This window comes from Sceloporus occidentalis, unplaced genomic scaffold (genome assembly GCF_023333645.1).
Source record: "Sceloporus occidentalis isolate IW3139 unplaced genomic scaffold, rSceOcc1.0.p SCAF_26, whole genome shotgun sequence".
Lineage (NCBI taxonomy): Eukaryota > Metazoa > Chordata > Lepidosauria > Squamata > Phrynosomatidae > Sceloporus > Sceloporus occidentalis.
The window spans coordinates 6,794,068-7,025,969 of record NW_028317006.1 but is presented as its reverse complement, the minus strand read 5'-3'; the positions used below and the strand labels follow the sequence as shown (position 1 = coordinate 7,025,969).

The 231,902-nt window shown below is 40.6% G+C and overlaps 6 protein-coding genes and 1 pseudogene across 8 annotated transcripts; 5 read left to right on the top strand and 2 right to left on the bottom strand.

Annotated features, from left to right (window-relative positions):
- Positions 1-31,427: 31,427 nt before the first annotated feature.
- On the top strand, positions 31,428-56,690 carry LOC149300069 (C-myc promoter-binding protein-like; annotated as a pseudogene).
- Positions 56,691-62,196: 5,506 nt separating this feature from the next.
- Positions 62,197-88,093, bottom strand: LOC149300068 (sodium/potassium/calcium exchanger 1-like). Its single transcript, XM_089485537.1, has 10 exons — positions 88,010-88,093; positions 86,676-87,587; positions 84,039-84,101; positions 82,730-82,838; positions 71,576-71,662; positions 70,518-70,633; positions 63,284-63,478; positions 62,889-62,978; positions 62,634-62,800; positions 62,197-62,446 (listed from the first exon to the last, which is right to left on the bottom strand). The coding sequence occupies exons 1-10, from the start codon at positions 88,091-88,093 to the stop codon at positions 62,197-62,199; spliced, it is 2,073 nt and encodes a 690-aa protein (XP_089341663.1).
- Positions 88,094-93,255: 5,162 nt separating this feature from the next.
- Positions 93,256-98,925, top strand: LOC149300067 (integrator complex subunit 14). Of its 3 annotated transcripts, none has more exons than XM_089485687.1 (11): positions 93,256-93,480; positions 93,934-94,041; positions 94,986-95,141; positions 95,528-95,646; positions 95,813-95,955; positions 96,168-96,260; positions 96,362-96,506; positions 96,669-96,802; positions 97,045-97,163; positions 98,338-98,403; positions 98,674-98,925. In XM_089485687.1, exons 1-11 carry the CDS (start codon positions 93,259-93,261, stop codon positions 98,923-98,925), a joined length of 1,557 nt encoding a protein of 518 aa, XP_089341813.1. In that variant the 5' UTR covers positions 93,256-93,258. The 3 variants fall into 3 exon arrangements, with proteins under 3 accessions (XP_089341813.1, XP_089341812.1, XP_089341810.1); XM_089485686.1 differs by having other exon boundaries at positions 93,259-93,337; positions 93,938-94,041; XM_089485684.1 differs by lacking the exon at positions 93,934-94,041 and having other exon boundaries at positions 93,259-93,480.
- A 5,656-nt stretch (positions 98,926-104,581) lies between these two features.
- Positions 104,582-113,431, bottom strand: LOC149300066 (very-long-chain (3R)-3-hydroxyacyl-CoA dehydratase-like). Its single transcript, XM_089485752.1, has 12 exons — positions 113,418-113,431; positions 113,255-113,327; positions 111,469-111,511; positions 110,165-110,238; positions 109,913-110,077; positions 107,732-107,783; positions 107,236-107,346; positions 106,744-106,871; positions 106,116-106,228; positions 105,195-105,301; positions 104,974-105,102; positions 104,582-104,658 (listed from the first exon to the last, which is right to left on the bottom strand). The coding sequence occupies exons 1-12, from the start codon at positions 113,429-113,431 to the stop codon at positions 104,582-104,584; spliced, it is 1,086 nt and encodes a 361-aa protein (XP_089341878.1).
- Positions 113,432-113,799: 368 nt separating this feature from the next.
- LOC149300065 (dipeptidyl peptidase 8-like) lies at positions 113,800-133,262 on the top strand. Its single transcript, XM_089485592.1, has 20 exons — positions 113,800-113,855; positions 114,310-114,579; positions 116,249-116,361; positions 116,997-117,170; positions 118,282-118,450; positions 119,317-119,427; positions 119,963-120,091; positions 120,385-120,446; positions 123,213-123,313; positions 123,774-123,951; positions 124,464-124,623; positions 127,955-128,034; positions 128,610-128,762; positions 129,300-129,435; positions 129,593-129,738; positions 131,266-131,412; positions 131,645-131,797; positions 132,273-132,415; positions 132,929-133,040; positions 133,140-133,262. The coding sequence occupies exons 1-20, from the start codon at positions 113,849-113,851 to the stop codon at positions 133,260-133,262; spliced, it is 2,667 nt and encodes an 888-aa protein (XP_089341718.1). The 5' UTR covers positions 113,800-113,848.
- Positions 133,263-147,141: 13,879 nt separating this feature from the next.
- LOC149300064 (immunoglobulin superfamily DCC subclass member 4-like) lies at positions 147,142-165,065 on the top strand. The gene is made up of 21 exons (XM_089485536.1): positions 147,142-147,163; positions 148,825-149,118; positions 151,818-151,928; positions 152,393-152,534; positions 153,615-153,774; positions 154,199-154,310; positions 157,135-157,290; positions 157,787-158,197; positions 158,389-158,553; positions 158,794-158,931; positions 159,609-159,779; positions 160,152-160,379; positions 161,179-161,286; positions 161,476-161,659; positions 161,750-161,877; positions 163,019-163,189; positions 163,345-163,491; positions 163,658-163,763; positions 163,986-164,223; positions 164,307-164,471; positions 164,595-165,065. The coding sequence occupies exons 1-21, from the start codon at positions 147,142-147,144 to the stop codon at positions 165,063-165,065; spliced, it is 3,828 nt and encodes a 1,275-aa protein (XP_089341662.1).
- An 8,969-nt stretch (positions 165,066-174,034) lies between these two features.
- On the top strand, positions 174,035-231,334 carry LOC149300063 (immunoglobulin superfamily DCC subclass member 3-like). The gene is made up of 14 exons (XM_089485535.1): positions 174,035-174,476; positions 198,306-198,596; positions 210,952-211,096; positions 211,520-211,650; positions 214,211-214,348; positions 215,260-215,418; positions 220,351-220,516; positions 222,116-222,363; positions 225,355-225,519; positions 226,037-226,225; positions 227,225-227,329; positions 229,718-229,856; positions 230,275-230,479; positions 231,185-231,334. Exons 1-14 carry the CDS (start codon positions 174,035-174,037, stop codon positions 231,332-231,334), a joined length of 2,673 nt encoding a protein of 890 aa, XP_089341661.1.
- The last annotated feature ends 568 nt before the right edge of the window (positions 231,335-231,902 follow it).

Genomic DNA, 231,902 nt, shown 5'->3' with positions numbered 1-231,902 from the left:
CCCACCCACTTTACTCAAAAAGTCACCTCGCAGAGCTCCGCTACAGCTTGTTGCAAGGTGGCCATACGGGAACTGCAATAGAGGTTTGTGCTGCAAAAAGTAAATGACCTGGAGACCATTGGAAGTTCTCAGGTATGCATACAAGTAAAACATTAAAATTAAAACTAGACTTTATTTTAAGAATCTGGTCAGCTTAAATGGAGAGTGCATACAGGATCTTGCAATACTGCTAAGATATTTGCATATGGAGTTACACTATTTTTTGTCAAAAATGTCTTTTTCCCCTATGTGGATGTGCGCCCCATTTGGAAGAGTTGTATAGGTTCACAAGTCATACATAGTTGATTTCAGACAGTTATGCAGTTAGTGTTAAATTAAAGGATAAATTATAACAACCACAAGCTGGAGCCAAGTAATTTATCTGGGCACTGTACCATCCGTAGCGGGGCAAGCATTGCTACATACGGTATTACATCTGCATATGAAAGATAAGAATTTACATTTAGATATGTATAGCTGAGCATACACATGCACATAGGACCTGTATTAATGTTCAGCTGTCTATATACTGTAGCTAAATTACAAGGGAATGCTGTCCTCCTTTTCCAATGTGCACAAGCTTTCTAAAATGCATTTTGATTAGCATTCCCTCGGCACATCCCAGGATAGGCCACATGGAGCTCTCCTTTTTTTAGAGAGACCCGAGGAAGCAGGGCTTCATCCACAGACTCCGGGTGAAATGTGGAAACTTCCAAGATATTGCCGTTAGTCAAATTTTATACATTTAATCAAGTTACTATGAAAATGAATATATTAGCGGCGGGCTTAGAGTATGGTTGGGTTATCTTTGGCTCACCAAGTGTTACTGCACTGAAAATCGCGCTTACAGTCAGCGGTTGAAATGTATTAATTTCAGTTGTATTTTTGTGTGAGTGTGATGTCACATCATACTGGCAGTGCTCATAGCACCCAGGTGGACAATGATTGCAAGAGTTGTCTGTTATTTCATTTCCTTCCTGACCGGTGTGTATTATAACTCAATGAGGATGAGGTGTTGCCCAAGCCTTCATTTTTCACAGTGGAGAGGCAACACTCTGCATAAGTGCTTGATTTACATCTCAAACATCGACAGACAGAAAGACTGCTTGGTCCAACCATATTCTGGAAGAAGAAATTAATTTAGTGGGTTTTGTGGGCCGAGCATGAACTGACACTAGGAACTTTTCAATTTATGTTGTTTGTGTTAATTGATTTGCAGACCGGAGGGTGGAAGGTGCTTAATGAGGGGAGCGGGGAATTAATGATGGGAACTGGGGACGGGATCAGACCAAAAGGAGGGAGTTTATTTTGTTTGCAGACCGGAGGGTGGGAGGGGGTTATCAATAATGAAAATTGTTGACAACTATTTTCAATATCGATTATTACCGATTTAGTCAATTAGTTGTTTCAGCCCTGGCAAAAATCCTTGCACCGGCCCTGGTCTAGACAGTGAATTATTATGTTTTGTTCTAGTGTTTAAATTTAGAACAGATGACGGTTTTGACTATGTTTTTACTGAGCATATACCGTATTAACATTTTTTAGTTATCAGAGAAAAACCTCATTGTACCAAAAAAAAATTGTGGTCGGCTACACTAAATGACTTATTTTTTGTGATAAATAAAGAAACAACACCGTACAACAAGGAGTTTGTTAATTATAATGGCACTATACCAGGCTAATTTTAGCTTTGGTGGACTTTTGTAGTTCTGCTGTTGTTATTGTTTAAGTGACAATTTTATGAATCCAAAAGAGAACATTTCCCCCCATATATGATCTGTATGCTGTAATAAAAGTAGCAAAAATCGTTTGCTTTAATTTTATGTGGCATACCTTCTCAAGCGTTCCACTTTCCACAGGACAATTTCCACTCTGACACTTACATGGGCAGTGGTGACCCTTATTCCTCAATGCAGGAGCAAAGAGAAAACAGTGCTTTATTGATGCCCAGTTCCAGCTGATTGATGGGGATGTGGGCTGACATAATTAGTGTATTTATGTAGCCAACTGAAAACTAATGGCCATTCATTGGTATCTCTCAAACTATCTTTACAAGGATGCACAGCAAGGAGTAACTTTGCAACTTTGTCTACAAAATGTAGTCTTTGTTTACCATAAGTGCTTCAAAATTACCTAAAAAAATACCCATTGCTTTGGATTTTTAATGTACGGTTAATGTTAATAGGTTATATAACTTAAACATAATTTCAATTCTGTTTTAATTCTTGAATTGTTGTTTACATTCTAATATACTACATACCTATAGAAGCAAAACAATATCAAAGTAATACATGTCAAGTGAACAAAGGACTAGATATAATTCTAAATATTTTACTGTGGCCTACAGGACCAAAATAATATATTACGCACAATCACAGCTACCTGCGGGGTGATAGGGGCAATAAGTATGGAGCACAAGCTATGCAAGACCAGATTGAAAATACTTACGCGTAAGTAAGGTCACAGCAAGCAGAACGCACTATGAATGACATGTGCACATTAATAGTTCTTGGTGCACACATGTAGTATCCTTGAAACAGATCTTTCTAGTAGACAAGTTCCTGGAATATTGGCCAGATCAGGGCATCTTAATGTTTTATGTTAATAGCTAATTTTATGCAAACATTGGTATGAGTAGAAGACTACAGCTCCATGCTTAAAACTTCTGCCAAGGTTCCATAGGTCTCTTTACAAAACACTTGCTATGGCAACATCACAGCCTTTTCAATCATTTAACCAACCGCAGAAAAAGAGGCAGCCTCGACCTATAGAATTGTGTACGGAAAATATAGTAGGGACGCCTTGCACATGACGCCTTGCACATGATCAGACTACAACATGTAGATTACAAAGAGATAGCAGGACACTTTTTAAATGTATGCATTCACTTAAACTAAAAACATTGGAAAACACACGGCATTACCTGGTTACTAGTTTGACACACACGAGTATTTGTTGCTAAGCAACAGCCTCTGTCTGAAAAAGCACTATATTATGTTGTGTTTATTTGTAAGTTTCCATAAATAGTGAGCTGAACACTGACAGAGATAGATTGTGACACGTAGGAAACTAAACAGGAAGTGACTTTTTTCCGCTATGTGTTACTGTGTGTTTGTGGCTTTGTGAGTCCTTTTCACCATGACAGCAGATGCATGTGGAGCTCTTGATCTGATCCAAGACTTTAATTTCTGCTACCAGCTCACTTTGTTGTAATAATCTGTGTATTTTTTTCTTAGAAACCTGTACGAAAGTAACATTTAAACTGTTTTCCACACCAACATTGGCATCCTATATGCAAAAGGACCCACTACTGCCATGAGAAAAGTATTGAAATGCTTAAGTTGCATGGAATGGGCTCTCTGATGGTCATTATAGATCAGCTTACTAAAACTTGCATATCAGCACTCAAGGGTCCACCTAGCCATGAGACCAAGAGTGACGACAATTGTCTCCCTTGTGGACAGGACCATCCTGACCAAGATTATGAAAATGTGTATGTAGGCATACGATAAAAAAGTGAGAATGCGAAGCATGTAATTTGATTTTTTTTTTTTTTTTTATATACCGTATTTTATTGAATGGGTGTAAATGACACAGAGTGGGGGAAGCAGTCTTTTGTGTCCTGAGTCAACCACTCATAATATTAGAAGAGACCTGGCAGTATTGGATTGCATTACGTTATATATCTTTGGTATGAAGGATTGCAATGCAGCCATAGTGGATATATGATAAATGTAAGGATGTTTGACATGGGACAGATTTTCTGTAAGAGTAATAGAGGCTAATTCAGTGGGGGAATTTAAACCTGCATAAGAATATCCTGGACATAAAATAAGCTTAAGGACCAAATAAGGTTTGAGGTATCTTTTGGCAGATAAAAATGAGCAGACTAGATGGGCTGAACTCTTTTACCTGTCCTTTAATTATGTGTTTCTATATATGATCTATATTACTGAAGCATGACAGAGCCTATACACATTCCTCTAAAAGTCCATGTTTAGGACTACCTCTTATGCCTGTCTTTTCTCAGAGGGTTCATAGTGAATCTTCTTCTACAGCCTTCTACCACTAAACATCCAGTGATGTACCTGGGCCTAGGCTGGAACAGCAGTTTTAGACACGAGCGCCATCATATCCCGGTGGCTTGTAGTGAAGATGGCGGCTGTGGAGTGAGTGGCTTGGGTCGCTGTCTTGGGTCAGGCCTAGGTCAGTGTCAAAGGTAAATACATCTCTGTTACCATCATCATATTTATTTTAGTGGGAAAATGTGTGCTTCTAAATTATACTGTGTAAATAAATTACTTTTAAATGCCTTACTAACGATATTAAAAAAATGTAAAAATGTTTTTAGTTAAAACAATACACTCCTTTGTGGGGAATAATATACAGTGATTGATGAAAATTCATGTTGATCCACCAAAGATAACCCACAAACATAAAATGAAACATCAAACAGAGACTTGGTACATAAATATTCATTTCTGACATGTATTTTACAGTTACAGTCACAGACATGAATTTTTTATTTTCAGTGCAAAATATAATAAACATCTGTGTGCAGAAGACAGCATTTCAACCAGGCCTGGATATGTCATTATACTGCTGCTATATCTCTGTCTGTCTTCTAATGGAATTCTTTTCTTGAACAGATTGTTCTTCTCTCTCTCTCTCTCTCTCTCTCTCTCACTATATATATATATAGACCAATGGGCCTCTTTTATCCATATGCACTTAAAAATGCAACACATTTTTCAATACCTTATATGGTTAAATGGGAATTCCGGTCGACAACTACAACTAATTTTCATAAACTGTTTTTTTTATCACGTGATATGTACACTATGTTCCTCTGGATCCCCAAAAAGTTGGATGATCTCCCTGCATTGTGTAATTTGTACTTTCACAAGCATTGTGTTCCCTTGGCAATGTAATGTTCTTAATTAATGAGCAAATCCGTTAGATACACTTTGGGAGAGTTTACTTCAATCTTGATATATCCCTTTCCTATAATTGTGTACCAAGGTTGCAAGTTATTATGCAAAGACAAAGAATTGATTGGTGGAAGGATGTAAATTATGCTCAGAATCATAGTGTGGAAGTCTGTTGATTTTTCAGTTGGAGATGAAGTTAAAGAGATACGTCTAGGCCTGTATTTCCATGTGAAAAAGTCATATGCACAAATACTACATGGCCTCTGTGCCGGGTAATCAGTGAACAGCTGTAGGAACATTGATTGTGGAGAAGAGACTGTAATCCCACCACCCCACACCAACCAAGAGCTCTACCTCCTGGCCTTCTGACATCTGCATATGAAAGATAAGAATTTACATTTAGATATGTATAGCTGAGCATACACATGCACATAGGACCTGTATTAATGTTCAGCTGTCTATATACTGTAGCTAAATTACAAGGGAATGCTGTCCTCCTTTTCCAATGTGCACAAGCTTTCTAAAATGCATTTTGATTAGCATTCCCTCGGCACATCCCAGGATAGGCCACATGGAGCTCTCCTTTTTTTAGAGAGACCCGAGGAAGCAGGGCTTCATCCACAGACTCCGGGTGAAATGTGGAAACTTCCAAGATATTACATGGCCTCTGTGCCGGGTAATCAGTGAACAGCTGTAGGAACATTGATTGTGGAGAAGAGACTGTAATCCCACCACCCCACACCAACCAAGAGCTCTACCTCCTGGCCTTCTTTGTAACAGTTTCATTTATTTGAAATAAACCAATTTGTATACACTTATCACACCACAATATGACTCATTTTTAGTAGTACTATTTCAATGATAAATTCACATGTATTAGTATATTGTGACACTAATATCATAGCTTCTCATTCTGTTTATCGCGCAAACATCGACTACTACTTTACCAAACCATTCCCGTTATTGGAATAGATTTACAGTCAAACATAATGTAAGTTCACAGAAAAGGCAGCATTAGTGCAATTGAAGTACGTTTACTGAAAGATTACTCATTAGAATTCATTTCAAGCAACTGCTGGTGAGTTTACGGGAGGACAAGATTACTCCGAATGTATTTCATGCATGGGACGGTCGGTTTACTGGGAGACAGCATCCCTCCTTTAGAATGTACTTCATGCCACAGACAATGGGGCTGCTTAAGCCTCACTCATCCTAAAAAAGGAATCCTTCTGTCTCTTGTCATACGGTTGAATTTATTTTCTTATGGTTGCCAAGGATATCTCTACTGGTAGCTGGATACTCAAAATCCAGTCACATAGCTGTGTATTATTAAGGGCTAACGCGTAAAAAAATCCTCCTCATCACAACATGGCCAGGTTGCTATGTGCAAGTCAACCACAGCTGTTTTTTTAATATAGCTGGCAGTATATTTTAGCCATTTCCCCGCGGTGGCTCTGTTCCCTAGAGAAATATGGAGAAAAGGAGCGCGATGTGTTGCTAAGTGACAATGGCAGCTAAGGCTCGGTAGTTGAAGAGAGAGTTTGAAGCAGGAACTTCCCAGAGAAAAAACCTGTTATGCTACACAGGCATTATAGAACCGTGGCAGTGAGCTGAGAAGTGTGAGAAACATGCGTGGGCAAAAAGGCAGAAATGCTTTATTCAAGGATGTCAACCAAAAAGTTCTTAGCCTGCAAAGTGACAGAATGTTATACAAACTATAACAAAATTCATTGGAATTTTATGTAGGAACTAGTCCAGCAGAATGGAACACTGGCAGGCAGATCTATAAACTACCGGTATATATTTCAGTGCAACCTTTGAAAAGTGGTGCCATCCGTAATAAGACCACTTTACAAACCTTCCACTAGAGCTATTACACAAACGAATCACGTTTTTCCTTGAGAAAGATGAGTTAAAAAAGGTGAGTACTAATCACCTGGCAGGCATTCAGAAGAATGTAACCTATTTCAATTAAAAAAGGCCTGAAAGCTAAAATCAAAATGTAGTTGCAAAAAAGACATATGTACGTTTTTCTGGAAAAGTAATAATACGTACATCAATGGAGGAACCATTGTTATGACCAGTTCGGCATAGATCAAGAGAACATATCACAATGATGATGGGTTAACATGCTAAGCTTAAGGGGTGCTTAGCATTGATACTACGAAAGGCACACAGGCTTTGGGGAATGTATTTATTATTATTTTATTAAAGCATTAAATAGCAGCAATGCTGGTTTTATTTTATATCTACAACTATCTATAGTTTGTATTTTTATTTTTTAATTGGCATAATGGTATTTGAGATTTGGGATTTACATTCTGAAGCCAAAGGCCTTTTGGGCAGCCGCCCTCCTAGGCTCTCGAACCGGTTCTATCCCACGGGTTTCTTTAGTTGTAATCCCTCGGCTAAGACTAAAGGGGTGGCTATTCTCCTCTCCAGACACCTGCCGTTCCGGGTCTTGGCTTCCTGCCCTGATCCTGACGGGCGATATCTTCTGCTAAAGGGATCGATTGCGAACCAGATGTACACCTTTGCTAACCTTTATCTACCTAATACTAACCAACATCTCCTTCTTAGGACTGTCTTCCACAAATTGCGAGACTTTCAGGAGGGCATATTGGTGCTGGGGGGGGACTTCAATGTCTCTCTCCACCCCCACATGGACACCTCCACGGGTAGGTCGCGCACGCCGCAACGGGTGCTGCGCGGGATTACCTCTCTGCTTTCGACGCACCGCCTTGTAGACTGCTGGAGGGCCTTGTATCCTACTACTAAAGACTATACCTTTTTCTCGACGTCCCATGGTTCCTATTCCCGTCTTGATTATTTCTTTCTCCCCTATCACCATGCTATCCTCTTGCGCCGCGCTCACATTGGGATTACCACTTGGTCTGACCACGCCCCTGTGGGTATTTCTCTCGCCTCATCTCTCCCCCGCCCCTCCCGGCGCTCTTGGCGTCTTAATGACTCTTTGCTGACTGATGCGGTAATAGAAGCTGACACCACGAGGGCCCTCACCCATTATTTCCAGGAAAATCTCCCAGACGAGGTCCCCCATCTCACGATCTGGGAAGCCCATAAGAGTGTGATTCGGGGTCACTATATACGCATATGTTCCCACCGTAAGAGGGTTGAGAGGGAGCGGATCTCCTCCCTATGTGACGGTATTGCTGTGCTAGAAAGGGCTCACAAGGCTTCCTTGTCGGGGGACGACCTGCAGCGACTGGTGTCGTTGCGGGGGGATTTAGCGACCATCCTCAATAATCGAACCCAACGAGCATTCCTGCGCTACAGGGCCCTGGCGAGGGCGCTTCGTGGCTCCCGCAAGCTGACCCATATCCCAAAGGTTCACTCCGCCAGTGGTCGGGTCTGCCTCCTCCACTCAGACATTGCTGCTAGCTTTGTGTCCTATTTCTCGAACCTTTATAACATTACCCCTTCCGGTAGTGCGTCTGCCCCTGCTGCGAGGGAGGCCAGGCTGCTGGAATATTTAAAGCGGACGTTGCGGGTTAGTCTCCCTGCCGGGGACGCGGCGACGTTGGAGGTTCCTATCTCCCTTCAAGAGTTTGTCTTGGCTATTAAGTCGTCCCGTTCTGGGAAATGCCCAGGCCCGGATGGGTTCCCACTAAAATACTACTCACACCACGCTGACCTACTTGGTCCCCACTTTGTGGAGGCGTTTAACTCTGTTTTAGGCGGTGGGCGCATTCATGCGCATACTCTCTCGGCGTCCATCACATTAATCCCCAAGGATGGTAAAGATCCTGAACAATGCGGCAGCTATAGACCCATTTCCCTCCTCAACACTGATCTTAAATTGTTTGCAAAAATTCTCGCCAATCGTATACAACCTTTCATGTCCCGCTTGGTTCATCCCGATCAGACGGGATTTGTCCCGGGTCGGGAGGCGCGCGACAGTACGATTCGTGCTCTTAACCTGATGCACTTTGCAAAGCACTCTGGCATTTCCTCCATTTTTCTTTCCACGGATGCTGAGAAAGCTTTCGATAGGGTAGACTGGTCCTTTATGATTGCCACTCATAGACACATGGGCTTCGGTCCTCACCTGCTCACTTGGATCAGGTCGCTTTATCAGGCCCCCTCTGCATGCCTCCGTATCAATGGTGCCCTGTCGGACTCTTTCACTATTGCTAATGGCACCCGGCAGGGATGTCCTCTGTCGCCCCTGCTGTTTGTGCTCTCCCTAGAACCCCTGCTTCAGGCTGTCAGGCTCAATTCCGATATCCATGGATTAACCATTGGACAAACTCACCACAAGGTTCTCGGATACGCTGATGACCTCCTATTTGTTGTCTCTCGCCCGCGGCTGTCGTTGCCGATTATCTTGAAGGAAATATCTGATTTTGGGGAGCTTTCCAACTTCAAGGTCAATATGTCCAAGTCCGAGATTCTCGATGTTAATCTCCCTCCGTCTGACCGTCGGGAGCTGGCGCCCTCCTTTCCTTTTGCTTGGTGCGACTCTAAGCTGCGATACCTCGGGGTTTGGCTGACGAGGGATCTCTCTCAGCTCTTTAGCCATAATTTTTTGCCCTTATTAGCGACTATCCGCTCTGATCTCGGTAAATGGTCGAGACTTACGGTCTCGTGGTCGGGTAGGATAAATACCATTAAAATGAACATTATGCCGCGCCTCCTGTACCTATTTCAAACCCTCCCGCTTCTGATACCGCCTTCTTTCTTCGCCTCCGTTCGCTCTGCTTTTCTCCGTTTTGTCTGGGGAACTCGTGCTCCGCGCATCAAATTTAGCACGCTGATTCGCCCCAAGTCGAGGGGTGGCCTGGCTTTGCTTTGCCCACGTACTTATTATAGGGCGTGTCATTTGCTCCGTGTTGTGGAGTGGTCCCAGACCTCCCGCATTAAGCAGTGGGTCGATCTGGAAGACGCTCTTCTTGGTGTCCCTGTCCGCTTCCTCCCCTGGTTGTCGATGCCCTCCGCGAGACGCTTGGCTGCTCCTCACCCTTTTGTCCGGGCCACCCTGCGCGTCTGGCACTCTCTAACTCGTAGCGTGCGGCTAACCACTTTTCCCTCCCCGCTTACCCCCCTTAGGGACAACCCTGACTTCCCTCCAGGCGTGGGGGTCGATTTGTTCCCCGCTGTCGCCTCTGGCACTGATTCTAGACTTCGCTCCTTTGTCACTTCTGCAGGGCTTAGACCACTGGAACATCTGATCGCACCGGCTTCGCCTACCTTCCTCGATCGGTTTCGCTATGCGCAGTTAACCAACTTTTATCGTTCCCTGGCGCAGGGACACAACACATTTCGCACCCTCACCACTTTTGAGACTCTCTGTGTGTCGTCTGATCGGCTGACTCACGGGGTGTCCCACCTTTATAGTCTGCTGCTGGCTGCCCTAACCCCTGTGCCCCCGGTGTTTATGGGGAGGTGGGAGGCTTCGCTGCAGGTCGTTCTCTCGGAGGAGCAATGGGAAAAGGTTTGCATTCTGACCCATCGTTGTTCTCTGAGCAACGGGGATCAAGAAATGGCTTACAAGCTCTTGGCTCAGTGGTACAGACCCCCTGCGGCACTAGTTCGTTATAGACCTGACTTGCCTAATGAATGCTGGAGGTGTAAAGATTCTCCTGGCTCCCTTCTACACTTGTGGTGGCTGTGCCCCCGCATAGTCCCTTACTGGTCCGCAATCCATAAGTGCATGCAATCTCTCTCTGACGTCCCTATCCCTTTTACTCCTGACTTTTTCCTCCTCCATCATGGTTCGTTCTCTATCTCCTGGTTCAAGAGGTCGGTCCTCCGCCGTTTGCTGACGGCGGCCAAGGCTCTGATACCCCTTCATTGGGGTGATCCCTCCCCCCCTACGTTCCGGGAGTGGTTCCTTCGTGTCGAGCGCATCCGCATGTTTGAGGTATTAGCTCTGTCAGCGGATGATGCAGCGGCCAGGTACCTAAAGACATGGTTCCATTGGCTTGCATACGCGTCTGGTCCACAGGTTCGCCCCCTTTTGTCCGATGCGGCCGCTTAGTTCCTTCTCGGATACTAAGTTAAGTGCTTTCCCCCCTCCCTTTTGTGATCCCCCCCTCTATTTTTTTTTTATTTTTTTATTTTTTTCCCTCTCTCTGTTTCCTTCCCTCTGTTTTCCCCTTCTCTCTGCTGGTGCTTGGTGTCCACTGCTCGGGCTGGCCCTTGTTGCTTACTTAATCCTTACCATGTCCAAGTAGACAGGGATTGTTTATTTTCGCGTGTCACGTCGTCATATTGCTCTAGGTACTAGCTGTGTCACCTCTTGAACCTTCCGGGTTCCATGTTCACGCGGCTCTGGGGATATGTATCGATGCTGTACTACCCGTTTTATCGCATCCTGTGGCATGTACCTATTCCCCCTCCCCCCTTTTTCTTTTTTCTGTACCCTTCTTCCCTTGTTCAGATTTACTTGAAAATGTTGAAAACCTTCAATAAATATTGATTTACCACCTGAAGCCAAAGGCCTCAAGAATTCATTGTTAAGTAGATTCTGTAGCTGTAAATCCCACACAGAGTCGCAGATGGCTCTGTTAAGCCTGTAACAGGTTATAGTGGATTGTAAAAGTTATTAGACTAGATCTTTCCACTAATGCAGATTATAGCTGAATTATGGTCCACAATTTCTTACACTGTCATCTTATTTAAGCAACCATCTTTTATACAAAATGGGTCTTCTACACATGCTAACAGCTTCTGTGTTTGTTGCTGTTTGGATATACTAAAAGATTGCATAATAAGAGGATCCTACATGCCAGTGTAATGGGTTAAACCAGTGGTGGTGTTCAGGCATATCTAATACCAAGTTCATTTTAGAAACAAGCTGTGCCAAAAAATGTACAGGTCTCTGCTCCCTTCCACTAGACAAACAGAGATATGGGCACCTTCTGCTGGGAAAGGAGAGCAACCACAAGGAGAGACTCAAGATATGTCATGAAATGTGAATGACTGTGCTTAAAACTTAAATGCAGAGTTATTGAGCAGTAGAAAATGAAAACACTAGGTGAAGTTCTTCATCATAAAACTAGTACCCTTACAATTTTAGTATGAGCTGGAGTTTAGGCTGATTCACAAGGTCCGACATGCAAAGTTAGAACTAGATGGACAGAACCTGGAGGGAAAAACAAGCCTAATGTGAGGACAAGCATGGGATCAGCATCTAAGACAAGGTCAAGGACTGATTAAGGTCCACGTCTCTATATTTGGAAATATGGGCAGACTAGATGGGCCGAATGGTTCTTATCTGCGTTAAAAAAAAGGTTTCTCGCTAGAAAAGGTCCACGACCAGTCAAACGGGCTGACTAGGATAATATAAATATGAATTAAAAAGTTCCTATAAAGTTTGGGGTTGTCTATTTCTTTAAGTCTTTATAATTAAGTTCTTGTTAAAGTGTGAATATAGTTTAAAATTGACTCTAATTATACTAAGGCCATTTGGTTATAATTAGACTAGATCAATGGCCATCAGTTGTGCTTAATTGACTTTTTCCAACATTACCTTGCTTTATTACAACAATAAACCACATTTTAATTATGTAAAAACACACATTGTGAGTACACATCACACACGTTGCTCAGTTTTATCATTTTCCCCTGTAGGGACCAGTATAATTTATTTTTTGCCTGTGTTTAACCTTTTGTGTTGCCGTCATTTGCAGAGCACAGCACTCCTCGTGCTGCCATACAATATAAACGTCTTCCCAGTAACTTTCATTGTGTAATAACAGCACACATGTGAGACAACTCAGCTGTTTGAACCTCTGCTCAAGAACTTTAGCAGCTGTTCACTTTTGTTTTTCCAAAGAGGACATTCCTGAGTTTTGGACAGGAATCAGCTCACAGTGGACCTAGACCACTTGCCTGGAACATAAGCAGAGAGTGACATGTCTATGTGTAGTTATTTTTCCTCCGACCCCCCTTCTGTAATCTCAGCATGTTTCAAAGAACCAGTGCGTGTTGTACAAACCACAGGGTTTCCCCATCACATAGCTGGTCTATGACGCTAACATCTCCCTTCTCTAGAGAACAGTGACACAGACGTTTCATTCAGAGTTTGGTCGCCAAGGGAGACTGATCGCTGCTGGACACAGAGTGATACCATCCAACTCTAAGGAGGGCTTCCGAAAAACATCTCTTCCAATGGAGGGGTAAATATCAAACTTTATGGTCACATGGGGCATACAGTCAACGTTCACTAGGACAATTTTTTAAGTGTCTTCAGTTTAACATAGTAACACTTTGAAGACTAAAATTATATTTTTTTGTAATTTAATAAGGATACCTGTCCTACTAACAGTTTCATTGTGCATACATAGAAGCAGTAAACAGAGGGATACTGGTAAATATCTAAATAATATGTAAATAGACTTGTTAATACCTCCTTCTAACTTGGTGTCACCTTTTCGTTACCACTTTTCCATAGGGACGTCTCATGGAAAAACAAGTATTTTAATTTGAGCATGAAATACGGTGTTGTAAACAGCTATGAAGTTTAGCATTCATTGAGTTTATTCCATTTTGTTCCAATAAGCCTCTTTATCTTCATACCTGAAGGCTGCCATTATTGTCAGTCGTGGAATTTCGGAAGCTCACACACACACACACACACACACACACATGCTCACACCGACACATATAAATGTCTAATATGCAACTTTCTTGGGAAAAAAATTACATAAAACATAGAACTGTTTTAGAAATGTTTTTGAGAACTATTGTTAATGTGAAAAAAATGGTGGCAGCCTGAGAATGCAGAGGAGTAGGAGCTATAGTAAAATGTCACGGGGTTTCCCCTTTATTAGGACGTACTACACATAGATGCTGCACATTGTATGCAAGTACAAAAAACATAACCGCTGTGTAGATGTTCTGAAAATGATGTTGTTAATATAGTGTGTATATTATATGTGAGAGGCTATTACATCCAGAATTTGACGGTACAAGAATTTCAGATCCTCAAAATGTTAACCTCTCACAAGCAGAGGAATGACATGATGAAAAGGGGAAGGAAGGAATTGGGTTAAAAACAACTTCACAGCAAAAATATTAGTTATAAATAGTAAGTACAGCAGTTTTAATAATTACCCGAAATGTTTTTTGATGTAAGAGTAATTTTAAGTTTATACCAACCATTTCTTAAAAAGAACAGACCAAAATAATAAGCAACCTAAGATTTCTGTACAACATTAACTGCAAAAGAACCCAAAAACTGAGTATGTCTACGTGATATGTTCAAAGAGGAACAACAACTTTAGTACAATTTATGTAGTTCCTATTGGTTAAATAAATTAATACAATATCCCTCTAGATTATAAACTCCCTCTAGGTCGTACACATACGAGCGGGGCTCTCTACGTCTTGTATCGGTTTGTCTTAGTCTGTCAGTTCTAGTTTTGTCATACCCTTTCAATGTAAGCAGGTTATGAGGTGCTGTGTAAATTGTTGGCGCCATATAGGTAAAATATAATAATAACTCCTACCTCGCTTTTATGTTTTCTCCATAACCTAATGCACATGTGAGTAGATTTCACACACTGGGAATCACATGTTCTGCACACATGGAAAGGATCCCTCTCAACATTTAAAAGGGCCAGCGGTTAGGAACAGGCAAGGGTGTAGGAGCTTACCAAGACTTTTTCCTGTGTTTAAATTATTCATAGCAAATTTATGCAATGGAGATATTTTGAATTAGTATAACCGTATGTTTTACATTAATTAAATTAATAGATTTCTGCTGTTTTTATAGTTAATATTATGATGCTTATCGCTGTAGAACACTGTGATACACCCATACCCACTGCTCTGCCTCTCATAAGTGTTTCTAAAGGCAAGGAAGCATGTGGCTGCAAGTGTAAGCCACAATGCTGTGTGTAAAGGCAAGTGTGAATGTGCATGTGTATGTATGAATTTATGGGTGTGTATGGGCAGTTTTTAAAGGCAGTGTATATGTGTGTATGTTGACAGTCTATTACTATTACTGTTTTGGGCATAAAGAGAATAGACTGATTCGCTCTAACACATGTTTAACCCAGGGGTGCTATTTAGTGTTGTTTTAAATGAAAAAAAAAAGTTAAACTGTGTATATGTCCGTGTACAATGTTTGTGTGTAAGGGTGAGTGTATGGTGTTAGAGCATATATTAGAATACATTGCTACAATGAATGTGTACAAGGCTATATTATGTGTAGTGTCACTGTGTCCGTGTAAGTTATTAGAATAAATGAGTGTGGGGGCTGAATACAGCATTAAACTGTGTGTCAGTGTACAGATTTTTGATAGTTTGTTTCTGGGGGTAACAGTGTACAGTGCTAGACTGGGTGGAGTGTCCATGTACAGCATTAGAGTGTGTGTGTTAGTGTAACTTGATTGAGAATCAGTGTATAGTCATAGAATGTGCGTTAAGGTGTTAGACTGTGTGTTTGCTTATAGATTTAAGAATGCAGTTGTATAACATAGGGGCAAAACAGTTATTTTCTGTGGCTCAGCTGCCCCTGCATAAGAAATAATTGTTCTGCACCCTACTCTGCATGGTATCTCTCTACTTATTGCCATCTATGTGGAAGAACAGGGAGGGTGAGGCGCAAGAGACTGTTCATGTCTGGGTTACAGCTTGGTCTAGGCAGTGGCACCTACGTGAGGGCAGGCCGCCCCAGGTGCTTTCTGCCACAACACTCAAGCAACAACGCTGCCCTGGGTGCCACTGCCAGGCCACTTAGGTACATCACTGCTGGGGGGCAGGGGTGCTGTATCTTTTGAGGTTACGGCACTGTGCAGTGGAGTACAATTCCCATTATCCTGAGATGATATTTCATAAACATTTGGCCTGGTTGAGCATGATTAGAGTTTATCACTGAGTGCCATATGTTACACGCATTCATCCTCACAAACAGCCGCTAACGGCACGCGTACAACGCTTAGACAACCCTCAGTGCGAGTGACGTCAGGGGGGTGGAACGCGGGAAGGCCACGTGTCCCTGGTCCATAGTCACGTGACTCAGCGAGGCTCTCCTCTGTATCCCCCCCCCTCCCTTCCCCTTGGTACAAACACAAGATGGCGCGAGGAGGAGGTGGGCACCGCTGACTGGCACCGGAACTACCGGGAGACCCCGTGGGGGTAGAGGTAAGGGGCATGCGGTAGGGGAGAGGGGAAGGTGCCGAAGATGAGCCTGTATAAAGGGGAGGAGTAGGGAGATACCCAGCACGGGAAGCAGGGGAAGGATGTGCGAGAAGATAACGGGATGCGGATGGCTCAGGCAATGGGTAAGGGGGAGGGGCTGTCACATCGGCGTCCTGTGACAGGCTGCATGACTGCTCAGACCTGTCAGATTGACGCCGAGAGAGCGTTTAGCAGCTAAGGGTGAGTGGATGTAGCCGCCGGGTGAGGACCAAGTGCATTGAGTTTGAGTTGTCACTCGGTACTTGGCGGAGTCGCAGAAATGATGTCAGTTGGGACCTGTCGTGGTGCGAGCATGGGGTGAAAGAAGGTGACAACAAGTGGTAGCTGGCAATATGGATGGTGGTGTGCTGTAAAGCAGATGTTTCCCTGCATGCAGCCGGTCCGGTGCTGGAGTCCGCTAGAAGTCGCTATGATCCCCGGTGTGAGGGAAGATGAAGCGGATGCTTCTCTGAGGGAAAATGCTGTGGTGGTCATGCTGGGGCTGTCACTCTGCCCACACTGTACTCAGCGCTGTGCAGTAGCAGTTAGCGCTGTAGTTTCTGAGGTAGTGAAATAGTTTGCGTTCTCGGCACCTTTTGCACTTAAGATTGAGGTTTGAACCTGTAAGGCAGGAATTGGCTAGATGGACTGAATCTCCTTACCCCGTTTACCGGGTATACAGGGCTGGGAGTGGGATGGCACCGTAGAAATAATACTAATATTATATATTCTATAAGATCTCTGTCATGGCTTCTGACTGATTATTGATGAAGGCATGTAAAGGTTGCAGGCGCTCTGTTGTAAGAACACAAACAGGGCCCTAAGAGTATGTGATATTACATCATTCATTCATGGAGGGACAATGTTTGAAGAACATTGAAACACATGGTGCTTTATTCACTTCAGTAGGTAAGTTTGCAGCAGAGTTGCAGTTTCAACTCCGTGACATTACGCATTATGAATGACCAGCCCCAGAGAGTTTCTACGGCAAAGCAGATCTTAGTTGGCCTTGTATAATGCATTGTTTAATCAGTGGCAGTTCCAGAAATAGACCTCACTAATTATACATTATGCATGGCCATCTGATCCTCTCTTGAAGAGAAAAGAATACGTCTGGATTGGTCCTTCTTAATGTATTATGGCATAAATCAGCTAAAACTGCAACTCTTTTGCAGGCGAGACGCATATATAAACTCTGACCGTACTATGCCACGGGGATCGACACATTTGCTTGGGATCTAGGAGCCGGCCATAATATGTAGGTGGCCTAATTAACACACATAGTGACATAGCTACACACACAGTATGATACATACACACATACTCAGTAACATATTAACTTATGCACATGCAGTAACAAAATTACACACATACTATCACACACTCCGTAAAATATTAACCTACACACACTTACACATACAGTAAGATACGAACACATTCAGTGACATATTAACATATACACATACTAACAGACTCAGTAACATCCTTACACACATACTAACACATAGTAACACACATTAACATACTTAACACATACTAACATACAGCCACACACATACTAACATACAGCCACACACATACTAACATACATACTTACACACACACTTTTTTGTACCTGTGCTTTTGTTTGCTTGGGAAGTCTTCAGCTCTTCACCAGCTCTCCTGCTGTCCAGCTCTCCATTGCAGTCACCAGCTCTCCATTGCAGTCACCAGCTCTCCATTGCAGTCACCAGCTCTCCTTTGCAGTCACCAGCTCTCCTTTGCCATCACCAGCTATCCTGCTCCCTGGTGGCAATTTTAAAGCCCAGTGCTCCCCAAATCCCTAGGCGCCAGGAGGTGATTTTTGGTTGCCATGGTATCCTGGCGCCTAGGGGTTGTTGAACTCTGGATCATCGAGGGCCGATCAAAGCGAGAATAGTAATAATGCATAGTGATGTAATTTCTTGAAAGTCACCCCAAGGGACACTTGAGGGAGTTGGCCCTCCTTAAGGCATAATCAAGTCACCATATCCTAGTTTAGTGAATAGGGAATATATTGAAATTATGTTTAAACACTCCTATTTATTTTCTTAATTTTCATGCAAAACACCTATGTGTTAGTACCAGTATGATATTCATTTTAAAAAAGTGATATTAGTACGAAAAAGTGGATTTTTCCTTTACTTTCTACGGGAATTCTACTGTCCAGTTGAGTTACCCTTGCGTGAGAGACAGAGAGAGTACCTCCAGTATTTAGAATTTCATGCTGGAAGGCAGAACATAAAAGCGAAATTAGATAATCGTCCATTTCCTCCACTTCTAGTACTATTTCTCAGTAAATGGTATCGTGTACATGTACGTATCTACAAGATCCCTGCTGTGTAAAACGAGCCACGGTACTCGGGAAGAGCGAAGAAAGAGGTCACCTCTGCGACGACAACCTAAGACGCCGAGTACAGGTGCGCTTCCAAAAATAACACTATGTACATCATGTTTGGCTAATGGAAAAAGTACATGTTTATAAATACATCCCCCCTTTGGTCTGCGCTAGCTGAGCATACACTATTATTCTAAGAGACATACGGAGAATCTACCTGCAGGAACAGGAGCTACTCTCTCTGAGCAGGTCTGCAGTTAGAGATTCTGCTGTATCATCTTGATGTAAATATATGCTAACCGCAATATTTTTCTTCCATTGAATAATTGGGTCCCGTTGAAGTAAGAATCGGTAGCCTGGCCAATGGTTATCTGACTTGTTCCCGAGCGCATCAAACTAATCGTCTCAAATGCTGGCATTTTAAAAGATGACCCTGACCTTATGTATGGCGGAGATATTCTGTTTCAAGCAAGTATACAGTTCCGTGCGTATGCCGGCCGTATTCTTGTAACGGCCTTCTCGGGGTGGCTGTGGTTGCAATTCTAATGTTCTAGAGCGACCACGATAGCGTTTTAATCTTTGTACAATATAAAACACGGCTGGCCTCTATAATTAATCCTGTTCAATACGTGATTTGTATGAGAGAATAAATGTTTTACCAAAGGTAAGTTATAATTAAAAAGCCTAATAATGTAACACGGCGTAAGTCTAATCCTTTACATATAACCGTGGCATTCCCGCGCTGGTTGGACTTTTTAATAAGCGACTGCATTCTTTTCTAAAGCCATCTAATTCTCTGCCTGTTGGTCATAACGGTACAATCCCCGGCACATTCTATTCAGTATAGACTATGTACCGTGCCCCATATGATAGCGATACATAACCTCATCGGTTTCACCATCACGTTCTATAGATAGGGTCTTACTGTATACGGTTCCAAGCATTGTTTGTCCGATCGCATGCGTCTCTGTGCTACGGGAATGGAGAACATGGAAAAGTTTAATATTGAAAGAAAGTGTGACTTTTAAAGGAAAATGGCGCTTCTCCCGGATAGGATGAATGTGGCGTGTAATTGGCCATCAAGGTTATTCTGGATAGGAATGATGGATTCTGATGTATGATGGAAATGTATGGAAAGGAAGCGCGAGCGACGTGCCAGCTTTGTATCAATAGGTTGTCTTGTTGTAGAGATACTACATCTTTGATAGCTCATTGACCCACTTTGATAGTTTTGTATTCAGTAATTGAAGTGGGAACTCTGCTCCTGCTTGGCTGCTGTTACCAAACATAATTACGTCTCCTTTGGGAAAGACGCGTTGTATTCTAGCGCTATTTTTGCTGGCCGTGGTTTAGAAACACCAGGCTGAGCTCTTTCCGGGTGAAAGCCGTGCGAATTGGGGATGCCTTGGTTTTTGCTTATTGGTGCGTGATGCAGAGAAAAGCCCGATGTGGCTTCTTCACAATAAAGCGCCAATTTACCGCGTGTTTAATGAGGGCACTTGTCGAGGTTCCCGTCGCGGAGTGTATGCCGCTTATAATCCTGTCACAATGCCTATGGCCTCTGAATCTCTTCAAAGTCATGTGTTTCAATCAGGCCAGGCGTATTTATCTGCTGCAAGCGATTGCTATACATTCCCACATGCGGCATTAACCCTTTCCTTACCGAGTCACATCGCCTGGCTGTTCTAGAGCTTACAGTAAATTCTTCTTTCTATTTCTAGTCATCTAGCTTTGCATTTCCTTTTTTGTATCCAACTCTGCTTCTTTTTTTCCTTTGTCCGTATAAATGTTCCTATAGCGACTCTACATCTTATTCTAGTTTTATCCTTTTTCCCCCTCATCTTCCCAAATGTGATTGTTTTGTTATGAACACCATTGCATTTTTTTTTCTTTTCCTGCGTCTTGTGAAATTCTAGCTAAATTATTCATACGGTTTGTTAATGTGTCCTCCTTTCAGAATGTAATGCATTTATGTATACTGGCAAGCAATGCTCGTGCAAAGCATGTGTAGTCTGTGGGCTTTTTAACCCCTTGCAGTCCAAGGAGAGAACGCTTTGCATGAAAGTCATGGAGATTTCGTGGCTACCAGTGCTGTTTGGTTTGATTCAATGACCCGTTAAAACCTTCATTGGTTCTAATAGGGATGAATAGTGCGTGGAAAGCAATTCCTGTGCAAAGGAAAAAGTGTGTTGAATCTGAAGCCAGTGGAAAACTCTTTCAGTGCCAGGTGAAATTTAATATATGCCAGCATTGCAATGCTATACAGAACGGTGTAGTTTTTGTAATACGTATGAAAAGAATACGTATCTAAATTATTAATTCCCTGGATTTAATTGATTTTAAAAAGTAAAAGCATTTTTTGTCATCTTTCTACCTTTTATACCGAGTTCCTTTTTTGATTTGTGTGCCAGCATTGATACAAAAGAATGCTTTCATCTAACCACATCGTACGCTTTTCATTGTACGCTTTGCTACAAATGTACATGGCTAGCTTACAAGGGGCTTTTGGGCGATGGAGATGGAAAGACAGACTGCACTCACCCTATGAGGTGGGAAGTTGTCAACACGGTAAACCAGTAATTATCCAATTATATTCCTCTAAAACATTCATACATACATCTGAGAATGTGTTGGATTTTAAATATGTGCTTTAAAAATCTCCCTTGCCGGGACTCCCCCCGTGGGAATTCCCGGCAAGGGACATTGTTAAAGCACATCGAGCAGACGTGCCGGCAGCGGTGGTTGTTTACGCGCGCATCGCCGCTGCCGGTGAACGTCTGTACGATGCGCTTAGACAACCTCCCACGTCGGCACTCCCCCCCCCCCCCGTGGAAAGTGCTGGCAGGGGAGGCTGTCTGAGCGTATCGGAGAGTAGGATACGGGTCCCCTGCATCGCCGCGGGGGATCTGTATCCTAACCCCGCTGCCTGCCCGGCGCCCGGAACTGCATGTCCCGGGCGTCGGGCGCTAGACCCCGAATATAGGCCGCACCCCCACTTTAAAGACTTAAAGTGGGGGGAAAAAGTGCGGCCTATATTCGAGCCAATACGGTATATAAAACAAATCTATAGGTCTGTTTCCCTTTTTTCTTTGGCGTCATTCAGTAGCTGTCCATTTTGTTTGCACATAAATATATTTCGCAAATCCTAGTGACGTTTGTATGGGTGTTTGTAGAGGTCATATTCCTCTGACTTACTGAACTTCACCCCTTCCGCCCAGCGTACTGTGTACAAGTCACAGCTGGCTTCTCCATAGCTGGTTTGTAGTCATCATACTGTGCGTACTGTTCCTCCGGAGGTAGGATCAATTATTTTTATGTAGTTTATATAAATAATTCTACTTTATTCTTCATAATAGAACTGCATATCTACATAATCTGTCAGCAAGTATTGTGTGAAGCCCACAGACTCGTTTTATGATTCCTTTGGATTGTGTTTTGAACTCTCCATATCCCAAATGCCATGCGGCTGGACAATCCCAGGAGTCAGATGGCCGAGGCTCCTAGAGCCTTTTACATGGTTGTATCACATTGATCTTTATTCACGGCTTTTTATATATACATATTTCCAGCCCTCGTATAATAAGCATCTGTTGGAATGATAGCTTCTCTTCTTGTGTTGGATCAGAGCCGTTTAGAATGTCTTCTCTTAAAAATAAGGTTATTTTTAGTGAGTGGACTTGTGACTTATAGTTCGTGGAAATAATGAGTTCAAAGAAGTGTATATATATATTTAAATCTACTGTAAACATTTAACAGTTTGTTCCAAATCACTTATGTGGTTTCTTCTATCCCTATCTATGACACAACAGCTATAACTAGTCTGAACTTTTATAGTCTCCTATGTCCACATTAAATGAGCTTCTGTGAATTTAAGGTGCACGCATCACTATTTGTGTATGTATGCATGTACATGTATGTGTGTGTGTGTATATATATATATATATATATATATATATATATATATATATATATATATATATACACTAAGCATCATGCATGTTGCAAAACTTTATTGTTTAAATCTTCTTGGTATTTTTTTGTGTGCTCCTCAAGGGTAACTCAAATAATGACTGGTCATTCTACATATATATACAATTAATGTATTGTACTTCGCATAGGGGATAACCTAACATTAAGGCGTTATATTGGAAAGATGTCCATCAAGTTCATTCTTTAAACAATTTCTGTTGGATGAGGTAACATGTCTACTTAATGGATGTCATAAACCGCTACTCCCATGGGGATATCTTCTTACATGCTTCAGCACCACCTGTTAAAATAAATGGAAGGGCGGTATAGAATGGAGTCATTTATTTTGACATCTCAAATGCATTGGGTAGAATTGTTCTAATTTGTGCATTCGGCTTTTTTTTATTTTTGGTCTGAGATAGACATTCTCTCCTGGTTAAGGCATCAGCTTACCATTTGGTCGTAACTCCATGTATGAATTATATAGTTCTCCTGAAAGCCTACATTATAGTGTTGCTTGGTGTCCCTCGGGACTCCAGTCGTTTGTGCCAGAAAGGATGTGTACAAGCTTTGGTCCAGAATCTCTTGCCTTGAATTGTAATCCAAAACCTGTCCCCTGGGCTCTCAACAGCTTTGTAAACTTTGTAAATCTTTTCTCATAATATAAGTGACGCATTTACTGCCAAATCTGTTCTCCAATTCCAGGAAACTAGAGCAGCGCACACATTCTGTAAATGCATTCTGCTAACTGGGCACTAATAATTCTGCTTGGTTGCTCAACTAGAGAGCCTACAGACCACGAACAAGCGGCGTCTCACAAAGGGACATCATATCTGATTACTTCAAAATTTAGGGAAAAAATCCCACCCCCTGCTCAGCAGCAATGTAGAAAGGTTATTATAAAATATAACGTATTAAAGTCCATGTCAGACTGTGCAATATCATTGGGGCCTTTTGTCTAGGCTGCACATTCAATATGGAAGCAAACACACATTAATGCGCTCCCTTTTGACACATTGGTAAAAAACAGGGGAATATATACGTATAAAATGCAGGTTTGGGACAGACTGCTGATCAGTGGCTATTTTTTTCTTCCTTACCCCTATTGACAGTATAAAATGTTAGTTTAATTGTAGCATTGGCTTTTTTTGTGTACAATTTCTAATAGACATTTACAGTTTGGCTCCGAAATATACCTGCTGGCTCCTAAATTCCACGCAGCTGTTCTAGACTCTCTAAAAGAAATGTCCCTGAAAGCCCCACTTAACGAGATTGCATATTAAAGAGCCCAGTGAGCTCTAATATGCAAATAAGCAAATGCTCTGAAAAATACCCTGTGTCTTATAACCCGACCTCAAACAGAGGTTGGATAATAACACTATATATAGCGCCGCAGGGGACCCGGATCCTCCTCTCTGACATATCAGGGGCACAGTGGCATATAGGGGTATAAGGCATATTTGGGGGGTAGAGTGGCATATTTGGGGGCATCGTGGCGTAGCTGGGATTATAAGGCATATCAGTGGGGCAGAGGGGCATATCTAGGTATAAGGCATATCTGAGGGGCAGAGTGGCATATCTGGGGGTTATAAGACATATCAGGGGGCACAGTGGCGTATAAGGCATATTTGGGGGCAGAGGAGCATATCTGGGGTATAAGGCATATCTGGGGGTTATAAGACATATCAGGGGCAGAGTGGCATATAGGGGTTATAAGGCATATCGGGGGCACAGTGGCATATAGGGGGGGCAGAGGGGCATATCTGGTGGCATAAGGCATACCTGGGGGGCAGTGTGGCATATCAGGGGGTATAAGGAATATCAGAGGGCACTGGTATATCAAGGGATATAAGGCATATCTGGGGAGGGTGGAGTGGCATATCTGGAGGTATAAGGAATATCTGGGAGGCAGTGTGGCAAGCCTGGGCTCAGATGTGCATAACTGGGGGGGCAGGTTGGGAAATAAAAAGAAGTGCATTTTTCTCAGTTTTTTTTAATTACATTTATTTTTTTATCCGATTAATCCAAAAAATAATCGGCCAACTAATTGATTATGAAAATAATCGTTAGTTACAGCCCTACTAGAGTGACAGCCATGTTAACAAATGCCATCTTTTTGGTTTCCAAGACTTGTTTGTGCAGTAATGCCTATTTGGCAACAGTACATATATAAACACGGCGCATTTTAACGAAGACATAACATTGTTGAGTTAAACTGCCTCGAGAAGTATGGCTGACAGACAACACTAAGCTAGAAATAAACCCAGTGCAGATATGGCTAATCTATCCTACTACAAACCTACTTAAAACCGCTGACTTTCCACATTTATGTGCGAGCTCATAGCACCCTGAGTAATATGAAGATGATCACGCTGGGTAGGATATAGGCCATAGATAACACATTGATTTTACATGTAAGAGATTTATATTCTAGATTCCATACGATAATGTGACCTCGTGCACACAGTATATCCAAGACGCACACAAACACACGCAGATACTGTTTGAGAGGCAACCATGAAAAGATGTCATTTTATTAATCCGTTATTTAAAGGGGAAGTCTCATTGGGGGGGGGGGGCATTTCAACAGGTGTTATGTACGGTGCTGGCACTGACAAAAAAAACCCGGTCTGATTTCAGTCCTTTATCTGCAGACCTGAATATCTTCCAGCTCAAACACTGTACTGATTCGAAATGTTAGAAACCCCCCCAATAGTTCAGGCTTTCCGCATAAGAGCGCCCAGCCAAGTACAAACAGCATGGATGTTATTTTGCTGTTTGTGTGCGGGCTAGGAGTGCCGAAGCAAGTGCGCTCCATGATGGCTGAAATGTGTACCTGTCAGGTGTCAGTCAAAGATGGTCAGGTGCAGAGATTTGCACCGATGTGCAGGATATTGGGTGCACACAAGTTAAAAACTTTTAATCTCTGCCTATTTTGTCTTTTCAAATTCAATTGAAAGCGCAATTTCACTCCCTGTAGTTGACAGATAAATACTATGCTCAGTACTGCTACTGCTCATAATCTGAAATAACCAGAGTCTCTGGATGTGCCTTAAAGAACATCACAGCGTTGTGATGTCACAGCAGTATGGCAAGTACAAGTAGCATATTGCTATGTTGAAACCATTTTTTTTCCAAATCTGGCCATACTGCCCCATATGCTATTTGGGGCATATTTGAAGCTGGCTAATTCAATTTATCCCATCAAACCATATATTTTTTTAAAAACTAGATACCCCAAGGTATCAGATGCTGGTATTTGAACCTTTTCCTTTCGTGCGATTCTACCACCAACCTTTTCCTTTCGTGCGATACTACCACCAGCCTTTTTTTCTTCACGCAAGTTGTACTTTAGGTATGGATGTACAGCTCCTGGTATACGTCACTCAAACAACCCATTATGCGTTCAGCAACATCTCCTGAGTACAGTTATACTGCCCATGGGTTTGTCAGGTTTTTTGGAGGTAAAAGGCCACATTTGGGAAGAGCAGATTTTTTAACTTGGAACTTTGACATCAGGTCCTTCTACCCCCATGTCTCATTTGGGAGCCGGTCAGTTCAATTTATCCAATTAAATCATATATTATTGAAAACTAGACACTCCAAGGTATTTCAAATGGTGATATTTTATCTCTTTACATGCACTAATTCTACCACCAGCCTTTGTGTCAAAGTTTGTGGTAGTAATTTTTCGTGTGCTCGCTATCGAGGCATTTCAGCGACACCCTTTCAGCTTAGGAGGTGATCATTGATTTTGAAAAATAAAAACAAAATGCAGTTTTAGGTGTGGTTTACCATGACCTTTATTGTTTGACTGTTTTGGGGTTAAACACTATTAATGTGCATACACAAATTGCCCAAGCGATGCTTCTCTTCCCCTCCACTGTGCGAGGACGCTTGCTTTGTCCCGTAGTGGAATTAAAGTGTCATTACAGCAGAATACAGAATCCCACATGAGCCGAGCACACAAGCCAAGTATCGACCTGCGACTACCCGTTATAAGTCGGATAAGAACGTTTCAGAATCTTACTGTGGCAAAGAATATCTGTGTGCGAATAAAATAATTAAGCACAATCCACAAGCTGATGGCAAGAACTACAGTGGTTTCATAGGGCAACTATGGAGGTGGTTAATAAATACACACAATACTAACATGTCATAATGTTTCAAAGCAGACTCCACAAACACACTAGAGTCAGGGCTGCAACAACGAATCGATAAATCGAGAGTGACATATAGGGGGTGGAAGGCATATCGGGGGCACAGTGGCATATAGGGGTATAAGGCATATTTGGGGGGAGCAGAGTGGCATATCTGGGGTATAAGGCATATCTGGGGGTAGAGTGGCATATCTGGGGGTTATAAGGCATATCAGGGGGCACAGTTGCATATAAGGGGTATGGGGGGGCAGATGGGCATGTCTGGGGTATAGGGCATATCTTGGGGGGCAGAGTGGCATATAGGGGGTTATAAGGCATATTAGGGCACAGTGGCATATAGGGGGTATAAAGCATATTTGGGGGCATAGTGGCATATCTGGGGTATAAGGCATAGCAGAGGGCATTATGGCATATAGGGGGTATAAGACATATCTGGGGTATAGGGCATACGGGGGTATAAGGCATATCAGAGGGCACAGTGGCATATCAGGGGGTATAAGGCATATAGGGGATATAAGGTGTATCTGGGGAGGGTGGAGTGGCATATCTGGAGGTATAATGCATACAGGGGGTATAAGGCATATCTGGGAGGCAATGTGGCAAGCCTGGGCTCAGATGTGCATAACTGGGGGGGGGGCAGGTTGGGAAATAAAAACAAGAAATGCATTTTTCTCAGTTTTTTATTCTGCTTTGTTTTTAACATCCAGTTATTTTGAATAAACAAAAAATGTACATTTATTTTTTATCCAATAATCGAAAAAATAATCGACCAACTAATCGATTATGAAAATAATCGTTAGTTGCGGCCCTACGTATTTTTAATAACTTTTTATCCCTTTGTATCGGTTTGTCTTAGTCTGTCATTTCTCGTCTTGTCATACCCCTTGAATAAATAAAAGATAATAAAAAAAATAATAATAATCACTTTGGGTTTTTTTTTGTTTCCTTTCTTTTTTTAATTCATTTTTTCTCACAACCCGAAAAGTTTGTTATTCTTTTAAAAGGTCAATGATATAATGCCTGTAGCTGCTTTAAAATCTCAGGTATAATTAGAATGGTTAACTGACAGGGGTCATGTTATTTTGTTCTTGTGGTTAGCACCCCTTGTCTGTATGGGCATAATAATTTACTATATTATTCGTAGAGTAATACTAGACTGAACTGAACGTTTTCCTGGTTCAGAAGATCCGATCCTCAACGAGGATAACGCATTCAGTGTAGGTTCTGGAAACTAGGTAAGCTGAATTTACCATATGTTAGTTCAGCCTATAACAAGGTTTACAAACAAAATTAATGACTGGGTTAGGGCATTATTTGGTGACATATAATTGCTAGCTTAGGGGTTTGTAGGAAATCTAAACAGTTATACTATAGAAAGGGCGAACCCCCATGAGCTTACCCTACAAGATGGTCTGAGCTGGCCCAGCGTGATACAAAGTCGGTGAGAAATCTTCTCACATGCATTACATTTACTTGTCCCTGCTTACAGAAAAGGTTGCTTGTGTAGGTCTTTTGTAATTCATAAGGGAGTTGCAATGTTGGGTTTTCTTTAAAACTCCCTGTTAAGAAAATACACCATTGTGGCTAAAGAAAGCCTTCCACATGTGCTTTATGTCACAAATCCAGTGATGACTTGCAGAGGTTCACGGTTGGAATGCACTTGAGTTGGGATATGCGTTCCAGACGGAGCAGACCTTTAAAGTTTATTACAGCTTTATATGAAATGTCCACATTTAAACTTGGTAGCACTTAATTAAATCCTCGCACAGTTCTTTAAGCAAGTTAATCCTGAATCCTCTTACATTCTTTAATGGATCATATATTACATCAGCCAGTCAAGAGGGACTTGCCCTTTTTTATTTTTTTTGAAAGACTGTTCATTCTTTGGACCAAATCCATCTGACTTTCAAGAGTCAGAACCTTCCCCATATTTACTCAACCTTTTCACTATGTTTTACGCTGTTCATATTAAGGAATGATCTATTACTTAGAAACAAGTAACACCATAAATAAAATGACATGAAGTTTGCCAACCTTTTGTTATATGAGATGTATAATATGTTCCTTTTGTTAACTAAGGACCTTTAAGTATAATTTCCTAAAATTACGAATGTGGAAATTAACTTAATATATTATTGTCCATTTGGCCCAGGATCTAGGGTTGTTACTGTAAGAAAAGCTCAGATGTTAATTGGCCCTTGACCTTCTTATTTCCAGGATATTCATATGCATATCCTATTAACTTCCCTCACTATAATGGTGTTTTTGGGGCTTGGGAGCAAAGTGATTAGGAGTGTAATGATAATATAATAAATGCAAAAATGGCTTATATAATAAATAGGAATGATAACCAATTTATAAATTCAACTAATTCTTCAATTAACATAGAAATGGTGTGTCCAGGCACATCATTTTGGCTGGGAGTGATCTGTGGCTGTGCATTAGGTTGGCTGAGGATGTTGAGGGTTAGCGGTGGTGATAGTGGTGCCTCAGAGTAGCAGAAGAGTGATGGTGTGTAAAATAGTTTGATGGAGTGTGCTTCGGACATAGAATGAGCAGTGGGCAAGTGAGCTTTTTGCCCTGGCTAATAAGTCTCAGTGATTTTTCTCCAGGCCTGGGCATGATCACCTCGCTCGTTCTGCTAGTAATATGTCTAGCTATACAACTCAAGTCTACCGCATTGCCTGCCTACCATACCTGAGGACTTTCTAAATGAACTGACCCTGAGACTCTTTACATATTAAACCTTTAATAGCCCGTCATGCAGATTCTGTTTAGTGGCTCATCAAATGTGTTAACCAAATGACTCTGTTTAAAGAATAACATGCATTCAAACTGGGGTATTAACCGTGACATACTGGCATATCGTCGGCTCCAGACTGTGTGACCCTGAGATTTTGCCCCTTCACCCTGAGATTAGATCAAAAACCCTGAGATTTAGGGTCTAACCCTGGTTCCCAGGTATGGTCCCTTTAAGTCCTTAGATAGAATTGCTCCTAAATACTGTACCTCTGTTGTTGCAGGCAGCACAGTACATGTAAAACTATAGTAATGTAATTTTATACAGGTGGACCAGAATAAGGTATTAGTAAAGACTCAGCATGCCTTCTGTAACTTCCTTCTTAATTATTATTATCTATGATGAAATATATATAAATTATATACTGCCAACAATGTCATTAAATTACATGAATACCTTGACTGGTGACCTGCAGGTTATTAGCTAAAGCTCTATACTGCTCTACGTATTGCCCACAGAGATGTGTTTGATTTTTTCATGGGATTTACTCCACAAAACAGATCATGTATTAAAACATATATATATTTATCATGTAGCTTCCAAAGGATGGACACTTTATTGCATTCCTGCAAAGCTTTAACTGCAATTGCACTGGTAAATAAACTGGTAAATGAACTTCCATAGGAAGGGCAGCTACTTTAATACCCGTGAAATGATGTGCATTTAACGTCTTACTAAGGGCATTCAGCCCCAGGATATGTTTCTTGTGACTCCTGACATGACATCTAATTAGAGCCAACTGAAATAGCTATGATGATCATCTTGCCTTTTAAATTACAGGCCTTAACGTTGGTCAACAACAAGTTTCCATAATGTGCATCTGGTTTTTGAACTCTATTCATGTAAAGACCGCAGGCACGAAGGCAGCCTGAAACATGTAATAAAGAAAAAGGAACGCAGTCATAGGTGTGCGTTACACAGCAGTCCCTAGCAGGCTTATATAACCTTCTGAAGAAGCCTCGGCGCTTTGACTTTGTGTGATGTCTGTTTTACTGATGCTACTTTGAAGATAAGTCGGTATGAAGTGAAGGTTATTTAATATTTATGTTGCTAGTGACAGATGTTTTCTTTCCCCAAAGTATAAATAGCACTTTTTTTCCCCCACTAGAAACCCAAAAAACAGTATCGGTATTCTTACAGGATCTAAGTGGTGTCTGGTTTTCCCACAAATAACACACCTTGGAATTCATGCACACAATGTCTGCAGCGTGTGTGTGTGCGGGAATTACGGGGAACATTTTGGGTAACAACAAACCTCTTGAAATGTTAAATCCATGCACTATGCAGGCAGTGGCATTTGACAAGCCCTGTCTTGATGATCCACCATCTTCAATCGCTCTGCCGAGATCACGTAGGGGCGTATGTGCGGCCGAGCATGACGTGTTCGTTTGGCTGAGATTGGGACGTGTGTTTGAGTGTTCGTTATTTGGGTAGGTAGGTGAATCGTTTTGAGTAGAAATATTTCAACACGAGGAGCCGAGTTGTTCCCTAAAATGCAGAGAGAAATCTCTATGGTTACAGTGAAGGCTCCTAATTATATCAACTGCGCCATACAGAGCCGAATGCAGGAGACGCTCGCTGCGGTTAAACCCTCATTAAGCTTACTTAAGCCTGCGAGTTGAAATGTTCAAACTTGTCTACAAGCTCATTGTTTTGTGGACGTGTGTATGAGCAGAGGGTCATGCCAAACTAACTGTTTCTTCCATCTAAAAAAACAAAAATGGTGATTTCCAGGGTTTGGGTTGCTTTTCCTTACCAAACATTGGCCAAAAATCAGCATATATTACCCCACAAATAACGGTATTCATGAGTATGTCAGTATGACTTTACTAAATGCTAAAAAATCTGGCACAATCACCATTAAAATATATAATATACGGTATATACATATATAAATATTTTTTTAACTGAAAAAGAAATGTCAACTTTGATACTTTAAGCATCTAGGTGTTGATTTTTTTTAGCTAATCTGACGGTCTTTGACATTTTGTGTCTCCAGTTGCCCTGCCTCAAAACAGAAGATGATGGAAGACAAGGGACCTCGTGTGGCTGACTATTTCGTAGTTGCGGGACTGACTGATTCATCGAAACCACTTGAGGAGGAAATCCATTTTAACGATGCCTGCCACAAAACAGCTAAACCAAAGGAGCCCATCACAGATGTGACCGTTGTAATAAAATCCTTAGGGGAAGAGGTTCCCCAAGGTTATGTATGTATAGACACTACCCCGACTGGACTGTCTGCCGACCTTAATAATGGAAGCCTTCGAGGACCGCAGATATACTTGTGTTACAGGAGAGGAAGAGATAAACCTCCCCTCACAGATTTAGGGTGAGTCTCCCTTATGTAAAGTATCCAAAGGTGCTCCACTCAAACCGGTGCCTTTGCTGCATTGTTTTATTTTACTAATAACTGGTGAAATTAAACCTTGTAGCTATATAGTTTTGAGCTGAGCCGCTTCTACATTACATTTAATTACTTTTATATTGCATGCTAAGAATAAATGCAATGGCTCTTCTAAGGAACTTTGCTTTCTTTTGTTTTCTATTTTATTTCCGTTTTCCCCTCTTTAATTTCTGAAGAACACTGAAGTGTTGTGGTTCAAAATTTCTGTACTTCAATTGCCTTGTCCACAACCAGTCACAAATGAACCAGTGATGAGGTTTAATGTGTATATCCATGTGTTGCCACTCATAAAAAACTATAGTGTTTTATTCCTATTAGTTGAGGATCTTATTAGTTGAATGTGGAAGGGAAAAAATGTATTCTATATTGTTATGGTGAGCTACAGCGCCTTCTTTAATGGAAGAGATCTAAGATGTCTGACTCCTTAAAACAAAATAATAAACCCAAAACATATTTTCCCCCTTAGGGTTTTGTATGAGTGGAAAGAACGGTTAAAACAAGGTTGCCAGATCATCCAAGCAACTCCGTGTGGACGGCCTGCCAACATAAGTGGAAGCACATCATCTCAAAAAGCATATATCACTTACCGGAGAGCTTCAGAGAACATGACACAGAACTCGTTGGCTGTCACTGATATCTGCATAATTATACCGAGCAAAGGAGAGACACCGCCACATACTTTCTGCAAGGTGGAGAAGAATCTCAACAGCAGCATGGTAAGGACAAGGACCTAACGGGACATCTATGGCTCTGCAAACCAAACTGAAGATGTTCTATGGAGGACCCAATAGAAAATGTAGTGCCTTATTTAGGGGTTTTGTTTGTTTATTACTAAAACAGGTTTAATATTATAGTTGATGAGAAGTGAAAAGCTGATGGCATTTAATAGAATCTTAAGAGTTTAAAAGCCGATAGAAACCATTGGACTTTCTAATCCGACCATTTTTTCTTACGTAAAGACCCAAATCTTAATCAGGCATTTGTCTTGTCTTAGCTTTAGGAGAACCATATGCCACCTTTAATTTCCCTCATGGTATTAACCTCTACCACCTACACTAAGAGGCTGTTCCACTTATCTACCACCCTCTCAGTAATGTAAAACTTCTTCTAGTTTTAGATTGTGACCTCTTGTTTCAACATCTCTGTTATTGAGGAGAATATAATTATTATAAAATATTTAAATTCTTTTTTTCCCCCCAATGATTCTGCTACACAGTGTGCTCTTTAATTTGATAATTAAGCCTTTGATACATGTAAATAGTTTTTTTCAGTGTACTTTCCTGGATGCCATATTTTGTCAGATGTAGACGTGGCACATTCCTGCGAGAATTGTTGCCTAATTCTTCTGTTGGGGATTTTTCACTTCTTTCAAACTCCTTCCATTTTACTGTCTGCTTTCCAGAGTTCATTCCATAAACATTTTTTGAATTACATTCTGGAGCGTTGTAAGGAGCAGCTGAGCACATTGGGCTCTACTATTTCTCCTGTTCATTGTCAGTAGATCCACAGTAGCTACTTGGGATAAAGCTTCATTGCTGTTAGTTTTCAATATTAGAGACGTTGGAGGAAATGTAACCTGTAATTACATCTACATGCAAAAGCTGCTATAAAAAAGCTATTTAAAAAAAAAAAAAGCTTTTGTGTGTATGTTGTTTTTTGGCGAAAGCTTTAATGCATACATTTGACAACAGACCTAGAAACCTTTTTAACCCCTTAATGACAAAGCCCGTACATGCATTGTTTTTAATGGGTTTAAGGACAACCCATTGTCCTTAAGGGGTTAAATTATTGTATTCTGAAAATGTAAAGCTGTACCTTGGTTGTATCCAGGAGGCTTAATGGAAGGGTAAAACCTTGAACCATAAAACAAAGAATTACCAAATGGAAAATGATATCTTTGTTAAACCCAAAAACTAGTTCCCAGTATAAATGAAAATACTAAACTGGTATCACCCAGTCTAGATCACAACTGTGATTTTACTCGCCCATCAAGAGAATGTTTTATGCACAAACCATCAATCTATGTAAGCACACCTACGACTGATGTAGAGACCAGATCCTGGAAGCAATGTGAATGTCTTATCTTTTCAATTATTTTCTTTTATTTATATCGCACAATCATATTCCAAGCAGCTGTGCAATTTTACAGTCTAGCATTCTAGCTCGCTGTCTAGTACAATTTAAACACCCCCCCCCCCATTACGGTATATTATTATTATTTATTGTTTTATATAGCACCATCCCCAGTGCTGTACAATGTATTGTATTTTCTGTATACAATAGAAACAGTATCATTTCTTTTCTCGTCAGTGGGGCTCAGCTGTGTACCTCTGTTACAAGAAATCTGTTGCAAAAACCAATGCAGTCTCCTACAAAGCAGGTAAGTGGGGTATCTGTTCATATTTCGGTGCATAAAGTCCTCATACATTTGGAATGTGACTTGCATAGGTTAGCAGCTTGTGACCATGCTCTAAAAACGTTACCTAGAAAAATACCCATTTATGGAATGAAAGGGGTTAACCACATCTGTAGAACATCTGTTCTAAAATATGCCAGTTATTGTGGCTTCTGCCTGTGGATTATTGGGTTGATGAAGCATTTGGATGCAGTAAGTATAAATATACTTAGATGTCACAACCTTTCCTATCATGAGATAATTCACTGTTATAGGAAATGGACCTAATCAGCTAAATGGGGCGTTGAAAACTGAACTTTTTGCATTGCGTTTGAGAGCCTTTTAAGACATTTCCAAATCCTTTTATGTTCAGATACATAAATGTTTTCTATCCCTGCTGGGTCATTGGACTATTTTAGGATAGGATACTTTTTGCTTTCAAACCTCTGGATCTTTGTGCTACGACTAATCAATTTAATCATTGATCCATTAATCCCAGCGTTTATATAGATGTAAAGATAACAACAACAACAATGTTTTGTATTTGATAACTCGACAGTTTGTTAGCCTAATAGGAAAAATATAAATAAAAGGTATGACTACATACATATATCTGTCCTCCACTAAGTAGCAAAGTTAACAAAGCAACGATACCCAACGTCTCAAGCTGCGAGAGTCTCTCTTTGGAGTAGAGTTTATGATGGATACTTCTGCAAAAAAAGTTTGTTGGTAATCCCATTTTTTAACTTACAAGGTAATAATGTGCTGAAAATAAAAGCAAACAGGTTGTGTACCCTGGTTTAAACCCAGTGTTTATTCTGTTTTGTTGTAGGCTTAATATGCAGGTATCCTCAAGAGGATTACGAATCATTCCCCTTGCCAGAGTCAGTACCCCTCTTCTGTCTGCCCATGGGGGCAACCATTGAATGCTGGCCACGTAAAAGTAACTACCCACTCCCAGTCTTTTCTACCTTTGTTTTAACTGGAGCATCAGCTGAAAAGGTACCATTTACCGTACGGGTGCATTGATTTTAGAGAGAAGTTTACTTTTTGAACGTTATATCAAAGGGGATGGAATTAGTTCGCAGTTGCACCTTTCATAATGAGTTAGACTTACTTTTTATTAGTTATGCCATAGTTTCTGAAAAATCAGTAACTTCAATATATTAATGGCCGGTGCAATTAAAATATAAAAATTACATCATGTATCATCTAGGCAATACTTGTTATACTTTTGGGTTACATTGCACATTAAAGCCGAGAGAACCATTAAGCTATTGGGATCAGCCTGGAGCAGGCATATAATTACTTCTCTGTGAATAAAAATGATACTTTTTTTTAAGTTGGCATTTATGTTGTGAATGCAGGGATACAACAGATGCTCCCTCTCCCATACTTAAATAAAAAGTTAACGAAGCCTCATATATTTCTTGAAATATTATTCTTTGGAAAAAACTGAGCTCCCATGACCTGCAACCAGACTCGCGAGGATCATCCGAGCAATAACACTAGGGTACAAGTAGAGATACTGTATATGTATTTTGTGCATGAAAACCTCCATGTTATCTGTGTTATTGCAATATGCCTATGTTGGCTTCATGAGCACGCCAGGTGCATGTACAAGCGCATATGTGACTTTTTAACTTACATGTTATCTTAGTTAACCTTGTTCTCCTCAGGTGTATGGAGCTGCTATTCAGTTCTACGAGCCGTATGCCCACGATCAGCTGACTGACAAACAAAAACTTCATTTGGGATTGAAAGCCAATTCAGATGGAAAGATGGATCCCTCAAAATCCATCCACGCAAACAAGTGCATCTGTCTCCTTTCTCACTGGCCTTTCTTTGACGCATTCAAGAAATTTCTTACTTTCCTTTACCGTTATTCTATATCTGGACCACATGTTCTGCCAATAGAGAAGTAAGATATCCATTAGGCAAAGATTAAATAATTCATATGATATTGTTCTGTCTGCTCAGGTGACTACCCAGTGTTATTCTAGACGTATTCACGGTGTCTTGCACTTGTTACCCTAATATTCGGTACAATCGCTTGGGGGGGGGGTCGGAGTGAAATCTCCCTGGCAAGTATTTATAGCCATAGAACCCAGCGGTTAATACAGATTGTTTCTGCACAGTATGTCTAGCATTTAATTCTTAATCATTTTCAGCATATTTTTAAATATCATCTTACTTGGCCAAGAGTGAAAGGCACCTTAAAGCATCTTAAAAATAATAAAATTACATTAGCTGATTTTTGGTATGTACTAAAACTAGTTATGGCAATGAGCTCCAAGAAGTGCAAAATGCATGTGATAGCAGCTGATTCAGTAAAGGATCCCTCTACGCGTTTGGTTAACTCATTAGCCGAGTCTTATTTGTGAATAATTGTAAAGAGCCCCTTTATCTCTAATGAGTACATTAGCTGTAATTCCTAATTAGATTCCTAATTGTTTATAAGTAAAATTATTACTGTGTTCAATTTTCTTCTGTGGGGCCGTGTAACTTCATGTTAGTGTGTTAAAAAATGTTGCAATATTAAAGAATGTATGAAAAAAAAATAAAAAAAAATAATAATAATAATAAAAAAAAAATATATATATATATATATATATATACGTATATATATATGAACAGACCTCATCTGACACAAGGTCATAATGATCTTCAGTGACAGGGTGTTGGATAAATGGAATCGCCAAGTTCCTCTATATTATATCAGGGAGACTAAATGGCTGCTTCACCCTGGGCAGTCCTGTTTTTAATTCAGGCCCAGTGTATACATTTTCTATAAGTGACTGGGTTTAAAGTGGACATCTGCCACCCGTTATTTATACGCCATCAGAATCTTAACATACTCATTATTACTTTGCATTTTGCTCTGCGATTCAGAAAAAAATATTTAGAAAAAGGATATTAACTGGATATTTTGCCGCTAGGCCAGTGTCTCCCTAACTCTCCAAGCAGCAATAATACGGTATTATCTACACAACGTTAATGGCGGAACCGCTTAGATTTATATCGGATTTACCATTTCTCTTTATAAATGTGATTTTATTAATATAAAAAGGATGTATTGAGCTATGCTGAGACTATTCTAATGCAGTAATAAAAATTCTGGATGGTTATGTAAATGACTTTTATATTTTATGTGATTTTATCTCTTTTGTTTCAGACATATCTCCCACTTCATGCACAAAGTTCCATTCCCTTCCCCCCAGAGGCCACGCATTCTAGTTCAGGTAAATAAGCTGTGTTCTTTTGGCATTATGTTCTTTAGTATTTACATGTTGCTTTCTAAGTAAACCCCTGCCAAATCTCTGTGTTTGGGCGGGAGACATGTAAACTTTGTTGGCAGGCAATTTCCTACCGACAAAATGCATATCAAAGTTCTGTATAAAATACAAATAGCTTTAGAAGAAGCTGCAGCGTACAGCCCTCTCTGCTATGGGGTTTGGCAGCAGTTTCTGGCATGTGTGCACGCGGGGCTTATTAGATGCTCTTTAACTCTTGCGCTGGAATTCAGCGTCTTTAAGCACAGCGCCTGTGCGGACTACTACGCAGGAGATACTTTCAGCCAAATGAGTCTCCTGGAAGCCAAGGAACTGGGGGTCTGCAGAAGTATAGTGGTCATTCTGACATATCTGTCTGTGTTTACAAGGTCAGGGAGGGGGTTAATTTAAAGGAGAAAGTCAGTTGGTATACGCATTAAAGTACACATGGTCGCTGGTGTCCCTTTTTAAACGATTTGTGGCTTTGCATTGGAGAAGACTTCTTATAGCTATGCCGATCATAGCATCCCTTTCAGATGGGGAAGCCACGTACAAAATAACTCCCTCTTCGCTAAAACAATATCCCTGGCGTCTACAAGTTAGATGAAATATTAACTGCTACCAAATTCGATTTTAAAAGCATTGTGGGCCCTTTATTTTTATCACAATACACAGTAATGCCGTGATATATCGCAGCTAATTGTGGATTGCTGAAAAAGTGTGTTTCTTCTATATAAATATATATATATATATTTTGTACATTCTGTCATTTACGTTAAATACTTCACATAGAAACCTATTATTCTTCCTAAACAAATAATAATAAATGCAAGCAAGTGGTTTAACACAAACTGCATTGTAATGTGAACATTGTGTTTATTGTGTAGCTCCACTGAATAAACACAATTTGCTGCCTTTTTCGATAGCTGTCGCCTCACGATACCCTCATCCTGAGCCAGCCCGTGTCCTCGCCACTGCCTCTGAGGCAAGTACCTGTTATTATGCTGCTGTCAATTTGTACCCCTCATTTCTCGTTGTCGGGGGGTCTTGTCGTAGGTACGTACAGGTGCTCTAGCTTTGTTTTAGCTGCCATGGATCACCGTCACAGAACACTGCATCACGGAGGGTAATCAAACGTGATGGGTGCCGTCACGTGGCACGGATATTTTGGAAGCCTGTGGGCACAGTTGGAGTGTTGTTACTTTGGCAACCTCTTCCCCCGCAGAGCTGTTGGCTCTTTTCCTTCCCGTGTATCACAAGACACTTTTTACATTTCTTTAGTGGCACCAGGGGAAATTGCGCACAAGCCTTTTCTGCTGATGAATAATAACTGCAACATTAACATTTAATTACTCCGAAAACGAATTCCTGATTTGAATAATGATCTTTTTTTTTTTCTGGCAGCCTGGCTGGGTCCCACGACCTTCAGCGACAAACTAGAGAGTGCCGCGTATTTCCCAATTTAAGTAATCACTAAACTGCCATAACCTCTGCGTTTGCCTTTGATCCCTTTAAATTTCTGAATTCCGCTAAAGAGTTTTATCTGGTAGTAGTTGTAGCGTTTATTCTCATCAATATACTCATACCTATAAAGTTCAGGGACTGGGATGGTATCGCTAAACGCGATCCTGCTCATCATGTTTCAGTGTCTTACATAAAATTTATACAAGTAGTTTAATTTATAATAATCCCAAGTTATTTTATTTTTGTTTTGTATATGTAAAAAACCTTATGTTAGCTTGCGGTGATACAGTCAAAAATATTGCTAAAGAATTCTTAAGCCATTCTTCGTTTTATTGTTGCATTGGTTTCTTCTCCTGGCTTTAAATAAAATGTGAGTTCCAATGTTATTACTGTTTGAGTTTTTAAATGTTTTTGTTTTATTGCAAACAGCGGAGGTAAATTCTCGACACTGCTGCAGAATTTGGGCCCTGAGAACGCCGTCACCCTGCTGGTGTTTGCAGTCACCGAGCACAAGATTCTCATCCACTCCTTGCGCCCGTCCGTTCTCACAAGTGTAACGGAAGCTTTGGTCTCGGTAAGTGCGTAAATGCATATAATATGCTGATTTTGAATATTTGGCTGTGAACATTTAACAGATCAAACACCTAGTCCCTGCCACCTCCCTCCAGCAAGACTGGAGCATCCCCTGTGTTTCAAATATTCAATACGAGATGCTGTTGGTCAAGAGGGTAACGCTGGAGACCAATACCATAGCATTTAACCCCTAACGGGCAATGGGTTGTCCTTAAACCCAATAAAAACAATGCATTGTGAGCCCGTACGTGTATGAGCTTTGTCATGAATGGGTTAAAGTTTTCATTTTCTATCTCTATTTGTGTTTTAAATACATTTATATTAGAAATATCCAAAACAGAGGCTGCAGATGAGATTTCTGCCCGTATATTTTATGGTTGCCGAGCTCAGAACAAAGCACAACCATATTGTCATCTACTTTTTTTTTTTATTTGCTTTGTAAATTGTTTTGTTGATAGCTCTGTAGCTGCAGTTGAGAGAACAGGTGTTATAACTCAGCACTTTATTTTGTCTTGTGCTAACCTCTGAATCCAAAACCTGTTTGCTTATAAAGTAAAACCTTGTTGGTCTTTAGAAGCGATAAATAAAATTTTCCATATTGTGTGGATTTGTCCTTAATCAGAACTATGGTTTCTATCTTTTACACGTCATCTAAAAACATAAACACCTGATCGAGATAATAAAATTCTGCCAAAAACACGGCAGGCATATATATATAGACTGACCGAAAACTGTCAGAAAGGGAACATAAAATCATTGAAGCATAGCCCCAAACCTTGAGCTCAAATCTACATTTCTTTTTGTTATAGTAACCAATTTGTATGTCTTTGCTTTGTGAGTAATTGTTCAAATCTGTAATTCATCTACAAATTGCTATAGAATTCTTTATTTTAATTAATTGGAAAAAAGCTTGTTTTTTTATTTAGTAATAAAGCCTTGCTTTTATTTTCCCTTCCCTCTTTCTAAAGATGATCTTCCCTTTCCATTGGCCGTGCCCGTACATTCCCCTTTGCCCTCTGGCCCTGGCAGACGTGCTGAGTGCCCCATGCCCCTTCATTGTTGGGATTGACTCACGGTACTTTGATCTGTACGATCCCCCTCCGGATGTAAGCTGTGTTGACCTAGATACTAACACCATTTCTCAGTAAGTATTCCTTGATTAGAATTTGCTCCAGAAACAACAACAACAAAAAAGGATTTTATTTTGAATAATTTAACCCAAGGCTGGGAAGTTGCAGGAACGAGGCAGCCGTAGATGCTAGAGATGTGCTGCTGGAAGCTGGGAACTTCCGAAGGTTAATAGACATCTGTGCGGCTACGCCAATTTGGGGCTCTTAAATGATATGTGTGGCACAGGAAAACACGTCCCATTCCTGGTGGGATGGGGGGGGTTAATATATTTAAAAACCCCTCGTGGGGTGTAGAGGAAACCTCTGACCCCAGCCACATCCTCTAGACATTGGGTTGGTGGTGAGAACTAACGCTTTGGAGAGGCATGCCTTCGCCCTTCCCTCCATCCCCTGTCCTGTCAGATGGATGGGGTTATGTGAAGAAAAGCAGGTCATGCCAACATAGTCCACAATGTTTTTAATGTAATGCACTACTTGTGTCCTGTTTACCCATTGCACACTGATGATTATTAATACTTATCCCCTCTACCGCCCCTCCTGTAAGGTCCATAAGTAGGTCCGGTAGTGGAGTGAAGTCCATCCAAGCATCCTGTGGGTGTCAGGAGGGTGGGCAGTGAAACCTTTTAGGGGTCATCCTTGTCAAAAAATACTCTTTTGAGTGCGTACCTTGAGTCCATAATCTATTAAAAAAACCAAAAAATCTCACAAATCGTAATTAGTTACTGCAGATAAATACTACGGCTTAGTACTGCTACAATCATATTGGTTTTTGTTGGATGCAGATTGCTTTGTTCATGATGGCTGATGCTTTTGCTGAGTTCTCGTTCCCTTGTATTCTAGTACTGAGTGCCGGAGGAACGTAACATGGAAAATCCTGCCAAAAAAGGCCTGCAAAAACCTGCTGAACACACTGAGTAACTTGTATCAACGCCTCGCCGAGTGTAAGTGCACAAAACTTGTATCTCGGTGATCTACGTAGGTAACAAAAGCGGCTTAGGTTTCTGCGTCTTTTGATGAAGCCGTTTTAATGAGCTGGAACTTCCCCCTGCAGCGCAACAAAGACCAAGAGACGAAGCTCTGATGGAGCTGGCTATGAATGACTATGACTTTAATTACGGGAAGAAGCTCCATCAGCTGGATATGGAGATACAGGAAGCCTTTCTGTGTTTTATGGCCTCCATATTAAAAGGATACAGAACATATCTACGACCAATCACTCAGGCTCCTTCAGAGACAGCCACAGATGCCAGCTCGCTCTTTGAGTTGCAAGGTATCATTTCATCCACTGCTCTTTGTACATGAAGATATATATATATAGACACACATATATACACGCATATACCCAAGTAGCTGAATTGAGTATACCTCCATACTTTTCCATTTTGGGAAAACAAGTATAGTTTAATAGTTGAGCCTTGCAGTCCCCGTTTTTGCCAATTGCAGTTGTACAGATTACATAAAAATGATTTATAGCGTTGCTGCCCCAACCTTTTTTTCCACTATGCTGATATTTGCAAATACCAATACTTCAACAGGGAATAAATAAATGTGATGTTCAGCAGCGTGTTTGGCAGCATTTGGTATGGTAGGTGAAACAGCGCCATAATTGCCATAATTCTGTCTGGCAGTAGATTACGTTGGTAGTGTATGTTTCAGATTGGCGTATGTACTGTATAGGTAACATTCCCTAATAAACTCCATGCTGTGCTTGTAATTTTAAAGCAGCAGAGGTTAACTTTGTCCACCATAAAAAATGTGCGCCCGCTGATGGATTGAGTGATGGTGAGAGTTCATAGATGCATTGTAATGTGAAATTAAATTATTATTATTATTAACACTTGTAATAATGTATTTCTAAAGGATTCTTAAAAAGCCGTGACCGTTCAAATCACAAGTTCTACAATATGATGACCAAGACTCAAATGTTCATCCGGTTCATCGAGGAGTGTTCATTTGTCAGCGATAAGGATGCCAGTCTGGCCTTTTTTGATGACTGTGTTGAGAAAGTAAGTGTTGTTGGTTTCCATAGAATGAGTTGCTTTCTCTGGAGACCCTTATGGAGACCCTTATATGTCTGGACATATGCTGTACACTGAGCCTCTAGCATGTGGCACTGGATGTGTACTGGCTCTAGAAGCGGTGTGCCGGCTCTAGAAGCTGCTCATGCATTTACCTTTCTGCAAGCGATGTCAGAAAATAATTGCCATCTTTCTTACCTTTATGTCAAACAGATGCATGGTGTGTTAAGTCTGCTCCTTAGATATGTATGCTTACTGAACTCCACTGTGCAAAAGCTTCACCTCCCATCTGTTTACGTTGTACGTGCTCCAGTAGTTGTACGTATCTTGCCTGTGTGTGACGGTCCGTTACGTTGTGTTGTCTTTGTGCCGTACAAGACCAGCATTGTTTATGTGCTGTAACAGTGGGCCACCTTCTGACACTTGTCGCTCTGCTCTCATTAACAAGCTGTTCTCAGAACGGAATTGTACAGACAAAAGTATCAAGGTAAGTGTTTTGAGATCCAGTTTTTGACGACTAATAACACAGCCGGGAATGTATTCCAATATACTGTAAGCATCGTGGCCTCTTTGTGTATCTGTGATCCATGCAGGGTGCTTCTCGTATCTGCATGTGAGTGCTAGAACATGACAATTGAGCATAGAAGTGCCGTTGTGTAGAGCTCCGGGTGAGATGCTCTCTCTTCCCGGACACCCGCGCTTTAATCCGTAGCATTGGCTTCTATGCAAAGTGGGTCACCTTCTGTCTGTTTAGCAGGAATTAATGCATCTTACATTATATGAAGCTTTGAAGAAATGGAAAGCGAAAGGCGATATTTTTTTGCTTGCAATGCAAATCATTTACAGTTCTGCCATATTCGGCAACCATATTTGGTAAATAAACCCTATATACGTTTTTTGGGGCTTCAGTGACATTTATAAAGAGTATAGGATAACAGCAGAGTCTTCTGATGAATGGGATAACAAGTTTTGTCAGAAATTGCTCTTTTTTAGCAATGTAGTAATGCCTGTCACAGCTTTGGATTGTGTTTTTTCGGGTTTATTCATTAAAACGAGAGATTGCAGTTCGTTTCTGATGAGTTAAACGTTTCTCTATGCATTATGATGGGCGATGCTCATTTCTTGTAAGAAGGGCTGAGTTGCTTCTTTCATAATGCATCATTTTTATCATGGAGGTGGCTGTTGCGATATGGAATATGTATTGCCAGCGTGGCCCTCCTTACATTAACAAGTGCTCACTAGGTTTAACCCTTTATAATGGATAGCCAATCTGGTGAGTTGAGACGTATTATTATACCTCCACTTTACTCAGCGATCCATTGCCTGTGTGTCGTTTGCCTTGCTCTGTTATCTAGGAGCCTCTACAAAAGGGTTAATTTCCTAATAATGATTTTGAATACATTTCTTTAATGATTTTGGGTTACTTATGCATGTGCCAGATACTTTCATATAAGTTTAAATCATGATACCAGTCAACTATATATAGTATTGTATTTCACTACAAAACCACAAAAGTGACTGAAATCTGCTATTATGAGTCCCAGAGAGAGGGTAGTTGGGCTGTAACCGGTCGTCTTGTTATATCTGCGTAATATGCAGCCTTGGATTTTTTTTGTTCAACCCATTGAAGGCTTTAATCTAATCTTTACTTTTTACTTTTTGTCATCAGGTAGACTTGGATAGGCCAGGAGAGATGCGTCTTATTGAACTGGATGAGTCCCACAGAAGTGAACACACCGTTTTTATCACACCGCCCGAGATCCCTCATTTACCAAACGGAGAGGAACACCCCCTGAAGTACAGGTACGGTTTTCCATCACCCGATTCTTACCGTTAGTAGATTAGGCTGAGATATGTGCATTGCATTGAAGGTTTGATGGTTCGCCGTGGGGGGTTTTGCGTTCTTCTGATAGGTGAATAGGTGCTTGAAATTTGTGCAGGGTTAATAAAGAGATGAGAAGAAGGGATTACCCACCCGTAGGTGAACTATAACTCTGGAGGCCATAGATGCCCGGCGTACATCTAATACCTCGGTTTTGGTAGCTTTACGTTGTTTTTGGATACGTGATGTAGCCAGATGCATTATTATAATTGGCAGGTAGCAGCACCTTCCTACTGGCTAAGAAAAAAATATCAGCCAGGGAAATCTATAGATCACCTCAGTTTTTTCCCCCGGGGATGTTGTTAATCATTAATCTGATTCTAGGTTCTTTAGTTTTAGATGGAATATGAAAAACTGCTGGCATAACTCTCACCTTTTCTAATGCAGTAATTGCTATCTGAGATGTTTAGAAGCCGGATGCTATTGCTGTCGGGTGCTTGTAATTTGTGTGCAGGGACTGTAACTAATCACTTTTAGTGTTTATACCCCAACTATTCACTTTTGCCCAGCATAGCTTTTTACTGTTAGCATTTAATATTTAAATATTCATGTTTCTGCCCTTTTCTTATATTCTGATATTTGTTCTTTTTTTTCATTGTCGGATGCTATTTCATTGCATATTGGTGCCTGTTTGTAGCTGATACATTAACAAGGAGAAATAGACTTATTATACAATGTTTATTTCTTTCATTCTTCCAGAAAACCTCGCCAGACTGCTTTCCTAACTAGAAACTAGTTTCTAAAGCAGTCGACTTTCATCAAATTGTAAATGACAATGGTAATATGACTGGATGTGTAACTGTTTATGCTTTCACCTTGTATCTTCTTTCCTTGGTATTAAATTCAACGGATTTAACTTTAGGTACTTTACTTAAAAGTCAAAAACATTGATATTTACTACCCCCGTGCCCCCCCCAACCAAAAAAAACTTAGATGACATCATCTTAGCTGTATCCATTTTAATTGAGACAGTGATTTCTTTTTAAAATTAAGTTAAAAAAAGCATTCCTGCAGTATGTGTCGCTAGGGGCATATTTAAATAAAAAAACTGCCTTTGCTTATGTATCTGTTCCTTTTATTCAGCTACAACGGGTTCCCTGTCCTTATCTTGGATCTGTTTGACACTCTGGATGGACTCTTGAAAACACAGAAACTATGCTCTAAGAACATTGCTCCCTCCAGCCCATCACCAATGTTCAGAAGGACCAAACAGGTGCTTTATATAGTAATGAGTAATCAGTCACTAAATGTACATATTATTAGGAAAATGCATGTATTCTAGGCGGGTATCCACAACAAAGGTGACAGAGGTCCACGAAACCAAACCATAGAAAGACCACTGCCTTCTGGGTGGTCTTCCATTGTTTATTTTGGTAGCCTGCTGAAATAAATGACTGTTATAATTCTCTGTTTGTAGGAAATCCGCTCTGCCCATAAAATAGCCAGGCAGTACTCGTCCATTCCACAGATGTGGTCCAGATGTCTGTTAAGGCATTGCTATGGCCTCTGGTTTATCTGCCTCCCTGCGTACGTGAAAGTGTGCCATTCGAAAGTGCGAGCTCTGCGGGCCGCATACGATGTGCTGCGCAAGATGCACGTCAAGAAAATCGACTCTCCCGACGAGGTTAGTCAGAAAACCCCAGTGCTTCACAAAGGTTGTTTTGCGTTATAGCTCCATGAATTCAGGTCTAAAGGTATGATTTTCCATTCTAGGTTTGCTATCGGGTCCTGATGCAGCTATGTGGCCAGTATGGGCAGCCTGTTCTTGCAGTGAAAGTGCTGTTTGAAATGAAGAAGGCTGGTGTACAGCCCAATGCTATCACTTATGGGTATTATAACAAGGTGAGCCATGGACATTATTCCAAAATATAGTTGTTATTGCCGTAAAACATTTGCCAACAAATCAGAACTAAATCATTTTTCCAATAATCCTGCGTAGGAGTATTTAACAGATTAAAAATAGCTTGTTGATCAAAGCCATCCTCACCCTTTGTTTCTGTAACTCAACATTGTCAAGTAATGCAGTACTTGTTTTGTCCTGTTTACCTATTGCACAGCCCTTTTTCATTATGATGACGCTATAAGTCAATAAATAATATAAATTCATACTTATTAGAAGCACACCCTGTGCGTATGATGTGGGAGCAGCGATTTCGGAACTTTTGGGGAGTGTTTTTTTAAATTATTTGATCCACTTTAATGTTTTTCTCGATTCGGTGTAAGGTGATTGTGTTATGGAAAAGAACAATAGTTGGAAAGATGCAGATTTTCAGAGTTTTCATGTATTTATCTTGTAAACAATTATGTGTATTAACTATCTCTAGCTCTATGAATACAATACACTAATAGTAAATGTAATACATGTTTGAGGCAGATGTGTTATTACATCGCGTTGTCTATTTCTTCCTGTACAGGCTGTCCTGGAAAGCGTGTGGCCCTCGGGGAATCGAGGGGGCTACTTCTTGTGGATAAAGGTCAGGAATGTCCTGCTAGGAGTTGCCCAGTTCAAAAGAGCTTTGAAGAAGCAACAAGCCTCTGTTCCACTAGCTACTCCCTCGGGTAATGCCAAACACATGATCCAGGGCTGCCCTCTGTGTTCGCTCTACCTGCATGTGGCCAGGATATGTAGCTTTCTCCAGAATATTTTGAGTAGACCATGTTTTTGTAATTACGACGTTGTGTGCCATTTACAGTGAATGAACAAAATTGTCCAACTTTTTAGGAAATCCGTGACATAGATTTTCTACAACAAGGTTTTCTAACCATTACTTTATTGAGAGCTACTTATGATTTTATGTATATATATGTTTTTTAAAATCCCATTATAGGGATAAGGGGCATATTCATGCTTATCATCCATTTATTAGTTTAATATTTTCTTTGCGAGGACTATTTGTAAAGATAGATGCAGGCCATAAGTGTGAAATCCCCTTTAGCACAGGTGGGTGAAGTATTTCATGCAGTCAGAGGCACCTATGTTCTACAACCACTGTATACAATGTACCAAAGTTACTTAGAGTGGGATTTATCGGAATATCAGAAAAACAAGGTTTACATTTAACAAATAAGCATGTCTAGGATATTAATCCATATGTCACAGACACAATGTCCCTGAGTTGGGTAACTATAGAAGAAAATAAACATTGAACATTTAATAATGAACATATTGGTGCATGTTTTTGTCACAGATGGCAGCGACTTGGATGCGGTCAGTCATGGCAGTATGGATAGCTCCATTGATATGAACCCCACAGAGCAGGCACCCTTCAACACAGATGTAACCAGCACCGACTTCCCCGATGACAGATCCAGTACAGGTCTGTATATGGATGGGAACTAGGGGAGAATGTAACGTACGCTCTTTCTCACAGATGTCTCACTGACCAGTTACCCTTGTTTTTCCTTAGGTGGACAGTCTGATCTTGGCTACAGCTCCTTGTCTAAAGAAGAGGTGAGGAGAGGAACCGAAAGTGACATACAGGAGGAAAAGGAAGACTCTAGGGGGAGCGACTCCAGCTCATGTATGTGCATGGTTAAATAGAATTAGTTGTTTATATAATATATATATTTTGTGTTTGCATATTCGCGCTTGATAACCATGTTTTGTTTTTTTTTGCTCAGTATCTGGATCAGAGAGTTCTAAGGGCAGCAGGGACTGTCTCCCCCAGCTTGCCAGTCACAACCAAAAGACTGACGAGTCCTCATCTAGTATAGTGCGGAAAGAAGGCAGAGCCAGTAGCTTATCTAACACAGTCACTGATGGTGAGCAGATATGCTTTACATGAAAAACACAAAGCTAATTTCACATACTATAATTTAACCGTTTAAAGTGAGTCCACAAATGCTCCCCAGAACACAGATTACTATTAAGTGTATCACTTATTTTGTATTGGCTATGCTTCAAAAAAGAAAACCAAAGCTACTTTATAATGCTAATCGTTGGATTTTAATTTTTGCCCAAAATGTAGTACAATTGTGCATAGTTTTATAAAATAGCACTTCATATAATTATTTTTTACTTATGAAATCTGTGGAATCTGTCCCCAAAATTACTTAGGTGCACCTTGTGTATATCTTTATATTAAATTATATGTTATCATTTAGTATTATTTGCATGGAATTTGAAGGCTGTTATTTTTGTGACTATTAAAGTTCTAGGACACTGTGCTCAATTGACATGGTTTCCTTTTTAGAAAGTTCCGCTGGTCTCCTGTTTGCGTCAGCCTTTGGCGACGCCAATGAAAATGAGCTGTTCCAAAGCTGGAGTTTACGAAAGAGACACAAGAGCGCCATGGAACCAGGTTTAAAAGATCCGTTGGGGTGGGAGAACAGGAACAGACACTACAGCGGGGGAACGCTTTCAGGATTAATGATCAATGGCTCTGTTCAGGAATCAAACACTAAAGACATGGTGGAGAAACTTGGGGCTGATGCAAAAATCATCAGTGGGGTTTTCCAAAAAGGCATAGCACGACCCAAGACCCTAGATATCCAAAAGATCACCAGTGGGATGCCTGGTTCTGGAGAGGAGAAGGATTGGAGTGATGATGACTCTCCTTCAGGGGGTCTGGGTTTTCCAGATAAAGCAGACTCCCCTGTGATTTTTGACCTTGAAGATCTAGACAATGATGTCGATGAAATAAAAACGGCTAAAAATAACAGCCTAAAGAAAAAAGTAAGGGAAAGGACAATCAGTACATGCTCTTCTTCCTCTATGTTTTCGGCTAAGTATGTAGAAAAAACAGATGTGAAGGCTGGCTTAGACCCTTTGTCACTCCTGGCAGCAGAGAACGAACAAGTAGAAAAAGAAGACGAAGAGGAGGACGAGGAGGAGGAAGATAGAAGCTTACTAACACCATCCGCTAGACGAGACCTTGCTGAAGAAATAGAGATGTACATGAACAACATGAGCAGCCCTTTGAGCAGCCGAGCTCCAAGCATGGAACTACAAAGGACCACTTCTGACCAATACAAAAGTTCAAAAGCTATACCCCTCTGCAGGCGACCCAGCCTTCCACTAAGCTCCCCACAAGCCCCTAGGCTAACAAAATCAAAGACTTACCACGTGAAACGTGAAGAGAGACAACGAGGCAGACTGTGGTCCTCCCCTGCCTTCCCTGCAAGCAGTCCACAAAAGGAGCAGCTCACCGAGTCTGCACTCGCCCTGATGTCCCCAACGGCTTTTAACTTGGATACTCTCCTCACCCCTAAATTGGATGTGCTGAAGAGCAGCATGTTCTCTGCTGGCAAAGGTGTGGCTGAAAAGGCCAGTAAATGGTATTCCAAGATTGCAAACTATGCTGGGCCCGTAAAGGTAAGCATTTCACAGATCCACGAAGGGGTTAATCCTACTAAGGGATCAACTGAAGCAAACGTTGTTTGTGTTATTGGTGGCCTAGCCTTCTAGCAGGTAGAACTGAGGCTCTATTGGCAAGCATCTGTGTTAGATATATATATATGCTAAAGGGGTAGAGTGAAACGACTATAGATTTTCACAAATAAACCCTTCAGTGCTATAGAATGACTTGTAAGCAAAAATGTATACATTATAAGTGATATTGAAGCACCCTTATCCTACAAGAAGGATCTTGGTTATTCATGCTTAGTGTATAGTTAAATCTGTTTGCCTTCTTGACCCTCTCCATTTAAACTATGCATTATGCAGGGTAAATGTCAACCCTTATTGTAACAGAAATGATCCATGCTTGGACCTGCATTATGAACGGCATCATCTGTCCCAGAAGTGCAGGTTTGTTCGTGGTATTCTGTGTTTGCTTCAGTCCCTTGATCTGCAGTAAGACCGGAAACTCCCAAAATAAATGATGTACTTTCATATTTAATTGAGGGCACTATAAGTTCAAGTTAATGAATTCCATAATAATGAACTAATGCTATAAAAATCCAGCGTAAAGTACTTCTGTCATAGGAGCAGAATCCTGACCAGGCAAGCCTGTCCTCTGGTGGCGCAGTGGATGTTGATTGCGGTTCTTTAAATGAGGAAGACTTTGAAGGCATTGCCTCTCCACGTGAGTGTGATCTCACCAACCCTGGTTCAAACACAATGGGGATGAGCAGAAGTAGCCTTGAGAGTAACACTCAAGAGGGCACCTCCAGGATTCTCTGCCACACTGGTAAGGCTGGCACCCTGGGTACTGTAAATGTGGTAACATGCCCTGGTTCGTGATGGTCATAATTCACATTTCAGAATATATTCCATAGCTTCTCCTCAAAGAGTTTCTCTGAACTACAAGCCTGAGCTTCTTTCATCTAGCAGTTCCAGTGGTACCAATGTCTTCCAGAACTATGCTATGGAGGTATGTTAGTTGTACATCTCTGTCCTTGTACAGCATTTTCAGTACCATATTCTATAATAAGAAGAGCATCCTGATTTCTAGGTACTAATCTCCAGCTGTTCGCGGTGTTTGTCATGTGACTGCCTTGTACACGACGAAGAGATTATGGCAGGCTGGACAGCAGATGACTCCAACCTCAACACTATCTGTCCTTTCTGTGGAAGTCCCTTTTTACCATTTCTGAACATTGAAATCCGAGACATGCGTCGTCCTGGAAGGCAAGTGCCTACAACAGAAAGTACACAGTAGGCACTGCTAAAGAGTCCTAAGACATAGAAAATCCATACATGCACACAATAATTTGCCTATCTCCTCTACGACAGGTACTTCCTAAAAGCCAGTCCATCTGCAGAGAGCATGCATCACCCGTCAGTATCCTCTTATAAAAGACCCGAGTCTGCCATTCTGACTCCAACTTTTTCTCAAGTTGCATCCAAAACAGAGGATATTAGCATCTGCAGGTTAGTGTTGAGAATAGTGAAAATTATTGTATCTATATGTACTTCAAAAGGAGCATCAATGATTACACAAAGACTTCAAAGATCAAAAACAGTCCCAACTATTAGAATTTACATTGTAACATGCAAGTTCATAAACTAACCCTATTATCTTTTGACCCTGTTTAAATAAAAAAATGTTGCTATTCTCACAGATAAATAAAGAAAAATAAAAGGTTGAATTAAAGTTTATACTTGCTAACCTTGTCTTTGGTTACATAAATTCTCTGGTTTAATATGCTATTTTTTTGTAGTAAGACCAAGCGAGATGGTTCCCGTGCCCACATCATAGACATCCCACTGGGCAAGAGGACAACAGATCCCGCAGAATCATCATGTCCAAGTCTCCCTATCACCAGGAGCATCAGTACGTTAAGCCCAATGGACGAGAAGCTGTCTCACAAGCAAAGCCATGTTGTCTCAACTGGAAGCCTCCCAACTAACTTTCAAGCAGCCTCGGTAAGTACTTCAAGAGATACTATTGCTAACAGTCAGAGAGCCTGGCCGCACTTAACCTTTAACTGGTGGTGTAGTGAGGAACCAGGGAGATTTGTAACTCCAGTGGGTCAGACCCGTGTTCTATTACCTTCTGACATTATGCACCTGACCTATAAAATCCCCACTACTGCTACTAACATACATCATGAAATCATGAGAGGGATAAGTGAACCACAAAGTTTATTTACTAAATGGAGAGTTGGCAGTGGAGTTGAGGTTTAGCTCCCTCACTTCATTATTCATTGTGAGGGGCCAACAGTGGCAGATTTCTACAGTAAGAAGGGCTGTGCTGACACTACGTAATGCATCATTCAATGCAGGAGAAGACTTCTCACTGATTTAATTATACATTATACAGAGCCAGTCAAGCTCTTCCTGCAGCAGAAGCTCACTAGGGATTACTTTTCTGTTTGTCTTCTATTTTGGGGAAATCAGGACTCTTTGGCTATGGAGTGGAGGCTGTCACAACCTGAGCCTATCACAGTCCCTTACCTCAGCCCGCTTGTGGTCTGGAAGGAACTGGAGAGTTTGTTAGAGAACGAAGGTGATCCATCCATCACAGTCCCTGGCTTTGTAGACCATCATCCCATAGTGTTCTGGAATCTGGTGTGGTACTTCAGAAGACTGGATCTTCCAAGCAACCTCCCAGGATTAATCTTGTCTTCAGAACATTGCAACAAAAATTCAAAGGTATTTTTTTTATTCATACAAAATTCTAAACTTCCACCCAAGTACTTCTAATATGAACAATTTCAAACACAGTTAACCAAAAATTCAGTTACTTGCAACACTCTCCTTTACTCTGAGGTCCAATCTTGTACATACTTCTTACGTACATTTAGTATTACACTCTGCTTGCATTAATGATGAAGGTATTCCCACCAAACTACTGAATCGTGGTCTGAAACCAATGTGCCAGTATATGTCTGCTGTTTCTCGTTTTAGATCCCTCGGAGCTGTATGTCTGAAGACAGTAAACATGTCCTGATCCAAGTCTTGTGGGACAATCTGAAACTGCACCAGGACCCACGCCAGCCTCTGTACATCTTGTGGAATACCAGAAGTAAGCTTTTTTTTTAATATTGTAAAACAGTGATGGCTACTCAACCTTTTACTAGGTATTGATTAAAAATCTTTTCCCTTTCAGACCGAAACTGCACTGTTGTATTTGAGAGTGAGTTCCATGTGCTAGCTGGGTTGTTATTGTGTTTTTCTTGGGTTTTGCATGGCTTATTATATTGTAGTGAGTGTTCTGTCTGTGGATTCTTACAGAGCATTTCAGTGCTATTGCAGGTCCCACGTACAGTGCTTTTAAAAAAAAATATAATAATTAATACCGTATTGGCTCGGATATAGGCCGACCCCGTATATAGGCCGCACCCTAAAAGTTTGGTGCTTTTTTAAAGAAAAAGTTTTTTTCTTTAAAAAAGCACCAAAAAAACATGCTACCACTCTGTCCCCCCCCCCCGAGATATGCTGCCACTCTCCCCCCCGAGATATGCTACCACTGTCCTCCTCCCCCTCCCAAGATATGCTGCCACTGTCCTCCTCTGCCCCCCCCCCCCCCGACTTACCGGAGCAGACTCCTGGGTGTCTTGCGGGGCCGGCGGGGGACATCTACGCAACACGCGTATACAACTTCCGGTGCCGGGAGTCTGCTCCGGTAAGTCGGGGGGGGGGGGGGGCAGAGGTAAAACTCATCGTGCGGATGGTCCGCACGATGCTCTTAGACAACCTCCCGTGCCGGCACCCCCCCCGTGGGAAGTGCTGGCAGGGGAGGCTGTCTGAGCGTATCGGGGAGTAGGATGCAGGTGCCCTGCACCGCTGCGGGGGATCTGTATCCTAACCCCGCTGCCTGCCCGGCGCCCGGGACTGCATGTCCCGGGCGCTAGACCCCGAATATAGGCCGCACCCCCACTTTAAAGACTTAAAGTGGGGGGAAAAAGTGCGGCCTATATTCGAGCCAATACGGTAATATTTTCGCATTAAAAATTACAATCCAAGTACTCGACAACCATGGGTTTATTATGGGCAATCACAGAAACACTATGTGTATAGCAGAGATCTATGCATCGAAGCCTTCATTTCTCCATACATATAACCGAAGACAATGTGCTAACAAAAGAAGTGTTTCCAAATCTCAAACTGTTGATAGAAAAAAATATAGATTTTTCCTCATTGCTGCAAGTAAACTACGAAGAAGCAAATTAATTTTGAATTTTTGATAATGTTTATCGTAACTGCAGGTCACTGTCAGATACTCCCCAAGTAATAAATCATAACCCTGCAACACCATGCCTAAGACACGTGTTCTTAATAGACTTATGCAGATCAATTATTGAGAGAAAACAAACTTTCTGGTGTGGACATTGAATTTATTTTCAGTGCCACTGATTTTGTATTCTGTGTAATATCATTGAACTAATGTAAAAAACTGGTTTTGTTGTGAGGATGACTAAATAGCTCACTCATTTGACCAGATCTGCCCCTGCATGTGTTGGGTTGGCAGCCATGTGAGGTCAATCGAGGTGCCCACAGAGTTAGGTAGGCAGTAAATATTGATTTAGGCAAGGGCATCAAATCAAAGAATTAAACAAAAAGAAAAAAGCGCAGGAACTGAGTAATCTGATTTAGTCCTGTCCTGCCTACATATATTTAAAGATAAGTCACTGAAAAGGTGCCGTGCAGCACAAGGTAGTGTTATTGGTAGCGTTTAAATTACTATAGAACTGTTTTAATTTCTAGTTAAAAACTAGTCCAAATCTTCACTTTTTGATTTATTTTTTTGCCAAACCTCCAGCCCTGGAGGAAAAATGAAGGGGGGGGGCGGCCCTGGAGCCGAGTATATCACATGCATCTCCTTCAGGGCATTTAGCTGGGTTGGGGTGGAAAAAGGAGCAAATTCATACATTTTCAAAATGGACGACACAAACATTGAAAGGGACCATACATAACCGTACTCATTAAAGTGCATATGATGACTGGCGTGTCCCTTCAAAGCTAAAAAGAGTAGGTGTCCCTTTGATGTTCGGTATTACTGTTGCTTCTTGTCACTTCTGCAATAGTATTTTTGTCGTGAATATAAATCCATGAAATGCTCTGCATGTTGTAAATCCATGTTGTGCTCCCCACCTGGTGTTATTTTCCTGATACTCTTCTGCATCTCTGTTAGAGTTGCTTTATTCTCACCGTTTCTCTAAACTGCTTTTGGTCATTTAATTTATATCTCAGTGGCTACCAAAATACTACAGCTTTTGATTTTTTTCCCTTGGAATGTTCTCACATTTCACATCCACAAGTACCCCAATTTATAGATCTTTTTGTTATCTGTTACTGAGCAAGCCCAACACCCGGCTCAAAGATCTTTATCATCTTGCTTAGTGTTTTTGTCTTTGTGAACATCCATATGGTTCTGGTCAAGTCCATGTGCAAGTTTTGATGAACTCGCTTGGCTTTTGCCAGGTGACCTCTGTCAGGCAGAGCAAATAGCATCATTCTTAAAACATTTATTACCCGATACCTCTGGCGTTGGAAGCAGCCACTGAAGTGTGCTTTGACTTTGTCAGATAAGACTATTCAACAATTCATAACTTGAGCCTTTGTTGTGTACGTGCTAGGACTTAACACTCTAGTAATAAATAGCTGTGGTCATATCAGTGTGACTTATATTCTTTGTATTCTGCTTGTAGCCACGGAGCATCCTCTCGCTATTACACAGCAAAATAAAGAGGAAGAGTCGTATACCCAGGAATTCCTCCAAGGCTTAGTTAAGAGCATTAAGAACAACAATGTCTATGGCCCCATGAGCCAATTGCTGGAGTCCACACAACATTTCCCAAACCACACACGGCAGAGGTAAGTCTAGGCTCAGTATGAAAATTAAATGAATGACTCCAGTGCACTAAAGTATGCTTCTACCCTTGAGCTTTTCCAGCGCAGCCTTATTTAGCAGATAAGAGGAGAGAAAGCTTATGATTTTTTGATCATAGTTAACATTTTTTCACCTGTTTATAGAATTCTATAAAAAATCCAACCAACTCCGTATCCGATGACAATATTTATTCCGTCAGGCACCATTAGCTCTTTAGCTCTTTAGAACTAAAGAAGCCCCTGAAGGTATTTGCCAATCTTTTCAGAGTTACCCCAAGAAGTAACTATAGGTTGGGAAACGGCGCTCTGATCTCTCATACATTCTAGAGCAAAAGCTACAGAAGAAATAGAAGAGGTTTGTGACAGGCATTTATTTCTCATCCTTTTTTGCCCTTTTTACAGGAGTTTGTACAGAGAGATTCTATTCCTTTCTCTTGTTGCTTTGGGAAGAGAGAACATTGATATTGGTGAGTTTCTCTATAATGTTTTTGAACAATATCTCTGTAAAATGCCTTACTTGATGCATTGTACGTTTCAACCTATATTCCCCTAGCTATTTTCCCCCATTAATCAAGGCTTTGTAATAATGACATCGCGGTCTCTACACAATGTCTCAGAATCTTGGGAAAGTACCTCTCTGAGTTGGGCATTCCTGATTAACTACAAGCATTCTATACCTGTGTTTCTGTTTGATTATTCCTTTACCCCGTGAAAATCATCACAACCATGAATGTGGATGGTAATATGACATAGCTGCACTAAAAAAACCTTTACCTTCTTTCTCGCAGATGTGTTTGACCGGGAGTATAAAAGTGCTTACGATCGCCTCACCCCCGACCAGGTGAAGTGTACTCAGATCTGTGACCGGCCCCCAAGCACTGGCGTCATCGAATGCAGAAAAATGTTTGGCCAGCCTTTTCTCTAAACCATAATGCGCGGCAGCTGTCTGCTACCGTTTCAGTTTTAAAATGAAAATGGAGAGAACGGGTTTTGAGGCAAAGCTGTCTTAATACAGAATGCGGAACAAGCAATAGGAAAGATTTCGTTCCTGTAATTTCTGGAAACTGGAGAAACGGGATATGCTTGGAAGAAAAAAACAATAAGTGAATGAAGAAAGAGATCTTTACATTTTCTTTCGTCCTGGACTTTCTAGCTTTGGACTATAATGTAAAGGTGGAGGAGCGTTCTTCGTCATTCCAAGTGTTGTAGTTTACACAGAATATTTATATTTAATGTTATAAAATATTGGTGTATAAAGAAGTTTAAATAAGCCTAGTAAGTCATTAAGGTTTAATTTTATTTTTATTTACAAAAGATCTAGCGAGCAAAGAACAGTTCTATGGGCAATATTGGATCTGTGCCTCATGGGTGGGCACTGCTGTTTTTATTACTGTAATCATCTCTTAATTTATTACGTGTCCTGATCGTCCTCTCCTTTTAGGAGAGGATCGGGTGTTTTCAGAGCTACAGACAAGCTGTTTTTGCTGTCATTCTTCATTCTAAGTAGTTCAGGATCAGCAAATATTGTGTTAACAGCATACCCTATATATGACTGTGGGTTCACATGACTAAGGATAATGCTATAAACCACCCTGAACTCCCGCTAGGTGAGAATTCTTGCTACACGGGTTAGACCTGCAGGATTTATGCCCCTCCGGTACTCCTACGTTACAATCCCAGCCGCTCTCCATCCGCCAGTCTGTTTTCCTAGTCCAGCCTTTCTTCTCTAAAGAACCAGTTCATTTGTGCAATTTATCGCTTTATGGTACATAAACCTGTGACAATTAGTATTGCACTTAATATCTGCAAAGAAATGACGGTACATTCCTAATCAGCCTTAACTGCTATGAGCAGGGCTGTCCATGGGGAAAACTAGAAGGACAACAATAAATGCTATTAATATTGTCCTGATATATAGTGATATTTCACTGTAATGAGTAAGCCTTTATAGCCGAGGTGTAAGTTAGGCAGCACCTTAACCTCTTTACTACCTGATCTGCTGTAGTACCTTCAGTATATCAGTCCAAACACCTCTACATACATCCAGCACCTATGAAGTTAGCTCGTACCATATTTATACAGAGCACAGGGAGTCACTCCCATTCCTTAATCATATAGAAGTACTAGTATCTATTACACAGCCTATTCATTTCTGCTGCAGGCAGATGAGTCTGGCAGAACGAGTTTAGATGATAACTCCATATATAGATCACATCTCTCCATACTGTTTTACAGCTTGTTCTTGTCTAAAATGTAGGTGGCCGATATCCACAACTCACATTTAGAAAGCCATTAATGTTGCACTTTACATTCTTACGAGTGAAGCTGCGGAGTACTGTTGTAAAGTCCAGGATCTGTGTGTATCGTTGTTATGGAGTAAGTCTGTCTGTACGGTATGTCCTCTGTGCTGGGCCATGGAAAGACATGCAGGCATTAGTAGAACACATCTTCTCGCACTCACTCAATACACTGCAAGGTAAACAAACGTTTCCCGCTTTACTGAAATGATTCCAAAGAAAGGCTTGTAGCCCACCTGAAAAACATTCCTATTTCTGCACTACCATAGTACCGTCCCGTACTGTATATTGTGTAGATTTGTACCATTTCTAAAATAAAGTACTGACAAGAGATGGATTTATGATAGAGTTTAACTTTTATTTGTTTTCCCTTTGGACACAAGTAAACTGCTATTTTTTTCTCCATATTCATATTGTGATTATTAAGAAAACCGAATTTTCACTTTGTCTCCTGATAGGCCTGCATTATCTTATGGGTATCCAAGGTTGTACACTTTGTAAGCTAGACCGCCATGATTGGATTCTGCATATGCTCTGCCGTGCCAGAGAACAGAACTTGGTAAACATGCAGCTTACAGACAACACCCCAGATCTTTTATTGGTTGGATGGATGTGACCTTCTTTGTTTTCTATTACTTTTTTTTTAATAACATTTATTACATGGACAACATCTGTTTTGTCTTGTTTTATTTACATTTTGCTGAGTTAGACTTCCTGGCTGTAAGCCATAATGTGGTATTTGATAATAGTCCCTTGTTGTTCAGCAATATAAAATCTTGGGATGTTGTAGAAAACTGAGTATGTTCAGTAACTGCTAGCAGTAACCTTCCCATGACTGTTCAACACTCTCCAGTATTCAGTGCTTTACTTTCATTTCAGGTAAGACTGATCTCAGGAGCTGAATTCCATGCAGTCTTCACAGATTGCTGCTACCAAAAAGTTTTCATTAAATTGAAAGCGGGGTCAGCTAACGTTTTCCCCTTTCCTCATTATCATTACTGTTGAAGTCCCCCAGCTAACCCATCATCGGTAAACTTTCCCTTGTTACACCCACTAGCTATTTGGCAGTTATAGCCCGTTCTCTCCTTGGGAGGACTGAAACAACATCTAAATACCCCTAAATCTTCAATTACTCCTAAATATTGTTTCTGTCCTGAGCCATAAGCTCTTTTTCCCTCCAGGACATCCTTGGGAGGGCTCACTGCTTGTTCCAGGCCAGCCGCACTTGGCCTCCAGATGTCTTTGTTAGTTCGGTTATTCCTGTATAGGCCTCATGGTGTTCAGCATCAACAGCAAGGTCACTCACGTCTTCCCTTTGTCTCTAGGACACCCGGCAGCTCTAATGTTTCCACCCCTCCGCCCCTTATATCCAGAAATATATCAAGAAACTAAGGGGAGACTGGGCTCTAGTGATTATAATCACTCTGGATTGGCCTAGAAGACATTGGTACTCTGATTTGGAGAGAGTATCAGTTGCCGAGCTGTTCAGACCAAACCTTCCCCATCAGGGTCAGTCTTGCATCCCAATCTGAGTTACTTGAATGGATGTTGAATAGAGATTGCTGGCGTGTGCTTTGTCTCCTGAGGTGGTGAATTCATTTCTTCAAAGTCCACCCGCTAGTCACATTGATAAAGTAACCCAAGATCTGGAAGATCTTTTCTATTTGGTAAAGGAAACTTGCCTTCTACACTGTCTGGCTGATCATCCATGGGGTCTTCCAGCCTGTTCCTCTGACTTTTAGGTTTCAGAAGAGACTTCAAGGTTCCCAGAACTAGCATTAGCCGCTTGATTGTGCTGCTATAAAAGAAAGTTATGCGTCAGTAGGTCTCTAACCTCCCCTTTGTCTTAAGGCTCACTCTACCTGCTCCATATCTATCTCTTGGTCAGCAGACCTTCTACTTGATATGACCTGTAAAGCTGCCATCTGCAAGTGTTGTCAACACTGCAAGTGCTCTGAAGATTCTGTTTGTGCATAGACTTCTTCAGAGTGTTTCATATGTCCCAAATTATTTTGTATATCTCTCCAAATGGGCTCCTGGAAATAGAAAGAGAAGTGGAGAATTCCTTAAATCGGATACTACAAAGGAGGCAGATCATAGCAGGTGGCAGCACACATCTTTTAACCGGAAGCACTGGCTGTAAAGTGTGCAGGGTCGATTTTTACTCCTAGTCTTTCCCTGGCTATACATACACATATGTAGTGGAAAGCAGCAAAGCTGTCATCTAGGATTTGATGATCCCAGCTTGAACACAGGCATCTCAATCAAAAAAGACTGAACTTTTTTGAGCAATCGAGAATATTGCTTGTCTATTGCCCCAGGTAAACACTCCTAAAATATAGTTTCTTGACTACAGTCTACTAATAGTTTCTCCTAACATGACCGCGCTGTCCCTAAGTTTTATTTTCATTTTAGTTAACATACCAGTGCTAGCGACTTTGGGCCTATGCAAGGCTAATCTGAAATATCTGCATAGTGCTGTAACTCCCTCAGCCAGGGCTCTCCTATAATCAATGAAGAATGTAAAACGCTGACACAGCAATAAAAGTGTATCCGACAGGAACAGTAAGCTGTCAAGTCAGTAGTTTGATCTCCACCCATTTTAATGCTCCTTGGGTGACATTTAAAGAAGATTCTTTTCTAAATCAGGTAGGCAGCATTGCTAACAGGGTCACCTAAAGTATTAATTATAGCATCCCCTCATCGTGATCTTTGAATGTAGAGGAAGCAATTTCTCTTTGCACACTGTACTTCCTTAAGTATCTAACCTTGTAAAATGTGTTGTGCAAAGAAATACAGCTTCCTATTGAAAACATCAAGTTCCCTAAAAATACTCAAGCATTTATTTATGTATTTGTAACTGTACAAAATGACCTTAGTAATAGCATACGCCTATATTTTATCATCTGGGTTCCCTGAGTTATTTTCCGAGGAAGTGTTACTTTAGAAACCGCTGCCTTTGAACATAGAAGGGTGTATATTTAAGAAAAAGGCAAATAAACTCAATCAACTCTAAAGAGCATGTAAGAGAGGCAATGGCAGATTATATTTACAGATGTACAGAGCCAAACTTCTAGGCAGATGTGAAAAAATGCTGTAATTTAAGAATGCTTTAAAAAATAGACATGTTAATAGTTTATTTTTTATCATTTAACAAAATACAAAGTGAGTGAACAGAAGAAAAATCTAACTAATCCATATTTCTTGTGACCACCCTTTGCCTTCAGAACGGCATCAATTCTTCTAGGTGCACTTGCACAGTTTTTATGGAACCCGGCAGGTTGGTTGTTCCAAACATCTTGTTGAACTAACCACAGTTCTTATGTGGATTTAGGCAGCCTTAGTTGCTTCTCTTCCTTCATGTAATCCCATCATGACTCGATGATGTTGAGATCAGGGCTCTGTGGGGGCCATACCATAACTTTCAGGAATCCTTGTTCTTCACACTGAAGAGAGTTCTTAATGAGTATGGTTGTATGTTTGGGGTCATTGTCATGCTGCAGAATACATTTGGGGACATTAGATGTCTTCTGTATGGTATTGCATGATGGGTAATTATCTGCTTGTACTTCTTGGCGTTGAGTAGACCATTACTTCCGACCAAATCCCCAAATCCATTTGCAGAAATGAAGCCCCAAACATGCTTCACTATTGCCTACAAACACTCTGTGTTGCCTATACCATCACTTTCAGGACTCTTCTTTACGCATTTTTTGCAGCTGCCTAAACTTTGCAAAATGGTATTTATTTAATCATTATATATTAAATATTTACTGCAGTTCCCTTAGAGGTGCACATATGGCTTGGCAGACATCTCTAATGATAACATAATGAAATTATTCTAAGAACAGCATGAATATGTACACAGGAATCATGTCTGCAGACATATAACAGTAAAGGAGCTTATTGCTCACAGTTGTTTGATGTGCAACGGTAGAATCTTCCTCCTGGCTTTGTACAATTACATTTACTATTTGTGGTAGAAATATATGTGTATATGTATAGATATAATAAAATATATTCATCATTATGTTTCCTGTATGACTGCACCATGTGGACAATTCATGGACCCTGTAACGGAAGGGGAGACTGTATCTTTGTGATACTATAGGGCATTTGGGACACTGTACAGTGTTATATAGAGATGGGGCACACAATAATCCTGTCCTCCAGCATTACGCTGACGATCACAAACACAAAATATAATATGAACATGGTGAATCCCAGGAACTTGTTCATCCTCCATTTGCAAAAAGCGATAGAAAATATGACGAAGAGGAGCATGAGGAAGAGGAGAACAATGGCGCAGAATAATCCATTGCTGCTGACTGCCACAGGGCTGAAACCGTTAAACATTGAGAACAGGAACCAAGGAACCGGCAAGCTGGTGAGAAACAAGAGAATGAATGTGTTAGCGTCACTTGCTTGGGGAAATCAGATGCTGTGGAACCTAAATTGCACATTGTAGTTAATGTGGATCCAAAGAGGTTAGATTGCCATTTATGCAGATCATGTTTTCATCCATGGCTAATATAAAGCACACAAACAAGTGGAACACCTTGAGTACTCACCCTACTGTAATATCAAAAATGTTGCTGCCGACAGAGCTGGAAACAGCCATGTCCCCCAAGCCCTTTCTTGCCACAATGACACTGGTAATGAGGTCAGGAATGGAGGTGCCAGCAGCCAAGATGGTCAGTCCCATTATCTCCTCAGAAATCCCAATTGTTTCCCCCACCTGAATGGAACATGATACACAGTTGTGTTAAAGTAAACTGTATGAACTAATCAGATCGCTAGCACCGTCCACCTCTCTGAACACTTACCTGATGGGCCCACCATACCATCAGGTATGAGAATATAGCAATCCATAATATGGACCCCAGAAAAGTGAACACAAACAACCTCCGGGATTTCTGAAAAATAAATGGCATAGATGGCTTCTGTTTCCTTAAATCAGAATATATTTAAGTAACAGACACAAACACTTGCAGAAGTCTGATTGCCGATTCTCTTTGTACTTTTTCCCTTCTCCAAAGGTAAGCAAAATATTTTCACAGCCCTTTTGTCTGGACCGGATTAACAGCCAATATATTTCACAGGATTACATTTGTATATTAAAAGCGCCTAGTACAACTGGGCAGACATCACAACTGCATCCCCTCAACCCTGACATGACCAGCTGGGCCTGCGGAGCACGGGACATAACCTAGTTTCTTACTGGGCTTCTGACATCAGGAACTGTGAGCCACAGAGGGAATACAATTGGCAGTAGAAGCAGGTATGTGATCTGTTTCCTCTTGGTGTCCGGCCACTCAAGGGACAGAGGCTCATCAATCTCCTCTTCTTCCTCATCTTCATCAGTATCATCATTGTCCTCGCTGTCATCATCATCGCTGTCATCATCGTCACTGTCCTCACCACTGCTGCCAGAGCTGCCACCTCCATCACCTTCCTCTCCTGTGTTTTTCTGTGAAATCAGAGCAAAGTGCAGAATTTGTGCATGAATACGCTATAATTCACAACATCTAACAGGAGAGTTGAAACATTTCATAAAACCTAGCTATGTGTTATGAAGGACCAGCCCCATCTAATTTCACTTGCAATAAGGCCCATGAATCAAAAACAAGTAACATCAAACTTTTTTTTGACTCCTAAGAACTTATATTTAACTACGGTTCGCTAAATTGTCTCCTTAAGAGTTTAGAAGAAAAGGGCCGCTTTATGTGCCTGCTGGCGCTCACTTCCACCTGCTGAAGCTGGTCTCTGACGGACTGGTTAGACAGTAAGGAGCCGAGTGTGCTTTTTGGACACAGTCAGCTCCTATAACAGTCAGAAACAACCCTCTGCACAGAAGAACAGGGATAAGAAACTTTTTTTTTTTACAATTGTATATTAGGCAAGTACTACATTCTTACATTGTACAGTTTGTACCCTTTTATTATTTATCTTTCAATTTTGTATTATTATGCATTTTTCAATTATGTTTTAATTTAATTTTACTTATTTTTGCTATTTTATTTTTCTCTAGATGACCCTGTTTTCACTTGATTCCCAACTGCAGCTGATCATAGGATAGCCCTACATTTTTTATGACACTACAGATGCCATCATCTGCAAGGAGGAAGGGGTCATTAGAGGTCCCAATAGAGATAGAACGTCTGGGAACACTTTTGCATTGTTCAATGTTTCTGGTGGAAACAACAAAAACTTGGACATTCACTGTCATGCAAGTGTAACTGGTGCTTGCGTTGAGTGCCATTACACTAAATCTACCAGCACAGAGCCAGCCATTCTGGCTCCTGTTGAGGAGGGAAAACTCCAGGCTGTCTTATGGCCTGATCTCCTGTGATCTTCATGGTCACCAAGCACACAATCTTAGGATGTTTTTTTCCTACAGTTGTTAGCTGGTTAAAATAATGTTATATTCATCCTATAATTAACACCACAAAGAAAACGAGTTGACACTGCAATGATTCCAGTTGACACACATAGTTTTCACATATGATTGACCAGCACAGGTAAATTGCTCTCCCTGTAGCATGTGGGATGTATAAACCCATGGAAGGCAATTACTCACTTATACATCCTACATATAAAGACATATACAGAGATGTGCAAAGACACAAAGATCTGATCTTCCATGTCTCGAACATGCTTGTATAAAAAAACACACACATCTCATCATGACTGGGTCTGTACCCTACAACCTCTTTGTTCAGTTGAGAGCAAATTAGCCACCTATGATACATCTTTAAACCTGAGGCCTCCCCAGATATTCAGTTTTGGGTGCTTGAAAACCTTTTCTTATTAAAGAGCACCATCCACTGAACTTATTGTGTAACTGCATTTCAGCTATTCATACATTTTCCAAGGTAACATAGTAACATAGTTCATAAGGTTGAAAAAAGACCAAAGTCCATCAAGTTCAACCTATATACATATTGTGTCCCTACTGTGTTGATCCAGAGGAAGGCAAAAAACCCTTATGAAGCAGATGCCAATTGCCCCATACCAGGGGGAAAATTCCTTCCCGACTCCAAATATGGCAATCGGAATAAATCCCTGGATCAACGTTCTGTCCCTATTAATCTAATATCCATAACTTGTAATATTATTGCTTTCAAGAAACACGTCCAGGCTCCTTTTGAACTCTTTTATTGAGTTTACCATTACCACTTCCTCTGGCAGAGAGTTCCATAATCTCACCACTCTTACTGTAAAGAACCCCCGTCTGTGCTGGTGTAGAAACCTTCTTTCCTCCAGCCGTAGAGGATGTCCCCTTGTTATAGATACAGTCCTGGGTATAAATAGGTCCTGGGAGTGATCTCTGTACTGCCCCCTTATATATTTATACATAGTTATTAAGTCCCCCCTAAACTGTCTTTTTTCCAAACTAAATAACCCTAATTCTGATAATCTTTCTGGGTACTGTAGTCCTCCCATTCCCCTTATTACTCTGGTTGCCTGTCTTTGAACCCTCTCCAGCTCCACTATATCTTTCTTGTACACTGGTGCCCAGCCCTGTACACAGTATTCCATGTGTGGTCTGACTAGTGACTTGTACAGGGGTAGAATTATTTCCTTGTCGTGGGCATCGTCTATGCACCCCATGATTTTATTTGCCTTAGCAGCAGCTGCCTGACACTGGTCGCTACAGGTAAATTTACTGTTGACTAAAAGTCCTTTTCCATGTCAGTCGTCCCCAGTGTTTTCCCATTTAATACATATTCCCAGCCTGGATTTTTCTTCCCCATGTGCATAACCTTACATCTGCCACATCCCAGCCCAAGCCCCCAACCTATGCAGATCCATTTGTAATCGTGCACTGTCCTCTATTGTGTTAACCACGTTACAGAGCTTAGTATCGTCTGCAAAGATTGATACTTTACTATACAATCCCTCTACAAGGTCATTAATAAATATATTAAAAAGAATAGGACCCAAAACTGACCCCTGTGGTACCCCACTAGCAACAGTCACCCACTCAGAGTATGTACCATTAATAACCACCCTCTGTTTCCTATCACTGAGCCAGTTACTTACCCACATACACACATTCTCCCCCAGCCCAAGCATTCTCATTTTATGTACGAGCCTTTTATGTGGCACCGTATCAAATGCTTTGGAAAAATCAAGATATACGACATCCAGCGATTCACCCCGATCCAGTCTTGAGCTCACCTCCTCATAAAAGCTGATCAGGTTAGTATGACAGGACCGATCCCTTGTAAACCCATGCTGATATGGAGTCATACACTTATTTTCATTGAGATACTCCAAAATAGCATCTCTTAGGAAACCCTCAAACAGTTTACCCACAACAGAAGTTAAACTAACAGGCCTATAATTCCCCGGGTCACTTTTTGTCCCCTTTTTGAATATTGGCACAACATTTGCTATGCGCCAGTCCTGGGGAACAGTCCTTGAATATTAGAAATAGGGGTCTGTCTATTACATTACTTAACTCCCTTAGAACGCGGGGGTGAATGCCATCTGGACCTGGTGATTTGTCTATTTTGATTTTTTTTAGGCGGCACTGCACTTCTTCCTGGGTTAGACAGGCGACATGTACTGGGGCATTCATCTCATCCTGCTGTATATTACCTGGCATTTCATTTTCCTCTGTGAATACAGCAGAGAAGAATATATTTAATAGATTAACTGTTTCCTGATCCCCGTCTATAACTTCTCCCTCATTACTTTTTAAGGGGCCAACGCTTTCATTTTTAACCTTTTTACTAATTATATAGTTAAAGAACATTTTGGGGTTTGTTTTACTCTCTTTGGCAATGAGTCTTTCTGTCTCCACTTTTGCTGCTTTTATCTGATTTTTACATATTTAATTTTTTCCCGATAGCTTTTTAGTGCTTCCTCACTGCCTTCCTGTTTTAGTAGCTTAAATGCCTTTTTTTGCCATTTATTGCCCCCTTTACATTTTTATTTATCCACATTGGTTTTCTCTTGTTCCTGACTCTTTTATTCCCATACGGTATGTACCTTTCACAGTGAGAATTTAAGATATTCTTAAAAATCTCCCATTGAGTGTCTGTACTCTTGTTTTTGAGGACATTTTCCCAATTTACAGTGTTAAGGGCTTCTCTTAGTTGATCAAACTTTGCCTTCCTAAAGTTCATAGTTCTTGTGGCTCCTCTAAGAGGAGTCTCCCAGTAATCTGTCAACCCGATCCGCGATGTGCCGAACTCGAGCGCCAGGCAGACAACACACTTTTCGGCGATCCCGGTCTTTGTGACAGATCGCCCTGTCTGTCCCCCTAATAATTGAGTCCCCCAAGGTAATGAATGCCTTTCATAATGGACTGCGTCCATGCCTCTAAATCTGCTTTCCAGTTAAAGAACAACATGACATAACCTGATCAAGAGCACAACAAATCTCATAAACCACTATTATTAAATGTATTTCTCACTTATGACAGGTTGTTGCTAAACATAATTAGATTACATTCTAAAAAGACAACATAAATACCCCCTGCAACAACAAAATGCCTTGGAAGATTTTTGTAATTGTTGAATCAACAGTGCAGAGGATGGGTTCTAAAGCTTATTTTGCCTCCTCAAACCCCATCAATATCCTCACTGCTCAAAGCAATACCCTCAGTCCTGTATAGAATTACTACACACGGCACAACCTTATGAATTAGCACTTAATAATTATACATTACCTAATTAAAAGCCAGAGTGACCATAACATCCCATCAGGGGACTTGACATTAGAAATGTGTTCTCTTCCTATACGCTAATAAAACAGCCTGGCACTGATACTAGGCGTGTATTGGAGGGATATGGATAGGACATTAGCAAAATCCAAGGGTTAATGCTTGTAAATTATAAAATAGGTAGGACATAGTGGGACATATTACTAGTTGAATGAATCAGCATTGTTTGTTTCCTGTACTTCCTGTAATTGCATTCGAAGTGAGTACCTGTCAACTTAATTTCAGATATAGGAATGAGTTTGAATGGACCTTCCACTCCTCTACCTTACTCAGCAACTGTAAGCAGAGGGGGGCCAAGCAGCAGACATACAACGTAATAATGGAAGGTAGAGGATATGATCTCATATATTAGCACTTCATACGGGGAAGTGTGCAGTATGTGAGGGAGAACTTTCTTTATTTTGGTTATGATTCATATTATTTATTACACACCTTCAGGGGCGTACCTAGAGTGTTTGGCACCCAGGCCGGTCTTGTATGTGGCACCCCCACATACTTTAAACTAAAAAGCCACCCACAAAAAATTAATATTGGCAAGAATATTTATTTCACAAATATGTAAACTGTATGTCAAATGGAAAAAAAATAAAAATCTGAAAAAATAAATTAAGTTATAAATTAATTAAGTTTTTATTAATTATATTTACTGAACAGATATGGTACAGCATAACTCCCATCACTATATACTGAGCCACACATTGATTGTGGTGCAGCATAACTCCCATTACTATTCACTGAGCCAGACATTAAGGGTAGTACAGCATTACCCCCATCACTATATATTTAGCCAGACATTGACCTGGTAGGCCTATGTCCCTAAAAGAGCCTGCCTGTGCCACCTCTGCTCCCAAACTGCCTGCCTGTGCCACCTCTACCCCCCTAAACAACCTGCCTGTCCGATTTCTGTCTCTTAACACTAACTCAATCATTCATTCACCCATTCAGCCTCCCTTACCTCTCCTGCAGTTTTCACTGATCCAGGGGCCAGTCAAGCAACACTGTGGCCGCGCAGATGTCTATGCAGCCCAACAGCCACCTAACGCAGTTCCACAGCTTACTGCTGTGGCGCCTGTACACTGTGTGAGGAAACTCTCTTTTCGCGCCCAGGGAAGCAGGAACCAGAAGCAGGAGTTTCGTAGTGTGCAAGCTCCACAGCAGTAAACTGTGGGCCCATGTTAAGCGGCCGTCGGGCCACCGGGCAACCTTCTGATGAGTGGCACCCTGGGGTGGACCGCCCCCCACTTAGGTACGCCACTGCGCACCTTTAATAATAGTGATATTGAATATGAAAAAATAACATATTAACACATAGAAATATTATGTCTTCACAAAACCAGCATTTCAAATTGCTGTTCCATATAGATGGTTTTTTTTCCAACTTTCCCAGATTGGCAGGCATCTTTATCCTGTCATTCTCCACTGCTCAGCCTGACAATTTCTGACATCCCAGAAAGGGCGGTAGGTTTAAGCTAGACTTGGGCACCAGGGGGCTCTTCGTGTTCGTGCTTGTCTTCGGGGAAAAAAAATCTTCGTATTCCGCGAATATTCGCCTGTTCCTGTCTTCTCTTCGGGCGAATATTCGTGGACATTGTTCGTGTTCGTTTTTTCTTCGTTTTTTTCGGTTAAGGGGTTAATACGGGGTTAACGCGTACCGCAGCAGCTCTGGCGCCAGGAGTTTAAATGTCCGTATGAGCAACTCTATTGGTCGTCAGCAGGGGGCTCGTCTGCCAATGGTTAATGGCAGACGAGCCCCCTGCTGGCGACCAATAGGGTCGCTCGTACAGACTGTTAAACTCCTGGTGCCGTAACTTGTCCGGCAGATACCATTGGTCTCCCTGTTCTACCATTTATTAACTGATAGAACAGGGAGACCAGTGGGATCTGCAGGGTAAGTTGCAGCGTTGGGGTTTTAAAATACTTTTAGGCTCCTGGTGCCGTAACTTGTCCAGCATCGAAGGGGAAATCCGCAGGTTCGCTGTCAGGGGTTACAAAGGCCGTGCGAGTGAGCCTATTGGTCACCTGCAAGGTTCTTCCTCTGGCAACGACCAATTGGTTGATGCCAGAGGAGGTCCCTGTAGGCAACCAATAGGCTCATTCGCACTGCCCTGTAACCCGTGACGGCGAACCTGCGGATTTCCACTTCCGTGAACTGCCGCGATGCCAAGGTAAGTTAGAAGGGGAAGGGACCGGGGAGAGTGGTAGACGAAGACGATCACAAAGATCTTCGTGGTGTGTGTCTTCATCTTCGCCTACGTTTTACCGCCGCTGTCTTTTCTTCGGCGTGTCTTCGGAACAAACACGAAAACGCACTCTTCGTGTTCGTTTTCATGTTCGCCCGAAGACGAATGCACAAGTCTAGTTTAAGCTCCTGTAGTTTACAGTAGAGTGTACTGTGGGCTTTCACGATAGAGCTTAGTGGAACACAACTATTATTTTGTTAGTACAAATAATACAATCCCTATTTATTATTTGTACTAACAGGTGCAGTTTGGACAAAGATTAGAGAGTGCCTTTGTCAATGCCCCCCACCTGCCTCCATGCTACTTCTTACTTAAGTCTGTGAACATCAGGGGCTGCGGGCACACGTTAACCCCTTCTGCCGATGCCCCCACCTGACTCCATGTCTATTTCTTAATTTACAAATTGTTTTCACACCTGCCTAAAACCTTTATACAGTACTGTATATGTATATGTAGAAGATAACTTTTAAAAGAGACACTACCTGAGCATCTTCGTCTCCTCGTTCTTCCTCTGCTTCCTTGGAAGGTTCAGAGCCGGTAGCCGGTGTCACCTGTACATTCACCGTGTTGGTAACCTCACCATCATTCTTCTCGTCTGCAAGGAGATGTAGAAGACAGCTCAGGTGCAGGGCTCAGTTTTTGATAATATGAACATTCTCTATTATATATTAAAGGTTTTCCGTCACTCTGTAATGTCTCGTTTCCCCGTTGTACTCAATAGCATTGAAGAAAATTAGTGCAGATGGCCAAAGCATTAATAAAACCCCTGCAGAGCATTAGTGTCCATCCCTGCAGGACTAGTCCACAGCCCTTGCGCTCAGCCACATGCTTTGCCTTCAACAATGCAGGCTGAACCTTCCTGTGATAATTCTCTTTAATGCACTGTATTTTAATGATCAAAAAAGTGCAAATTGAATACATGAGGTATATGCCAGGATGTTTGCCACCAGGGTGCAGCTAAGCAGGGAAAATAAGGAATTTGAGGAAAGGCTGAGACAAGGCTGGGAGTTCAGGGCAGAGATGCATTCTGTGTGCTGTGTTGGTATTCATGTTCACCTATAGTAGGAAAATGAGGAAGACTGGGGATTGATGAAAATAAAATAATAATAGCAGGGCGTGTATTTGCATGATCTGAACTGGGTGAATTAGTGGGCCGATTTAGATATTTCAGTGTGGTATAGTGCAATTTTGCCATTCTTGGGCTCACTTTTCCTTGCTAAATGAAAATATTCAGCAAACCATACAGTACTTATTAAAGTCCAATATACTATACAGAAAGAAGACACTTCATGTTTTATGAAGAAGATTAAACAAATTCTGGTAGCCCTAAAATAGGATCAAAGACGTGTACGAGTCTCAACAAACGAGTTTTAATATAATTAAAGGTGTAGCTAAATTCTGTATAGTGTCCTATTGTCACGCCTCTAAAGTCACCCTAATTTGCACTGAACTAGCACCGCAACACCCTGATCAGTCTTGTTACGTTGAGAGCCAGAGAGACCAGTGGAGCGGGTATTAACGAGTCTCCTTTTCTCACCTTTGGTTTTCACTCCTTTTTTGACATCTGTTTCTACCTTAGACTTGGCCAGGTTGTTCATGATTTCAGCCTTGTCTTTAAATTTAGCTGCAAATAAGAAAAGGAACTTACTGCACACTTGTACGGTACACACAGGTGCTTACACATATACTACGCACACATACTGTATACTCATTTACACAGAAAACTGCTGTATGTTACCCATTTACGCCACACGCATACTGTACATACTGCTCTGAGACTCAGTTAATGGTAGTTCTTGAGACGAGGAGCTGGCTGCAGTGGAAGAATGAGCCAGATTTTAGGAAAAGGTATATGATCATAGCAGTCCATAACTGTACAATACAGCACCTAGCACTTAGGGAATAGCGTTCTAACTATTAGAGTGTACATATGAGCAGCAATTTGAGATTAGACTACAAGATCCACCAAAACCAGCAAATCAAGGCTAGTGAAAGATCACAAAAGCTCTTAAGAAGTAAGAAGTGTTACAAATGCAAGGGGCCCAATACTAATTTTGGACTTCTGAGGGGTCATAACCATTCAACACTAAACTGTCTAGTCCATCTCCCTAAATCAAGGTAGAACATACTACTAGAAGGATTAAGGGATTGATACATAGTTGTGAAAACACAATGATTTTATGGCAGAAGGAACTGGTGATTATTTAGTACCAGAGTTGGCAACCTGGTGTTTGTCATATTGGGAACTGGAAAAGCACTGTGATGTTCGGGGGCTACATTTTTGTTTTTGACTCATAGTCCTACCTAGGAACTCTCTGGGCTTCACCTAAAGTCTTGAGGTAGAACCCTGTTTTTCCTGGACTCTAGGCCAGTGTTTTCTTTATCTGGGTACGAGAGCAGCTTAGGTGATGCCCGCTTCCTGCCCCATGTTCTGCCCATCCATAAAACTTTTAAACCATTTAAATCTTACAATCCCTAGAGTTCTCACATTCACCACTGATCTAGGTCACACATTTCAGACTTTTACAGTCTTCATTGTAAATAATATCCAGCTTTGTTTACGCTGGAAGCACAGCCCATCTATTTACAGGTATCTTCTTATCTGCTCTGTTAGTGGGATGAAGATTTCACCTGTTTCAGTATATAAGCGTTCTGAATATACATATGGAAAACCTAGATTTTTTTGTGACTAGTAACATGTTTCCATGATTATTGAACGTTAGTGATATCATTGTACCATCGTATGTTCGTCATGCTGTCTTACATCAAAATGAACATCCCCAAACCTAACCACATAATTATAATTATTTTAATAATAGCTTGGGATAGTCCAGTCAGGGCTGCTATTTGGGCCATGCTCTCTCACATCTCACTTGTGTATGTTAGTATGTTACTCTGTGTGTAATTACATATGGTTGTGTGCTTAAGTATGTTAGTTTGTATTTTATATTTGTAAATATGTAACACATATAAAATACACATATAATATGTGTAAATATGTTACTGTGTGTGTACAGGAGGAGGTTGGGGTCCCAACCATATGTCTTGCACAGGGCCCAGGCGTTTTTTGTTGCTCCACTGAGTAGAGACTAGAGGCAGCGTGTTTGTATATGCGTACTTATATGTACTGTACTGTTGTGTTACAGTCAGTGTGTGTATTTTATATAACACTGTATATACAGTATACTGTATATGATATATATCACTATATTCTGTGTGTGCGTGTATATATTTATATATATATAGTGTAAGAGTCAGCGGGTGGGTCTTTCTGTATGTTGTTGGATAGTGTGTGCATGTATATAAAGGTGTGGTGTTAGCGTGTGTGCGGATGGTGTTGCATATGTTACTGTATGGCATTAACATGAGTGTGTATATCCACATGTAGAGTTTGTGAGTATTGTTGTATGTGGTAAGCATGCCTGTGCATGAGTGTATGGTGTTAGAGTGTGTAGGTGCATGATGTTAGCAAGAGTGCATGTGTGTTATTATTTGTTGTTAACATGTGCATCTGGGTGAGCCTAAGGCTAGTGGGGCCATGGAGGGGGAGAGGAGGAGCAGGAGAAAGAAAGTGTACAGTATGAGAGTGAGTGGGTATTAAACTGTGTTATCCTTTTGCTCATAAGGTGTGCTTACGAAAGGAACTTATGGCGGATTGATAGTTGGAGCAATAGGTGGGACATGGAGCAGGCTGATGGGAAGGACATGGGGGCTCAGGCGTTAAGGATTTACTGGGACCCAAGATTTCTGATGGTGGCCCTGAGGCCAGTAGTGTATATGTAAAAAAAATGTTTTTGACTTGAAAAAAGAAAGTTGATATTCTTGAAAGCTCATCCATTGAATGTTAGTTCAGTAAAAATGTATCTTATTATATTGCAATACTCATATTTTGACATTATTTTATTAAAATATGGTTTGCCATAGGTATGCAAATTTAGAAAAGGAACGATATGTCTGTGAAAAAGGCACCAGAGATCTGCAGAGACAAACTGCAACACTCGCTACTGTTGCAGAGCATTTCTCAACGAGGAAGGAGATCTATCAGGGGACCAACAGTTGGGAGTAAACAGGGTAGCCACAATCCAAAACAGATTTGCCCCTCTCTATCATGGATAGAATCCACAATACAGGAAAGGCAAGGCAGGTTGTTATGGTATGGTGACTAAATGTATAGACAGAATAACTCTTCACTTTCTTGGCATGTTGCAGATTCTGTTATTGGGAGAGGCTATTTGTACCAAGTCAGAAGAAGTCGGAAAGTGCTTAATATAATTTTAGGAATTTAGGATTCTGATATACTACCGGTGTCATCCACTACAGCAGAAAGGCAGCAAGAGATCAAGGACATAAATGCATGACTGAAGTGTAACAAGGGTTTGGATTTATAGAGCATAGGGTTGGTTTTTCAAAGGGGTACAAACTTTATAGTTATGATGGATTGTACCTCAATTTAACCATGATTGGTTAATCAACCCTTGTGCCTAACGCATTAACGTTTCTACTTCTGCTGGAAGAATGTTCCACTTATCTCCACTCTCTAAAAAGGCAATGTGTGTATGTGATGGAACCTTATATTGTCTCTTAAGATATTACTGGTAAGACTAACATCTTGAATTTTACTACAGTTTTGATCACAAGTTCATAAAAACGCATCATGGAACCGGAAGGGATTCAGAGATGGGTAACAAGTCTATTTAAAGGAAAGATCTCAGCTACAAAGACTCAGATTAGGCTTGTTTACTTTGAAGAAAAGACACCTATGTGGGGATATGATGACCGTGTACAAGAATATTCACATGTTAGAGGAAAAGAGATTTCTGTGGGCTGGTTAGGTATACAAAGGTGTTTAGCTATGCAAAGCAGGCTAAGGCTAGGCTGAGGTGGATGATTATTTTCTCCCAAGAGAGCTAAACGAGAAGCTGCTGGATGGCACTACATGGTGTTTGTTTTGTTTCTTTCCTGTGCCTGCTACTTTTGGATTTTAATAAAAAGACCCCAACCTTTTAAGCAAAGAATGCGGCTCAGAGTCCTTCCTAACCCTAGAAGACTGTGCAGTTGAAGTTTTATTCACACCTCATTATCCATAACTTAGTTAAAAACAAACAAAACAACTGCTTTTGGGTTTAGTGCATGGAGGGAATCTTTATTTACTCTTACTTAATCAATCTTGGTGCTGTTTGAATCTATATCAGAGTCACATAAAAGTTACATGAAACCATTTGTTTATGTACAGACTTTAACTATTATTCAAATAATGTGGTATTCTAAGCAATTCGACTGGGCTGATTTAGAGCTCCAGAAGCAAAGCAGATGGATTTATTCACACTACCGTTCAAGAGTTTATATATATATATATATATATATATATATATATATATATATATATATATATATACTAAGAAAAGATATAGAATGTAATGCACTTACTTGACTGGAAACAGTTGTAATATGCTTGGGTGCTAACAATCCAAAATAATATATATATTATATATATATATATATACAGTATATATACAGCAGAGACTAATTTGGCTCTCTAAATCTTAATTAGGTAGTAGAAGCATTATTAAACACTCATCTACAGACACCAGACAAGCCAGAAGGCTTGTTTAACCCTCAGAAATCTCATGGTAACACGTAACAGCTGTCCATGAGCGTGATCTGGCTACTGCACCTACTGCACCTTTTCACAGCTTTCTTTGCTCACATTTACCAAGGGTGCCAATATTAATTGAGGTCACTATACATTTCCTCCTTCATGTGCCTCACCAGTCAGGTGCATCCTTTCTGCCCCTACCCACACACTCTTTATCCGTATATCAATCCTCAATTACTTTTCAACTGAACACACCCAGCATTAGACCTATTATGTCATGTAATCATTAGAGAGAGGATTGCAAATAATGAATCCTTCAATATGTACAGGTAGCAGCATACTGAATCTCTTGAGATCTCAGAATTTACTTGCATAGTCTTCTCATTCGAAAATCTGACATGGAGGCAAGTGGGTGTATTTTAATATCACTCAACTCTGTAGAACTATAAATTGAGAATTAATATAAGAAGAAATTGCTCAGATCCACATCTGAAAATATAACCATTAAATGTACATTAGGCCTAAGTAGTGTATGTTGGCCAATGCATCATCATTAATTGCAAACTGAACCAAAATTACCGTATTGGCCCGAATATAGGCCGCACTCCCCCCCCCCACTTTAAGTCTTTAAAGTAGGGGTGCGGCCTATATTCGGGGTCTAGCGCCCGACGCCCGGGACATGCAGCAGGTTTAGGATACAGATCCCCCGCGGCGGTGCAGAGGACCTGTATCCTACTCTCCTATACGCTCAGACAGCCTCCCCTGCCAGCACTTTCAATGGGGGGAGTGCCGGCACGGGAGATTGTTAAAGCACATCGTGCAGATGTGCCGGCAGTGGAGGTTGTTTACCCGCATCGCCGCAGCCGGTGAACGTCCGCACGATGCATTTTACCTCTGCCCCCAAGACTTACCAGAGCAGACTCCCGGGTGTCTTGCGGGGCCAGCGGGGGACATCTACGCAATACGCGTATACAACCGGGAGTTGTATACGCGTATTGCGTAGATGTCCCCCTCCGGCCCCGCAAGACACCCGGAAGTCTGCTCTGGTAAGTCGGGGGGGCAGAGTGGCAGCATATCTCGAGGGGGGGAGGACAGAGTGGCAGCATATCTCTGGGGGGGGCAGAGTGGCAGCATATCGGGGGGGGCAGAGTGGCAGCATATCTATTAAAAAAAATTTTTTTTTTTAAAAGCACCAAACTTTTAGGGTGCGGCCTATATTAGGGTACGGCCTATATCCGAGCCAATACGGTACTTGCAAAAGATCACAAGTGCACACATAAAAGAAAATAATATGAACTAAATCAATGGTATTGTGGTAATTATATCGGAGTTACATTTTTAAGAGTTTCATTTTGCTTTGAACTCATGGGCAACCCCATCATGCATCTACGCATCGTGAAATGAATGGACAGGCTGATAGTTCAGGTACGTGGATGTTGGTAATAGAAAGAGACAGAAGCTTGAGGCCACATAGATCTGCGGATCACTCAATATCAGGATTAAGCAGATAAGGCTCAGAGCTCTTGGCTGCTGTCCAGGGTTGACAAGATTCTCATTAATCTGAGCACTAATACACCTGACAGGAGGGATATTTGGAAAAGGTCTGGTTAGGATAAGAAGGTCGAAAATGCAAAGCATTTTCATGTGACTATAGATATCAACTCATTCACTAAATGCAACACTCCAGAGGCTTAACTCTCGGGGTATCATAATATATATATATATATATATATATATATATATATACACTAGCTAAGAGTTCCTGTAATAAGCATTACATATAAAATAATGGTACAAAACCATCACTATGAATCAGTAGTAAAATTTACCTTTGTAGTATTTTTTTCTATAATAAACTGTAGTAATTGGTAATAACTGTTTAATTTCTTAGTGGGTTATCACTTTTTATATTGAGTACTACAGCACCAAGGGTTAGTTATAATTTCATACGTAGGATTTAGAATATAGAAATGACACATTAATGGTCTAAAAGACTATGAATTGTAATCCCTGTGCTGGAACAAACAGAATAGTAAAGGTAAAAGTATGCCTATAACAGATCACTAACCCAATTGTTGAAGGCAAGAGATTCTGTACATAACTTCCCCTTTGTTAAAGTATTCCGGACCCCAATTGAAATAAATTTTTTTCTTCCCTGATCTTTCACACCATACTGTAAATCATTACTCTAAAATACTCTACTATATAAATGACTATATAAATGACAGTAGCACCTGATCTCTATTCTTTAGCCAATTTTGTCAATGGGCACCACAACTAGTTTCCTGAATGAAACTGTAGATGGACAATAGCTGTGGTTGCTAATATATTTGGACCTTATTATTATGAATATTGTATTGGTGTTGAGGACACCCATCTTGGTTTCACTGGGACAGCCCAGGAATGAAGAGGTTCATAGAGAGTCCTAGTGTGTGTTTGTGTATGCTTATGAGAGTGTGCTTTATTTTGACATGGTATTGATCTGTAACTGAATGATTAGTTAACAGTATGGAAGAGGCACTAAAATCTACAATATTTTATATGTTCACCAAAGTAAAGCATCAAATGCAGATAAAGCTCTGATGTAAATCTGAAGTGAATATTGGCATATGACGTAAAACATAAGGTTAGTGAAACGTGAAGTGAACCAGAAAGAGATTGTTTCAAAGTGGTCAAAGCAACAAAGTCTATTGGCGATGGGAGTTTGAAACACTCCCAAGATTGTATAGAAGGGTGATTTGACCATTGTCTATGAAAAGAATAAGTAGTATGAGAAGAGAAAGAAAGGAAATATTGTAGTAGTACAGTTGAGAAAAATTAATTTTACATTGGGGACAACAGGATTGGACTGGTGGCTGCATATACACTCCTTCACACTATACTCTTACACTCGTGCAGCACGCAGCCACACATTGAAGCCCAGGATCTGCCACACATGCGGCAGCAAAGGTAAGTGACCCACGTCATATGGCAGCATCCCACGAGCACTTGCCTGGTTTACCAGATGGTTAGTCCAGGTCTGTGAGACAACATCCACAAGTCTCTACTATCTATGTTTCAGCAGCTCCTTTGTAGATCACACTTGTGCTAGTTACACAGGTACAAACAAGTCTGATTATAAATATGTTCCAGTACAGAAAAACGGGTTCCGTTTTCTTAGGAGCTACGTTTGCTTACACATTCCTAGTATCTAGTCTCCATGTCTCCCAGGTTCTCACTGCCCCTCCATAACCTAGCACACTAAACATAATTTACATTTATCTACTTAGCTTCAATCTCTTTTAAACTATACTCGAAAGCCAAGGAGATAATCCCTTTACAGCATGTAGGCCACTGAATGACAGAGATGTAGCCAGAGACAAAGATTTTCACGTTGAAATGTAAACTTTAATTTGCGAAATACTCTGAAAAACGTCACGGTGTTAAGATGGGATAATGTCAGCATCAATTATATCAAAATGTCAGTATACTGTTGGATCAGAAGCTTGTGTCAGTTCTGAAATATTAAAAAAGTAACAATATTATATGGAGAACTTCAATTATGATTCTGTCAGATATACACTGATAATATATATATATATATACAGTATACATATATATACACAGTATATATATATATATATATATATATATATACAGTATATATATATATATATATATATATATATATATATATATATATATATATATATATATTTCAAACAAATGTCTGTGATAGGTACAATTTTGTCTTAAAATGCCACTCATTTGCTTTTGGGTTTTAGCATTTTTGTATTAAGCTGCCTGGCACACATTTTACAAACACTTGGCTTTTAAAAATGCATTGTGTTTAAATTGCTTAAGCAACACTGTTATATATATGTAATGCAAACATTTTAGGGAGTTGTGAACAGAAGAGAAATCTAAATCAAATTTACTGTGACCACCCTTTACCTTCAAAACAGCTTCAATGCTTCTGTGTACACTTGCACACAGTTTTTTTTACAGAACCCGGCAGGTAGGTTGTTTCAAACATCTTGTAGAACTAACCATAGTTATTCTGTGGATTTAGGCAGCCCTAGTTGCTTCTCCCTTCATGTAATTCCAGACAGATTCGATGATGTTGAGATCTGGGCTCCGTGGGGGCCATACCATCACTTCCAGGGCACCTTGTTCTTCTTTACAATGAAGATAGTTCTTAGTGACTTTGGTTGTATGTTTGTGGTCATTGTCATGCTGCAGAATACATTTTGGGCCAATCAGATGCCTCCCTGATGGTATTGGATGATGCATATGTATCTGCCTGTACTTCTCAGTAATGAGGAGACCATTATGACCAAATCCCCAACTCCCTTTGTAGAATTGCAGCCTCAGACTTGCAAGGAACCTCCATCATACTTCACTGTTGCCTGCAACCACTCATTCTTCTATCACTCTCCAGCCCTTTGGCAAATAAACGCCTTCTGCTACAAATATTTCAAATTTTGACTCATTAGTCCGGAGCACCTGCTGTAATTTTTCTGCACCCCAGTTCCTGTGTTTTCATGAATAGTTGGCTTTATTTCAATGTCAGAGGTAAGACTTTTTGGCCACTAGTCTTTCATGAAGACCACTTCTGACCAGACTTCTCTGGAGAGTAGATGGGTGTACCAGGGTCACACTGTTTTCTGCCAATGCAGAGCTGATGGCACTGATGGACATCTCCCAACTGTATCTATGGTCCTCAACATTGCCTGTTTCTTTGTGCTTCTTCAAAAGATCTTGGACTGAACATCTAGAAACCCCTATCTACCTTGGAATTTCTGCCTGGAAGAAACATTGCTGATGAGTCTTGCCATGGTGTATGACAGCAATCTTACCTTGTTTGTGAGTTTGGCAAAGAGTGCCCATAGTCAGTATTGATTTGATTAAGATTGTTATTCTGTTAACTCATTTTGTTAAAAGATAAATATTAACATGCCTATTTTTGAAAGCATTCTTACAATACAAAAATGTTTCATTCCTGCTAAAACGTTTCCATAATTCTCTCTCTCTCCCTCTTTCTACAGCAGGGAAAGATAGGTCAGCCACGTGGACATTAATTCACTCTTAAATCGAAAAGGTCCTTTCCACTATTATTCAGAATATACACGAGGCCCAAAGTATCCCAGGCCTCTTTCCATACATTGTACAGACGTATGTACGGACGTTTTGGAAAGCCACCCAAAGGCTGCATTTTACATATCGTTTGGCAACACTTCCAGCTATAATGTGAATGCAGTTGACAAATTCATGCACTCATAAAAGGGAGGATGTGGTTAGTTTTCTACACCCTTTGTTTATATATGACATACTGACATTTTTACTTATCTGAAATGCTGACTGATTACATAGGCTGCTTACATAGGTCAAATTATTTAGCAATAGTTGAGGTGACTCTTTGCTGGATTGATTTGGCTTAAACCAAATCTGACAATTTGTTGGGATTAATTTGACAACAAAGGCACTGCTATCAACAAGTTACGCTTTATTTTGCTCGTATCTGGAGTGTCTTTCTATATGACTCTATAAAACATTATTGACGTCCACTTTCCCTACCAATGTGACTTGCCAATGAAGCTGTCATGTCAGAATTACTCTTGACTTGCCTTCTTTAGGTACTTTCACCTGATATGCCCTATTAATATGTTTCTGTCCTTAATAACAAGTCTGCAGCTACGTAGTTCATAAGGGAAATTACTGACCTACACATGTGCATGTCAACAAACTATTTGAACAAGTGCAAACAATCTAACAATTCCACCTGAATTGATTGATTGATTGATTGACAGACAAAGATCACCCTTTACTGATCACTCCGTTTCTTAAAACATCAGTATTAGCTACAGGGATAGGCAGCCAAAAGTACCCAACTTTGTGTCAACTACTCCCATAATGCTCAGTGAGAGTGTTGACAAGAAGGAATTTTTCCCCCTGATGGCAGAATTTGAAGTAGCTTAATTAGGGTTTTCTTCTGCCTTCTTTTGGATCAAGAATAGGAAGGTTAGGTAGAAGGGTTGAACTTGATGGACTTAGGTCTTTTTTCAACCTTATGAACTATGTAACTATATGTAACCGAGTAACATCCCATGAATCTATAGCTCACAGCAGCTTGAGTGCCACTGGCAGCTTAATATGCCAATTCCTAGAGCTATGGTTTGGTGGTTGAGGTTAGTGTGAGTGCATGTATGCAGATGTTCTGCAGAGGACTTGAACAAGAGCACAACAGGAGGGAAGCAGCATATGCAGTCTTTAGGGGTACTACCTAATTTATAAGATAAACAGCACTCACGTTAAGCAATTAAGAACAAAATACTCCCCATATGTTGTGTTAATATTTTATCAAACCATTCAAAACAATGTAAGATTTTTTTTATCTACATTTTTGGCATGCTAGTAATATGTTTTAAGAAGTGAGATGATGTCACATGTGTGAGACACAGAGAATATGGGAATACAAGTTCAGCAACACTTAAGCCATAACAGAATTACCATTTTTTAAACAAGTCTGTCATGTATGTCACTACTGATGTGATGATAAATATTGATGTTTTTTTCGGTGGGGGTGGTGCAAAAGCACACATTTTTTATTGGATTCACAACGTTTTATGGCAGGATTGACTGTCTTTTTGTTCATAGATTTACTTTTATTTAAATGACTGTCGGACTAAAGAAACATTGTTTTAATACTATTAATACAGTATCACAATCATACTTTTTTTCTTTGTGTTTGTTTCTGCATTATTTTTTATGGATCACGCGTTATGGATATATTGAAAAATGTTAACACAACATAAAGACAGTTTTGAAGCTCCAATGGGGTCAGTAGTGCCTTAATATAGATAGATTTTGTATAAAATGTATGATGTCTGCTTTGTAAATGAGCAAACGATCTTCTCTTATACGCTGAACGTAAATTTAAGCAACGCTGTCTATTTAAACCACATCACAGTCTACAATGTAAACTGTCATAATTATTCTACATGGCTGAGAAACAGATTGCATGACCAATAGATGACTGATCTTTCATGGCTCTAAAGGTCCAAAAAGTCAGTCAGTCAGTCAATTCACAATACGGGATGAAAGGACTCTTCTTACCTTCCCCGAGAGGGTCCAACGTGTGGATCATAAGCTGAAAGATGGTGCTGCGGATTGTGCTGTTGTGCAGAGAGGCCGAACTTCCCCCTCTGGTAAGGAATGGCTTCAGCTGCACAGAGGTGGAACAGGCATTACTTTATATGATCAAAAGACTTAATCTCAATAAAACTCAAGTTATTATTTAATTAATTTGCTAAGTGCCAGGGGTGTATGGACACCAATACCCAAAGGAAAACAATAGATAATGAAAAAGACATGATAAATAACAATGGACACATTGAATTTGATAGTGGATAAGAAATTTTGGCTCATCTAATTTTGCCATTGTTTTCTTGTTGTAAACCCAGAAGCCTGAGACCAGACCTAAAAAACACTTCTTGGAATCTGTAAGTGTCTGAAAAATAGGGATTCAGAAAGTATTAAAATAGTATAGTATTAAAGTAGGCTTGGCTAATTTCGCTCCATTCGTTATGGCCTATTCTGGCAGGCCTACACTGACTTGTCCACCTGTAGAGTCTAACCTACTTATCCCTTATGGACAATCTGGCCTGGATATAATTAGACCACTGAATTAGATTTATGAATTTATGAATAATGTGCTTTTTATTCACCATTAACCAAGGTAGCACTTGGTTAATCTTGTTCTTTGTAATGGATAAACAACCAATACCAAGGCCACAGCCTTCACACGAAAAATCAAGCCTCACACCAAATACATCTTTGGTACTCAACATTTGAAGTGAATATAAAGGCTCTAACATATTTAATAAACTAAATTCCACGTTTGTGTTACATAAGGTATGACCCAACAATATATCCAACATTGAATTGTAAACGCTCTTTGGGACATACTTGGAAAAAAGGGAAATCTCAATATATCTTTCCTTGTTACAAATGTTAAAAAGGGCACTAAAGTCATAGTCATAGTTATTACTACATCACAAACTGATGCAGATTGCCTCATTTCTAATCTATAATCAAATAGTCTTTCCTGTTAAAATGGATCTGTATAAAAAAAATACAAATCCATCACGGATAAAATGTTGACAAGAAGCAATGTTCTTGGGCTCTGTTTGGGCTTTCAGTTAATAATTCATACTCTGACCTTAAAGATAAGCCATACAATGACAGAACACTAAAATACAGGAGCGTATAAGGTTTAAACAACTTTTCAGTACTGAGATACAGCATTCAGACGTTTGATTAATGAAACTGTAAAGTAAAGCACTGGACCAGAATTCAGAAGGTTTATATGAATGATCATTCCGTACATTAGACCAAGAGGTGTTAAGCTCTTTCAATCACCTACCTTTAATCTGTTGTTGTCTTCTGTTGGCTTTGGTTCATCCCCTGCAACTGACCCATTGCCTTTCTGTACATAGACATGAAGAGCAGCCAGGTAACACCATCAGTAACGACTACACACAGCTTAAATATATATATATATATATACAACCTAACCAAGATTCTTTATCCCCAGAAAACTATTTATTTATATTTATTGCAATTTGTGGCATTACACTCATATTAATCTATGTAGAAAATGTATTTCTACAGTGAAATCATTGCCAGTGTATTGGCATATACACTAAAGGTGACATTACTGGCTGCCAATAAAGCACCGTCATTGACTGTTACACTTTGGTGTTTTCCATTTCCGCTATTTATACATATTTTTAAACTTTTTTCAGTAGGCAAGATTTTCATTGGTTGACCAGTTGACCTGCAATCCTAAAGTACATGATTGGCAGACCTCATATATGCATGTTTAAGCTTGAGTAGGTTAAGTTACTCAGGACATGATAACATCACACTCATTGGGAACAAACAGAGAAGCTCATGCTGTGCCTCCTATGTAGAGCTGCTAGGCTAATGCCAGCAAGCTATCTTGTCTAGTAGTTTTAACACACTCCTAATGCATGAACTTGTGACAGCAGGATGCTGACACCAGGAAAGTAATGAAGCAAAATTGCATTAATTTAACCAACGTTAGATTAAGTTCAGCTACATCTCATATTAACTTACATCACAATATGAAATATAGTTGTTGGAGTCACATGTACACCACAAGTACATCCAAAACAGTTTTTCAGTGTCAGGATGTCCTACTTGGATAATTTCCCAGGAGGACAACTGTGATCTGTTATTTTTAGCTAAACAAACAGTGGATTGAATATACTCTTCTACCAGGACCATGGAAAAGTAGACAGGAAGCACAACTCTAAGACGTGTGCATGGCATTAAATATCCAAGACTCCAGAAGAGAGAGAAGACAGGGATAGTATCAGACCAGCTAACCTCACACACATTAAACAAGTGGCATCCAGAATTCAGTACCATGGGCCCAGTGGAGAAGGGGCTCCAGCAGGGTGCAAACACACAGGGACTTACATTCAATGTGCTATAAGCACGAAGACCTGTGTGCCCCCCCAGAAAAGATTGTAGGCATTAATTAGGAAATATAGTGAAAAACGGGTTGGTAAAAGGGGGTATGGCTCCATAAAGTCTCACTCACTTTGTCCCCAATGTAGCATATATATATATATATACCTAGAAGGTCATGAGGACTTCCCAAGGGTGGTGTAGAGCTAAACTGAATGGGTACAGGGTAAATTGATGAAATTACACTAGAAAGGGGGCAGAACTGAAGAGAGATACAATGAAGATAGTGAAAAGCCAATCCTGAAGACAAGCAAGCTTAATTAGCTAAGCTGATGTAAAAAATAAAGTTGAACTGAAAGAGCAAAAGGGGCTTGAAATAAATCGAGAATAACATAGGAGCTAAAATGAAGGGGCTATGTGTTTGTTGGTATTCTGATGAAAACCATAAACGGTGAGTTTACATTCAAGTCATTTTTACCTAAACAATCCCTCTTCCACAGTCTTATTTCCCCCTCAACCGCCTAATAGATTGTTAGCTCAGAAGAGCAGGGCCCCCCATTTTTTTCTTTCTTCTTCTTCTTAAAACCTTTTAGTTATATAGCACCAACAATTATCTTAATGTGTGATATATTTATGCAAATTTAACATTTTCACTCTCCCATAGTATAACAGCAATACAGAATCTGGTGGCTCCCTATAAATACAAATAATGGAATGTAATGATGTGAATTGCATTGGTAGGTTAGATAAAATGAAGTCTGCTAAATTCAGGGAACCAATGAAGATTTGCCCACAATTACACAAATTGTGAATCGTACACATATACCTAATGGAAAGGATATTTATCAAACAGCTAAACAGTCAATAGTCGAATACTAGAGCCAGAAGAAAATATAACTCTTTAGTAAGTATAGTACTTTTTTTCATTCTTTTTTAAAATTTGAATTCAATTTACTTGTTGAATACCTTAGGCAGTTGTTTCATGGAAAAAAGAAGACAAATTCTTTGTTACAGAGAAGCCCAACTAGAGGCCAACGAACCAGACATGTATACTACTTTTTTGGCCCTCTCAGCGCCCACTAAGAACTAGATTATACACCACCAATTTTCTAACAAGGTGTCAGGAGTCAACACATACATTCTCACGGACGTTAGGAATATCTATATTCCTTTCTAGATATAGAAATATGTCACACCAATGTTGCAAGCATTAGTTGTTTCATAAAAGACTGTGTAAACCAGCATGGCTCCGAATCCCATTTTTATAGAATGCATATTGTTTAGATGTGAACCTAAACAATGAGAGATTATTTTCAGATAGACTTGCGCATCTTTCATATTTGTGTATTTTGGAGAAATACACATAGTAACAACTTAGAAGCCCCTTCACCGCATCATGTTATAATTTTGATTACTTATATACTATAAGTTAAAAAAATACACAGTTCTACACCTATGTATTAAAAACATTAGTTCAAGCAAAGCTTTTTATACTCGCTGCATGTAATCAGAGCTCATAAGAAAAACGGGAAACACCTTATCAAAATAAATGATAAATACAAACCTTAGATGAGTCTTCCAAGGCCATGACTTTGACAAGTCTCTTCCTTTTGGAAACCTGGTCCTTAACCCAGCCCTCCACCTGAACATTTACTTTCATAAAGAAAACATAGAGCCCATAGGCTGTAAGGAGCAGCATGCTTTCCCACCAAAGGATGACATTATCCAAGAAGAATATGATAAGCATGATCAAATCAAGAATGTAGAAGGAGACATCCCTAAACAGAGGCCACCAGGTCAGGTTAAGAATCTCCCTGGAGAACAGGGCACAGGTTCCAATAACAAATAAAATGTTAAATACAGCAGAGCCCACAATAGTGCCAATACCAATATTGCTGTGAGAAATGAATACCCCAATGAGAGAAGTGAAAAGTTCAGGTGCTGAACCACCGGCTGCCATAAAGGTGGCACCAGCAACATCTTCAGAGATCTGAAATTTTTCTGTGATAACACCCAAAGCTGGGACGAAAAATTCATCACAGACAATGGCCAAGGCCACAAATACATACATCATGCCAAAGATATGAAGTGAAACCCATCCTTTCCGACGCTGTTCTACGCTGAACAGGTCCGCTGGATACTCTCCTTTGGCATGAGGCAATGGGGGTTTGGTGGTAGTGGGGGTAGACAGAATAGTGGTTGTTCTTGGTTTGATGGTAGGGGTTATTGGGTCTGGGTCCACAAAAATACAATGCCTAGTTTTGGTCCTTTCTGTGACATTTTCAGTATGGGTTGCTGATGTGGTGGTGGTGGTAGAAGTGGAGGTGGTGGCGGTCGTAGTGCTAGTAGTGGTAATTGTAGATATAGTCTGATTTACTAGTTCTCTTACAGAAACCTTGATGAACTTTTCTGTGTCTTCGTCTATTGGAAAACTGGGATCTTCTGCAGCAGTTGTTACCCAAGGCTCTGAATCAACCTTTTGGTCAACGGACAATTGATATAAAGAACATAGAAACATCACACATATTATGAACAAAATCCTGTTCCACTGAAGTCGTTTCCTCCTGTGTAAATTCATGTTAACAGCCCAGATAAAACACCAGCCTTAGCCAAAATAAATGTTCTCCAGTTGTTCTATAATAATGACTTGTTCCTCAAAAAGAAGTGTTCATTTTCTCCTATGCTTGACCTCCATCTTCTTTGTTTTAAAATTTGCAAGAATTGTTCTCAGAAGGGTAATGCTTGAAAACCTACAAAATACATACACACATTTTAATACAACGGTATGATAGGTTTTAGGGTTTTCAGTACAGTGAAATAATCATGTCCTCTAAGTGCTTAGCTAAAGGTTTTTTTTGGATGAGGTACGATTGGAGCTAGGATTTGAATACCACATACCTGATCAAATGTTATAATGACCAGAAATCCCTCTACCACTGGTAGTGCAGGCATTATTTTCTCTACAATCTTGCCATTTTCCATTTACAGTGTGTGAGGACACTGACGCAATTCATACCCTTAAACACTCAACCAGTTCTAAAATGGAGACACATGGCTATCTGGCACTAGGCTTCCAGGTATGAAGCTCCATAATCCTCTTCTAACACCACTCGTGAAAAAACTGCCTGGAATATCCAACACTGCATCATACTTAGTTATCCCTTGTATAGCAAGTATAAATAATTATTATGAAAGCAACCCTGCATTGATGTATAAAGAGGCAGATGTAGGCCCTCTGATCAACATGCTACTAATGTAAAAGCTCCGCAAAATAGTTACCATGGAGACATAATAAAAAGTACTCTGATTATATTCCATATGTAAACATACATTTTGGTCAACTGAATTCACACAGTTTAGCACAATGAAGGTCTAGTGCCCTGAACGTATAGCCATTGGCAAACAGTGACCCTAACTACTAATAAATGTTCACTAAATACAGCATGATTCATTACTGACGCCTATTATTTTACGTTCCTCCTACAGGTGCAATATTTGTCTCTTCTACTAAGAAATGGGTGCATAGCGAAAATCTGCAGAGGTTTTACCGTCCATTTGTTATGTCGTATGAACGATATCATTTATCTCCTAATATAAACATCATTTCACATGAAAATTCATTTATTCATAGAAAGGACTGTGACACATTTTTGGGCCCGATAGATGAGAGCAGGCTGTATATCTCCATTAGATATTTTTAATAGGACATTTTCCGAACTAGGGTGAAGTATCTATTAACCACCTAACAACATCTTATGGTGCTTTTATTTAATTACTTTATCTAGTGATTTCAAGTAGTAAAATCGTCAGTATATCTATCTATGGGTGAAACTGAACTGTGGCAATACCAAGACAAATGAATAAGAAATGGTACATTAATACAAAGTAAACCTTTATCTACCGTGAATAGGATATAAAGGGATCAACTCCAGGAGACCAAAACAATTTGCCCTATCACTGTCAGAAATCTAGTACGGCACAATAAATATCCTTCTTTTTAGACCTAAAATATGAACGTACACAAGATACGTAAAATTAAACAGAAATCTATATTTTCCTAAAAGCACTGAAAACTAACATTAGTCTATGACACAATTTAGCAGGCCAGTAAAAAATGATCTCTACATTACTGGGTCTTCTCTTTTCCTGAGTTCATTGCTCCACCAAATATTTGTAGGTTCATTTTGGTGTTACTCTCAAATTCTGTTTTAATGAGTCTGTTTCAAAGTTCAATAAACAAAGATAATGTAATTATAAAGTGCAGTCTCCTGATATGTAGTTTAACAAAAAAGGAATTACAATAACATTATTACAAAACAAAGAAAACAGAGGAGGACGGAGGAAATTATAACACATAGCATATAATTTCATAATTATTATATGTGATGCGGCTCTAAAGAAACAGTATGACACATTGACCAGTATCTACGGGTCTACATCTATTTTATAAAATTATACCAAAATGAAGAAACATACCAAATCTAAATTGTAGGTGCGCTGTTTAACACATACCTTAATGGGGCAATCAGCATGTAATTTGGGGGAATCATTCGCCCTGTAAATCTTCAGGGCACATGAAGCCCAGAGAGGCGAGGTGGACCAGGGAGAAGGCAACACAAAATGTCCCCATCACCAGCAAATCCCCCCAGCTAAAGTCTGCTAAGGGTCAGGTATGAAGGACACACTGCAAGAAGCAGTGTTCAATCCACATTAATACCTGCAGCATTAAGGAGATTATGCAGCACACTGTACTTTCCTCGCTCTCATGGGAGAAGCTGCTGAATGTGGGTAGAATAGAGAGCAATTGTTTTCTGTCGTTTTTTAAATGTTTTGCGTGGTAAGCTCGAGGACTCTAACAAAGCGGTATATATACATACATACATACCCGTATATGTGACATGTACCAATGTCATGCATAGGTGTTTTACATGCTGCTGCCCATGCAAGATACATTTCTTTATTAAGTACCAGTTACAAGCCAGGGGTCATTGTACATCAGGTAAATCAAAAAGTTTTTGGTCAACCACAGTTATTTATGAAAAACAACTCTGGTGGAATGTTTGAAAAGTGTTGCATTTATGAAAACAATTAAAGGGATGATCAAAGAGCACTTGGCACCTAATTTTTTTTTATATATGTCCCCACCCCCCATTGGGTTTGATAAAAACATTCTTATAGCAAGACTGGTAGAAAATAATCACCCTGGTAAACTGAATTCCAGGAATTTCCACTATATTGTGCATTATGTCATCATGCTTTGTTGTATCAGACTTTGCCCCGGCTGTCTAATGCCCTTTCTTAGAAGACATAAAAATACCATGACCTGCTTAAAGTTTTTTGGGCGATTTTAATCTTTCCATGTGTACTTGTGTTTGACATGTCCGCTTAAACAAACTTTATGGCCACAGATACATTGTTATCTCCTCACACTCAAAATCGAGGATCTCATGCTAACCCCAGAATTGGTGATATTGGTATTAATGCAAAAACATCACAAGGTAACCAAGAAAACGGACCATATAATTACTGTGCAGTAGCAAGAAAATGTATTTCACGATCCTTGATAAGACCAGAGCCTCCAACATTGGCAGTACTCTATTTCGAATGGATTGGGTGGAGGCACCCATAGACGTTGAGTTACGTAAATTAACAATAACAACCTTCCAATACACCACTTGGTACCAAACTTAACCTATCATAATTCCACACACCTTGCATCATTCATCAACAGGGTAACACAGTGACAGGGTAGTACATGAATGCCATCTTTCATCCTGATGGCCACAAAGGGTGGGGTGGTTGTACTACTCTCTTTCTTCATTTTCGGACTGAGTAAGCAATACGGTTGCATGTCCGCCGCCCTAATCTTTATGTGGACTAAGCAAAGAATGCAATCTGGTGCAGGTCACCAGAAGTGATCAGAAGAAAACGAGACATGACATCTCATTGTATAACTCACTGTAATACATTATGTATGTATGCACCACCACCTTTAAATTAACTCTCTTCTGTACTTTGTAAAATCATTTTATCCCCTCATGCTCTCTTCTCTCTTGTAAGTTATACATTTTTAGATCCCTTAGTCTTTCTTTTTATCCTGCAAACCATTACACCATTTTTGTAGCCCTCCTCTGAACTGTATACAGAATGTCAATATCCTTATAGAGTTTTCCAGAACTGAAAAATACTCCGTATGAGGTCTGACCAAATGATCTCTTAAGTGTGGCAGAACCAGATCTGAGAACATTGTTCTGATTTGGGACCCCACTACAGGTTATTTCTCTGGTGTCGCGCTTCTCTGGGACAGTGAAGAATATTGAGCGCTCCAACAAGCATGTGGAGCTTTACAGAAGATCTTTACAACTATAAACAATAATTGAGATTACCTGACATTTGCAACAATGCACTGTACGTACTCACAACTAAACATTTGTTAGCCAATTATATTACTTTGAAGGGTAAGTGGGAGCTTTGCCGTTAATTTAGCTCTAAAAAGCTGTTACTGAGCTCTTCTGTTTGACAATGAAATGGCATCCTGCCCATGACACTTCTTTGGCTCCGCCTCATGTTACTCAGTTACCCAAGTCTATCTTATTATAGAAATGAGCACATCACCTAGTGATATAGTAATCGCAAAGGTACCATCTGGGGCTAGTCACATTTTCATGAAAATCAATCACAAAATTATAGCATACATTTAGCGATTGCTGGTCACCCCTGCAGTCTATATGTCTTGTGCTCTCCTGCAGGCACTTGTTTTATACATTAGGAAAGAATGCCAAGGCAGCCTCCTAGGTCTATTTGGCCTAGTAGGTCTATTTGTTTGTGATGGTCCTGGCATAAATCATTTTTACCGGTTAAATGCCAGTCGGGTGTCAGCCCTAATAAAGTACAATACGGAAGACTTCAATATCAGGTTATTGTAAAACAGGAAGAAGGGTCCCTGAGAATGTGCCATTTATCCTGGATTAAAACACCTGTACATGTGGCAGGTCTCGGACCATCACAGTATAACGCCATCATGTGTTGAAATGTTTCATGAACAGCGTGGGACCTATCCATAAACTGGCGCGCCTGCTTCTGTGTATGAAAGTGGAACGCTTGTGCACGGCATTTATTGCAGGGGGAACTTATTTACTGGTGCGCGGGGAGTGCCCGCTTATAGACGCTCCGGGTTTCGTGTAATTCTATGCTAAATAGATCATTTTAGTAGTAGGTAAGAAAATAGTGAAACGGTACTTGTTTTTTTATTTTGTTTAAAGTAAATGGCTATTGTGGTAACTGAATTGCTGCCCTTGTGTTATGGCGGATGTGCTCTGTTGGAGAATTGTGAATGTTTTATTCTTTTGTCACCCACACTGAGTACCGATATATTTATGGTGATTATTATTAACCTTAACAGAACATTGCAGCATTGGAGTAATCCCGGTTTAATGCCGCAGTCGTTATTGTGTCTACTTTAAGGGGACACGAACATATTTTGTGTTCTCTGCTTGAAGTTTAAAACCTTTTAAAACTTTCTTTGTTTACTCTATCTCATGTCTCTCAACATTTCACATGGGCGTTGGGGGTGTGGGGTGCTTTTGGGTGTCTCGAGCTTCACCAAGACATTTTATGTTACTTTCTAGGATATTAAATAGCTACTAATGAGTAGAAAAGGGCATTTATAAGTAAAAGGTATTATGTTTACATGAACTGGTTTACAAACATGTCTCCTATTGTTTCTATACATCATATTAATGAAAAAAAAGTGGAGTCATTTAAATTAACAAAAACATGCACAAGTTAAACTATACATGCGCCATTAGTGTCCGCATGCGGTGCCAGATCCTCGCTTCGGACAGTGAATTGTGGACACTGCTGGCCGGAGAGGGAAAGTTAAGTAGTGATCGACAACGTGGTATTTGTGGTTTGTTTATTTATTTTTCTTAAATGCTAATAATTGTGTGAAGTTACTTTTCACGTAAGTAGCCATACTGTAAACTGATTTATTATTATTTAATTATCTTTTGCTAACATCTCTACAGTATTTAAATGCACAAAAACTTAGTAGAAGTCAAGAAGTATTCTATAGAAGCACATTGTGTATAATGTCCTTGTATTCATACATATCCTGTCTCATTGTAGGTGTACTTGAATTATTCACCATGCCTACGGTGGTGGTGATGGATGTGTCTCTCTCCATGACACGGCCTGTTCCTGTGGAGGGGACGGAAGATTTCCAACGCAAGCATTTGGCAGCTCATGGCCTCACCATGTTGTTTGAGCACATGGCCACAAACTACAAACTAGAATTTACAGCCTTGGTTGTGTTTTCATCCTTGTGGGAACTAATGGTGCCTTTCACCAGAGATTACAATACACTTCAGGTACAGTATTTACATGGGGTTATTAGTTTGATTACTTTGTCTAGGATGTTTAAATAGTAAATTATCATTTTTCTACTATATATATATATATATATATATATATATATTTATTTATAGATGGATAGTTAATTTGAATTTCTGTTTACATTACACAAAATAGCACTTACTCTAGATATGGGCTCAGGAATCAGAGATTGTTATAAACACGCTGTCTGTTTTCATTATTTCAGCATTATGTTGGGCATTTTAGTTTACTTTGATTGTTATTAGCTGTACAGGTGATTCTCATCTATTTTATCCACACTTATTTGTATGTACAAATATAGACTGTTAATATAGGCTAGTGTAAAATACCAGACCTTTAAATGTTTGCAATTAAATAGCATAATAAAACCAATATTGTAGTGAATATTTCCGTATGCTACATTAACCATTGCTTTGAACCTCATGCAGGAAGCACTGAGTAACATGGATGACTATGACAAGACATGTCTGGAGTCAGCCTTGCAAGGAGTGTCCAATGTGGTGCAGCAGGAATGGGGTGCTTCAGTTCCCTGCCAGGTAACCAGTGAACAGCCTGGGTGGAAGGGAAACTGAAATCTGTTTTGTGAATTGGTGCAGATAGAACCTTTAGTTGAAGTGGATATCTGTTGATGGGTCAATGTACACAAGTCACATATACTTTCTGGATCCCAAAGGTTTCCTCCTCCAGCTACTGAATAGACCTTTAGTCATGAAAGCTTATGTGACTTTACATCTTCTTTTCCATTGATGCAATAAAAGGTATCAACTTCGACTAAAGACCTTCTCTTGGACCAATATGGCTATATCCATTTTCCTTGAAACGAGCAGCGTTGTCATTTTGTTGTCAAATGCTGATAATTCTTGTTATCTTGTTTAGTACCCTTTGAATACTTTTTCAAAGATTCTGCCAGCATAGCAACAGGCAAACTTTGGGCTGAAAAGGACCCATAAAAGGACAATTGTATGTCTTAATGTTGTGTTCACACAAAAAATAATCTAAAGTACACTTACCCTTACATTAACTATCTTTTGTGCTATGAATGCGCTTTTTCTCTGTCACTCAGCTTACTGCCCCCTTCTGAAGAGGAGGGGGGTTAGCTATGTGAACATTTTACTATTATTATTAACAGTGCTGTACATGGCTCACAGGTTAAAAGCGCTATTATTATTTGCTATGAAGAAATGCTGAGTAATGTTGCGGTTATTGATTTCAGGGGCAGTGTATGTTCCATATAAGCATTGATCCTCACAAAAAGTGGCCTAATTACAAAGAATGGAGTGTTTCTGCTTATTGGGCCATTCCGTTTGTTACCATTTTAATAAGAACGCTTTACAAATGTTGTAGTTGAACACTTTACCAGAACTCTTTATAAAATTGTTTTTTTTATACGTAACTCCGAATGTGATGTAAAAGAGAGAGATCTGTTCATGAAGTGTATAGCGTACAGTATGTATAAAACACTAACAAACTTCTTTTTCAGATAGTGCTGGTGACAGACGGGTGTCTGGGTATTGGCAGGGGATCCTTGCGTAATTCCCTTGCCACACTCAACCAGAGGAGCGAAAGCAGCCGATTCCCATTGCCCTTTCCATTCCCCTCCAAGCTTTACATAATGTGCATGGCAAACCTGGAAGAGGTGAGTTGTTCTGCATCCTTGGCATATATGGCATACCATCTTAATCATATGGAAAAATGTTAATGGTTGTATATATTACAAGTTGCCGTGTGTGTGTGTGTGTGTGTATATATATATATATATAATTGCCCTGGCAGCACGTCTAGGGCTAGCAGTGACTGGGCCTAAAATGCATGTGATATACGTTGGTGGAATATTAACAATATAGAACTGTGAATTTACAATTGAGGAAACAGGATGCAGCAGTTGGTTTTAATAACAGGCATATGCTTTGTTTTATGTAATTGTAACGCAAGAGGTGAATTAAAAAGTTTACAAGTCTTTGGAAAGAAGTATCTTTGATCCTGTTAGGTCTATACGTAGTTATGCCCCCTTTGCTTTTTCAGCTACAGAGCACGGACTCCTTAGACTGCCTGGAACGTCTCATTGATCTGAATAATGGAGAAGGTCAGATCTTCACTATCGATGGACCCTTGTGTCTGAAAAATGTCCAGTCGATGTTTGGGTGAGTACATAATTGCAACCCAGGTCTGTTGTTGATGTTTTGCAACTCTAAAGTTCTATTTTAATACCAATACACATTCAGTTTTGTCCACTGTAGATATTAAGCAATATAATATTTTTTGGTTATGTTGCCTTGCTTTCTTAACTTATGACACTTGATTTTGAAGGAAGCTAATCGATGTGGCATACACTCCATTCCATGCTGTACTGAAGTGTGGAAACCTCACGTCAGATGTTCAGGTGTTCCCCAGGCCAGAGCCGGTTGTCACAGATGAGGAGATAGAACCTGTACCTAAGACAATTAACTCAGGTAACTGCAGCAGAACCCAGTGGTAATGGACTTATGTACTGTTATTCTTGCAGGAGAGAAGAGGCAAGTCAGTAAAGTGATGAGCTTCCTTATATACGGGGTTGTGAGGTTGCTGGACAAAGAGTAATTGTGACTGTTATGTGAGAGCCTGTGTTTGTATGCATTTTTACAGAACTTAGGGAAGAAATATGTATTTTACTTTCTCCCTTTAGACTTGGAAGTTGTGGGATTTATCGACATTGGAGACATTTCCAGCCCTCCTGTTCTGTCTCGCCACCTGGTCTTGCCCATTGCTTTAAATAAAGGTGAGAAGGAAAGCTTTCACTTTTATTTATTGTATCACACCTGTCAGCATGATGTCACTGTATCCCACCCATCGTAATCTGTTCATCTTCTTCCTGCCCAGAGGGTGATGACATTGGAACCGGCCTTACAGAAGATATTGAAGATGAGAATTCAGCCAATCAGATAGCAGGCAAGATCCCAAATTTCTGCGTCCTTCTGCATGGAAGTTTGAAGGTGGAAGGAATGGTGGCTTTAGTGCAGTTGGGGTAAGGACATCCAACAGCTAGACAGACATACTGTAAATTAGTGGTTAATTTAAAGGTTAACCTGCTTTACGTTCTGAAACTCACTATGGTGAATGTGTATTGCACCTCCAGGTTCTCCCGGTGTACTTTATGCCCTTTTTTTTTTTTTCTGCGTCTCTTTAGCTCAGACTGGCACGGCATGCTTTACTCTCAGGCAGACAGCAAGAAAAAATCAAACCTGATGATGTCTCTGTTTGAACCTGGGATTGAGCCATTACCCTGGTTGGGAAAAACACTTCAACTGGGACCAATATCAGGTAGAAGAGATAATGTTTCTCGCTAACCTTGAAATGATTACCCTCTATATTAGCTGCTAGCACAATGCAATATATCATTTTGTGTCTGCAATCCAAATGATCCCAAAACAACTAGAGTAACAATTTGCATACAAATGTGTTTCCATGTGTATATGTGCGTTTATAAGCTCTGAGCTTGTACATATGTACTTGACTCTTGTTTTTTTTCAGCTAAACAGAATATATTGTGTTTCGTTTAACAGATGCTAAAGAGAATCCATATGGAGAAGAAGATAATAAAAGTCCATTCCCTGTACAGCCAAAAAACAAAAGAAGCTATGCTCAGAATGTGACTGTTTGGATTAAGCCTAGTGGATTGCAAGTAAGTATCCCTAGGATGTTGAAAAAACACCTGTACCTCTTCAGTGGTGTATACAGAAATGTGCAGTTTGAAGCGCTTGGTGTACTAAATAGTTGAAGGGGCAGCATACTGATCTGTTGTGACGGTAGCTGGCTAGCATGCTGAAACAAAAATAAAATTGAAACACAGATATAAACATGTATTTAAGTAAATGTATGTACAGGAGTCAGAAATAGAACAGTAGGATACAATATTCTTACTTATTGGGAAAAGGAGGGATCAGTGGCATACTTGGGGAGGCTAGTGGCTTCCCCGGATCAGTCCAAATTTTTTCACAAAAGGCTGGTGCGACTATGAATGTAGTGGGGTCATGAAATGTAAGGTTAATCTGACCCCTGTAGTCAAACACGAGGCTGCTTGCAGCGGGAGGGAAAGCTGCAGTTAAGGGAAGGAGTGAGAATGCATGTGTGACTGTATGTACGTGAGAGTGTATAGGTGCTTGTGAGTGAGAGTATGTGTTAACACAAATGAACCCTTTTCAAGTAAAAATTCCTTTCTTCAAGTCTAAATGGATAACCGCTTGTAGTTTGCACAGTCCTATTAATGAACAGGTCATCAAAGTTCAGCTGGTGTTGTCCTCATATGTATTTGATATAATTATATATACTCCCACATCTACTGAAAGAACATAATCTATTTTTGCTTACACAGAGTGGCAAACTGACATACTTATACACAGTGACTTTCACACACACTAACAAACCTACACACGTGTACCTACAAAAATATAGTAAGATATATTTTTAAGCAGGCTTACACACACACACAAACACACGCACACACACAGCAACCTGGAGACAAGAAACCGTCTGGCATTCAGGGTCTGAATTGTATTGTTCTGTACACTAAATAATCACTAATATCATGATAGTTACAGATTAAAATATAAACATTTAAAAACATACATAACATTTATACCACGGGGACACCAGTTTAACTAAATGAAGTTACGGTAAAAGCTGTGATGTCAAGCTCCTCTCTCGCAGTTACATTCGTTAGCCTCCCATCAAAATAAGGAAATGTCACTTTACGCTAGTAACACTGATCTCTGTGATGCCTCAGAGAATGCAATCCATCTATATCTATATAGATAGATTATAATGTAATATATGACTGAAATCTCCTCTGTCTACAGACTGATGTGCAGAAGATTCTGAGGAATGCCAGGAAGCTTCCAGAGAAAACTCAGACCTTTTACAAAGTAGGTTTTCCATTTAGAAAGTTTTCCGTGTGTGCATGTTGCTGTATTTATAATACAAATTGTGCTGGCGGGTAGGTACGCGATTCCTTGTTGACTTAAGCAACAAAACACAAAATCTAGCGCAGGAAAGAGGAACTGACTGTAGAATAACAGATGCGTTTATCTGTGGCTGCATTCATTGTACACAACAATGCAAATAAAGTGGATGTTTTCTACTGTACATTAGCCTGGCAATAGCTCTTACAGTGTCTCGTGGCGTATTTTGTGCAGGAGCTAAACCGTCTGCGAAAAGCAGCTTTGGCCTTTGGATTCCTGGACCTGTTAAAAGGAGTGGCTGATATGTTGGAGAGAGAGTGTACCCTCTTACCAGAAACTGCACATCCAGATGCTGCCTTCCAGCTCTCGCATGCCGCAGCCCAGCTCAAACTTGCCAGCACAGGCAGCTCGGAACATTCTGCTTACGAACATAACATTGTTCCCCTACAGACTGATTTTTCCGGACGAGGCTCTGACAGAATGTAAAACTGTTGCCCTTTCTTCTTTGGACACTTTTTTTTATTTTTATTATTTAACAACCCTTTTAGGGCTGAAAATTAGTTGTCCTCAAAGCCTGACTTACATGCCAGAATCAATGGTGCATATTCTATGTCAGATTGACGCAGGTTTAACATTCCTTTTCACCCAATGAGTCGCATCAGAATGAAAAGCAAGAAATCTGTCAATCTGGATTTGGATTACCAAGGGAGAAATGGCATTGGACATTCAAACCACTTCCTGTGAAAATTGGAGAAATGGATTCATTTTTTTTGTACAAAGGGGGTTTAAATTTATTTTAGAAATAAATATGCCCATTTTGAATGTTCTGTTGAATAATTTGATTTTTTACTAAAATGTTGTTTAGCTTTAATTAACTCTTTGTCATTTGTAAAGGGTCCATACTATTCTAAATTTAAAAGGAATTAAATATTTTACTCAACCATTTCAAGGGGATATTATGAGCAATAAAATACATATACCTTCTTTTAAAGTGGATACACCAGGATGTCAGAGATTCCAGGTTACACTTGCAGGAGTGAAAGAGATTTAAATCTTTTATTCAACACTGCGTTTATGGTTTGTTCTATCCAGGTAAGACCTTGAAAATCACACATTAGATAAGAATATCTGTCTTTTATTTATTTATAAGATACAAATATTTTGAATGCTTTTTTTAGTGCACCAATACACTGATGAGAGTGGTTTTAAAATGTAGGTATTTAAGACAGACAGTTCCTGGCCTGGATAGTGGGAAAGTACAGCCCCAAGGAGAGTATAGTTTAGTATTTGCTATCCTTTATTCTGTGTATTTCAGACCCTGGGGTGGAGTATCCAAAAAATCAGGGTGGGCCAGTTCTCCATCTGGTAACATATAAAAATAATTATCCACTGATGTCACCATCAAGGGAACCATCCAGTTCCAACAAAATATAAAAAAGTAAAAAAATGTATAGTTTGATTGGGGGTAAATCAAACTGGCCCGGTTCAAAGATGTCCCAAATAGGACATGGAGACAGAATCAACAGGTCAAATTTCCAATTTAAAAAACTGAATTGCTCATGTCCCAAAACCACCAGACAAACCTATGCATGGGTATTGCTGTTGTTGAGCACATATTAGGGTGTTTGGCAGTGACACATACAGAAGCTGTAAATTGTGTGTGTATAGGGGTATTGTACAACTTTACGTAATATGAAAGCACTGTTTACAACAATAAATAATATATTGAATTAGCCGGCTTCAAAGATGTCCCCAAAATACCCACCTCCCAAGTGTGGCCCTTTAGCCGCCTAATAAACCTATGCATGGGTGGTATCACTCTACTTCTACCTCAAGTACAATGTGTATGAAAACCCCCCGAAATAAATTGTTACCACAAAAAGTTTGACAAAGGCTGGTAGTGGAATTAGTGCACAGAAAGAGTTAAAATACCAGCATTTTAAATACCCTGGGGTGTCTACTTTCAAAACATATATATTTTGAAGGGGGTAAATTGAACTGAACAGCTTCAAATAGGTCCCAAATAGGCCAAGGGGGGAGAACGACCAGTTTTGAGATAGCAATATTCTACTTGTACTTATTGCCAAATAACTTGCAAAAGAACCCCAAAACAAAACATAAAAACATTGGGTACTTCTAAACTCAGGACAGATATTTGAATCTATTTCATGTGTGTTTGTTTGCATAAGCTTTTGTAGATCAGTAAAATATTTTTCAAATAAAAGTCAGAAAAAGTCCTTTTTTCATCATATTGTATGTATGTGTGTATATATATAAATGTTAAAGTAAAAGTGATATAACCAAAAGATTATCTAAAGAAATCCTGTCTTGTCCCTGAAAAAGCAATACATAATTTGTGTGGGTGCACTAAATGAGAAAATTAAACTACCCCTAAACATTACAGCACCACAGAAATGGTAAAACAGCCATTGTTAGAGTACAAAAATTAAAAACAGCTCTGTCCTTAACCCCTCTCTGGGGTGGTCACAGTGCATCCTGGGGTGGGTTTTTGGTATCCCTGAAAGCCTCAATATCAAGGCATTTCAGCAACACCGTTCAGGAGGCGGTCGTTGACCACCACCTTAATTCTTTTAAAGCAAGCTCTGGGGAGCGATCAAACTTCTGCTGCAGTTTTCTTTGTTGCTGAAGGCCTAGACATGGAGGGATTACAGAAACACCATTTGGGAGAAGGAAGCGATCTTAGTTTAACTCGTTTAACCGCATTATGCGACAGGCACATCAATTGTCATCAAGAGGTTAAATAATACAAACCCAAGCAGAAGCATCTCGACTATGAACGCTCTCACAATCAAAACTAACTGAAGCATTACTCAGGAATAAGGCTGCAACTAACGATTATTTTAATAATCAATTAGTTGACCGATTATTTTTTCGAAATGCACATTTTTTTAAATTTAAAATAATGTAATAAAAAAACTTACAATTTACACTTTCATCTCTATCACAATGGCATTTCTCTATTCACCTTCTTATTTTACTGACATAATAATAAAAGCTACAAGAACCCAAACACGGTGTTTCTCAAACTAGGTTTTAATACAAAGTTATTAGTAAATATTAATTAATGTTAACAATTTTTTTCATATTTAATAAAAACTATGAGAAAAAAGCCTTGTTTATATTTTCTTTTATTTACCAAACTGCCCCCAGTTATGCACATCTGGCCCCCAGCTTGCCACTCTGCCCCCAGATATGCCTTATACCTCCTATATGCCAGAGATCCCACTGTGCCCCCGATATGCCTTATACTCCTTATATTCCAGTGATATGCAACTGAGCCCCCTGATATACCTTTTACCCCCAGATATGACTTATGCCCCCTTGATATGCCCAATATCGATATGACATACCCCTATATGCCACTGTGCCCCGATATGCCTTATAACTTCCAATATGCCACTCGCCCGCATTTATGCCTTATACCTCCCTATATGACACTCCGCTCCCCATAAATGCCCTCCACCACCCTGAAATTCAATATACTCCCTGATTCACCACTCTGCCTCTCTCCCCCCCCTCCCATACACCACTCTGCCTCCTGTCAGCAACGGAGGTTCACAAGTAGGGCTGAAACAACGAATCGATAAAATTGATAATAATCGATAACGGAAATCGTTGTCGACGATTTCCGTTATCGATTAATCGAGTGATCGATTCGTTGTTGGAGCACTCGGCTCCTTTTACTTACCTCCGCGAGCGTTCCCCGCTTCCGCTACACGCGCCTTCTTTTAGTTGCGGTTCGCTCTGTGCGAGTGGCTCCGTTCGCACAGAGCGGTTCGCTCTGTGCGAGTGGCTCCGTTCGCACAGAGCGATTCGCGGGGGTGGGGGTGGGGTTTCAGGGGATGCAGGGCAGAGTGGGGGTGGGGGGGCAGGCCAGGGTAGGAGACTGAGTGCAGGGCAGGGTGGGGGTGGGGATGCAGGGCAGGGTGTGAGTGTGGGGGCAGGGCAGGAGACTGGGTGCAGGGCAGAGTGGGGGTGGGGGTGCAGGGCAGAGTTGGAGACTGGGTGCAGGGCAGAGTGTGAGTGTGGGTGCAGAGCAGAGTGGGTGCAGGGTGTGAGTGTGGGGGCAGGGCTGGGTGCAGGGCAGAGTTGGAGACTGGGTGCAGGGGCACAGTGCAAAGTGCCAGGGCTGGGTGCAAAGTGCCAGGGCTGGGTGCAAAGTTCTGGGTGCAAAGTGCCAGGGCTGGGTGCAAAGTGCTGGGTGCAAAGTGCCAGGGCTGGGTGCAAAGTGCCGGGTGCAAAGTGCCAGGGCTGGGTGCAAAGTTCTGGGTGCAAAGTGCCAGGGCTGGGTGCAAAGTGCTGGGTGCAAAGTGCCAGGGCTGGGTGCAAAGTGCCGGGTGCAAAGTTCTGGGTGCAAAGTTCTGGGTGCAAAGTGCCAGGGCTGAGTGCAAAGTGCTGGGTGCAAAGTTCTGGGTGCAAAGTGCCAGGGCTGGGGCAAAGTGCCGGGTGCAAAGTGCCAGGGGTGGGGCAAAGTGCTGGGTGCAAAGTGCCAGGGCTGGGTGCAAAGTGCCGGGTGCAAAGTTTCTTGAACAGTAATAGTCCACCTCTTTTCAGAATGTTTGGGGTTATTTTGTTTCATAAATATTGTGTTTGGGTTTTTGTACTTTGAAAATATTGTTTTTTTATTACATCATAACAAAATAAGAATGTTAATGTAAATTGTAAGTTGTTTTTTAACATCCAGTTCATTATTTTAAATAAACAAAAAATTTGCATATTGTTTTTTTTATCCGATTAATCGATTAATCGAAAAAATAATCGGCCAACTAATCGATTATTAAAATAATAGTTAGTTGCAGCCCTATTCACAAGACACAAGGGAGCCGGGTAGAGAGGCAGAGTGGTGTATGGCAGAGGGAGGAGCCAGAGTGGTGTATGGGAGGGTGGCTCCCATACGCCCCTCTGACTCCTCCCCCCTCCCATACACCACTCTGCCTCTCTCCCGACTCCCTGGTGTTTTGTGAACCTCCATTGCTGACAGGCACTTTCACTGCAGCTTCATAGAAGCCCCAGCGAAAGTGAAGGACAGGAACGGAGGCTGTCTGTGCGATGCAGACCCCCACCGGCTGACAGAGAGGATGATCCTCTGCAGGAGACCTCGATTCTCTGTCAGCTGGTGGGGGTCTGCGCGATGCGCACAGACAGCCTACGTTACTCACCTTCACTTCTGCTGGGGCTTCTACATCATGTGATGCTGGCGCTGCATCGTAGGAGCCCCAGCGGAAGCGGAGGGGAGAGATGGAAGTTGTCTGTGCGCATCGCACGGACACCCACCGGCTGACAGTGAGGGGAATCCAGGTCCTGTGCAGCGCTGCGGGGGATCTGGATTCTAGTGTTATAATCCGATCTCTGTTTGAGGTTGGATTATATAAGGAGAGGAGTTTTTCAGAGCATTTGCTCTGAAAAAAACTTTTTAATAATCGATAAAAATCGATTTGATTCATCGATAATGAAAATCGTTGTCTACGATTTTCATTATCAATTATTATCGATTTTATCGATTAGTTGTTGCAGCCCTACTCAGGAATACGCACAACCTTTTTCTCTTTGTCTCCACAGGTAGTATTCAAAAAATACTGAACTACATATAAATAACAGGCATACACGAGAGTTTCTACATTTCTTTTAATTGGTCTTACAGTGTATTTTCTCAGAACCTGCTGATCTATCAGGACTAAAAATGTAGGTTTTCGATTCTAACCGTTGCAGCATTCATGAGCAGGGCGAAATGTTCCATTTGACTGTCTGGGTTTGCAAGAGTTTAACACATATGGGATTCTATATAAGTGGGTGGACATTAATCATACATAGAAGAAAGAAGAAATCCTTTAAAATTACATACCCCTGTGGTGGTAGTAGTATAAAAAATACTGGCCAATTACAAACCCTCAAGTGACTACGGTTGAGTGTCCATGCAAGACTTGCGACATGTACCTCTAAAATCTGACACGCCAAATTTGTCCAAAACAAAGAACTAAGCAAGGTGGTGCTGGTCCCTTTTTTCGGGGCATGGGATTTCTTTAAGTGCATTAAAACAAAAAGGGGGTCACTGGTCAGATGTGATGCCCCCCCCCTTTATTTTAAGAAATTATGAAAAAGGGGGAAAGAAATGAAACTGTCTTTAGTGCATCTTTCTTTTCCGGCTTCCCAGACGCCTGCATCTCTGTTTGTGCATGTGGCGGAAGTTGATAACTAGGCCTAGAGAGAGAATGACAACATTATTTGTAGAAACAAGAACTGCACACTGTTAACATAACATGTTTACTCATATACTGGGCTCTAAAATTAAACAAGTATGTAATAACTGCACGACAAACACCAATATTTGGCAGCTGGCCTTTGCATATCCCCAGTAGGATCAGAAACGATTGCGGGGCTCCTCTGGGAAGTATCTCCTCAGGATGAGGATTAGTCTACACTAACTTTTATGGGGTGGAAATCTATACACCACTTTGGTCACCAGTAGCATTTAACATCTAGACATTTCTGTTACGAAAAAGGCATAAGACTCACCTAAAACCAAAAGGAGCAGGTAGATAATCAGGAAAACTTTGAAGGGGATGGCACTGTGCAGAAGAGGTAAATGCAGACTGAATTTTCCTGTCTCGTTGAAGATGGGAATCGCCTGGACAATGGAAGCAGCTGCAGAGGGGGAAAAAAAAGCACGTAGTAGCACATCTTTAACAGCCGAGGATTACACAAAGTTACATAGAATATGTGATCTGATTGTGTACCTTCTGCCAATCCCCCCAGTGGGTAGAGTGGTATCCAGATGGTGTATCTGATCCAGGTGAGAACCTTCCACTCCATGTCTATGCAGGCCAGCATGTAGAACGGGTACCTAGAAAGAACAAAAAGGTCTACAACATTAGGTATTACTTGCACTACATAGGATACTGGGCAACAAATGTTAATGTATTTTACACATCTGATGCTGCAGAGTCAGGGGACACGATAATGCCCGTGGAATGACATGACTTGAAGATTCTACAAGACTTTAGGAACTTGCTCCTGCATCAATAAACAATTCAGATAGATCTGCAAGGGGTGCAGCTACTGGCCCAGCTCCAGATATGAAATGTGTATAGATGTGAATAAGGCCCAGCATTAGCTATTGATTACAAAACTTCACTCCTTACAAGATTTTTGGCTTTGTTTTATGTTCAACATAGTATTACGCATATCCCATATGCTGCAGGACTACATCTCCCATAATGCTCTTTCAGCTAAAGGGCTGGCTGAGGAGTATGGGAGATGTAGTCCTGCAGCAGCTGAAGTGCCACAGGTTGGACACCCCTGCCCTATACTGTCTCTGCTAGAAGGTTGTTCCTCTTGACCACCACTCTCAGAGAAGAAACTACCTCTAAAAGTCTATTTACCTATTACCCACTTTAGACTATGACGGATAAAAGCAGAGACCCTCATTTCAGAGATATCAGGTTTTGAATGCTATTTCTAGTATGTATTCTTCATTAAAGTTACCTATTTAGCCCAGGACAAAAGATAAAGAATCATAAGATTTGGAATCAACATAACCCCTGTGCTTAACAGTTATCTTTTATTTATATGGCGCCAACAATTTACGCAGCACTTAAGTTAATGCTTAAAGTTCACCCACTCCCTCCTGTCCACATAAACAGCCCAAAAGTTCCCACCTGATGATTTCGATGAAGCTCCACAGATAAAATACGAAAAACACAACACTTTTGGAATGCATCTCATCCAGCTGGCCGAGAATAACAAAGAGGATAAAATTTCTGCCCAAGACCTGGGAGAACACAGTAAGTAAAAGATGAGTAATGTTCCTAGGTGGTACGACAGCTGCTTAGGGCCAACATTATTAGGTTTTGATTTATATGGTGCCATCATACGTGGCAGCACCGTACAATGGATAAACAGGGCATTAGTAGTCAATCAAATAAAAATGGTGCCTCATGGAAACAAATGTAAAGAGGGCCTTAATTACAAAAGATAAGTTAATAAAAGGAATACAAAAGTGGCATAGACACAATCAGTCAACGAAAAGCCAACAGGTAGGATGTATTCAAACAAATACAAAAGTTTGTTTGTTGTTTTGTATTTTTTTTTTTTAACAGAAAACAAAATAGCTTTTTACTACCCAGTAATAAGAGCTAATCCAATCGCTGCATCCTTATTATGGTTTAAAGGGTACACATGAGGAGGCATCATTTTAAGGTCATATTGCTAACAATCAGATTAACTCTGTTACATTGCAACAATGAAGTGTGAGTTCACACCGATACACAATGAGTATCATAATACCTGGATCACTGCTGGAACGACTCCCGTTTTCACCAATCCTATTAAGGGATTAATAATCTCTAGAAGAGCCAGAGTCTGGCAGAAATACATCATGTCCGCCATAGTGTGGAAGGTGTCATAGAATGAGTCTGCAAGGATAGGAAGAAGGACCATCATTATGGACATAGCATGGACAGTACATAGTGAGTAAACTGAAAAGCAGTGAGACAACTAGGAGATACTCATCTCGCTATCAAAAGTCAAAGGTGAAACTAAATAACGTTTACTAAACCATTACTTGATAGAAATCGGGAAAACTGCATTAGATAGATTGTGAAACTTTCTGGAGGCTATTGAGAAAAAACAAACCAAAAACAAATAGGACGCACATAAGGTCAACCTGCGTATTTCTCCCACAACACGTATCCTGCAAGCAGTGTTTTCTATTACGTAGCCTAAGCATGACATGTCCATAGATTAACGTGCCCAGCGATATAGCGGGTGCTAGCTCACCTGTTCCCAGGATGAAGAGTCGAACAGTCATGTTGACAAAAATCCAGGAGAAGCCCAGAAACTGCACTAGGTTATACATGAAGAGGTATCCGCGCTTCAAGTACAGGAACGCTGTGACGGCAGATAAGAGACAGGCTGGTAAACACTGAGGATAAAAGCCTATCTAGTTAGCCAATATATTCATACTGAACTAGTCTTCAAAATGTCTAGCCCATGACATATATCATGATAGCATGACATCCATGTTTAAGTGTATGTTGTAACTGCCATGTAACACAGCTTCCAAATTGCCGATGCCATGGAGTGCATGTTAAGTATCACATGGTCTGACAATATTGCATTAGGTTTAAATCAGGCGTAATCCCTATAGTTATATGAAAACTATTAAAAATGGGTGCTTCAGCAACAATTTACATATACGATGAGGCCCCTCAAGATGAAAACCATGTAAGGCTGGTAGCCATGTAATCATTTACATTCCACCCCCATATCTTACGGTCTTCCCGCATTCTGGATTCCGTTCTGATTTTTGTAATACGCTCTTCTTCCTGGAACAGATAAGAAGAAAATTGGTAGTTTTCAGTCCGACCTGGCCCTGTATAATATATAGTTTAATATGTGAGATTTCTGCAAAATCTCCTCACCCATTAAATACCCATTATGCAGAGCCAGTTGAGCCCATACCACTTTGCAAAGTTGCCATCGATGGCCCTTCATAATGAATAGTAAAGGGACAACTCAACTGAATGTTTCATATAATAAATAAACCCCTATAGCTTTTGTAATAGTATATTTTAGAGGGAAGTCTTATAGGAAAGTCACAGTATAAAACATGAAGGCTGGATGCTTGGGCTGCAACTAACGGTTATTTTAATAATCGATTAGTTGGCCGTTTATTTTTTCTCTATTCACCTTCTTGTTTTACTGACATAATAATAAAAGCTACAAGAACCCAAACACAGTGTTTCTCAAACTAGGTTTTAATACAAAGTTATTAGTAAATATTAATTCATATGTTAACTATTTTTCATATTTAATAAAAACTACGAGAACAAAGCCTCTTGCTTATATTTTCTTTTATTTACCAAACTGCCCCCCAGTTATACACATCTGACCCCCAGCTTGCCACTCTGCCCCCAGATATGCCTTATACCTCCTATATGCCAGAGATTCCACTGTGCCCCCGATATGCCTTATACCCCCCCTGATATGCCTAATATCGATATGCCTTATACCCCCTATATGCCACTGTGCGCCCTGATATGCCTTATAACCTCCAATATGCCACTCTGCCCCCCTATTTATGCCTTATACCTCCCTATATGCTACTGTGCGCCCTTATATGCCACTCCGCCCCCATAAATGCCCTGCACCACCCTGAAATTCATTATACTCTTTGATTCACTACTCTGCCTCCCCAAGATATGCCACTCTGAAATTCATTATACCCCCATACACCACTCTGCCTCCCCCTATACACCACTCTGCCTCCCTGAAATTCATTACACCCCCCATACACCCTCTGTCACCCTGAAGTTCGTTATACCCCCCATACACCACTAAAACTCACCCATAAACCACTCTGCCCCCCCCATACCCATACACCACTCTGCCTCCTCCCCCCTCCCATACACCACTCTGCCTCTCTCCCCGACTCCCTGTGTCTTGTGGGGGGTGAACCTCCGTTGCTGGCTGGCACTTTCACTGGAGCTTCATAAAAGCCCCAGCGGAAGTGAAGGGGAGTAGCAGAGGTTGTCAGTGCGCATCGCACCGACACCCACCAGCTGACAGAGAGGATGATCCTCTGCAGGAGACCTGGATTCTCCTCTCTGTCAGCCAGTGGGGGTCTGCACGATGTGCACAGACAGCCTCTGTTACTCCCCTTCACTTCCGCGGGGGCTTCTACAATAAAGGTTATGTGATGCTGGCGCTGCATCGTAGAAGCCCCAGCGGAAGTGGAAGGGAGAGGCGGAGGTTGTCTGTGCGCATCGCATGGACACCCACCGGCTGACAGTGAGGTGAATCCAGGTCCCCTGCAGCGCTGGGGGAATCTGGATTCCAGTGTTATAATCCGATCTCTTTTTGAGGTCGGATTATAGAAGGAGAGGAGGATAAAAATCGATTCAACTAATCGATAATGAAATTCATTGGCAACGATTTTCATTATCGATTAGTTGTTGCAGTCCTACTGGATGCGTAGATGTAATTTAAGGTATTTTTACTTTACGGAAGGTGATAGATAAGTGGTATAGAGCAAGGTTTGAAGTTTTTACAGCAGGAAGAAAACGGGCGGACTAGATGGGCAGATTGGCTCTTATCAGCTGTCAAAATATATGCTTCTTTTAGTAGAAACTTGTGTCAAATTAAAAAAACAAGTTCCCTCCACTATTTTGAAAGGAACCAAACATTTTTAACTTAAAGGAAGGCGTCACACATTGGTGCGGTATGGTATTTAGGGGTATCTTTTTCCACCAAGCTCATGAAAACAACGGATGACTAGAGCAATCCCAAAATGCCGTCCATCTTGAACAGCACACAAACACACAGAGTGTTATCCTATTATCTTTAACAGCGCAGTAGTATACCATTAATCAAGTATAATTTCTCACCCGCAATCCCTATATTTACTTTCATATGCACAACGTCCAGTAACCGAATACCCACAATATACTCGCACCTTCTTTTGCAGCTCCTTCTCTGCGTCAGATTCGTCGAGCCAGCGATCGAAATCTGGAGCGAGGAAGAGCGGCTTGCGTTCCTGTTTGGTAAGCCGCGGCCACCACTCTCTCTCAACTTTCTTTACGGTGATGGCAAACTGCCGCTGGGTGGATCGCTGCAGCACCTGCAGAGTGTTTGCGTGTGAAAGTTTTTACCACTTCATGTCCTTACCAACAACATGCTGATGAACTTACTCGGGATGCAGATGTACCTTAGGCTTTACAGGTTCTAGGAATTCCAGGGAAAACTCATACGTATTGACCCCTTTAGCACCATGTCCAAGAGCTGCATAAAGAAACAAAAAAAATAAATAAAAAGATTAATATGGTGCAATTTTTTATATAAATATGTAGTGAAAAACTGTTGGGAAAGGGTTGCTATATTGCTTGTTTGTACACAAGTTTGCCAACTGGGAAAAATGATATGGAAAAATATTTTCCAATCACACTGGATTTTTATGCCAGTGATGCTGGTCAGAAGATAGATAAGTCAGAATGCCAGTAGTATGGGGACGATAAGGACTAATGGGTTGTCAACGTGATGTCCCAATTAATTTTAGTTGGCTGTAGTAGGAAACTTTGAAAATTAGGTTTCATTTGCATTACAGCTTCAAAAAGGATATTTCACAGAAAGTATACATCATTTAATGTCCCATTAATTAAAAATTTCAGAGAGCGTTCTCTTCTGTGACCCTGTGCCTGTTCAACCATCTCATGGAAGATGGTAGATAAGGTAAATTCATCAAGCCAGATCGGCAGGTATACCAAAATTACTTAACGTCTGCAAGGTCCTCCGGGTTATTTAGGCACAGCTTTTTAACCTGCCAGACTGGATCGCATGTAACAAAAGCAACAACTTCAAAGTGCTTTTTAGCACTGTTGTTATGAGAATCATTTCTAATTGGAAGGTTAACTACACAGACTATTTAAATGTACTTAGCTCATCTATACTATTGTGTATATTCTATGTCTAGGTAGACAGAAGATTATCTTCATTAAAATGATTATCTTTGTAGCAAGATAGTATATTTTTGGTAAAATGCTATAAATTTGATATACACATTGAAAACAGGACTAAAAGGTTTTCCTAATTATAAGATAATAAATGGAAAGTCGCGTGGACAAATATTTAGCTCTGAACACAACCGTGTGAATGCAAAAGCTCTTTTTTTGTTTTCCGTTTTGTTCTAGTAAGAAAAATATTTGCTTTTATTGAGCTGCCACTTGATATCCAGAGTGACTTCACCCACTCAAGCACCACATTGAGCCCATACTTTATGGCAACGCTAATGAAGTCATTTCCTCTACTTAGTCCCTCTAGGTAACCAAGACAGAGGTCATGCTTCATGGCAATATGGTAATTAATGATTAGAAGCCTTTTAAAATAATTTCCTTTTTCATTGTTACGTATACTGTTTATCGTAAAAAAAATGCAATAATGATATTCTAAAGCACATTTGCCCTATCGACCCTTGAAATGTATTAAATAGAAAATAAAAGGATGTATTGTACCCACCTTTGAAATACAGGACGTTATCTGAAATGTTGATATCTGGATTCTGCAGTAAAGATCACAGGGAAACAATGAAATAGTATACTCGTTACACGTTTGTACAATTAATAATGCAAGGGAAGTGGAACCAGCTGGGAAACCTCTACAGTTTATCAAGTTCCATGGGTTACGCGCGTATTCGACATAACAAGTCTTTAGATTCGCCTGGTGGATAGTAAGTTAGTGTTTGGCAATCCTTTCGTATTTCTTCATCTTAAGCGGAGGGGGTTCTGTTCTGTGGAAATTTACTTTTGAAATATCCCTAAACAGTAAGCGTTCTCGAAACCAGCTAGTGAACTACATGTTGCATATAAACCAAGCATGCATGGCTCATGCTACTCACTGTCATACATCCTCAAGGCAACAGATATAAGATGGATATGTTTGCATGAGAAAAGTCAGCTACCTAAAAATTATATATTATTACATATTTTTATATATAATATGTGCACAGCATGTCCCAGGTTCTTCCAGCTCAGGTACCCAAGGTGAAGGTTATTCAGGGCACAGAAGTTGATATGTATTCCCCAAACACTACACAATGTTCACAAACACTTGATGAGCGGGTCATGCACTCAGTGGGTATAATAATAATATATTTTTCACTGATTGCAGATGAAAGGTCTTCTGGAAAGTAAGCAAGGTCTAGCTGCAGCCACTATTTCTCTTAATTACAACACAGGGTAAGAAAAAAATGTTAAGCGTTAATGGTTAACCGGGGTGAGCACATACTCCAAAAATAAACAGCGCTTGGGACCTTTTTTCTTAGGGTGTTCTCATGTGTGTTGGGGTCTTGCCCTAGAGACACAACATACATACATCACGTGTTTACCATCTGTGTTACAGCCGTCCTCAGGTTTAAAAAGGAATAATATATCAATGGATCACACACAGCCACCGACATGCAAGACTTAACAAAATGCGAGAATATAATCATTGAAAGGATGCTGCTTTTTTGTTTTTAGTAGCAATAAGGGATCAACTTCACGTCATTCTCTTCAGATCACTAGTTTTTGATAAATAGAAAATATACTGTATATAGACTTCTGTATCTAAGATATTTTGCCGCACAACTGGCCTATTGTTAATCCCATTTCTACTAGACTGAGATGGACAAGAGTACAGAGAGGGGCTGAAACATTGAGTTTGTATCTATGATACCCGCTAAGTGTGAATAAATCGTCCCCCATCTTCAGCAGAAATCCTTGGTGCACTCTTTTACTTTCGGAATACATATAATGTAACTTGTGCGGTGGCACAGTCTGCGAGATCAATGCAACAGTTGCTATAGTTACTACTCCATGTTAACCGCCAGGATTTGGCCTGATACATAACACCTAATCACTCCTTTTATTTGCTAATATAAAGTATTGATATCACTAGGATACCAAACCAATGATCCAATCCCACAGCAAAAAAAACACAGCAACCCTAGAGCCCCATGCAAAGGGACTGGAGCAGGGACAAGTGCACAGGGAATGAGTCAGCTTAGAGAATACAGGGCACCTGCGCAAATATCATTGCATAAACCAAAGGGACGAATGAGAAGGTGTAGACAGGAACTCGCGCAGGAAATGACACCAGGAGCCCTGCGCAAATAACATGCCTTGGGAGGTTTTGCCTGGTATACGTATAATTGCACGCATGTCTGTGACCCGCGATGGGTATAAACGTGCAGTGTGATACCATGCTGGGCAATATAATGCAACTTAACTTCATGCAATATTGGTCGGCGACCTCCCTCCAGTACCTGGACGTCACTGAGCTCCACTCGGAGGTATACTTCATGGTGCCTCTGTGCCCAATACACCTGCGGAGTCAGACTCATCCTTGCACTTCGTCGCCAGCAGCTTCCTGAACGATCTATGGCCGTCAGGCCTCCAGCTGCACGGCTCGTGGGCGGAGCTCCAAACGCACAGTCAGCCATTTTTGGTGAGGGCAGGAAATAAGGGGGTGTGGAAACTGCCATAGTTGATGAGGGCGACAGGCAAGTGCATCAGCAAGTACATCGGCATAGATGAGGGAGGGGTTAATATATGTGATGATGGATCCTGTCAGGTTAATTTAAGGTAGTACAGAAAAAAGCCATTGCTTTTAAAGTGACAGCAGAGCAGGATATTAACAAGATATAATAAGTATTTTATTAGGATAGTCCCTATGGGAGTGCTGAATTAACCCTTCCTTGCCATTTCGTCTTCCGTCCATCAGGGGGCGCGCTGCATGTTTCTCCTCTGCCTGATCCTGGTCTCCAGGAAGCGGATGTGTGAGCACCGAAATCTCTGAGGCTGTGAGAGACCCCATCCAAGTCATAACCGGGAGAGAGCCGGTACCTGCCTCGGTCCCTATGCTAGGTGAGGACCAGGAGCTCGATGCTCGTGGGGGAGGCTAGCATAATGTGCGGCCTGGGAGTGGCATTGCACTACGTGGAAACACTGCAGACAGAAAAGAGCTATGTTCTGTTCATAAGCACCGGTTGTTGCTGGGGATTCCTAAACACCATGATATCTTAAGATACCTTAAGGTTGACTGTATTATACCGATTACTTCTTAGCATAACAATGTCAATGCTCGGTTGCTTATTTTACCTCATAGGAACCTCTTCTGTGTTATGGTCTTTTATTTATATAGCGCCAACAATTTAGGCAGCACCTCGTCCCGTGCATACATTCAAAGGGTATTTTGCCCCTTTAGAGCTGTATTTGTGGCCTTGAAATTATGAGCGCCTGATTTTATGTTTCTACGTATTGCAGCCGGGGTCATGGAATGATTACTCTGATTCGCAGTAACCGAATCCTTTTTTTGCAGGATGCAACATGGCAGCAGCTATGGAGACTGAGCAGGTCGGAGTAGAGTTATTCGAGTCCGCGACTGGCAGTAGGAGTGCAGAACCCGACGGAGCAGATGCTGCGCCAGAGCCTTTTTATGTGGAACGTCACTCATGGAGTCAGATGCGAAAACTGCTGGCGGACACCAGGAAGTATCATGGCTTCATGATGGCCAAGGCACCGCATAGCTTCACGTTTGTTAAGAGGAATGACCCCGAGAGCCCGCACTCCGATCGCATGTACTACTTGGGTATGTGTGGACTTTTGGGGGGTTACTTGTGTAAGTGTGATGCGTGACCCTTGGGAGACCAGGTTTCTGTAGTTTATAGTATCCTCTCTATTATGATTCCACAATTTAATATATTGATTTGGATATCATTAAAACATATTTAATTGCTATGTGAATATGTAACCCTGTTGAAAACCATTTTATACTGTATTGATCTCCTGACACCTACTGTCTATTCAAAATGGGTATATTTCCTTTCATAACTACTAAAAAAAATTAATCAGTTCGGCTCCTAGATTTGTTTCTAGTTCCAAAAGCCTATATATGCTGCCATTCAAAAGTATGGGGTCACTTAGGAATGTACTTGTATTTAAAAGAAAAGCAAATTGTGTCCATTAAAATAACATGAAATGGATCAGAGATACGGTGCAGATGTTGTAAATGACTATTGTGGCTGGAAATTGATTTTTAATGGAATATCTTCATAGGCGTACAGAGGCCGTTTATCACTCCCATCACTCCTGTGTTCCAATGGCATGTTATGTTAGTGTATCCACGTTTGTTTAAAAGGCTAATTGATCATTTGAAACCCCATTTGCCATAATGTTACAGCTAGAAACTTCCTTCCCCTAAACTTTTGAACAGCAGTCTATATTTGTGCAAAAACAGTAAAAAAAAAAAAAATTATCTGCACTCTGAAAAGGTTGTTCATTGGAATGATAACACATTATTCTTTAGTGTCTGAGCCATAACTAGGGCTTACGGTGCCTTGGAGTAAGGATGGAGGTCCCGCTGCATGGTGGCATCACCCACTATAACCATACAAAATCATTGCCTAGGTTCTGTTTAAGATTCACTTGCATGAGACAGAGTAGTTACTATCCTGAGCGACTGATGAGATCTGAGTGATTTAAATTACTATCTGTAGGTAGAATACTAAGGCTCATGCATTTCAACCTATGCTGTGCTCTAAAGCTGTGTCTCAAAGAACAGACATACGCAAATGAGCGAGCCCGTGTAACCGCGAGTAGGCAGGTCCAAAGTGTGACGTACCTTGTTTCTGTATGAGTGTTTTAGTTTTAGGCTTGTATTTTGTTTTGCTTTCAGTGCCCTTTTGCCACTTTTTGACATAAACATACATAAGTATAACTGTCACTGTTTCATGCTGTGAACATGTACAGCAGTATTCTGTTGAGCTACTGTTAGTCTCGATAAAACCCAGAATTGAAAATTGACAGCCTTGCTTCAATTCTGAAAAGCCAAATATGTTGGAAGTGAAGGAAATCTAAAGAAATACTTCAGATTGTAGCCTTATTGTTTCAGGGGCATTTTTATTTCCTCTACGTGTTCAGTAAAAAAGGTGTGATAAATGTTTGGCTATCGTGTATTAAAATGTGAGACATAATTTGGTATTGTCATTTTGATTTAAATCCACCCTCGCTGGTACGAGCAAACTGCATATGGCCAGTATAAGAGTGAACGGTTATATGCACTGCTGACATTCTACAAATATATGTGTGTGTATATATATAATATATAATATATATTATATATATATGTGTGTGTAAGTAGGTAGAGTATATGGCAGGCCTGGAGCTGACAACCTTATCTTCATGAATGGTGCAGCAGAACACATATCTTCATAGTTTTTGCTTAAATGTGTCAGCTGGTTCCTATTTTGTCTTTTCAGCAATGTCCGGAGAGAACCGGGAGAACACCTTGTTCTACTCAGAGATCCCAAAGAACATCAACAGGGGGGCTGTACTTATGTTGTCTTGGAAACCACTTCTGGATACATTTCAGGTGAGATGGTCCATGTGGCGGGTCTCGTATAGTTGCAGTACATGTCTAAAGACGAAGGTGTATTAGTTGGGAGATATCATTTTCTATATGTAAGCCAATTCATGCACCAATTAATTCTGCTTTGCAGCGTGCAGAATGTTCCTTAAGCTGGAATTATTCCTTAGATCGGCAAAAAGAGTTTTCCGCTTCCTCTACTCCAAAAGGATCTTTCTCAAACTAGTCAGTATCCACACAGTTGCACTTACAGCTATATACATAATTTCCTTGCCAGCAAATGCAAACCACCTATAGTACTTTATACCACGTAGAAGTAAGATCATCTCTGGCTATTTTTCTGTACATTTGTATAGGTTTTGCACCATATGGGACAAGCTCCGAGGCACTTTCTTTCTGGTATGTGTTTATTTTGTCCCTTAACTTTATTTTTTCTGGACACCCTGGCGAATATTTCCATTGGGGATACGTTGAAGTCTTTCTCCCCAGTGCTGGCAATCATCATTAGCCTTTTCTAAGAACCATGTTTTGCTACAAACCTATCTAATCATTGTTTTGTTCAGACTGTATAGTTCTGTTTGTCCTGGGTTCATGCTTTATATAATGTATGTTGACAACTATGTCTTCTGTTACGTGCATAGGCAACACCAGATTATGGAATGTACTCTCGTGAGGAAGAGCTTCTTAGGGAAAGGAAACGCATTGGAACTGTGGGAATCTCTGCCTTTGACTACCATGCAGAGAGTGGCACCTTCCTCTTCCAGGCTGGCAGTGCCATCTACACTGTGCGGGATGGCGGCACCCGCGGGTTTACGGTGAGCCTAATCATAACTAAACTATTGCGTAGTTTGTGGCCTGGACTGTGAAAGTAGCTATAGTTAGTTGCCCTTTACCCAACCTATTTTAAGTTTAAAAATGGGCAGTCTGTTGTTGGTTATCAGGAACCATTCAGTAAATGTATAAAAAAGAATTAGAGCTGAAAAAGGTAGCAGGTAGGGGGAAAAAAGGAATCATGTCGCCTGGACAATGGGGAAAGGGGTAAGTGAGGTACAATTTAACAGTAGGGTCACTTAAGTACTCCACGGTGGTGTGTCACGATGTAGCAGTCTATCATAGTGAAGATGTTTATGGTTTGGGTGTCATCATGTGAGTAAGCACTCAATGGCCTTTTCTATAACCGCATTCAGTTAAAGTAGGGTATAAATAGAGTAACCTAGAAAAAAAAGAACAATTTGAGACCTGACAAGAACCGTTCAGCCTATATTCCTTGCTGTAAAGGCTTTGAACCTTAATAGGTCCTTGGCCTTGTCTTATGTTTAGCCGTATAACTATCCCGTTGATGTTTAAATCTTCTTCTGTAGTAATCTTGGGAACTGCATATAGTAGAACAGTTTTGGTGTCTGAGGAAGTTCCATATAGAAAATACACTATATGAATGAAAGTACACTATATGGACAAAAGTATTGGGACACCTGGACAGTACACCAATAGGGATAATATCACATTCTAAATACATAGACATTAATATGTAGTCGCCCCCCGTTTACAGCTATAACAGCTTCCACTCTTCTGGGAAGAATTCAACAAGATTTTGGAGCGTTTCTGTGGGAATGTTTGCCCATTTATCCAGTAGAGTATTTGTGAGGTCAGGCACTGATGTTGGACGATAAATAAAGCTGCCATATGTTGTGTGTCTTAGCACAGAATAGTATTGGGATATAGTGACATCATCCCAAAAAAAAGGAGAATTGCTCATAAACATTTACATTTATTTTGTTACTAATAATAGGATCTGTAAAAACTGTATTTTATGCGATTTGATGTAAAACTTTTAGGCATTGATTAGTGTTGGGGGTCGTGCACCTGTTTATTTGATGTTCATGCCCTGTGACCTGTTTGTAATAATGACCATGTGTGTCCCCACAGAAGCAACCACTGCAGCCTCGCTTATTGGAGAGCAGTTGTCCCAACATCCGCATGGATCCCTCCCTTTGTCCTGGAGATCCGACCTGGATTGCCTTTGTACACAGTAACGACCTATGGATTTCTAACATTGAGCGTGGGGAGGAACGCAGGCTGACCTTCGTGCACAAGGGTGAGGCAGCCAGACACAAAACTACAGAGCTTCACTGACCTCAGTGGGCCCCTTGGCACTTGTGGAGGCAGGTTAGATTAGATTTTTAAGACACTTTAGGAGTTATGTATAAAGAGCACTTCTGATATATTTATTTTTATCCCAATGAAAAAAACTTAGTTTGGTACCCCTCCCCCCCATTATAGAGTAGACAACTACCTAAGTGTACTGAATATTGCATACTCTAAAATTTGTCATTTTCTCACAGCTAAAGTTCCCTAGCATACTCTGCTTGGCATATTTCACTTTACTTGAACAGTCACCACAAAAAATATGGGAAAATTAAAAAAAACAGTGTGTGTCGAGTACTAATAAACTAACAGGATGATCACCAAGAGGAAGCAACTAATATACCAGTTTCTACAGCAAAGTTTTCTTTTTACTATGATGCGTGAAGTTCTAGTGGGCTGTGTATGTACAGACACGTAACTGCTGATGTGACTGTCCGAGACAAATTTCTCAAAACTAGTAAGAAATCATAAACCTTGTCTAATTAACCATATAGCTCTGATGTACTGAGCTGCTTCCCTTTAATTGAAATTAAATACATTATATTTTAATTGCAGGGATTACCAAACTTTGATCAAAAACTTGTACTTGTCAGGAATGAATGATTGTTGTATTATCTACTAGATAAATAAGCCACATGATTAACTACTGAACTAATGTCTTAATAGATATACTAGAGAGCTACTATGGAGGTCCGATGAGTATTTGGGGGATTTATTAGTGCCATACGTGGAAATACAGTAGCTGACTGAGCTGTCTCTGTGTTGAGTAAATTAAACATGCATACATGGACTTGATTAACTGTGTTTTGCGTATAGACTCAGCCGGGGTCGAGGAGGACGCACGCTCTGCGGGAGTCGCGACGTTCGTGTTGCAGGAGGAGTTTGATCGTTACACCGGGTATTGGTGGTGCCCCCGTAATGAGAAAAGTAAGAATAACATCTTGGCTGAATGCTCAAATGCCTTCACTGTGTTGCATTGCGCAGACTGTCACAGAACAAACCAGCAGCAAGTGCACTGATGCGTTTAAAGGGAAGCTATGTCAGTAGTCTTCTGAAATAAATGTAATGTTCTACTGTGCCTGTTTCCAAAAGATCTGGCTTGCTTTTGTTGGGGAAAAAAAATACTCCTTAGACAAAAGTTGATATTACTGTGATTACTTTATTCATATCCAAAGAAGTGAATAAACAACTAGGAGCCTATTTCTGTGTGTAAACATTGAGCTCTGTCCTCTGAGAAGATGATATCAAGCATATGTCACTGAAATGGCATTTTGTGACTAATGGCAAGTAAAGAAAAGTTCCATGACTAGAGGCGTTGGTAGCAGAAGGGTGGTGGTTATACCAATTTAGAGATAACTAGTCGAGTATTTTGTACAGCGCTGAAACCTGAATGTTTTTAATATTTTAGAGAGAAAGTAATATCGGGAAAGACTAAAGAATCTCAACCTTATTATTTTTACAGCTGCCTCTGGTGGTCAGATTTTGCGCATCCTGTACGAGGAGAATGACGAGTCTGAGGTCGAGATCATCCATGTAACATCCCCAATGCTGGAGACACGCAGAACTGACTCCTTCCGTTACCCCAAAGCGGGTGAGTTCTCCTTTTTTGTAACGGTGAATCAGAGCGCAGCAATGTAATAATTAGTGGCACTAATGATAAAAACTTTTACTGCTGTGGGTCTCACCTCTCCGGTTTGTAAAAGGTTTACTAAGCTGTAGTACATTCAAGTATAATTGATAAGTTAATTAGAAAATGGCAAATCATATGCCTAATAGTCACAATTTGCGAGAATGATATTGGTCTTTAGTTTACTACTTTACTTTGACATCAGGTTTTTTTCTACTTTAAAAAGATTACATTTCTCACACACTCTTCTCTTTCAGGTACTGCAAACCCTAAAGTGACATTTAAACTTTCTGAAATTACTGTGGATGCTGAGGGAAGGGTGAGTTTATATAGATGTAATACATATATTTGACACATGCGTACAAAGACATTTTTATATAGAATCTTTTTTGGCTGTTGATTAAATATTATACTGCAAAACAAGCAGTGGGTAATTGGTAAATAAAATTTTAATTGCTTTTAAGAAAACACATATTATTTTTTTTATTTTTTTTTATTTTTTTTAACTCTGTCCTCTTTTTCCAACCAATTTGTTACATTTGGGTAGTGTGCCTCCTGTTCTACCTCTTTGCTTTCAGATAAACCATGTTTTAAAATACCCTACAGCATCATCAGATAGTGTTTCTATATTAACAGATTACCCATGAATTAACATTGTTTTTTTATTAGCTAGAAATGATCGTTATCACTTATTATTATGTAACTTAGCAGTTATCCTTATGAAAGCTACATGAAGAATCTAGTAGGGCATAACGAAGGTTTGGTAATGGGTGATGCTATACGTAAAAGTAATTATACAACCTTAGAAATTATTGGAAAGTAATTCTGTCAATCATGACACATCTTCTGTGCAATGAAATGTCACTAACATAACTATGCAGGAACATATTGGCTTTTTGCTGAAAAAGTTCATAATGTATAGTGACTCAGAGGGTCTCTTGCATATGATGCATTTTGTAGGGCTAAAAAGCCAATTGTCTGCAAGAAATCCAGAGACTACAGAGACTCTGATTCTCAATGCTTTTCTTGTACAGAAAATCAAGCCCAGTGGGCATTAGCAGCAGCAGGAAAGTGTGTTTCCTATTGTGCACTAGGGCTGAAACAACTAATCGATAAAATCGATAATGAAAATCGTTGTCAACGATTTTCATTATCGATTAGTCGAATCGATTTTTATTGATTTTATCCTTATATAATCCGACCTCAAACAGAGATCGGATTATAACACTAGAATCCAGATCCCCCGCAACGCTGCAGGGGACCTGGATTCCCCTCACTGTCGGCCGGTCTCTCACTTCCGTCTCTCTCCCCCCTCCCATACACCCCTCTGACTCCTCCCCCCTCCCATACATCACTCTGCCTCTCTCCCGACTTCCTGGTGTTTTGTGAACCTCCGTTGCTGACAGGCACTTTCACTGCAGCTTCATAGAAGCCTCAGCGTAAGTGAAGGACAGGAACGGAGGCTGTCTGTGCGATGCAGACCCCCTCCGGCTGACAGAGAATCAAGGTCTCCTGCAGAGGATCATCCTCTCTGTCAGCCAGTGGGGGTCTGCATCGCACAGACAGCCTCCGTTCCTGTCCTTCACTTACACTGAGGCTTCTATGAAGCTGCAGTGAAAGTGCCTGTCAGCAACGGAGGTTCACAAAATACCAGGGAGTCGGGAGAGAGGCAGAGCAGTGTATGGGAGGGGGGAGGAGTCAGAGGGGTGTATGGGAGCCACCCTCCCATACACCACTCTGGCTCCTCCCCCTCCCATACGCCACTCTGCCTCTCTACCCGGCTCCCTTGTGTCTTGTGAACCTCCGTTGCTGACAGGAGGCAGAGTGGAGTATGGGAGGGGGGAGGAGGCAGAGTGGAGTATGGGAGGAGGCAGAGTGGTGTATGGGAGGGGGGAGGAGGCAGAGTGGTGTATGGGTGAGTTATAGTGGTGTATGGAGGGTATAATGAATTTCAGAGTGGCATATCTGGGGGAGGCAGAGTGGTGAATCAGGGAGAATTTCAGGGTGGTGCAGGGCATTTATGGGGAGCGGAGTGGCATATCAGGGTGCACAGTGGCATATAGGGAGGTATAAGGTATAAATGGGGGCGAGTGGCATATTGGAAGTTATAAGGCATATCAGGGGGGCATAAGACATATCTGGGGGTAAAAGGTATATCAGGGGGCTCAGTTGGATATCACTGGCATATAAGGAGTATAAGGCATATCAGGGGGCACAGTGGAATCTGGCATATAAGAGGTATAAGGCATATATGGGCCAGAGTGGCAAGCTGGGGGTCAGATGTACATAACTGGGGGCAGTTTGGTAAATAAAAGAAAATATAAACAAGGCTTTTTTTCTCAGTTTTTATTAAATATGAAAAATAGTTAACATATGAATTAATATTTACTAATAACTTTGTATTAAAACCTAGTTTGAGAAACACTGTGTTTGGGTTCTTGTAGCTTTTATTATTATGTCAGTAAAATAAGGTGAATAGCGAGAGGCCATTGCAATAAAGAGATGAAAGTGTAAATTGTACGTTTTTTATTACATTATTTTAAATTGAAAAAAAATGCATTTTTTTATCCGATTAATCGAAAAAATAATCGGCCAACTAATCGATTATTAAAATAATCGTTAGTTGCAGCCCTAAATATAAGCATCTTTATATAGGTCTCTCAGAATATGACAAACGACCCAAACGCACAGAACTCAAATTAAGACTTCCGACACTAAATGAAACCATGAATCAGTTAAATCATAAGATCTGATAGCTTTCAAATTCATCATACTTAAATTAGAAGTAGCCATCTTCTGAAACCATAAGGAACATAAAAAAACAGCCCAACCCAATAACATCTAAAACTCGATATTTCCAAAATAATCCAATGTGAAAAAATGTAAAGAGTAAATCCCTAAATAGAGATGAAAGTGTAAATTGTACGTTTTTTATTACATTATTTTAAATTAAAAAAAATTGCATTTTTTATCCGATTAATGGATTAATCAAAAAAATAATCGGCCAACTAATCGATTATTAAAATAATCGTTAGTTGCAGCCCTATTGTGCACACAAATAAATGGCCTACCTTTTCCTTCTAAGGTATTGGATGTCAAGGACAAAGAACTCCAGCAGCCGTTTGAAGTGCTATTTGGAAGCACTGAATATATTGTGAGGGCTGGATGGACACCCGATGGGAATTAGTGAGTATCTCTGGAATATAGAGAGTGCGTGTATTTTTGTATAATTTTTTTCATGTATTTATGGCAATTTGTTTAGGCCTCCTGCTGAGCATACTAATGGAATACAATTGCACAGTACAAATTAAACATACTTATTTTGACAACTTATACTAGGCAGGTGGGTCTTAGGTTGCATTGAAAGAAATGAAAACCTTTCCTGTATGTATGTGCAGCCTCATGTTTTTTTTTTTTTAAATTGTGTTTTAAGTAATGCGATCATTGCAGGCAGTTACACTAAAATACTGATATAGGTACATCCAGGGGAGTTAGTGGCTATACTTTGCAGCCAAAAAATGTTTCCGGCAAGAGGTAGGCCACTTGGAAAACAACTTGTGTATTCCCCAAGTATAGAAGGTTCTCCCAAAAGAGATTGCAAATCATTAGGAAATGTTCCTTCCACTAATGGTATCCTTCGTTTCAGTGTTTGGGCCATTTTGCTTGATCGCCCACAAACGCGTCTGCAGATTGTTCTCATCCCTCCTGCGCTATTCATCAGTCCCTATGAAGCTTCTCCTGATAACCCACTTCTGTTTGACTCCTTGGCAGACTGCGCAACACCACTTGTTATATACGAAGAGACGACAGACGTTTGGATAAATGTAAGGAAAATATGCAGCAAGACCTTAAGCCATATTTTCTGTCTAAAATGGTTGTGTTGGATTATATAGTAAATGTTGCTTTATCTTGTATCGTTTTAAATATTGGCTAATAATTGATTGATATTTCTAAAAGAAAAAGATGAATAGGATTTAGAGCACAGAAATTAGTATATCTGCAAGTCTACAGTATATGTGTATACAGAAAGTATGTATAGCCGCCATCTAAACTTGAATGCAAGCCTAAAGAGGACCTTTTTAGTCGGAAGAATGTTTGAACCACCAGTCAACTAATTTCTACTTCAGTTGCACATGCGTACGGGTGAAAAAAGTTCATAGGGGCACTGTAACTTTTTGTACAGGCCATACATTGAGTGTTTCCTAAACGCTATTATTTAACTTGTCACTGACTAAGTTTGTGTTGACTGACTAGAACGGGATGCAGCTCCCTGTTCTACGATATATGCTGCCAAAATCAGCATTTTATTGATGTGCGATAACCGTTTGTCCTTCAGATTCATGATATCCTGCACTTCTTTCCCCAAACTCGGGAAGATGAGATACAATTCCTCTTTGCCTCTGAGTGCAAGACTGGTTTCCGGCACCTTTACAGGATTACCAGCGTGTTGAGAACTGGTGGCACGGGGAAGGGGGGAGCTGACCTGCTGGGACTTGGTAAGTTAACTGCCCCATCTTGTAGGGGAGCGGTGCAAGCGTTATAATACACGGTAATAATGTAGAGTTATAAGCACTGTAAACTATAAGCACTGTAAGTGATTAGTATGGTGTTTATAGTTATTACATTCTGGGGTAAAATATTGGTGACCAACTATAGTTGCCCTTCACCTTTTTTTCCAAGGAACTAAAGCTCTCTGAAACAAGGATTACAAGCAGAGTTAAGTAAATGGAAAATAGAAAATGTATATTAGTATGCACATTCTAGTATGGTTAATTATAGTAGTGGTATTTATTGCCGGTATTCCAGAGCTGGAGACCACTTTAAATGCAGTTATGCTGTCCATAAAAGAAAAAAAAATCCATCCGTATTTTAAGGCGATAGATTGTTTTCTGAGTTCTTGTTGTCCCTACTCCATGCAGCCAAAATAAAGTGCACCGCCTTGACTAGGCTCAATCCAATTACACGCACACAGCTGCCGCTGATTTAGTGTGACATCTGGAAAATTGTCCCACGCAGCCTTCATGCAGTGATACAAGAACTATTGAATTCAAGAATTCTTCTCTGTGCTGGAATAGATTAGATGGGCAGAAATTGTTTTTGACGGTACATAAAGAGTTTTATCTTATTTAGGTACAAACCTCTTTCGATATAAGCAGAAAAAAAATAAGGACTGGGTAATGTTTATTTTTAGTTCCCCAAAAACGAAAGCTATGAATTTTTTCAGCCCCCAAAATAGAGCTCTACCCAGCCTGGTGTTACCATATCTAAACTTTCAAAGTTAAGGCAGGGGTCGACAAATTTGATTTGGATCTGTGAGCCAGCCACAAAATGTAGGAGACAGTTTTTTTACTACTTTGGGGTCACCTAGTCCGCGTTACATGGGCCCGTTTTATCTCAGCCAAGCAGGGAGACCTGGATTCCCAATGGCAGCCCTGTCTAGAGCTGCCTCCTTTTCCTGCAAGACCCTGGAAGCCAGGAGGTGATTTCTAGTTGAGCTGGCGCCCGGGGTTTGTTGAGCCCTGGTTTGACGTAAGGGTGGGATAATCCTACTTACACCTTATGTTAAGTTTACTTTCAGTCTGAAATAGGGTATTTGACATAACGGACTGGAATCATGCCCTTCACCAGGAACCTTATGTTATAGTAGATTTTTGCAGTAACGAATATGCATGCATGTATGTATGTTATGGATGTGTTTTGCTGTGATGGCATACAATTAAGTGATTTAATTTCAGTAGGAGTATTTAGGGATTTACTCTTTACATTTTTTCACATTGGATTATTTTGGAAATATCGAGTTTTAGATGTTATTGGGTTGGGCTGTTTTTTTATGTTCCTTATGGTTTCAGAAGATGGCTACTTCTAATTTAAGTATGATGAATTTGAAAGCTATCAGATCTTATGATTTAACTGATTCATGGTTTCATTTAGTGTCGGAAGTCTTAATTTGAGTTCTGTGCGTTTGGGTCGTTTGTCATATTCTGAGAGACCTATATAAAGATGCTTATATTTAGGGCTGCAACTAACGATTATTTTAATAATCGATTAGTTGGCCGATTATTTTTTCGATTAATCGGATAAAAAAATGCATTTTTTTTCAATTTAAAATAATGTAATAAAAAACGTACAATTTACACTTTCATCTCTTTATTGCAATGGCCTCTCTCTATTCACCTTTTTATTTTACTGACATAATAATAAAAGCTACAAGAACCCAAACACAGTGTTTCTCAAACTAGGTTTTAATACAGTTATTAGTTAATATTAATTCATATGTTAACTATTTTTCATATTTAATAAAAACTATGAGAAAAAAGCCTTGTTTATATTTTTTTATTTACCAAACTGCCCCCAGTTATGCACATCTGACCCCCAGCTTGCCACTCTGCCCCCATATATGCCTTATACCTCTTATATGCTAGATTCCACTGTGCCCCCGATATGCCTTATACTCCTTATATGCCAGTGATATGCAACTGAGCCCCCTGATATACCTTTTACCCCCAGATATGTTTTATGCCCCCCTGATATGCCTAATATCGATATGCCTTATACCCCCTATATGCCCTGAAATTCATAATCCCCCCCCCCATACACCACTATAACTCACCCATACACCACTCTGGCTCCTCCCCCTCCCATACACCAATCTGGCTCCTCCCCCTCATACTCTACTCTGGCTCCTCCCCCTCTCATACTCCACTCTGGCTCCTCCCCCTCCCATACTCCACTCTGGCCCCTCCCATACTCCACTCTGGCTCCTCCCCCTCCCATACTCCACTCTGCCTCCTCCCCCTCCCATGCTCCACTCTGCCTCCTCCCCCCCTCCCATACACCATTCTGCCTCCTCCCCCTCCCATACTCGACTCTGCCTCCTCCCCCTCCCATACTCGACTCTGCCTCCTCCCATACTCGACTCTGCCTCCTCCCATACTCGACTCTGCCTCCTCCTCCCATACTCGACTCTGCCTCCTCCTCCCATACTCGACTCTGCCTCCTCCTCCCATACTCGACTCTGCCTCCTCCTCCCATACTCGACTCTGCCTCCTCCTCCCATACTCGACTCTGCCTCCTCCTCCCATACTCGACTCTGCCTCCTCCTCCCATACTCGACTCTGCCTCCTCCTCCCATACTCGACTCTGCCTCCTCCTCCCATACTCGACTCTGCCTCCTCCTCCCATACTCGACTCTGCCTCCTCCTCCCATACTCGACTCTGCCTCCTCCTCCCATACTCCACTCTGCCTCCTCCTCCCATACTCCACTCTGCCTCCTCCTCCCATACTGTCAGTAACGGAGTCGGGAGAGAGGCAGAGCGGTGTATGGGAGGGGGGAGAGAGACGGAAGTGAGAGACCGGCCGACAGTGAGGGGAATCCAGGTCCCCTGCAGCGTTGCCGGGGATCTGGATTCTAGTGTTATAATCCGATCTCTGTTTGAGGTCGGATTATATAAAGAGAGGAGTTTTTCAGAGCATTTACTCTGAAAAAAACCTCTTTTTATAATCGATAAAAATCGATTCACCTAATCGATAATGAACATCGTTGACAACGATTTTCATTATCGATTATTATCGATTTTATCGATTAGTTGTTTCAGCCCTACTTTTATTTATCTCTCACCATATGAGTCTTAAAGTGTATTTCACTGAACCCGTAGGGACCTGTGCAAAGTTTGGTCTATCAAGGTAGGATATTTATGGTGTTGGCCATATTTGGATTGCTTTTCTGTGCAGATTTATCTTGGTAAGGTGTAGCTGTGTGCTTCAAGGCTCCCTCTTTTAACTGAGATGTCACCGCCATACTCCTGTTTTTTGAAATGTGTTTTTAGGTGACTTTCGTTGTCCCATAAAAGATGAGGTGGCAGTCACCAGCGGAGAATGGGAAGTTCTTGGCCGGCATGGATCTAATGTAAGCTTGGTTACCTTATCCTTATCCTTTTTTTTTTTTTTGGCAAACAAAGCCCTTTTGCACCACTGAGCGAATATTGATATATAGCCAAGGCATGGCTACGCAGGATTGAATGTGTATACAATCATGAGATCCTGTGCTAATGCTTTTAAGAAACATCACCACACACAATTTTAAAATAAATGCATATTAAAAGCCATTGTGCACTCCAATGCATTATACGGAATGCAGATTGGTGTTCCTGAATTGTGGGTACAGGATGCATGCTTTAGCATGTTGCCTGCTCGAGTGCTACTTTGCATGCCAGCTAAACTCGCATACATTAGACTTGAACCCCCATTAAAATGATTGGGAATAAAATATGCATACTGGTGAGTTGAGCAGTGCAGGCACTGCAGGTTTTTTCCTTCCTAAAATGCAGTATGCATTAAATAATGGGGACTGGATTGCCCCTTTAACACAAAGAGGAGCTTGCTAAACTCTACTACCCTGCTGATTGTGTCTACGCTGGATTTATTGTTGCTACAATAGATTGTTGGAATCTCAAATTTAATGTTTCAACTTTTATCCTCCAGATCCGAGTGGATGAAATTAATAAATTGGTGTTTTTTGAGGCCACAAAAGACACCCCTCTGGAGCATCACTTGTATGTCGCCAACTACGAGACACCTGGAGAGGTGACCAGGCTCACAGACCTGGGATACTCTCATTCTTGTTGTGTCAGCCAGGTAAACATTTTTATTGTGAATGTGTACATTTACCACAGAAACCTTAGAGCAAATTGTGAAGCTATATCGAAGAAATAAATCCATTTAGGAGCTTGTCATACAAGTAGGTGGTGCATGAATGTTTCTCATCCTTCATACTACTTAAGACCTGGGTGTTAAGTGGACCCCAATTCATTCAGAATTATCCCTGATTCTTGCATTCCATTCCTTTTCTCAGTTAATTGCTAGTAGAAAATAGCTTTTTTTTTTTTATTTTGTTTTTTTTTTGAGCTAGATAACAACATAAAAAAATGGCTTAGCCTGAGGTGTAAAATGTAAATCTGAATAACTCGGCAGCCCTAGATGTGTGTCGACTATAAAATAGTATAAAAAAAACTATATAAATAGTATCTGCCTATCCATATTTATTTTTTGTTTAATAGTAGTAGTTCCGTAGTTGCAGAACTTGCAAGCATTTATTTTTCTGAGTGTTTGTAACGTGAATGATTGACCGAGAAAGCACACTAAAATGATGTTCTTTGGCTTTTTCTTCCTCAGCATTGCGACATGTTCATCAGCAGGTATAGCAGTCAGACTCTTCCCCACTCTGTGCATCTTTTCCGTCTCACAGGCTCTGGATCAGACCTGACACAGAGAGGCAAAGAATTTTGGGCCACACTTTTGGAATCACCAGGTGGGCCAGGCTATTTGATCAATATTTGTTATGAGGAAAAGTGAGAACTAGTTACATAGATGTTAACCCTTATATAGATTTGTGAACCTGTAGGCAATGTGACATCTTACTTTAAACTGCCCCCTTTCTAAATTTTCTTTTTTTTTTTTTTTTTTAGGAGCACTTCCAGGTTACATTGCCCCGGAGATATTCTCATTCCCTAGTCGCACAGGCTACACCTTGTATGGGATGATGTACAAACCTCATCATTTGCAACCTGGCAAAAAATACCCTACTGTGCTCTTTATTTATGGGGGCCCACAGGTAAGATCTTGAAAATAATTTTCCTATTAAACCTATTTTGCTTATGCGCTGTTTAAGGGTTGAGTAATGGTTATGGCATTTGTTATATAAATTCAATAAAAGACTGTCACTGCACAATTGTGTGAAAACACAAAATGCAACTTTTACATAATCATTTCATGTATTGAAGGTAAAAGGTTAATCAGAACCTAGATGACCCATGTGAAAAAATAATTGCTACTAATAACTTGTTGTGCCACCCTTGGCGACAGCAACTGCAATTAAACATTTGCGATGACTAGCAATCAGTCTTTTACATTGCTGTGGAGGAATTTTGGGTCTTGGCAGAATTGTTTTAATTCAGCCACATTGGAGGGCTTTTGTCCATGAACTACCTTCATGCTACATCATCTCAATCAGATTCAACTTTAAGAGGTGCACTTGCTTGTGTGCTTCGGATCACTGTCCCTCTGCATAACCCAACTGGTAGAGAGCAGAATTCATGGTTCCATCCATTATGGCAAGTTGCCCACATCCTGAAGCTGCCCCAGACCATCACACTACCTCCTCGTTTGAACTGTTGATATGATGCTCTTATTGTGGAATGTTCTTTTCACTTTATGCCAGATGAAACGGGACCCATGTCTTCTAAAAAGTTCCACTTGTGACTCATTAGCCCACCGAATATTATCCCAAAAGTCTTGGGAGTCATTGATGTTTTTTGGAAAATGTGAGACAATCCTTTGTGTTCTTATTGGCCTGGAGTGGTTTTCACCTTGCAACTCTCTCCCACGGATGTGATTTTTGCTCCCATGGATGTTTCTTATTGTGGAATCATGAACACTGACCTTGGGCAAGTAAGGTCCATGTTAGTCTGGGTTCTTTTGTAACGTCCTGGATTAGTTGTAGATGGGCTCTTGGAGGAATTTTGGTAGGTCGTTCTCTCCTGGGAAGGTTCACCACTGTTCCAAGTTTCTCTATTTTGTAGATAATGGCTCTCATTGTGGTTTACTGGAATCCCAGAGCCTTAGAATGGCTTTGTCACCCTTCTCAAACTGATAGATGTTAATGACTTTGTTTTGCAACTGTTTTTGAATTTCTTTGGTTCATGGCATCATTTGCTGCCTTTTGAGATGTTTTTTAGCCCGTTTCGCAAGACAGGTTCTATTTAATTGACGTTTATATTCATCAGGGCTGACATTAATCATGTCTGGGTGTGTTTAGTGAAATTTAACCCAATTATCAATTAAATCTAGTTAATTTGTTGATTAAGGGGGCAATTACTTTGTTACACAGGGATGGCTAGGAATGGATATCTTTTCCTTCTATTCGTGAAATCATCATTTAAAAATGGCATTTTGTGTTTTCTCGGGTCATCTTTGTCTAATGTTAAAATGAGCTTGATCTAAATCATTTAATTGTGGCAAATATTGAAAATCTGGAAGGGGCAAATTTTTTTTCACAGTACTGTGTGTGTGTATGTGCACAAGTACTTAATAATAAAAGATGGCAATGAAGGACTAAATGAGAGAACCTCCTTTCCTACAGGTGCAGCTAGTTAACAATCGCTTTAAAGGAATGAAGTACTTCCGACTGAACACACTAGCATCGCTTGGATATGTAGTAGTTGTCATTGACAACAGGGGCTCTTGTCATCGTGGGCTGAAGTTTGAAGGAGCTTTCAAATACAAGATGGTAAGGCAGAGAAAAGGGAAAAAAAATAACTGGTTTATATATTAATGATATAACTCCCCACTGTTCTTTGCATCATCCATGATAAGGACAGGCACTTTTTTTAGTTTTGGTTTGGTTCTGTTTTTGTTTTTTGATAGAACGTACTTATCTTGAGGCTGCTGTTGTCTTGATTATTTGAATTATCAATATTTCACAGAATTGGTGAATCTTTTTTTCTGCTCTCAAACCACAGGGTCAAGTTGAGATAGATGATCAAGTGGAGGGACTGCAATATTTGGCTACTAAATACAATTTTATAGATCTGGATCGGGTGGGTGTCCATGGATGGTCTTATGGAGGTTACCTGTCCCTCATGGCATTAGTACAGAGACCCGATGTATTCAGGGTAAGTAGCCACATGGACCATACAGAAGTGCAATATCTGTGAAATTATCTTCCAAAGCAGACCTCATCTCTGTATTGCTGGAGGAAAAAGTATTTCCTGATCGCCCACCCTCTTCTTGTTTAGCCACCCATGTGAACATTTCTATTCTCCATCTGCTAGGCATATTCCACTGTATTCATAGCTTTGGAAGTCTCGTTATTGGGCCAAGTTCCCAAAGTAATTATAAAGGTGTTTTCCACTTAGTGATCACTGGAGAAACAGTCTGACTAGTGAGATGCGAATGAGTTCTGATTTAGCCGTTTTTCCCTTGGTTTTATACAACTTAATGTTTCCATCCTTTCTGGTCTTACTCATGCTTTTGTTCCTCAACTCCACAAACCCACTTCTGTTTTTGTGTTGTGTTCTTTTGTCACTTCTGCCCCTTCATTGCTTGTAACTATCTTCCTGAGTGTTAATGTCCTCGCCTCTGATTCAGGTTGCAATAGCTGGAGCGCCTGTGACTCTGTGGATCTTTTACGATACGGGGTACACTGAGCGGTACATGGGACATCCAGACCAGAATGAGCATGGCTACTACTTGGGCTCTGTGGCAATGCAGGCTGAAAAGTTCCCTTCTGAGTAAGTGTCAAGACTCTGAATAATAATACTTGCTGCTGATTATACGCGACAGTGTAATCACGTTAACAGTTTCTTCTGCTAAAATAAATACATGTTCGTTCATTGGCAACCAGTTTTTAATCTCCATTACATTGCTGGTTCAGGCTAACTTATTAAGCCTTGTATTAAGAGCTTCTGAACCATTATTCATGCTTAGCACCCCAGGCAAAATATCATTCATTCTCTGATTCCAATATCCTCTTAGATTTGTACAGGGCTTCAGAATATGATGGTGCTATAAAAATCCATAAATAATTTACATGTCACTTCAAATCCTCAGTCAATAATGTTAAACATCATAGGCCAATACTGCTGAGGTTTCGTATTTAGATAATGCATTCCAATTCTCAAACATTGCAGACTTAGCTGATACACTGGCCATACGTAACTGCAGATCTATTGTTAAGAATTGTTAGGTGGATTTCCATCTTTTACAATTCTGTATCGTTTTCTGACTTGCTCTGTCTTTCACAGGCCCAACAGATTGCTTCTCTTACATGGGTTCCTGGATGAGAACGTACATTTTGCTCACACAAGCATCCTACTAAGCTTTCTGGTACGCAGTGGGAAGCCGTACGACCTTCAGGTGAGAGCTCTGCCAACTGTATGCACACCAACATTGCATCACTGATCCCCTGAAAGCTTCTTAGTTTGTGTTTTATTTACTTCAATTATTTGCCTACAGATATATCCTCAGGAACGGCACAGCATCCGGGTCCCTGAATCAGGAGAACATTATGAACTGCATCTCCTGTACTACCTGCAGGAAAACCTGGGCTCCCGGATAGCAGTCACTAAAGCCTTGTGAGCTAATGCTTAGCGGCAGTTAGGATGGATGAGAGTTGAAGCCTCCTCGTTGCCTGCAGTTTTGAACACCTGCTGATTTCACGTACATCGCCTGTTCCCTGGTCCGCCATCAGAAGAGAATTAACCAGGCCTGTAATACATTCATACAGTACTACAAAGATATTCCAACGGTCTTTCCTTGGCCATTAGAATTAATGTGTTTGTATCACAGCACTATATCACAGAATTAAATGCTTCGGTACCTTACCACTTTGATGGGAGGTATCTCGTGAACAGTCAGATCTTCTTTGGCCAGTGACATTCATATAAACTTCATAATACAAGTTATAATAACATTAGAAATCTATATACCTTAGAGAAATGGAAAGAAGATTTGAGAAACCTTTTCACCTCTCTGTTAAATATTCAGTATAAACACACACACACCCTTATTGTAATGCAGCTGAAACGTCATCATTTACAGAGCACGTTTTGGAGTGCCTTTCCGGATTCACCTCTATGTTCTCCGACTTCTTGACTCCTACCATATTGGGTATCAGTGCTTGAACTACTGAAGCGTCAGATGGCTCCGCTCTCCTTCCCCTTGATTTTCTCACATCCTTAAGCTCCACAGGGTGCCTTGCTTTTTGGGGAAATCATTTAAACTCGTGTGTGCATAGCCGCTTTCAGAAAGGTTGTAGCTCTTTGCGGACACATATGTATTGCTGTTGTCTGACAGAAGTTCAGTCCAAGATGAAACTTGCACCCCTAATGCGCATCAGCCTTCTCCTCTTCAAAGCAGTGTTTGCCCCTCATCTACTGACATTCAGTGGCAGTTTGTCACTATATTTTATATATCCAGAGCACTTTATTGAGAGAAAGTGCTACCCTAACTGCTACTTGAACGGTTTATGCAATGTGTTTGCAAATCCACTGCTCAAAAATCAGTTATTCTCGAAGATCAACCCTTTGCTACATTTCTCAATGGAAAATGGAACCTGAAGTTTCATGTGTTAGATGTTAGCATGGCCTGTAATATGGACCGCTCAGTCCACAGAAACAGTGTCCACTGTGGACTGATGGTCTGGCAGTGGAGTACTTGTCATTCATTGCTGTTACTTGCATTGGCTTCAAGGAGACTGTACGTAATCCTCTTCCTGATTTACTTATTAGCACGCACATAAGAAATGCAGACTAAATTGTATTTACCAGAAGACAAGAAACGATACAAGAAACCCCCAAAGATGACACCATTTTTCACAGGATCATGTCTGCTGCTGAGTTTTTTGGGTTTTTTTGCATTTCAGTCTGACTGTTCTTTGGGGTCAAGACCGATCCTTTCAAGGACGACCCCTATGAGAGATGGAGTATCCTGATCCTGGTATTAGAAGGTGCTGAATCAATAACTGCATTCTGCTTCATTTCATTGTAATGGAGAAAATGCTTAGAATATCTTGTATTGTGAGCATTCAAAGACTGACAAATAGTTAAACTATTTTTGAACATTAGCCAGAATAAATTGGTAAGTTTCTGTGTTTAAAGGCATGTCATTTTGCTCTGTTCTCTGCCTTACCTCACTGCTGCTGTCGGTGGCTTGAAATGAAAGGAGATGTGTAGATACAAGTAACTTTGTCAGCCATATGGAGCAAGTCTCTCCTGTTTTAGTGACCCTGTATAAACTTCAGATGAAAGTGTTTTAAAAGGAGCTGTAGTTTTATTTCCTCATGTCATTAGTAATGTTTACTTCATTCAAAGGCTGTTTAAAGGTGCCATATTATGTGCTGTTTCAAACGTAAAAAAAAAAGTGACACGTCTTAAAAAAACAAACAAAAAAAACAACTTACATTTGTGTCATTATTTTTGTGTTTTTTCTTGTCTCGACAGAGTACTGACAATATTTGCTTAAAGAAACAATTTACCCTTTCTTTGTTTTTTGGGTTTTTTTTGTGCGTTCTGTAATAGTGGGTTACAACCTTATTGAGCATTTGAATTCTTCAATGTCTGAAACAAATCTCGAAATGCCGATCAGCAAAAAAAATTATGAGGTACATATAATAAGCCATGAAGTTTTGGGATTATAATTGACTCTTTAAGCCAACATCTGGTTAGACGGCACCGCACCCTAGGCTTTAATATTTGCCTCATGAGACTGCCTGTATCCAGCAGGCAGTCACATCCCAAACCACTGGATTAGCTATATGAGTTGCGATAACAATATGTGGGAGCACCACTAGGGTTCCCAGTGGCCCTACCTACCCAGTGGTCTGTTTTATTATATTATTGAAATCTCATTATTTTTTATTCATATAACGCCAACAATTTACGCAGCGCTTAATACAATACAAGCAAGCTTACAATACAAGCAAGCTTACAATCTTAAGGGAATGGAGTGACAAACATAAGGCATAGAGAAAGGGTGAGAGGTATTGTGGTGGTTGTATCGATGACAAGGAAGTTCTAGCAGCTAAGATGGTGCGGCTTCTCTGAAGAAGTGGGTTTTTAGATGTTTCTTGAATGTTGGGAGGGAGGGTGAATGCTGAAGGTTCCTTGGGAGTAGATTCCAGAGGTTTGGCGCAGCCCGAGTGAAATCTTGTAGACGGGAAAAGGAAGAGGTGATGAGTGAGGAGGGAGAGCCTTAGCCCATGGGAAGAACGTAAGGATCGAGTAGGCGAGTATTTGCTTATGAGGGCTGGTGCTTGTCAATTTACAATCTACCATGAGATATTTGCAGCAGTCCCAGGTCAAAGAATTGTCCGTACTTCAGCTCTAGTGTTGACTTTGGGGATGCTGTGCGTGGGGTTCTCTTTAAACCCCCCTGCGCATGTGTGGAAAGTACTCCCATTCATTTCAAGAGAAATCAGGGATTTTCCCCTCAAAATGCAATGATTCCTCACAATGCAACTTCTTGTCCACAGTACAGATTATACTACATTTATAGTAGATTTCAAGCGTAATAAATTGTTCTACTAAACGGTGTACGGGTTCTTTTGACTTTTTTTTTTGTCGTCTGGGAGAAAATTCTGAGAAATTGGCACTCTGCTGCTAATTACTTTTTATATAGATGCAGGCAAAGTCCCCCATAGTCTTCAAGAATTCCTAATCACATCCATTATGGCACTTCTTTTCTCTTCACTTATTTCTATATTTAATCCTTGTGTTTTTCCAAGATCTTTAATATTATGAGTCAATACAATATATAAATGAAAATATGTCAATGTCTTAAAGCACATGTGTTGCTTTCCTCGAATATTTATTTTTCCTTTTCTGCTTACTAAAGTCTGTGTAATGATGTTTGCCATTTAGAGACTCCAGCCGTCATTGGCACTTTAATGCATATGATTGCTGAGAGTTCCCCTTAAATTATGTCCCTCTTTCAAATGCATAGGGATTCTGAAGAAGCCCCCCATATGTGTTTCCCCAACCCCCGACAGAACACATTTCTTAACACATGATGCACTTACTGCCAGTCTTAATTTTTGATATAAGTCTGAACAGAAATGTGATTGACATGCCATCTTTGTAACCAGATCTCAGCTTATATTGGGTAAAACAGTCCCTTACATTTTAACTAAATGTTACCAAAGGATTTGCACTTATTCCAAAATGAAATCACAAGCCATAGGTCGTCTTAATTCATTGATCCTAATTGCGGCGACGTATTCCCCTTTAAACCTCAATGTATGATAGCTGATGCCAAATTGGAGTTACACTCAAATACAACTTGAGAGCAACTACCAAAAATGAACACAAACAGAATATATTGTATGGATTTCTATTTAACTTTCAGTTAAGTTTCTCATATGGACGGTCTGTGTCCATTTATCACATTGCGCCATCTTTAGCTGCCCTTTATTAAGTTCTTTAGGATGCTAGCTGTTATTGTGTTCGTGTTTGTTATTTATCACTTTATTTATTGTGCGAAGAACATCAACAATCACCTTACACAGAGCATAACAAATTGCTACATTTGTTTGTCAAAAACAAACAAAACCTGCATCTTAAGAGAAGATATATATAAGATATAACTTTTTATACGAATGGGCTACAGTGGGAATTCTGTGACACAAGCACATTAAAATGTTTCTGTTTTCTTCTAAAATCATGAAGATGTGGGATATATATTACAAAAATTGGTTTTATCTGTCAAGTTTTAAAAGATAAGTGTTTTTTCTGTTTGCAAAATTGAATAGATTTACCTGTAATGGGAATGCTATGGCTTGTATTTACTATATGCTAGATGTATTATCTACTGTAGCATACGTACCCATGTAGGTTCTTGGCATCATAAATAGCTCTTAATGTTACTAGTGGCCGTGACATGACAAGTGAAACACAAGGGTATTTGTAGGAGAGTTGGGGTTTAAACTCCCTCACTTCACAATTCATTATGAGGGCCAACATTAGCAGGGTTCTCCGGCATGAAGGGCCAGCTAAGCTCAACTCTCCCTTTAGTGAATAGAAGCCATTATTTCCATACTGGGCCAAAATAAAGACCACTGTTACTTGGCTTAATAGCCTATGTCTGAGTTAGCCAATAAATGGTATAATTTTAACTATACTTTTCTCCTGGTATCAATATACAGCCTGTTGCGCAAACTCAAATTGCCTGCAAAGTGAAGAATGTAATCTAAATTTTGTAGATCTGCCAAACTTTTTGTACCTATGGGTTTGTGGGCGATATTTCACAACTTGCTAAACTGAGTTTTGACAGCCTTATACAGTGATATAAAACTATGGCAAAGTCTCCCATCACTAGAAAAATTAAAACAGACCCTATTTGGAAAATGACAGCGTACTTGGGACCCCAAAGTACTGAGGAAATGTGTTTGGTTCTACAGGACTGTACAAGATTCCTAGGGGTTTAAAGAGGCCCCCACACCCACACGTGTACATTTGACAATTACATTAACTTTGATAACCCTTTCCTGCGTGATGATTGGGGGCATCAAGTAACCATTGCATCATAGCAGGACCATTCACCCGGAGCCTCTATGCCAAACAATGCTTTTTCCCCAGGTAGCGATAAATATTAAATAAGACCGACGCTTCGGCAATGATTAGTACGACTCGGTGTGAATCAGACCTATCCGTAAAAATCTGCAAAGTGCTGAGACATTTGCAGTCGAAATTCTGAGTGTATCGGGCAAAGCGCAGTTAGAAAAGAGTGCAAATTGATATGGGTTTATAAATGCTGATTTTACGGTTTTGAAAGTAGTAGAGCTCTAACATGGTGAATGTCGTGACTGTTTGCCAGCTGCTTTCCCTTTTCACTTGCTGGGGCCTTCGCAAGACTTGTTTGTCATCTTGTCTTGGAGTCTGCATCGCCATAGTAACAGGTGCTGGCATGCAGGAGTCTGGCGAGACCATACTGCTAATCAGGACAGCTGCAGGCTAGCCACTCCAAGGGCTCAACAGATGGGAACCTCTACCACGGAAGCAACAGAAGGCCGTCATCAAAACAGAAATTGTGACTTTGTTCGGAGGTACAAAATCCCGAAGAGGCAATAAGTGTGAATCTCTGAAGTGTATCACACAGTGAGCGCCAAGCTGTGTGCTAATCTAGAGAGGGCACGAAGTGCATTTGGTGCTCCTAGCAAGATGTAATTAACGTTAATTGGAGTCCTTTTTCTTCTGAATAATACATAGTTTGTTGCAGGAGCACCTCGTAAGCAGCCCTGACCTGTGCATTTTCCGCGAACCCTCTGTCAGAAGAGTAGGCCCATACTCTGATTCTGTAGACACAACTTTCTGTTTGCTGTGTGGTATTTTTCGCCTTTAGAATGGAGCACTATAATCTGTGAGACACCAGGCCTGGACTGGCAAGTGCCCTGGTGGGTCGGTGGCCGATAGCAAGACTATAGGAATGCAGGATATGACCTTAAAGTGCCTGGGCAGCTTAGTCGTCCCAGTCCGGCTCTGTGATCAACCACTTAAAGTGGGTTTTGCATAAAAGACATTTTGGTGTGAAGTTTGAAAATGGATCTTATCCACCATAGCATCTGCTCAGTGTCCTAACTACAGGGGTCTCAACTGGGATAGAGCATGTCTCTCTAGGGGCCTGGTCTACCCATGTGACCACTTGTTCCTGGCTCCTCATGCCGGTTCAAATTTGTTCAGTTAAGGACCCTTCCAACCTGGACAATGTATGTGAGCATGGATGTCTATGTGAAAGTGTTAGCATGGATGTGTATATTTAAGTGTTTGCATGTATGTGTTTAGAGGGAGCATGTGTTAGTGAGTATGTGTGTTAGCATGTGTAAATGTGTTTACATATGTGTGCCAGAATGTATGTAGGAGGTGGAGCAAGGGGCAAAGATGGCACAGATAAGCTGTGTATGTTGGAGGTGGAGCAAGGGGCAAAGATGGCACAGGTAAGCTGTTTGGGGACACTTACAAGCTTGGGCAAAGATGGCACATGCATGCTGTTTTGGGGGTTAGGATGCCACTGATAAGCTGTTTGGAAGCACAGGTGGCACTGTAGGACATGTTGAATGGTGAAGTTCAGCGGGCCCTGTGGGTTCTAGTTACACCCTGCAACTACTGGAATGGTCCTTCATATTGTGTCATGTTCTTTTATAAATACATAACCCCACTAAGTGTCATACGTGCATCACAGCTCTCTGCTTCATTTGGATCATAGTTATTTTATTATTTATGTAGACTTGGCACTTATTATGGACCAGCCTCAAGGTTATTCACTGGTCACAGGAATCTTTTAGTTCCGGAACCACTGGAATGGTTGAAGGTTTAAAAGAAATGAGCTTTGTTTTTGTGGTTTTAGTTCTTTTGATGCACCAGAAAACACTAGTTTCTGGGTGATGAATATAAAGCGATGCTTTCCTCCTTTTTATTTCTTTAAGTAGTGTTAAAACAGACAGCTGCCCCATTCCTTTCCTTCTACTGAGGGTTATTCCAGTTACTCCAGTGACACAGTCTGAAGCAGAGGGAAGGATGGGCCCACTGTCAAAAATCAACAAGCAGCAGGAGCGTGAGATAATATCCCAAAATCACACTATACCCTGGGGCCCCAGAGCTGGGGTATTTCAGTTCACCACAAGTTTGTAACCCTTTAGGTACCAGGCTGTGTGAACAAATCAGTGCTCTTTAACTCAAAGGGTCGATCGATGGGGCAGTGTATGTGGGGAACCCGGTGCAACAGTGCTACTCATGTCACTCTTTATCTTATTAACGATTTGTGTGCGTACTGTGCGTGTATATACGGTATATTATATATTATATAGTTTTCATCAACATATCCCCTGGATTGTTTAGTGTTTCTATTGTCCCCCTATCTGTGATTAATGATGGGACCTGAGGGGGGGAGAAGCTTCTCCCAACATGTGACCCCTTTGTTAGAATGAGACAGTGAGGGTGTCCTCAGGCTGGTTCAGTAACCGATAGGTGGCAGCAGAAGAACACGGAGATACCAACTGCCTAAACAAACATAAAGGGGGTTAAAATAAGGGATAGAAAAAAAAACTTATACAAGATGGCGTCTGACTGGAGGGAGCCCCTCTCTGCATCCCCGGGCTGGTGAGAGAGGGGCGCAGGCAGCCTGGCTGGGGGGATCCTCAATACATGGCGCTGGGAAAGCTGTCTTGGCTGTGGGGTTTGCACTGGGCTGGCTGCGTCCTGGTGGCGGCTGTAGGTAAGAGCGGGGCTGATGTGATACAGCAGACATTTGATGTGCGAGCTTTGGGTGCAGAGATAACATAAAGGGTGGGTGGAGGGATGTATGCAAGGCATTGGCGTCCAATGGGTTAACCACAGAGTGGCACTCGATCTGCCCACTGTTGCCACATGTCAGTGGCGTGTGTTGCCAGGATTCAGGTCCTTTTGTGGCAGGGATGTGGGCATCCTAATCAGTATCGCCTAAAAACAATTAATGAAGTTGGCTTTATTAACCCCTTAAGTGTTTGGCATCTCAGCGCAGTGGCAGCGATGGGTCATTAAATGCAGAGTCCAAGATGATTGTGCAGAGAGCAGAGAGAGATGCCATGCGTGTGGCACAGGGCGAGCGTTCTACATGCCTTACACAGATGCATGCGAGTGTTCTCTTTTAGATCATGGCAGTTCTCGGTGCTTTTTCGCATGAAATCCTTTGTATCGCTGTATTTTGTGCACATTTTCACTATTAGCACAGAGAAGCTGGCATAGTGCCATCTGTTAAGAGGATTGGCATCGTGTACATATATCTATGCAATGGCACAGTCACTTATATCTCTAATAGAAATTGCATACCTTTTAATATAATCAAATATTTTTATGCCAAACATGCCGATCTGCTAATAGATGCACACATTGTGCAATACTGGTAACATGAAACTGTCACACGTTTTTGTCTTTTTTGAGTTCTTTGTGTCCCATGAAAATAATTAACTGCACATAATTAAAGTGTGCCGGTATGCCTGTCATATGTAATCATTTGTGGAAGATCTGGACTGATCCTAAACAGTTTATTTCCCAGGATTGGTGATTCAATGAATCAGTCTTGAAATGTTTCCTTCTGGGACACTCCCTAGGTCCTTCAGTAGGACATGTATCTAGGGTGTTTAGCCTGGGAACCTCATTTGTCTTTACATAAAACAGCCTCCATGTACTTTTGGAAGGGAAATGAGTAAGAGTGACCCACAGATATCAGGCAATGAATACTTCCATATTATGTACCCCTAAGACTTGGAAACCCCACTGATTCCATAAACTGGATTACTTTAACTACAGGAAATCTCCATTAGAGCCTCAGATGAGTCTTTTCACTTTGGTAAGATTCACCAACCAACTTTTTAGTGGTTCTTTAGCATGCCAAATGTGCTTTCAAGCATCTATGGTGTCCACACTGACCACCATGAAAGAACTGTGTTTTCCAGAAGAACACCCCTGTGCAACATAGATGTTCTTTTTAAAGAACCTCCCTTCTGTGGTTTTATCACAAATCCACAGGAGTAATTCACTAACATATGAATTGTTGGTGAGGAAACCCTAATATGCCCTGGATCTACTTTGTCTACTTTGCCTTATTGGAAATCCACCCACATCCCAGTGACAGACAAATAACTCCTGACTTTGGGACAACTGTGATTTTGTTTTTTTTTCATTTAGTTTCAAAGAGTGGTAATATAATGACCAGTTTCCTAATGGTTGGACTATTTCATAGGTTGGTACTGAGATAACACTGCTTCTAACTTTTCATTATCAATAAACCCCTGGCGTGTATCTCTATAGCTAAAAATAAAAAGAAGTACTTTTGGTCTTAACTGATCTAACTTAAGTAACTGACTGTCCCATTCCGAATCCTGGGGCTGTTTACCAATCACACACTCTGATCTTTTGTAGCTATTATTTTAAAACTAAATGCAAGAGGGTTTTGATCCATCTCAATTGTCTTTGAGAGAAAAAAGAGATGCATATTAGTCCTAGTGAGAGAGATAGTTAACCCATTCACTATAAATTGTAGCATTTGCCAAAAATTTAAGGTGGAACTGAATGCAAAAACAACATTTTTTAAACTAAGCTGATCAACAGCATGGAGAAAATCTACACCTGCAACATAAGGACTAGCAAGTGTCCAAAGATCAGCTCCGGACACTGGCCCAAGGTCTGCTAAGATAATATTTAACAGCAAATGGTCCTGTTGGTCACAGGGTCAGGCATTTCAACTCACGTGGTATAGGTTGGCATTTTAAGTAACCCTTTCATTGCCTCACCAAATTGGGAAACTGAGCAGTGGCCTTTAATGAAGCATAATCAGTTGATTGTCCCTTTTAAGTTCACCAGCCATAAACAGGACTTAACATTACTTTGTAAAGTAAAACAATCTATTTGTTGTGAAAATAATGGGTCCTGGCACTCTGAATTGCAGTGAGATGACGCTTTGTGACATGGGTTATGTATAAATATATTTTGATTTATAGAGAGCCAACAGGTGTTCTTTCTGATTTATACTTAACAGTACATTATAGGAGGTTGGGTATAATCAGGATATATACAAAGGAGCTGCAAACTTAACATATACATTAGGATAGGAGGTCCCTGTCCAGTAGGGCTTACAATTAAGTCGATAATAGGAGACATACAGATACAAAACGTGGCAGGAGGAGCAAATATGATTTATTAGGAACAGCCTCTAAGTAGAAGTGACAGTGGCTGAAACAGTGAAATAATTGAAAGGTGCATGGGATAGGCATACAGCTATCCAGTATGTATGACAAGATCAATGACTGATTAAGGTTTGAGTCTTTACATCAGAAAACATGGGCAGACAAGGTGGACTGAATAGTTCTTATCTGACAACAAATTCGATGTTTTTAAGTTTGTGTATTATTAGAGTTTTACCATTAAAAGGTGATCTTTTTGGTTGGTTCTAAATTTATAAGGACTTGAAACATGTCAAATGTCAAGGAAGTTCCCGAGGCCCCTGCAGCAAGTGCTTCTCACATATCCTGAAATACTTCAGTGGTTCCCCTCTTCACAAAATGTAGGGCTTTTAACGTAAATAGCAACGTTCATATAACTGCATGTGTATGTCAATGGTAAATGTTGTGTGCATAATATGGTTAGGGCAGAGTATGTATGCCAAAGAAAGGTTTATACATAACTCTGTTAGTTCAGTGTTTGTGTCATTTTAGAGTTCACTGTTATAAAACGGCGGCCATCTGTATTTATTCTTTGAACATTGTTACAAAGTTCTATTGCTATGAATATTCTGTAGTAAGTGTATCACTTCTCTACTTCTAGTGGTAAATAGTTTGAGGCTAATTTAAAGTGGCAATGGTTGCCATTTTTTTCTTTTAATGCATCAGTGTTGTAGACTGTGTTCATGTCACTGATGCGGTCCTTTTATTGAGAGGGAGTTTCATTTAGTGGCGGCTGTTCACCTCCTGGCATGGTGAGTCGGACTAAGCACCCAGTGCTTTCTCCACTAGTAACATGGTTGAGGATTGGACCCTGTCAGCTCACGTCCAACACAATGCTATGCCAACCTACTGAATCAGTTAACACATCGTCAAGTCAAAAGAGGAGAGAAAACCTCTGCAGAACAAAGGGAGACGGCAGAGAAATCTAATTAACTAAATGAATTCAATTAACAGGGCAAGATGTAAAAAAATTTACAACCAGTGTTTAACACAGAAAGTGTTCCATAAACAAGAATCAAAGTGATATGAATTATTTCTTAGTTGATACATCACTTTACTAATTGTGTTAACTGGGAAAAAAATTCAACACCAAATTGCCTCTTTAATGGAAATATAAAAAAAATATGAAGCTAATGTAGATTCCTGTTTAAAATCAGGCTGCCAACTGTGCCCATTTGGTGCCGGACTCCCATAATTAGAGGCTTCCAAAAAAACCTGTTTAGGATTGTAGGAATTTTTGTCAATCTCAATTTGCCAGGGTAGGAGACTGGGTGCAGGGCAGAGTGGGGGTGGGGATGCAGGGCAGGGTGTGAGTGTGGGTGCAGGGCTAAGTGGGGGGGCAGGGCAGAGTGGGGGTGGGGGGGCAGGGCAGGAGACTGGGTGCAGGGCAGAGTGGGGGTGGGGATGCAGGGTGTGAGTGTGGGTACAGGGCAGAGTGGGGGGGATGCAGGGCAGGGTGTGAGTGTGGGTGCAGGGCAGAGTGGGGGCAGGGCAGAATGTGGGGGCAGGGCTGGGTGCAGGGCAGAGTTAGAGACTGGGTGCAGGGGCACAGTGCAAAGTGCTGGGGCACAGTGCAAAGTGCTGGGTGCAAAGTGCCAGGGCTGGGTGCAAAGTGCTGGGTGCTGGGTGCAAAGTGCAGGGTGCAAAGTTTGATAAATATTGTGTTTGGGTTCTCGTAACAAAATAAGAATGTTAATGTAAATTTTAAGTTGTTTTTTTAACATCCAGTTCATTAAATTTTAAATAAACTAAAAGTTTGCATATTGTTTTTTTTTTTTATCTGATTAATCGATTAATCGAAAAAATAATCGGCCAACTAATCGATTATTAAAATAATCGTTAGTTGCAGCCCTAATGGATAGTATAGGGCACCACCTATGTCAGGAGCATGGTACTATGGGCCTAACGTAGGGAGGGAAACACATAAAGGAAGGGCCGGGGGGGGGGGGGTAGGGAATGGGAGAGCGGGGGAAAAAAAAAAAAAAGAAATGAACCTAATAATAAGAAAAAGGGGAGGGGTGGGACCTCCTGCCACTACACTCCAGATGCTCTTCAGGTACTGTCAGAACGCCGGGACTGCAAAGCAGAAAGGGACTCACTCCAATAGAACCAGGTCGACAAGTGCCGCTCAATTCTATCAGTAGCTGAGTGCATCAGCTCTTCAAGTATGCGTGTACGTTCCACCCGTTGGACCCATTCGTCCAGGGTCGGGGGCTCCGGATCGCCCCAATGTAGGGGGATCAACGCCTTGGCAGCAGTCACCAGATGACGCGTCACAGAGGATTTGTACCATGCGTATGAGAAGGTTATATGTTGTAGCAAGAAAAACTCAGGCGTCAGGGGGATAGGCTTATCAGTAAAGTTCAGATTGCCTGAGTTTATGGCCGTCCAGTATGGGACTATTCGCGGGCAGGACCACCACAAATGAATCAAAGAGCCTGGTGTGGTACCACATCGCCAGCATGCATCCGCAACTGAGGGGTCGTAGCGTGCAACCACCCCTGGGGGCCGATACCACAAAGCCAGCAATTTATAGGCCATTTCTTTATCCCTGTTGCTTATAGAACAACGGTTCGTCAAGTTACAGATCTTCCTCCATTGTGCACCCATAAAGGATAACTGTAAAGAAGCCTCCCATCTACCCATGAAAACCGGGGCAACAGTGTGTAAGACAGATAACAGCAGTCCGTATAGTAAAGACACACCATGGGGCGGGAGCATGGAAGAAACGCATATGGCCTCAAAAGTCGTAAGGTCCCGCAGGATATGGTCCCACCTATGGAATGAGCGGAAGAAGGCGGAGAGTTGAGCATAACGGAACCTGTCAAGGAAAGTGACCCGTCTCCCCTCTAACCTGAAGTCACATTCTGAGTCTGTTTGCCTTAGGCACTGAGGTTATGAAACCTGACTCAATTTTAATATCACTTGCTATATCAAAATACGCAGTCCATGAACTCAACAACAAATTATTAATCCACATAATGGGGGGGGGGTCATCACTTAACCTAGAGAGAGGAAACAATTCTAAATACATGGTGTGAATAGAAAGGTGCACAGTGTGACTCTATCTGCAGCTTTTTATTCAGATTTATGCAACTAATATTTTAATAGTGCATATTTCTGATTATACAGCAATGTAATATGGCCACCATACACATGGGCTGTGTTCACTAATAAGCTGAGTTCATTAAGTGCAGCGCAGACTCCCACTCCCATTTACTCATAGGACCACATAATCATATTTAATGCTTATAAAGATTTTCCAAATCCTTTGTTTCAAAAAATGTGTCTATAGATTAATTGAAGTACCACATATGTATTAAAATGACTCCATATACATTTCCTAGCAGGGGTTTTTCTATATTAATTACCGTAATTGCTAGGGAATTTGCTTTTCACATTTTGCTATTCCTTTTTCATGGGAGGTGGACGGTTTTTGCAATCTTACATGTTTACAAGGTAAAAAAAAATATTATGCAGGTTTTGCCCTACATACAGCTCAACTAAAATAAAATAGCCACTAACTTTTAAGCTAGATCCCAAACAATTACGCTGAGTGGCACAGAAAAACACAAGCTATAGGTAGTTAAGATATATTAAATGTTTCAAAACGCTATGTAATTGATAGATACTTTAAAAAGAATGCTTTTATATTATTAAAAAAGGCAAACTTTCCAATAATCCTAAAGGGAGACTCCAGCCATCATATGCACATTTAATACTTAGCACCTGTTCTTCATGTGATGTTACACATTCAGCAAGCGAACAATGTCAACCAGGAAAGCACAAAGTAAACTGGACCCCCAGAAACCTGATAAGGGTTGAGTATTAGAATTTATTGAAAGACCTGACCTAAGGTTTCTTAAAGACATATAATAACATAATAATAGGGCCTTTATCACAATATTTTTTATTCATTTTCCAATTAGGCCAACCTCCTGAGACTCCTTTCCCTATATCTATTCGTTAGTCGTCTTGGTAATAATAACAATAATGTCATCTTAGTCCTGTGTTTATCTCGTAGTATTTGGGTGTTACCATAATTCACTATGATTAGCAACTCTCTGTAGCAGCCTTGATTAAGATAAGCTAGCATAATTTTTTATTTAATAAAACTCTTCTTTTCGTGGATCTGTATTGGAGAGATTTAAGTGTGTGGTATGTACAGATCAATGTTTGTGTATTTATACTGTATTGTATGCATCAACTACATTGTATTGACTTTTCACGACCCTGCTTATTGACATTTCATTGCAGTCTGTCTTTCTTACACAAAGAATCTGTAGTGCACTTTATCCTTATTATTGATGACTGGGTGTCTGTAATACAAAGCAGTTTATCCTTATTATAAATCAGTGTGTATCGATAATTGAGAGCTGTTTGCTTATTTTACAAATTAGTATATGTATATCATTTAGACCAGCATATTAATACTACAGTTTATGTTGTGTGTCTTTTAATAATATTCTGTTTGTATGTCAATTGTAGGGAAGTGTTTGTCTATCAGTGCACTGGCCTATTGTAAATAGAGAAGTGCCCGCATCAAATTTTGCTTCTGTAAATTCAAATTATTATGTAATTTACTACTTCATAGTCTATGTTTACCTATTGTGTAGTGGTGCAGCAGTATAAATCAATAAATAATAATCACACTGACTACTCTCAACCTCACTGTCCATCTTGCCAGCCCTCCCTGGGCAGTGGGTCCCAATGTGGATGATTAGAAAGATAGTGATTTGTATATCTTATAATACACTATAGTCTGTAATTAATATTTTGAAGGGGCTTATAAAACTCAGTCCTAACTGATTAGGATCTTATCGCTGGGATCTTTCTGGGTTTTTAACCTGGAGTCTCCGGGTGAAATGCTGCTTCCACAGGTCTCCAAGTCAGTTCCTTCTTTCTCCAGCAGGGCAGCAGTGTTTGGCCACACATACTTCCAGCACACTTATGAAGGGATTGTGCCAAGCAAAATGGGATAGCTGGCAATTTAAAGACTGCACTCACAATGTTGAAGCCAGCACAGACTGATCAAACTTCCCACATTGCTTCATAAAACATTAATTCAGTGGTTGGATATTTTTAAACCTTTTATAATGTTTTGTTCTAGAGGAGGCATATGATAATCGACTAAAAACACCATGAGACTTCATTCTGCCAATTTTATGTTTGTGAAATACTCTTTGACACTTAGACACAACGTCAGGATGCCGGATGCTGCAAGGTTATGGGCATCTTTGAGCTGCCTGGCAGCGCTAGCGCTTCCCTGTTCTTCTCTGTGCGGATGGATGTGGATGTGAAATGATCACAGGATGAAAGCTCTGACCTTGCCCCTGGTGGCAAGATCCCTAGTTACGTCTCTGCCTCAGAGATAGGGTGAAATATGGAAAACATTTACTTAAACCGAAAATGTCCTCTTAAAATTTCTAAACTTGTTCTTCTCTATTCCAGGTGAGAGCGCCTGGTTGGACCTCAGCTGCCGTTCAGGCCCCACACATACTGTCCTCCTGCCAGGGCAAGAAGCATTGTTACAATGTGACCTGGATAATGAGAAGAGTCCTCCAAACATCACATGGTGGAAGGATGAAAAGCAACTGGTCGCCAAGGAAACCCTGAGAATCCTTCCAAATGGGACACTGGTCATATCTCAGGGTGATGGAGATAACATTGAGGGAAGTTACTTCTGCATAATCCAAACCTCCTTTGGGGTTGTGATGGGCAGAACTGGAAAAGTCACACTGGCAAGTGGGTTCTGCAACACGTCTTATTACAGTTTTATTACTTTATTGACTATAGATTTAAGTCACCAACTCTTATTTCAATTTGTTCCCAGGCAATGGTTCTTAAATAATTATGGCAAAGACATTTAGACAGTTTTATGCTTCCAACTTTGTTGCACTGTGAGGAAGGCCCTTTGTGTTCTAGCATGACTGTACCCCAGTGTGCACAACAAGGTCCATAAAGATAAGGTTATTTGAGTGACCTTTACAGAGTTCTGTCCTTAACCCTACTAAACACCTTAGGACTTCTCGTCCTGATCTCACAATTGCTTTTTTTTGCTGAATGGGCAAAAGTTCCACACACTCCAAAATTTTGTGGAAAGCCTTCCTTGATGGCATATTAATGCCCATGGTTTTGGAATGGGATGTCCAAAAAACTCACATAGTTATTGACATAAATAATGAAAATAATGTGTTAATGTAAGCTTTCATGACTTCAGAGCTCTTTTCTTCATATGAGAAAGGTTTAGTTGTAGCTGATCGAGTCATCATTACTTTGAGCTCAATGCCTGGCTTGACATGGCATAAAAATGGAGGTGGCGCGACTGCTGTCATCCAGGAGAACACACACCCTAGAAATTCTTCACCCTGAAAAACCTGGCAAGTGGCTGTGCCCCAAGATAAAAGTACAGGCCTTTGATGATTCCAACAGTAACTGGTCATCAGCTATTTTTAAGAATAAAAACATTAGTATTACCATGGTTACAGTTATCAAATAAATAATTAAGATATTGCTAAATCAGCTTGCAAACATACAAAAACCTTGTCTGATCCCTTCTATGATACAGGGCTTATACAGGGTTAAATTATAGATTCCCCTTACCTGTCAATCTCCAAATGAAAAATACATCAATTAAAAAAACACAAAAAATGTAAATACATTTCTTTATCTTTTTTTTTTAATTCAAAATGCAGATTAGCTCTGATGATGATGGTCGTGGGCATTGTATTTCTTAAAAGTGTGTGCATTGGAGGTGCAAAAAGGTTGTCACACTTGTGGAAAAGTACATTTTAACTCTAGATTGTGCTTTCTGAGTATAACCATGGCATTTCATTCAATTATGTGTGCTTCTAACCTGCAATATGTAGTGTACTGTCACCTACATGGACTTTGTATGCAATTTATATAAGTGGTTTAAATGGTTGTCATCCCCCTGGCACTGGCACTCAAAAAGCTAAAAGGCAGTTTGAAAGAGTGGAAACCGTAGGAACCACTTTCCCAGATTAGAATATTGCTTTCCATGTTAACATGCAGTATGGACAGAGCCGGCCTTAGGTGTTCTGGCGCCCTGTGCGGACTACTCCTCTGGCGCCCCCCCCATCCCAAAAAAAGAAAGGAATAAGAACTTGTAACAAAACTTGTAACAAAACCCCGATCACTATATACTACGCCAAACATTGATGTGGTGTAGGCCTACCACTTCATTGTCAATTAAATAACAATATTATATATATATATGATTAACAGCAATCACATTCCTATCATGCCCAGGAATACCCAGATTCCAGGATGTACTCGCAGACTTGGCATGATAGGAGTATGATTGCCCTATCTACCCCTTCTCACTCTCTTCTCAATCCACACATATACCAATCCACACACATACCAATCCACAGATACTAATCCACACATATACCAATCCACACACATACCAATCCACACATACTAATCCACACATATACCAATCCACACATACTAATCCACACATACACCAATCCACACATATACCAATCCACTCTCACTGAATGCTTTCCTACCTTTTCTCCTTACAGCTCCTTTTCCTCCTCTTCGTTCTTCTTCTTCAGTTCTTCTGTCTTCTTCCGGGTCAGATGGCACGGACAGCGGTGGGCGCGGCTTCAGTGTTATGCGCCGGGATCTGGCAACAAACCCCGGCGCACAGCAGCTGTTGCCGCGCGGATCACAAGGGAGTGGTAGGGAGATCCTTGAACCGGCTTAAATCCCTCAAGGGAGCCGGAGGTCTGTTAAAGACCTCCGATACGGCTCCCTTGCGAGCCTGCTCCTCCAGCGGCGGACATTACTGTCCGTCTCTGGAGGGGTGCCGGGTGCCCCCCTGATGAGCGGCACCCGGTGCGGACCACCCCCCCCGCTAGGTATGCTGCTGGCGGCAGCGGTACGCTACGGTGGCGTCGGACCCCGCGGCGGCGCCCCCTGGAGTGTGGTGCCCTGTGCTGTCGCACACCCCAAAGGCCGGCCCTGAGTATGGAAATGTCTTTTTACATCTTACAACCAGTTTGCTTTACTGTCACTTAAAAGTGAGAATATGACAATCCATACTATTCTAAATACTTTATTACTAGAGTCTTGTGGGCTGTTTGCTTGTCCAAAGCAGGCAAATACTGTTACAGCTTCCTATATGGATAATCAGTAGGATTCCAGCCCAGTATTTGTTGAGGGCTCATGGGTAATGAACAAAAATGTATGAGTTTTGCTGTACTTCCGATTTTTGAAATATAAATCTGAATTACATAAAAAAGAAACCTTAAAAATAGTTAAAAAAAATAAAATAAATTAGTTTGATTGGTTTCCAGTACAGGATTTACAAGTGATGGTTCTTATTTAACACATTGCTGGGTACAATAAGATAAAAACAATCCTTTACCAAAAGGTGCACATTAAATAGTTTTTGTTTTGTTTTTTTAAAGTGTTAACACTACGTCAAATCATTGAATATCCCCCAAAAAACTTTGTGTGGACTCCCTGCTCAGAAGAGCTTGCACTTCAGTTAAGAGCCTTGCACACAGTTGAGAAGATGGGTTAGTAATAAGATGTAGAGTGCTTCAGTTGGATGCAGAGATGTGATTTGTGAAATGTTACTTAAAAGCAGTGATTGCAGTGTTTTGCTGAAAGTGGAAAGTTCAGAGGGTTGAATGCTGAATCATTACAACCCCACGATAGCCTATACTTTACAGTATACCTGCCCATAACAGTTCCTACGTGCCTAAAATACAAATAAACTATTACTAAATAAAAGTGATATCCAGGAATAAGTCATAACTCTGGTTACTGAATTTCTACAGTAAATTAGTAGGAGACAAACTCCATGCTAAACTAAATTTTAAATCATGCAAAAATAGGGGGTTTCCATTCCAATATCTCTTTCTAGGCCGTGAACTAGATTCAGTAGAATGGTGGTCTGTATATCTTTTATGTGATAACATTTGTGATGTGAAAATGACCTGAATTTGTTATTGCATTTAATCAAAGTTTCTGCCATTAGGGTTACCCCCCTTCCACCAGCAGCCTGAGGCTCAGAGTGTGGTTCAGAATGGCCTGGCATGGTTTGAGTGTGGAATCATTGGGTTACCTACCCCAAAGATCACATGGCAGAAAGATAAAGTTCCAATCCCTGCTGATCCTAGGTGAGTAAATAAAAAAAACAGTTCTAACGAGCCATAGATATGACACGATCATTTGGCCACAAACCACAGGGCAAGGTTGAAACCATGTTTTAAAGAGGAAGTTTTGTTGGAAAAGCAATCTATTCATGACACATGTCTGAAGTGAATAAAACAGTCACTCATCTGTGTTATAGGTGTACAATGCATGGCAGATATTACATGTTTTGTTGTCTGCATAGTGGGTAAGATTGTATAAATTACATTACTTGTTATCAGGGATAGTCAAAGTGTCTGTACCAGGACAGTGTCTGTGGCATGGTGTTTGAAGGTGCATAGAACATCATTAAGTTGTCCACCACAGATCTCAGTAAATGTTCACCATGAGAAGTGTTGGTGTCTACCCCTGCTTGTTATCCCTCAGCTTCATATTCTTGAAACTAACAAATATATAACATTTAAATGACATTCATATGTTTTCTTCTCTGAATTTAGCAATATTCTGAATATTCCAAATATTCATCCAGTCTGTGTATTACTAGGGGTAGTTTATTAAATATTTCTGTGTTTTTGAATTCATTTTCAGTTGCCAATTTAGGGAATAGAAATATGAAACAAAAACCAGTTCTGGCTATGAGGAGATGGGGACAGCAGGGGCGTAACTAGAAACCACGGGGCCCTGGTACGAAAAATTGCCCCGGGCCCCTCAACTTCAACAGCTGGTCTGTGCCATCATTGCCCCCACACAACACACGCTTCATCTCACCCCACTTACACAATTACACTTGCATGCTCACACATACAAGTACATACATATATACATATATACAAACACATTTTGTTTACATAATAAATACATCCCTCCTCCCGCCCCCGCTTACCTCTCACCGCTCCTGCAGCTTTCCCTCTGGCTGCTTGCGCACTGTGCGAGGCACGACCCCTGTAGTTACGCCAGTGGGTGATCGTGAAATAATAGGGAAATGAAAGGGAAGGCAAATACTTTTGTTTCCATAAGGTTTATTTTAGGGAAGTATAAAGACATTTGAGAGGAGGTATCAGGGGTGCTGGAGGGTCATAGATCTTAGAATTTTTTTCTGTTTGCAGATTTGTCACCCTTTCTTCAGGTGTCCTTCAGATCTCTGGTGTCCAGGAGGAGGACGCAGGCTTATATCGTTGTGTAGCAAGCAATATACTGAGTACCAGATATAGCAATGAGGCACAACTGTTATTAAAACAAGGTATTAGCTTACTTGCTATTCATTATGTCATTGGTTCTCGTGGAAGCCGTAAGTACTTTTGGTTAGATAAGGACATGGACATTTCAACTTGAGTATAGGAGAGTCTATCATTGACTAATTCTATTATTGATGTACTGGTGGTCAAGAAGAGATATTTTAAAATATGTAAAATGGCCTATTTACATAATTGAGTATGGGTATCATCTACCTGCATATAATTAGGGTTTGTCGCAAGAGATGAAAAGCTGTGCATTTATAGAGATAAATGGAACATTTTCTAAGAGCAGGGAGAGTAACCTTGTATTTATTGTTTATTGTGAACTGCAGTGATGGATGTAACTTTGGCATAAAGACTTCAAAATGGGAATACTTTTAATGGTAACTAAACTGAATTTTTACTTTCAAATACCTGACTTCTCTTCTACAGATTTGAAAAATTTGACTAGGGAGCTAACCATCAGCAGAGCTCCGCGGAACCTGACAGTGGAAGCAGGTCGGAGTGCGGTTATGGAGTGCACATATGAGGGAGATGTGTCACCACTGGTCTCTTGGACTCGTCAGGGTGAGATATCTGTACATTCCAAATATTTCTTTAGTCAGCCTCTTCAGACACTTCTCCCTTATTGAAGAAGTGAAGAATAGCTGCCAAATGTCCTGTTTTCAGTTGCCTTGAATTCAGTTTACATTTACCTCCATTAAATACATTTAGGGTAATATGATGTCAACTCAGGCTTTCCATGTTTAATGTCTCAAGAAACCGTTCAATGCTTTAAGCATTTACAGTTAGTGAGAAGCTGTGTCAAGCAGGGGCGTAACTAGACGCCTCAGGGCCCGGGTGCGAGAATCTGTTAAGGGCCCCCCCACCCCCTCACCCCCCCACCCCCTCACCCCCCCACCCCCTCACCCCCCCACCCCCTCACCCCCCCCAAAAAACATGATTTTTACCCAACAATTTTTTTTCAACTAATTCAACAAATTCAATTTACATATTGAATCATAATCAAAGAAAAAGGGGCGCATGTACAAAGGGCATAATCCAGGGGTGTCCAAGTTTTTTCTGCAGTGGGCCACTTCATCAGAATTGTATACGTGGGAGGGCCGCACTCATTTTTCACTGTGACAAAAAATATGGCCTTTAATAAAATATGCAGATTAAAATAAAGTAAAATGACACAAAACCTTTACTCTTCCTCTCACTGATTTCTGGGCCTTGAAAGTTTTACGACTACAAATTCAGGATTCCCTAGATTTATTCTAGGGATGAACTAAAATGAAAATTCTGGACCAAAACATTCAGGGTTCACTTAGCCAAAACCGAAAATGACCCCCACCTTTAAAAATAATAATAAAAACTCACATGTTTAATAAAAGTAGGTAACACGCAATTGGACAAAATTAGCAATATGACTTGGCATGATAGGAGTGTGATTGCTGTTAGCCTAGGCAACCAGTAAATGCTGGTACCTAGGCATGATGGGACTGTGCTCGCTGTGATTGCTGTTAGCAATCACACTCCTATCATGCCAAGTCAGCCAGTACATGCTGGTACAGGGTGGCTGTAAGTTATGTGCAGACCCCATACTGCTGGCAGTATCACTACACAAGGGGGGCAGCTAGCTAGGTTTCAGCATGTACTGGCTGACTTGGCATGATAGGAGTGTGATTGCTAACAGCAATCACAGTCCCATCATGCCTAGGTTCCAGCACTTACACATCCATCCAGTAAATGCCGGAACCTAGGCATGATGGGACTCTGATTGCTGTTAGCAATCACACTCCTATCATGCCAAGTCAGCCAATACACGCTGGTACAGGATGGCTGTAAGTGATGTGCAGACCCCATACTGCTGTCAGCATCAATACACAAGGGGGGCAGCTAGCCAGGTTTCAGCATGTACTGGCTGACTTGGCATGATAGGAGTGTGATTGCTAACAGCAATCACAGTCCCATCATGCCTAGGTTCCAGCACTTACACATCCATCCAGTAAATGCTGGAACCTAGGCATTATGGGACTGTGATTGCTGTTAGCAATCACACTCTTATCATGCCAAGTCAGCCAGTACATGCTGGTACAGGGTGGCTGTAAGTGCAGACCCCATACTGCTGGCATTATCACTACACAAGGGGGGCAGCTGGCCAGGTTTCAGCATGTACTGGCTGACTTGGCATGATAGGAGTGTGATTGCTAACAGCAATCACAGTCCCATCATGCCTAGGTTCCAGCACTTACACATCCATGCTATCACACACACACACTCATTTATTCATATAATCATTAATTCACAGATTCATTCCCTCAATCACACACTCATTCAAACACCCTCCCCACCCCCTTACCTGTACTGCAGCTCCCTCGATGCCGCTCACAGACTTCAGCAGGGGGCGCGGCCTCCCTCTGCCTTCTCTGCTAAAGCACAGAGGAAGTAGGAAGTCACGTGAACTCCGCTTCCTCCGTGCTGTCCAGAAGACCCTCCCACAAGTAAGTAGCAGGGCTTGAGGTGCGGCTCGTGTAAGATCGGTTGCCCTGGCTGCCGATCTTACGCGGGCCGCACCTCGAGGTCTCGCGGGCCGCATTTGGCCCGCGGGCCGCATGTTGGACGCCCCTGCCTTATTTAAAAAAAAAATAACGTAAAAAAAAAAAGATTTCGGGCGGCCCCTTGGCTTGGGCCCCCCTGCCGCCGGGGCCCGGTCGCAGTCGCGACCCCTGCGACCCCGGTAGATCCGCCACTGGTGTCAAGCAGTAAGTCAGAGCCTCTTTGTATACCCCAACATAATAGCTGAAAGTGACCTTACAGTTGTCTCAAGTCTTCCTGGCTAAAACAAAAAGGTAAAGAAATACTTACACTAACAATTGTCTCAGGTTTTAGCATAAGCATTTATTCACCTTTTTGTCATAGCCCCTCTAATGATTTATTTATCTCCTAAATGGGTTAACCTGGTCTTGTGTATTATATGGCTAACATTCCTGGTTCTTTGTTCAAGATTCTCTTTCTTGTGCAATAGAATTTTGATTTTTTATCAAATACTATGGTGCTATTAGAGTCAACCCAATGCATATGCAATATATTTACAAGGGGCAGAGAGGGTCTGGTACTCCAGTTTTTGGAGACATGATGACTGGGCATCACGGGAGCCCTTGATGAAACAGACTGCTCCTGTCTGTAGTGTTTTCTTCTGTATTAGCATGCTCCAGACTTTTTTCATACTAACCCTATTTATTCTGCACCTGGAATGTTATGTCCTCTCTTAGCACGGAGCCAGAAAGTCTCCAGACTACTTGGTGATGAATCACACTATGGAAGAATGGATAATGTAAAGTGGCAGTAGGATAATTCCATTTTGATGTAACATACTTTTGGTGTAATTGCTGTCTCCACCTTACAGATGAGCAGCCAATCTCTTCAGATGTCGTCCTGCTGGGAAAGACCAATCTCCTGATTCAACATGTCCAACCTCATCATGCTGGAGTTTATGTTTGCCGAGCTAACAAACCACTTAGCCAACATTTTGTCACCTCAACAGCTCACCTTCATGTATTGGGTGAGCAGTTTTTGGGCACAGAAAATGTGCTATTAAGTCATCATTCAATCAGAAAATGACCACAGCTCAGAAGCAAAGTGCATATAAATAATGCACGCAGTAGGACTTCACTCAACAAACAGAACAATATGTTTACTACAAACACCCTGCATTAGGATTTAGAGTCTAAGCGAATAATGTATTTCCTTTTAATAACGCTGGCATACAAAAGGTTAAATGAAGAGGTTAATGTAAGTCACCCACCATGCTTGGGCTATGACCAGTGCAGGCCTGATTTTATTCGTAGAACACTTCATTCAAGTATGCAAACAGTTAAATGGGGGAATTGCTTTCACACTTTGACAAAAGGTGTGCAACTGTGCAACTTAGCCACCTTGTAAAAGTTTTTGTATCTAGATTGATCACCATCTAATCTCAGGCACTCAGTTATATATTCTGTACCTTCTGGATTCAGAATACTAGATTTATTGCACTAACACAAATTATGTTCTTTTAGTGCCCCCAGTTATCATTCAACCTCCAGAGACAATCACAAGAGCCAGAGCTGGTACTGCTCGCTTTGTGTGCCGGGTAGAGGGAGAACCAGAACCCTCTATTTCCTGGCTGAAGAACGGGCATGTGTTGCACTCCAATGGGCGAGTGAGAATTCAGGTCCGAGGCAGCCTTGTCATTACGCAGATTGCCCTGGAGGATGCTGGCTACTATCAATGTATTGCAGAGAATGTCTTGGGCAGCTCTTGTGCCACTGCAAAGCTGTATGTGACGGTGCAAGATGGCCTGCCTGGCCCACCACAAGCTGTAAGAGCGCAGGCTGTGTCCAGCAAGTCTGTGACTGTGACCTGGGCGCAGCCAGAGAACCACTGGGAACGAGTCATAGGATTCTCTCTGCACTACACCAAAACTGGAGGTAAGTCTTTTAATTGGCCATCAACTAATATATAGGAGTAAGGAAAGCAAAGCTGACATGGACACTCAGCTATCCACTCCATGGCTAGGAGTGGTGCCTCAATATACTTAACAGACCATCAAATTAAACATCTGTCTGGTTTGATGACATTCTCAATTACACATCATTCTGAATTTGTCTATATCTACCAGGTTCTGACAACATGGAGTACCAGTTTGCAGTCAACAATGACACCACAGAGTTCAATGTGAGAGATCTGGAGCCAGGGACCAGTTACACCTTCTACCTGGTGGCATATTCCCAGCAGGGTGCCAGTCGTGCCTCACATCCAGTCATGGTGCAAACCTGGGATGATGGTATGGAGCCAGAATGTTGAATCTATGTGAAATCTTGTTATAGATTGAACCACGGTTTGAGTTTATATGGAGATCGGGTTGATGGTATCTAGTTAAAACATAAGTTTATATTCAGCTGACACAAAGAGAATAGCATAGCCAGTTGCTGGGTCAAATAACCGTATTAAAGTATTGCATTTAAATTAATTTTTAAACCTTTTATTTATTAATGCCATATGTTGGTCTCACTCCATCTATCAGTTCCAGGTGCTGCTCCATCTCTGTCCCTTAGTAGTGAAACTCCAAATGATATTCGCGTCAGTTGGATTCCACTAGCTCCGGAGCTTACCAATGGACACATCATTAAATACCGCATTGAATATTTCACCCAGAAAAATGGTATGTTTATGCTGCTTATACAAGTCTACAAGATATCAGTTCAAGATATCAGTTCATCCAAATGAAACATTTGCCCCTATGGTGCCTCTGACCATCCCCAATGAAGGTGTCATATTTGAAACACCTGAAATAAGGTGTATGGGCTAATTGTTTTAAGAAACTACAGACAGTACACTGCTGTGCAAGTGACATTATTTGTCTACAGGAGAGACCCTGGAGAGACCAGAAAAGTATATCTGGCCCTGTACGCAACCAGTGTATCCATTAGGATGATCACATTGACCAGTTTTTCAGGGCATATATACTTTCACATGATTCTGACCAGCATATGTAAAATACATAACTGAGTAATGATTTCCTCCTGTTAGGTTTTACATCCCATATGCCGCAAAGCAGCAATTTACATGTGCTGGTCAGTAACATAATAAATCTTTATGTCCTAGAAAAAAATGGCCAATTTAGTCACCCTGGTAGCCACGTCATCGCTACCTAATGTACACTCCCTGGACATTGTGTCATTCTATTATAGTTGCGCTACACATTTTGCAAGTGTAATTTAATTATAATAATGCATTTTTTGTTGAAATACATGGTCATTTTAATGCTGGGTAAACAGTGTGGGAAAAAACAGAATCCCACTGAGCAACTCCAATTAAGGGATTTTCTTGTCTGTACAGATACAATTCACTCCTTAGAAGTTGCAGGAGAAGAAACCCAGGTAACCTTGGTACCTCTGCAGCCCAACAAGCTGTACAAAGTACGGATCTCGGCCAGCACTACAGCGGGGTTTGGTGCCTGGTCAAATTGGATACAGCACCGTACACCTGAGCGAGGCAACCAGACTCAAGGTATTGGCACCCAGTGTAAAGTTGAATATAGAGAAGGACTGTGATCATGTTGCACTGTATGAAAATTAGTATAGCTATTCAATGGTTGTTTACATCATGTGATGCTGAATAATGCTATGTGATGTACAATGTGAACCTAGGTTTGGCCACTCAATATAATGAGCACTTGACAGTATGTAATAGTAGATGTGATCACCCAGAATTATAGAAAGCTAGGTGGTCAAAAGAATAAAAGAGCGGAGGTGGTAGAGGAGATAAAAATGTGATGTGTGAGACAGAGGAAGAAATGACTGCTGTTTGACCAGAGCGCTTCAGTAAGTAAATGTGGCTTTTCTGTTTGACTTTGTATTTTTTTTGTTTTAATGTGTGCAGTAGATCATCCCCCACTTGAGTTGAAGGTCAGCGCTCGGACATATTCGCTCTCTCTCAGCTGGCAGCTGCTTCCTAGTGAAAACCTAATCTCAGGCTTCAGGCTGTATTATCGAATGGTGTGTCCAGACCCAGAGCTAGGTGTTCCATGCACAAAGCAAGGGGGCAACCTAGATGTGGGACCCATCAAACTGAAAAAGAAGCGAAGACAATATGAAATAACTGAGCTGAGTGCGTTCTTTGTCACATTAAAGCTTTATATAGTTGTTGCATAACCACCCATCTCTGTCCCTCAATGTGACATATACAAATACACATATACATGTTCAGGGACTACTTTATGTGACCCACACGGCTAACTGGCTTGCTAATTTCATAAGCACAGCTGTCTCTCAGTAACCCCTCATAGTTACATGGGTACTGAAGTTAACAAAAGACACAAGTCCATTGAGTCAATCTTACAATGATTTCCATTATTAGATTGATATAGACATATACATATTGACGGAAAAAACAAAACAACTGGCCCATTTGGTCTCCTGTAGATGAAGGCAAACATTCTAGTCTGAAAATTATTGGACATATGCAGGCAAATCAGCGCACGCATTACGTGCCTGCATTAGACTCCATGGAAATGTGTATGGAGAGTTGGGGCTGGAGTGTTCATTTAAGATATTGATAATTTTGTCCTGAAAAAGCTTTCTTCGATGACTCCAGCATGGACATCTTTCACTGGGGTCATTAATGAGCCATCACTCCCAAACATCTGGCTTTTTAACTTTCCCTACTCAGCTATTGCTAATTGGCATCAGTGTTACCTACAAAGCTATCTCAGACCTCTCGCCACTTCTTGAACTGCTATACCTTACCACCTATAACTCACATACTGCTCAATCATTTTATTGTTTTCTTTTCAGTTTACAAACCATGATTACAATGAGGATGTGGTGTTAATAGATCTTGAGCCAATATTTTAGCTGTGCCATCAGCTCCTGCACACAGCATGAACTCTTTGTATCTCTTTTCCTAGTGCCTGCACAGATGTATCAAGTTAAGCTGGTGGCGTTTAACAAGAAACAGGAAGGACAGACAGCGGTATGGATGGGGAGAACCAAGCAGGTCCCTTTGTCAGCATCAGGTAGGTAGCGTTAAAACATCAAAGCATTAAACTCACCTGGTCTTCTATAACAGATCCATGTGCTGTTTATTATTTTATGCCAGAGGGTCAGGTGACACAGTGTTCTTTGCAGAACATTTGGACAATGATAGGTTAAAAATGTATAGCTTACAATCACTTCCTTGACTGCTTTACCTCTGCCTCCCGCAGATCTGCCAACACAGAAGGTTCCCCGTCTCCCTCCCAGTCATATTGAGGTTGAACCCAACAGCTCTACATCAATGTGGGTGAGCTGGAAGAGGCCGAACTCTGGTGGCACCAAAATTCTGAACTATACAGTGCGTTGTGGCCCCTGGGGAGCAAAGAACTCCTCTCTGGTGACCTATCACAGCAGGTAATGTGGTCTACCGTATTTTTTTTTATGTATCTACAAACAGTAGGTTTAGATGCCTATTTTAGATACTACTTTTTTCTATTTCTTCAGTACCTCTGAAGGGGTTTTGATCACTGGCTTGAAACCTTATACCAAATACGAGTTTGCAGTTCAGTCAAGTGGATTTGGAGTTGACGGGCCATTTAGTAACACAGTGGAGAAGATGACACTTCAAGACAGTGAGTAAGAGTCAATAGTCATGACTTCATCAGCTCTTCTGAAAAGACATCTGTGACATGAAATAATTCATTCTGGGTCTGAACCTGTACAACTACCCCCTTCATTTTGCAAGGTGCCAAAATGTAACTAGCAGCATAGAAATTGATTCAGCCCCTCTTGTTTGCCTGTTTTTCCTTAGGGTGTATTCCCTAGTTTGTTGGGAAAGTTGTAGAGCTACAGAAAACTTACACTATAAACATTACTAAACCTTTAGCTAACGATTATGCAGGTTATATGTATTAAAAGTAAGGTTTGCACAATCGTAATGTTAATAAAGTAAAAAAAACTTTTCTCTCTTATGTCTTTGCTTTATCGAAATGTCACACACACACACTCATATATATGACCAAAAGTAGGTGGATACCTGATCATCACACTAATATGAGCTTGTTAGACATCGCATTCTAAATACATAGACATACAGATGAGTGATGGTACAGAGGACAGGTGGCGTTGACGCGCTATGTGCTTCAGTTTGCTGGGTCTGCCACTTTTTGGCTGAGCTGTTATCCCTCCTCAGCACTTACAGTGGCATCCTTTGTGGTATCCTATAAAAATGCCACTTTTAATGTCACTGCGCTCTTCAGTATGACCCATTCTACTGCCAAGGTTTGTCTTTGGAGATGGGTGTCTATGTGCTGGATTTGATACACCTGTTAGCAATTAGTGTGGCTGAAACACGTAAAGTTAATAATTAGGAAGGGCATCCACATACTTTTGGTCATATAGTGTATATCCTTAATCATGCTTAAATGTGAATCAGAAATATGACAAAAAAGCGTTGGTGGGCTAATGGTGATTGAAATGTGTTACTTAAACACTAGGTGGCAGTATATTCTAACTTAGGCTGTGAGCATATATTAACTGAAATAAACAGTTTTTGAACCTGTTATTTTCTTAGATTTCAACACTGTAAGAACGTCTTTGTCTAATTCATCCCATTTCTAGGAATTATTTTCCAAGCATTTTTGGTTCACATTTATTTCTATTAGGCCTATGAATTCAGTAACAAACTATACTGGTTGATATACCATCCATGCCATTCTGTTCCATGCCAAATGTAACTACTTGTAACATATAAATCATATCATTTTTATAAAGGGCCATCCTCACCTCCTGCTGACTTGGTGGTGCACCCTGTATCTCAGTTTTCAGTTCAGGTGCACTGGCGCCCACCTGTGGAATCAAATGGAATAATCGTGCAATATTTAATCATGTTCAGTACCAATAGCAGCTACCCAGATGAAATGTGGACTGTTTTAATCAAAGAAGGTGAGACTTTTGTGGGCACTAATACCATATGTGGCCAGACCACTGTTCCAATTAAATTGTAATAAAAAGAAAAAAAAAGTCTTGGCATTGTTGAAGTAAGAGCAGCATATGACGTTCCAAAATTTGGACGTAACAAGTAATCTGTTACCTTACAGGAAATGTTTTTAGCACAGATGTACCTGGTTTGCGGAGTGGGACCAAATATTTTTTCAAAATGGGAGCGAAGACATTGACAGGCTGGGGACCATATACCAATTTAATGGAAGTGAAAACTCTACCACCAAGATCTCCAGGCGCAGAAGGTCAGACACTCTGAATTCCTTTACTGACTATATTAATTATATATTATACAAACATAGACGTTTGCCTTCATTTCATCAAAACTATCCTCCTAACCACAAAGAGTAACACATATAGGCATCTTAATGTAAGATCAGGGAGATTTTCACACCATTCTATTCCCAGCAGATGTCCTGGATATGAACTCTGTGACTGGGATCATTGTGGGTGTCTGTGTGTGCCTCCTGTGCCTTCTGCTCTGTATGTGCGCCAGCTTCCAGCAGAGCAAACAAAGGTGAGGGACAATGTGTGCAGAAAAAAACACACAAAAAAGGACTACCACAAACTCTGGAATACCCATGGGTGTCTAGTTTTCAAAAAAATATGGTTAATTAGATGGCTTCAAAGATGTCTCAAATGGGGGCAGAAGGACCAGATATCAAAGTTCCAAGTTGAAAAATGCGCACTTCCTAAACAACTAACAATTAACATTTGATCTTTACTCATTTATGTGCAGGGATTCTGGATCCGATTTGGGGGCCAGATCCAACAGGGGCCCCATATCTTATCAAAGGGCAAGGCAGGGATCCTGTTCACAGAGCCACTGTCAAGACTCACATGAGCTAGAGACCCTCATGCCACCTCGTCAAGAAGACACCTCTTCTGTGCCAGCACCAGAGGTAACTGACTTGATAGAAGGGCACAGTCTGGTCACACACCCACAGCTGGAAGACAAGAACCAGGTGAAGATGAAGGTATGTGCTAATAAAATGTAGCGCATCTCTACCTAACGTGGTATGGTGTGAACAAACTGCCAACTACGTCCTTTACTTCGTAGCCATCGTGGAATGGATCTGTCACCCAGAATTGGGCTAATCACATCACCAGTTACGCAGAGACCATCACAGGTGAAACAGCTACTGCAGCCAATGGCTCAGCTAATGCTTTACCTATGGGAGGCCTAAGAATGACCTTGCATGACTTTTCTTATGAATCAGTAAAGGTAAGAATGATGCGTCTGAGGTCACTGGAAAAACATGACTACATTTTTTTCTCTCCTACCCATGTCTTGGATTAGGGAAAATTAACGCAAATCACTCTAACCACTTCTTTTTGTATTCTTCAGCAGACAGATGTAACAAGAAGTCACAGGAATCCAAATCAGAACCAAGTAGAAGCTGACGTCATTGTACACTCTGACTTTTCAGCCTCAGAGAGGAGTGGGCGCTGCACTGGGCTAGAGTCAGAAGAGGAGGAGGATTTAAGTCTGGACCCAGACAAGGACCCTAATGACCTTATCCCAGTATCTAGCCCACTCAAACAGGCTCTGGTATCAAACAATGAATCTAAGGGCCGGCATGAACAGCCTTTAATATCTATCAATACAGAGAGTAATCTGGACACCAGGACCCCCCAAAAGCAGCCTCTTGTTAATGGCTTCCATAGAAATGTAGACGCACAGGAGCTCCAGACAGCAAATGGCATTGATTTTAATGTAGAAGCGGAAGATCCGTGTGCAGAGGATTTATCTCCTGCTTCAATGACCCAGCAGGATCTAATGCAAACCAGTCCTGGGAAACTGTGCCCTGAATCATAAACTAGGAAATCTCTATCCTCCAGTTTTGGTTTTGTGGGATCTGGTGTACCATTTGCTGACTTTAATTCCAGGGAAACATCTCATGAACCAAGTGTGGATCTTGTGAAAACTTGACCAAAAAATAAACTTCTTAATATTTCCAGCCATGATTTGTAGCCAAAAGCCACAGTCCCCAGTTGACTTTTTGACATCCTTTAAAAGCAATGCGTATTAAAATGCACATGCACTTCATGAAAAGTAAATAAGAAATGGGCATCATTTAATGGCAGACCCTGGGGTGTCATCATGACGGTCCATGGAGATCTTTTGTTCTGTAATGTCATTCTTTATTTAGAACATGTGTTCTAACTATTTTATTTAGAACATTTATGTATTTAGGACATTTATGTAATGTCATTCTAGTATTTAGAACAGGGGTACTCAAGCTAAAGTTTGCTAGCTATTGATAAACCACGAATCTCACGATACTCCAGTGTATGGATCATGGGAGTTGTAGGTCAACAGTTTCAGGAAACTTAAAATAATGATAATGTTTATGGAGGTACCCCAATGGTGTTCATGAATATTGGTAAAATTAGTTTCTGTTTCAGTATACTGGACTGCGCTCAAATCCCAGCTGGCTGATCTGAAATACAACAACAACACATTAAGATTTCTCAACAGGCCATTTTGGACTTTAGCCTCACTGATAGATTTCATGACACACCTGAAAATGCCATACAAGTTGCCTTCTTATGTTCTGAGTACATAATCATTGAATTTTGAGTAGTTTATAATGTTTCCTTTGTCAATACTGGCATTTCCCTATTGAGAGTTCTAGAACCACAATAACAGGGTTCCCCGCTACAAAGACCGGTGCCTGTCTGAACTAATTCATTGTTAGACATATATGGAATCTCTGTTCTGATGCATCTGATTGCATTTGAGGTTCATACTATATAGTTTCTGGCAAAGCCTCGCTGTCTTCTGTTAATTTACTGCCATGTGGTATTAAACCAAATTTGCAATTCAAGGGCTGAAGAAATACTCTTGGTGCCATCAGGCTCACGCAGAATACAGCTACGTTATGAAGTCATTGGGTAGGACGACTCCTGCCTTCCCACAATCCTCAAGCATGGCATGACACCTTTAGGACATATGGTTGGTGCTACACAATACCCCTCTGTGACTATTGTCTACATCGTTTGCACTCTGTGAGTGCCTTCTCATTAACCTTCTGTACCATTTCTTAACCCCATGTTGTCACACTCACCTGCTTTATAATGAGGTGTGTTCTGTTTATGGTGTTTTCTTTCTTGGTTTAACTTCCTAGCAGTGAAGGTGTTGCTTTTTTGCACTCTAAGTGCCAAGGGTGGTTATGAAACAACTCTTTGCTCCTGTTATAGGCAAGTAATGTAGTCTAATTGAGTGACTCTGTATAGACCACCAAAGGAAGATGATCACCTGACCCTTTAACATAATCGTTGCCAGAGACACGAACAATACGCATGGGTGAGCTTTCGGTCTTATTTTCCAGAGAAGATATCTTGACTGAAACACACTGCCAACCAATAATGGCAGAATAGAGCAGAGAGTAAATTCCGAAGATTGCCTCTGCAGCCTAAGGACCAAATTAAACCCATGTGCCCCTTATCGCCAAATGAAATGAAACAAATTATGAGCCTAATCCAAATCCAAGGGAAACTCCCCCCGTTTGCAAACCGACCACTCAGAATGAGTAGCAATGCATTTGTCTAGTGTGGAAAATGTTACAAAACCCCCCAAACTGTTGATCTATAGTTAGACAGAGATTAACAATGGGCAGATTCTGCCAAGGTCAACTAATAGGAAGAATGCATTACTAGGAGTTTCATCTTCTAATATTGTTTATGAACTTTGTTTTTCAATGAAGGAAAAATGTAAAATGAGATGGATCGCTGCAAAAAGGGTTAATGCAGCATTGTTGTCTAAAACACATTTTTTTTACACACTAAAATACATTATGAAAGTCTACTGTGGTATTGTTCTTTATTTTCTTATTTTGATATATATGTTATCCTACATTTTTTTTTGGCCATAAATATGTTACAGTGCACTAACCTTGAGACATATCCTAGATTTACATACAGTGAGGTCAAAGGAGATCATGAAAGCCTTCACAGGTCACATTATCACTGATGTGGGAGTAATGGCCACAAACGTTTATGAGCACCAGAATAGTAATCCAATGCTCCAGGCAGATTGTCTATTTGTGGTTTGAACTTGACTTTGACTGAATTCAGACTTGAGCCCACATTGAAGGTTAAATATTATTTACAGATTTGCTGAATTCCCTTCTTCAGTTTAAAATGATCAGCAATTGGACGACTTTAAATTGAGCTCATGATGCCCCTCAATGCCATTTGCATAGGTAAGCCAATGACCCATGTGGGTACACGTCAGTGAATACCCAAGAAGATAAATAAATAAATGCTCACGGCTATCCTTATGGCCCTATTAAATAAGGAATATGTGGACCTACTTGTAGAGCCCTTGTCAACAGGTGTCAGAGGTGGGAACGATAAAGAATGGCAAATATACAGTAACGTAATAATTGATAAGCAGAAATACAGTAGCCTTAAACATCTACATCCTAGTCAAGACCATAATACAAAAATTCACACCAGTAACTCATGCGGGGGGGACCGATAATGAAGAAATCCCCCCCAGGGCCGTAGGAACCCCCGCCAATAGAAACGCCGCAAATGCGGCCCACAAGACCTCGAGGTGCGGCCCGCGTAAAATCGGCAGCCAGGGCAACCGATCTTACGCGGTCACGTGAAGTTCACGTGACATCACATCACATCCTGCTTCCTCTGGCAGTACCAGAGAACGCAGAGGGAGGCCGCGCCCCCTGCTGAAGTTTGTGAGCAGCATCGAGGAGCTGCAGTGCAGGTAAGGGGGTGGGGAGGGTGTTTGAATGAGTATGCGTGATTGAGGGAATGAATCTGTGAATTAATGAGTATATGAATGAATGAGTGTGTGTGTGATAGCATGGATGTGTAAGTGCTGGAACCTAGGCATGATGGGACTGTGATTGCTGTTAGCAATCACACTCCTATCATGCCAAGTCAGTCAGTACATGCTGAAACCTAGCTAGCTGTCCCCCCTTGTGTATTGATGCTGCCAGCAGTATGGGGTCTGCACATCACTCACAGCCACCCTGTACCAGCATGTACTGGCTGACCTGGCATGATAGGAGTGTGATTGCTAACAGCAATCACAGTCCCATCATGTCTAGGTTCCAGCATTTACTGGTTGGATGTGTAAGTGCTGGAACCTAGGCATGATGGGACTGTGATTGCTGTTAGCAATCACACTCCTATCATGCCATGTCAGCCAGTACATGCTGAAACCTAGCTAGCTGCCCCCCCCTTGTGTATTGATGCTGCCAGCATTATGGGGTCTGCACATCACTTACAGCCACCCTGTACCAGCATGTACTGGCTGACCTGGCATGAAAGGAGTGTGATTGCTAACAGCAATCACAGTCCCATCATGTCTAGGTTCCAGCATTTACTGGTTGGATGTGTAAGTGCTGGAACCTAGGCATGATGGGACTGTGATTGCTGTTAGCAATCACACTCCTATCATGCCAAGTCAGCCAGTACATGCTGAAACCTAGCTAGCTGCCCCCCTTGTATCATGCCAAGTCTTATTGCTATTTTTTTTGTCCAATTGTGGTGTGTTACCTACTTTTATAAAAAATGTGAGTTTCTATTATTATTTTTAAAGGTGGGGGTGAATGTTTTGGTCCAGAATTTTCATTTTGGTGCATCCCTAGAATAAATAGAACTATTTCATTTTTAATTATCCTGAGTCCTGAATTTGTAGTCACGAAACTTTCTAGGCCCGGAAATCAGTCAGAGGAAAAGCAAAGGTTTTGTGTCATTTACTTTATTTTAATCTGCATATTTTATTAAAGGCCATATTTTCTCACAGTGAAAAATGAGTGCGGCCCGCGCACGTATACAATTCTGATGAAGTGGCCCACTGCAGAAAAAACTTGGACACCCCTGGGGTAGACAGTGAGAAGGGGGGTAGGGAGAGGGTAGCTAGTGAGAAGGGGGGTAGGGAGAGGGTAGCTAGTGGGAAGGAGGGGTAGTGTAAGGCACCTACCTTAAGCAGCTCCCGGCCGTCCTCTTCTCCTCCCCGGCAGAAACGCCGGCACCGCAAACTGGAGCTGGAAGCTATGGCGACGCAGGACGCGATCACGTCCCGGACGTCGGGGAACGCCCCCCCGGGCTATTTAAACCTCGAGCACAGTATCCTCAGTGCTCAGTTATACTGGTTCTGTCCGTATTACGTGAGCTCCTCCCGTATCCTATATATATATATATCTTGTTCCTGTTCTCCCGGTATCCGACCCTGGTCTGCTAAACGGCTTCCTGTGTTTCTCTGGTTTCCTGACCCTGGCTCTCCCTGCTACTACGTGTACCTCTGGCATCCTGACCTTGGCTATCCAACCCGACTACGTGTACCTCTGGCATCCTGACCTTGGCTATCCGACCCGACTACGTTTACCTCTGGCGTCCCGACCCTGGTCTGCTAAACGGTTGCCCTCTGACCACTCGTGCTTACAGTTACACCACCAAGTGCCCTGTTATCCTCACCAGGCCCCTTGCGTGTGTTCTGTTTTTGAGCAAGTGTGTTCCAGTCCTGCATATCGGATTCCTTCTGGTAAGACAAACCTTACAGGTAGAGAGAGGGTAGCTGGTGAGAAGGGGGGTAGGGAGAGGGTAGCTAGTGTGAAGGGGACGATAGGGAGAGGGTAGCTGGTGAGAAGGGAGGGTAGGGAGAGGGTAGCTAGTGAGAAGGGGGTAGGGAGAGGGTAGATAGTGTGAGAAGGGAGGGTAGGGAGGGGGTAGATAGTGTGAGAAGGGAGGGTAGGGAGGGGGGAGATAGTGTGAGAAGGGAAGGTAGGGAGGGGGTAGATAGTAAGAAAGTGTGAGAGGGGGAGAGGGGGTAGATAGTGTGAGAAGGGGGAGAGGGGATAGATAGTGTGAGAGATAGGGAGAAAGTGGGGATCTGATGGGGGAAAATGCTGTCCCCCCCAGATTTTTAGGGGTTCCTACGCCCATGACAAGTTGACCCTCCAGTGGTTACAGTAAAAAATGTGAAGGTTCTGGAGTGGCCATCACAGTCTCCTGACCTGTAGAGCTATTACAAAAAGGTGAGAGTGATAATATGTAAAGAGACACTCCAGCCACACATGAATGCATATGAAACCTGAGTAGACCCTTTAATGTTTTGTAGTGTCTCTGCAAATGCATGGGGATATTTTCCAGAATCTCTCCATTTGCATTTGCTGTCCCAGCTATTTGTCATGCAGGTGATGTGTTCTCTACTTACCACCAGTCAGCTTCAGCACTGGCTTGCCAAGTGTTTTAAGAGGTCAGACGACCCCCCCATGCGTATGCAGACAGTATATGCATGTACAGTGCCTTGCAAAAATATTCGGCCACCTTGGCACTTTTCCTATTTTGTTGCATTACAACTTGGAGTTAAAATTGATTTTGTGGGGGGTTTGTATCATTTGATTTACACAACAAGCTTACCACTTTGAAGATGCAAAGTATTTTTTTATTGTGAACCAAACAAGAAATTAGACCAAACAAAGAAAAATTTAGTGTGTATAACTATTCACCCCCCAAGTCAATACTAATATGGTCTGGTAAGCAGAGCAGTAGCGTAACCCAAAATCCTGGGGCTCCCAGTGAGCTCTGTTCCATGTCACTATCCTATTTTGCATCTGAATGGCTGCCTCCTGAAACATGTTATTTTACGGTGTGTAAAAGTATTGCTAACTTATATGCACTCATATTATGGGCCAAATAAACAATTTATATGCTTATATAAGCCAGGCATATGTTAACACATGCATAGGATCCCTCTGTATCCCTAGGTGGAGGGTCCTATATTTCTCATTTGCCCCTAAATGCAATCATACCAAACAAACCATTATAGACAAGGCCACACACCCTCTAAAAATCAACATGATGATGAATTTGTGAATGATTTATTCAATTCAGCAGCAACCAAGCAATATAATTCAACAACTTATCGGCAGTCAGAAAAATCCTACAGATATATGTTTCAAGCCTTGATTGTCAGTAAATTATCTCTGTCCAGAATAGATAAAGAATATAGTTTGATTCAATTTCCAGTGTTATCCATCCTTTTCAGATGCTGAGAGCAGTGAATTATGTCATATACAATGCTCATGACAGGGTGATGCAACAAAAGACACTTGCATTCTGGAGATTCTCCCTGCACCTCAGCTCCCTCAGATGCGCATGGATGGAGATATAAATATTGCTAGTTACCTGACAGCGTATCAGGGTTCCAGTTGGTATATGTGAAGGTCACTTCTAGAGGATGAAGAACTGGTGGTCTCAAACAAATACAGGTCTGACATTTTAATTTCTTCATGGGAACTTTCTGTTTTAAAGGGATAACAGAAATGGAGACCATGCAGGTGCCGGCTCAGGTTGGACTCCCTGTGTAGGAGCAGGATCGGGCAGGATTTGCTCTGTTGAGTTGCAGACGGCTGTCTGCTGTAACCTTGGACTTTCTCTTTGACCTCATCTGATTAGGTGATGGGGGTGTCTGTACAACAATACTTTTTCAACTTAAGTCAGAAATATGATAATCATTCGTAACAGAAAATATTTAAGCATTTTATGTTTCTAGATAGGGCTGTTACTTATTGCTAGACCTGCTTTCTAAACCCTCATTTCTATTTCAGTAAAACTAACAGGGAAAGTGGTGCACATTTTAGTATTAAATAATTAGTTTTGCTTTCGTTGCAAAGTTAACCATTGCCAGCAGTTTTGTTTGTCAGCGCTTTTAACAGAATACTAATTAATGTATCAGCGTCAATGTGGTTACGATGTACCCAACTTTTGAACTCCTTTTTTTACCATTCAGACCATATCCATAGCCATATCCAGCTGCAATTAATGAACATTACTTGTCTATCTTTAATGTTTGTTGGACAGCATCAGCAAGAACCAAAGCTCATGTGAAGCACTAGCGCTGTTCATACTGTTGGTAGCCCATACGTCCTGCCAATAGACATGACCAATGCACTATAAGCAGCATAGAAGCAAATGGTTAATGTTTTGGGTTTTTTTTTTAGGTCATCGGAAGAAACTAAGATTAGTGGCTTGTCTATAATTCTTTGATGAGTACTCTTTGTTGTTAGTTTATCTTTTATTGGTTATAAGGGTTTTTTATTGCACCAAGGGGGATTTGCTGTACTGTTATCTACACTATTTATTTAGTGCAAATAAGTGCCAATTATCACACACTGTAATTATTCATGATTAATCAACCAAACCACATTCTTAAAAAAACATACCAGAAAAACAATCATGTTCCTTTAAGAGATGTGCGTTTGTGTGTGTGTATATATATATATATATATTTATATACAGTATCTCACAAAAGTGAGTACAACCCTCACATCTTTGTAAATATTTTATTATATCTTTTCATGTGACAACACTGAAGAAATGACACTGTATGGTCTTGCCCAGTTTGCTTGGTTTAATGTCTTGACAATCTTCTTATAGCCTTGGCCATCTTTCTGTAGAGCATCTTTCTGTAGAGCAACAATCAGAGAGTTCTTTGCCATGAGGTGCCATGTTGAACTTCCAGTGACCAGTATGAGAGAGTGTGAGAGCGATAACACCTGCTCCCCATTCCCATGTGAGACCTTGTAACACTAACGAGTCACATGACACAGGGGAGGGGAAATGCCTAATTGGGCCCAATTTAGACATTTCCACTTAGGGGTGTACTCACTTTTGTTGCCAAGGTTTTGACATTAATGGCTGTATGTTATTTTGAGGGGACAGCAAATTTACATTTTATACAGGCTGTACACTCACTACTTACAGTGTCATTTCTGCAGTGTTGTCACATGAAAAGATATAATAAAATATTTACAAAAATTTGCGGGATGTACTCACTTGTGAGATACTGTATATACCGTATATATGTTTCCAAGAGTCAGGTAGCTTATGTGATGCATAGATGTGTGGCCATTTTAATATGGTTTGGTAAGCAGAGCAGTAGTGTAACACAAAATCTTGGAGCGTTAAGCTCCTTCCCGACATCCTGTTTTGTATTCAAATGGTTATGTCTTGGAACGTGTTATTTTACTGTGTGTGAAATTTTTGCTCACTTATTGTAAGAGTTGAAGTATAGCCTTAGACTTTTTCTTTGATGCCATCTGAATAGGTGATGGTAGTGAGGGTGTCTGTTAGTGCAACAGGATGAAGTCAATAGTGGTGGGGGTGTCTGTCTGTGCAACCTACCAACAGCGACAGTGGTAGAGGTCTGTCTTTACAATTGGTCTAAGGAGACGGTGGTGTGGGTGTATGTTCAATTGGCCGTAGGCGATGTAGGTATGTCTGCGCAACAGGCCTAATGCAACCATGGTTTGGGTGTATGACACCACTGCCACCTTCTGCTAGTTTCACAATCTCCACAACAAACCTAAGGCAACCGTGGTGTGGGTGTATGTGAAACTGGATGAAGGCGACGATGGTGTCTCTCTGCACAACCGGCCTAAGGGAAATGTGGTTGTGGGTGTACGTGAAACTGGCTGAAGTCGACTGCGGTACATGTGGTGGTGGTGTCTTTCTGCGCAACCGGCCCAAGGTTACCGTGGTATGGGTGTATGTGAAACAGGCCAAAGGCAACGGTGGTGTCTGTTGGCACATCTGGCCTAAGGCGAACGTGGTTTGGGTGTATGTGAATCTGGTCTAAAGCTTCGGTTGTTTCTTTCTGCGCAACTGACCTAAGGCGAATGTGGTTGTTGGTACGTGAAACTGGCCTAAGTCGACATTGGTATCTGTTGGCATGTGACCGTGGTATGGGTGTATGTAAGACTGACTGAAGGCAACGGTGATGTCTGTTGGCACATCTGGCCTAAGGCGAACATGGTGGTGTATGTGAAGCTGGCCAAAAGCAACGGTGGTGTCTGTTGGCACTTCCGGCCCAATGCGACCGCAGTATGGGTGTATGTAAGACTGTCCGGAGGCGACGGTGGTGTTTGTTGGCACATCCGGCCTAAGGCGAACGTGGTGGAGGTGTATGTGATGCAGGCCAAAGGCAACTGTGGTGTCTGTTGGCACAACCGACTTGAGGCATACATAGTTTGGGTGTATGTGAGTCTGGCCAGAGGCGATGATGGTGTCTGTTGGCACATGCGGCCTAAGAGGACTGTCATATGGGTGTATGGGAGACTAGCCAAATGCGACGGGGGTGTCTGTTGGTTATGTGAATCTGGTCGAATGCTTTGGTTGTTTCTTTTTGTGCAACTGGCCAAAGGTGACGGTGATGTCTATTGGCACAACTGGCTTGAGGCAAACGTCTTTGTAGGTATATGTGAAACTGGCCAAAAGTGACTGTGGTACCTGTTGACAGAACCGGCCTAAGGCTACCGTGATATAAGTGCATATAGAAACTGGCTGAAGGCGATGGTGGCGTCTGTTGGCACATCAGGCCTAAAGCGAGCATGGTTTTGGTGTATGTGAGACTGGAGGAAGGCGATGTTGGTGTCGGTTGGCACATCCTGCCTAAAGCGACCGTGATATGAGTGTATGTGAGACTAGCCGAAGGAGACTGTGGGGTCTTTCTGCGCAACCGGCCTAAGGTGATCGTGGTTTGGGTGTATGTGAGATTGGCTGAAGGCGATGGTGGTGTCGACACATCCTGCCTAAAGCGACCATGATATGGGTGTACGTAAGGCTAGCTGAAGTCGACGGTGGTGTCTTTCTGCGCAACCGACCTAAGGTGACCGTGATATGGGTGTATGTGAATCTGGCTGAAGGCGATGGTGGTGTCTGTTGGCACAACCGGCCTGAGACGTACATGGTTTTGGTGTATGTGAGATTGGCAGAAGGCGACGGTGGTGTCTGTTGGCACAACTGGCCTAAGGAGACCGTGATATGGGTGTACGTGAGGCTAGCTGAAGGCGACGGTGGTGTCTTTCTGTGCAACCGACCTAAGGTGACCGTGATATGGGTGTATGTGAATCTGGCTGAAGGCGACGGTGGTGTCTGTTGGCACAACCGGCCTGAGACGTACGTGGTTTTGGTGTATGTGAGATTGGCCTAAGGCGACGGTAGTGTCTGTTGGACCATCTGGCCTAAGGTGACTATGATATGGGTGTATGTGAGACAAGCCGAAGGCGTCGGGGGTATCTTTCTGCACAGTAAGCCCAATGCGACCGTGGTATGAGTGTATGTAAGACTGGCCGAAAGCAACGGTGGTGTCTTTCTGTGCAACCGACCTAAGGTGACCGTGGTGTGGGTGTATGTGAATCTGGCCGAAGGCGACGGTGGTGTCTGTAGGCACATCCGGCCTAAGGCGAACATGGTGGATGTGTATGTGAAGCTGGCCAAAGGCGACGGTGGTGTCTGTTGGCACATCTGGCCTAAAGCGACCATGATATGAGTGTACGTGAGGCTAGCTGAAGGCGACGGTGGTGTCTTTCTGCGCAACCGACCTAATGTGACGTGATATGGGTGTATGTGAATCTGGCTGAAGGCGACGGTGGTGTCTGTTGGCACAACCGGCCTGAGACGTACGTGGTTTTGGTGTATGTGAGATTGGCCTAAGGCGACGGTAGTGTCTGTTGGACCATCTGGCCTAAGGTGACTATGATATGGGTGTATGTGAGACAAGCCGAAGGCGTCGGGGGTATCTTTCTGCACAGTAAGCCCAATGCGACCGTGGTATGAGTGTATGTAAGACTGGCCGAAAGCAACGGTGGTGTCTTTCTGTGCAACCGACCTAAGGTGACCGTGGTGTGGGTGTATGTGAATCTGGCCGAAGGCGACGGTGGCGTCTGTAGGCACATCCGGCCTAAGGCGAACATGGTGGATGTGTATGTGAAGCTGGCCAAAGGTGACGGTGGTGTCTGTTGGCACATCTGGCCTAAAGCGACCATGATATGAGTGTACGTGAGGCTAGCTGAAGGCGACGGTGGTGTCTTTCTGCGCAACCGACCTAATGTGACGTGATATGGGTGTATGTGAATCTGGCTGAAGGCGACAGTGGTGTCTGTTGGCACAACCGGCCTGAGACATACGTGGTTTTGGTGTATGTGAGATTGGCTGAAGGCGACGGTAGTATCTGTTGGACCATCCGGCCTAAGGCGCCTATGATATGGGTGTGTGTGAGACAAGCCGAAGGGTCAGGGGTATCTTTCTGCACAGTCGGCCCAATGCAACCGTGGTATGGGTGTATGTAAGACTGGCCGAAGGCGACGGTGGTGTCTCTTGGCACATCCGGCCTAATGCGAACGTGGTGGATGTGTATGTGAAGCTGGCCAAAGGCGACAGTTGTGTCTGTTGGCACAACTGGCCTGAGACATACGTGGTTTTGGTGTATGTGAGAGTGGCTGAAGGCGACAGTGGTGTCTGTTGGCACATCCAGCCTAAGGCGACTATGAGATGCGTGTATGTGAGACAAGTCAAAGGCGTCAGGGGTATCTTTCTGCACAATCGGCCCAATGCGACCGTGGTATGGGTGTATGTAACACTGGCCAAAGGCGACGGTGGTGTCTGTTGGCACATCCGGCCTAAGGCGAACATCGTGGATGTGTATGTGAAGCTGGCCAAAGGCAATGGTTGTGTCTGTTGGCACATCCGACTTGAGGTGTACATGGTTTGGATGTATGTGAGATTGGCAGAAGGAGACGGTGGTGTTTTTTGGCACAACCGGTGTTAGGCGTACATGTTTTGGGTGTATGTGAGTCTGGCCGGAGGCAATCGTGGTGTGTGTTGGCACATCCGGCCTAACGTGACCGTGGTGTGGGTGTTTGTGAATCTGACCGAAGGCAACGGTGGTGTCTGTTGGCACATCCGGCCTAACGTGACCGTGGTGGGGTTGTATATAAATCTAGCTGATGGCCACGGTGGTGTCTGTTGGCACAACCAGCCCGAGACAACTATGGTTTAAGTGTATGTAAAACTGGCCGAAGAAAACAGTGGTGTTTTATGGCACAACTGTCTAAAGGCGACCGTTATGTCAGTGTAAGTGAGACTCGCTGGAGGCGACGGTGGTGTCTGCTGGCACAACTGGCCTCAGGCAAACAACGTGGTTTGGGTATATGCAAAACAGGACAAAGGTAACATAATAACATAGTTCATAAGGTTGAACAAAGACCAAAGTCCTTCAAGTTCAACCTATATACATATTGTGTCCCTACTGTGTTGATCCAGAGGAAGGCAAAAAACCCTTATGAAGCAGATGTCAGTTGCCCCATACCATACCATAGGAAAATTCCTTCCCGACTCTAAATATGGCAATCGGAATAAATCCCTGGATCAACGTTCTGTCCCTATTAATCTAATATCCATAACTTGTAATATTATTGCTTTCAAGAAACACGTCCAGGCACCTTTTGAACTCTTTTATTGAGTTTACCATTACCACTTCCTCTGGCAGAGAGTTCCATAATCTCACCGCTCTTACTGTAAAGAACCCCCGTCTGTGCTGGTATAGAAACCTTCTTTCCTCCAGCCGAAGAGGATGTCCCCTTGTTATAGATACAGTCCTGGGTATAAATAGGTCCCGGGAGTGATCTCTGTACTGCGCCCTTATATATTTATACATAGTTATTAAGTCCCCCCTAAGCCGTCTTTTTTCCAAACTAAATAACCCTAATTCTGATAATCTTTCTGGGTACTGTAGTCCTCCCATTCCCCTTATTACTCTGGTTGCCCGTCTTTGAACCCTCTCCAGCTCCACTATATCTTTCTTGTACACTGGTGCCCAGTACTGTACACAGTATTCCATGTGTGGTCTGACTTGTGACTTGTACAGTGGTAGAATTATTTCCTTGTCGTGGGCATCTATGCCCCTTTTGATGCACCCCATGATTTTATTTGCCTTAGCAGCAGCTGCCTGACACTGTTAACTAAAACTCCTAAGTCCTTTTCCATGTCAGTCGTCCCCAGTGTTTTCCCATTTAATACATATTCCCAGCCTGGATTTTTCTTCCCCATGTGCATAACCTTACATTTATCTGTGTTGAACCTCATCTACCTTATACCCCCTATATAGCACTCAGCCTCCAGAAATGCCTTATACTCCTATATGGCACTCTGCCTCCAAAAATGCCTTATACCCCCTATATGCCACTGTGTCCCATGATATGCCTTTTAACCCCCTATATGCCACTCTGGCATATCATGGGGCACTCTGCCTCCAGAAAAGCCTTATTCCCCCCATATAACGCTACCCCCCCCCCGGCTAACCACTGCTTCCTGATGTCTGTTGGGGGCAGCGGGTGGAGGCTGTTCATGAAATTAAAGGGGCCGGCGTGCATGCACCACCATAGTATCTGTTGGCACAACCGGCCTAAGGTGACCATGGTTTTTCTGTGCAACCAGCCGAAGGTTAGAATGGTGTGTCTGCATCTGGGGGCATATGTGAAACAGATCAAAGGTGACGGTGGTGTTTGTTGGATTCTTAGTGTATTTTTTTATGCAACTGGCCGAAGGCGGTGGTGGTGGTGAAGGTGTATATGAGCTTGGACATTGTTTTCTCCCCATCCCCAAGTTCTCTGTTATCTGCAGGAAATCAACAAGAATCACTCAAGGAGAGGGACAGCCTATTACTGCCAACACCTTTCACTCTTAAGTCAAAATGAAGGAATACAAATAATGTCACCAGCTGTAGAAGTTAGAAGCATACAGATATACTGAAATAAGAACAATGTGAGAATGTAAAAGTACAATTGCATTCAAAAATATTCTACATGTAATCAGTCAACCTCTTAGTGCCCAGAGGGAAGGGCGATTCTTCAGACATGGTTCCCCAGAGGTTTCCCCCAAGAATGGGTTTTTCCTCTCCTGCGTACTGAAGAATGACTCTTTGTGAGTCCAGAGGTGGCAATTTGTTTTAAAACCTGGTTCTGTCCAGAGATGTTGATTTAATAATAAAGTTTGTTTAGTCTCTTAGTGCTGTTTGTGTGTTATTCTTTAAATATTTTCCTGGGGGACCTCCTGTTTGCCCCCTCATGTACACAGGGGCATAAGAATCATACAAGCAGAGGTCATAACTGTACCAGCACTCTAGGGAGCCTGGCAACTACTCTAGGTGCAGCTAGTGTTACAAAAAGTGTAAAGATAATCCAGTTGGACAATTGCTCACATTCTGTCCTTGTATGCTGGATCAGTCAGACACAGCATTCAGGTAGAGAGTGTGAGAGAAGTGACAATACATCCACTACTTGCATGCAGAATCAGTTTGCAAACAACATGGAGGAAGAGAGACATAACACTCCAAATGGTAAGTGGTGTGGGCAGAGCACAGCAGGCTGTTTACGGGCAAAGACGGCACAGCAGGGGCTAATGACAAACTGTGTGGGCACCAAAATGGCACAGAGAAGCTGTTTGGGGACAAAAATGGCACAGACAAGCTGCTGGTAAAGATAGCATGGACAAACTGGGCACAAAGATGACACAACTAAGCTTTTTGGGGACACTGATAAGATGTTTGTGACAAATATGACACAGACAAGCTGTTTGGCAACATTTATAAGATGTTTGGGGACAAAGATTGCACAGGCACACTGTTTGGTGGCAAAGATTACTAGACAAGCTGTTTAGGGGCACTGGCATGCTGTTTGGTGCAACTATGGCAATGGAGGAACTCGAGTGGCCTGCACAGAACCCTAACCTTTGACTCACTGAACTTCTTTGAGATGAATGGGAATGCTAATTGCAAACCTTGCCAGAAGAGGTATGTCGAGGAGTGTCAGTGTACAGCACACACTACGTATGTGTCTGTTAGTGTACAGTATTTTATTTTGAGTGTTGGTTTTGTGTTAGTGTGCAAAGTGGTGTGTGGTGGAGGCTGTCAGTATACACACCCTACTCTGTATAGCTTCTTTGCTGCTCAAACCTTCTAGGCTTTTAAAAAAAATGCCATTTATGTAAGCAAATGGGGGGACACAAGAGAATATTCCTCCCCATCTGTTAAGTTACTGTCTGTCTTTCATAGGAGCATGTGGCAGAATAGAGGGTATATAACCTCTAACTAATAACTAACTCAATATTTTTAAAAACCCCTGTACGCTGATATTCAATAGATGTGCTAATATTTGCAAAACGAATGCACACACATTAAATATAGGTGAGAGTATATAATACAACCAAGTTATTGCTAAGAAGGAGGTTTAGTTCCAAACTAAACCTAAATCAAAAATATAGATAAAGGATAAATATTTCCAGATTTATGACACAAAATACCTGCTGCTCTTCAAGAAGCACAATATGCATACCTGGGTGAGCACCGCTTCTCTGGTTCTCCGGGTCAAGACCCGAATCCTCCGGGTCGCGGGGTCATGACATGCCCCGCTCCCGCCCATTTTTCCTTTAAATTGGGGTGTTTCCCACTGACATCAGTGAGCAGTCCTGGCAGCGTCTCTCAAGGGAAGGCTCCGGGTAGCCGGAGCCCAGAAGTTCCCAGGTATGACAATATGCCGATACTTTCATCGAGCCGCTCTTGGGAGCTCTCAAACGCGAAAACCAATTTTATTACTTTTGTCCTACTTATTTGCAGCTATTTTCATGCAGTTCACCATACTAGTTATATGAACAGGATTAATGAGGTGTAGACTATGTTCAGTGTTTAGAACATATTTAGTTATAACACACTGTGTCAAGTCCTATCAAACATAAATTCACCAAATGGGGTTGCAAGAATAAGAGGTTCCCATAACAGGAGCACAACAAGGATCCAGACATGGTATAAACACTGCACAAAATCCTTTTATTATAAATTGAATATATCAATAAATATATAATATAGTTCTTATTTTAAACACTGTGCAGACTGGTCTTCATAGAAATGCACTATAGGCCTAATAGGCTAAGCACAACTTTGGCACATATGCTGTTGTGGCATTGTGACACACGCAACATTTTAGGATGTGTGTGTGGCATGACATAATTGAGTTGAAATTGGCAGTTTCCTCATACTTTCTCAGAGAAATACCAAAGAAGCAAGCAAAACAACTGGCAGGAGCATTTTATCTGGAATTGTTAAGTAATAAATTATAAATAATAGAAATTCTGTTGTGCTCAGTAATTTTCATTACTCTATCTATGTAATCGTCCAAAGTTGATGTATGCCTACTCCAGGCATTATTTAACTTCTTAGTTCTATCTCCTTTACCATTTTTAGCTGCTTCAGATTTGTAGCACGCTTTCAGTTTACGAGTGGGTTAACAACTATTAAATTTTAGTCCTGCAAGCAGTGCATGCCCTGGTCCCTGTCCATGGTGCTGATGGGGATGACAGCACATGGAAGATCAACATCCTTTTCCAACAATACAAAAATAGGAGTTATTTTGATTGCATATGTAAAACAGCAATGAGTATCCCTTACAACGTCAATTTTCCACATCTAGTTAACCAATACTCTACTTTCCCTTCCCTTACCTTACCCCTCTAACCTGGTACTGTGAACAAGCTACTGAAAATCATACATACAACAATTTATAATACATCCACCAACCACAATTGCATGGGCCAAGTAGGTTAATCAAGCCTCCCTTCCATATATATTATTAATAGCTTGAAAACTTTACATCATCGTTTTATAGTATAGGTCAGATAAGCATTGTTTTTGCATTCGCTGTAACAAGATCATGTTCCATAACTGCTGCTACTGTAGGGAGACTCTGCTATTCACTGCCCTGTATTAGAATGACCACACAAATCCCAAAACTAGTTAATCCCAGTAGACAAACCAATAGCTTCTGCCTAGATTTTCATGAAATTGAAGGGTTGGTGCAATTCAATGTACTGTCACTCTCCACGAATCATTCATCTGTGACAGTCATCAGGACCAGCTGCTAAAATCCACCAATATATGAATATAAATATTTTCTATTTAATATAAATTGCATATATCTCTATTGAAGCGAATAACGTGGAATAAACATGATTCTGAATGGAAGCTCAGTATTGTAGAGTTTAGAACTGTTTGTATTACTACCGCGTGCAATGCCGTATATTTATACTTTTGAAATGAGATGGCCTGGAATATTTTTTTTAAAAAATTTACCTGTTAACACCCTGCCAAGACAGCAATCTAGTGGCATTCTTTAAAAAAAAGTGATAGTGGTCAGAGGTTTTCTATATTAAAACACATTTCTGGAGGCTTGTCTTATCACATCAGTTTTGCTTAGATTGCCTGCTAATGACTGACCAGCAGCTGGATGTGACAGGCTGCACGCTATGGTTTTATGCTCATGCAGCCGGTGGACGCATCCTGCAGCAACTGATTTAAGGAGCATGGGGCGCTGTTTGCCAGCAGGCCACCAGGTATTTGCCTGGTATGCCAGATGGCCAGTCCAGGCCTGTGTACCACCTGCAGAGTTTTCTTGAAACCTTGAATTTAGTTAATAGACTCTTATTATTTCTCCCCATTGGCATTGCAGTGTTAACACATTATACATTTTCCTCTTAATGTATAATTAGAAACAGTGTTTTTAAGTATATGTTATATTCTAATCAAATAAAACAACATAAACAAAGAATCTTTCATAAATGTGCAAATATTACATTTATTTATATAGCACCAGCTAATTCTGTTCACTGTTCTGGGCCAGACTGACGATCAGGAAGTGGTCCTGTCACTTTAAGGCTAGTGACTGCCTGATGACTTGGGTGCAGGCGACAGCTGAATATGTTATGCCACACGCTTCATTTTTATGCGTACGCTGAGCATATCCAGATGCTGATTATACTCTGCAGCAGATTGGGGGAGTATGGGGTGTCGATGGACAGCGGCCCACTGGGCATTTGGCAGATGACCAGTCTGGTCCTGGACCTGTTACAGTTGGGAACAAAAATTACAACATTTACACACATTAAAACATACTAGTACAGAAAAAAGGGCCCTGGTCTTGTGAGCTTACAATCTATTAATAGAGTTCATTAGCAATTAAAATGTATAGCTATTAATCCCTTATGCTCAGGCCTGGACTGGCCACCTGACACACTTGGCAAATGCACAGTGTGCCGCTGGCCAACAGAGCTCCATACTTAACTGATCTGCTGCTGCAGAGGCAAATCATTTTGCTGCAGTTTTTGCATGCACCACACTACATGAGCAGAAAAACATAATATGTGTCCTCTCATATCCATGCACTTATGTCCACCTTGTCATCCTCAGTCTGGCCCTGCTTATAGTAATATTTCAGAAATAATGGGGTTGTCTGTATCTTACAAGACCAGGCAGGCAGTGTGCCGCCTTTGCCCACATTTGTTCTATAGGGACATAGGATTCTTCTCTGGTTACTAAGGGGATTCATGTATTGGTGTAAACAGACCTTTCTTTATAGGTCTCAAACATATTTATAGGCATCAATTGAAATGCCCAACACAAATTAATTAGTGACTTTAATTGTCCTTGCTATCTGTAAATCATATTTTCATTGGGATATCTACTAGCAGCCAAACTTACAGCTCAATTTTCAAATCAGAATCTGTGTCATGAACTTTAGTATGTATGTTCAGCTGCAAACAACAGGTTAGGGACAGAGAATGAACACAAACAAGTGCATCCTTCAGAAGACACAGGGTCTGGTTTCAAATTTTATCCTGTGGATTAAAGTGCAACCTGCTTAGATGAGCTATTTTAACCACTTGGCCCTTTTTTATTATACTTACCTAATACCGTATTTGCTCGATTATAAGACGACCCTGATTATAAGACGACCCCCCAAAATCAAAATATTAATTTAGGAAAAAAACAAAAAGCCTGAATATAAGACTACCCTATAGGAAAAATGTTTTACTAGTAAATATTAATTAATGTAAACTATTTTTTCATATTTAATAAAAGCTATGATTGAGAAAAATATATATTTTTTATTTCCTTTTATTTGCCAACCTGCCCCCCCCAGTTATGCACATCTGCCCCCAGGCTTGCCACTCTGCCCCCAGAAATGCCTTATACCCCCCTATTTGCCACTCTGCCCCTTGATGTGCCTTTTAACCCTCTATATGCCACTCTGCCTCCAGAAATGTCTTCTACCCTCCTATATGCCACTGTGCCCCATGATATGCCTTTTAACACTGGCATATAGGGGGTTAAAATGCATATCATGGGGCTGAGTGGCATATAGGGGGTTAAAATGCATTTCTGGAGGTATATATATATATAACTGCTAACAGCAATCACACTCCTATCAAGCCAAGGCAGCCAGTACATGCTGGAACCTGGGGATGATAGTAGTGTGATTACAGCCTCCCTATGCCATGCTACCACCACCACCCCCCTTACACATCCATGCTATCACACACACACACACTCATTCACAAACATTTAAATACTCATTCATTCCATTAATCACACATACTTCACACATTAATCACAAAAACCCTCCCCCACCCCCTTACCTGAACTGCAGATCTCCCACTCGCAGACTTCTGCAGGGGCCGGCTGTGCGAGCAACTTCTCTGGCCCCGCCCCCAGAGGAAGGAGGGGAAGGCAGAGTTATGTGAGGACTGTGCTAGCTTCCTGTTCTCCTGCAGCTAGTAGGAGCGACGCTGCTCGCGACCAAAGCCCGGTAAGCAGCCTGGCCCCAGCAGAATGAGGTCTGATTATTAGACGACCTCGATTATAAGACGAGGGGTATTTTTCAGAGCATTTGCTCTGGAAAAAACCTCGTCTTATAATCGAACAAATACGGTATGTATCAAATATGTATTTAAAAATACCATATAACAACTTATCTTTTAGTAATATTATTACAATTTTGGAAGTGAAAAAGATATATAGCATAGGTAACATTGAAGGAGGGACAGACCAAATAATTAACAATTTAAGGGGTTATAGATGAAAAGACAAGGCTGTGAAAACAAGTGCTGTCAAAAAAGTACAAATAATGCAAATTTATGGTAATTTATTTCCAACATAATCATATGCCCGGGATTTATGATTATTTTAAAAGATTTAAAGGCAAGTAAAAAATGTAGCAATTGACTAAGCAATGGTATAACTAGGGCCAATTTAGTAATTTTCAGACATCCACTTCCAGCTGCATTTATGGACAACCTGGAAAGGGTAGCGTCTCAGGGACATCAGTTATGAATGTTATAAACTGCTTAGCATACATCATACATAATATATATATTATGTTTTAAGGTAACCATGAACTACTAGTTGCACATAACTAGCAGGCCAAAAGCCAAGTGACTTTGAACATGGCACAGTTGTTGGTGCCAAACAGGTTGATCTACTGGGATTTCACTCACAACAGTCTCTAGGATTCACAGAGAATGGTCCAAAAAAAAAAGAAATATCCAGCGAGCGGCAGGTGTGTTTACGAAAATGCCTTGTTGATGTCAGAGGAGAATGGGCAGACTCGTTCGAGATGTCAGAAAGACAACAGTAACTCAAAAAAACATCATGGATTTGCATCATGGATGTGCAGCAACTGCGTGATGCCATCATGTCCATATGTACCAAAATCCCTGAGGGATATTTCCAGCACCTTGTAGAAACTATGCCACGAAGAATGAAGGCAGTTCTGAAGGCAAATATACACTCACTGGCACACCTGTTCAACTGCATGTTAACACAAATAACTAATCAGCTAATCACATGGCAGCAACAGTCCTGAAGGCAAAAGGGGGTCCACCCCGGTACTAACATGGTGTACCTAATAAAGTGGCCAGTGAGTGTATAAATACTAAACTTTGCCCCCTTATACTTTATCCAGGGCAGTCAGAGTTTATCAAATGCTTAACAAAATTACCTCCAGCATCATGAGTCACTTGATATCTTTGTAAATATCTGGTGCTAATGTGTTTATCTCTTCCACTGTATTACACTTCCTGGTAGTGAAGGAGTTAAGGCCTTTTGTATTATTTATCACTGATTAATCACTATGGGAACTTCCTATCTCCTTTAAAGTTCAATGGAAAGCTCCCACTCACATATTCAATTCATCTTATGTAATATACTGTAGGCCCCTTCCAAAAAGGCGGAGTGCTGGTTCTGCCATAACAGTTCCCTCTTCTTGTTTGGTAAATGAATGTAAGGGCCTCTAGAAAGTAACAGAACATGTACTCTGTGTATTCTGTATGGTGCTACTACAGAAAGCTCACGTGAAAAGGTGAAAAGTGACTCATACATGCAGTGACACATGATCAGCTGTTCCAGACCTCTCACTGGGGATCCACATTTGTAGCCAGTAGCAAGCATGAACTGATATTATCCTAAAAAGTCAACCCTTCTCTGTTCTATAGACACTTCAACATGTGACATATATATATATATATATATATATATATATATATATGACATGTGACAGATATATCTATATATATATCTATATATATATCTATATATATATATATAGATAGATAGATATATCTATAAATATATATATATAGATAGATATATCTATAAATATATATATATATAGATATATATAAATAATTATATGCTATATATAGAAATTAGAAATGTATTCTATACAATGCGCAAAATGCATTTTATCCCTCCAAACATATTTTCTGATTAAACAAGAGGAGTGTAAAGTGTATGAACACAGATTATTTGCACATGTTTCCTCTATGGCATTTTCCTTGGTGGTTATATATACACTCTTTAGCTCCTCTCCCGTGTCACAATTGTCTAAGCAGAGCTTTGATGACACCAATCAACTGAGCATACATATTTAATAGCCTGTATGTTGTGTTAATATTTTGTTTATGTTTGAAATAATATATTCTGAATTTGCCATTTCTTTTTATTATTATCATTATTATTTATTGATTTATATCATGCCATCAAATTCCTTAGCACTGTACAATGGCTGAACAGGACATAACAAGTAGTGCATAACAATTTGACTTACAGAAACAAGGTAAGAAGGGCCGTGTGCAAACGAGCTTGCAATCTAGAATTTATAACTTTTATAACATGGTTTAGTAAACCAGGGAATAGGAAACAGTTTAGCTGTTTGCCCAATGTAAGATGAGTTTCACAGCAGCTTCTTTGTGAAGAATTTTGGATGAGTCCAGAGAGTTGGGAATGCAGCGAGGTCACATAATTTAGGGAAAAATACAGCAGCTGTGAGGTAAGGGTTTGAGGGAGGGAGTGACTGAGAGGGTAAGGGAGTGAGTGAGTGTGTATGTCTGTAAGAGTACATGTGTAAGTGTGTGTGTGAGCATGGATGTGTATGTGTGTGAGCATGAATGTCAATCTGTAAGCATGAGCATGAATGTGTACGTGTAAGAATGTGTGAGCAGGGAGTGTGTGTGTATGTGTGTTGAGTATATAAGTTACCGTGCGGGGGGAGGGGCAAGCACAAGGGGCCAATTGGGTCACTTGGCTTTACCTGCCCCCTGGGCCAGAAAGTGCCAGCCCTTCCCTGCTTGAAATGTTAATAAAATAACAAACATTAATGTGACACATTGAACTTATTTTTATTATGTAATTTTGATTCTCAAGTTTAAGGTGGCAGGTTTCTTTAGGAAACTAACCTCTAGTTTGTTATAAATCAATCAATACCAGTTATTAAACCTTGTTTAGGTCCTCCATAAAGATGAAGCCCATGCGTTATATTTCATATCCTTTGTCATGTTTTACTTTGTATGTGCCAGCCTTTTATCTCTTTTTACTTTTCTTGTCTTCCTTCTGTGTATCACAGATTCTACCAGTTCTTTCTGTTTACTTTTGTTACACTATCCTCCTCTGTGTATGTGCCCTGCTTTATTGCCCCATTGTGTCATACAAATCCCTCCTTTGTTAGAGGTTACGCTCCTTTTTGCCTTGTCCCTTTACCTTTCATCCAATTTCTACTTAGTAGAATCTTAACATTTTCTGTCTATCATATATTCATATTCTCTGTGTATCTATTATCTTATAGCCGTATCATCCTAGGTGTTAGCCTTACTTTCTCCTGTTATGTTTTCATTCCATTCATCCTATATATGCAGTTTCTATTCTATCTTCTTCAATGTCTCCTTTCTGTATCCTTTTTTCCATGTTCTTTCTCTCTTGTTTTCTACTATTATATCTTCCCAAACAGCACCTTGCTCATTTTCACCTTCAATGTTTGTTTTCTTCTCTACTGGTATCTCATTCTTTCGTGTTCTGTCGTCCTATCATATCTCTGTCTTGGTGTTATGGTTCCTTCCTCTCTGTAATCCACCAAATTTTACACCTGTCTTCTCTCCTATCTTCTTCCTTAGTATTATTTTGCCTCCCTTTGTCTCCTACCCTCCTTGCCCTGTCCTGTTTATTATGCTTTCTATCCCTCTGTAATTTTTTTCTCCCTGTCCTGTTTCTGCTCTGTTCTATCTTTTTGATAGTATGTTGCTGGTTTCTCCTTCTTGTTTTCTCTACTTGGAATCTTTTTATCCTTATTGACTGGGTGTATTGCTTCCTTCTCCAGTATACCTGTTTGCAGATCCCCCTGCCCTATTTCCTATTGTGCTATCTTCCCTGTTGGCATCTTTATCCCTGCCTCTCTCTCTTCCCATTCTATCATGTTTCCATTTTGGAATGTTCCCCCATTGTCTCCTCCAGTTTCTGATTATTCTGGTTTTCCCCCCTCACCCTTCCTGTAAACATTTATTTTCTCCCACATTCTGCCAAATGTTACCCTCTGCAGGACAGCAGAGCTATTCCTTTGTTCTGTCAGAAGTCAAAGTAGCCAAGACCTTCTCAGCGCTAAAGTGCTATGTTAGTCCTCTCTGCTTCTCCAGCGCATCAGCAGTCACATGGATGCTTGGATTCATTTCAGGATCATCAGTCAGACTTTAATAAAGAGGAGAGAAAAGACAGAGGTGATCTGACAAGATTTGGGAGAAAAGGAGGGGAGCTCTGAGTCCCTCCCCACTACCCACTGAAATCCACACGCCCGCAGTTCAAAAGCGTGGGGATCACTTGCTTAAAAAGTCCACTGGCAGAAAGCACTGGCTGGCTCTTTTGTTCCCCAGAAAGGGCCTCAAGAGAACTGGTGAAAGGGAGGAGGGAGGTGGGGGGACCTGGGAGCTGCTGGTTCAGTGAGCACACACACACACACTCACACTCAAACGGATGGTTCTGTAGGAGCAAGGGGAGATGTTGACATTTCTGTAATGCGCGTGCAAAATGGTGCAAACGTGTCCCCAGTTGTCCCAGTGAGGAGTGACTGAGCCCCACTGTCTGGCTGGTTTTCTTTGTGTGACTGCGCTCCGCAGCCTGATCGTCTTGCAGCAACTCGCCTGGGTTTTTTGGAAATACAATAAAGTGAAGCTATGGCTGAAGGAAGCTGCGGATGCTCCCTTGGACTGACACTGGGACTTGTTATGCTCATCATCGGTAAGTGATGCACAGTCCACTTGTCATTAGAATGATTCTACATCATGCTTTTAGGAAATAACTTGCTGATTTGGGAGACATAAGGTAGCAGACTCTGACCCCAAGAGCTTGCATTCAATATTTGGGGAATTTTGCCCAATTCATCTAGTCTGGTATAAGTCATTGCCGCAAATGTTCTTATTATTGTTTAGGGAAAGTTGCAATGAGGGATGGCACCAACCCCAAATCTTAATCAGGCTTTTGTCTTCAGTATCTGTGCCCTGCCTCATGTATGATGTAACCATGCCACTCCAATTCCGTGTCACACACCCAATGCCTGCCCTGTGCGGGTCCATGTGTATGTGTAACCCACTCCTTGCCGTATTGCTCTGCAGTATCTTGCAGTGATTCGGAGATCTTTGGTATTCTGTTGCCATGGCAGCCTCATCATAACATCTCTTTGTAGTAAGGCTGGATACGAGGAGCATTGTCTCCTGCCCGGGTGTGTAACACTGTCTAGTATTAGAGCACATGGCTGTGTCAACAAGTCTCCCAGTAGCGAGGAATTGTGCCAAATAGCAATAAATCACCTCGAAACGGGACACACAGCATCCTGCATGTGTCTCTGCATCTTAACCCATTCAGCATGGAGAGCTCCATTAATCAAACTACACAATATGCATCCACACGTACTTTGTATAATGTACCACTATTATCACATATATATATATATATATATATATATATATACACATCTGTTATATACCATATTAAGTTACATGTTATAGGATGGCATGTAAGTACAGTACACATTGCATGTTTAATACATGTTAACTAAGTGGTAGGGCATGCGTGTATTTTGGGAAATCGAACAGCATTACAGTCACGTATGATTAGCAGAATTATTGAGTGATTTTTCCAACATTTACTCTGTAAATCTATTTTTTCTAGGCAGGCTAATGATTATTATTGCACCTGACAGCAGTATTGGAGGGATGTCTTTGTAATGAATGTTTTAATTGATAATATTTTCCATCACTAACCTTTACTGTCAAATGCTGCAGGGTTCTTGAATGCATTTTAGTAGCAGCAGTAGTATATATATATTATATATATATATATATATATATATATATATATATATATACCCATATACACCCTGTTTGTATATTTTGGCACAGACATACGCATGGTAATAGGTTGATTGCAACAGCCGCGGCGGTATAATTAATTGATTATAGGGTTTTTACAGCATGATTCATTGAAGTGGTACATATTTTTATTGTTAAGCTCTGTGGTATCTCTGCAGTATGTTATTGATGAGTTTGGATGTGAAATAGTTAAGGAGTTGAGTTAGATTTTGAGACCAGTCAGATCCACCCTTTATGTTGCCCCTAGTGGTCAGGTCTCGTATTGCAAATACACAAAAGCTTCTGTCTACTCGTTCATGCACACCTGCCCTGGGCTCGACCATCTGAATTAATTGTAAGGGTGGCATCGGTTAGGGGGTAATCATGAGGGAATAATGGAACTGTTTATAAGAGTATAGGGATCAGTAAGGTGAAACTAATAGTCTGGATGTTTTAGGGCTTGGTGTGTTTTTTATGATGACAGGTCACAGTGACATAGATCAAGGTTGTTCTTATAGTATAGACCTCTGGAAGAAGACTATTAAAAGAAATATGCAGCAAGAAGTGGTTTTGTTTTCTGCACCTTTATGGTTATGTCATGTACTTGTTAGCGATATGATGCTTGGTTTAACTCTAGGTCCAATTATTTTTTAAAGTGATAAATATATGCATTTGGCTAGACCCTTCCATTAGTTTCAGTTGCAACTACTCCTCATTCAGTTCTTTGGCCACTTTAGAAATTTGGACCCATATATATGCGATTGTAATTTCTACAGATCAAACAGAACAGTGAAACACAGACAGCAGCAAAGTGTGATTTTGTTTGCTTATGTAAAGGGAAATTAGCTTCTGTTGCCAAATCCACATCTCTGTGGATTATCTCTTATTTAGCTATTCATATGCGCCACTGAAACAAAGCCAACATGAAGTTTCACTACATTGTAAATAGGGCATAAAAGCAAGAGTAGCTTGAGAATCATAAGGGATGTAATTAAGTAATAGCTGAAAAGCTACTTGTTTTCTACCATTGTGCTATATATATTGACTGCTGACTACTACTTATGAAATGCAGTATGGGAGATGTATAAACTTGATTGTGTATTTGAATTCCTTCTGTGAGTTTGAGGTTGGCAACATGTTAAAATTAGATGTGTCCTGGAAAAAAGGCCAATATGGCTAAAGCTCATTTCAGAGTTGTCAAGAGTTCCCTAGTGAATTATTTTGCATACCATGGCCTTCACATTCACAGAAAGCCACTAGTGCAAAATCATGTGCAATCATGTAAAGTTTAGTTTACACATCCATTAGGGGTGTAGCTTTTAGTGTTAGGATAATTATAATTATAGCTTCTTGATATAGGTAGATGCAAGTTAGCAAAATCAAATCAATGGAAACACTTTCTGTGCACTTTCTAGCCTTACTAGACCCCCTTAGATGAGCCAGTGGTAGGGCTGGCGCTGAGTATACTTCATGTGCAAAGTCGCAAGCAGGATGTCCATTCCAGCTTAAAAGTTGTGGGGCGAGGAAAGAGGTGAATACAGGTGATAGATGTTGCTCAAGCCCTTCATGTATTTGTAAAGGGGATAAAACTAATTAAATCTAGCTATAATATCATTAAAGTGCCCGTACATAAGGAACATAGATGTTTTTTCCCAACATCCTCAGATTTTTATATTATTATCTACTACTATTGTATAAATCTTAAATAAGCGTACTCCCCCCTTTTTTAAAAATAACATACATTTTGCTCTATTTCCTTTTTAAAAACATTTCAGCTGGGCCTCTTAATACTCATAGAAGGATCATTACATTCAAGGTCTTCTAGTTTAAAGGGACCTCACTCCAATCACACCTAGCATACATCACTCCCATCACACCTATATAACAAAACACCTCACTCAATAACACTCACACTCCAACATTACTGTACATTAAGATCTGTAAAGCTTTGCTGTTTTACATGCATAAGCATGAAATGGCAGGTGGCTATAGGTGATCAGACTGCTGGATCGAGAAGGGCTCTGGAGAAATGACATGACCCTGTTTCTAGGCAACTGTAGTATTTCAATAAACTTTTAAACAAACACAGCAGAACTTATCAGGGGATATTTTAAGAGGCCCCTTTAAGATGATTTGGGGCAAACTCCAGACACTCACAGCCACCAAAGTACTGGTTCCCAGATTAGCTGATAGTCCACATTTCCATTGATACAATTGTTATGCTCAAATACATTGTAGCAGTTTTCTCTATGGATGTGCATACAGATCTCTGTGATGGTATATACAGAAAGGTCCAATGTCACATCAATGTGAAGTAAAAGGGAATCAATGGTATTGCAAGTTTTTTCCTGGGTCATTTTATTTATTTATTTTTACTTACGAATGTCACTGAATACTGTACAATAGGCTACTACTACAATAGATTTCAAATACGTTCCTATCCAACATAGGATAGGCCTTGTGTACCTGGTCCTACTTCAGTCCGGGTAGCCACTATACTCTTACTCTTATACAATATACTCTTTACTGGTTTCCAGTTAGAGCTTTCCAAACCAACCCCTCATATGTCACCAACAGTCGTTTGGGTAATGTGATAGCCTCATAATTTTGTATTGATTATTCTTACTCTTACACGCCCATACCTTTTGCCCTTTTAAACCATTAATCAAATGCTCCTGGTCCAGGTACTAAACTTTTTCATACCTGGCCCTTTACCGCAAAAGTGTTATTACAAAAAAAGAAAAGCTGTTGTCAAGGAAACAGAAAAAAAGCTTTTCATAATTCATATTTTAAGTAATTCATTATTTCTGGAAAGGATTAGGTCATGAAGAAGTAACATTCATTGAAGATTTTAACATAATTTTGTACAATCTTCCAAAAAGTATTATTATTATCATTATCATCCTTTATTTATTGTATGCACAGTGCTTCTTACAGTATATACAACCAAAGGATATGACAAAACTAGGACCAACAGATTAATAGGTCCCTGCTCACCAATTTACAATCTTATTTTTTAGTTTACTTTTCTCGGTAAAACAAAAATCTTCAAGTTTGAGACAAGACTCATGTCAAGAGATTCATGTCAAGACTTTATAAATTGTGATGGTACCCAGGAAGTTATAAACAAATACAGATTCTTATTTCAGAGGATCATATAAAATGAAATACTCCCAGCTAGACTTGGTAATATGGTTTTCTTTGGCACAAGTGCCCTGTAATCTGGTTTTAAACCTACCCTGTTCATTAATGTGCAGGCAACCATGCAAACTCACAGAGCCATTGTTTGCTGGGCTACAACTCGAAGCAGATGATGGCTCTAAGAACAGGACCCCCCCCCCCAGTCCCCTAGTTGTCAGTTAATGGCATTTGGCACAAAGCTACGTTAAAGGGCCATGGCTGCTAAATATATATCAACCAACAGATCGGATTTATAAAGAGAAAGGTAAAAATGTGAGGGGGATCTTATTGCCCCATGGTATGAAATGCCCCCTCTCCTGTAACAGATTATGTGACTGCTCTGCTTGTTCTTTCTTCCTCTTCACTTCAATTTCCTGCTTGCCATTGTCCTTGCAATGGCTGGCTTTGTGTGGCTATGTTAAGCTGCTCTTTAAGTATGAGGAACAAAATGTCATTCTGGAAAAGACTCTGACTGCAGGGGTGCAGCCTGGAAATCCCCCCCCCTGTGGTTTATGTATCCCAGTGGTTCTTTATTTTTTGGCTTGGGGACTTCTTCTGAAATGTATTGGAACCCCAACAATTACCTTTCTTTTTTATGACAAAAACAGTTTTCATGAATATATTAAATGTTGTAATAAGTACATACCTTCCTACATTACAAGAGATACGCTATTGTTTTACGGGGTGTGGTTAGAGGAGTGTTTAGTGGGTGGGACCTAATACATACCTAGCAACTTCCAATGACTGATCTGTGGAGCTCGTTATAGGAGGCAAGAGGAGGGTAGGTCGAGAGAAAGAGGTGGGGCTACCTCCACATAGGGGTGGGGCTAGCCCTTAATTGTCTTGAAAGGTGCAAACCCTGGCCAAAAACGGATATAATCTAACATCCAAGGTCCTGTAATAAGCTCTCATTTCCAGAGCCTCGATGTGAAATACAGAGTTCCCAATTATGGTTATTTTTGTAACTGGGTAAGGCATTTAGAGGATGCGAAAGTATTTTGGTCGCACAATTTAATTGGTAAATAATTCCCTAGTGATTATACACACATTATTGTGGCTCTTAGGGCTGTAGAACCTTGTGATAAATCTGCAACCATTCTGAGCTTTTAGAACAGATTGACATTGGGGTAGGGAAGAGGCATTTGGATCCCAAAGAGAGACTGTTCTTCCTAAAAAAGGGACACTTGGGAGTATATAACTACAGTTCAACGTCTAAAATTATAGTTTAGAATATGCCCCTAATTTAGAAAAACAAGACAGATATCTTGGTTACATTAATTCTATCACCTCGAGGACCACTGCATTTTGGAACTGATGTGGAGGAAATACAATGGTATGGATAATCTGCAGTAAACAGACAGCTATTGTAGCAAAACAGTTTAACAAACCATGTTTGCAACCATTCAGGGGCAAACATAACAATATTAAATCTTACATTAGGTGTCCACAGAGCTGTCTTGTGATAGTGGTGCAGCAGTTGTTGCTGTACTGCACTCTATTGTGTGCCTCAAAGTGAAGTGTGTGTTACATTTTTTGCAGTAATACAGTTAGCACAACAAAGATTGAAACACTAATAGTGACTGCTTCAATATATCATGGAACATATAGACATGGAACAGGGTCATTATATTACGCATTTGAACCCCTATCATGTACATACATGATGCATGTAGTGTAATAGAACTTAAAGAACAGGGTTAAGGTGGGTATAATATTTATGCCGTCAAAGCTGCTGCATATGACAAATCACATGCAACAGCTTGCCACATCATTTCTTCTTCGGAGGGAACATGAATTGTGTGATGATTTTGCTTTGCAAGGATGAGGCATATGATGGGTTAATGCACCCCCACCTCCAGTCTTCTGCATTCCTCAGCCAGCTGCCTCCAGACAGGATTTGCTTAATTGGCCGCACATCATCCTGTTAATTTGACTAAGGAGGGAAAGCTGAGTGCTTGGGTCCTCTGCATATCATCAGTGGGGATCACTGATCATACTAGAATACGTCTTATAATACCGAGCTACTCAAACTACTACAAATACCGATATAGTATATCTTTTCTTCTACATCTTGTAAATAACCTAAATGGCAAAAGTATCTCACACTTCACACCTCAAACTAATTCAGTGAGTGGTACATGAGACAGAGTGTTACAGAGATTTAAAAGCAACTCTTAACTCATACCACCTGCATACATATTTTTATGACATTATATAAAATCATATGGATGGGGTTTTCTCTTACACAATACATAAACTAAGGATCAAACCATATGGTGATACTTAAAAACACATTATTGTACATTAAATCAACCAGATCTGTACCATGATTGTACGTCTCTCCATCCTCTGAAAGGATTGCTCAGATGAAAAGAGGCTCTATGCAGATGCTACAGAATTGTATCTCCTTATCTCCTCCATGGTCAAAAGATTCTCACCACTGATGACTACTTCAAGTAGCCAAACAGGGACAGGAAAGCAATCATTAGGCCCCTTGAGATATTTGACTAAACACCTCTCCTGCACCTATGCCAACGGGCAAATGAATAACCCCATGCATTTGCAAAGGGGACACTATGTACATTTAAAGGGACCTCTCAGCTATCACGTACATTAAAGTGCATATGATGGCTGAGTGTCCTTCCCAAGTTGTGAACAGTCAATATCAGTTAAATTAACTGATTAGTATATATGCCGAAATGTGAATATATATATATATATATATATATATATATATATATTAATATAATTATTAATAAAAAAATGTTATTCAGAAAATCTTCCACTGCTGCAAATATTGGGACAAACGGAAAGAAAAAAAAACATCTGTCACCACCTGTTTTGTTTAACGTTCATTTTTTTAAATTATTATTTTTCTTAGATTTTCTTAAATGACAGATCTTATTAAGATATTATTGGCATTTGTCCCAGCTGTTCTGTAATAGAGATAACTATCCGGCATCAGAAAACTTTTAAACGCCCTAATTTACTAAAACAGGTGTTGCTCTGTGATCCACAGCTGTGAGAAGTCAAAATATTGGTGAGAACAGTTCAGACTCCTATCCGTGAATTATCACTGTAACTTTATAACTTGCAACTGTGTCAGCTACCGGGAATCCTGCCTGACACTAACACTATACTATGTGATGGCAGGGAGGCATGCCGGCAATATGTCTTAAGCACAGTCACAATTGTGATAAGTGGGCCCTCAATAGCAAAGTGAAATAACGGTTAATTCTAAGTACTGCCCCCTGACATACTGATTCAAGTGGTAATCAAAGCTGCTATATGTGTATCTGCGACCAGGTGACCTTCTATAAGGACACTGAAAGGTTAGGAAAATATCCAATATTCATTATTTCCTAAAATTTTGTGTTATCTTATTAAAAAAACAAAACTATACTCCTAATGAGAGTTGGATACCGAGGTATAATATAGGGTATATTGCATAGTATATTATGTATATACTTGTAGATTTCTATGCATTGAAATTGATATGTCATAAATATGCCAATATGTATTGGTTATTCTATTTACTTGTCCCCCTAGTATTGGTTATAGCTTCTTTTTTCTGTAGCCTTTTCTTCTTATTTCTCAAAAATGGCAATAAAAATGTATAATAAAAAAACTGTTCAGACTAAGGAATATAACAAAGACAATAATAAGCAGGTCTTACATATAGAAGTATGAATAATGATTTATGGGATGTTATCCAGGAACAAAATAATGATCCCATTTTTGATTGTGTGACATAGTGACGGGTGATATATTTGTAACTTTCAGAAAACAATATAAAAAAGTGTCATGAAGTATTGAAAAATAAAGGAACTACTTTATTATCTATGTCTGAAATACACAGCAACTTCTTACACCGTGTTTAAGGCTTGTAGTTCTTTTTATTTTTGACTGCTTGTTTCATTACTTTATGTATGTTCTATTAATACATTTAGATTTGTTAATGTTAGGTTTCATATATAATGTTCTCTATGTAAATTATTTTTATTTCAGAAAGAATTACGACTGTTTGACAAACATACACTTTTTTGGTTGTACAACACATTGTTGCTATGTATGATGTACCTACCTCAAATTGTACTCAACTCTGTTATTAAGTGTCTGAAATGTTATCACATATTTGTCTTTTATTTAAAAATGCAATAAAAACTTATTGAACGAAATTTTTTTCATGAAAAGTAGATTTTGTGTTTAACATTATTTATATGGATCAGTAACCTTACGCCATAAAATGAAAACAATTATGTGATTTTCTTTAGCCATGCCATACAGAAGATATTGTAGTTTTATTTAAATAGACTTGTACAAGCATAATAAGTGCCCTAGGCTGACTAAGTCAATGGAGCAGAATTGCCTCTGCTGCAAAACTGGGGAGGTAGATCTCAGATCTCCCCAAGTGGCCAATTTATACTATACATTTAGGTAAAATTTTATGTTATTTAGTTAACGACTGGCTTCTCTGTTCGGCTTCATGGTTTAAATTGTATATATTTTATATGTTATATATTTATATTTGAAAAGTTTTCAGTGCCTGACCATTATTTATCCCTTGCAGGTCCCTGCCTTTCAGTAGAGCTGGTGTTGACAGTGGAGCCTAATGATGACGTGGCAGTGACTGGTCAACCCCTGACCCTACTGTGCTCTGCAGACGGTATCCAGCCTATCATCATCAGCTGGAGGAAGAATGGCGCACCCCTTTCGATTGGGGAGCACACTTTTGTGCTTCCTAATGGTTCCCTTTACCTTCCACTCTTCCGTCCTACCATAGACGATGGCGAGTACGACTGTGTAGCCCAGAATCGTTTCGGGTCAGTGGTAAGCCGCAAGGCAAGAGTGCAAGCATCAGGTAAGCACTTACTGTACTGTTCTCTGGGCTTTGATTGTTGTTTTATGCATTTACAGACAACAGAGATGCATCAAGTACACAGTAAATTAAATTTTCCCTGAAGTTAACCAAACTCCCACTTAACCTATAACAAAGAGGAAAACTATGAGAAAACTATTGTATTACAAGTATTTTGCAAATCATTTTAACAGAATATCACTTTAATTATGTGATTTGTTTTTAAAAATGTCAGATTTAAGCCTCAGTGTCCCAGTCTGTATTCGAACAAGGTCATAATGTGTCAATTTGGAGGTATAGGACTTAAATCAGTGATTACTGCAATAGTATGATTATTTAGTAGATCTTTTGTGACTTTGTCATACAAAGTCCTCAGGTGCAGTAGCACCATCACTGGAGTTATGGCCTCAAACACACACAAAAGTTAGAGAGGGAGTAAAGGGCTCATCCCCTTCTTGTCTGTTTGTTTGAACCCCTCGATTTAGGCACATCAAACAGATTTAACCAGCCAGGTTCTGAACATAACCCATTGACATCAAATAATAGCAGCGTTTATAGACAGCAGGAAGTGTAAACGGATTAGAGCAGGATAAAGAGGATACAGGATTTTATGGGTCAACATGCAGGGTATTACTAGTTCTCTGCAACAAAGGAACATAATTAAAGGAGAAGGTACCCAAGCAACATGCTGACTTCAACAGTTGGCTGGAGCCTTTTGTTTCTAATGGTTTTTAATGTAGAAGGTTAAAGTGACCATACTAATTTCTTACACATTCTCTTACTATTTTTTTTTTGCAAATCACATTAAAAACCTACCTACATAACACCATGCTGTGTCCATTACACACATGCAGGAATTGTTGATTTAGGCATTATGGTTGCTATTGATCCTTCTGACACCGTGACATGCACTTTACATCAGAACTACTAAAGATTGCACTTAATTGTTCCCCTGATTGTATGTGTATGTCTGCCCACTCCCTGCTATTAATTGGACGGTATGCTTTACTGGGCAGGGACCTCCTTTCCTAATTAAATACCTATACACGTATATATCTAAATGTCTATAGACCACTTTAGTTGTCATATAGCTACACCTATTGTACCTCCCCTTTTATCATACTGTAAACTGTAAAGCGCAATGTGCATCTGTTAGTGGTTAATAAATAAAAATATACATACACACATACACACACGATTGCTTCCCTACCACTTAAAATTGCATGGGGCAATTGCTTCTGTCCTCTCTTGCCTAGTTTTGTCTTGCAGACTGAGTGTGACAGTATATGTTGTCCAAGAGCAAGCAGCTACAGAATACCCATGGGTATAAAGTAACAGTCTGTATGTATAAAATGATAGTAAAATAGCCCTCTGTTGCCTTCCTGCAATTCTCCCCAGGTGTAGAACATAATGCATAAAAGCCATTCACTGACAATTATGTACATGTCACTGCTGCTGGCGTAGATGAGCACGTAAAGCTTGGAGTGCAGTAGCTAATTTTTTGTTTCTATTGGTGATTACATCAATAATTTAAAAGCATAGAACTGGGTATGAATCGGTGATGTAATACACAAGAAGCACTAGAGTTTTCAGAAAGGCTGGAACTCTAACGAAACACCTGAAGCAAACATCTCTGTTGTGAGCCATCTGATATGATGCATTAGGAAATATAGGAGAAAAGTGACTGCACTAAATTATGAATTATTTAATGTAAAAGCTGCTAGTTTTCATATTTTTAAAGTCTCCCCAAACGCAGTGCTGTTTAGTTCAATGCATCTAATAACATTGTTTCATATGTACTTATTAAGTTACGGCTAGTGCAAGGATGTTTGCCACCTTAGGCAAAACGTTGTTTTGCCACCCCTTGTGCCCCGCCCCTTTATGTCTTGTCCTTGGGGTGGAGTCATGGGAGTAGATCATACACATGACATGCCCCCTGCGTTGACGGTGCCTTTTTTCTTTTCTGTCACTGTGCTACGCCTTCCCCCATCTAATTCAGATATAGATCAAATAAACACCACATGCAGATCAACTGAAAAATCACAGGTATAGATCAAATAAATATTGCATGGAAAACCTAAACTGCAGGCATAGATCATCTCTCTCTCTTGCCTCACCTGCAACTCGCACTCTCTGGATTCAAGTGCATATAAAATCAAGTTAATCTGTACACTTTTGTTTAATTAGTAGCCTGTTGTTTCATTGTAACCTTCTTAATTGGAAACCCTTACGCTAACTTAAAGGGATATCCCATAGAAAGAATATTGAGCATAAAACACAGTACTGTATACAATAATGTGGGTTGACAAAAATCTTGTTCTATCTGGAGACCTGGGGGCTGCAATTGTTGTCAGATGTGATATTTTGTGTACTTTCCCTGCTCCAACACCAGCTTATTCTTAATGGCAGTTCTATGAAGTCCATTCCTCCATAGACTTACATTAGTCAGAGTGTCTGAAACAGTAATGAAGACTGATAAATTCTATTGTTTTCCACAGGCTGTATGCCAGAAACTGGGCCAAGATAACACAAATGGCTCATATGTAGCTGCCCGAAAACAAGATATTATGCAAAAACAGAGCCATTAAAAAAGAATATGATTTTCCATAAGACACTGTTAAGCTAGAGAAAGAGTCCTTAAAAGGGAACAATAATAGACAATACGGCATGTTTTGTTCTTATACTTTAGAAATGCTCTCTTCACTAAGCTATTTAGATTTCTAGATTTCCAGTTCTGGCATCCAGTAAGAGCATGGACATAGCCAGGGCAGAATTTATGTTCATTTTCAATAACTCTTTGAGAGTTGGTAGAATGGTTTTTGTAGAGCACGTTCATGTTCTACTAAAGCCTTCATTTCTAGAGGCTGGGTACTGGGTACTATCCATCCAGGCTACAAGTGCATACTTCTCTTCTGTTAAATGTTTTTACACTTTTACTTTAAGGACTGCATTCCCTCCCTCCAATGAATTACCTCTTGCCAGTTAACCACGTCTTGAATTAGTCTTAAATATACCTATATGTAGTATCGGCCCTGTGTTAAATAATCATTTAACAGTAAGTTAATTGTTTTATCAGCACTGTCCATTAAACACTATGAATGAGAAACAGGGAAATGAGGAAATGTGCTGCTTTTGGAAATATTGATAAACTGATGAACTTTGGCTGTATTTTGAAGACAAAAAAGAGAACAATTACATACACATATATACATATAAGATGATTTACTAGGTATACCAGATAGAAACAGAATTTGGAGACCTTCTCATTTTGTCACAAAGTATTTCTTGGTCCTTACTCTCCTCCCATGAACATTTAAATTTCCTTACTTTATGAATCTGATCCACTTCAGTTAGAAGGCTGTTCTACTTATCTTCCAGTGAAGTAAAACTTTCTTACGTTACATCTAAACGGTAGACCATCTTTCTTATGACTTTGACCACTTGTCCTAAACAAAGGAGCACAATTACGGGGGAAAGCAAAATCGTGCCTTTCAAAATAGACTACCAAATTCCAGAAGTGCCATCACGCCTGCAGACTCAGGAAGATTGTGCTCTTCAGCTGATCATAAAATCTGCCCAAACTCATACCTGATAGAATAAGAGTAGGATTTGTGAAAAGTTAAAAATACGTAGTTATATAAATTTCTTCTCAAAGCACCAACTCTGTAGAGGACTTTTTTGCATGCTGGTTTGGGGCCATTGCCTGTAATTTTACTGCTCAACAAACACCCTCCCTTTTCCCCTCTTAGTCTTAAGCACTAGTGGGGCCCCTTCCTGCCTGTCCCTTTATGTGCCTTTGAAGCAGGGTTGTACACCCACCCTTGTCAGGGCTCACTGGCTCATTTTCACAGGTCATAGGAGATGGACAATGACAGGAGAGACTGCCTTTGGGGCAAACAAATTATATTTTGGTACAGAGGAGAGAGCCAATTAAGAGCAGGGTTTGATGTATGAGAGTGCTCTGGTTTTTAACCCTCTCTCTGCTGTTCGATGGCTCAGCACGGAACAGAAGTGAGACAATTTTTCTTCTATAAGCTTACCTTGGTAGAACATATCTGAGATATCTGAACATTGTAACCAAGGATTTCAGAATCAAAGTCTCATTAAACAACAAGGTTAATTCATGTGATATTGCAGTAAATTTCTACATGTTTGCACCATTAGCTTTTCAGCTTGTAGGGTTTTTTCTATTAGGCAGTAGTTTACGAAGTATAAATGCTAAACGTGGTGGTATGAGATGTTGCCTAGAACAAGGGAAGGCATTAATGGCAATAGCTACCGATGACCCTAACACTTAACATAAGGATCTGTGAATGGGGATAAGCTGAAAAGATATTAACTGATTTTTAAATTTATCATGATTTATTAGTATTATCTTGATATACAAATAAATTACTTGACTCAAGGTTTGAATATTTATAGAAATCTCCATGCATACAAAGTTTAATCAACTACCACTATATTACCAGCCTAAAGGATATGTAGTGCACTGGACATGACCTGTATACACTTACGTAAATCATTCTAACATGATTCTAAAAATGAATGTTTTACAGAGAAATTCCATATTAACACAATGCATTAAGGTTGTTTTAAGGGAAATGAACAAGGGGTGGCGCTTCTTTTAGTGGTCAAAAACATAGTAATGAGAAGGCAAAATTGTGTAAATCGGTGTCTTTAATGATGTAACATAATAACCATAATAAATCTAACAAAGAGACCTGATGTAACTCTAAATCACTATAAGCTGCGTGAACGCAAAATAAAGAGTCTGCATACGTTTGCGATATTTGTTATATTCCTCATGTTCAGAAGAAATAGAAGCAGAAAACATAGTTGATGACTAGATTACATCTACATGAAAACTTTAAGTAGTTTGTCTGTTCAGTGAAATGCGTGTACAATGTGTACATTTCTTCCGGTCCATTGACCTGGTTTGGGCATCTGGGACTCTAAGGAAAGGTCCCACCCATTTGGTTTCTTTTTTGAAGACCTCACGTTTTTCTTTGTCTCCATTGCCCTGGGTGACTTGTGAGTTATGGCCTGTTCTGCTGCTGGAGTTTGATACTTTAATGCTGCTTTCCTTTTAGTACCTGAAAAATGTCTTTTATCTCTGGCTGATCCAGTCACATGGAGCAGCTCAGCTAACTTTCTAATCAGAAACAGAAATTATAGGCTTTTCATAGCCTCTAAATAAATCACATCTGCAGTTTATGCTTTCTTAAGACAGAAGACTAACACACATATATTTTCGTCAGGCTCATGTAGTTTGTGTCCAGGTAAGCAACAATAAGGTGGCATTCTTTTGAGGCATTGTTGTTCTTAGACTTCCCTTGCCAGCAAAAAAATCACCAGACATCATACAGGTAGTCAGTATGAAGTGCAGGGATAGTATATGTTGGAATACATGTGGATACATGTTGCCTATCTTGTTTTATAATCTGCCTGTGGTAAAGGTGATGGGCTTAAACTTGTGGGGTGATATAACAAAGTACGCAAGGGGATGCGCACCTAGTGACCCATATACCTGGTCATCATCACAGAGCTCTATTCTCCTAAAACCAACTGTTAAGATTCACAGACTGAGGAACTGATGTTCTAGTGATAAAAAAGGTTTGTGGATAAAAATACCAGTGAGGTTGGGGCAAATGTGGGTCCTCACTCATGTTTCAAAAAGTACCGGTAACTAGTTCATAAGTAATTGTTTGCTGTATAGAGGTGATAAGTAGACACTGCAGTGGACGTCTTCACCTACAACAGTCACAGCCTCTCAGTGGCTGAACCTCTAGATTTATGCAGACACCGGCACTTCACCATGAACACTGGGACAAGCATAAATATGCTTCTGCTTGTGAACAATATTGTATTACTTACTTCTGATTTGGTTAACTTTTGTAGTGTTAATCTTAAAAAGCTTGCAAAACAATAATATATGCATTGTTATTTATTTATTTAGTTTAATACCACTTCTTTAAAGGTTTTATGCCAGAACACTGCAAAAAGAAAGTTTTATAACTTAATGTAATAAAGTGGCAAAATCACTACACACAATGATTCACATACATTTTGTGCTCTCAATGGACAACAGTACTAAATGTTGTTTGAGAATTATGGAGTCTGCAGATTTGCTTAGAACCTTCAATACTTTGGAAAAAAAAACCTGATCACTGCTGCCAATCAAGAACTGTGACATCACAGATGGCCCCCCACCATAAAATCAATGTACTTCATTTATTTCTTTTTTTTATTAAAAAAAAAGGGGCTGATGAGTTTCTAGAACCAAAACTTCCTTTGTGTTCAGCCAGAATACTGATGAGAGTGATGGAAGTTAACCTCTTCTTCTTTATGCCTACTCTGCAATACCTTTTTATGTTGTGAGCTATCTGGGCTGTGTGTGCGGTCTATTTCTAAAGCTTGCTTGAGCAGGGCCCTCATTACACCTTGTTTCTGTTAGTTGAATTGTTATGTTATATACTAGTTGTTATGCTGCAGAATATGATGGTGCTATATAAAACAATAAATAATAAGAATGTACAACCACATATATTGCATATGTTTACTAAGGGACAGTAAATCAGATATCTATGAATAGCTTAACTTGTCCTACAAAAATATATAGGTTTCCCTATTCTCCACAGAAGCTTTATTCTGAAGGCATAAAGTTGCCCTCTGAAGTAGTTGAAGTAATACTAGGAGTGTGCTGACATTTTCATGTTTATAGTGGTAGCATGGCATTTTGAGTTTTTATTCTTAAAAAAAATTGAAAATTGCAATCTGCTTAACCTCTAGGCCACCCCATCCTGTCTTCAGTGGCACTGATAATGATTGTGATTCTTTACAGTGCTATATGCTTTCAGGCATATGCTGTTCTGATACTGCCCCTATGGTATTGCCTAATGTAAGATTTAGGTTACAGGTGTGGGCAGTAGTGGAACTACAGCTGTATATTCGCAAAAACTATTAACCAGCCTATGATGTATATACCAGACACTGTGTGACTTTGGGGTATTTATTTAGTTAATTAACTTTTCTTTTGAAAAGAAAAAGGGAAATATTTTCTTATGTAGAAGCTTTCAAGATCTATGTAAAATGAACCCAAGTCAACCCCTCTGTTACTTTGACCCTTTAGTTCTCCCCCTACCCCTTGTCTCCATTCCACTTCCTGCTGTCTCCACACATCACAGTTAAGTACGAGGGCCAGGGGTGGAAGTGAGAGAAATCAGTGACCTTGTATTAAGCTGGCAGGCTGGCTGGCCTCTCTTATCCCCCCTGGGGAGTAGCTCTGCTAATGAAATACAGAAGCAAAAAAAAAATCCCTACCAGTAAATCTCAGAAATTAAAGCACTCCCACTTAACCCTTCATGGACTGACAAGTCTGTGTCATATGACATTATCTCCTATTGTAACAGAGCTGCAGAATCCACTGGCACTCTATAGATAAAATATAAAGCTATGGAGCCCCCAAGAATCTTCACTTATGACACCAGCTATGTTTTTTTCAACATCTTCCCTTGCTTGGATTTTCATAGGCCCTTTGGCTAAATGAGAGCGTGTGCAAAAATAATTCACATAAGGCACCTTAAGCATTTGGTAATCCAGAACTTGAACTATATAGAACAATTCAGTCATAGATCAATATTAAACAATCCTAAACCTCTCTTCTTCTGTCTTTGGGGCTTGTTGGGACCTAACATTTGCCAACATTCTGTTCCAGCCCATTGGGTTACAGTGTGATGGCACATGTGCCCCTGAGCACTCTTTAATTTGATGGCATGGTAGATTAATTGCACATTCAACACACAATAGATAGAAGTTCAATGGAACATCAAAATACTTTGCCCATGTAACTACCTGGTTTATTAACTTAATGGGCTAGAATTAGAAGGTACATTGAATTTTTGGTAACATAGATGATACATAATGAGATTTTGTGAGAATGAAGCCTAAAGGAGACTAGAAATCTTGGGTGAGACAAATTATTAAAAGTTTAAACCTGTTGTCTTGAGGGACAAGGGAGGTATCTGGTGTTTAAAGGAACAAGAGTGGCTGGACATATTGAAACTACACATGATAAACTCAAAATGCTTCTAGATAATGAATACTTGAGGTGGTTTATTATTATAAAATACGAACAATGAGTGTTTTCTGGGATTCTAAGTTATATTTGGGGTTTTACCGGACAAAGGCAAATGGTCGCTGCCATTTATGATGATGCCTATAGGTGAACTGAGCATGCAAGGAGTCGATAAAGGTTGTTTCTTAGGAAGCCATGCTTACATCAATGGGCAAACATCTGCTTTTGGAGCTCTACCAGTTCCCTAAGCACCCCCACCTCCAATCCCACCAAGTCCTCTCTGTGCCCATCCCTTTATTGCAGCCCATTTTCTTTTTCTAGTTCTCACAATCACCTGCTTATCTCCTGCCACCCTAGTCAGACATAAGACATGTTTTAGAGCTTTGGGCCTTGGACATATACCCTTGTTTAGCTCTGCCTAATTATGACCATGGCTCAGAGTATGTTTTGTACCGAGAAGAAGAAAAGCCTCACAATATTTCACATCTTTAGATGAATCATACATTTTGTGTGTTGTACGATGCTCATGCCTATGAGCAAATGCAGATGCAAATAAAAGGGTGTAAAACAATGGCCAAACAGGTTTGTCATGCCATCTGCTTGTTATATGTAACTGGTCAATATTTTGCAATTACTCAGTGTAACAGTTTACAATTCTGTATTACTGTAGCCAACTGTTTTGAATATTAATTCTTTTGGAAGAGGTTTAAGGGGTACAGTGTAGTGTATCACCCCTGCTCTTTTATTCACCATTTATACTGAAAGTCTGAATTCCTATTTTTTTTCTTAAATTATTATCAGCACCCAGCTCCCTCTTTCCTACCAACCAGCCCTGTCTTGAAATGTGTTCCTGTTCTTGTAACCCATTTCTAGCTCGTATGCAGGGTACACGTAAATGATGTGTATGAAATGTACATCAAATGGATTTAACATGATAAGAAATCACTAAAGCAATTTATCTGACACATTTTTTCCAGTTTGTCAAATAAAATCACAGGGTAAATTTTAGAGCTAGTTTTCTCACAGTATTTTACCGTCTAGCACAGCACTTCTCTGGTGGTCTGTATTGTCATTTCTGTAAAATATTTAGAAAGCACAGCATGCTCTGTTTCACAAAATCTATATAGACTTGTACAAAATAATTACATAAAGCCAACACCCCATGAGTTAATCCTGTCCTTGCCATAATCTTAGTTTTTCTTCATCCAGAACAGGAGCCTCTCTCCATGATTTCCTTCACAATGGCTGTAAAAATAAACTGTTTTACAAGGTTTTTAAATATTTTACTAGCTCATTGTAGGCCTCCATATCATAGCTGCTTTCTTTTATATGAGGTTATGAGCTGCTTTACTGGCTTCTCAGAGCACATTGCGGCCAGTAAAGGAACAATATAAATGTTATGCAAGATTTATATCCCTGCCACAATGCTAAAGCTGCCAGACCCTATATGGGGGATAGGGGACCCCCCCATCACCTGATATAATCCCACTAAATTGCTTCAGCCGGCCCCTCACAGCTTTCTACATATTAACACTTCAGCTACCAAGTACAAAGCTAAAAGTTTTGTCCCATTACAAATGAATTGCCATACACTTATATATAACATAATAATACATATTTAATGTTTTACTGTAATTTTCTTTGTAAACAAAACTATTTAGTGGGGTTGATGGAGGAAAAACAAAACTTTTCCAAAACTATAAGCTTGCAAAAGCAGGGCCTGCTTCTCCTTCTGTATCATTATGTCTTAATATGTGTTGCTTGGCTTGTGCAGCACCAACCACTGGCTCACCCATCTGAACTTTTTATGACATTTTAATCTAGTGCATATCTATAGATATAGTGTATGAATGGACCCACAACCCATGTTCTGCTCACTTTTAAGCTTATTTGGTGCTACCCCTTCTCTATGTCAAGGTCAGCTTTGCTCCTTGTCTTAACCACACCACTTCCTGCTATGATAGAGAAACCTGATATCCTTTTTTTCAGTCTCTTCATTTAGACTTGTACCTCTAGTTGTCCTTGAAATATCTAAAATTATTTTAAAAAAAAAAAGTTTTAAAAAAAAATGCATTCTTACAATTAGTGAGGTTATAAAAAAATACAGTCATGCCAAAAGGTTCATGCTGCTTTTCACGGAATCACATGGAATCACATAAATACTGGTTTACAGTATACTGGTTTTCTGCATATTGTGATTCCCACAGTATCCTTACCCTGTTAGAGGTAAGTTAAACTTGCATCTGGAACTACATCAAACAGCCTTCTTGGAAGGAATAAAATTGTTAGTCTTTTCATAGATAGTGAAGTATCACGCATTCATCAGTAGTTGCCGGGTTTGTGCAAATGACTGTTCTCTAGAATGTGCATTTTGCAGATGACACAGTTACAAAGTAGTAACTGCTTTACATTATGCTTGTGTGATTTTGGATATTACAATATTGGAATGTAGCCTTGTAAGGCTGTTTTTTTCTGGGTGAATGGCATGATTAATCATTAGCAGTAATTACATGGCATTCAACTTTTTATCAAGGATGTGAGAAGGTACTTAGAAATCCTCCATGAAAGGAGGAATGACTGCACTGTGCACCTTTATGGTACCTGGTACATGTTCTGAACAGAAGGGGACCTTGAAACTGGGAATGGGAAAAGGAATGGGTCCTGAGCTGTATAAACTGCAGACTAATCTAGATCTGTCACAATGGATACGCTGAGTATCTTTGATGCGGGTGGTATAAAGGGGCATCCCCTGGCAACGATTGCCAGTAACCACAGTTCCCACAGGAGCTATTTTCAGCTCTGTCTCCATAAACGAGCAGGAGTTATTGGAAAGCGTCTCTGGTCACGTGGGAATCTGGCCTAATTTTCAAAGCAGAGATTCAGCCTAGACTGGTTCAATGCCAGTCAGTGGTGGCATTAACCCTTAAGGGGTTGCAATGTAATTCATACAGGATTGATTTCTCACTTCAAAGAGCTAAGTAAGCTTGTTGAATTTGGAACATTTAAGGATATCCAGACCAGTCACTTGTCTCCATTTATTTACATAGTTTTTGAGATGTCAGCAGTATTTAACAAAATACAGGGCTAAGAGTATAAAAGCTATGAGAGAAATAACAGTCATACTGTCTGCTCTCTTTTAAAAGCTCCACTTTTATAATAATCTCTGTTATGTTATGCTTATGGTCTAAAGCTCTGCCATTTGTTGGTCACCCCTGACCCATTCAGCTTTCACACTGCGAGTGGGTTAACACTACTTATCCAGCAGGGCAAGGGTTATGAGCAACGTCAGTTTCTGTGGGTTTTCCACACAAGCTGTACTAATCCTTCTCTCTATGCCCCAGTGAAATGTAGGTCAGATCCCGAGGCTGCTGCCCACTGATGCTTCAAATTCATCTGCTTGGCAGGATTTTCGTGAGGCCTCTATCACCAGGCAGAAACCATGGTCTGTCCTATTGTCTCTTAGACACAATAACACCAGGCACGTTCTAGAGAATGCCATATTGTCATATTAGATACAGTGGGGGCAATCTATTGTATGAAAATGAATTATGGTAGGAAGAGTGGACCAATTAACATGAACATTCCATTGGTTAGTAGGGTGATTTCTCCACTGTTTTCCCAGATTTCACTTCTATACAGTATCTCTAATTAAGGACCAGCATATATATATATACAATCTTGTCTCTAGACTAGGACTTGAAAGTGTCCAATAGTCCTCTGTGCATTAAATCCCTGGACTGTTATTTCTTCTTTTGATATGTATAGAGTATGTATTGTTGACATTTGGACTATAGTCACAAATGAGGGATTAGATTATATATATGATGACTAACACATGAAAAAGATTAATATCTGTCATGATGTCACTTGCATAACTTTTCAAATAATAACCAATGAATTTAATTGTCACATTTGGCTGAGGTTGCCTTTTGTGACAACCATAGTTTTGGTGCCAGAAGATTTGGATGGCTACCTTGGGCACCCTAGAATAAATATCAGCTTCCACTCTGCAGTAACACATTGTAGACAAAAATCACCAGATGATAGGACGCTGCGGGAAGTACGTTAATATAATACTAATCCTTGAAATCGTAGCTGACTTCTGGCTCCCCCAGTGGCTGTAAACTTCAGCTCTCATCACATGATTTGGGATTTATATTTCAAAGTGAATGGATTTCCTGTTTCTAGGCAGACCTAACATTTGTTTGCCTTTCACAAAGTCAAATGTAAGTCAGAACACATATCTGATTACTGCACTAATATATGTGAATCTCTCCTCTTCAGCAATATCTGATTTCCACATCTTCCCACAAGATGCCACACTGGAGGAAAGTGGCGTGGCCAGATTTCAGTGTCAGATCCGTGGTTTGCCAGAGCCAGATATTGTATGGGAGCGAGATGGAGAAATTATTGATACTCAGGATCCCAGGTAATACATGGAAGGGAGTCTGTAGTCTCACAAGCACTCCTCAGATGGCAGGTCTTGTGCCTGTGCCTTTCTGCTTTGTTGGTGCATTTTTCAGCTTTGTTGCATTACACCCTTGTTCTCTTGCACCTGGCTTGTGTCATGTGCCATTTACTATCACAAGGTGTGTGCTCTGCTCCTGTGTATCCTGGTCCTTTACTGTGACTCTTCTTGCCCCGTATTTAGTCAAAATAACGGCCTTTACTAGAAACTCATTATGTTCCTACCAGCTTTTGCCCTGTCACTGTACCAGTGTGTATGTATGTCTGAACCAATGCCAAACCCCCACTCTTCTTTCCCTGCGAAACACTCAGTGTTCTAAGTTAACAGGTAGATTGATCACTCTGATAATTCCCCATTTTTATTCCTTACTTTTATCACATACAGATACACCTTGCTGCCCACCGGTGTGTTACAGATAACCGCACTACGTGCTGAAGATGCTGGCACATATCGTTGTGTGGGCACAAACTTGGCGGGTGTTAAATACAGCCCTGCTGGTGCTCTGACTGTCACAGGTATGAAATGTTAATGTCTGGCTGTGCATTGCCAATAACTGTCAAGAACTCATAATCTCACGGAACAGAAAATGGAGAGCACTAGGAATTTAGGCAAGGACATAGGGGAATACATCAAATGTGCTTTACCACAGCACTCTTTATTAAAACAAATAAACCTTAGCTGGTCTATGATTTTATTCTTTCCTCTTAAGGTATCATCACACCAATATACATATACTGTACAATACATATGTTGCTATTTTAATTGGTCTTTCCGCCATTAAAATTGAAAGATTTCTGGCATGAAGCCTATCGCAGTAAATTTTCATAATTCACTTAAAATTGTTACATTTGTGTCATAACATTTGTATCAATCTTTTAATAATAGTACATACAATATGTAATGTATCTAATGTAGTACTGAAGGGGCTTAATTGTTTACTCTGACATGTTTAGTCTGCTTGCTTTTATCTTTTTTTCTAAGATGTATCTACGGTTTTTAATCCCCCCTACAAATTCTAATTAAAATCTGCTAATATCCAATTGGACCACTTAAGTGGAGTTGTTTCTATTAATCTCTATGAAACATTTATTTTAGCAATCACAGTCTAAACTTAACAACCGCCAATTTAAATTTAGACAGGTAGTTGGATCACAAGCCATTCTTTTTTTTTTTTTTTTACTACTGTTAGGCTAGGTTTCCACTTGGGTTTTTTTTGCTAAAAACACCCATAATAACGCCAATTCAGCCAGACGGCTTTTTTTTGGGTGAAAAACGCTGCGGCCAGATGTTAGCTGTTCTTCAATAGGAAATCGCACAATGCCATATCCACTTGGCGTTTTTCTGTTTGGCATTTTTTCAGTCCTCTTTGGCGTTTTTCTGCTTTTTTGGGCTCTGTGGCAGTTTTTCAAAATCGCAGCATGTTCACACTCTGGCGTTTTCTGCAAGGAAATCTTGGCGTTTTTCTCCAATAGAAGTCTATGGGAGAGAAAAAACGCAATGAAAAAGCCATGTGGGTTTTGCCTTGGCGTTTTTTATGGCGTTTTTTTCTACAGTTACAATGCAGAGGATGGACCCAGTATCTGTGTGTCCTACGAGAAATAGGCTGGAAACAAACAGTTTCGCACAAAACAAAGTTCATATTGAAATTTACACCATTTGGAACAAACATGCCATTACAAACAAACCAACTGGATCCTGCCTGCCAAAAGCAACAGCAAACAATTTGCACCATCATTTGGGGCCAATCTTCCTAGAGGAGCAGACATTCGGAATAAAGCATGCCTTACAAACCACAGAAAAGAGACAAAAGGGTCCGCCGGGGCGAGTTTAAGTAGAACTCTACCAAGGAAATGACATCAGGAGGGGGCAGATACTTGCCATTTATCCTAATCCCTTTTAGCTGGGTGAAAATTCTAACTTGTAAAGGCTGGAAAAACTGCCTAAGGTCAAAAAAGCAATTTCCACAGAAAGGCTAAAACGCCAGAAAAAACTCCAGAAAAAACGCCAAAACGCAGGAAAATGCAGTGGCAGTTATCTTGGCGTTTTTCCTGGCGTTTTTCATCAAGAAAATAACGCAGGACAAAAACCCAAGTGGAAACCTAGCCTTAAACTCGATTAATGCTGAAGTGCTTCAGAAAAGCCAATCAGTTGCACATTAATTAATTTTGTAAAGTCTGCAAAACTGCATCCTCTGGTTTGCCCAGGTTCTACCATTTACCACGGCGTACATTTAATGTGGTTATATCAGTGAACCAAAGAAAGTGAAATATAAACGCAACTAAGTAATTTTGCCACATCTGTCATTGAACTGTGCTACACAAAATAACTTTTTAGTCATACAGCATTCCCCCCCACTGTTTCAGCAGTAACTCCACCACTCAAAGCTGCATCACACTGTACCCCTTATAGCTGACAGACTGCCATAAATGTGTCATTATTAATGCAAGTAATATATACATATATGCATATTATAAATTATTGAACTGCACGGATGTTATCAGTATTTTGTTTAAGAGCTGCTGGATGCCTGGGTATTTATATGTCTGCTGAGCTTGCTATTCTGGCTAGAAGTAAGGAATATATTATTTTGGTAAAAATAGTTTTTTGCTGTATAGCATACAACTTTGAATAACACAGATAGGGTTTGGAAAGGAAGTACAGCATCAAAGTGTCACCCCAATGGGGCTCTGGTGTGGCTCTTGTCAGTTATGCTAATAATATGAATATTATTACTTACTGAAAATCTGTACACCAGTGTTAGCAGATGCAACAGACTAGACTTTCCACTTACTATTTTATGTGAAATAACATTTTTTAGGTTGATTGGGACAGCACAGAGTGCCCCATTCTCACAAGCGGATGATGTAAAAAAGATGATGTATCCCCAGCTACAGAATAATCATGCAGTGTATTTTCTTAAAGGGAAACAATGGAATATAGTATATATAGTTGTTGGTGTGACAACTTTCCAGAAATAGTCGTAGAAATACATAAGTATGGTTATGTTACTGTCTATACATTCTAAATCAGTGTGAGGATTTCTAATAGCTGTGATTAATACTCTGTACATCTCAGGTCCGCATTACACTGGTTACAAGGACCCAATCATTCTAGTCGGCCCTGAGAACCTCACTAAGACAATTCACCAGACAGCCATACTGGAGTGCATGGCCACTGGTAACCCACGTCCCATCGTATCCTGGAGTCGACTTGGTAAGTTGACATGATTGGAATCTTTATATTCTTTATAAGACCAGCTCGTGGCATCTGGCTTATGACGCCAGTTCTTTGGAGTAGAGGCTATAAACTGAGATACTTTGACTGTAAACTCTACAGGGCAGCAACCTCCTTCCATGTATTCATACCTATTTTACCCTGATGACAATCTCTGTATGACTACTTTACTTACCGTGTTTATTGTAATTTCCTTTTTTATTATACGGTAAACTATTAAGCACAAAGCACATATGCACATAAAAAATACACATGCATACCTACATATATAAATGCTTGTAAGTGCTATTTGGTAAGAGTAGATTAAATGGAAGTAATTGTACAGTACAAGCTACAGTATGAAAGGATTAGGGGAATTCTTATGCTAATAACATAATGACATTTCTTTCGCATGTAGTGAAGTGAAATATTATGATTCACAAATAATATGTAAGCATTACTGAAGGCTAAATGTCAGGGTGAAATCAGGACAATACAATATAGTCATGTGCCATGTACACATGTGTCATGTGTATCAGTTGTTCCCCATGGACATCTAAGCATTATTTACTATGTACAGGCATATCCTCAGAATTTGCAGGGTCTGGGGCAAGAAGAATTTTGAGGCCTCATAGTGTGGGGGCACGTAAGGTTCCTGTTCTTCTTCAGCTGAAAGCAGCGGCTACATAGTGTTTGATAGATTTTTCTACATAGTGTGTCTAAAATACAGGGTGCCCAGGATCATTTCTTTTTTCATTACATAGACTTAGTGTATAGTTCCATTGGTGTGCTTATTGGATAGGGATGGTCTTCTTTTGAAGAGCAGATGTTTTTGGGTGAAGCTGGAATGGGAGAACATTGAAGGGCAGTGGTTATGATGTTTTATACACATGTTCATGCATTCTTTGCAGATGGCCGTCCAATTGGTGTGGAAGGGATCCAGGTTCTTGGGACAGGTAACCTGGTGATTTCAGATTTGACTGTCCATCACTCAGGTGTCTATGTTTGTGCTGCCAATAAACCCGGAACACGAGTGCGCCGGACTGCACAGGGGAGACTGGTGGTGCAAGGTAATGAATTGAGATGCAACAGTCTCTTAGTGAGCTTCTGCACTGTTGTAAGCCTTGTTCAGTCACAGCTGTCTTTTCTATCTTGTTACAGTCCTATATTTCTTCTGCTTTCTACTGCATCTCACTAACCCAGTTAACCTTGACTTTATTGTTTATTCACTAATGTGGGTGTTTGCAGGTCAGTTTATAGTATAGTTTCAGTGTCTTGGTCTATGAATTATGAATGGCCAAGTCCAGTTAATTTCTGCTGCAGAATGAGCTTGGTTGGCTGTATAATGCATAGTTTAATCAGTAATATCGGTATTTCCTGAAATTTCCCTCTCTTACATAATTTTCTTATCACTCAAGTATTTATTTCAGGTGTTTTTTTAATTGAACAATGCAGTGGTTAAGTACTTTATTCAAGGATACATTGTGAAATTATTTTCTCTAAAATAGAGTGTCTTCTGTGTCGGAAGAAAATGACTGTCTGCCCATAGCCTTTGTATACCGGTAGAATTGATATCATTTGTATGAAGTACTTTAGTCAAAGTCTTGACAACTGGCAGGATAAGCTACATACACTTGTAGTGAGATAATGAAAGACATATGGATATCCTTCAAAGAGTTTCATTTTGCAAACCGTTTCCAGTTAAAGTGGATAGGACAAGAATGAAGGTGGGATGGAGGAGAGGGAGAAGGGCAGGGTGAGTGGTTAGAACTGAGTGGAAATTAGGTCTGATGGGCAAGAGTGGAAGTAAGCAAGATAGGGGGGCAGGTGTGACGCAAAAGTGAAGGAGAGAAGAGTGCAGTGAGTAGGCAGGTAAAGTGCAGAGAAAGGCAGACGGATGTGAAAGAGTGAGAAGACTGGCATGTGCAGACAAGAGAGTGGGCAATATTAGGAAAGTTCATAGTAGAGCAGATTAGGAAAATTTCATTAGAGGAGAGCAAAGGGCTGAAGCTGCGGCTCAACATCATGTGTCTGTTATTGCAAATTATGTTTTCGTGACATCTGTAGATCTCAGAATACCTTCTGTGGCGACACAGAATACTTTGTTCTTTGATCTAGTATTCTATTGCATTACTGGCTCATTATCAAGTATAAACTATTCCATTATTAACAGGCAAAGACACCTTGAAAGACAACTTCTGCTTGGAAGTCCCGAAATACTGTATATATAAATGAATTTCAGATTAGAATACTGTCATGAATAACTTAATTATATTACTGTGTGCAGTGAATGCCATACCTCCTTCCTAAAATGAATCTAAAATAGATCAAACACATTTGTGTCTATCCTGTATGGGAGAGAAGGTGTTAATATATTGTGCTTCGCATGCGCCTTTTTGGATGTTTCTCAATTTTCCCAGCAACACCTCCCTCTCCAAAAGAAAGGAGCAGGGAGACCCTCACAAAGGCAGAAATCTGTGCATTGAATCTACACCCACCCCTCATGTCCTTCCCTCTCACCATGGCACCCTGACACATCGTAAAGAGAAGCCCATTTAACAAGCAGATCATGTGTGCGGATCATGACATGCCTTGACTCCGGAGCAGTGCATTATGGGATTGGGGATTTTGGAAGGTGGCAGAAGGGGGCACTGCCCAGCTTTTGTTTGCTGGGTTTCTGAATGCGAATATGAAAATTGTGACACCAGTTGTACATCATAGGTTTTGCTGCAATCAAGGCAATAACGCAAAAATTACTTTAAATATGTGACAGTTCCACAGAGGAAATAATGTTGTCGTGCTTTGTGCTGAATGGCTCGGCACACTGCAGGCGCAAATGATTTGTTGTCTATTTCCCAGCTTCCGTGCCTTCCTGTCACTAGAATTATTGTTTTTTGTATGTTATGGCCCAGTGCGCCTGTCTCCCTCCTACTGCACAATGTGTATGTGACACTAACAAGATATAGTAATTGTGACTTAGTGATACATCTAAAATGCACACAGACACAGGCCCATATTTACTAAATGGTGTTAACAAAACAGACTAGGAAGAGGTTGTACAACATACAAAATCCAGTTCTGAAACCGTATGTATATAGCAAATATATATGGGGACATTTTCTGTACCACATACTGTGCAGCTGATGTCTTCATATTCTTCCCTGATTTAGTGATATATGAACATCCCATGAGCCCTTCCTATTAGCTCATCACATTTGGAACCTCTACTTTATCAATCAGTGTAATTGTTTTGGAGATATTTAGTTACCTTGCCTTTATGTTGACTGCCTGAACCAATTAACACCAATCAATAACTTAACATACAATATGGCAGTGATAACTTAGAAGGAAGGCAAGATGGCTGCTCCACATAACATGTATGGGATTTTGGAAAACTAATAGACGTGCTTTAAAACGGAACTGTCACAGCTTTAAGCCAAACTAAATTAAATGCTAAACCCATAGCTGCACGTTCTCAAGTACTCAGTGTCTTTTTCAATTAGTGTAATTGGTAAGCCAATATTTGGTTTAAAGGAAAGGAACCCTTTTACCCCTAGGAAGCTGTGGCCTACTGCAAAATGTTGGCAAACCTAGCATCAATTACATCACAGACATTACATTTAACAAAATTAACAATAACATGAACACACTGTACGCAAGGAGAAGAGGGATCTCCCCTCCATCCACTTCTCTTTCTGGGCTGACACCTCTTGGCTTGGCTCCACTTTGCCTGAAATATGATCCTTTCTGATTCTGTGTAGCTAACAGACCCCCCAAACAAATATCAAAAGCTCCCTATTGGTAAGAACGCCTCGATTTGGGCATCCAACTCCCATTTCATTATTCTTTTACACACATGAGACCATTCTTGGACTGCTGAATTTGAAGATCTAAAAATACAATGTCTGATAGCTAAACAAATCTGATGAATCCATTCCTTTTTATCCCTGGAGATACCAGGCACTGGTTTCTGTAATAAGGTTACCCAAGGGTATAGGTGGAAATGCTGTTCTAAAACCTGAAATAGGAGAAACCAATGGGTTTATAAATTATGGTTATATATTGGGGTTATATATTGATAGACAACATCTTCAGTGCTTCCAAAATTTTGCACCACTGTTAAGATATTAGTTCCTGTCTGAATAAATAACAATGGTGGCACACTTGTGAAGGCAAATAAAAGGGGGGCAAATGGCACCCCTAGCAGGTACCATTCAACCTCTGTATCTGAGTAGAATGATTATAAGGTAGCTATAAGGAGTAGAATATAATGTCAACATAGCGTTAAATAAATTACCCCTAAAGCCTCCTCCGTAAGTGCCCTGTCCACCTGATCTAATGAGAAACATATGAAGTGGCAAGTGCTGAAGAGTACAGAGTGCTTCACCACAGAGATGCTCTATGAGCATCTTCCTTGCTGGTTCTGTGTACAGATTATGGAATGGAGTCATGTAATGTCACGCGACACCACACAAGGGAGGAATGGCGCATAAGGCGAATGACTTCCATTAGGAGCGTTTTTGAGGCAGTATTTTACTTGAAGTCGAAAGTTAGACATCATGATCTCTAAAAGGTATAATCCTGCTGCATCTTTTTTTATTAAATAAAATGAGTTGTCAACTATTTTAACACATTTATTTTTTATTATATTTTAATCAATTTACATGCAATATACTGTAGATATGTTTATTTTAAGCTGTGACAATGCTATTTTTTAATTATTTAAAAGCTGCTTAGTTTATTAATTGTATGTCCTGTCCTTTTCAATCAATTATGTATGTCCCCTGGGCTTTATATGCTATATATAAACCACACACTTTTTAAATAAACAATATATAAAACCCTCTGCAGTCCCTAGACAGGATTGTATTTATTGCCACTTTAATTGTTTAAGTATTTAATTTATGAATTTTAAAGATAAATGCTTTATTTTAATATATAGCTTAGGAATCATTTTAATGTAAACATATGTAGGAGTAATTAAGATTTTACGGCATAGTTTTTAATTTTTTAAAAATAAATATTTATTTGTTTGCAACTCCCAAAGAAATCTGGAGGAACAGGATGGGTTTCAACAGGAGTGGGGAATGGAAGAGGGTGGGGTACATACAGAAAGGCATGGGGTATTATACATAGGTTGGCTCAATATTATAGCAACACTTACCTATGGGGGACGAAAGAAATCCTGCACCTGGGCGCCTCTAGGCTAACCCTTTTGTCTACCATCTGTAAAGAGCAGAGTAGTAATCAAGAAATATATTCACAATCTCCCCTGGGCTGTGGGTGAGCGTACCATCCTCTCTGTGAAGCACAGGGACACTACTCTACAGAAATGGCACCCATTTCATTAGGGATGTCTGTTTTTTTTTGGTCAGTCTGAGGAGCAGGACTGCTTCCTTGGATTGTTGTATTGTTCCCTTCTCAATCTCCAATTTACTAGAATGGAAGATAAGGAGTGGATTTATGGAGGCATACTAATATAGCAATTCCCTTCTGTATGCTGATTCATTTATCACTCCTTTCCTTTTTTAACCTGGCCTCTATCTAAATAAGCACTCGCTGTATCATGGATCACTGTGTGATCTACGTCTGACTGTGCTTGCTACGCAAAATAATAGAGATGATAAATATTTTTTACAGAAATTTTTTTCCAGTAGCGTGTATTGGAGTTAATACATTGGAATGAGGTAAAACAAATAGGTAAGACTGGCACAGGATTATTATGAGTAGGATGAACACATCAGATCTTTGGTTTACCTATTTTCTAGAAATATTTTATGAGACCAAGAGATATTTTGCCTTAAGGTCTTTGGCTGTGCCTTATATTCTTGATATCATTATGCCTACCCAATAAAAGCTTGAATTATCAAAATGTATTAACCTCCAGCACTTCTACTAAAGGGCTCTCTCAGTACCCTCTAAGCGATAAATTATTTTGGATTTTGTCCTTGTGACCGCATTGTTTCTTTTTTTTAATTAATCATACATTCTGTTTTATATAGCTCCAGCTGAATTTGTCCAACACCCACAGTCAATATCACGGCCAGTTGGCACCACTGCCATCTTCACATGTCTGGCGCAGGGTGAGCCACCTCCTCAAATCACTTGGCTGAAGAATGGGCAGGAGCTGGAGCTCAGTGGACACATCACGCTAAAGAATAACAACAGGTGAGCAATAAGGAAGCCGAAGAAGACTCGTGCAAAGAAACACAACTGCTTATGACGAATTACATTAAAACATTAGTGCATGGATAAATTATACTTTAACATAAACTACACTAGTGTCTAAGTGTCTTAAGTGTCATTTGTTTAGATCATATCAACATATCTTGCTACAGTTCTTTTAAATACTACAATAAAATGTATTCTTTTAGTCAATGTATTTAATTTCAGTTTCCCATGTTGATGACACTTGGAGCTTTCTAAAGGTTTATACAGCATTGGGGGCACTTTAGATGCCCAATGCAAGATTTAAGTAGGTAATTTTTATTAAAATATGGTACATGCATTGCAAAAAAGGGCAGGAAGGAACAGTTTATTGCTAAGAATTTTGAATGTAGAGTTAGGTTTCATTATGAGATAATTTTTTTTTTTTAATTGACTTGTTTTGAGAGTACGGCAGTAATGCTTTGTGTCCAACACCCTAACAAACTGCATAGAATAAGTTTGAAGAACAATATTAAGTTTTTCTCTGTTGTCATCCCTTGTGGCAGGGCTCTAACAGTCTTAAAACTGTTACCCTACTTGGATTTGCCATTCTGCTTGGCCGTGTATTCTGAGTTGGTTTAGGTGGACACATCCCGTGTGAGAGGTGGGGCGACAGGGAGGGGAACATGTGTCCAGGGCATATCTCTATGACAACCGGTAACTAGGGTACTCGGCTATACTGATCCCCTCCAACCATATTAATTAAAGTTAATTCAGTTCAATAGAATGGGCATCTAGCCAGAAGGGTTCCTGACTTACACCCATGACTAGTGTTATAGTCATGGGAAATTGGGAATCGTTTGCTCTAAAATCAATCATATTTCTGGAAGCAGTCTGGAAGCAGTCTTATTGAGATATGCAGGAGAAAAAATATTTAGTGAAGAACAGGATAAACTTTTATGTTTATTACATTCTATGACTCTCTAGTATTTGCAAAAAAAGGAGCTGTTAAACATTAAAAAATAATGTTGACTGCTTTAATAGAACCCACAATTATTTCTCACTTTCCAATGGAATTTTCAGAAATTAGGTATACTTTTAGATGAGATGTATTTGACAGGAAGCAGCACAATCAATCTTAGTGAGGGAGGCTTGTTTTCACCCCAAATCGGCAAAAGGGATCTGCTTAAGACTACTGCATTGCAGCAGAATTCACTGTGAACAAACAGGATAAGATTTACATTTCAGGTACAGAGTAAGCCACAGACAGGAGAGTCTGCTAATGTCCTTTCAGAAGGCTCAGTAACGTAATCTAATGGGATGTTTTCCTTAAATAAGTGTTCCATTCTTTAATAAGATGCATTGCTTACCACTTTCACAAAAATACAGTTCCATATTTACTGCATAAAAATTGATCAAAAACTGCATTTTATGATGTGTGTGTTTTTTTAAAGGGACATATTTTAAAGTTTTTAAAATAGCTTGTAAATTATATATTCCCTTGGTGTATAAAAAATGTGTAGACTGATACCAGCTGAGATCAATTGCTTAATTAACTTCTATATATAATGTGATGCTAAAGTCATTTTGTTAACAAAGGAACTGCTTTGCTCTCCTCAGCTCACTGAGCATATCTGGTATCAGCCAGGAGGATGAAGCCATATACCAATGCATAGCCCAGAACAGCGCAGGATCGAGCCAGGCCAGTGCTCGTCTCTCTGTTCTTTGGGCAGAAGGCCTGCCAGGCCCACCACAGAATATCAGAGCAGCTACTGTATCATCCACCTCCATTCAGGTGTCCTGGAGTGAGCCACTGGAGAATACACAAGAGATTATTGGATATGTGGTGCACATCCGGAAAATGGCAGGTACAGATGTATGAATGATGTTAGCTTGTCGTAAGGTGTTCTCCTGAGTTACAGGGCAGTATAGAAGTCTGATGCCATGTTTCCATTAAATATTTAACAAGAGCAAACATCATATGACCCCTAATGTAGGGTTGCAAAGTGATCTGTGTTTCTCTTCCCTGTACCTAAGTAAAAGTGTCAGAATAACCATGTCGTATTTAAGTGCCTTTGCAACTAGAACTGGACTAAACCTTTTGTCTATATCCAAGAAACAGTGGTCAAAACATGAGGTTTCTGCATTATCTTTTGCAGGCTCATTCTTGCAAAGGAAGCAGCACAGATCTCCCTCATGGGCACCAAAACCAACCCCAGTGGAAATATTTGCACATGTTAATTAGGTCAACTAGTTCTAATTTATGATTTACAAATAACTGTTTCTTGATCTATATTTTATAAATAATATTGATAGTCAGATGATAATAGCATCTTAACAGTTGAGGAAGCTTGAAGCATGTTCAAAACTATTGTACTGCTTGCTATTAAAGTAGTGAGAGAACAGTGTAAACCATATATTATGGCAGATGGTTTGGTCTCTATCCTAAGCGGGTTTTCATCTCATGTAATCATACAAAGACCAGTGATTAGAAGAGGATGCAGAAAGTTGGATTGTGGCAAAGAAAGAAAGAGATGGGAACCCATTTATTTGTCTATAATGAGTCAGTTAATACTTCCTCACTGCAGTGGCGGAACTACCGGGGTCGCGACTGCGACCGGGCCCTGGAGTTCTGCCAGTCAGGGGGGGCCAAGGGGTGCCGAGCGGTTGCTGAAAATGACCGCTCGGCACCTCTTGGGCCCCCCTGACTGACAGAAATCCAGGACTCCTCTGCTCCCCGCCGCTGCCGCCGCCTGCCTCAGCGCTGCCCAGAGTGCAGTGTTGGGAGCGTGAGGCGTTTGTCTCAGGTGCCGGCGCTTCTCGCTGAGCGCCGGCATATGACGTGATATGCCGGCGCTCAGCAGTGAAGTGCCGGCACCCGAGACAAACGGCTCACGTTCCCAACACAGGAGTTGACGGTAAGTGACCTACAAAGGGGGGTAGGGAGAGAGTGGGTAGATCGTGAGAAGGGGGGGTAGGGAGGGAGTGGGTAGATCGTGAGAAGGGGGGGTAGGGAGGGAGTGGGTAGATCGTGAGAAGGGGGGTAGGGAGGGAGTGGGTAGATCGTGAGAAGGGGGGGTAGGGAGGGAGTGGGTAGATCGTGAGAAGGGGGGATAGGGAGGGAGTGGGTAGATCGTGAGAAGGGAAGGGGGGGTAGGGAGGCAGTGGGTAGATCGTGAGAAGGGGGGGTAGGGAGGGAGAGGGTAGATCGTGAGAAGGGGGGGTAGGGAGGGAGTGGGTAGATCGTGAGAAGGGAGGGTAGGGAGGGAGTGGGTAGATCGTGAGAAGGGAGGGTAGGGAGGGAGTGGGTAGATCGTGAGAAGGGAGGGTAGGGAGGGAGTGGGTAGATCGTGAGAAGGGGGGTAGGGAGGGAGTGGGTAGATCATGAGAAGGGGCCGTAGGGAGGGAGTGGGTAGATCGTGAGAAGGGGACGTAGGGAGGGAGAGGGTAGACCGTGAGAAGAGGAGGTAGGGAGGGAGAAGGGAGATAGTGAGAAAGGGATAGATGGGTTGGGGGGCCCTGCCCCCCTTAACAGATTCTCGCACCGGGGCCCAGAGGTTTCTAGTTACGCCCCTGCCTCACTGTGAATAAAAACGTAACTCTCACTGCACAATAACTATATAATAACTAAACTCTTGTCATTTTTCAATTCAGAAAATAGCTTATAGTTGCCCCTTACACTACAAGGTTCAGGAGGACAAGGTAGAAGAATTCAGGACATGAAATTAATTGTTGTATGGGATTTTCCACTATTGTTTTCTGGCCTCAGCTCAAGGGTAGACAGGCTGAAGGTCTGTACAAGGGACAAGTTTCTGTGGCCAGATCTGTCAGTCATTGTTGTGTATGGGGCATTTAGGGAAATGCCCATCAAAACTCCTGTTACAGCCTGTCATTGCCTCAGCTGCTCTGAGCTGAAATAATCACTTAATTTTAAACAAAATTTAAAGAAAACTCTTACATTAATTATAAAACACCTACATATTAGAAGTTCTGATAACTGAATCAAGTGATGCTAACAATTATATTGTTTATAATTCCTCTTTAATGTTGCATTTCAATGAGTTGCCCTGAAAATGTAAAAGCAAATGGGTTAACCTCTAACACTTTTACACAGACAGATCAAAGATGACTCCAAACCCTGTGAACTGATCTTTTACTCTGATGCATATGCATGTACCTTATTTACATGTAATTGGACTAATCTCCATACAGATTAGGTCAATTTACATTACACATTTTCCCAAATTCAAGCGTGAAATTAACCCTTTGTGTACTGCGCACTGGACATTTTAAGCGATATCCAATGTTAGGCGGTTTTACAAATAGTTGGAAATAACTAACTTCACAGTAAACTTTCCCAACATATTACAGTAAAAAGTATGAAAAATTATTTTTAAAGTAGCCAGCTTTGTGTACCTGTTTTCTGACTGGAGATGCATTTATACTTACCTATCGTTTTACAAAATAAATGTGTTGGTACCAGATGGTCCAACATGTTAAATTATCTATGGTTTTCAGAGTAAAGAAGAGAAAATTATACCCTCATTGCCAAGATAGCAGCTTTTCAAGTGCATTAGCTTTTCTGAAAGGTCTGAAGGTCTGATAACAATGGTAGGAATATCTCTACACTGAAAAGATGAATCTGTTTTGAGACATTAAAAAGATACACTAATGGCAAGGACATGAAGTGATTTACCAGATGCCCTTCACTGAGGAGCTGTTTCGTGTGGATTGTGGAAATGCAGAGTTTTAATTGTAATTGTGTATTTTAATTGTCCTGTCTGGTTAAAAACGATTTTATATCTTCTAACTGAATCCTATGAAGCATTTTTGAATCTTTAAATTTGTGTTGTGTTCAGATCCTGCCCAAATGGAATATCAGGAGGCTGTGAGCAAGGACACCTTTCTGCAGGTGGTCACAGACCTGGAACCCTCAGCCACTTACATTTTCTACATTAAGGCATATACTTCTCGAGGAGCCAGCAAAGCATCAGCTACTGTAGTGCAAGGCACATTTGGTGAAGGTAGGAGAGAAGGAGCTCCCAGTGACCTTGCATTCAGCAGAATGTATCCATTGCATGTTCATTAGCTAAATAAGAAGCTAAACCCTGATACATTTTCTAGTGTATATAGGGTTGCTAATGGTCCCTTTTCTTGTGCACCAATAACTCTTATGATGCTCCGTCAGCAACTGAAATGTGTTTTGCGATCTTACAATGAATTGAATTGTAATTTTGCAGCAGCTGGATAACTGTGTTTTGGCTGAAACCCTTTTTTGTTTTAAAATCTAGTTAGTTAGGATCTTTAAAAAAAAACCCCAAAAAAACATTTTTCTTTCACCCAATAGGAGAGCTGCACACAGACGGTGTCATGTAACGCTCTGATGTATTGATCACTGGCATTTACATTGCATTCATTCTACCAATGAACAAAGTTGTTAGAGGCCAAATGCATGATATAATGAACAGCCATTTATGTATTTTACGTTGGTTGTTGGGCTTTTTAATTATGTACATCGCTCATACACTGATCTGCTTGCAGTGCCTGCTGTCCCATCCCTTTACATCAAGGTCCTGAACAGCACGGCCATCCAAGCTGCATGGGAACCATCCATCAAACTGGGTCAGAACGAGGGCTTCAAGCTTTATTACCGCAAAGTATCACTTCCACACTACACCGGACCCATGCTACTCCCTAGCAATGTCACCTCTTACAATATCTGCAAACTAGGTAAGGAAAATGTCATTATAAATGGCCTCCCACAATCCTAACACAACATGGGAGTAAGGTTAGCACCTAGCCAGTCAAGTGAGGCTGGTAAGAAGTGGAAGGGATTGTCAGGCTGCTCTGATTTAAGATGCCTGAATGTTTGTTTCCTCGTCTTCCATGCTTTACTTGTAAGGGTGGATGGGTTGGCTTGTTCTCCATTGCTTCCAGCTGTACCTAGCCCTTCTTTGCAGCCATTACTTTTATATGAAACATGTAATGTAATGGATTAGTGTCAATAATAACCCTATCTGAGCAAACTGTTTTATATTTATTTTATATTTTCACCACTGTTAGTTCTAACATTTCCCCTCCTTGTAATAATACATAGAATATCTAATGAAACCGGTATAGAAAGCATGGAGGGGTCTGCTTGCTGAAACCTGCAATATTAAATGTCAAGTTTTCTGTAACTATATGTTTATGCACTTAAAAACAGATTGTCCGGAAGTTTTTGATTATATTTTAAATGTGTTTGTGTTAGTAAATAAAAATAGAAGTATTAATACTTTTTGTCCGTTTGTGCTGCAAGATACCCAAAAATGAAGGGGACACTACTGCATTGTGAGCTTGTAATCTTTTAAAATGCAAATAACACCAGCTAATTTGCAAAGTTATAATACAGATTGTCGCAATTTGCATGCTGTTTAATTTTTAGATGGGTGTAATTGGGAAGCTATTAAGCATTTATCACAGAGATTAGTGTCATTTGCATAAACTCTGACTTCATAATCAGACTAATACAAGCCCACCTTTGTGTCATTCTAATGACCATTCCGATTTGGAAGTTGGAAGAATGGAGGACTAAGTACTTCTTTGGGCTTCCCAAATGCATGTCAAGATGTCTAGGTAATTGAAAAGGTAGTTAAACAAAGAAAATTATCTGTAAGTGGTTATTATAGGCAGCAGTCTCACTTATTGAGCTGGTTGTGATTATGCTATTTGTGATTTCTCTGTTTCTAGATCCCATGGTGGTGTATGAGGTGAAGCTCCTGGCATATAATCAGCAAGGGGATGGGAATTCCACTGTACGCTTTGTATCCCTGAAAGAGGCATCTGCCCGGCCAGGTGAAAGAATATCACAGAGAAAGCAAAGTTAGCCTATATGTTAGAACATTCTAATATACAACACTAAGTAAAGTGGTCTTTTTCACACCTTCCTTTTCTGAAAACCAGAGTGTTATAAAATTAATGTTTATCCCATAAATAAAATCAAAAAGAGGAATTAAGACATTGCCACTCCCCTAATAAAAGGAAAACAGCTGAGTGCACTTGGATCACATAAATGCGGACATAAAGTGTATTGAATGGGTACGAAGGCAGCAAAGAAGGATGAAGGAGGGGTGCAATATACAGAGGCTGCTGTCTTCATTGGAGCACCAGCTGTATAGAATTAGAGTAAGAATCACAGAAGCTGTAATAATAATAATAAAAAAACAACATGAAAACAATATGGAAACATTTACATTTATAAATGGGTTTTAAAAAATTATAGATTTTACAACATGGTCATAGTCTAAACTAGAGGGTCAGAGGCTTAGATAATATAAGGATGTTTTACTTTGCACGAGGGGATGGTAGATGCTAATAAAGTGAGGGAACATTTAAATATGCATGGATATATACAGAATACAATTATTACGGTATTTAAACCAGTAAAAGAAATTGATTATAATAAAATCAAATTATATTTATTTCAAACCCTTTGTTATTGATGTATAAACTAGACTTGGGCACCTGGGGGCTCTTCGTGTTCGTCTTCGTGCTTGTCTTCGGGGAAAAAAAAATCTTTGTATTCCGCGAATATTCGCCTGTTCCTGTCTTCTCTTCGGGCGAATATTCGTGGATATTCTTCGTGTTCGGTTTTTCTTCGTTTTTTCCGGTTAAGGAGTTAATACAGGGTTAACGCGTACTGCAGCAGCTCTGGCGCCAGGAGTTTAAATGTCCGTATGAACAACTCTATTGGTCGTCAGCAGGGGGCTCGTCTGCCAATGGTTGATGGCAGACGAGCCCCCTTCTGGCGACCAATAGGGTCGCTTGTACAGACTGTTAAACTCCTGGTGCCGTAACTTGTCCGGCACATCCCGCTGGCCTCCCTGTTCTATCATTTCTTAACTGATAGAACAGGGAGACCAGTGGGATCTGCTGGGTAAGTTGCTGCATTATGGTTTTAAAAGTCTGTACGAGCGACTCTGTTGGTCCCCAATGCTGCAACTTACCCTGCAGATCCCACTGGTCTCCCTGTTCTATCAGTTAAATGTCCGTACGAACGACCAATAAAGTCTCCCTGTTCTAACTTACCTTGGCATCGATGCCGCGATGCCAAGGTAAGTTAGAAGGGGGGGGGGATGGTAGACGAAGACGATCACGAAGCTCTTCGTGGTGTGTGTCTTCGTCTTCGCCTACGTTTTACCGCCGCTGTCTTCTCTTCGGCGTGTCTTTGGAACGAACACGAAAACGCACTCTTCGTGTTCGTTTTCATGTTCGCCCGAAGACGAATGCACAAGTCTAGTATAAACGCACATAGAGTCAATACGGACTGCACACAGTTGGGATGAATAACAATTGTGGTAGTTGCTTTAAGTTCTTATGTGTTATGCAGTTGAACTGGAAAAACTAAACAACAAAAAATGTAGTGCTCTCTGTACAGAAAAAAAAAAGATTGTCACACTCACAATTATGAGAGCAATATACTGCTCTGATGCTTGGATAGATCTGTGAATGAGGGTCTTGTTGTGGTAGTTTAAAAATTGCAGGAGCAACAATGTAACTCAATACATAACGCTTCCAAAGCACAGGCACTAGCTTACTTTTTGTCATAAGCACCAGAAACAGTCCTTAGAAGCAGGAGCTTTCATCCACGCTGAACAGGAAAAACAAAGAGATGCGGGGGGCCGGTCAGATGCGTTTTGCCACTCAGGGCTTCCTCAGGTGCACAGCCGCTTCATCTAACATCCGATTCTTATAGCGTTCAGCGTCCTAATTATTCATCCCGTAAACCCGTTTCCTGGGCTCGCTTGTGTGTAATTTTGTCAGATTGCCAGTGACTTGTTTTTATATAGCTAATAATATGCACACATAGGTATAATAAGCCTCTATGGGTGTTTATAAATCAATAACAAAGAGTATTGAGATAAATATAATTAAACTTCCATAACAAGACCCCCATTCACAGTCACTCACTAACCATATCTCCCTATAACTGTTGTCGACTAGAGCCACGTTTTGTAACTCCTACTGTGTAAATTATGGTTCATACAGGTGAAAGAAAAGGAAAAAAAAGTCGCTTGTAAAGAAAACAAGATACAACATTATGGATTGCTGTAGAATTTTAATTTTACAACATTTAAGAACGTGTTTAAATGCAAATAGTATGGTCTATTATTGAAATGCCAGTGGCAATGATGTTACCGTTTAACAGTGAAACTAAATAAAGCATCTTGTTGCTATCCACAGTGCTGAACCCATCCTGTAACTGTGTGAGTGATGATCAGAGGTCTAAATCCTCCACTACTGGCATTATCATTGGGATCCACATCGGGGTGACCTGTATCATCTTCTGCGTGCTCTTCCTCATTTTCGGGTACCGTGGGAGGTAGGAGGGGGAGATGGATGGGAGCATTACATGTATATGGAGAAAGACCAATAGGAACGTTGGGTAAAAGGGAAAAAAGTAGAAAAGAATAGAAATAGTAGAATATTAAATGATATAGTTAAAGATTAATGCACTAGGGTAAAAGTAATTTTAAAGAACATTTATGTATAAATATAACATTAAGACATAGACAGAGCTGGTAAAAAGTATATGAGGTATAAAGAGAAGGTTACCTTGAATGTTATCACTGGTTAAGAACAGGCAACATTGTACAATGTTGTATCAAGTGATAAAAAACATACTGGATTTAAGCAAATGGATTTTTATATAGTGAAAAAAAATGGGAGTGTGATAGGCTTGGGCAAGAAAGCAATTATTGGCTGACGGTCTGATTCCCTGCTTTTTCTGCTATACACAGACTCATGAAGTGTAAAACAATGCAGGACCAGCACTCTGCATCACCAAATTCCAGCACTGGTTTTGGAAGAGGTTCTGATACAGCAGGTCATAACGGTGGCATACTGACAGATGGGGAGGCAGCAAGAACAAAGGCAAAAGTGTATGACCTCAATGAAATGGAGCAACTCTTTCATCGACCACCACACGAAGAAGAAAGTGTCTTAGTAAGAAATGCTTTCTGACAGTCATACTTAATGTTTTAATATAGTGGTAGGGGAGAGCTAATATTTTATATAATACAGTACTGTATTATTTTTACAGTTTTTATACAGTTTATTTTTATTATCAAAGTGAGCAAACAGAAGAGAAATCGAAATGAGATCAATATTTGGTGTTACCTCCCTTTCAAACAGCATCAATTCTTCTATGTACAGTTGCACATACTGTAGTTTTTTTTTTTTAAGGAACTCTGCAGGTAGGTTGTTCCAAACATCTCATGGAATTTCTTCTGTGGATTTAGGTGCCTCGGTTGCTTCTCTCTCCTCATGTAATCACAGGCAGACTTGATGATGTTGACATCAAGGCTCTGTGGGGGCCATACCATCATTTAGATTTTTCTTCTGTTCAATCACTTTGCAGTTTGTTAAATGCTAAAAATAAATTATTAATGTGTCTATTTTTGGAATTATTCCTACTTCACAGCATTTTTGCCACACCTACCTAAAGCTTTTGCACAATACAATACTTTAATGTGAATCAAATAATCAATATTAATTGTTGTTATATGACTATTTCAGACATCCTAGACATCCTAGACCTTGGCCTTGTAGGATTAATTTATTTGTTTTGATTTAAACCATAAAGTTTTGCATCTCTAGTAAGGATGCATTGTATTTAAGAGTTAACCCACTATATTTCTCTCTGCTCAGTGTCATGGTGAACCGGCCACCTGTTTGGATGAAACACTGGTTTCCACCATTACTCCTGATGAACTCAGCTTTGCTGAAGAAGACCCTCCGGGATCTCTTAATGCAAACGTTGCACCCAAATCAAAGACTGAACCATCAACCTTCCTCTAAGTCTAAACTGACAGAATCCTCACGTGCTTCTTCCAGCCCTGGCTGGTGAAGCATTCTGCACAATCTCAGGTCTCCATTGTTTAAATCCCATGGTCCCCTGGCATCATTTTGATAGATTTTTGTACTTTTTTTTGAAAATGAGAACTTGGCCCTTATAGACTGTTATTATTGGGAAACATTTGGCGGCCTTTTGTTTTTGACAGTCACTGCATGGTTATTGCCTGTTTTAAGCCATTTGGCTGCTGGGCTAATGTACCTTACATGGGGATTCACAAATTCCACACAATAATTTATTCCATCTCTACATTTTTCACAATGTTTTTTTCAATGACTGTCAAGGTTCGCTGAGATTTCCCAGGGATGTCTGCTGCTCTCCTAGCCTGGTGGGACTGTGATTTTATTTTTTACATTTTTTCTGTTGATGGATAGAGAGTATGATATAAACTGTAACAAGGAGTCTATACAGAGGTCATCCTCCAAACCTACCTCAACCGGGATGAATGTTTTTCAAGTACAATTTGTTTCCTAGTCTTAATTCCTTTGTATGTGGCCAGTATAGACACCCTTC

Bases quoted from the DNA above. Each gene is read 5' to 3' on its own strand.
- LOC149300065 (XM_089485592.1), top strand. The intron at 120,092-120,384 runs GTGAGTTCTCCT...CTTCTCTTTCAG, and splicing joins CTTCCGTTACCCCAAAGCGG to GTACTGCAAACCCTAAAGTG. The intron at 123,952-124,463 runs GTAAGGAAAATA...TTTGTCCTTCAG, and splicing joins CGACAGACGTTTGGATAAAT to ATTCATGATATCCTGCACTT.
- LOC149300067 (XM_089485687.1), top strand. From the start codon at position 93,259: ATGCCTACGGTGGTGGTGATGGATGTGTCTCTCTCCATGACACGGCCT. The intron at 94,042-94,985 runs GTAACCAGTGAA...CTTCTTTTTCAG, and splicing joins GTGCTTCAGTTCCCTGCCAG to ATAGTGCTGGTGACAGACGG. The intron at 95,647-95,812 runs GTGAGTACATAA...TTGATTTTGAAG, and splicing joins AATGTCCAGTCGATGTTTGG to GAAGCTAATCGATGTGGCAT.
- LOC149300068 (XM_089485537.1), bottom strand. From the start codon at position 88,093: ATGGAAAATGGCAAGATTGTAGAGAAAATAATGCCTGCACTACCAGTG. The intron at 84,102-86,675 runs GTTTGTATTTAT...GTCTATGTACAG, and splicing joins CCTTGGAAGACTCATCTAAG to AAAGGCAATGGGTCAGTTGC. The intron at 62,979-63,283 runs GTAAGAAACTAG...TTTATTTTTCAG, and splicing joins TTCCTGATGTCAGAAGCCCA to AAATCCCGGAGGTTGTTTGT.
- LOC149300063 (XM_089485535.1), top strand. From the start codon at position 174,035: ATGGTGGTGTATGTGAAGCTGGCCAAAAGCAACGGTGGTGTCTGTTGG. The intron at 226,226-227,224 runs GTAAGGAAAATG...CTCTGTTTCTAG, and splicing joins TTACAATATCTGCAAACTAG to ATCCCATGGTGGTGTATGAG. The intron at 229,857-230,274 runs GTAGGAGGGGGA...TGCTATACACAG, and splicing joins ATTTTCGGGTACCGTGGGAG to ACTCATGAAGTGTAAAACAA.
- LOC149300066 (XM_089485752.1), bottom strand. The intron at 107,347-107,731 runs GTAAGATATGGG...CTGCCGTCACAG, and splicing joins ATCCAGAATGCGGGAAGACC to CGTTCCTGTACTTGAAGCGC. The intron at 105,103-105,194 runs GTACACAATCAG...CCCCCTCTGCAG, and splicing joins ACTGGGGGGATTGGCAGAAG to CTGCTTCCATTGTCCAGGCG.
- LOC149300064 (XM_089485536.1), top strand. From the start codon at position 147,142: ATGTCAACCAGGAAAGCACAAA. The intron at 149,119-151,817 runs GTGGGTTCTGCA...GTTTTTTTAAAG, and splicing joins TGGAAAAGTCACACTGGCAA to TGTTAACACTACGTCAAATC. The intron at 151,929-152,392 runs GTTAGTAATAAG...TTCTGCCATTAG, and splicing joins GCACACAGTTGAGAAGATGG to GGTTACCCCCCTTCCACCAG.